The sequence below is a fragment of the Lepeophtheirus salmonis genome, chromosome 11, assembly GCF_016086655.4.
Source record: "Lepeophtheirus salmonis chromosome 11, UVic_Lsal_1.4, whole genome shotgun sequence".
Taxonomy (NCBI): Eukaryota; Metazoa; Arthropoda; class Copepoda; order Siphonostomatoida; family Caligidae; genus Lepeophtheirus; species Lepeophtheirus salmonis.
The window spans coordinates 198,023-458,045 of record NC_052141.2 but is presented as its reverse complement, the minus strand read 5'-3'; the positions used below and the strand labels follow the sequence as shown (position 1 = coordinate 458,045).

The window sequence follows — 260,023 nt, the reverse complement described above, 5'->3', positions numbered from 1 at the left end:
ACCTCAAGTGGGTGTCCAGAACGTTCAGTGTCACTCCTGCTCATATGGCCACTCTGAAAATTTTGACACGTCTTATAAGCTTTACTAATCAAAGGTGCAGAGTCCCCATAATATTTATGAAGATTTTTCTTGTCGCCTGAGGCATTTGCCTTTTATAAAGTACTGTTTAATCAACACACGCAATTCATTTTCGTCCATTTTTTGAAAATCCCTCCACTTCCTCGATTCAAACGAATACCCAGGAGAAAGAAGTTGAGCGATCTGGCTGACAGTTGGTGTGTGTTCTTCCAAGAGATGCTACAAGCTAAACATAACCTCGATACACGCCAGTAGTACCATTTCTTGGATGTTGGCCGTACTTTTCAAACCACAAAGTGCCATTTTCAGGACACCTAAAGGGTTAATAAGAATTCAATCACATTTGTAGAAGAGTAAAAATCCATGCTCAGCTCAATTATGAGAAAAATCTTTTAACTTGCTTTTGTGTTGACAGATCACATATCATCTCTTCATTTCTTTCATTGAATGATTTATTGATGAAAGAAAACGACTTTTCGAGTAAAATAATTATAATTATGGGCTTATATTTTTGTTGATTGAGATTTGATGGTTGAGGATGATTTTTTAATGGTTCTAAGAAGACCTTTTCCAATCTAATATGATCCTTAAGGCGGATTTTCACATAGAACAACGTGATCAAATCCTAATTATTGTTCAATTTACAGTGGTATCATATAAATAGCTCTCATATTTATTTTTTGTCAGGTACTTTTGGTGTGTTATCATTTAGTTGCATTTGGGGGTAGATTTTGATGTCATCTGTCGATTATTCTACTACTCATACGTCAAGACGGGATGTGTGTAAAGAAAAACAATAAGTATAGCAATAAGAAAAGGAAAAGTGGTTGAGCGTGTGCTCTTTCTCCTTTTCTTCTTCAATATTTAACAATCTTGTATAGATTAACATCTCCCTCTAAAAGATGAATTCTCACCTATCCTTGGTGTTAATTGTTTTTCAAATGAATAATGAAAGAAAAACAATATATGAATTTAAATATAACTACAATAATCCATTTTCTTCACCCAAATTATATTAACAATGATCTTAATTCAGTAAAATTAGACTTATAAAATAATAACTCCACAGATGGAAAGAATTGGCTTAATATCGACTAGCTGATTTTGGGGGGTACATGGGTAGAAAGTTGAAAGGACAAAATGTTCAACGTACAAAATATCGAACGTACAAAATTTGGAAAGAACAAATCGTATGAGGACAAAACATCAAATGGGAAAAATGGAAATAAGACAAAATTTCAATCAAGAAGGACAAAATGTAGAATTTATAAAATATTGAAATGGAAAACGTACAAACAAAATGTTGGTAGGACAATGGCTCAAACGTACAAAACGTAGAAGGACAAAATGTCGAGCGGACATATCGAACCCACAAAACGTAAAAGGACGTAATGACGAACGTAAAAAATATCGGAAGGAGAAAACGTGGAACGGACAAAATGTCGAAATGTCAAAATATCGAAGAGTCAAATTGTCGAAGGGTCAAAATGTCGAAAGTACAAAATATCAAACCGAAAAAAGGTCAAAAGTACAGAATATCGAACGTACAAAACGTAGAAGAACAAAATGTCGGAAGGAGAAAATGTCGAATGCACAAAATCTACTTTTGAAAAAATTCACGAAACTTTACTAAAAATATATAGTTAAACAAAAAACGGAATTTTAAAAAGTAACCAAGAATTTTTATGAGTTGCAATTTCATCATGACCTCAGATCTCTTTGTTTTTGCATAATCTTTGCTCCATATTTTATTTATTTATTCGAAATATCCTCATAAAAGTTGTTTCTTCAATTTTTTAGTTTGATATTTTGTACGTTCGACATTTTGTTCCTCGACTTTATGTCCACACCGATTTTCTGATATTTTTCTGGTCCTTTTTAGAGGAAAGGTTGCGTGATACAATACAGGTAACGACGTGTTCCCCCGTATTAGTTTTCTAAATGTTAATTGGTTGAATTCGAATGATCTCTTGATAAGCTATGAAAAATTTCTCAACAATATTATTTAATAATAATAAAAATTGTCTAACTAAATAAAAAAAATGGCCTAACATCATTTGATTTTGGGCCATTTTTCTGTTTTTTTTTTTTTTTTTTTTGAGAAGAACCAAACTACTTCCTGGACTCATTAATAACATAAGTGTCTTCATATCCTCTTTTGCAATATTCCTATTTATTAGTCCAAAGAACACCTTCCTAATAGACTTTTCCACCAAAACTTGTCTCAAGCATTTATTTCCTATTCTTCCGATAAAACGAAAGTAACAGTTTCTAGGTCGCAATATCCCTTAGGTAATAGTAAATATTTGACATTGTTTGAAGATAAAATTCAAACAATCCGAGGATTCATTATAATATCAGACCTACTAAGGACTTTCTTTTATCCTTCTGTATGGCTATGCCTTGCTATATAAATTGCAACATATTCAAGAGATGGAGGGAAAGATGATCTATGTAGAATAAACCACGAATCTTTGATATAATGAAGCATTAAACATAATTTTACATGTATAATGTATTTTATGTAAGTTAAGGTCTAAAATATGTGCATTCTCTTATTCTTTAATAGTGATAAGGAGTCAAGGCCTTTGCATATACTTTAAAATCTCAAGATATGTTTAACTTTTTCCCATAATGCCCATTTTTTTTTAAAATAAAATAAATTACCTAACAATGAATTTTTTTATATTATATTATATTATTAACTTCTAAGGTATATATTGCGTGCAAACTTGTTTTAGTCTTATATTTATTTGGAAGTGAACAAATTTGAGTTATTTAAAGATGTGTAATTAATCGTAATGGGATTGCATTGGATCAAAGATCATAGGGGGTAATGATTAAGTTTGGATTTTCACCGAGGTAGTACATCAAAATCACAAAATCCATTTGTTTAAAAATATATTCCTCATAAAACTACTCAGCTTTCAAACAAACTTCCACCCAGACCCTGGAACATCGGCATTGAACCTTAAGTGTATAAAAATTGCATAATAATTCATTTAAGGACAAGACAGTTGGAGCATGTGTTAACGAGTATCTCAAATGCGAGTCTCGTGACCAACGACAAGTGAGCGCCCAGGAGCCCTAATCTTAATCTGATTGATTATTTTGTCTGGTCTACCTTGAGGCGCACACTGATAGACATCCCACACAACTAAGGCCATTCTGGTGGCCACCATCAAGGAACACGCCCAGGGATCTTCTTATCAAGGCTATGATCGAGAATGAGGGAATTATATTGAGTTAGTTTTGAAAACACATGACTTACAATGACTTTGTTTATTATTTGAAATGAAAGTATTAAAAATTATATCTTTTTTGGTGTTTTTTGCAAATAAAAGAGAGGGCGCGGATATCATCTTCTATCCCTGTATGTATTATACTGTTCTAGGACAAGTGGCCCAAAAAAAAAATTCCCAAATTTTAATTTGATTAAAGGATATTTCATATATTGATATATGTGATTAAGTATTTTAATTTAATTTGCAATCCTTTTTTGATTAAGAGGTACTGTGTCGAATATTTCATCGACATACTTAAGTCAATTACGGGCTTTGTATTCAAGTTCGTCGGATAAGTTAAGGTAATCATATTTTTTAGCTATAATTTAGAACCTTTACATGATTAAAGCCACATATATTGGCCCCAATATGACCCCTTTCAGCCATAAAATCAATCAATTTGTCATTCTGATATTGTGATGATCATTTTTAACGTCTTTGAGTACAATTTAGGGTATACCCAAAGGTTTAATACTAATAATTTTTCGATGGAAATTAATGAATATCCTTCGAAGTATAGAAATGTAATTTATTCAAAGGTTATACGAGTCATACGTTTGTTTACCCACAAATTATAGTTATTGTCTATTCTGAAACGGTCTTAACAATAATGTACTTTCTTCAAGAATACACCTTGTTTTAATTATCCGATTTGGACAATTGGCAATTAACTTATTTTCATAAATTGCATCAATTAGTCTTATTTTATAAAATATTCTGCCAAACTATTTTTTGACGGCAAACGCATATATACATGTCATATAGGTAAACTGATTAGTGTTCTTTTGCAGAAAAATATATTCTTTTTAAAAATTATATTCATTAATGATCATTATATGAACCCAGCAGAGGAGTATGTGGTTCGAATCTTTACCGTTGCAGTACTTTAATTGTTTGATTAATTAACAAACAAACACGACAGCACCTCCAATGAAAGAAGTGTTAATCCCTTCTCCGTTAACAATTAATTAATTATCCTTCGACAGGATGGATTATTCATATTGGAATGTACACATAGATTGACGAACAAGCATAATATCGGCCTAGAGCATTTCTTATTTAAAGTACTACAACGGTAAATATTCGAACTAGATTCGAACAACATACCCCTTGTGTTCTCTTTGTATATATAATGATCATTAATGAATTTAATTTATAATAATATAAATAATTTTCTGCAAAAGAACACTAATTAATTTCCCTATATGAAATATATACTCTTAGTACATATATCTACAGTGACTATTCATCATATCATTATTTTAAATTTAATTAAAATAAAGAATTTATATATTAAAAAATTAAATATCCAAATGATCTTTTGCTGAAATGTCTGTTCGGCCAATTTTCCTTTAGGAAAATGTACATTCAGGAAATTGTCTTTCGGGAAAATGTCTGTTCAGAAAATGGTCATTCAGCAAAAAAAGTTTTCGTCCAAAAGTCACAATATGATACTTCTGAATTTAGACTCTTGTCAACACCAACTACGTGTTATATATTTTTTTATAACAAAAAAAAGTTATGTTATAAAAAGGATTGTCTTCTTATTGTAAAATTGCAAACATGGAGGGGAAATATTATAATTATGCTTAAATGAATATATATTTACTTTAATATGCATTTGAAAAACAATTTACACCAATTCATCTTTAAATGACAAATGTTAACACCACCATGGATGACAATAGAATGGACAAAAAAGGGTGCACTCGCCAACCGTTTCTTTTTCAATTTCTAAACTAAGTTTTTTTTCTTTTCATAAACCTTTTTTCTAGTCATGGGTAGGGGTAGGCATTTTGGAGAGTATCAGAAGGCGGGAGCTATACATATGGTACTTCTGAATTAAGACCCTTGTTAACTTCATCTGCCTGTTATATGATTTAGTAGGAGAAAATCATATATTTTTAAGATAGACCAAAAGTAAGCGAGAAATATTCCTGGGGGTAAAGAGATGTAAGCACCATCATGATCTATTAGAGAATAAATGAAGAAAGCACGATTCAACCAACTGTTTATTTTAATCTTACTTATAGGAAAAAATGTTAGCATACGGTTTTTTATTCTGCTATTCTCTTGTATACTTAATAGTGTCCTGAACATTGATTTCTTGAACACAAAATATATATGGTCTATTAACCAATGGACCTATTAACCTTACTTTTAAATGAAGGATAGTTTAAGAGTATTATATCCATGGGATTCGAGGAATGAATTAGCAAAATTACACAAATGCATTAGTCGTCATAACGAACAAAGCTACGCACACCAAATAAATCATATATATATATTTTATTTTTTTTAATTTGCATCAGCCTGCATAAATAATTCAGCATGAGATGTTTCTAGGTGTTTGAAGGATAAGTATGATGGATTCTAACTTTTTTGCTTACCTGTATCCAGTTTTTTCATACCCTAGATAACCTGTTTTATATTGCAGGACGATACAGCAATCTGGCAATCTCATAAAAATAATGCAGTTTAAAAAACTGTAGATTTTGAATAACGTAGAGGTTGGAATTATTCGGACTCCCAGTAAAGTGTGGGATATTTCCCTCATATTGCGTTTTTTTATAATATGATATTAATTTATAAAAAACTATGTATAAATTGAAGTAAACAAGAATTTTCGTAGTTGGCGTCTATGTATTCATATAATATAAGTGAATAATTTTGCATAGAGAGAGGGGGAAGTTTCCTGTATGTATTTGAATTGATACCTAGGGTTGAAAAATTCTGGTTATTACTTAATATACAAAATTGTAATTAAAAAGGTTACTGAATAAATACAGTATTAAAATGAATGGATTAAAAGTCAAGTAAATAACAGATTAAAACTACATATTACAAGTATCATGTCTGGGATACATTACTTTAAATAATTTAGGATGAATAAAATGTTTTTTTTATTGTTCTAACCTCACTAAGGAAAACAATGAAAAAATATAGTAAAATATGATGTTATTACTAAAAAAAAGTCAGAACGCAGATTTCATATAATTCAGATACTTCTTGCTTCAAAACTGCAATAAGCGGAGCCCCTTTTATTACCTTATTCTTTTTTGGTACATTCAAGAGAGTGCAAAAATGGTTATAACAACATAACTTGACAAATTTGATAACTTCTGCTATAAATCTTCAAGTCCCTGAAAAAATGCAACTTTCAAAAATCTGATACATCATAAAGGATCAGGGCTTAAAGTCTAATTGTTATAACTACAATTATAACTAGAGTTGACATTTTTGTAATGAAAAAAACTACTGTTAAAACTTAGGAAGGGAAAACGGTTGTTACGGATCTCCTCTATCTCCCTCTGACGTATGCATTCTCACATATCTTTGGTGTAAATTGTTTTATAAATACATAATGAAATAAATATATATGAATTAAAATATAATTATCATATTCTCCGTGTACTAATGATTTTAGTCATGTAAAAGATTCTTTCATACTAACAATATGTTATTTTCTTCCCCAAAAGCATATAACTGGTAGCCGATATAAAGAAGGGTCTGGATTCAGGAGTACCATATGTATAGCTCCCGCCTTCTCCTCGCGCTCTTTCTTTTCTGGTAATAAATCCTTATTATACCTAATGATTATAATAGGGCATTTGTAGTAAAACAATCGAAAATGTACATGGTAACCCTGAGAATTTGAAGAATTTTTTGTAGAAGAGCAGTTTAGCTGTCTTGATGTTTCATTATATCAGCTGAAAAGTAGCTGTCACAATGGGGAAAGGGAGATGGAAATATACAAGGACATGGGAAATAATTATTCTGATGTCCATCCTCAATTCTAATCCACAAGAAATTCTTTAGGATAGTCTCCATCTTTTATGAGCACATAAAAAATGGGCAATCAAGTTTTGAATATAATTAAATGTAGTTCATTCCTCAAAAGTTAAATAATAATTACAAAAGGTTAGAAAAAGAAAATTGATTCTTCATTCTACCAACTCAAAAAAAAGAGGCGAGCTTAAAATTACACCCAATTTTCATCACTAGTTATCCCTAGAGTTGAGTAATTTGTAATGAAAAAACTACCTTTAAAAATGAGAAAAGGAAAAACGGTTTTTTTGCTTTAGGTCTTTTGCTTTTTATTCCATATTTAAAGATCGTCGTGGTTATAACTTCTAAAGTACGAAAAAAATTTCAAAATTTATAGCTATTCTCAAAAAAATAATTTATTTGGAAAAAAAATTATAATCGACAGCTACTCAGAAAGATATTATTTTTTTTGGAAAGAAAAATCAAGAATTAATTTTTAAGTATTAAATTTTTTTGGAAAAAAAAATCGAAATTCAAAGCTGTTTGCAGAAAATTAATTTTTTTTAAAGAATAATATGAAAAATCCATAGCTATTTACAGAAAGTTATAGTAAATTTCGAAAAAGAAAAAATAGTTCAAAATTAAATTTCAAATATTCAATTTTTTGGAAAAAAATTTAGCATTTGAAATTCATAACTATTCGCAAAATATTAAAGATATTAAATGTTTTTGAAAAAATTTTAAAAAATCTATAGCTATTATCAAAAAATTAAATTTTTCATGAAAAAATTTGGAATATTTAATTTTCTGCTAAACAATTAAAAAAATCTATAGCTATTCTCGAAAAATTAATTTTTTTGGAAAAAAAAATCAAAAAAATTAATTTTTAACGTTTGATTTTTTTGGTCAAAAATCCAAAGCTGTTTGCAGAAAATTAATTTTTTTGGGAGACACAATTAAATAATAAATTAAATAAAATTGTAATATTATATTTTCTAGAAAACAAGAAAAATTACACCCGATTTTCATCACTAGTTATGCCTAGAGTTGAGTGATTTGTAATGAAAAAACTACCTTTAAAAAATATGTTTAGGAAGAACGTTTTTTTGTGTTTGCTCTTTTACCTTTTTTCTTCTTTATCTATAGATCATCGTGATTTTAATTTCTGAAGTAAGAATTCTCCCTTATCTTTGGTGTAATCCGTTATGAAAATACATAATAAAATATATATGAATTATAATCACAATATCCTCCCTATTTTAAATATAAAAGGATCTCCTCTTTGTAGCAGTAATTCAATTTTTGCCCCCAAAATCCTTTAACAGAGAGCTGATATTAACAATGGGGCTTAATTCAGTAGTAACGTATGTCGCACTCCCACCTTATGGTCTGTTTCCTTACAAAAATGTCAACTTTACTAAAGACATATTGGTAATATTAACAATTTTGTTGCAATTATAATCATTTGGCTCTCATCCTCGATATTAAGTTATATTGAAGAAAAAGGGAATCTTTTGACGACTAATACACTGTACGTAAAAAAATGTTTATGACTGGACTTCAGTTCTTGGTCCAAAGTCAGGACCGAGACAACATTGCTCGTAGTTATTTCTTTTAATCATTTTTTTAATGTTCCTAACATGTAAGGGCTTCCGCAGAATTATATATATATATATATTTGAAGGGGAGAGGGACTTGGTTCTTTAATTTTTTTTACCAAAAAAATAAATTAAAAAAAATTCTCAAATTAAATTCCATGTCAGATTTTTTGGAAAAAAATTTCAAAAATCTAAAGCTATGATCGAAAAATAAAATTTTTCGGGAATTTTTTTTAAGAAATTACAGCTGTTCACAAAGAAATTAATTTTTTTGATCAAAAAATAAATAATAAATTTAGAATATTTAATTTTTTGAAAAAAAAAAAAAATCAAAATACAAAGTTGTTCGCATAAAATTAATATTTTTTGAGAAAAATTTCAAAAATTCATAGCTATTCAAAGAAAACTAAAATAAATTTTAAAAAAAAATCAAAATTAAATTACAAGTATTGAACTTTTTGGAAAAAAAATTCATAAATCTATTATTATTTTCTAAAAAATTAAATTTTTGGGAGCGAATTTCAAAAATCTATTTATTCTCGAAAAATTAATTTTTTTAGAAAAAAATTAAAAATTGACGGCTATTGACAAAAAATTAACTTTTTTGAAAAAAGAAATACAAATACAAAGTTGTTCGCATAAAATTAATATTTTTTGAGAAAAATTTCAAAAATTCATAGCTTTTCTAAGGAAATTAAAATTAATTTGAAAAAAAATCAAAATTAAATAACAAATATTGAACTTTTTGGAAAAAAAATTCATAAATCGATTACTATTTTTAAAATAATTAAATTTTTTGGAAGCAAATTTCAAAAATCTATTTATTCTCGAAAAATTAATTTTTTGTAGAAAAAAAATTAAAAATTGACGGCTATTGACAAAAAATTAAATTTTTTGGAAAAAAAAAATCAAAAATTAAATTTCAAGTATAAAAATCCAAATGCTGTTTTCAGAAAATTAATTTTTTTGGAAGAAAAATTTCAAAACTGTATAGCTATTCACAGAAAATTTCAAAGAATAAATTTCTAGAAAAAAACAAAAATTCCTTAATTAGGGGTGGTGGACTACAGCCCCTCCAGTCATACCCCAGCGGACGTCCCTGCATGTAATTAGTAAACAAACTTCAAGGATTTTGTCAAGGAAGATCAAACAGTGCCTTTAAACTCAATAAAAGTCCAGAGACATTTATTTTTACAATCACATGTGACAGGCAGGAATACATTCTTTGTACATACAAGAACATGTACATGATATCACATGATAATATATACTTTGACAAAATAACAATACACTAAGTGAGTGAGGAGTAAATTGATGGCTCACCCAAGGCAAATAATATTTTTTTAAATATAAGTTGTACTCTAGTATAGTTTATAAGATTCCATGGTCAAAGTCAAGTTGATTCTCTACGTACAGAATCACTTAAAGCTCTTAATTATTTTAATGTTAATTTCCCCCTTACAAAAAAATAAATAAGTAGTTCCTTATAAATCCGTGACCAGAGGTTCATGATGATGAGAAAACATGGAAATAGATGTGTAGATAGATACCAGTCAAGAGGTGTTTATTCTCTCTTTTTATATATATTTGGTTATGTCTTCCTGTATGATACAAATCTTGGAAGCTGAATGGGGGTCCATACTATTTGTGATGGGTTATGATGATAATTCATGGTAGATTTCAGTACACCGGGTGGTGCATTGAAATCGGAACATTCTTCTAATTCAATAATGAATAAAGGTTGAGTGAATTAAAATTAATTCATATTTCGATATATTAAAGAATAAACAATTAGTTACAAAACAAAACAACTGGAGCTCTCTAGCTCACGTACAAGTTGAGAAAAGGAATTGAACGTGATTGACGAATTTCCATTCGCACACTCCAAGCAGTTGGACGTCTCCAAGACCAGCGTCTACGCCGTTAGCAAGTCCAAAACGTTTGAGAGGAAAATGAGATATGTCAAAAAGGGCAAATTGGATCCAGAGGAGTTAATGAAATCAGCCCAGTCCAATCCCCTCAAGTACATGAATATCATACAAGAAATCTCGGGGGTTCACACCAGACTGTACAGAGAGCTATAAGAAATGTGGGCGGAAATATCTTTTAAAGGTGGACTTTTGACACCAGGAATGATAGAAACCATTCTCCTCCGTTTCAAAACTCTTCTGAATGAGTCTTTTAAACTCTTTTTTGACACTTTTGGCCCCCTACAGCCCTCATGCCAACTCCCTAGACTACACCTTTTGTGTGCAAATTGAGGGGAAGGCCTGCATTGTTGACTATAAAACATCAAGGCCCTCAAAGCCACTGTCAGTCAGCACTAGGACGCCATGAAAGATGATTAAATCTGCAACGAGTACCAGGCCACGAAGAATGTTTTCCTTAACATCTATTTGTATCATTAATTTTGTTAAGATTCTATATTAATTAATCAAATATCTCTTGTTGAAGTTTCAAATTCAAAGTGTTCAGATTTTAATGTACCACTCGGTAGTGAAAAGTAATGAGGGAAAAGATTGACATAAAGAGTTATTTCCGTGCCTTAAAGAGACATGGATAATCTTGTGTGTGTCAATCAGAGTAAAGAGATAGAATCTAGGTTATCATCAGGCTATAAGTATGATTTTCTCTCTCTGTGTGTATTTAATTATTTAATAGATTATCAATCCATGAATAAGAGGAGGGAGAAGGGTAAACTAGTCACGCACTCATCATTCTGCTCTTATGGATACAATTATATACTAGAATAGGCACTCGGTAGAGTGCAAAGTCTTCATCTAAAATCAAATTGAGTTATGAATCTCAATTTGTTTTAAAGTTATGGTAGATTAAGCTTTATTTACGTTTTTGTAACCTTGACCATCTCAGAATTTAATGGCCTCTTACTGTGACTACATATCATCTTTCTACCAAGTTTTTTTAAAAGGCTCTAAAGGCCAAACCTGGATCTGTTGAAGGTTTTAAAGATCATTTTCGTATTTTGTGACGTCCAATAACAGTAAGAATCGTTATTTTAGACCAAGAACGTGTTATGCCCTGAATTTTTTACACAATTTTTCTTGCAATGGGTTTTAAAGTTGAATCTAACTCCATTTTGGCTGTTGATTCCAAATCTGGCATTAGTTCTTGCCCTTCACATCAAGTTTTTGAATAACGGGGTGATGAAAAAATACTACACCACATACCAAAAATCCTTAATTTACGAGAGAAAAAGTAATACATTATTTTTGTGTTTTGTGATTTTATTTGCATATTGGCTGCTGATTTGAATGTGTCACTAGTTGTTGGTTATCACATGAGGTTTTTGAACTATAGGGGATTAAAAGGTTTTATTTTATTTTTCAATACAAGACACAACAATCTAATTTTGTTTAAACATACAAAACTAAAAAAAATACAGAACATGAAAGTACTAACACATATTTGACAAAATTCAATATTATTACAAACATAGAAATTTATATCAAACTAGTAGATGCAGGAACAGTGTATTTTTGTTTGTAGACAAACATATAAGTTCATTTTTGGGGGCAACTTCCTTTTTGATGACGCCCTCTTATGTAGAGCATCTGAATGATCCCTCATCAAACTCCAGCCGTAATCAGCCATCACATGCAAGTCCCAACGACCTTGATATCTGTCTTCCATGACTTTAATGTCTTGGTGGAACCTCTCACTTGTTCGTCGCCAACAACTCCAAGGTTGTCTGGAAACGTGTCCAAGTGACCGTGTAAATAGTGATGTTTGATGCTCATTCTGCACCCGAACTCTCGTAAACTAAGGAGAAGTTCATCCACAATCTTCTGGTAATTGTCGTTTTTCTTGTTCCCAAGAAAACCCTGCACCACATTAGTAAATGCATTCCAGGCTCGAGATTCGACAGAGGTCATTCTCAATGAAATGTATATCCCTGAGTAATGTTCGGATCTGGGATCTGTCGAATATCCCTGCCTTTTTCTTCGCATCACTAAGACTCGGAAAGGTTGAACATATGTATTAAAAACAATCACCATTGTGATCAAGAGCTTTTACAAACTGCTTCATAATACCGAGTTTGATGTGCAATTGTGGAAGGATGATGTTTTTTCGATCAACTAGTGGTTCATTAATGACATTCTTCTCTCCAGGTACCAACGTATGCCTTTATGTCCATTCCATTCTAACCCAGTGATCCTTGTCAGCTCTACTGTCCCAGTAGCAAAGGAAACAAGGGTATTTTGTGTAACTTCCTTGTTGACCCAAAAGGAAGTTCACCATTTTTAAATCCACACAGATTAACCACTGGTGATCGAGGTATTTCAATCGTTCAAGTACTATTTTGATATTTCCATACTCTCCTTCATGGAGACTGAGTGTCCAATAGGGATACATCCATATATGTTACCATTGTGAAGTAAAACACACTTTAAACTTCTTTTTGAGCTATCAATAAAGAGGATCCACTCACTTGAATATACGCAGATAATCCCATAGCCACAAGAAGCCCTTCAATGTCACTGCAGTATACAAAGTGATTGTCGGAATCAAAGAACTTCCTCAGTTCTGCATCTCTGTTACGATAAAATGTGACACTTGTGCCCTGAGCAAGCATGTTTCGCTCTTGCAGTCTGGAAGCCAACAACTCAGCAGATTGTTAGGTAAATTCAAATCTCGAATCAGGTCATTCAATTCAGGTTGACTATACAGAAAAGGTTGACCAAACAATGAACCCAATGGTATGTAATTTGCATCTGTATGTTCTTCATCATCATCATCGACTGAAGTATGTGCTTCATCATCAATATCTGCTAACTTGGTGAAAAAAGGTACATTTATTTCGTCCGAATGAGGAACTGGCCGTATTGCAGAGGAGATGCTAGGGTTTGTCATGTATCGCTTGTTCTTTTTATTGAATCCTTTAACATTTACAAGGCAGAAGTAGCAATCATCTAGGTGGTTTTTTGGTTCCCTCCAAATATTCGGCACACCAAATTTGAGCTTAGCATTTTTTCCTTGAGACCAAGATCTCAGAGTTTCGAGACAATTTGTGCATACTATGTGAGGTGCCCATTTTTTGTTTTGGTCTCCAAGCGGTACTTTAGAATAAGCACACTCTTAACGAAGTGAGTTATGTTCTGTCTTTGAGGTGATAAAGTGAAGCATCCATGGATATAGCAGAATATATCTGGGTCGCTACAGCACTTTCTTCTCCGTGAGGATGTCGACATGGCTAGCTTATACACTTATACAGATGTGTTCGTATTTCGTAAACAGTTACGATGGTGATTTAAAAAATATTTAATATATAATCTCCAACGTTTACCTAATCCAAATGAGAGCAACACAAGAAATAATATCCCATGAGAGTTTTACTGGTATAGATTGGATTAAATAAAGGATATATTGATTGCTAAAGGGCAAGCCGGCACACATCGAGATATATATTAAAACACGTTAAGTACTGGAGTCAAAGAGAGAGAAAGATACATACATTACAGGAACAAGTGGTATAATTATAGGCTTTTTTATGTAAACATCCACAAATATTAAATATCAGATATCACAAAAACTTGATGTGATGTGGTAAATATAAGCATATATATTCGGAATCAGCAGCCCAAATTCTATAAGAATCCGTTGTCAAAGCAAATGCAAGAAAAAAAAACCATTGCACCTCTTATATGTTAAAATAAAAATTGAAGAAAAAATAGTTTTTGAGCCCAGTTATTCCAATCTATGATCCTATAGAAAATTAGAAAACCATTTTTTTATATACTACTGTATATAATTAAGTATACATAGGTATCGGCAGTATTGAGCCGATTCCGAAATCTGATACTTTAAAAAGACCGATTCTTGCCAATTCCGGTGTACCCCTAATTTTTAGTATACTTTTGTAAATAAAGAGTGCTTTGCCTTTGGATACTAATTTTAAACTCCAATGTTTATTTCTATTTTACTAAATGAAATTACCCAATTTCTTATTTTATATTTTGTACAATTAAAATAAAAAAAATAAAAATCATAAGATAACATCTTTTCATTTATCTTTGTTAATTTTTATTTGGATTTGAGAGTTGAACCAACTTTTTCAAATTATTTTCAAAATCAAATTTCGTATTCTTGGCTTTTGAGGGGAAAACTCTTTTTTGAAGCTCAATGATGTCACTGCGTAGATCAGCAATCATTAAAACAATGAAATCAAATGACCCAGGATCTCCTTTTGGGCCCTCAGGACCTATTGGTCCTATTATTCCTCTTAATCCATCAGATCCAGGAGCTCCTGGCGGTCCAATAGGTCCTCTTTTGCATTTACAAAAATCTCTTTTACCATTTGGTTTACGGATCACACGATAGTCATCCAGTTCGTCCTCGTCATCCAAATGACTTCCACTTCTAGGTCATGAAAGGAGTGAGGCAATGATTTAGTAGCAATATTTACATTAAATACTATGCATAATTGTATGAAGACATTTTAGATGCTATATACATTAAAAAAAAGTTATGAAAATTTGATTATCTGTGTATAGCGCGCATCCTTTTTTAAATTTTCAGAAAGGAAAAATCAAATTGTTATTGGTTAGAATAATGTCTATCATAATTAATACATGCAAAATAATGATGAATGCTCTACTTTAATCTGTATTGACGAAATAAAGATCTTCTGTCTCCTCTCAAAATTGAAGGAGATGTGCTACCTAAAGATAACATTATAGAAACATACAATTTTGCATAGGTTAGTTCCTCACCATATCACAGCTTTTGCGAACTAACCCAAGTCGATACTCTAAAAAAGTTGGAAATCAAACCACTCTAAGGTACATATATTTTGATTTTGGTCTGGACATCCTAGAGGGCGTTATACTTTTTGTGTAGAACGAACTAATTCGCTCTACACAAAAAAAAATCGGCCAAAATCCGTGCCACACAATAAAAAATACTTTTTTTTTTAAAGAAAATAAAATTGTTATGTATCCCCTTTTTGTAAAAAGAAAAAAAATCGGTCCAGATCAGTCTAAAAACAATTCTCTTAGTCTCGGATTTAGTCTCAATACTAATTTATAAATGCATATTTATTCAAAATAGATAATTTCCTTACTGATTTTCCGGATATCCAGGGAATCCTCTGGGTCCTTCTGGCCCTGGAGGACCTGTTGGTCCAGGTGGACCTGTCGCAAAACTGTAGAGTTTAACAGCAGTATTAAGGGAGTTCAACTTTTCTTCTAACTGATCCGTTTTCTTTGTTAGACGAGCGGTTAGCTCCATGACTTGAGACGACATAACAAATTTTCCCTTCTGATCCTCCAATTCCTTTTCTTGTCCACGATGAGCGTGAGCGGATACTTTGATGCATGTCTGATTCGTAAGAGGATCAAGAGCAAAGCCTGGCTCACACTGACATCGAAATCCCCCAAAAGTATTTATACAGATCTAAAGTATAGAGGAATCAATGAAATACTTACATTCTTTGATAAATAAATTTATATACTTGGTCACATCCGTGATCGTCCTCCAGACACTCGTCTATATCCAGACAGGAGTTTTTGGGATCTTGTTTGTGTAGCTCACGATCAAACTTAAATCCATTGTAACAGGTACATACGACACGTCCAAAATAAACAGAGCATCTCTGTGGACAGAGATTGAGTGAGCAAACGTCCACACTCTCATGAAAGCATTTCCCGGTCACATAATTATAGTCTGGACAACAACTCGAACGATAGCAGTCTGTCCATAAGTCACCTTCCTACAAACAAATCAAGATGTAAACAGAGTACTACCAGGGCCTTGACTGAAATTTTCCTTGGGGGGGGAGGAAGTGTCAAAATGTTTGATTTTTTTAATAAATGTCAAATTTTACAAATAATTTTTTTTTTTTTTAAGTGGCAAAAGAAAAAATTGGAATTTTTTTATATATGGCAAATTTGACAAATAAAATTTAAAATAAGTAAAAAAGAACAAATTTTGACAAACTTTTTTTTATATAAAGTGATATTTAACAATTCTTTATAAAAAGTGAAATTTGACAAATATTTTTTTTTTTTTAAATGGCAAAAGAAAACACTTGACAATTTTTTTTTATAAATAGGAAAAATGGCAGATAAAATCTTTAAAAATTGAAAAAAAGAAATATATCAAAAATGTTACTTTTTTAAGTAGCCATATTTGACAAATAAAATTTGAAAAGGAGACAAAAGATTAAATTTGACAAAGAACTTCTTTTTGGAATAGACAAATTTTTAGATTTAAATTTTTTTTCTGAAAAGACAAAAATTTGAGCGAATGATCTTTTTTTGATAAAAAAAAACTGACAGGAAAAAAACTTTTGACAGTTTATTTTTTTTTTAATCAGGACGATAACTACTCATTTCGACAAATAAATATATTTTTAAAGATATACATTAGAATCAAGATCATGCCTAAATGACAAAACTGTATCATTAATCCCCTAGGTAATTGTCATAGACATGAGTACTGCTCATTCAATATCGCGACATATACATTACTTTACAGCGATATCGAGTTTTGATCACATTGTTGCTTGGACATTCCAGAACGTTATCTCGATTCGACTCTTCCCCGTGAAGCTGCCCTGACGTATTGGAAGGATTATTCAAAACGAATCCCTCAATTTGATGTGGTTGGAAAATGATGAAGTCCTTTGTGCTTGCAACAAGGCAAAGGGAGGTTTGGAACCCGATAAAGATACGAAAATGAATCAATAGGATCTTCATGGCTGTGACTTGCGTTGCTCCAATTACAATCCTCTATTGACGTAGTTGTTCTCTAGCAATGTACTCCTAGCTAGCAGCAGAGGAGATGCGTTCACAAAGAAGCGTACAGAGGCAATAGGAAGTAGGGGGCTTATAAGACTCATTATTATAACATTTTTATGAATAGCACTACTAGAAGATAATAATATATTAATCTAAATGATATTATATTTGTAAATGAAACAATGCATATAAATACATTTATGAATTTAAATGAAATAAAAAGATGGGGGGAAGTACAATTAATTAATTTCTTCTCCTTTTTATTTGATGATGTTATCTCATGTAATCTCAACACTCGTGACTCTATTCTTAAGTGAATAATTTATCTTGACGACTTTGAAATATATATACATACATTTTACATATTCTGAGTTGAAGTGCATAGTACTAGGGAAGACAAGGGGAGATTTGCAACAGGCATATGTGGTGCATTAACATAAAAACAATCTTGAACAAAATCAAGAATCCCTTTTTTTTCTTCTTCATATATAGGATTGGGAAGTAAAGGGTGGACTGGAGAGTTTGCTTAAGAAATAATTCTATAAAAAGGTTACGTGGGGTCCTCGTATATGAATACAATCCCAAGGCACCTTTCACGGCCCTCCTGATGGTCCTAGTAGCCTCGGGGAAGTCGTTGGCGAAGGGATTCATCTATTTGGTGGTCTCCTTTTTAATCTTCTTCTCCAAGCTGGATAGGAACTCTTGATCCCTCTATGATCCGCTCATGATGACGGGATGGCAAAATGTTATAGGCATTTATTGGCATTATAAAGAGGAACAGAAACCTAAAAAGATTTCTTTTCTTACTTGCAAAAATAAAAAAGTTATGGAGAATGATCTCGTCAAAAAACAACTGTAGATACTGTAAAACCCAATATTGGGGGACCCAAGCACTGGCAGCCTTGTTCCACCTTGTACAATTGTGATGTAAATTTAATGACGACTGTACCTTTACTGACGGTCTAGAAAAAGGGACTGTTGCATCCGTTCCTGGTCCACCCTAATCATCGTCTTTGAAAAGTACGCCATTTTGTGTTTATTTACTCCAGCCAACCAAAAACAATAATTAACTAGATAGGTCTTTCGTTATTAATTCCACGTTATATGATTTACTATTATTAGAGATACAAATAATCTTCGTGGCAAATGGTAATAAAACTCCTCAAAATGGACAATTCTACCCCCCCTCTTATATGCTCATTTATGGCTATTAAATGGGTTTGTAGTTACATTATTACATTCTTTATTTTTTTAATTATATATATTCAATTTATGAAATGAATCCTCCATTTTACAAGAAATATAATCATTTTTTAAAAAGATGTTAGTGTTATTTAATATCCTTAAAGGTTGTTTTTTATAGCCATACGTATACAATATTTTTTCCTTTGAGGAGTACCAACATTCATTTTGTACCCCCCCTACAAAAATATATTTACCTAATTTGATTGGAAGCAACGAGGATACACGCTCAATCAAGAACATATTTTATTTATTTGTTATATTCAATTAGTTCGTGCATCCATCTTTATCTTTACTCTTTGTTGTAACCGTAGAAGGAAATTTAAGGTCACTCCTAGGGGCCGGTCATGACGTTTCATTAGATCAGCTACAATCAGCTGTGACGAGGGGAGATGGAAATACACAGTTGAGTTGATGGGAGTGTTTTTGTGAATATTGACAAAAAAAATTATTTTTTCTCTCATAGCCTTGTGGCCTTCAGAAAAAGGCCGAACGTTTTTTTTGTTATTTTGGGCTATTTTTAAGATTCAAAGCTGTTTTAAGGCCTCAGTGTTGAAGATAGCAATAAATTATGTTAATATATTTTAAAGCTGAATATTAAAAATTTGTAGAACTATTTTAAAAACCCAAGACCCCCACCCCTACAAAATAACTACACATATATATAATCTGGCGGACACCCCTTGTTTCTGTCATCAATGTGAAGATGGCAGTACTCGTAAATAAAAGCTAGTCAAAATATATATATATAGTTGATATTCTCTCATGATTCATGATTTAAAATGGTTATTTTTATAAAATATTTGTTAATAATTTTTTATTATTATCTTAATTAAAGAAATTAATTACAAATTCAATTTAAAAAAATAATATAAAGTTCAAAAAGAACCGAATTTACTTTTTAAATATTAAATACTTAAGTGAATTTGAATCTAAAAACTTCAGTTGTATTATTAGGAAATTAATTATAATGGCTAATAATCAGGACATGTGTTGCACAATTTCATGCATACTTGCACTTTTACTGGACCGAACATTGTTCCTCATTCCTCCTTGCTCTATTTCTCACTTCCAAGAAAGGTTTGCGTGCATCTTAACACGAATTTGGCAATATTTTTGAATAATTTTTGTCTTAAAATTATTACAATCGTGTAAGAATATATTTTTTTATCTCTTTTTCAATTAGATCTTGAAGGATTTCGATTATATTTCTTAAATCATTAAATTATTTTCTGGTATAATCTTGTAGCTCAGGGAATTTTGAACATGGGCCAATATCATTAGTGTCCAAAATAGCAAAAATAAGGCAGTCCGAACAAACAGACTGATATGTCATAATTTGGTTTAAAATATAACCAGCAATTGGAAGAACCCCTTTCCTTCATGAAATGACTTAAAGCAATTATTCTATGATTATTTTGAGCCTCTAATGATGTTGGAGTTGGGCTCTTGTAACGAATCAGGCTACACAAATTTTTCTCATCATCTCAATTAAATTTTCTAGTTAAAATGAATCAAAATCCTTTATCAACTCGAGTGATGTTGTTTAGAGCATTAAATATTCTCATGAAGATAAGCCTCGACACTTTTTACACGAAGTTGATCTATTATACATTGTTCTACACGATACCATTATGACAAATATATTGCAATTAATAAGTATTGGCTAATTATGATAAATAACACTGTCCAACAGCAAAAATGGTACAAAAACTGTATATGCTTCATTTAATAGAGTTAAATCTCCTGACTCCAAATATGGCCTTATTTTTATCTCATAGCCTTCACAAAAAGGCCAAACACTTTTTGTTATTTTTGGCTATTTTTAAGCTTCAAAGCTGTTTTAAGCCCTCGGTGTTGAAGATATGTATAAATGATGTTTATATATTTTAAAATTGAATGGTACAAAATTCTAAATCGATTTTAAAATGGCTGCATCATACTTTTAACTCGAAATATTTTTGTTTAAAGTGGAGAATAGGTGCTTTTTATTCAGAGGCATATAGTTTCAAGACGAATAGATTAAAAAAGTTTAAATCATTGGATAGCTGAAAATATGAACTTTGATTTAAAAAAAGTAGCCTCTCCAAAAGCGTTGGATATCGTTGTCAATTTAAGATAAAGATACATTTCAAGGAAAAAACTCATTTTTGAATTGATATCATAATAAAAGTCCATAACTATTTATATTGTAGAAATGAAAAAAAAAAAATGTCAGAGCCGGGTTACGATTTGTACCTATAAAAAAGATATTATCCTCATAAGAGTTCTTCATTTTATAAATTCCTATAAAGTTGATGCAAAAAAAGTATGTTGATTTTATGCAGATTTTTTATTTCATGTTTCTTCTAAACGAAGTATTTTATGTAGTAAACAATTGTTATTAAGATACCATATATATATATATATATTGAGAAAAGAAATTGCTCAGAAGAATGGCTCACTGTAAAATGATTCTTTGGGGAAATATCGTTGTAAAGTACACTATCATTGTGAGACAAAATTGTTGTGGGTAGTATAATCGTGAAACAACATCATTCTAAGCCATTTTGTTGCAATTTATATCCTAGTAGGGTAATACAATTATTGAATGATAAAGATACTTGATATGAAAGACCCTATTTTATATCGCCAGCCACAGGTGGTACATCTGAAGTGCTGGGACTCAAAGCAGTTTAAACTTCACCGCTCCCACGTCTCTAAGCATTAAGGACCACTATGAATATGCTAGAATACACCCAGGTTTATAGGTTGTGTAGATGAGCTGCTTGGCCATGATGCAGTTTAAATTCTTCCCCCACCGCTTCCCTCAAGCCAGTGCTGATTTTAGGAGGTATTGTAGACAGTCATTGAGTTCCCCCAGAATTGTTAAAATAAAATAAAATATTAAGGAATGCTTAACAATATTATTTTTAAGTTCAAAATTTCTTTGATATGACCCCAAATATTCTAAAACCGCCACTATCAATCATTTAATAATTTTATTAATAATTTCCCGCCTGGATAGTCAATGGTTAATCTTCCTATGCGTCTCGAATTTTTAATTACGCCACTGTTTAAAGTATTCTAGAGCCTTCATTTGATTTGTGAGACTTCTTTTGGCTCCAATATATTCTTTCAAATAGAATCAATCATACTCTTTAATTGTGATGCCAAATTGAATAATAACTCTTTTTTTCTCTCTCTTTTTTTTTGCAATATTTAAGTGCAATTTGAGAAGTCTCTATAAAATAATTAATTCAAAATATGGCAATGTTTAAAATGAAAGATAATGAATAATTAATTAATTATATATCAATTAAATATACTTGCTCTATGACGAATCATTTTTGAGAAACATCCCTTAGCTTGATTTTGTGTTGACAAGCCACAAAATTTAATTATATAGAATATTTGTATTATTGTTGGGTTTCGGAAGCTGAACTAATTTGATCCTTAAAAGAAGATCTGTTGGATCTCGGTCTCAAAGAAAAAATTTGGTCTAGATCGGCAAAAAGATAGCAAAAAAAAAAAAAAAAAAAAAAAAAAGATCAGGATCTGTCTTACAATAAAATTGGTCTCAGTCGAAAACCGGTCTGGACTGATTCTATAAAGCAATTTGTTGATCATGTCAGTTGTATTTTAAAATTGTAAAAATCTTCATAGAATAACGCTATATGATGGTTAATGTGTTGTATAAATTATATTTGTCATATAAATAACTTTATTACATCACGCAACCTTTCCTCCCAAAAGAAATTGAAAAAAAACCCCAAAATCATTTGGTAGTTTTCTTCTCAACTATAGAATTATTATTCAATAATTTGTGAAAGTTATTCACAGATTAAAAGCAACTATTTCTAATTAAACAAATCAACGTTCAGAACACTCATTTGGAGAAAAATGGACAAGAAAAGACACTTCATGCTTTAGTGTTCTGCAGGCAACGCCATGAGGGGCAAAATGGGTACATAGATTGAGACTGAAAAAATCCGGACCGAAATTTTGGTCAATAAAAAATCATTTATGACCGAACCGAAAATAAATTCGGTCCGAGTCTCAACACCAGTTTGTCTTCCATGTATTTTTATGACACTCTAGTGCACATAATAAAGACATAATCCATATACATACATACAATTATGGAACGTCATAAAAACTGTGGTTTGACTCCTTATTTCAACTTTTTTCTTTACAACTTCTTGAACCCTGAGACTAAAATTAATGATTCATCCTTCTGCATGTGTGTTTTTTGAATTGTAATAAGGGCTAGGATGAGGGTTGCCAAGAACAATATGCCATTAAAATTATTATCTAATACATCGACTGACTTGCTCTTCATCACTTGATGATTAAAACCGATTCATCAAACGTCCCTTTAAAGGAGGAGAGGAGGGTATTCAATTAAAAGCCCCGGATATTACATAGGTGGTAGTTATAGTATTGTGCACAAACTTTTCATCGTTGTCATTTATAACTATACATATATATACATGTTCAGGGTTCATAAGCAAACCCAAGAAGTAGCCTTGAATAAATAGTAACAAATTTATTTTTTCAACAATATTTTTTTATAACGGAACTTGTTAACAAAGCCTTTGGAAACTTCGTCACTCAATATGGCCGTCATCAGCAGTAATTACAGTCTCCAGACGGCGCCAGAAAGGCTTGCATGAGTTGATCACAAATTCCTTGAACATATTGGCCCATGCAGCCACAATGGTGGCCTTCAGGACTTGACTCAATTGCAGGGAAAATCATTCGTGCTGCTTTTGTGTTGATACTTGATGAGTCATGAAGTTAAAGTACAAAAAAAAAAATGTAATTGCTAGTAAATCTTGTGCCTAATAGATCATTTTCCCTGACGTCATAAATTGCTTCATAATTGAAGGATATTTTGATTACATAAAATTGACTAATTTCCAATAAATCTTTATGAAGCTTCATTAAATGGCTTTATGAATAAATAAAAAAAGACTTATGTCTGACGGGTGCATGTCGAAGAAAATATCATTCTTACCCAAGATTAATATAGGTCAGAACATTATATAAACAGGCTTGCTAGAATTTTCAATCTGATGTATTGTACCGACTACTGTGCAAGACAGGCCAATTTTCACAAAAAAGGCAACCCCTCATAGTCTATGACGTCACTATTGCTAGATTTTCAATTTAATGTACCGGTCATAATGTATTCTCCATAATAAAAGAACATAGGAACCAAAAAATAATTATCGATTACCTGGAATACTTCTGGATGCCATTGATATTTGAATATAATATCTACTGAATATCCCTATGAAATGTCTAAATTGGTAATTTTTTTTTCTTATTGATTGATTAGGGAGAAGAAAATTAAGACAATTAGGGGAAAATAACTGATTCTTTCCATTGTTTTAGTTAATTGATCCTCCATGATATGGAAATAAGATTGTATAACGATGTTATAACATATTTTAATACATTTTAGCGTCAGAAATATAATAAAACTAGCCATTAGAAGTATATATTTTTGATGGAGGGTAAAGGTTAAAGTCCTTTTATTTGTTTTTCGTATTTCACGGGCGTACATAGAAGGTGCGCCGTAGAACCCCCTAAAAAAAATATTTGAAACTTTTACTTTTTTTAAAATATAATTTTGAAATTTTTTTTCAAATAGAAAATTTTTTTATAGAAAATTTAATTTTTTGTGAAAAGCTTTGGATTTGTCAATTTTTTTTCACAAAAATTTACTATTTGAAATTTCATTTCTCAAATTGTTTGGAGATAATTGAATTTTCTCTGAGTAACAATGAATTTTGGCAATTTTTGTCGAAAAAATTTACTATTTGAAATGAAATTTTGGAATTTTTTTTCCAAAAAAATTAATTTTTTGTGAATAACTGTGAATTTGGAAATTTTTGGACAATCGCTATAGATTTTTGATTTTTTTTTTTAAAGTCCAAAAAGACTAAGCTAACTAATTTAATTTAATTTTTTGTGAACAGCTAAGGATTTGGAAATTTTTTGACAAATGCAAAGAATTTTTGAAATTTTTTTCCAAAAAATTTCATATTTGAAGTTTAATTTTTGTTATATCTTTTACAAAAAAAAAAAAATAAGATAACTAAGCCCCCCAAAGTATAATCCTACTGACGCCTCTACATTTTGACATCCAATAGTTCATACTTTGAAAATTTCCTTCATATTAATCAAAAAAGGGTTTTCATTCTTATAAAACTGGGTTATTTACTGTTTGCCTCTCCCAAAAAGACGGAGATCAACAATGCTGACGTCACGTAAAATTACTTTACTAAAGGTTTTGTTAGTGTTGCTAATTTTCCCGACTACACCCGGTACATATGTACACATACAATACGTAAACAGAAATCCATAAACTCCCTAATGGATTATGAAGAAGGAAGAACAAGTATTGAGCCTCCATTCAAGGTTTTTGTCTGGAGGAGAACTGTTATTATTACTTTGATTGTAGCATTATTATAAGTTACGAAGGAAAATACTAACTTAAAGGGCAAATTACTTACATACAATGAGAAGAAGTAAGTGGCTTTTGATTGATACATACAGTCACACATGTAGTTTGTACCTATATATAAAATTATACACAGATTAATAAAAATTACAAGGTCCTCTCAGAATCAATGAAAAATCTTCATTTTCCTTAATGCCACTCCAACAGTTTAATTATAACTACAAATACAAACTGCTTTGTTAAAGAAATAGCTCCAGAGTCGATTTGCTAACAGTTTCCAAGAGTAACCACTATGGTGTCATCCACAGTCAAGCAATTCCCATACCCTCCTCTGACTTCCTGAAGGACAAGGAGCATTTTATAACTTGCCTGAAGAGATGAAGAAATTTGGGTTTATTAATTAAATGTTTAAAATTTAGCAAGTATTATCAACTTATCATAAATTGACACGATGTTGAATTATTATTTTTTTTCCCCAATCTGCAACGTAAAGTACAAAAAAAAGTTCTAGGTGATCTCGGGAGAACTTGTGAGTTAAAAAATACATTTAGTCATCATATTTTATATAAGTATTGAAGATCCCATAAGTGGACTTGATAGCACACAGAAACCAATAAAAACAGTCTTTTCTCTTGATTTGCATGAAACAGTCGAATTGTCATTTTTTAAATTCATAATTTAGTCAAAGCTATCTTCAACAAATGGCTTATAAAAATTTCAATGGAGCACTTTAATGGTGCTTTAAAGCCTCTTCCGAAACAATTCCTGCATTTGCATCAATCAAATAAACGATCCATTATAATTCTTATAAACTTCACTGTGGCTTCAAATTCTTTTTATTGAGGCAAATTCAAATCCTTATTCAGAAACTCAATTGTATTTGCTCCCGATGAGCTCAGAGTGGGTATTGCATACGAAACCTTCATTTGCATTCTTTGAAAGTTTATGTGTCTCTAGGTCAGTCTTTTTGAAGAAAAAAAAAACCCTTCTTCATCATGTAATTTTTCTAATTCATGAATGAATCTCCATTCAATTTGATTACCATAATATTCATAGATGATTTTACAAGGAGCAAGACTATTCCTAAACAATTTAATCATATGAGCACAATCCATAAGAACATCAATTCTTTTATCCAGAGTGCTGGATTATGGAAACATATTCGTAAATTATATCAATCCAAACTTGGACCTCAAATCATGTCCAAGCTGCGACTATTAATCCAACATCATGAAGTTTTTGTATGTACAAAAGTACCACGTTACCCTTTTCCTTTCCAGATTGATCATTTATGAGAAAATGACCTATTGACATATTGAACCTCCTGTTTATACTATTGCCATGAAAACAAGAGCATTTTGAGCAACTGAATATGAATATTGGTTTGAATATTTACTAGTAGCAAGGTTCACATATCCATGATGTCGTGTACCATATACTTCTTGTGTTTTTAATTGCCATTTCATCAACCATAAGAGTACAAATGATTTTTTCTACTGAGGCTTCTTAAGTCTTAGTTTAAGGCATTTGAAAGATTCCTCAGTAAATCCATGGCACCATCAATGTTTGAATACGAATTTCTTAATGTGGTTGGAGATGGAAACGCAAAAATAAAAGTTTTCCGTACATGTTTATAGGTTTTCATGCTATAGAAAGCAAGAGTTGTGGCAAATTTTCGTATTTCTAGAGAATAAGCTTATCTTCTATGTTGATAGAGCAATTGATTTGTTTTACTATGGAATTGCAGTTCCATTAAATTTTTATAGAATTTCCTCTGCTCCTTCCTTGGCATACTTTTGCTTTCTTAAGTCATTCATTACTTCCTAAAATACGAAAATAAATAAGTATTAAGTTCCTTGAAGTTTCAATTAGTTTGATATTAATTTGATTACCTTTATAGAATTAACCTCCTTCCTATATTTGACAGTCTTGGCTTGTTGGTGTTTTAGCTTCTTTTTTTTTTAAACAATGATGGAGGATGACATTTTTTTGTAGTAATTCTTGCTGACTTATTTTTTCCATTTCCTTCACAGATTTTCTTTTACCCATTTTTGTCTCCTATTCATCAAAAATTGTTACTCAATGCCTTTAATGAGTACACACAAAAGTAATTACTTTATACTTTACTTAGATGCCCTGTCCTCAAGAATTATTAAATAATAATGACAACAGCTTTGGAATATAAAAAAACCTGTTGAGATTGCCAACTAGAGAAAGACACTATATAAGCATAGTTGTAAATAATATAACCTGTCGATATGAAAAAATGAATCTAAGTCAAATATGAACATGATCCCCCAAACAATTTGAAGAATGCTTGCAGCATAGCTGTCATGACGTTTCATTAAATTATCTGCAAGCAGCTATGGGGATGAAGGAAATAAACAAAATCCCTTCTCTGTATCTAACAAGGAATTATATGCAGAAACAATGTCGATCCTCAATTATACTCGTAGTCCAACAAGGTCTTAAATGCTTTATACCTCCAGAACAAATCATCAGTGATACTTATAGTCGTTCAAGAACTAGTAATTACTTTATACTTTTATGTTATCTCTTCAAGAATAAAATAATAATTATAAGAGCTTTGGAAAAGGCTGCAACGAGGCTTCGATATCAAAACAAAGCTTGTTTTATTACTAAATTAATCATAAATTAATATGATCATTGGCAGGTGTGTAAATCGTAAGCATTTTTGGCATCTTAAAAATAAAAAAAAACCGGAAATGAATATGGAATCCAGGAAATTTGAAGAATGTTTGGCTGAAGAGTAACTTAGCCGCCAGGGCATTAAATTAAATTAGCTGTGATATGAGGGAATAAACAAAAATCACACTCTCTATCTTACAAGATCATAGGCAATAATTACTCCGATGCGGATCTTCAATTCTAGTCTGGAGTCCAACAAGGACTTACACTTATGACCCTCCCAACAAATCGTCGGTGTTACTTTTTGCCTTTCCTGAACTAGGGATTACTTTATACTTCTATGTTATCTCTTCAAGAGATAACATATGATAACAGCTTTGGAAAATAAAATAACAAACCTTTTCAGATTGACATTACAAAAAGCCGGACCCTCTTCCATCATCATATTATTTTCATCAATGCTTATAACTCCTGAGCAAATCCTCATTGTTACTCTACGTATTTTATGAGCACAACCACTGCTTATTACTTGATAATTAGATGCTCCTTCATAAGAATGTCAAAATAATGATAACAACATAGGAAATTTAAAAAAATCCTTTTGAGGCTGCCCTACAAAAAGTCGCTCCCGCTTTCTAAGGCGTGTGCTCTTTCTTCTCTTTTGTTCATTATAAAGTAAGTCGTGGTGTGTTAACATCTCCCTCTAAAAGAAGAATTATCACCTATCTTTGGTGTAAATTGATTTAAAAATAAATAGTAAAATATTTAAATATAATTATAATATCTTCCCTCAACTATTTTTTTTTTATTTTTATTGTAGAAGGTTCTTCTTTATATAGAAGTAATTTATTTTATCCCCCAAAATCATGTAACAGACAGCCAATATTAACAAAGGTCTTCTTCAAGACTGCCATATGTTTTGCTCCCACCATCTCCTCGCCCTCTTACAAAAAAAAAAAAAAAAAAAAAAAAAAAACAATCTCCCCCAACAATCAGGAAAATCTTGTGTGTTTTTTAGCTGGCCCGTTACTTTGTAATAGGTAGTACAAAGAAGGAATCCAATTTTCCTTAGCAGTTATCATTATTATTTAATTCCTGAGTAGTGGACATCCTTTCCTAAATAGATTCAATTATATTCAAAACCTGATTGAACATTCGTCTGTGCTCATAAAAGACGGTGAGTAACCCTGAGGATTTGTTGTTGAGTTATAATTGTTGGGCTCGGAGTAGAATTGGGAAGCGGCATCGGAGTAATACTACCAGATATCCTTGTTTATATCATTTTCTCCTTCCTCTCTTGTCACAGCTGATTGTAGCTGATCTAGTGAAACATCATGAACATTATACGTTCTGTCCTACAAAACATTCTTCAAATTGTCAAGGTTACCACGTTGATTTTCCGTTTCTTTTTTTTTAACATTCCCATTCTAAGCTGGATTTTTATCTTTGTCTATCTATGACTCAAGTGGGGGGGGGCATTACGATGATATACTTCCATGTTTGTTTACTATCAGACAAAATTCCCAGAGGCTAACCAGGGCCGGTGCTATGATTTTTCTATTTAAAAAAAAAAAAAAAAATAGGCCCATTTATTTTCCCCACCCCAAAATAATATTTTTGGTAATATTTATGTAATTATTTTTATGTTATTTTTTCAATGACCTTTTCATATATAGAAAGTAGCAATACTTTTCAGCTGCGGCGTTAGCTCCTTTTTCAGGGGAAGGGGGCTTTCCTTCATAAAAAATATGTTTATCATATACATATATATATATATATCGTGCACGATAAACTGCCCTGGAGAAAATTCCCCATGGAAGATTGCCCTGGAGGAAATTGCCATAGAGGACAATTGCCCGTATTCTGTTCAAACTTCATAATGGATAGTAAAACATTATAAATTCGCTTCATATTATTTATGACAAATATCTAAACATATTTGTTTGTTCCATCCCCCAAGGGAGTACCTTCAAGTGTGAGTAATATTATTTCAATATAGGAGGAGGTGGAATAAATAGCTTAGGGCTCCTTAAAATATGGTGGAATACATTCCCCCCTCGGATTGGCCAGTGTCCCGGGGTAGTTTACAATACATCCAAGGAACCCCTCTAACAACAAAAACTAGTTCAAAGCCCTTGGGTTGGCTGGCGTCCTTGGGGGAGTGTAGGAGAGTTAAAAACCATCGCCAAGGGATCACATACATCCAAGGAACCTTCTCTAATATCAAAAAATAATTCCAAGCAGTGGTTTTTGGGCGGGGTAATTGAGGGTACCCCTGGATCCTTAAAAACCGCCCTTATAGTATTACATACATCCAAGGAACCCATCTAACTGCCGCAGGGCTAATCCGAGGGCGGATGGTATTCAAACATATTTTAAGAGTCCATATGCTATTTATCCCTCCCCCCCCCTCCTTACCAATCCTCTCGATCCATTTCTTAGAAGATTGGACTAAATTTAAAAAATTGCAAGGAAATTGTATTACAATGATATTAATCACACTTGACGGTAGTTCCTTGGAGTATGGAACAAACAAATATTTTTAGATATTTTTCATTAGTAGTATTAAGCGAATTTATAATGTGTTATTATTCATCATGAAGTTTGAACAAAATAGGAGCAATTTTCTCCCGGGCAATTTTCCTTCAAGGCAATTTTCTCTATGGCAATCTTCGACTGTCAATTTTCCTCAGGGTAGTCTCCCAAGTACTATTTATATACATGTATGCGCGTCTAAAACTTATCACTTCTGAAATTTTTAAAAATAGTTAAAGAATTCTGTAATTTTTAAAGTGGTCGACGAATTAATTTATTTAACATGAAAGATGAGAGTCTTAGACGCATGTCTACTCAATATGGCCGCTCATGTTCTCCACTACCAACTCCAGCCTGGACCGGAACTTGCTGCATGACTTGGCAATGAAGCTCTGGTCGAGGTTGGCTCAGGCATTCTTGAGAGGAGACTTCAGCTGGTCCTTGGACTTTTATTGGACTCCCAAAAGCATCCCTTTTAAATGCCCAAGCACTACGAAGTCAAGCGGTGAACAATCAGGCGAGTGAGGCGGCCAAGAATTCCGATTGAAGAAGGCTGGAGTCTCGATCTGAAGGAACTCTTGGGTAAAGTTGCTAATGTGGCAGCTGGCACCATCCTGCTGCCACCACCACCTGTCCCCGTAAGTAGCCCTGGCCCAAGGGAACACTTTGTCCATCAAGTATTGGCATTACGTCTCAGAGTTAAGTCTTTCGTGGTCCTCCAAGAATATGAGATCACATTTCTGACCGTCGGACGCAACAACAGCTAGGACCTGGAGGTTGGCGAAGTGCCGTTCCTTACCCACATACACCAAGTAATCATTCCTGGCACCGAGAGACTCCACCAGATAAAATCCGGTGTCGTTGGCCACTATCTCGTCTAAGCTGAAGGACGTCTCATCACTAAACAAAGCGACGACATCGGCTGGCTTTTTCTTAAGCTTGTTGAGAAGAATCTTCGACCTTGCGAGGCGTTTTTCCTTGTCTACAGGCTTGAGGGCTTGACGATGGGTTCCCTTGTAGACCTTTGGCCAATATCTTTCTTAGCTAGCCGGTCCATGGTCCTTCTGCTGACGTTGAACTCCCTGGAGAGGCCGCTGATAGTGACCTTGCCTCTCTTGTCCTCGACATACTTTTTCACGGCAGCAACAATTTCGTCTGACCTTCGAGGCCTTGACTTAGATCTTGTGTAAATGGTGATGCAGTTCAGAACCTTGGCAATTTCAGTGGGAGTTTTCCCCGCGCGGAAGGTTCCAAAATTGCGACTCGGCGTCTCTCCATGTTATCGACTGTTGTTTCAATGTTGCTATTTAGATTTTGCTGGAGTTTTGTTTATAACTAGTCAAGGCCCTTGCCTCGAAGTATAAGCCGGTTTCAACTCAATAAAATCACGAATATGTGCATGGCGTAAAATTTAAAGGAGTGTTCAGTTTTGGACACCCACACTTGTATACATATGTACTCGTACAAAATCACATAGCCCTATTCACATAGTCAGGACGGAATCTGTGACTCTACTAGTTTGTAAGTAAACTATCATTTGAAAAATTACTGGCCCATCGGATCAATAATGACTCATTACATTTCAATCGAAATGAAAAAACTGTTGAGAACCCCTGCTCTATAATTAATTATGAGCTATAAATATTGTTGGGAAGGAGGGGGTTGCTGTCTGAGATTTTGCAAAAGTTTTTTGTTTTTTTTTCAAATTTGCATGTCTGGCCACCAGGGACTGTGGCAAACATAAATATGCGGGGCCTTTTTTTAAAATTTGAATGATATATTTTAATACAAATCTTTTTTCTTTTTGTTTTTTTGAACTTCAATATCAAATGACATCTTTTTAAAAAGGAAAATACCCGGGAAAAAATATATTTCAAGACAGCCATTCTACATAATTAATTTATTAACATTTATGGAATGACTTTTTATTACAAATGAATATTTCTTTCTATTTTTGAAACTCTTCTTCTCTCTTTGCTTGGAAAACAAAATCATATGTTCAAGTAGCAACTACAAAAAGGCGGTTCCTATTCTATTTTCAACTTATTCTCATCTACGGTTATTCTTATTTTTGTTTATATCACGTCGTTACTTTTATTTTATCTGTCCTCCAATAAGAAGCACGGCCAAAAATCAGTTGGTAGCTAGTCAATTCTTCTCCTTACCCTTGTGACTCCTACACAAATCCTCAGCATTACTCCCAGCCATTAAACGAGCTTTGGATTTACAACTCTAGCTTAACCTCTATAACTGATACTGCTCAAGTTAAATAGAAATACGAGATTATACCATCATGTAATCTGGCTTGCTAGAATTTCAAATTTGATGTACCGTACCAAATGCGGGGTATGGAAGACATATTTTGACGTCATAGAGTATAACAACGGTATATTAATAGTATTTAATACTAGAAATTATATGATAAGTCAAATAGTTTATTATACTCTTTGACACCACTATTAAAAAGTGTGGTGGACGTCAAACATCAGTCGGAAAAGCTTTATGGTATAACCTTGACACTCTAGACAACCCTTTTGATACGGAAGATGATGTTTGTAAGCCAAGAGTGTTACTCCTATGACATAATTGTTATTGCAATCAAAAATATCCTTCGAAATCCATTTGATTTAATTTCTTTTATTTTTATAGATGACTGCTTCCTCAATCCTCATTCACTCAAGTTATGCATCCCAATGCAACTTTTCTCCTTCTCTTTTTGAATTAAACCCCTACATATGATGGGAATGCATCCGATAAACTTGGAGCTAAAGAAGAGAAATCCCATGTTTGTCTTACTGTTGTTTTATCTACCATTAAAATATGATGTATTGTACTCGTATTTGAGCTCAAAATAAGCCATTGTCATTATTAAAAGATCATTTCATTGACAATGATAGAATATACAATAATACGTGATAATAACACAATAGTTGTGTCAATCCTACCAAATCCCTTTCAACTCATGAATAAATATATTATATTTATACATACAATACATACATTTTGTATGTACATATAGACAATCAACGCTACAATTTGCACATGTGTTTTAATAGAAAAATAGCAATATGTTTTGTCAGAAAATACATTCATAGATATCAATCACTTGTTTCTATTATTTAATTTTTTCTTCAAAGAATCAATATCATTTTTCATAGAAATCACGTTACATATGTTTCAATAAGGGGAATGTGTGAGAGAATTTGGTATGTATATAGATATCTAGTACATATAATTGCTACGTTTCGAAATCCGAATAATTAATTTTCTTTTTATGAGAACAGAGGGGGTTTTATTGTATTGCTGGAAGTAGAACCATATTAATTTATGTATATTATTATTAGGCTGTTGATTTTAATACATACCTACGTAGATATGCATAATTAATATGCTAATAACAGTTAAATCATTACGTTATGTACACATATTGTACTCTATTACGTGTTTTCACGCATAACATCCATATATACTAGTCTTGAGACTCGGCCCATTTCTAGAACAAATTCTGTATACATATAACATTCAGAATCTATCCATTCATATATTACTTATTTTATAGCCCTAAAACTAAAATACATCACAATTTGAAATATAGATATGCGTTTAATTTGACAATTGCTAAGGCCCATGATCATCCTTTATTCATTATTACCGGAATAGGTGCACTTCTGTGTTCTACAAGAGTAAGAACCCATTTAAGATAAAGGAAATCAAAGGAATATGCTTTTAATTTGATCATTTATCTCAAGAGATGCTCGAATTCGGAGTTTCGTATTACAGGAATGATGCCGGGATGAAAATTCATCTGAGCTATCTCTATTTAAACTTGGTATGACGCCATTGTTTCTTTGGACCAATCTAGACCAAACTTTTTTAAGGAACGGAATTAGTTCGGTCTAGGATTTCCAGACTAAAACAAACACTAATATACTAGGTAAACACTTATTATTTATATAAAGAAACATGGCGTTTATTCTCATTATCTTTTCCTTCCTTCCATAAAACTATGATGCATCTTGATCCATCATTTCTTTTGAACCAATGATTATCTCATAAAAATAGAAATTCATTATAATCATTACATATTGTTATTCAAGAAAATTACTATGTGTAGCATTTAATAGGAAAATAAGCATCTGTGAAAGAGGGAAGAATGTTGATGAGTCTCAAAGAGCAGGTATGTACTGTTTGGAACTTTTTTTGTTGTTGGTGGTTTTACTGAAAGAGGGGGTTGTACAACCATTACATGCATAGTAGCCCCTCTCTCTACACACACATCACCTATACATTGCCAAGAGATCTTAACTCACCACCAACCATTCCACATATATTTATTAATTATCAACTGACCACCACTACGAGTCCAAATGAATTATGTATCAAGAATATCTACACACTTAGCATGTGTATGGAGTTCCAAAAATAATATCCGTTCCCCATAAGGACTCATGGGTCACTCTTTGCTTCAATATGTAGTATATTTTTATACACTGCAATTAATTATTTTGGGAAAGGGTGCCTGTTAAGCCGATAGTCCGTTACAGTAGGGCATTTTCCCCCATAATGCTGATAGTTTATCCTTGCTTATTCTTCGGCACCGACCTCCAAAACAACGCGTATTAGTCAACGTTATAAACTAGATTTAAATGGAATTCTTTCTTGATTCATTTAATTTAAGCTGATAAGGTTCAACTACTGCAGGAAACATCCTGCACCGCCAAGTGGACAAAATTTAGTGTCGTGGATTTTGTCCGTTGCAGAGGGGTTCATTAGATCGAGATTTCGTTCAAGTTGTAACTTAAATAAGAAAATTGTAACCATAAAATGAGGTGACCAATTTTAAAAATAGGATTTAGTATACATGGGGTAGGGATCCTGCAATTATTGAATAATCTTTTGATGATCGATAATTGTTGACCAGTCTTATACAATACTAATTGATAAGTATTCTGTAGTACATTGTTAAGTTCGAATGGCCACAGTTATATTACTCATAAATACATCAGAACCATGTAATTTGAATAGATAAAAAGGAAATGATAGTATCAATTAAAGGTAAGTAATTAGAATGCTCAATGTTCCCTCAGTAATTAAGACATTTTAAGACGAAGAAATCGTAACGTGTACATACGTTGCAACTTGTACACAGCATAGTTTCACACATATTAATAACCTTTGATTATCTCTATCTTTATCTTGATGGCCCTCAGCAACATAATAAAATATCAATACCCATTATTTTCCTCCATCCCCTCACCTCACCTCTTTATCAACAATATCAAAAATCTATTGAAAAATATCCAATCATATGCTAATTAGAAGAGAGCCTTGAATAGACTTAAAAGTTTTAAATGAAAAGAAGCCTTTTTGCATTGTTTATATTTTATCTGATTCACGACAAAGTTCACATCCTTCCAATTCCTTTTCATTACAAATTTTATGCACATACCATTATTACAGAAGGAAGGAAGGAAAAAAAAAAAAAAAAATCCTCATTACAAGTCAATTACGTTGTTCTAAGCTATTCCGAAAATATTATTTGAAAAAGAAGGGGCATAAGGAAAATCAATCAAGTCATGATGAAATTATTTATTCATAGTTCTTCAGGGAAGAATATAATATTATGCATATAAAGAGAAACCCAATTCAAAGGACTTGCTCCTTCATTTATACAGTTCATTAACTATTAAAAAGTTTCATATTAAAGGGGAAAAAAATAATAATAATAAATAATAGGAGAGATTAAGTAAAGAAGGAAATGGAATCGAATATCTTTCTTTATAAAAAGCTTATTTATATTATTAAGCCGGGTCCTTAAACCCCCCTTTTAACAGAAAAAGCGGGTATTTTTATATTTAACCTTCAAAATGTAGCTAAGTATATAAATAAATAAATAATAGCCACAATAACAATAAGAAAACAAAATACACAGATATGAACACTCAAGATGAAATCTTTTGCAATTTAAATGAAACAATGAATTAACTATAATATTATTACTTTCGTATTTTTTTTTTAATTGGATGATGTTAAATTGAATGAGGCTATGATTTGACTCAATTCATGAACCATATTTCGTTGACGAAGGATTTCACCAAGTAAAATAAAGTAAAGGATCAATGCTACACAAACCATGACAATCCACACCGAATAAACGATATACCTACGCCGCTGATTTCTTTTTTCCGTTTTGAACTTCTGTGTAGAAGGGTATTTAAAAAATAATAGTTCAATAATGACCATATTAATCAATTTTATAAAACTAATTTAAGGGCTCAAGATAATTGGATTGAATGAGTGAGTATATAGAAAGATACACAGAAGCGATGATTGATTGGTGCAAAGGAACGATGGATGAAGTAAATTATTTCATATACACATTTTAATGATCCGTCTATCTATTAAATGTACATACGTAATGTAGTTAAAAATAGGTTCTTTCTGTTCAAAAATAGTTGCACAGAGAACTCCCATAGAGCGTTTTTACGTAACCTCACAATTTGAAGTCGTTCATTTTGGGGCGTAAACAACCAATTTTTATAATAATAAAAACCCCTTTTCCAATAATATTAAGAAAAATAGTGAGCTGTCAAAATCGGACCAACAAATAGAAGAACTTAACGCCATGTTGTTCATTTTGGGTGCATAAACAAGCAAGTTTTATAGCAATCAAAACCCTTTTGCCATTATTATTAAGGGAAATAATGAACTATTGGCTGTCAAAATGGGTCCAAAAAATAGAAGGACTTAAACTTAAATGTATAAAACATTTGTATCTCTATTGCCTAGTTATAATATATATCTACCCTAAAATGTATTAAAATATGTTATTATATCGTTATACAATCTTATTTCCATATTGTAGATGAAAATTAAGTATTACAAAGGAAAAAAAAGATTTTTTTTTTTTGTAATTATCCTACTTTTTGCCTTCCTAATCGATCCAGAAAATTAAAAAAATTGTACAAATCTACCCATTTTAAGGGATTTTAAGTACATACTACTTAGATTATATTCAAATATCAGTATTTATCGTTTACATCAAGTAGTACTAAGTACAAGTGTTAAGTCTTTTTATTTAAATACCTATTGGATGGAGTTTTATTATAAGACTATGAGACATTTTTTGTACATTTTATGTAGTAAAAATATCAACTTTGAGCCCGAAGAGAGTTTCTCCTTCAATTATGATGTCAGTGAAATGCTCTATATGTACGTTTCAATTTTATTAGGGATTTTTTAAAAATTGATTCACATGCAAATCAATGATTTCTATCCATTATATATACTTATCAAAAAAATATTTCATAAAAGACTAATATGGTCAGTATGAATGTATCAAGTTCCTTTCGAAAAGGGGATTTAGAAGGATAAAAAGGTTCATTATTAGAGGATTTCGGCAAATGCTCCATAGCCCTTCTAGCTGAAGGAGATGGACAATGTATAGTGCCATTGGAGATGGTTGGTTTCTTCCGTTGTTTTTGAGATGACTCGATACAATCCGCACACCAGTCGTGATAGCGCTCCAAATTAGGAGCTGAACCAAATCGACTATTGTGGCCCTCAATGTCAATTGAGGAATAACTTTTTCTAGGTGGGCGTGGGGTATGAGAAGAACCTTGTTGTTGTTGCCATTCTTGAGCCATGTTGGAGGATCGTAAGCTCCCACCTCGCAGAGAATCACCTTTAGACACTGAAACTGAAAAGCAAATTTGTATCATCATCAATTAAAATGCCATTTACTAGTAACCATAAACCACAAAATATGGAGTCTCAAATAATAATTAAGATTTTATTGTTTTGTTTACGTAATAATGAATACTTTATTGCCTTCTTAAAAATCACACACCACCGTTTTGTTATTGTATAATTAATTTACGACTTATATAATCAAATTAAGGAGATGGAGAAATGGAAAAATATATATAAATATTTATAAAAGAAGGAAGATGATTGAATGTATCTTTTTTTCCTTTCTTTCTACGGATTTTTGCTTTTAATTGAATTGGTTTTATCATTGTGAATGCACTCAAATAAAGTGGGAATGCATACACATTTCTGTCCTAATTGCAACTATTTATAGTGAATAGTATCCGTCTAATGACTGTTCCATCATCATCATCCCCTTGAAATAGTTAAATCATACAGAATAAATGGCGAATAAAGCAAGGAAAGGAAGGTGGAAGGAACCAGAAATCTAATTGAGCATGCATTAATTATGAAGGGACTCAAACAGGGGTGTATCCAGATAGACAATACAACTGGATAGAACTACAAGGGCCATTGTTGAACCCATCATTAGAACGAGTGCACTATTATGATCAAATAAGATGGATGGGCAAGTCTTTCAAGTTTACCAGGAGGTCCGTTGTGACTTTTGTTGTGTCTCCGACATCCAGGACTACGACAGGACGTTAAGGATGGATCATGATGAGAGGATGAGGCCTGACTTGAGGAATCATCTTCATCCTCCGGAGTATCATCCACAGGATCAGGCATCCGAGATGGCATTCGTACCTGACGGCACTCCTGGCCGCAATACCATCCTTCCATAGCAGGATCCATTGACGACAAAAGGGTCAGCTCCACTCCAAGGTGACAATACAGCTAAGCAGTCATTGGCTCCTCCTTCCCTTCTAAGTACAATAACTCACTGCTGCTTAAGCGACACCATGGGAAATGATGCTGCTATTCTATACGAAGCAAAAGCTATTTTAGCGGATTTATCTCTTATTTATTAACTTGTTATTCAGTATTCATAATATTATGTAAATCCTGTCTAATTTTATACAATTTATTTTTATCATTAAATGAAGAGTGACCAAATTTATATACATATATGTATTTAGCCAATTTTATGAACTTTTTCCTCATTAGGAATACCAAGTATTTTCCGCTCACGTTTCTCCAATGCAAATTATGGAGATTAACCCCATTCTGATTGTTGAAGTGTTTCTTTTTGTACAAAAAATAACATTTTGTCACGTAGTTGTACTATTCCCCCCCCCCTTATACTATGTATGTACATACGATACCAACATAGGACTTACACATCATAAAACGGCGACACATTTTATTCATGCAATTAATTAAACCCATTAATTTAATTATTTTAAACTTAAATTATACAATAACAAATATGCTTTTAAATCCTTTTATGTTTCTTGTGACTTTGAAATAAATGCATACGTTTTTGTTATATTATCGAATGCATTTGTATGGACAAATTAGTAGATATTTATTGTTATAGTAAGCATTTAATATCATCAAGTCCGACATTTAAAACAAAAACATACAACAACATAAGTACTTAATTGCCGTCGGACATTTTCATTTATTTGATTTAATAATAATAAATATAAATTGAACAACGGAAGAGATGACGATCCATGTTGAATTAATTATGTTTTTCTTCTTAAATTATATATGTATAATATGTACATCATTTGTTTCAATCATGTAGGAAGTCGTTTAATTATCGTCTCCATCCATAAATTTACGGGGGAAAGTATTCCATATGGTACTTCTTGCTTCAAGTATTTTGAATTTATTGAGGATGATTACAGAAAAATGCGTTAATCTTATGAGAGGAGCGAAAAGAAAGAAAAAGACTGGTCAATATCCGAATGGATAATAATGGTTTCTATGCATTTGATTGGTTCTTATCCATATACTAGATATCAACGAGTTTACCAAAAAAAAAAAAAAAATATATACAAGAAATACTGAATTCCCTCCGAATACCTACTATAGTCACAGTGAATAGAGTACGTATTAATTACTGCTTCCATAGAAATCCTTGGATATCTCCGTCATCTCTTTACTACCTTAGAATAATATGAAGACACCATCTGCCAACTGCCTCATCCTCTTCTCCCTCCTCCCCTCCGTTTCTTCATGGTTGAATCCCTTTGGTGCTAAAAGTAACTCTGGATCACAGTACATACTCAAAAGTACATTAAAATCCCTGTCTTGGAGTAAGGAATCTTATAGTTCAGAGTCAAGCTCTTGGTGGAATTGGAGGAGTCCGGAGTGTCACAAGGGTCTTTTCATGAAATGCATCCCCGTCAAACCGGATAAAGCATGTCCAATAGTTCTGGACTCTGCTATTTGTGATCGAGAATTCGAAGATGAGCCTTGGAGCTGTCGTGGGAATCATGAATCATCTGAGGAAACATCCTTGGTACTCTAATCTAGTATAATATACGTCATTGTGTCTTTGAATATCTTGTCTTAAGTACATATTTTGTACTTTTTGTCTTTTTCGCTATGTTACTGTTTATCAAGAAATTTAAAAAGTACTTGATGGACTCCTACAATCTCATAAATGGTACATAGGGATAGTTTTGTGTCCGTCCTTATTTAGAACTGAAGACTAGTTCAGTTCAGTCCTTAAACTTACAAGGTTTGGTCCTTGATGATATCCCTCAACTTTATTTTATTTATTTTTTGAATCAGTTCTAGTAGTGACAGTCTTAAGGACCGGTCCTAAGACTGGACCGAATAAATAACGACAGACACACCACTACATAGGGATATCCCATGACGTTAGCAATACTTTTAAAATGAGAAATATGCTATCCGATGGTTTTATTTCTCAAGAGTAATAACAATAAAGTTAAACGACTCCTTTACCTTTTATGTATGTTCCTGTACCAATTACTTTGAGAGAGGAAAAAAACGCACAAAATAATGATAATAAATTCTCCGAACCTTATGTTCTAAGAGTCATACAATCCCCATGCATGTATTTAGTAGAAAATCATGTTAATATTATACTTCTCATACACGGGGCTAAGTTCCTCTTTTCAAGCCCTTTAAAAACGATTGTTATTAGTGGAAAAAAAAGAGTATGTAAATAAATTATATATCCTAATTGGAACGATTCCCCAAAATGCAACGTAGTTGTCTTTTTAATGAAGAAAAAAATAACTTTCTTCGAAGCAACGTTTATATGCTCATTAGGAAGAGTTGTTTTTCAACTTTTTTCGAATTTCGATTACGACTAGTTCGGAAAAGTTGTGATATGTTGAGGAAGTACTCTATGCAAAATTTAATATTCCTATGATGTCTTTAGACATATATATTAAAGATAAAACTATAGTATTCATTATTATTTTGCATGTATTAATTATGATAGACATTATTCTAAACTTATAAAAAAAGTATTTGTTAAGTTTTTTTTTTCTATAGCTACTCTATGGAACAAAAAGAGAGAAAAGAATAAGAAAATTTTCATCTTTATTTTCTGGAAATGTAAAAAAATTATGTGCGCTATACGCGGATCATCAAATTTTCATAACTTTTTTTCTTTTTGTTCCATAGGACTATTTAAAAAAAACAAGAAAAAAAAAAACGATGAAATATATATATTATAAGTTAGAAGAATGTCTATCAAAAATAGTTTATACGAAATAGCTTACAATGTCCTAATTTGGTCGAGATGTCAAACCTGAAGATAACCTCGAAGGACAAAGTAATTTTTCATTCGTGATTTTCATAACATATCACATCTTTTTCGTTGTATCCGTAATCGAAATTCGAAAATAAGTTAGACCCCCCCCAATGGTCAATATACACAAGGTTTTTACTTTTGGTCCATTGTGTTTGAATATTATTGCTCTTGAGGTCAAGAACATCATGTCTTAAAGCACCACCATTGAATTATGCCCTTATTTATTACTTAACTTATTCGAGTAATTCCCCATTAAATTATCTTCAAACTATTCACTATTTTTCATTTGATTAAGATATAAACTGTAGTTGGTGTCCAATATGATATATGGAAATGATTGTATTAGTGTATATATATATTTATTTATGTACCGCGAGGTCCATTGAAATCTGAACACTTGCTAATTCAATAATTAATAATGGTTGAGTGATTAAAATTAATTAATATTTCGATATATTAAAGCAAAAAAAAATAGTAAAAAACAAAACAAAACTTAAGATCTTAAGCTTACATACAAGTCGAGAAAATGACATTTGTACATGACCCATGAATTTCTATTCACACGCTCCAAGCAGTTGAGCGTCTTCAGGAGTACCGTCAGTAAGTCCTATGCCTCGGAGAGGAAAAAATGCAAACTGGACTTGGAGGAGTTGAAGAAAACACCCCAGGTCGATCCCTTCAATTCCATGAGGGCCTATGCAAGAGATCTCGGATTTTCACATCCAATTTTCCAGAAAGCTATCAAAAAAGTGGATGGAAAGAGCCTTGTGAGTGTGGATAAGCCACTTTTGACACCAGCAATAAAAGAAACCCATCTCCTCCGTTGCAATGAGTCTTTAAGAGTTCTTTTAAACCTATTTTTGACACTTGAGCCCCCTCCTCCCCACAGCCCTGATGCTAACCCCCTAGAGTATACTTTTTTTGTACCTATCGAGGGGAAGGCCTGCTGTGTCGGTCATCTAAACACAGATTATAGATATTCTTGTACCTCTTCTTACCTTTAAAAAAAAAGTTATTTATTCTATACGTTATATTCTGTTCACGATCTTTTATTTGTCTTTCTATCTTAAGATGAGCTATTATTTTTATTTCCTTTCATGGCTCTTCTTATCGCTTTGATAATTAAATTCTTTTTTACATTGTTCTAATTTTTAATATAACATTGTTATACAGAGTCATGATTATTTCAACAATTTGCGCAGTTTTTTCTTATTTTTTTGATTTGACCTTTGATAGTAAACCTACTTATTTAACTCGTATTGTTTTGATACATTCCATTAAATGAGAACAGTCTATACAGTTGTATTCCAGATTATAGGAAGTTACCTCCTATGCATGAATCCGTTTTAATTTTTATTATTTTCTGTATTTTAGAAAGGAGGAGCAAAGGGCTCACCTCCGGTCCAAAGCAAGTCTATCGACATACAAATAAACTATTTGGGCGTGGACTGCCCTGACGAAAGGGACGACCACGTCAATCCAGGATCCTGTGTACTTCGATACTCTCTTTTTCTAGAGCGGAACTCGCTTCCCAGCTTTAATACCAAAAATAGAAATTACGTAAAGGAATTGATTCTCCTCCTCGTTCTCTTGGGCATAGTGACCATTTGCATTTACTTCCTTCGTGAAGACATTGCTCGTCGACGACTCAAGCGGAAATTGTCTAATTTAAGAGAGGTAATTAAGGCTGCAAGACGGTCTGAGCCACAAACCTTGGAGATGAAGCGGAGTAAAAGTAGTTCCGTTCTCGCCCCTTCTTGGAATATGGGCACCTATGAATTTGAGGGGATTAATATGAATTCCGATGCTCCAATGGAGGATAGTTTAATCACCTTTCCGGCCACTCCGAGACATTTTGGTTCGAATCTCTCTTTATTGAATCAGGAGCGGAGATTGGAGGATGTAAATCCCTCTCGTCGTAGGATTAAGAGATCCAAGTCTTATGGTAGAATTCCCAAATGTTCACACAAGGAGTAATAAAAGTTACGAAGGGTTGTTTGTAAATCTTGTATATATATTTTTTCTAAATTGTTACATTCCTGTGTTTAAAAAAAAATAAAAATCTGTATTACTTAGACGTTATTATGCTTATGCCCAAGGTTTTCTTTACAATAATAATATTAATAGTATTTATAATAATCGAAAAACAGAAATTAAATGATTCAAAAAATAATGATATTAAGAAAGAGAGAGAGAGATGCCATTTGCTGAGCTGATCTTTTTCTAGGGGGGGGGGGGTCATGTATTATATTTTATTTAAAAAGAAATATTTATTTGTATTCTTACTATTTATTGCATTTCAAATCGTGTCAAAATGAGATGTAAGAAATCGTGACTTTATTTTTAGGTTTAAAAAAAAACTGTTACTTCGAGCAGCAGTTGGAGATTGTTCTTGTGAAGTAGCCCCCATTATCCCCTGATAATATTCTGTACAGACAAAAGGGGAATTATAATTATTACACTATGTTATTAGGTAGTTGCTGTTGTGTTTTTTTTTTTTTTTTTGTACAAAGAAACTTTTCTGGCAGTTGAGTAACGACGACGAACTATCAATGGCAGTAAATAAAAATGGATTTAAATGACACAAGTATTAGAATGAAAGAGTATTCACAAAAACGGTAATGAAAAATAAAAGCTGTTAAATTATGATTAGTTTATATATTAAAAAGCACGTATTTGTTCCTCTTTTTATAGTATACCTCTATTTAGTATTAGTATGTATAAAAAAAGAAATAAATATCCAAAAGAAACAGCAGAAAGACAATTCATGATTAAGAACATAACGGAGGCATGGTCCGCATGGAATGGTGAGAGATATATATATAAAGAGTTCATTACAAATTGAATTGAGAGTTCTAAACTCCACGGTCGTTTTTTATGCTCATGATTCATGAGTGAATAATTAGTAGGAATGGTCTGGTGACTAGTGATCTCCTGTCATCATCATCATCATCTTGAGGTGTTGAAGTCCATAGTAGTAGTCTTTAAATAATGTATATGGTTAAAACGGATGATAATAGTATAAAAAAGTGTAGTACTTTAAGATTCGTCATCTCTCGCGTCGAGGAGCGAAGTTTGTTGAATTTAGATTATATATATGTATATATATATAATTTAGCTTCCCCATAATCCTTTAGTATAATTAGTGGGATCGCATGGATGTTATTGATGCACTCTGCAAAGGAAGAATATGAGGAATGTTAATTATACTATTTATATAATATTATTTCCTAAATGATATTTATTACTTAAGCATAGTTTATGTTTTAGTTTTTTTTTTAAAGTTTAATATGTTTAATGGAGTAGTGTCTCATTTTTAGAGCAGGTATTTTTTTATTATGAGGCTCCAAAAACCAATTTTCCTATATGAAAACAATCATCAAAAACTATAATCGCTAAATTTAAGACCCAGGGGCGGGCAGGTCTGTAACTTAAAACTTGTTCAATATGTGGAATAAAAATGTTTTTTTTACCAAATATATTTTGACATTTAACAATTTTTATTACTTATTTGTCAAAATGAGTCAAAAACTTTGGGTTTTATCTATAAAATTTTATAACGAAATGTTTCTTCAAATTTTGTTTCTCCAAAAATTTTTAACTGTCATAATTTTATAAAAATATTTTTTTTCGAATTTTGTCTCCTTAAAAAGATTTTAGCCGTCAAAATTTTATAAAAAATATTTTTTTCCAAATTTTGTCTCTAAAAAATTTTAACTGTCAAAATGTTATCAAAATCTTTTTTTTTCAAATTTTGTGTCTCAAAAAGTTTTAATATACAACATTTTGTAAATATTTTTTTTTTCAAATTTTGTCTCCTCAATGAGCCAATTTTTTTTTTGTCTATTTCATAATTTTTTTTGTCTATTTTATAATTTTTTTTTGTCAAATTTGTCATTTATAAGAACAAAAATAATCTGTCAAAATTTTCAAAGTAAAATCATATTCGCTGTATATAGAATCATACCCCATCAATATATTTAAAATTTATTATTACGATTTTAACCAGGATAGGATTTATAGGATCTGAATAGGTAATTAATTGAGGATCTTATTTTTAGTTGTTTTCCTCTCCTGATACATTAAACATTCATCATCAAATTAAAGATGGGTTCATACCTTGACGCGTTGCATTTTTTAAGAGATTTACCCTTACTTTTCATTATAAAAACTATGAAATAATTCATGAAATAAAAGTGTAACACGTCAAGTTACGAGCCCACCTTTACAAACTTTTATTTCAGTGATTTTTAAAATGAATCACAACGCTATAGTGCTGGAAAATAACGAAATGCACCTCCAAATTTGTGATACTCAAAATATTTTCTTATTCGTAACATTGCTCAGAGTTATTACTGCCCTATGTTTGTAAAACATATTATCCACATGTAAACAACCAGCATTTCTTTTTATTGTAAAAACTATTTAGATTAACTAAGTAGCTAATTAGTGGAGATTAAGTTACTTTATTTGCTCAACAGTAGAGTTCATGACTAATTTAACAAAGATAGCAAATTGGAAACCATCATTTATTCTGTGGAGGCAAGGCAAAAAAATGAAAAATTTGTGGATAATAATATATTTTACAAACAGAGGGGAGATAAGGCGTCGATTAACTTTGATTGAATAACTAGATACTTAGGAACCCTTGCCGATTTTATTAGTTTACCCACAATGGGATTGAGGTCCGGACACTGGCTATTCCACTCTATGAACTTAATATAACTCCTTTGTTGCCAAAGCCCTATTTTTTTTGGGTAATTGCAGACTCTTTTCTTTTTCTTTGATACAAAAAATTCACAATGTTTGAAAGTTTTAACAAATAAAAAAATTTATTTATTATGTTATTATAGTTATCAATCGTTGGAGTTAATATTTATATAGATAGAGTAGTTGAAAATATGATATAAGGTGCCCTACCCTAACGGAATGAGGTTGTGCCCCAAGATTTTATGATGCGGCGAGGTCGTCCGTTTCACTTAACAGAGAAACACTTACAAAACATAAGGTTTCCACCCCTATACATGATGGTGGGGATGGTGTTCTTGGGGCTATACACTTCCTCCAAACAATTTCTTTTTTGTTAAAACAAATACAATGTATATCACTGTTACAATAAACCTACCATTAAAAAACTATATATCATTCTTTTCTTTGTCAGTGGCCAAATTTACAAAATCGGCAAGGGATCAAATACTTATTTCTAGTGAAGGGACAATTAATCGGAATCGGCATCAGGAAAATAATGTTTAATTTGCCATTCCGATTCTTACTTATGACTATGATATGTTATGAAAAAAAAGTAGCCATCTCAAAAATTTAGGAATTTTTGCTTTTTACAAGAAAATGTGATTTTAGAAATTTAATTAAACTTTCCGAATTTTTATCCAAAAAGTTTTGCTTTCTGTGAATGACTATGTATCTTTTAAAGAAATTAATATTTTAAATATAATTTTTAAATTTTTTTTCAAAAAACCACCCCCTCCCCCTTAAATATAATCCTGTGGACGATTTTGATAGCAAAATTGTATTTTTAACTATTATTTAAAATATTTAGGATTTGTAATTTGTATTAGAATTGGCAAAGGGACTTTTTTTGGAATTGTTCCATAACCACTTATTTCCATCACTTTATGAACTCCCTTTTTTTTTTTTTTTGATATGATGCGCTGAGCATTGTTTCACTTTAAAAAAAATATGACACACTAAGCATTAAGCACTCGTTGCTACATTATCATTTCTTAGATCAAAAATGACTTTACAGAAAGTATACAAACAACCAATCATCTAGACAAACTTTGTTTTATACAAATATTAAAGTTTCGAACTTTGAAACTATCAAGGTTAATATAAATACAAAGTTATACCATAACGCTTTTCCGACGGATGTTTGACCACGCTTTTTAATAGTGATGTCAAAGAGTATATAGTTTTACTATTAATAATATAATTTATAGTATTATATGCTGCTAATATACTGTTGTTATACTCTATGAGGTAACAATCAGCCTGTCTTGCCCAACGGTCGGTAGAGTACATCAAATTGAAAATTTTAGCAGACCCGATCACATGATGGTCTAACCTTGTACTTCTATTAACATTGTTAATTACAATATTTGCCCTATGCACAATATAAAGGCGCGTTACTACAAAAGTTGAGATGTCAAATTTCGAAATATTTTGCCCAAAAGAAAGTGATTGTTCACAAACATGCATATTAAATTTGATCATATTTATCAACAGATCTCGATTATTATTATTTTTTTTAAATTATTAAAAATTTTACATAATAAATGTCAAAAAAGTTAAATTAATCAGTACATTTTTTTTTGACAAAAATAATATGGCATTCATGAAAAAAAAAAAGCGTCATCCAAAAAAAATTTGTATAACATTTTGACAAACAAAAACTGTAGTTGTCGTCAAATTTTTGTCTACAAGTGTCTTATTTAGAAAAAAAAAAAAAATAATAGAGATGTTACCTCGAGAAAAAAAAATATTCTGAGCAGCCCTCAAGACAAATCCTAGTCACGTCCTTGTATATGATACAAGATACATTTTAATGTAAAATTGCCACTTTTTCATATTTATCTTAATATTGGCAGCTTTCCTAAAAACGGTCTGAGGGACTCAATTATTTGTCTATAGGGGTCTTAAAGATTTTTCTTTGTATAAAATATGTTCCTAAAATTATTTTTTTTAAACTCTAGAACGGAACCCTCAAATCTAGCTAAATTATATTTATAAAATTAGGGATTTCTGCCGCTTCCTTTACCTAAAGAAGCTATAAAACATGAGTTCCAGCACAAGTTTCTAGTTTCCAAAAAAATAATATACGGTGACTAGATAGGTTGCGTGAATAAAACAAATTCTTCTCCACTTTGAAATTCGTTGTGGTGTCCCTGTAATGTATAGAGTTGTTAATCAGAAGCATTGTCAGGGTATGTAAATGAAAAGAAACCAAAAATTAACATGGTAACCCTGACAATTTGATGAGTATTTGAGAGGAGAGCAGCTAGGCTATCATGCCATTTCATGCAGCTGATCTATCAAGGAATAAACAAATGTCCCACTCTGGATCAAGCAAGGCCATTACTCCGTATTCGATCCTCAATTCTACTCTGAATCCAACAGGTACTTACATTTATAAGTAGTGATAAAAATCGTGTGTATTTTGGGCATATTAAAAAAAGAAACCGAAAATCAATATGGTAACCATGAAAATTTCTTAGTTGTCATTAAGTTTTATTAGATCAGCTACAATCCGCTGTGACAAATAAGGAGGGGGAGAAAAAATAAAGAAGGACTTTTGCAAGAATTACTCAAATGTCGATCCTCAATTCTAGTCAAACAAAAAAGTTAGAAAAAAATATCCAAAAATTAACATTTTTTGAAAAAATATTGAAAAATTAAATTTTTTTGTAACAAAATTGGAAAATTAAATTTCAAGTATGATTATAAAATAAAATTTTTTGAATAAGAAAATTTCTTAAATTAAATTTAAAAAAAAGAAAAAAATCTACCGTTATTCTAAAAAAATTTCAAAAATTAATTTTCAAATATTAATTTTTTTTGGAAAAAAATCAAAACCCAATAGTTCAAAAGTTCATAACAAATTTCAAATATTAATTTTTGAAAAAAAATTAAAATATTAAATTTGTTGGAGAAATATTTGAAAAATCCATAGCTATTAACAGAAAATTAAATTTTCTGGAACAAAATTTGAAAAATCCATTGCTATGAACAGAAAATTAAATTTTCTGGAACAAAATTTGAAAAATCCATAGCTATGAACAGAAAATTAAATTTTCTGGAACAAAATTTAACAGAAAAAATCTGGAACAAAGCTAGCTATGAACAGAAAATTAAATTTTCTGGAACAAAATTTGGAAAATCCATAGCTATGAACAGAAAATTAAATTTTCTGGAACAAAATTTGAAAAATTAAATTAAATATCAAATATTAATTTAAAAAAAAAAAAAGTTCAAATATTAAATTTTCTAGTAAAAAGCAAAAAATCCTTAATTCCCTGCAGAAGCCTCTCTATATTTAAGGTTGAAAATGCAAATTAAATCAATATAAATATATGTCGTGAAGACTACAAACACATCATTAGTCCTGGTTCTCTAAGTACTAAGCTGTAATTAATTAAATATTATAAAAGGGACTCTGAAGGCATAATGCCTCCCTACTACAAATAGTGTTAGACAAAACACAAATATATATGTATTTCCATAATTTATAGCCGTCACTAGTAGTAGACTCATACTGGGTGGATTTATATATTTATTTATTTCAAAAGCTAACAAAATAGGTATATTGATTTACAAGTACATAAATATTATATACTTTTTTTCTTCAAAAATAAAAGAAACGCCTTATGGAATCTTAGTAACCACGCATAAATCTATTTATTTTTGAATAGAAACGTACATGTTATTATTATTATACATATAAGTATTCAAAGCAATGGCTTGCAGCATAATGTATTTAACTATATAATTTCCTAAAGTATTAATTAGTTATGAAGCAACAACAAAAGCAGATTATTTATACATAAAATACTTCAGATGGGTGCCCCATCCGTGAACCTTTGGCCCGTCAAATGAGGTCCTGTAACATTGATGAAGGCCACATATACATATATAGAGTTGTAATAAAATTACGCCGAAGATGAACGTGGTAATCCTGATCATTTGTGGAATGTTTAAGCTTATTTGTCAATGAAGTTTCATTAAATTAGCTACAAACAGCTGTGAGACGAAGGAAATAAACAAAAGTCACGTGTGTCTGGAGGATTTTTTTTTTTTGGGGGGGGGGTTCTTAGTTTTTGGGATTTATCTAAGAATTAATATTTTTGAAAAAAATTCAAAAATCAATAGTTATTCACCCAAAAATTTCAGAAATCTACAGCTATTATCAAAAAAACTGGGGAATATATAAATCTTTTTTGGATATTTGGATTTTTATTTTTGTTCGATATTATTATGCTGGGCTTTTTGTATTTTTTTTTTTCTTTCAATTGCCATTTTTATTAATAAAAAAATATACCCTACATATGGCCCAGGGAAAATGCCTTCTATGCCCATCCTAAAAATGGCACTGCTTATAACTCCCTAACAAATCCTCTGTGCTATATATTTCACAAAACTTATCACGGTGTTATCTCACAAACATCAAAATATACAGTGTATATCAGCTCTCAATGTTTCCGCTTCTTCTCTCCAACTCAGTGTTCATAACGTTGATTGATTAAGTAGGACATGAGCAAACTAAAAAAATATATTATCTGCAAGGTGGTGGTGGTGTGATATTCTGTAGCTTATTTAAAAAAAAAATTTCCATACTGAGTTGTGTTGGATCGGTACTGGGACTGATTGTCTAATAGGTCCCCACTTTCAGTCTTTTTTTTTAACGGTCCAATCTTTTTACAATTCAAAGGTCCTAAGAACCGATACGTTGATCTTATAGTCCTTTTAAAATAATATAAAGACGAAAAAAAATAATAAACGATAGCTAGAACCTATCATAATAAGTTCTTGAAACACTTGAAAAATAAGGTCTCTTGAAAGATATTGAGCTGAACAGCTGAAATGACATAGTTAGTTACAACGTTATTTGAGCTGTTATATTTTATTTAAAAGATCCATGAGGACTGGCCCTGCGGCTGAAAAATTTAATTAGGAACAGACGGTCGCTTTGTTTACAAACTAATATAACGCTCATGCCCTGTGTTGGATTGGTCTAAAAAAACTTAAAATGACTGCAATCCCATTAGTCCAGTCCTAATACAATTTGTCAGTCGTAAGACCTGTCCTTATAAGTGTTTTATGGTAACTTCAACAGCCGAAATTACGTTGTTACTAAAGTAGTTTAAAGTAGGCGGTGTTTGGCTAAAGAGTGTAGAAAATAAAAAGATCGACCGTAGGACGACTAATTGGTCCTTAGACAGATTAATTGTAATAAAGATCGGACCGATAAAATAAAAAGTCTAAAAGGGGAAGGGGACTGATTAGGACATCCGTCCTAGGACAGATCCAACTCATGCTTCATTAGAATTTGCTATTTTTAAGTTGTGAACAATTTCCAACAATCATTAAACAATAGATTTATAGTTGGGAGAATTGGTTAACTACCAAGTGATTTTGAGCCTTTTTTTATGTTTCTTTTAGGAGGAAATGTTGCGTCATTCAGAATAAAATTGTTCTCTCCTCAAGAAATCAAGTAAATTAATAACAGCTTTGGAAAATAAGACACTCTTCAGATTGTCAACTACTAAAAAAGTCCACACGTGAGTAAGGCTACATTTTTTACAACTCTACATATGTACGTACGTATTTACTGAAAAAAAAAAATCTTATGGAAACTAATGTGCTAATTACTTCATTGCACACACTACGTTTTAATTAAACAGTAAGCGCAAGTACCTACACAAGTAAGCATGATATTTATTAATCTTATCGGGAAGAGTGTCCCAGAGCACATATGGGACTACAAACGTGAGTTCAAACTAAAACAACTTAAATGAGTAATAAATACATTAAAAACTGATAAAAAATATTAAATAAATTATACATATTATATGTGATTTAATTATCTAATTGTAAAATGAAAAACAACGACTAAAAAATTAAATATAAAAGCCAAAATTAAAAAATAACAAATTTGGTGCCTAGTAAAATGTATATGAAAAAGTGTTTCAACCTACATTCATTTGCATTCCTTTCGGGTTTGGAGAGATTCATAATTTTTTTTTTGGAAAGAGTTTATTTTGTAAGCTTTTTGTTGCTAGACGCACTGGCACATAGTTGAGCAAGATTATCATAAATTAGTCCTTCCTGTAAAAATATTTGCAGAACATATGAAAAATTTGAGACTCTTCAAAAAGTGTTTCAACTACTCAATACAGCTCTAATCACTACTAATAATAGTTATAATATTCATCAAATGTTAATAATATATATCTATATAACTAAGGATGTTATTTTTGTAAAGGAAAACATGAGCGCGAGGAGAAGGCGGGAGGGAAACGTATGTTATTACTAAATTAAGACACTCGTTATATGATTAGGAGAGAATATTAATTTCTGCTCTAATGAGAAGAAACTTATCCCTTTAAAATAGCATTACTGCAGGAAATGTCTCTATAGATCAAATGTGAATGCATGTGGCTGTGCTTGGAAATCACAGCCAAAACAATGAATGGATTTTTATGAAAATTTTCAAGTAGGTTCTTAAGGCTCAAGATATGGTTCTCGTAACATTTTTTTTAATGTCCTAAATGTATGTACCATCAATGAAAAATATTTTATCAATTGATTAAAATTAAAGTCAGATGATCCAATTTGTACTCTTATAAAGAATGCCAGACTATAACTAAAGCAGAAAAATGTGACACTTTATAAATAATTCATCAAATCATGAGTAGTGATGGGCATTCTGTAGAGCGGAAGGAGAATGCAAAAGAAAGATTGGACATATAACTATTGAATTAAAAATAATAGTTTGAAACAGTGACGCTTCAAGCCCCTCTAAATGTTTCTGAAGCCCCATCAAATTTTTTATCATATATAAATATATAATAAACCAATTAACTAAGAGATTATGTTAATATGTTATAATTTTTAGGGCTAACCCCCCCTACCAAATCATGAAAATTAATCACCTTATTAAAATAAATGGCAGATATATAATTTTGAGGGGAGAATCCTCAGCTATAGTATAATAATTGCCGGGCAACATGTAGAGGAAAATAACAGATTACAAATTCGAAAAGGAAAAACGCTTGGTACGATTACTATTTTTATTATTTGTATATTCTTTGAAGTGTTAAAATTTTTCTTGACTACTTTTGGTGTATTTATTTAAAAATATAAATATATGTATTCAAATATAACTTATCAATATTGTCCAATGTAACAGGGAGCTATTGTTAACAAAGGTCTTAATTCAGGGGTACCATAAATGTCACTTCTGCTGTCTCCTCACGCTCCTAGAAATGTCCACCCTAACTATAGTACATATCGGTGTCTTTAAAATACCACCAGGGCTGTGTATATGGGTGAGTGTGAGGAGATGGTGATAGCGAGACATATGGTACTATTGATTATATATTTTTTAATCAGCTGCGTATTATGTTATGATTTTAAAGAATAGAATATGATGTGTTTCTGCTTCAGAAATGAGAATCTTCAATATTTTAAATAACACAACAAGAGAGTTAATACCAAAAGATTTTTTTTTATTTACAAAAATATTAAATATTTTCCCTGTTTTGCATAAATTTTTTTCTTCCTCCCAAAAAAATTCTAGTAAACAGCAAAAATTCCTGTATTTGGAGGAGGTGACAGCCCCTCCAGGCCACTTCTTGAGGATGCCCTGGTATTCGATAGGGCCAATATAAGTCTTTTTAATCAAATCCCTAAATTATTTTTTTCTTTTCATTTTTTTTCAAGAGTAGGAAATGTTTAACCTTTTCATCTATCAAAAAAAAAAAACAAGTAACAATTCAAATGCTCTGAATATGTGTATCAACATGATAGTAAAAAATTGACAGTCGAATAAGAATATAATTCTTAACTCGAAAAAAAAAAGTTTATTTTTTTTATCAGACCTCGTATTTATTCTTCAATAAATTATTGTCCATTTATTTCAACAAATATTTCTTATTAACACTTTATTGTGTCGAAAATTGTAAGTAAAGTAGCATAAATTGATTAACTTAATACTGAGGACTTAAAACTTATATTGGCCAAATGAGGGCCAATATAAGTTTTCTTATAAATAAATAAATGTTCTTAAATATAGCTACAATTCTTTAGTATCTTGGCTATTCCCACAAATTTCAATATACACTCTATAATTAACTCAAATAGGTCTTAAAATATATATGAAGTAAAAAAATTATTTGGGATTTCCTCTTTTTCTTATTTTTAGTGAACATTGTTTTTATGTTGACGCACCATATTTATAATATTTCATTGTATTAAACACTCTTTAAAGATGAAAGGACCCCTACATTATTTTTTTTAATGAATCAAAGAAATGCTACTTGATAGGATAAACTAGAATCACAGGAATTGCAAATTTAATTTAAAAAAGATCAAGTCTACCCTTTATCTCTGCCTCAGGCCCCGCATATTAAAAAATGTCTCTCCTCCCCATCCCCCTCCCCTCAATTTTTTAGTCGTTCTCTTCAGAATCTGTAAGTTTCCTTTCCTAAGTAATTACCCAGGGGTGTCAACAGTATTATATATATATTTATTTTTTTGATTTGGCGGGAAACATTTGAAAAAGTAAATTTTTTGGAAAAAAATTTAATTTCAAATATGAACAAAAAATCCAAAAATTTACAGCTATTTATAAAAAACATTTTTTTTTGGAAAAAAATTTAAAAGATTAATTTTTAAATGTTAAAAAATTCCAAAACCTCAAAAATTTTAGAAATATCGAATATTCACAAAAAAATTCAATATTTTTGGAATTTTTTTTTTTTTTAAATATTACCCTTTTTGTAGGAAAATTTCAAATATTAAATTATTTAGTAAAAAACAAAAAATCCTTCAATGGGGAGGGGGGCTACAGCCTCTCCAGCCCACCCCCTGTAACCTGATAAAAAATTAATACGTCATAAGAAATTATCTTTAGTGTCAAGTGTTTGTTAATGAGTTATTGTGTTTACAATCCCTGACACGGCGCAATCCAAGGCTTTACAGCTTGTATTCAAGTAAGTATGAGTCTAATATATATTTTTATACGTGATAAAGATATATCTTATTAAATCATTTTATGGCCTGACTACAAACATAAATACATTCGATCATTCTTTTGAAGGAGAATACTCATTAAGTGAGGATTCCTTGATTTGACATTCTTTTATTTAAGATATTTCAAGGTCTGAAGGATCAAGAGTTAAAATGCTCTGTTATTTGCATATTTTGTATAATATATGGAATCAATTAAATCATTTAATTGGGGGAGTTGGAGTCAAGCTCAAGAAAAGAAAGAAGGAACGTACCAATGTTTTTCTTACAAAGTGAGAATAATTGAAAAACTTAAATATAGCGTTAATAAATAAGCAATCAATTGGCAAAGGAAATTTAAATTATCATTTTTTCTTCTTTTTATGTATTACATTTACCCAAATGACGTCACGAGAAAGAGATAGAAGAAGATTGAATGATTAAACTAGCAAATACAGGGAGCGGGGATCAAATTGTCGCCTACTTTAAACCTTGATAACTTGAAGACGACATTATCAAATAAAAAACCGGTTACCAAATAGGAAAGCTATTTTTTTCAGCTAACGATACGTAGTTCAGTTAGCATCATGCCGTCATCATATGAGGAGATAAAGAGCTATAAGTGGAACGAGGAGCTTTCGAGGTCCGCCGTAGTCATGGCATTGGTTAATAATGGAGGTGAAATCTCCAATTCAACGATTGCTCCAACCTCAGGAGTTAATTTACGGACTGTTCAGCGTATCCGTAAGAAGCTAGAGGACACCTGGGATATTGATGCCACCATAAAGAGGGGACCCAAGGAGGAGGCCGCCGAACATTTCATTATGCCCTACGATTTTCTTGTTGCCAGCTAACCTTGTTCTAATAACATTAGAATGTACAACGTGCAGCTGTTGTTTCACAACGAACTTTACACGCATTTGCAGGTAGGTTTGTTGTTTTGGCCGGCTAGCGAGAAGTGTTCGGTGTCAGTTTAATTTTTTTGCATATTTCAACGACGTATTTACTCCTCAATCGTGAAAAAGCAGTGTCCTTCTTGGGATCCGCGTCGGACAAGACAATATTGAGATTGCAAACTTTGTCTGGAAAGTCAGGAAAGTACTCAAAATGTCTGGAGGTGACATCAAGACTCTGTTCCATGCCACACTGCAATGAAAACGTTAAGCTGGTTGTCATAATTTTTTTTTTTTTTTTACTTTTTTGTACTCAGTTTTTAGCCTCCAAGGTCCCCAAACCTTAACCCCATGACTTCTTTCTGTAGAGCGCAGTTGAGCAACACATCAACAGATCCTCCTGTAACAGACAATCTGAGCTAATGTCCAGGATCCGGAGGAATACCAGGATTGGACAAATGATGATACTTTCATCAAGATCTGCTCCCGTTTCCGTGGTGGAGTTGACTCGTCTGTTATTGACTCCAAAGGCAATTATATTGGATAATAATAACTTTTATTTATTCAGCTTTTATTGGACATTGTTTATATTAAAATCGGATGATGAGTTTTGGAGGAAATCCATTTAAAATAAATAAATCAAACTAGTTGTTAAATAGAGGTCGCACCTTTTATGTATGTAATATCTAAATCAGTGACTCTTAAACTGTGATTAGAGAAAGGACGGATAGTGGAACCTGATTCAAAGTATGGGATAAGTAAACTTGTATTATCCGAAAAAATTCGGTGTGATTATTCCAGGTATCTAGAATTCAATGGCTCCAAAATGTCTCCACAATGATTTAACGTAGCCTGGCTGTTTTTCATGATTACTGATTGAAGCTCCATCTATATACACTGTTGCATTGGGACCGCAAAGAGAATATTTATGGAGCTAGTAGAGAAACGCACCAGCTGAATGGAATGAGCGAGCAACAGAAACGAAGATGAAATTCTATACATACAAGTAAATATTTTCTAATATCCTTATAATCAGATTTTGAGCCGCATTTCAGTTGTGTAACGTCCTATAAAAGAAGGCTGGAAATTCATCTGAACTGGACGCATTGCTCTTTTAGTTCTAAAAATATATGTTCTTTGGTTATTCCACACGGCATTACCATCCTAGTACTGTATTTAGTTGTCAGCTGTTGATGTTTATTCTTCTTTTCTTCTAATCAGTGTTCTTAATATATATAGGTTGACTTTGAATAAGTTCTTATTAAGGTGTGAACCATTATACATTATTATTGAATAATAATCCAATAGTTGGAAGAATTGGCTAACTACCAACTGATTTTGAGCTATTTTTTTCCTATTAGGAGGGAAGGTTGGGAGATACAGTATAGGTAAAGTTGAGTGGTTTGTAAAAGAAAAAACAACCTTGAAAAATTAGAAAAGGAAACACGGTTGTTGCGTGTCCTCTTTTTTCATTATCCCTCATTATTTAAGAGGTTGTCGTGGTGTAAAGTTCTTCCTCTCATGTAAGAATTATAGCTTATCTTTGATGTAAATTGATTTAATAAAATAAATTATATGAACTTCAATATAATTACAATATCTTCCCTGCAGAATATATATAATTTTTCTTTATAGCAGTAATTCTTTTTCAAACCCCCAAAATCATATAACATGCAGCTGATATTAACAACGGTCTTAATTCAGTTGTAACATATGTCTCACTTCCTGCCTTCTCCTTGTGTTTTTTTCCTTACAAAAATGTCAACTCTATGTATAGGTAATGACGTGTCCAATGTTATTACAACAATCATTCTAATAATAACAAATAATTATGTTTTAATAGTAGTAACATTGGGCTATTCATTGTTTCCGCATCAGAAGTCAGTAAAAATTTAAACCCTAATCCAAATCTTATTTTATTACGGTACGAACTTTGGGTAAAATATTTTTTAAATTCAAGACAAGTATCCACCTAATTTTGGTTTCGTATCTGGATCCAAAAGTTCCAGTATTTTCATTTTGGTGGTACGTAGAGATAAAGTAACGTCTCTGTTATTGTATATTCTGGTTCGTCTCAGGTGTAGAACACACTGTACAAAGTCTGAGAATCACTGCTTTAAATTTTATTACTATTATTGCCTTTCTCCCATCAAGCAAGTCGAGCATAAATATTAATATATTCATCTATATTTTTCTACATGAATGATTTTATATGGATGTATTATTTGAAAATAGCTATGTAGCTCCTACATACGATGGAAAAATATATCTTTATGTAGGTTGTTATTAGTTTTGAGTTCGACTCAAAATTTTAGAGTTCGGACAAGTTGTAGTTTTTGAGAATTTCCACATAATATACTAATGCGGCTCTCTTCTCCTTGAAAGAAGTGTTCGTTGTAGTCTTTTACAGTATTTTTGAGTGATACTAGTATAAATTTGACTAACCGTCAGTCCTCAAATGTTTCGACTATTCGAGTTCAAGTAAAATATGAATGGACTCTGGTTATCAATTTTGTCAGCTCGTTATATCTTATCACGAAATTGGAACAGCGGTCGCGGAAAATTAAAGTTAAATGAGTGGAACCTTTTAATAAGGGAGTATTTTCACGTGACGTCAGTATTGTTAATGTTTGCCATTTTGAAAGAGGGATAAACACAACCAAGTTTTAAATCAATAAAAACCATTTTTTCATTCATATTCAGAAAAATAGTGCACTATTGGATGTCAAATGCGACCAACAAATAAAAGGACTTTAACCTTACTGTCAAAAAATTGTCCCTCTATTGCCTAGTTTTATTATATATACGGCCCTAAAATATATTTAAAGTATGTTATTAACTAATTATACAATCTTGTTTCTATAGTGTAGATAAAAATCAACTATTAGAATGGAAATACTAGGATATTTTTCTCTAATTATCCTACTTTTCTCGTCCCTAATACATATATCAAAATAATAATTAATATTGTAGAAAGTCGAGTATTTTTAGGGATTTTTAGTATGTACATATTACTTTGATTTAATTCAACGATCAGTGTTTATCATATGCATTAATTAGAATTTAACGTAGATGTTAAGACTTTTTATATTCAATAAGCCATTTGATGGAATTCAATCAAGACTTATTGGGAAATTGTTCAATTTTTGTATAGTGGCTACAACTTGCAAAACCTCCCCCTAAAATATAACTGAAATATATCTACATGTGTTCCAAAGTTATGGTGGATTATGGATTTTGTAGGCTTTGTGCTGTTACCTTGACCTCTCAAAATTTAATGGCCTCTTACTGTGACCATATATAATCTTCGTACCAAGTTGGATCAAAATTGATTTGTAACTTTGTGTGTATTCCTGCAGAGTAACTAACAAATGCAAAAAATAACCTCTGCCTAACTTTGTGACACATTAGATGATGAGTAAAAAGCTTCTGATTGGCACTCCGAGTCCTGTTCTCCCTGATACTCCATAAGAGACGAAAATACTTCCTCCATAATATGAGATATCCCATGTATTTACAAGGTCCTTCATTCCTTCTCTTATAGTTATTAAAAGGTTGCAATGATTTAGGATTTCAACTTTCAAATAGCGCTGTCTCCAATTTCTAGATAGAAAAAACCATCATTTCCACCCCGGGTTCTACTAATACTTGAATCCAACACTACTTGTCATTATTACAATATATAGGTATACTATGTACAACAGTGTACACGAGTGTACAAATATAATTATTGAAATAAATAAGCAAATTATAGGGATGAAGATATATTATAGGGGAATGGTATTTGTCTGATATAATAACCCGTCATGGTTGTTGTTTTTATATCATCATTATTGTTCCTTTTACTAGCAGCCATCTTGGATGTTTTTGTCATCATTATTCGTATATATGTAGTTTTGCTTTAATGGGTTGTTTTTTAAGACAACTCGGTCTTGAAACAACTTCCTTTATATACATACAGTAATGTCAAACAAACAAATAAAGCAAAAGAATACACATAAAACAAGGGTTACCAAAATAAGTATGTCCACACTTCCATCATTAAGGTTGTAAATCGTAAGCATTTTCTGTTTTTCGGTCTTTTTCTTGGGGGGGAGGGGGCTTAGTTTTTGAATTTTTTGGAAAAAAATTATCAAATTTTTTTTTTTTTTTTTTTAAAAAACAAATTGAAAAATTAAATTTGCCATATAATTTTTTTTCGAAAAAAAGTATTTAAGGCCTCAAAAATAACAAATTAGAGTACTAGAAAAAGAATTAGAACGTGCTCAAAAATCCACAGTTACTTTCAATTTTTACGAAAAAAATTTGAAAAAAAATAATTTGGAATATTAAGTTTTTTGGAGAGAAATTAAAAAAATCCAAAGCCATTCACAGGAAATAAATTTTTTTGGAAATTAAAAAAAAAAAAATTAAGTTTATTTGAAAATAATTTTCAAATATTAAATTTTAATGTGCAAAAATTCCTCTCTGCGGGGGGGGGGTACAGCCCACCGTCTCCGGATGTTCCTCCACAACCTTTCCCCCAAAAACAAACAGGTGGAAAGTATACCCTAAATCAGTTGGTAGCTGTTAGCTAATTTCTTCCAACCATGGAATTATTTGTTCGAAGTTTAAAAGGAGCTTATTTATAATTTGACCCATCAACGTTCTGAACATTAATTATAAAAAAGAAGCATCAAACAGCCGATAACAAAATACACTGTATATTTATGTGTCATTTGGGGGCAGCATCAAAAATATTATAAGATACATCGATACATCCAAAATTATTTCTGATAAAAATTCTATAGCGTTATTATTGAGAAGCGTTTACAGCCTAGCAAGAGCTAATTCTAATTCAACCAATCAACGTTCAGAACATTGGTTAGGAGAAAAGAAGCCCAAACATCAGCAGCTGATAACGAAATACACGAGATGTAAATTCATGTGTTTGTGAGGTAACGCCGTGTTGGATGTTCTTTATAAAAAAACAACACTGTTCAGATTGTCAACAACAGCAAGACTCAGACGCTCAAAAATGCTTAGGATTTACAAGCATATATCCACAGTTTTTTTTTTTTTTTTGGGGGGGATGAATCATTGGTAGAACGATAATTACTATTATTGAAAATTTTTAGGGGCTGACCCCGGTGATTACAGCCCTGATAGGATAGTACAGATGTTTAGGCTATACATAATTCATAAATAGATATAGTATGCATTGAGACAGTATTAGTATGAATACTATTGTGCCTTCTGATCTTCCTCTATCGATTAAAAAGGTAACTAATACATTACTACATTATGTATGAAAAATGATTTTTTTTTAAATTAATTGTTTCATCATATGAAATTATTTGTTTCTACTACAAGCAGGTGGTAATTAGGTACTTTTAAATATTTTTTACCCTGGTAGCACCCATAGATCGACTGTGACATTGTGTTGTAATGTCCACTCCAGTTAATTGTTTTACGGTATGTGAAACTGAGGACATGATGGTGAGGACTTCTCCCGTGAGACGTGAAGCACCGATCTCACCAGAACCATCGGATACCATTGTAATTTTCTTCGCTTGGGATAAGGGCGCAGCAATCTCTGCGGCGATCTGTAAATCAAACAGCAATGATTGAATCTATTCAGCTTATATACATTGTAAATAACCTTACTTTAGGCATTGAATCGAGCATCATTTCCAGGACTGCTGCATCCTTGTATTCTTTCCATGCATCTGCTTTTTTAGCCATTTGTTCCGCCTCAGCTTTAGCACGAGCCTCAATGGCGAATGCCTCCGCTTCTCCTTTGAGGATTTCTGCTTCAGCATCTGCTTCAGACTCCATAATGATTTTGTTCTTATTGGCCTCCGCTATCTTTTCGAGTCGATACTTTTCAGCCTCTGCAGGTCGTCGCACCGTAGAATCCAGTTCCCTTTCTCGTCTTTGAATTTCTTGAGCCTAAATTCAAGTATTTCATAAATGAATTAAGGCAAATTAAGGCTTTGTATGTTTTCAAACCTTACCTGTACTAAGATTTCTTGAGCTCTTTCGACTACACGGATTTGCATTTGTTCATCCTTGATCCTTTGTTTGGTTTTAGCAGCCTGGAGCTCATAGGCTAACTCTGCTTCTGCTTTTTTAGTATTCACCTCCACGTCATAGGCTGCCTTTTTAAGCTCAAAGTCCCTTTTACTCTTAGCGATCTCAGCATCGTTCAAAAGACGAGCCGCCATTCTCTCCTCTTCAGCTATAGCCTCCTTGATCTGAGCGTCTCTTTTTGCTTCTGCCTCGCCGATACGAGCATCACGCTTGACTTCAGCCGTTCGAGCCATTCCTAGAGCTTTGAGATATCCCTAGAAAGATAATAAACATGTTATAGACGTTTAAATATATCATATATTGTATATAATAATATGATGTTGTTTCAACCAAAAAATAGGATGATTAATTTTAAATGAAAGATTTAGTGTACTTAGTATGAGGATAATGCAATGGTTGATTGATAATTAATTGCTGTCATTTTTGACTATTTTAAAGCAAATGACTAAAATATATGTACTCTTTGGCACATTAGAAAGTTCAATTGCCCACAGTTATATCATTCATAAATACAAAATAACCATTTAATTCTAATATTTCAAAATGAAAGGAATGGTTGGTAATTAGACTGACCTAGGTTCCGACAATAAATAAGACATTTTAAAAAGGAAACAATTGCAACTTGTATAATTTTCTTATACAAGTTACAACTTGTACAGGCATCGCCACTTGTATACATCATATATATATATATATATTGCCCGTAAACACAAAAGTAAGCTAGAATGATTTTTCTAAAAATTCCGTATAGATAACATTTCTGCACTCTCTTAGTAAAACATATTATCAGGGACGTCCGGAAGGGGTAGGCAGGAGGGGATTACCCCCACACCTATAATTATGTTTTTTTGCATTTTACCAGAAAATTTAATATTTGAAATTTTAATTTTAAAAATTGAATTTATTTGAACATACAAAAATTTAATTTTCCGAAAAATAAATATGAAATTTAGACTTTTTTCTCGAAAAAATTTAATGTTGAAATTTAATTTTTGAAACATTTTTCACGAAAAATGAATTTTTTTTCCAAAAAATTTAATGTTTGAAATTTTTTCCAAAAAAATTAAATTCTGTTAACAGCTGTGGATTTTTCAAATTAAAATTTTTGTCAATAGCTGTAGAATTTTGAAATTTTGTTCTAAAAAATTTAATTTTACTTAAAAAACTTAAAGTAGCCAAAATTAATCGTCCTAATCAAAAATTGATAAATTAATTATCGGCTACAATGTAAGTCCCTTATATCAAATATAAGTTTTAAGCTATACATAAAATATTTGAGTATCTCAAGTCATCCCAGAAATTTGAATAATAAGTCTATAAGCCAATAAAATATTTAAAAATAAAAAAAATATATTGGGCTGTATGTATATATATGGACCGTTATCACAAAAAGCAAGCTAGAATGATTTTACACAAAATTGAGTGTGGATTATATTTGTATTCTCTGACGAATTATCGTGAATCTCCATGAACAAAATATTCTTATTAACCCTTTGGGTGTGTCGCAAATTGTACTATCGTTCGTGACAAGAAAATAATTAGATATTTAGCCAATATAATTATCATAAATCAAATAAAGGTTTTGAACTAAATTTAAAATTCTTGGGCATCTTAATTCATCCTATCTATTTGAATAATAAGCCTCTAATTGACTCAAATCATTCTATAAAATATTGGGCAGTAAATATATATGAAGTAAAGGTTATATCCTATTCTCGATTTGTGTTCAAATTCTTTTTATATTGACGCCCCACATATAATATAAATTATAAATATGACAAACCTCTTCATCACGGATGTCTTTAAGAGTGTAGGAAACGACCGTGATGCCCATATTGACCAAGTCGGAGGAGGCCACTTCAAAGACTTGCTTTGAGAACTTTTTCCGATCCTTGTAGATTTCCTGAGAAATATAAAAATATTATTATTAATAAATATGTGTCATCATCACTTACAGTTAACGTTTTTAACATACACACAATATAACTTTGTATATTCATAAAAAAAAAATGAAATGAAATGTCCATTGAGAAAGAGAGAGAGAGAGAAAGAGTAGACCATATGTTCACTCTTTGAAATATTTTTTTTAATGTTTTAACTGTTGTAGTAGCTTTTTGTCTTATGACACACACACAAATTGTATGAACAGTCCACTACCACAAAGTTTTCTCAGAGAATGAAGAAGAAAAATATATGACTGGTATTTATGTTGTATTTCATGACCACACATCAAAAGAAATCTCTGATCGAAAGCCAAGAAGTATATTCAAAAATGGATAGGAATAACTGCTACGGATTTGAAAATCCGTCCGAGATCTAATTTTTATTCTCAGTACAACCGATGTAAGTGATTTTTTCTTTAGCAATCTCGACCAACATTTCGGTCGAGACCGAATTTCAAACACTGGGTCAAAAATTTATATCGTAGACCGAAATTCTCCTATAAAGGGAGCAAATAAATAAAGTTTCTTTCCTTTTCTTAAGTAAGTTCCACTTATTTTTTTTTGCCCTTTTTATAAATGCCAATTTTGACCAAATACTGATACTTTTTTTTTAAATTTAAGAATTACAAAGTTTCCGTAAAGAAAGAATTTATATTTCAATTAAAAAAAATATATATATATGAATTATTATTTTTTTTTTTTTCATCAGAAACCAAGGCTTTAGATTTTGCTTCAGCCTTAATAGCAAACAGAATAACAAATAGTGATGTGTTACATCCTCAGGAGCTGAGCCCGATTGCTATTGCTGGAGCACTTTCCATTAAAGTAACGTCTTTTATGTCTAGACTAGGGGTAGGCAACCTTTGAGGCATGGAGACTATTTTCTAATTTGCACGTGTCAGTGAATATTTCTTCACGTGCCAGAAGTGGCACGCGTGCTATAAGTTGCCGACCCCTAGTCTAGACCATATACCCCCTCTGAGAACTATAAAAATTCCTCAAAAATAGCCCCTTCGCCCCAATGGTTTTGGTGCTACTGGTATAGAGCTTGCAAATATGAATTGACCTACAGGCCTGCCATGTTTTTTTATACTACTCCCTTTTTTATGTTTAGTATGACGCAGACGCTCGATCCTATATAAATGTCTTAGATCAAGAATCTACAAAGTCCCTAGATACTCTCAAAAATGACTGTGCAGAGTACATTTAAACTTCGATTTATTAATATAGTTAATGCATTTGCTTATTTTTAATGTTTTTTTGTCTTTTTTGCACTAGAATAGAATAAAATGCTATTATAATGATTTAAACTACTCCAAATATAATTGCAATGTTTTCTTTCTCATTGCAATATCACTACGATTACTTTTTTTTTCTTTTTCTGCAATTCATATGTACGATTGTATGTAATATATAAACCGCATCAAGGTACTTTGTTCTCCTACCGTGATAAAATAATAACATAACAATATATATAAACATATTAAGTATAAAAACTCTACAAGGTCCGAAAAAAACACTAAATAAATATATATCTTTTAACGAAAAAAAAAATCATATTAAATTTTTCTAAAGACCCTGTAATTAGACGTAATAATAATAATAAAAGGAGGACTTTCTTTCACAATAATAATTAAATAGGCAGTAAACAAACAGTATATGCCTATAATATGTACATACCTAAATACATACAACCATTGTTTGAATAAATTACTCATTAAGGAGGAGAAAGGATCCTTATAACTCAACCAAGATCTAAAGCCTCCTCTTTTTATTTCAAGGACTCTGAATCATTTACCATAAAAAAAATATGCCAATTATTTATTTATGGGTATTATGTGGCCATTTATATAATTTGATTTGTCAGCAATGATAAATAGGATCACTCCATTTCACTATCAAATGAAATGATTGAGAAGAGTTCACGGTCACATAAATATATATTTATTAGTGTTAAGACTCGGTCCAAGACATATTTTTATTTTGGTTGGGTCTTAAGGGATTTTCTAAAATGATTTAAACCGATACTTTGGTTCAAATTGGGATTTCAGACTGTTATGTAGTTTATCAATAATCCTTCCTCTGAAAATAAATAGGGAGAATGAGGATTATGTATATATATATATATAAATATAATATGGGCTTGGTTTTCGGTAATTTTAAATTTTTGCTCTGCTGCTGAATTTGGCCAAATAACCTGTTTTTTAGAAAAAACATACTTAAAAAATATTTTCACTTATATTTTCCTATAAATTTTTTTCATACTGGATATTTTTTTTGTGCAAAGCAAATATTACTCGCATTTGAAAGAGGCTACAGCCCCCTCCAGACCCCCTGCGGTCGTACCTGAGAAAAGGCCCAAAATCAATTGGTAGTTGGTCAATTCTTCCCAACGACGAAATTATTATTGTTGGGGATAATTCACAGCTTTAAAATAACTTATTTGAACTCAACCAATCAAAATTTCAAAAATTTGCCAGCTCTTCAGCAAAAAATTAATTTTTGGGAATTTTTTTTCTTCAAAAAATTGACAGCTGCTCACAAAAATTGTAAATTTTTGAGAAAAAACCGAAACATTTAAAATATCCATAGCTATTTAAAGAAAATATTTTCTTTTTTTGAGTGGGGTTTTTTGAAAAACAGTTTCAAATATTTAATTTATAGTAAAAAACAGAAATTCCTTATTATTATTATTTTTTTTTTTTTGGGGGGGTGCTACAGTTCTTTCAGCCCACCGCCTCTGAACGTTCCTGCACAGCCTTTCCTTCGAAAACAAACAGGTGGAGAGAATGCCCAAACTCAGTTGATAGCTGTTGGCTAATTTATCCAACTATGGAGTTATTATTCAATAATTATTGGGAACTGTTCAGAGTTTAAAAGGAGCTTATTTTAATTGAACCAATCAACGTTCATAACACTGATTAGAAGAAAACAAAACAAAAAAAGAATCAACAATTGACAACAAAATACACTGTATATTTTTGTGTTAGAGAGATAACCTTGTGAGACCCAGACTTGATCGTTTTCAACTCGTTAAACAACTTTTTTGGTCGCAATATATAGACCATTTTTTCGTGTCTCAATCTAGAAACCGATTTTCTCTCATAATATACTGATATATACAACACTTCATATGACATCATTCAGGTACATGTTCACAATTTTGAAACACAACTGACATCAACAACACTTTATCAATAGATTCTGTCAATACTGAATTTTTAATGAGACCAATCTCACGTCAATACCTTTATTCTACGAGATTATGCAACCTAAAAGAACTAATAACTAATCAATTGGTAATTATTTAATTCTGGGACAAATTCTTCAAAACCGTGGAATTCGATGCCTGTTGAAAAATGTTCAGAGCTCAACATGAGCTAATTCTAATTCAACCAATCAATTATCAGAACACTGATTAGAGAAAAAGGACCATAAACCTTGACAGCGAAATACACTGGGTTTCTTATTATTAGTGAATTAATACCAAAAATCTAGACTGAATTACGTTTAGATGGGTCCAAAACTGATTTTACCCCCTTATTTGTTAATTTTCTTTTTTTAGACCGATATGGATTTTGTCATTCTGGACTGCAATCTCAGACCGTAGACCAAAGTTTAATCATTTTCAAAATGGTCAACAATTATTTTTGTGGCATCAATATACCGACCAATTTTACTCGATCACAATCCATGGAGATATTTTCTCCCAAAATATCCTAATTTATGAGCTGTACAAATATGATTTATGAAACACGTTTATACGTTCAACACGTTGTTACCTTTATTGTGTCACACAACCTTCCCTACAAAAGAAACATGCCTCAAATCATCTGGTAATTAGGCAAATATGTCAATCATATCAACAGCTATTAATCTGTCAAATATACTTGTGACCGGTCTTTACCCGTCAGTCCTTTGAATTTTTCATACAAATATCGGTGGTGTATTAAGCCAAGTAAGATATATGAGATATGTATTAAGATTATTGCACATATCTTGCAAAAATATATTTTTTTTTTCATTACAATACAATATAATACAAAGATATTCTATGGTTAAAACACCCACATTGACGTCACATGGGATTGATTTAACCTTCTCTAAGGACCGACAAATGGAACTGGACTGCAGTTCTCCGTCCTAAATAAAGACCCCTACAACACTATAAATAGGGTATTTTTGAGTTAATGAAGTAACGCCGTGTCAATCAAGGTTATTGTAGGTGGATGTTCACTTGAGGTCATCAAACAATCACACAAATCGGTCTCAGACTGGGCTAGGATTTGCAACCCCAACCTCAACACTAATTTATATATCTATATATACACGTATATAATAATGATGCAAATAAATAAAATATTTCTTAACAGGAAAAGCGCGTGACCCCTTCTTCTGTGAAGGTCATTTCGTATTATTAGTAAATAATATAAATTATAATTTATATGCTAATCAGTTGTTGTGTTGCCTATTGTGTGATGTCTACCTACATATGATACAAGAAATATACATATATTATTAAGCACACCAAGTATTGACATCATTTCTTCCCTCCATCCTTTTTTTCTCCGTCTTCTAAGACTCTTCTTAACACAGATTGTTAAGACGAAGAAGAAAAGTAAATATATTTTCTAATTTTCACTTTTTTTTCTTCACAAAAAAAATATATATTTTTTTTTGGTTTTTCACGTAAATAATAATAGTGATAAATACATTTTTTCTTTACAACTCTTCTGTTTTTATATTGTTCCAAAGACTTTTTTGAAATCCTTTTAATTTTTTTCATTCCTAAATAGAATTCTGCTATTATTCATCGTAATCCATGATAATTAAGGTATCAAAATATATATTTGCATGGTATATGTATAAATGATATATACAGAGTGCGCAAGCTATCTAAGCTGCCAATTTGGCGCGCTGTCTTGGCCAAATACGGGTACTTAGGAAGCTGATTTTTTGTTGTTGGATAACTCGTTCAAACTTGTACCCGTTGAAAAAAAAAAAAAAAGAATCAGTAGACGAAATCGTTGACCCAACCATTTGCAAAAGGTCCTTCTTGGAGACCGCGCCGGAAGCGACAACATAACAATTGCTCGACATCGGGAACTCAGTGAGACGTTCGTTTGCAACGTTAAGAGGGAATTTGAGGTCTTTACAGGTGATTTTGAGGACCTAGGGAAATTCATGAGGGTAATGGATCGAGATGTTGGCCAGTCAGAATCGCTGATCCGGATCTGTATTTATGAAAACCTTCGTTGCTACTTATTCAAGATGATGAAGGGACATATCTTGACAAAAAAAAACGAGAAAAGTAAAACTTTTGATAGTACCAGAAGGTCACCAATCAGAACAACAGGAAGTTGGCCTTCTGCCCCAAGGATATACCCTTCGCCATGCAGATGAAGTTCCCAGCCTACGTAATTGTGCATGGTGGGGTTAGCACCGAAGGCCAAGTCATGCCTCTTCATGTGTTCACAAAAGGCCTCAGAGTCAACACTGATACCTACCTGGACGTGCTAGAGGACAAAGTGAAGGCTTAGATCGATATGACTAATAATGAGAAGCCTGACACGTGGCAAAAGGACTCAGCTCCCTGCCAACCCTCAAAAATTAGTATCAAATGGCTTCAAAAGTATGTTGATGACTTGATCTCCCCGGACTTTTCCCCTACAAACACCCTGAGAGATTTTTTTACTGGGGAGGGGGGATCGCACGTCAAACCAACCGAACCCCTACAACAACAAAAACAAACTCATTGTCGGATAAAAAGGAATTCCAGGATTTCTCAATGGACTGAGTGGCGAAGGCCTGCGCGCACTTTCGGTCTCGTATAGATTTTGTAATTGAGACTAGCGGTGATTTTATTGAATAAAATAAATCAAAATCCATCAAGCTTTCGGAAACTAATTTCATTTTATTAATCGGACAACTAGATGGAGAGAAAATTGTGCTAAGCGGAAAAATCCTTTTCATTGAATAGATAGCTTACAAACCCTGTATGTACAGAATGGAGACTTATAATTTGGGACAAGTTTAACCCCAATATCTTGGAAACCCTGAAATCCTTCTGTATGAAAGTTTACACATCAGATTCAGCTGATAAAGTTGTACAAGATCAAATACAAATGGTATGCGTCTATTATTGTATGCCTCGTGCCGGCAGCATGCCCATGGAGACTATTGAGTTTAAAAATTTCCCAAATCAACTACTTATGATTAAACCCAGGGTTTCAAGGAATCTGATGGGTCGGAAACACCTGCAAGGAAGATTCATTATCGTTCCGAGAGGAAAAAACTTACTCCAGACATAAATTTAGAATAAATTTCAAGTATGAATTGATGACGTCACTGCATTTAAACTAAATTAAATTTAAGAAGAATCGGAGCAACCAATCTAAGTGCAGTAATTATATACAAAGGAAAAGATTGATTCCGTTGTTTTGGTTTTGGTATTCTTACATCCGTCCGAATATATATATAGAACGTTTTCATTAACCAACATCACAATTTGCATATTAAGTCAAAGGAAAGACCTTCAACCAATGTAAAACCTTGACCACATGGTAGAAATAAATATCTAAATAAAATAAATATATTTATTAAATTAGATGTACAAAATTCCAAGAAATCTTGATGAAACTTCATCAAATGATTTATTAAAAGAAAAAAAGAAGAAGAGGCTCCTACTGAATAATACAGAGTGTCTCAGCGAATCGTGAACGAAAGCTTGGAAAAGACTCAACGATTTACTCAATAATTTCCGTAATATTAACTGCTACAAAATAAAAACAAATTTCTTCATTTGATCAAGAACAATTGAAAGGGAGACCAAAAATAATCGTGTGTCAGTGCTAATTGACACAGGAATTAGTTATACCGTCATATTGCAGATTGTCTCCTGCTCCAAGGCTCTCATTACCAAAATTAAAAGGACGAAGAACTATAATAAGAGCCTTGTGAGACCACAAGTCCAAAAATACTCATAAGTAGTATTAAGACAACTAGGCGAATTTAACCTCCCTCATCAGCAGAATGCAATTCCCTTTACTATATAATCTGGAGTATCATCGAGAAGAAGGCCTGTGCTACCGCCCATGTCAATGACCTGAAGTCTGAGTTGGAGAAGGAGTGGGCTTACATGTCAGAGGAATACGTGAAGAAGACCTGTAAGGTGTATATTCGTTCAAAAAACTACCAGGAATTGTTAATTTAAATTGCCTGTGCTGAAGAGATTAAAAAAATCATTTTATTTTCTAGGTCGGCAGTACTGTCTTTCATTATAATGCAAAGTTTGAGTGCAATTTGTCGATCAGTTTGCGTGCAACAGATAAATAAGTCAGTCTACCTCACTAGTGCTCCACGATTTTGACAATGAACAAAATTATTGAACAAAGGGTTTGCCTTAATTTTTGTGTTGCTAACAAAATTTCATATGCTGACGCGTTGAAAATCTTAGAAAAAGCTTTTCGTCAATCATTTTTTTTCAAAAACCCGTGCATATGAGTGGTACAAAGCGTTCAGGGAGGGCCGTGAGATCGTCAAAAATAATAATATATTTGCTGTATGTTGCATCATGAATTTGTTCCAAAGGGGCAAACGGTCAATAAGGAGTACTATTTAGGCATACTAAGGCGATTGCATGAGAAAATCTGTCAAAAACGGCCAAAATTATGGAAGAACAACTCGTGGATTTTAAACAACGATTACTTACCATCCCACAGAGCCACGATTCTGAGCGAATTCAAAGCCAAACATGAAATAAATACCATCGATCAATCACGTAACTTTTTTTTGTTCCCCAAAACTCAAATTGCAACTCCGTGGAACCCCTTTTGAGTCTATTGAATCCATAAAATTAAATTCGTGGAAGGAGCTAAAGGCCATGCTAAAAAAAGCCTATAAATTTTTTTTCGAGTACAGCGGAAAACATTGGCATATGTGTATTGCGATGCGTATGAAGGCGACAAAATAAATTTTAATGATTAAATTTGATATTTGTGTTCTATTTAAGAATTCCCGGTACTTTTTTGGCAGAATGTATAATCGAGAGAATGGTGGAGGCCCAGGGTGTCCACATTGAGATTTAATTGTTTATATAAATTGAAATAAATATATAAAATTGTCGTACTTACTGATAAAGTTAAGCTTGGGAAAATGCATTCACGATTCAAAGGGACACAATCCACTTGATGCCAATAGTAAACTTTAAATAATATTTGAATTAAATCAAAATGATTGGCATTGAAAGTCCCTCAATGAAATGACTAGATTTTTTTAAATTAAATTTGTTTGGATTGATTAAGGATGAAAAAAGTAGGACAAATAGAGAGAAATATACATATATCATCCTTACAAATGTAATAACTAATTTATCGGATACACTATATAAATTAGAATGTATAACAATATTACAATATCATAATTTTAATACATCTTAGGGTCAGATATGTGAACAATAAAACTAAGCAATAGGTGAATAGATTTTTGATAGATAATACTTTGAGCCCCATTTTGACATTCAAAGACATCATTTCCCTTCATCTTGATGTGTTTTTATTCTTAAGAAACTTGCCTGTTTAGACCAGTGGTTCTCAAATGGGGGTAAGTGTATCCCTTGGGGTACTTGGAGGTACTCCAAGGGGTACATGAGATTTTGAAACAATAGTTTACAAGTCTACATCTGTGGGCTGGAGGGGCTGTATCTCTCCCCCGAATTAAGATTTTTTTTTTGTTTTTTACTAGAATAAGTAATGTTGAAAAAAAAAATTTCAAAGAATATAATATCTGAAATTTAATTAATTTTCTGTGAATAGCTATGAATTTTTGAATTGCTTTTCGAAAAAAATAATTTTTGTAATTTTTTCAAAAAAATTAGTTTTTGTAATTTTTTCAAAAAATTTAATGAAAATATTATTTTCCATTAAATTTTATTTTTTGTATTTCTTTTTAAAAAATCCAAAAACCAAGATCTCCTCCAAAATATAACCCTGCAGATGCCCCTGTCATTGAATATAAATATGCTTTTGTGCTTGGTAAGGGTGTATTTGGGTCAAATAAATATTTTACAAATGGTACATCACTAAAAAAAAAGGTTAAGAGTCCCTGGTTTAGAACATAAATAAAGAAATATATTGAGGCAACCACTCGGAAAATATCTTTACAAACAGGGGTATAGAAGGAGGTCAGCTGTTGATTCTTATACTATATAGCTATTAATATCAATATTTAATATTTTAGTTTTTACTGTTTACTTGTGAAAACCTCTTGAGTTTTTGTTTAGAAAAATATATGCACGAAAACTAGAATATGTACATCAATTATTTAAGAATTACTAATAAATGTTCAATACAATTCAGATTATAGTAATTGAGTTTAAATAAAAACATAATTAGACCATGAAAAGCTCTCCACATTGACTATAATGCCGACATAATTTGCAATATAAATATAGTTTGAATGATGTGACTGTATTGCCAAATGAAATGAGGACTCAACATTAGAAAAATACGAGTCTGGGAGACCTAGTTGATAATGGTAGCAAATAAGTAACAATAGTTCATAATTTATGAACATGATGAGTCCGGGTGGAGTGACTCAGAGAAACTCCACCGGTTCCTCCGGTCATGGTTAAAATCCGGACAGAGGAACTAACTGTGAATGATATATTTGATAAATTCTTGGAATGGTTACCCGTTACATTTAATTAGTAGGAACCAAAGAGAGATAAAAGTTGCAAAAGAGTTCTAAGGCGGTCATGGTATAAACGAGTCAATCCTTCCCATACGGAGTCTTCCTTTCGGGATATTGTTTTAGCAAATCATATAATCAATTTCATTAACTCAGTTGATGTAAAAAAAAAAAACAATGAGTAGGTTTAATGTTGAATAGTCTAGATTTTGTTATTAAATTCCATTTTTATAGCTGCTGAACTCTCTTCTAGCGAGCTGTACATTCAAAAAGATGTCCGCTACACAATGCCAAACTCCCATCAAATATATCTTATCGCATCTTTATATTTCTTTCTCTATGGTTTAGACCAGTGGTTATCAAATGCAGGTATGCGTACCCTTTGGGGTACTTGGAGGTACTCCAAGGGATACTTGAGATTATGAAAGAATATTTTACAAGTGGTAAAAGACTCAGGGGGGTCTGCAGGGGGTCGATTGTTGGAGGGACTGAAGCCCTCACAAATTAAGGAATTTTTGGTTTTTAGTAGAAAATTTAATATTTAAAATTTTTGCTTTTTACTAGAAAATTGAATATTTGAAATTATATAATGGGTGAAGATCAGGCTGTAGAACACCTAGCGGGGTTGGTGTGCTTTCATTCTGGAACCGAGATTCTAAGACTTTCCTGGAAACGCTATAAGTAGCTATCATGAGTTGGAGTAGTGAGAAACGTTCCTTTGTTGTCAAAATATATATCTATTTATTAACAAAAAATTATTTGAGTAATATCACCATGCAACATCATTTTCGACGCAGGCTGAAATCCACGTATATTATTGTTGTTAAAGCCCAAGAACTCAAAAAGGACAATTAAAACTTTCAACCTCTAAAAGTTTGGCCTTTAAAGCTTTAGAAAAAAAAATTCAGTTTCAAGTGTATAGCTACGATTCAGTGCCATATTTCGACATGAAAGAAATATATGGATGAAAATCAAAGTAAATTACAAATATTCAGCATTTGAAAAATGCTGAAAATTATTTTAATCTGTATTCAACAGAACCAGGTTATTTTATGAAAATTCCTTAATAAATCCACGTTTTTCAAATGTAATTTTATTAAGTCGAAATTTAAGGTATATTCTATAACTTCAGCTAAAATATAAAGTACTTGAAGGAAAATAAAACAGATTCTCAGTAAGGTAATACATTTTATTCGATTTTTTAGTGATTATATACATTTTTATTAATTGTAATCATTCATTTGTCAAATACTGATCATTCGTATCAAAATATTTAATGGTCATTTTCGTATTCTACGACTTAAATAACAATAATAATTGTGGGTTTCAGTCTGGAGGCATTCCAATACCTTCATTTTGTTGGATAGTGTATTTTATAGAATTAAGTTAATTGCAATTTATCTCCTGAGTTTTTATTTGTGGGATTTATAAAAATCACGTAATTGCTTCAATTTTTACAGATGATGATGCTAGAGAGCTAAAATTGATTTCATCATATTGAATGTCATACAATTAATGCAGATTGTCCTAATCAAGTAATAAAAATAAGTAATTTATTGTGGAAAAAATGACATTTTTAAAATCTTTGAGAAAACACCAATAACTAATTATTTTATTAATTAATTATCTACAACTCTAGAATAAGATAAGTTATCAATTAAATTTTGAATCAAATATTGATTTTTCTATAACCTATAAATAAATTATTTTCATGATAAACAAAAAATTAAAAAAAAACACCATGGTATTAAAATATTTTAGTTTGGTCAATTCAATGCATGGACGATGAATTATTTGATATAATTTTCAAAACTGTGAAAAAAAACTTTAAATGTGTCCTTTTAATATAAAGTAAAACTTTTTTATATATAAAATTTTGTTTTATTGCCTTTTAGAAAAAATAAGCTATTACTTTTTAATAAGTTCAACAGATTGCTGAAATGAAAATCAGTAATTTTTTCAATGCAATGGGGAAGAATCATTAAATATTATCATTATGAAAAGAACAAAAAAAAAACACATCTCTCTAATAGTAACGAATTATATTAAGCGATTTGTGAGTAATTTCATGGCTTAAACTACTCAGAAAGGGATCACACCTTTAACTAGAACATTGATATAATAACATTCTTGTGACGTTATTTATTGCCATGGATGGTAATCAGTTCATATGTAATGTGTAAAAATAAAAACATACTTGAACAAAAAAAAAAAAAAAAAAAACACTTCATAAATAGATCCAGGCCAATATTTCATAAACATATTTGAGTCAAATATAGAATTTATATTTAAACTACTGGGATACGTTAAGATACGTAAGAATTTTAGGTATAAATTAAAACATTCATCAATTCTTGGGAGACTTTTGATATATTTTTTATTCTTCTAAAATAGTCATTTTCTCTTTAAATGCTATATTTTGAAGAATAAAAATAGTCAAATTTGATTGTCTCTATAAAAGAATAATAAATTGATGGATTTCATGGTTGAAAAGACCCATATCAGGGCCAATATGCGTTTCTTTAATCAAATAAAGGTTTTCAACTATAGCTAAAACCTTTGGGAATCCTAACTCATCCCAGTCATTTGAATAATAAACCTATAATTGAGTCAAATAAGTCTATGAAATATAATGGGTCTATGTCTAATATATTCGGATTTTTATATTACCGCATTATAAAAATATATGATCGTAGAAGAAAACAAACAATTGGTGAGTTACCACCAATGATCCCAAAAATGTTGCCCTAGCACAATATAAACATATATTAAACAATTCTTACAATACAACCCTAGTGCTCCGCAAGAATTGTATTTATGTTGTAAGACTCTATATATCTCTGAGACGGGAGTGCGAGAGTGCTGCTGCGTTTCCATGCACACTCAAAAGGCCCGCCATAAACCTTTACATATACTATTACATTTTATTTGGTAGGCTCTTGAATTTGATTCTCCGTTTAAACAGATTTTTCTTCCTTTTTTTTTAAACGTAAAGTCAATGTTTCTTTCCTTCAGTTTTCCGAAAGGATCTTTCGTGGGGAGTGAAGTCGGTTGGTTGTGAGCCGTGTGTGTGAACTAATCTATATATCCATATTTATTTTTTAATTTGTTCATTGAACTACATAAGGGATCAAGCCAACAAGTTAACTACTACGATCATCTCCATCTTATATTCCTTGGGCAAAAATGGCATATTCATTAGACATTACGAATATATACAATGTCCATAAATTAGTCGCATCCCTCTGTTCTTGATTAATCTACTTTTGGTTATAGTTATATATATATATAAATATATATTCGAATGAGGGGGCTTCGAGGGAGTTTGAATCTCTGTAAGAGAACAAAAGCTATGCCGGGAATGGAAGAGGATTTTCCTCTCCCAAAGTTGGGATTTCGTTATTCATTATGTCGTCGACAAGGTAAGCCGTTTAGATATAATAATAAAGACACGTGCAGAAACTAAGGGATATCTTACTTTACAAAGTGCCTTGCTCAAGGAAATAGTGATTTATCTATGAAGATATTAACAATGTACCTTACAAAATATATATATATCTTAACCCCGTCCTTAATAAAAAGGGCATTTAATGCCCTTACCCCCTTTTTCCCACACATTCTTTGAAAGATAAAAAAATAAAACATGAACTCTTCTGACATAAAAAGGCGTGTGCAAGAAATAAAAATATTCTTCTTTAAATTTTTCTACATGTAGGAAAAAAACAAAACAACCATTCAACATTCTTTTTAATTATTAATTAACGTTTGATTTCACTCAGAGAACCCTTGATTCTTTTGTCTTTGTCTGACCGTTTTAATACACACACGTAACAATATTAATTAATTAATTATCATTTTTTGTAAAAAGTAACAGCTGTTATTATACGGCTTTTGAATTAATTTACGTTTTACACATGATATGCAAATCTTCTTGAAGTTTATTTCGTACTAGGTGCTGATATTAGAAGATAATGCAATACTTGAATATTCCATGGACGATTGACATATCAATGGTCTAATTTTTGACTATAAAGTCCAAATATTTACTGTTATATAACTCTTAAATATCAAATAACCATGTAGAGTTAATAGATCTTAGTGAAATGGTAGCATCGATTAACAGTCCGTAATTAGAACGATCCACGTTGTAATAATGAAATAATGCGTTTGTAGGGCAAAACAATTGTAATTTGCTAATTTACCTTTACCTTTCCACAAAAATTGGGCAATTTTTGAGAAGCCTAAGACCTACAAGGCCAATTCATAATGCATTTAACAGAACATAAATAGATCTTTCAAATGATGTCACATTGATTGGGATCAGTTTTCTAATGGGACCTTGAAATCTGGATGAAGTTGTTTTTGTACTTTTAACGGATTCAATATGCAATTAAATGCTGTGACCATAATATACCATGATCTATCCAGCCGAAACTTCTCAGATGCTATTAATTGCACCATTATTGCTCCTCAAGTCTGAGCCTGTTGGCAGTAGAACCAAAAAGGCGTTTTCCCTAATATATTAAAATCGCAATTTATGAAAGATTGATCCAGACCTGCGGCTGAGTCCTTCTCCTAACTTCGCAAGTTCCTCACCTTGAACACAGGGTCTTTCCCAAGTCTTCAGTCTTACAAATGTCCTTGACTTTGTGGCTATTGGCCAATAGAGCTACAACATGTGCACGTTTTATTGCCATGTTTGCTCATAAATTAGCTAAAAAAACCTCTTATATATAAATATTTCAACGTAATGTCCCTCGTTTGAAATACTTTATATAGGCTTATTTTTGTTCGCCCAGGATTTACAAAGTCATATTCAACACAGCCTTACTATATGTATGTACACTGTTCATCATCCTGATTTAGAGGCCCATACAGAAGTCTGATTCTATCATTTGAAATATCTATTTATGCTCTTTAAAATATCTCATGAGTTGCCTTTGTAGGTCTTTGAGAAAATGTTTATTTTCGTGGGTAGGTAAATTTGCTGCGTTTTTTTTTAAAACAGACTGTATATTATGGTCGTACTTTTACAATTAATTTATTATTAATTATGTGTTTGGAGTAAGAAATCCTTGAATAAGTATAGAAAAAAAGGAAGTTCATTTTTGGGTTTTTTATACATACAATGAGTTGCAGAAAAAATAAATAAATAAACAAACAAACCATCCTGAAGGGTCACGAAAATATAATAATTAAGTCAACCCTGTACCTACATACAATACTTAATGCCTAAATAAGGGCGGTATAGCTAAAAGAGGAGGAATATTTCTACCACCACCTATAAATATGGTTGATACATACTAATGAGTTGTAGTCATCTTTTTACCTAATATGTACCATATGTAAAGTCAGATTCCCCACTTCATCATATCACGTCACTCACAATGTATTAAAAAAGCCTTAGACTTCTTAACCCCTTAGTAAAAAGGCTTTGAAATGTCAAAGAGTCAAATTACATCATTTCAAACCTCTTAAATTATATATATATATATATATGTAATCTTTGACTCGATTGAGTGAGAGAAACCCCCCCATCTATAAATCCTTAAATGAAAAAAAAACCAAAAAACCTTTCATCATTCAAACTTTGGGGATGATCCCTATCTTTTTAGTTCCGAGTTCTAACAAAATATTACACCAACAAGAATTGCTGGCTAATAAAACATTTTCACAACGTACTGAATTGCATCATTATAATCAAAGTCATTATTACTAAAAAACCCTCAAAATGGGTTATTTTTGGGGGGTGATTTAGGATTTTCAAAGTAGGATAAATAATGAAAAAAAAATCTTATTTTTTCCATTGAAACAGTTAAATATTGTCTACAATATACAAATAAGATTGTATAACGATGTAATATCATATTTTTAATACACTTTAGGGTCAGATATGAAATAAAACTAAGCAATAAAGATACAGGAACTGTTTAACTTCCGGCACGACTCGTCGTCAGATCCATGGCGTTAGTATCGCTGACAAACTCAATAGGATTTTAAAAGATAATTCTAAGTTAATATCACAAGGAAATGATGGCACGGTGTCATTTGAGTCTCCATAGATTTTTGATCAATTTGAAGGTTTAAGTCCTTTTAATTGTTGGTCCCATTTTGACATCCAATTTTCCTTACTAATTATGAAGAATGGTTATTATTCCAATAAAATGGCCGACATTAACAATACTGACGTCACGTGAGCACTTTCACTCATTTCTACATATGAAACAACCTTATTTTGTTGAGTGGAATGTTGATGACAAATAAATTGTTGATCATTTGTCCCAAGGATATTTACGATGTAGATAAATATTCATTGTCTCTTGCAAACCTTTCTTCGATAAAGACTCGAAATTAAATATATAACTAGCCAACCGCTGGACTATACTTTATTTAATAATAAGTAAAGATATTCAGTAGGAAACTAAATAAAAAAAACAATTCTGGTTTAATATATCAACATTAGGAATGATTGATATTTTGGGAAGATGTACTTTTGTGTAGGATTTAGTCGTTAGTACTTCTTCTTTGTATAATAATTAGATATTAAACTACAAAAGGAGTACTTCACATCATTCCTAAATAAAGAATAATGAAGTTTTGAGTTTAAAAAAATCACTTTTTGATCACAAAGAGTACAACCATTATTAGTGCTAATGGTTCATGATTATTTAAAAAAATGAAAACATGGGCCAATAGATGAATAGATATCCATATTAACTGCAAAATACCCTATTAAAGAAATGATAACGTGTAATTTATTTTCATTTTATTCTAATGGAATAAAATAAACAAATTTACTAACAAAATAGCAGCTTTTAGTAGTGATGGCTTGCGGTCCGGAAAACCTAGACCGGTCTATGAGCGTTATAATTTTTGTAAGAAGGAACTAAACTTTGTAGTAAAAGTCAGTTCCAAAAAAATAAAAATGTCTTGTTTTTAAAAATATTTAAGAGGGAACCGTTAAAAAAACATCAAACTCTGACCAAACCTAGTTGTTGGATTATTTGGTGGGTACATCAATATAAAAACAATCTTGAACAAAAATCCAGAAAAGGATAAAATCCGTAAATATTAGTTTACTAGAATTATACATACATCCAATTATTTTATTGACAATTTTAGTTAATTATAGGCTTATTATTCAAATTATTGGGGTGATTTAAGATACACAGGATTTTTATCTATAGCTTAAAACCTATATTTGATATAAGGGACTCACATTGGCGCCAATATGGTTTCTTTTAAATAAAATATGTAGATAAATCATTCTTTCATTGTGACAATCAATTTTGACCACTTTAAGTGGGGTTTGCGGCACAACCAAAGGATAAATATGAAAAATTTGTTGATAAAAATCGACAAATATTCGACAAAATATCACTCACACTTGATAAAAATCATTCTACCTACATATTTGGAAATAATCTACAAAGACTCTGTCAATTGGCCGTGATTTTCTTCATCCTTACGTAAACACGTATTCCCCTCATCAATTAATAACTTTACTATCATCAATGAATGTACACAAGTAGGTATGTAGCAATAAGTTATAGGACGATGTACTCTCTAAGTAGAATCCCATCTTTCATCACACAAACCACAACCTTTGGACCACCAGAATAAATAAATAAAAATACGGATAAAATAATAATAATAAAAATGATGTTTTTATTTCTCAAGTATGAGAAAATTTTCTTATCAAAGACGACTCTCTACCCCTCTTAAGCAAAGAAGAAGGTACATAATATTACAGGAGCGTCCCACAGGGGAGAAATTTTTGCTCTTTCATGGAAAAAATTTCCGTCATTTGGGCAAATCATGCAGCAGAGCAAGAAATTTAATACTTGAACTTTTTTTTACAAAAACTTATTTTTGTGAAAAGTTATGGATTTTTGAATTTTTTCCAAAAATATTTTTTCAGAATTTTTTTAAATAGTTGTAAAAAAAAAAAAAATTCCCGAAATTTAATTTTTTCCCATAAAGATAATTTTTTTTAGTGAATAGCTATGGATTTTTCAACTTTCTTTCAAAAAAAAATAATTTTCCGTGAACATCTGTGTATTTTTGAATATTTTTTCCAAAAAATTGAATTTTTATTAAATAGTTGTAGTTTTTTTTTTAAATTTTATAAAAAAATTTAATATTTGAAATTTGGTCAAAAAATTGAATTTTTTTATAAATAGCTATGGATTTTTGACATTAGTTTCTTTTAAATGTTATATTTCAAATTTTTTTCCAAAAAATTAAATTTTTTATTGGTATGGATTTTTGAAATTTTTTTCAAAAAAATTTAATTTTTGTATTTTCTTACAAAAAAAAATCCAAAAAACCAAGCCCTCCCTAAAATATAATCCTTCAGAATCCCCTGTATATTGTACATGGTTTTATAAATATAAATGGATAAGGTACGCACACTACAACTCTATTTTATCTTATTATCTGAATCAGCAGCAACCACCTCATTCCAAAGCAAATTAAAAGAGAGAGAGAAAGAGTCTCTTCCTTCCTATTGTTTCCTTTACATTATTATTTGAATAATAACAATATCTTATTCTCCTCAAAGAAGTAAAAATAAAGAGAAGAAAAATAACGAATAAAAAGAAAATCTTCCACACCCATAAAACATGATTATTATTATTGACATCTCAAGGATTTACTCTGACGTCATACGAGACAATATACGAAGGTATTTGTAGACTCATGGTATATGTAGGTAAAAAAGAAAGATATGCTAAAATACAGCCTTTATTCTAGGTATATGTTTACTTATTTGACGTACTCTTAACATAAATACAAACTAGAATCATTTTTCTTAAAATGGAGTGTGCATTACATTTGGTTTTTTACACAAATTATAATCAATTTCTATCAATCCTAAGAGGAAAATTCAAAATTGATCGTCAGAATAAAATATAGAGAAATTGATGGATTTTATGCTTTTGAAAGGGGCTAACTATATCAGGGGGGGCCAATAATATCTGTCTTTTAGATCAAATAAATGATCTAAACTATAGCTAAAATTCATGGGTATCCTATCGCATCCCAGAAATAGTTAGCCTATAGTTAACTCAAAACAAATATTGGGTTTTATGTATATATGAAGTAAGTAATGGGATTTTTTCTATTCTTGATTTTTGTTCAAGATTGTTTTTATGTTGACGCACCGCATATATTTTATAGTATACTTATTTGTCATAATATGCGTCCTGTCAATACAAAACAAACTAGAATAATTTTTCACAAAATTGAGTGTAGATTATGTTTGTATTCTTCGGTGAATAATAACTGTCAATTTCTATCAATAAATTATTCATATTAACCCTTTGTATGGTTGAAAGGGGCCATATTGAGGGAAATATAAGTCTTTTTAATCAAATACTGGTTTTAAAATATAGATAAACTCTTGGAAATCTGATCTCATCCCAGTCATTTGAATAATACACTTATAATTGACTCAAATATGTCTGTAAAATATAATGCCTGTGACTAATATTTTTAGGGGTTTAATTACTTGACATATGGACATAAATTGTACAAGGGAAGACAATGGTGACTTAAAGATGAGATAAGACCCAAAATAACAATGTCATAATGACAAATTTGTCACGTGAACCTTACTGATATATTTTCAAATGCGAAGTATTTTTGACTCTATGCCTATGTATGTATAAAAGGGACTATTTATGATTTTAATAATGATTAATATACCTATTGGTTTGATTAAAATTAGGCAGTCCTTAAACGCTCTCATCTTGAAAAAATAAACAAACAAAAAAAAAACCAATGCAAAAATCATTCAACTTTTTACAAATAAGACACGTTGAAAATAATTGATAATAACAATCGAATTCACCGTCAGTTTTAATGAAGCAACCGACAACCTGAGTAGATATTTATCAGAACAATGTCTGCAATTTCAGTCAAACAATTATTTCATGAGACCCACAAGGTTATAAAATTCATGTACATAGACTTTACCGGCACGCTAATAACCGGATGCTAGAACCATTTAGCTTTTTATTACTATGCACGTTAACACTAATTAATTACAATCATCAAATGGCAGTAAATTAATGCTCCATCATTTTTAAATAAGAAAAATTTCTCTCACAGGCAAATAGTCTTTTCACTCGATATAAAAAAATAGCAAAATGATAGAAAATGTCATAACATTTATGTATATTTTACCCGTGCAGTAATAACCGGAATACGGAATCTCTGGCCCGTTTGAAAAGATCAATTATGTAGATAAGATATATTATAGAGCGTTTTCATTGACGTCATGACTTCCATCCTAATTGGATCATCTGGAGGCTCAAAGTTGATATTTTTACTACATTACATTGATAAATTGGCAAAAAATCTTGATTAAATTCCATCAAATGACTTTAAGAATAATAAAACCGACTGAAGAGTTGCATGAAATACTACATATTTGATGCCAATGATAAATTGAATATAATCAAAGTAATGTGTACCTAAACTCCCTAAAAAGGGATAGATTTGTACAACTAATATTTTTGGAGGGCTTAGGGACGAGAAAAGTAAAATAATTAGAGAAAAATATTTGATATTTCCATTGTAATAGCTTTTAACTTATATCTACAATATGGAAATAAGATACATTTTTGATAGTGTATAAAGTTTAACTCCTTTTATTTGTTGGCCCCACTTCGAGATGATCCAAGAGTTCACTATTTTCCCTTTAAATTAATAAAAAAGTTGATTTTATTCTTATCAAAGTTGTTTTTTATGTATCTCCCAAAATGACCGAGATAAACAATGCTGAAGGAGGGGGGTCTGGAGGGGTTGTACCCTCTCCCCCCTAAAAAAAAAGAAGGAATTTTTGCTTCTTACTCGAAATTATTTACCAAAAAATTTCATTTTCTTTGAATAGCTATGGATTTTTGAAGATAATTTCAAAAAAGTTAAAAAATTTACAATTTCTTTTTCAAGAAATTTAATTTTCTGGTAAAAGTTATGGATTTTTGAATTTTTTCAAAAAAATTAATTTTTAATTAATCAAAAAACAAGCCCCCCTCCCCCTCCTCAATATAATCCTATGACGTCACATGAAAACACTTTATATAATTATATTTAAGTAGATATTAAGATATAACAAGTACAAACGCATTATGTATAAAGTAGATGGATAAATATTTGTACAAATAAACGAGGTTTGGCTCAAAGAGGATTTATCTATTTAATTAAAAGTCCTATGTATAGATGAAAGAAGAAGAAGCAAGTAAACAGACAAAGTGCTTTAATTAATTTACTACTATGTATATAGATAAATTCGTTTTCCCCTCAGTGCCAAGGAAACGATGTGTTTTAGGACAATACTACAAATGACCAGAGGGAGTCGTGTACTTTTCATCAAACGACTTAACTACTACATACTACAAAAGGAATGTAATTAACAACTCTATGGGCATGGTGAATGTATTTATACAAACCAAAGAAGGAAGACATCGCCCAGTAGGCATAAATATACCGGGTGGGCACTAAAAAATGTACACACTCATACAATTAAAAATTTTGTGGTTATAAATAGCGGATTAATACCGGTGCTACATATCAGAGGCGTCCGCAGGATTATATTTTAGGGGAGGGCTTGGTTTTTGGATTCAAAAAATTAAATTTTTTTGGAAAAAAAAATTAAAAATCAATAGCTACTAACAAAAAATTAATTTTTTCCGCAAAAAAAATTAATTAATCCAGCTATTCACAGAACTTTAATTTTTTTCAAAATTGTTACAAGAAACCTTGAGAAGCACATAATTAGAGAAAAAATAGTCTGACAACTCAAATACTTTTTTATAAGTTTATTACCCAAACTATTAACTTTATTTTCCATTCAAAATCTGTTCCTCCAAGTTTCTATAGCAAGAAAGCAAATTTGAAAGGAAGGATGGGAGAACATCATTGGGAAAAGTCAAAGTGACCGCCTTATAGCCCAGATGCTAACCCTTTTAACTATTCATTTTGGCTACATGTTGAGATGAATCCATGTAGAGAACGTCAAGGAAGTGTGGCCTCAATATAGGCAGCCGTAGTCTAGGTGTGGATTGTAATGGATCTGGACTACATCCGTATGTGATGTATTTCTTTCCATAAGAGAATGACTTCCATATTAGTATTACCCGATGACAAGAGAGTTGAATGGAGAAATAGCCGACAGTAATCATGAGAGTTTTCTAGGAAATAACATTTTTCTACCATATATAGTGTGCATAAGCAAATCCTACCGTACCAATCAGAGCTCTATAGAGCCATTATTAATTCCAATCCATGTGGAGGTTATTAAAAAGAAATGTTTTCAAAAATTCATATTTCGTATTATTGGTTGCTATACGACAAAAAACAACGGCAATGCAGGCTAAAAGGCAGCGGATTGCAGATCTTGCCCGTTAGGTCAGTGGCCCATTAACAACAGCGATAACCTCTCCAGGAACACAGGAAGTGGAGAATACAACAAGATTGCCCCTGAAGACTTCTTTATTTTTGTGGCCTTTGAAATAGAATCCTGGTTAACGAAGAGGTGATGAAAGAGATTGTAAAGCACTGGTTGGATGCCAACTATCCTGAAGAAGATTACTGTTGAAAGCAAGACTCATCACCTGACCATAAGGTGTTAAAGTTTGGTGCAAGGAAAACCTCGCCAATTTCTGGTTTCTAAACTTGTGGCCCCCTCATTACCGGACTGCTTTCTACTGGATTATGGGGGCTCGCAGAGAGCAAGGCTGGCAATGACCAACACCTCAATGTTGATGCCCTGAAGGTATCATATGAGAGGAATGGGCTGATATATATTTAATATTATTAAAAAAATATATATATTCCTAATACTATTTAAATGTTGTTCTTAATGAAGTTGATTTACAACAATGTTACTATCAAAAACGGTAGAATTTGCTCACGCACACTGTATCATAAGAAAAAATATATAAAACGTTCAATAACAAAATACAAAGAGTTTAAATTTAAGTTTCCACCCTATGTATATATACATATATAGATAGATAAATACAACCTACCGACATGACAAAAAGGATAACATATAGAAAAAAGAAAGGTCGAATAGGACCTCAAGGGTTAGTCAAGGGATTTTTCATGCCTTGTTGTTATAAATACGTACATATTCGTTGTTCTTTTGTAAATATTGATCGCATGTATGTATACTGAGGACGATCCACTTTTGTTTTAGGAATTACCTTGAAGTACCTTCATACAAAACATATTAATTATGGACGATAGATGTTATTTAGCAAGGGAGTTTGAAGAGCTGTACATGTAAATTAATTTTGCAAAGAATACATGTTCCTATGTACACGAATACTAGTGCTGGGGTTCGGGATGAAAATTCTAGATCGGTCTGAAACGGTTATAATCTTAAGTCCTTTGAAGAACTTCGGTCTGGATCGGTCTCAATCAAAAATTCATTTTAGATCACGGCGTTACCTTCATAACACAAAAATTACATTTTATTTTGTTGTCAGCTGCTTCTGTTCCCCTTGTTAATGTTCTGAGCTTTCGATTGGTTGAATTAAAATTAGCTCTTGTTAAGCTGTGTATAATTCACCACAATTATTGAAACGGCGTTACCTCGCTAACACGAAAATATACACACAGTCTATTTTGTTGTCCACTGTGGATATTTTGATTCTTTTGCCCTAGTCAGGTTTCTGAACGTTGATTGGTTGAATTATAATTAGCTCTTGTTAAACTGTGAACCATTCTAAAAAAATAATTGAATAATAATTCTATAGAGGGAATGAATTGGAGAACTACCAACTGATTTTGGGCCCTTTTACCGTGTTTCTATTTGCAGGAAAGGTTCTGTGATACAATAAAAGTAACGAACGGAAAAAATCGGTCTGGATCGGTCTTACAAAAAAAAATGGTATGGATTGATCTTAGTTAAAATTCGTTCTCGAGATATTTTATTTATGGATTATTGATGACGTCAGTTGTGTAATAAAATTATAAACAACCACCTAGAATGACGTTATATGGAGCTTAACATGTTGCATAAATTATACTTGTACAACTCATAAATTAGGATCATAGGGCGTGGCATTACGTCGCTAATAGAACGATGTATATTGTATTTGTTGTCAGCTGTCGATATTTCCACTTCTTTTCTCCTAGTCAGTGTTCTGAACGTTAAATTGCCTCTACTAAAGCTGTGAACAGTTTCCAACAATTATTGAATAATATTTTCATAGATGGGAAGAATTTGGGGCCTTCCCCCATTGTTTATTCTCAATAGAAAGGTTGCATGAAACAATAAAGGTGAAGATGTCATAGACTGTGACCGAAAAAACCGGTTTTCCTTTTTTGAAAAAGATCACGGTCTAAGGTCGCAGTTTGGACCAAATCGCCCTAGAAAACATCACATAAGACCAAACCTAAAATAAAACAATCCATCTCGAACCGAGTCTTAAAACAAGTAGATACTATTAAAGTGTCTACCAATTCAGCTAATCGTTCAAACATATTTATACATGTACATTGTATATGGTCACCATAAGTAATTACGAACGTGACCCCAGATAACATGTGCACACTAATTTGTATATGTATAAAATAATTAGGGAAAATTGCTCAGTGAACTTTTAGTTCTAAGTGTATATTTATAGATAATGCTTGCAGTAGTGGTCAAATAAGAAAAAAGGCTGAAATACATCAAATTGGTAATTGTGTATCGATTGTATTCTTGTAGAATGTGTACATCCACCATTTTGAAAATAATTATACTGTCTCAAAATAGTATATGAGTTACATAGATCTTATAATTGCATTCTGAACTTTGGAGTACGATTAGAAATGTGGTGCATCAATGTAAACACAATCTTGAACAACAATAAAAAAAATGATAAAATCCACATTTATGTCTAATCGGTATATTTGAGTCAATTATAGGCTTATTATACAAAGTTGTGGTATGAGTTAAGATGCTCAAAAACTATAGCTATGGGTTAGTTTAAAAGACGTTTTCTGGTCTTGATATGGCTCCTTTCAACCAAAAAATATATCCATTAACCATTATTCTATTTTGATAATCAATTGTGGCTACTACTTTAAGGGCAGTTTGCGAAACACCAAAGACTTAATTATTCATTGAAGAATACAAATGTAATCCACAATTCATTTTGAGAAAGATCATTCTAGTGTGTTTTTATGTTGGGGGGCCACATTTGTCGTGATTTGACTTTGTATTCAAATTTGTCAGATGAGTCGAGATAGTAAATAATTTTATCTATGACTTAGAACCTTTATTTGATTTATGATATTGATATTAGCCCTAATTTGGAACTTTTCAAATAATATCAATCAATTCTCCCCCATTCTTTTTTTGTGACAATCCATTTTGGCTGTTCAAAGTGCTAATTGCAGTGGACTCAAAGAGTTAGTAAGAACGATTTGTTGATAATAATTGACGATAATTATTCATTGAAGAATGCACTCCATTTTGTTTGCTTTTGTTTCGACGGGCCACATTTGTCCTGATTTGTCTTTGTATTCCAATTTGTGGCATCACTTGAGATAGCAAAGAATTTTTAGCTATAGCTTAGAACCTTTATTTGATTTATGAGAGTTATATTGGCCCAGATATGACCACTTTTACCAATAACATAATAAAAAAGTACAAATTTAACCTTCTTTAATTGTTACTATCTATTTTGGGCAATTAAAGTGCCCAAAATACACATTGAATTTTGGGGAAAGTCATTCTAGATTGCTTTTGTGTTGAAGGACCCCATATGTCGTGTACTAGTTGCAACTTGAGATGAACAATTTTATATGAAGGACTGCCTGTACTTATATGTAATGTGGCTACCGAGGATTTTTCTTTCTACAAGACGGATGCTCCTCGTAACCATCATACTGTGGTACATATCCGAACATGGCTCCTTCATGTACCTACATGCGGACCATTGGACGGATTACATAAAATATAAACATAAAATATATATTTTATTCCCATATTTTATTATTAATATAAATCGTCAATGTATAATAAATATACAGCAAATTTGTGGTCAATTTGATCAAGGATGACGACTCTGTGGAAGGAATAAACACTTTCACGTCATTTTTTCTCGTGGGAAATCCAAGATATATGTATATATATTATATTGGACATTCATAAATACATTCAATATTATCATCCCCCCCTATGTATTATGTACACATCAAGCCCGGGAGCCAGGAGTTCAACAACCAACGTCTTTTTTGACGTCCATGAAATAAATCAACATAATATTTATTTATTTAAGTTTTTTTTTTTGTGTGTGTATTTTTTTAAAGTGAAAAGCATTAAAAAAGCAAAGCTAGGATTTCACTCAATAATGTATGTTGTATTCATCGTCGTATAGAGTCTATAGACCTTACACCTATGTAACACGGATGAAGCTTATTATTATGACTTAATAATAGAGTCAAACTCTGCCAAAAAATGTGGGCATATGGGTAGTAGGTACCTTAAATGAGGAAAATATATCGGATATGCCACAAGTTTCATTTTATCAACATATATGTCTATATAGGCACTTATATGGTACGTACCCGGCGCATAGTTGAAATCTGAACACTTATGAAAGGGAGGAATTAGAAAATCACATGAGATCCTTCCCCCATCAGCTGACAAACTGATTGTATTGACCCCCCCCCCCTCTAAAAAATTGAACACAATTAGTTTTTTGTGAGTCCTTATTTCAGACTAAAGACTTCTGTCCCATCCAGTTCATTAGAGTTCCGTCCTTAATTACGTCACTCAAATGTATTCTTTCTTTTTTTAATCATTTATAAAGGGGTTGTTACCTCCCTAATAGACAAATCCTCTATGTATTTTGTATTCAGCTGTCAATTAACTTATATCACTCACTTGATATCTCAATGCTATTTTATAATTTATTCTTTTTGATAAATTGACAAAGTAATAAGTAATATATAGTTATGCTTCGTTTCCAAAAGAGCAGGAATAGGATTTCTAATTGATCTCTCCTCGTATATATTATATATATATAAATTGGTCATATAATTATTTCTGTGAAAAAATGTTGACTATCATATATGTACAAATACAAATACGCTTTTCTTATAATATTATAATACAGTATCGATAAACTACTATGTAGGATTTAAATATTATGAAATTATATATAATTTTGTACAAATTATGGAAAAATAACATGACAATGATAAGTCTGGGAGTACACGAGATATAAATGACAGTTGGTATGATTGACTTATTTGGCTAACTACTTCATGATTTCCGCCATTTTTCTGTTTCTTTTTAAAGATAAGTTTGCGTGATATAAGAATGGTATACACGTGTTAGAGTACTGACAGTCTCAAAGACCGACGGTCCCAAGGAGAGCTGGTACCACTCCTCAGACTGGACAGCATAAATATGGACCGACATAACACAAACAAAAAGCCTCATAAAGAGACAAAAGAATCGAGATTGCGTCTCTAGTTCGTGCGAAACACACACCAAACGAGATCAGAAACTTTACTTAGGCAAGCAACCAGACTATTTACTACGTCAAAAATTCCATTAATGAAGGTATTAGCATTGAGACGAGCTTCAAGGATACTGCACATGGCACAATCAGGATGTTTACACAGTCCTTTTTGGAGACGAATATTCCATTCTGTCCGAAAACAATGTGCCCACCATACCCGCTAGATGTCAACCCTTTCGACTTTTGCCTTCCTAGCCATATGTACAAGCATGGGTCTGCCGGACAAAGGCACCAAATCTCGAAGCTCTCAAGGATTATATTGATGAGCATTTTAACTCTATGACCCATAACTGCATTATTATCACCTGTCAGATCTTGCCACGGGGCATCAAACCCTTTATCAAAGTCGATGGGGGCTCCATTGAAGATTATAAATGTGTTCGACACATGTGCTAAAATATGTACAAAGTTTATTTAATGTAGTTTCCCTAGTTTCTGAAATTAAACTTACTAAAATCCCATATTCAAAATGTCTAGTTTTCAATTACGCACCCTGTATATGCCATCAAAATAAACATACATAGTATTTCTAGAAACTACTTTTCGATTACTTTTTTTTTTTCAAAAATATACCGTACATTATGACTGGCAAGTTGACAATTTACCGGATAAAGATTATACATTTCTATTAAATATTCAATAGTTTATTTTTGAAATAGAAAATAGCATTTTTCTTTTTTTTAAAAAACATACACATCTTCAAAGGGCACAAATGTAATATTTTGACAAGATAAAGTAGAGAAATTTCTAATTCACCATGATAAAACTCTATCCAATGGCTTTATAAATATAAAAAAATGACATAATAACTGGATTGAATACTACTTGATGGCAATGATCAACTGCAACTTTGGAATTAAATAAAAGTACTATGTGCTCAAAATGGATGGATTTGTTCAACTAATATTATTTTTTGATTGATTAGGGACGATGAAAGTATGACAATTAGAGAAAAATATTTGATATTTCTTTTCTAATGATTAACCTTTATCTAGAATATGGAAATAAGATTTTATAACAATGTAATAACATACTTTAAATACATTTTTGTGTCGTATAACTACTAGGCAATGGATTAAAATCCAATTTTTGATAGAGATCAATGTTAAAGTCCCTTTATTCGTTGGTCCCATTTTGATATATTATAGCTTAGTATTAATAAAATAAAAAAAGGTTTTTATTGATGAAAAACTTTGTTATCTAGGGCCCCAAAGTAGCTGATATCAACAATGATGATGCCCTAGGGAAAGATACATTTTTGATGAAAGTAAGGGTCAAGTCCTCATATTTGTTGCTCTCATTTTGACATCCAGTAGTTCACTATTACATCAACAATACTGAACTCCCATGAAAACAATCTATTAAGGAACCACTTTGGGGATTTCCCAAACGCTTTCACAACACCATTTCTTCGAACAAAAACTCTATCAGGGTACATATTTGCATAAAAGTTACATCTGCTGAAAAACACTATGGTTATCTACAACATAATAACCACGGAAGGAATTTCAACCAATGTACACCCATTCCTGTACACATACTATTTTACAATCTTGTATGTTGGATATTCCCACGTTCCACAAGAGCTCTTATATTTTAAAAACGATCTTTCAAACAGATTAAAATAAAGATGCTGATGAGAAGGGAATCATCATGGAGGTGTACTAAGTAATTAAATTAGTAGACGTCGTAACAGCATGTAGAACTACCGCCATCATCATTTCCTCAGACATAATTGCCTCACTCACTCCCTAACTCTTGTGTGTTTTATTCGAATAATCATCATTATTATAATATAAATGTATATTTATAGGTAGGGAGTAGTGAACACATAAATAATTAATATGGTGCAGATTTGTTGACGTACGAGTAGATATGTTATTTTTTCTTTAGAAAAAATGAGCTCGAGGAGAAGGCGAGAGCGAGGCCATTGTTAATATCAGCTGCTTGTTATATGATTTTAAGGAGGAAGGAAAGGAAGTACACTTATAAAGAGGAGACGCCTTTACATAAAACATTATTAGAGATGGAATTTGTGTAAGAAAATCGAGGCAAAGGATGGAAAGAGACAACTGGTATTACTGAATAAAACTCTTGTTAATATCACCTACCTGTTATATAATTGGGGAGGGGAGAGGGGGATACATTACTACTGTAAAAAGGACAAGCCTCTAATAAAAGTAATTCATCCTAGTTGATAAAAACTCAGTGGTATACATAGTCGAGGGATAATTTATATAAATATCCCAATATTTCCAGTGAGCTTCACGATACCTCAAAACTACAGGTAGATTTGTATGAAGCGAAATGATTTTTTCGACAGCTGAGAATATTGATAATCGCTCTTGTTTATAACCGGAAAATGTAAACAAGCTAATCTTTTTGCAAAAAAAATTGAAATGAATTAATCATAGTATTGTCTGTATAAGCCGTGTATATTTTATATCAATCTTAGTTTCTTAGAGAAGTTAAGTATATTTAGAAATAATTTAATTGTATAGAAAAGAAATGATTCAAGAGTAAAATATGGAACAAAATTCAAAAACTATAGAAATTATATTTTTTTAAAAACAAAACATTTTACTATTAAACCGTACCACAAAGGGTGTACCGGGGTTCGTACCGAAGCGTAGGTTTAGGATACTGTTCAACCCTTAATATATACATATATTATCCCTAAAATAATTGATAGCAAAAATATGCGAGAATGCTTACTTCAGAGAGAAGTGAACCTATTAAATAATGAGAAAAAAAAGAGCACACGCAACAACAACAAAAAATAGGTTATCAAATAAATATGTATTTTCTACAAAAAGTCATAGAAAAATATTTCAAAAACAAATGTTAGTCTCAAATAAATCTCCTCTCAGACGACTATGAACACGCCAATACAATTTTTTGCTCTTAATCCAGGTCATATCTACGAAAAAAACAACCTCGTATATAATAGCACTCATATCTCAAGGTATATCTTTACGGATTTGTATGTATGTGGGTACCTAATAAATGTATGTATTTATGGACGCATCATCAAAATTAATAACCACAGTCTACATACACACTAATCAGTAGGAAGGTAGTGCGTTTATAGCTACGTATTATGACAAAGGAATTGAACTTGTCTTTATCTTCCTCTCTCTTAGGAAGTGGAAAGAACATTAAATGAGCCCCAATTATCCGTCTCCCACCTCCTTATTATTTGCACATAAATAAACAAATCGAGGTCTGTATCTCTGTCAATAATCCATCCACTCTAGAGTACGTTTAAAAAAAACCCGCGTTGACTATAATTGTTAAAGATCTGATGTATCAAAAATAATGATACAAGGCCAATTTATACTTTATGTAAAATAACTTAAATATATCCTTCAAGTGGTGCAACGTTCTGATTGACCCTACAGATTAGGTTGATGAACAATTGATAAAAAAATGTAGGTTGAACATATAGATATAATAACAAGGGACTTTATGTGGAAATCGGAGAGTTAAATTAACTAATTTATATGATTAAAAATGTCAATAAAAAGTAAACATGTTGCAGGTCTCTTGGCCAATAAACGTGGTTAACTTCAGATTATTAAAAGTTATTACTTTGACTGGGTAACAGTTACTCACATCATACTAACCTTGAGGCCCCGACCGGAGTGCATGGTTGCCACAGAAGTAGAACATTCTGAGAAGTAATTGTTATATTATAAGTTATAACTATAATACAAAAATAAATGATTAAGTTGACTTACACACATCAAACTATCAAAAACAGAACGATTATGTACTGTCGTACTGAGGACAAAATCACTTAAGATCGAAGGGAGAGAAAATAATGTCAATCTTGGACCGAGTCTCAACACTAATATCTATATAATTATATAAATAATATATGAATTATAATAGAATCCGAGCTGTGTGAACATACAAAGGACATGGCCTTAATCCAATTACGTATTAAATGTCCACAAAAAAGTGCAATTCTTTTTGAATGCTCCAACATACGTACATAATCATGCTCTGTAATTATTTTTATTGGATTTGCTTTGAGATAGAAAGAGAAGGAGAAAAAAGAGAGAAAAATATTTGTCTGTTGATTGAAAGAGTTGAAATAATGTTAGAAGTCCGTTAGCTTCTTCTCTGTTTGCCATTAGATCCAACTGACACTCTTCCTAATACATAATTATTTATAAAGCATTCAATAGCTGTTTTTTTACCTATTCCCCCCCCCTCTTGTTTTTTGATGATCCTCATTAAGCAACTAAGCATGAATATAATTTAAACATCGTGACGAAAAACCTTTATACATATTTTTCATCTTCTAATAATAACAGCACATTTTTTTTTTTGCTTTTTGTTTTGGGGTTATTAAACAAAACCTTTTCTGTAGATTTCAATGTGTGTACTTTTTTGAGTCTGGACGTTGAAATGACCATTTTTAATTATGAAAAAAAAAAAAAAAAATAGATTAATAATTTCCAGACTATTTTTATATCTTGGTTGTTTTTTTCTTCTACTCCAAACTTAATTATAAATAATTATGTTTTTAATTATTATTTGTGCAAATGAGTTTCTCTTCAGTCTTTTTTTGTGTTTTTGAAGGGTGACGGTCTAAATATACATATGCATATAGGTGGAAAATAATTAATACAGTATGCAATCTGAGAAGGGACGGTTCTGTGAAGTTATAAACAGGGGCGTCCGCAAGGGGTGTGCTGGAGGGGCTGTAGCCTTCCCTTCTCTAAAAGATAAAGGAATTTTGGCTTTTTACTAGAAAATGTAAAATTTGAAGTTTAATTGAATTTTTCCAAATTTTTTTCCAAATTTTTCTCGAAAATATGTTATATTTGATTTTTTTTCTCCAACAAATGTAATATTTGAAATTTAATTTAGTTTTTCTAATTTTTTTTCCAAACAATTTAATTTTACAAATTTTTTTGGGAACAACTGTGGATTTTTAAATACATATTTATGAATTTTTGAAATTTTTGTGAACAACTGGGGACTTTTGAATTTTTTTCCAAGAAATTTAATTTTTGAAATTTTTTGTCAATTGCTGTGGATTTTGATTTTTTTTTTTGAATAGCTGTAGATTTTTGAAATTTTTTCAAAGCTATCTAAGCTAAGTTGCAGTTCTTTCTTTTTTTTTGTTAACTTTTTAAGATAAATAACAGAATTATCTATTAAATAAGTCCAGGACAATTTCTTTAGGAAAAATTTAATTTTTGAAATTTTTTCCAAGAAATTTAATTTTTTTGTATAATTTTTTTTTTTTTTTTCAAAAAATCCAAAGGCCAAGCTCCCTCCCAAATATAATCCTATGGACTCCCCCTATAAAAAATAATTAATGCAACTAAAGATGAGGGTTCAGCAACAAGATTTGTGTTGGTAAAACACAGCTAATGAGCCCTCTAGAGACTAAAATACTCCCTTGCACATCACATAATATTTAATAAAGACAAATTATTAAGCTGTTATAAATATTATTTCATTATTAGAGGAGATAACATCTAAGTATTGAGTAGCTCCGTGTGAATGTGATCATAAAAAATGGAGAGTTATGACAATGAGGTTGAAGAACTTTAACTTTTATACTATTAAAACAAATTTTGTCTGTTAGTCGACGCCGAATCACTTCGTACACTGCCAGTTACTACCGTTAGTGGGTATGTTTATAAAGCAGAGGTGGAGAGAACTCCTTAAACTTCAAATCCTGTCTCGAATCCAAGTCAAGTCTTGGCTATCCATTCCAAAAATAGTCTCTAGTCTTTAACAATGAGATCAATTCGTGTCCCAAGTCTACAAAATATGGACTCAAGTCAAGTCGCAAGTTACGAGTCCAATTCCCACACTCTGCTATGAGCTGATGAGAAACTGCATGGATTTTTCATCAGTTTCTAATTCTTTTGTTACTCTTTTTAAAACTATCAATGACATCCTCGTCATAAATTGCGCTCATCCATCTTGAAAAGGGACACTTTAGTATGTGACACACAACACTCGCTAGCCAAGTGCCTCGGAGTCTGAGGTATGCCTCTAGACACTTGGAAAGTGAGGGAATTCGATTTATACATAAGGTGTGAACAAAACCAATAACTTTATATAACTACCTTTCATCTACCAAAGCATCTCCCTTCTTGATAAATAGTATGAAGCAAGCATGCACTAACATGAATGGATCAAAATACCTAGGAACGAACATATTAATAAGAGGAATAAGGATGTCTTATCAAAGCTACAAATCAGTCCTTGATAAAGCACATGTAACATTAAGTTTTCTCTTGCCTCGTCCTCATTATTTTCAAAATTTATTAAATAATGTATTTTTTACTTTTTTTAACATACACATAATTAATAATTTTTCACATTATTAAAAAAATAAACCCATCTAGTATTCATATTTTTTAACTTTATCATGCATCATGAGCTTGTAAATATTAAAATAAATAAATAACACCACAAGGAGAGAAAAAAGGGAGGAACGAGGATCAAATTTTATTGTGATCCCTCTACAACAATTACACGAAACCATCGGGGATGAATAGACAGAATAGATCTTGGAACTCTTCCAAAATATACATATCTAAGTTAGGGTGAGCCTAGGTATACAAACAATGTTACCATTTAGACAGTTAAAGAGATTTTATCTGGTCTATGGACTCGGAAACGCGCGGATTTGCAATATTTACGTAGGTTTGTGACTCGTCTAAATTTAGTGCGAGTCCAGAGTCCTTCTTTATCTTTTGTATTGTTAATAAAAGTTTATTGAGGTCCTTGTCTCTCTGGTGCAAGAGAACTCGTCAAAAATTTTACTCTATCTTAAAGGAAATAGCATCAATGTCGAGAATGGACCTTGACTCTGAAAAAAAAAAACCCCAGACTTTGACACCATAAACAAAGATCCTTCTTTGTATTCCTCGGACATTCGTGCCCTTGTGTACGCATTAGTGTTATGAAAGGGTTTGAAGAGGGGAAATAATGAAAAAGAAGCTAACAAGGTTAGGCTGTTTTGAACAAACTTGGGGGATCAACTTCAGTCTAAAATACATATATACAGTCATTCTTTGGATTACAAGCAACATTTATGTTCTCTGATAAAGGTTCATCATTCCGAATGAATACATATATCAACAGCGTTGAAATTGACCTTCCAAAAATGGGTGGGCAAAACGTATAGAAAACCATTAAATATCTCGTCAATCAGAAAAATCTTTTCGTTAAAAAAGGAGGTGGAATGGGGCGTAGTTGACTACGGCCCTGGCATAGATCCATGTAATGAGGTACTGTTGTGGTTTCAATGTCATAAAAAAAAGCTGAATTGTTATTGCATCAGTTTTTGGAAGAGTGAACGCATAAATCCTTTTTTCCTCGCAATTACATATAATTGCAAATTAAATTCTCCAACAGTAGAGAAATGAACGTTTCCCAATCCGAAATGTCCCTTTTTATCTATAAACATATCTGGTGCGTCAATGTGAATACAATATTGCACTCAAATCAAGGAGAACAAAAAAATCCCAAATAACAATTTTTTCTCCTTGTAAGAACCGCATTGATATATTGATACACAGTGCGACCATCTCTTGTTAGGGACGTTATTGATTAATTATTATAGTTCCTTTACATAGTATATACATATATATAAATATACAATCTTGAACAAAAATCAAGCAATATGAGCATCACCTTCGTTTCCTATACGCTTAAAGACATCCATGATGAAGATGTTTGTCACATTTACAGTTTATATTATATATGGGCCGTCAACATAAAATAATCTTGAATAAAAATCTAGAAACGGAGAAAATCTAAATATATTTTTTTTTTACTTCATATATTCAAACATACAGATTTTATAGACGTATTTGAGTCCTTTATCAGCCTTTTATTCGAATTATTGGCATGAATTAAGATACTCAAAACTTTTAAGAGTATTTTAGAACCCTTATTTGATTTATGAGTTTTATATTGGAACCAAAAGAGCCCTTTGAAATATAATCCATCAATTTATCATTCTTTTAATGTGACGATGAATTTTGACCTCTACTTCCAGTGCCGTTTGCGACATACCCAAAGGGTTAATAAGAATTATTTATAAATAGAAATGGACAATAATTTATCAAAAAAAAAAAAAAAATACATAGGTACGTTTAATATGGAGAAAAATATTCTAGCTTGCTTGTATGTTGACGGCCTGCATATGAGACTTTACCAGGGTGTCCTTAGGGGGAGCTCGAAGGGCTTAATTGCCCCAATCAGTATGTATCTGGTAATTCAGTAAGAACTCTTCATCTGCGATATCATTAAGAGCATCATCTGCAAAAAATATATATAATACAGAGCCCTTCTACATACTCTTTAAACCTTTTGTCGAACAGTACCGATTCTTTCCTATGTGCCATACTAAACATATTAGCAGTAATATAAATAGCCACTATAAGACTACAGTTGGTTGAAGGGGATCAAAATAATATTCCAGTGGGTGTTTAAGGGCTTTTATAAAGTATTTTTGTAGTTGGAACTTATTTTCTCGAAATGAACTCGGATCAATCTTCTATACTCATTGTTCTAAATAAGCTTAAATTGAATCCTTCTTTGTATCCCTTAATTTGACTTAATTAATTATAATGACAAGTTCCGCAAATAGTAGAAACTAAAAAATACATTCATTGTTTTCTTTGAGGCTACACATTAAAGTTAAGTTTTAAATTATCAATTAAAAAAGAGATTTATAATAAACTAATATAATACACTTGGAATATTTTATTTTTGTAAAAAAAAAAAAAGTAGGTAAAATTTGAGGTTTTTTATAATTAATCATAGAAAGTAATTAAAAGAACTGAAAAGGAAAACCATGTTGTTTTTTTTAATTTTCTTTTCATGTTTTTTATTTCATTTCATTCAACTCAATAATAATTAATTATCCATTACGTACTCACATAAATATGTGATGTATATAGTGTGTACATATATTTAAACGATAACCCATTCATATTAAAATGTACGTACATGGTGGATACTAGTGATGGGTGTCGGTTCGAAACATACAGTTAAATTTCGGTCTGGATCAGTCCTAAAGAAAAATTAGGTCTAGATCGGTTTCATCAAAAACTGATTCTATTGATGATTTATTAAGCATTGGACCATACAATAGGATACGAAATTAAATGCAATTTCCTCTCCAACCTGTGATCAGAAAAAAAATAATTCTGAAAGCTTGATGGATTCTGATTTATTTTATTTAATAAAGTAACATCTAGCCTCAATTACAGTCTCTACATGAGGCTGCAAGGGCGAGCAGGCCTTTGCCACTTGGACCCTTGGCAAATACTAGAATTTCTTCTTGATCCGACTGATAAGTTCGTCTTTGAGGTTATAAATGATTCTGTTGGCTTGTCTCTCCAATGCAGCCACCACAAAAAAAATCAAATGGATTGAGATGCGGCAAGTTTGGCGGCTACAAATCCGGCGAGAGGAAGTTGTCAAAATTGTCTTGTAGCCATTTGACACTTCTTTTTTTAGGTGTGGTATTGATGTTGCTTCAAAATCCCGTATAAGATCCCTCAAATTCCCCCTTCTAACCTTGCAAACGAACGTCTCACTGAGTCCCGGAGTTCCAGAAAACTCTTATGTAGTCAGTCGGGGCTTTGATTCTATTTTTTTCCCCCAATCTAATACATGTTAGAACAAGTTATCTAACAAAAAAAATATGTTTTGCCTAACTCCCTGCATTTGCCAAGCGAGGGCACCGAAGGGGCGTATAGATAGAGACTTGTAAAATAAAAAGTTTTACAACTGACGTAATAGTGTACTTTTTCATATGCTATAACTAAACTCCATTAACTCAAACATTTAAAAAAACCTGGAACACATAGTGTCTTGCATCAGGAACCGTTAGTTGGAGCATGGATTGCGCAATAATAGAGATGTTACAAATGATGATGATGATGCAAGTTGATCTTGAAATTATTAATTTAAAAAAAAAAAAGTATAATCATTAAAATAACACAATTAGTCTGTTCACACACACACACTCACAAAAATCAACCTGAAGTTGGCGTCTTCATAACTATGACTTATTTTCATTAATAAAAAGGGGACGATTTATAATAAAATACAAATAAATATTAAGAAAAACCTGTCAAATCATGGCCTTTAAATGGATTTTTATTTATTATTTTCTTTTTGAAAGAATACAATAACAACGTGTACTTAGTTATAGAGAGGGGGGGGGGAGGATAAAAGAGTAATTTATTGATGGCTTATTAAATGCATTCCTTCACGAGGTGGTGAGAAGGGATGTGGATGATGGTGTTGTATTTGGTGGCCGTCAAAACACATAATCTTGCTAAGTAATAAGTACAATATAAGTAAGTAGGTGCTGTTGAATTCACAGCAATGGTGGTTATCTTAATGATAATAATTAAAATGGTAGGTAGACAATGTGTACTTCAAACGTCAAACAGGGGTTTCTACAGGATGCAGTTTGGATTTTTGGAATCTTTTTGAAAAAAAAATACGAAAATAAAAAAAAATTCAATTTCTTATCCATTCACAAAAAGAATTGAAAAATCTATATCTATTCACAAAAAATTTCAAATATAAGATTTCAAAATTAAATTCAAATATTTTTTTTTTCCTATTTTCTATTCACAGAAAATTATTTTTTTCTGGAAAAAAATTTCAAATATAACATTTTTGAAAAAAAAAATTCAACAATCCATAGCTATTGACAAATCTATGCTGATCTATGCTAATTTTCCATTTTTTTTATTTTTTTTATTACCCTACAAATAAATTTTTTTTTATGTTGATAAGTTGAAGAGTGTTTTTTTATTTTGCAAAGCTTTTTGTGATTTTAATATATTTTTTTTTAGTAACAATGACAGTTTCATGTCGTCTCAAATAAATTAATATATTACGTTGTAAATCCTAAGCATTTTTAGCGGTATGTTGTGTTGTCGTTGACATCCTGAACTGCATTTTTATTATTTCAAAACCTATTATCATTTGTATTTCATTCTTGAAGAGAGAATATCTATGTATTGAAGTCTAACTACTAAATACTTACAATTTACAGCCCTAACCATCCATATAATATCTTTTCTATATATAAATTATTTTTTTTAATATAAAATGAAAGATTTCTTTGTCAAAATACAATTATAATACATATTTTGTCAAAAAATGAAAGTATGTTACCAAAGCATTTATTTAAAAACAAAAAAGTGAAATTAAGTTGTCAACGTTTGAATGGACAAAAACATAAATTTTAAACGTCAATCAAACAACAAACTTTTTGTCTAAAGTTGTCAAATTTTATATTACAAAAATAATTCAAATTTATTATCAGAGAATAAAATACAAATATCACTTTGATTAAGAAAAAAAAAAATGTTTTTAAGCCAGTCAATCCTCCCTTCCCCCTAAAGAAGCCATGTTTTGTTCTAATCAGGTGGATCACGATCCAAATATCTGATTAAAAAGTTATTTGAATCTTAATCTCAGAAGATGCAATAATGAAGAACTATCCTTACCCTGATGAATGAGAAAGACAAAAAACATACCGCACCATAAAAGACAGCATACAAAATAAATATTGATATCGGGTGATGTCGATAGACCTAAAAATTCCAGGTGTCAGGGTCGACCAAAAGTAAATATTAAGTACATGACTAAATGATATAAAAATGTACATTTGTTTGGCTTGAAGGACAATTAAGATCTCAATTGATCATCTCTCCACTTTAACACATGAATAATTGACTATATTTGTTATAATAAGCATGATGGTTCATAAATTAATAGTAGCTTAGTTTTTGACGTCTCTGATACACATTGAATTTTAATAAAAGTAATCTGTGCCATTCTATCAATATAAGAATAAAGGACCAGAGTCTGATTACTTGTCAATGGAGAAATCTTATACACAAGATGGTGTAACAGAATATTCATTTTTTTTTTTTCCTAAATACAATTTTGAATTTACAAATAATTTAATAAATTAAATAATATTATCATTCAAAAAGATGTATTATTTTTGCTGTAAGACGATCGATCGTTTTGTAAACAAACTTATTTATATGTAAACAACGCTAATACCCTATTGATATAAGTTATCAAAATTTGGTGTGTTTTTTTTTGACACAATTTAAAAATTAATTCATTGTTACAAAAAAATAAAGTCACTTATTAAATTAACTTATCCATCATTTGTTAAATTTGTCTAAGTTAAAATTATAGATCATTTGTGGCCGTCAATACAAAAGTAAGAAAGAATGAGTTTTCTCAAAATTGAATGTGGATTATTTTCCAATTTTTCGATGAATATTCGTCAACTTTTATCAACAAATTATTGATATTAACCCTTTGGGTGTGTGTCAAATAGCACTTAAAGTTAATAGTCACAAACAAAAGAGTGAGAAATTGATGTATTATATTTAAAAGGAGCCAATTTAAGTCTCTTAAATCTAATAAAGGTGTTATAGCTAAAAGTTTTGTGGAACCTTAATTTATCCCGGTAATTTGAAAAATAAGCCTATGATTGACTAAGATATGTCTATGAAATATTGGGTTTATGTATATATAAAGTAAAGTAATAATTAGGATTTTCTCCTTTACTTTTTATAAGACTTTTTATTAAGATATTCAATTAGTCTTTTATAAAATAAAGGTCATTTCAAAAACATTCTCTTAAAATTGTCAGTGTCTTCTAAAAAAAAGTTCAGCACACTAAAGAAAATCCTAGGAACGACCCTGAATTTATGTACATTATACATATAAGTGGATTAAATTAATTATATTGATGCAATAATAATAGCATCAAAAAACACTCATCTGGAAATTGTTCCATTTGCAACTGCTCATTTAAACCCCTTCAACTTGTACACATGGACAGAAAACGAAGCAACGACAGTGAAGTGATATTATTACCCGTAGGCAGCTACAATGTATATTATATTATAATATAAAAATGGCAATATGTAAAAAAAAAAAAAAAAAAAACATATTAATTTTTAACTGGACTTTTCATTCCCGAATTATTTTAATAATAATAAATATAATTTTTGTTCTTTCTAACACAGATGGTTTTTTAATAACTGTTTGTGTGACTACATAATGGTAAAGAGGGGAAAATAATTATATAATACTTTTTTTTTTCTGGGAATCTTTTCTTAATTACAAAACACAATGGCTATTTATATTATGTATGTAGATATGTGCTGGTTTTTTTCTTCTCTTCTTCAAATAATAATAATAATAAACTAATGCGTTACGGAATATCCATCAACAGTTATAAGCCATTTGCGTTAGTTGTTACATAGGGTCTGTCTGATACATGGTACTTTTATATTTCTCTCTTCAAATGTATTTGTACGAGTATCAAACTCTCCCATTTATTTAATGACAGGAAGAAAACGGCTGTTGACAAATTTGTTATTTATATGAAATAATAAAGAACTTATAAATAATATACTTTACTCCTAAAAATAATAGTGTTGGACTTCGGTTTATAAATACTTAATTCCGTCTTTTATTAAAGAAGTTCAATGTCAGATTGCTATGGTTTTTAAATTGTACTCTTGTCCTTTTGGAAACGGGCCATACGAATATCATTACGTATTACTTCGTTTATTTATCAAAAAGAATAAATTATGGAATAGGCAAGACGTATTAAGTTAGAGGAAGAACTCGATAGATGACACAGAAATTCATAGAGTATATACATAGAGAAGGAACACTGGGCCATTTTGGGACTGCTATAATTTTAAAAAGACGGAATTAATTCGGTCCTTCATTAAAGAAGTGTAACTCCAGAAAATCCACAAAAATAATAAAGACAATAGAGTGAAGTCCATTGGGCATTGGGCGTTGTTCCGCCGTAAATCTACCAAATAACTATTGGGAATTGATCACAGCTTAAAAAACACTAGTTATAATACAAACAATTCAAGTCCAGAACACTGATTTGGAGAATAGAAGCCCAAATATCAAGAACTGAAATAAATTCGAGTATACATTTTTGTGTCAGTCAAGTAACAAAGTGTCATCGGTTCCAAGGACAAATTGAGTCTAAATTAATTCTATAGATGAATTGGGCATGACGTCAATAGTGTTTCTATAATGACGTCATGTGTATTTAAATGTATTGCTTCAACTTTGTACAAGGCATACATTGAGAATATGAGAAAATCGGTGCATAGATTGAGACGAAAAAATTCGATCCATGATTTGAAAATGATTAGATTTCAGTCTACCGTATTAGATCATGGTCTGGACTGAAATATTGATCCAAATCGATCGGGTTAAATTACATAAGACCCGGAAGGAAAAAAATTGCCCACTGGACGAGTTTGAACGCAAAAAGTTACAATGATGTCAAATGCAGATAAATGTATTGCTGAAATCAAATTTGTACATAACATAAATCAGGAACTGAAGAAAATCGGCCCTCGATTTGAAAACTATTTAATTTCGGTTTACCGTCTGAGGTCAGGGTCTGAACCAAAATATTGGTCCAGATCGGTATAGAAAAAAATCATTTACGACAGAACTGAGAAAGATGATCGGTCTTGTACCGAGCTTCAACAGGAACGGCTACTATAATATATATTGTATGACCGATTCTATAAATGAATTGTTCATGACGTCAGCTGTATTTTGATTTTTTTACCATTGACCTACAATGACCTCATATGAAGTTTAATGTATCGTTAAAGTTATACTTGTACATCTCATAAATCAATAAATTATGGGAGGAAGTTGTTCTATAGGTTAAGACCGAAGAAAATCAACGCTCTAAAATTGGGACCAAAATTCGATTTTGAGCTGAGTCTTATCACTACATATGTACATATAGAATATATAGAAGCTCTTTTGCAAATGAAATTCTTATTTATTCATGTTCGTATAATATTAAAAGCAAGAAATGTGAAGCATGACCTTGATATAAAAGTTGTAGGGGTCACATAGCCATATAATACCTGTTGTACAAAATGTGATCTTGATGATGAAATGATCATTTCCCATATCAGCAAAAACAACAATTCTTTTTTTCCTTGTAAGATATGCATTTATATATTTATGTACATACAAACACACAGTGTGACCCCTTGCTACGAACGAACGCTAGTAATTAAATTATTAGAGCTCATCTACAAGATATATTTGAGGTAGGTTAACATAAACACAATCTTAAACTTAGAATGAAAACATCCCAATTATCTCTTTACTTTATATATTTGATTATGCGCAAGCAATAAGGATTTTTTTAAACGCAATTTCCTCTCTAACCAGTATTCAGATTAAAAAATAAAACCCCAAATTGGAAAGCTTGATAAATTTTGATTAATTTAATTTAATAATATCACTTCCAGTCTCAATTACAGACTCTATACGAGGCCAAAAGGGGAAGCACGCGGAGCTGAGTCCTGCTACCAAATGTAAGGACTCATATTGACAACCATATCGATCCAGGGCTTCACATTGTCCTCTAGCACGTTCAAATAGGCATAAGCGATAACCCCGATCCCTTGTGGGACTACAATATCTAGTAATTAAGACTTTTAGCTGTAGTTTATTTAATTAAAGAGACTTATATTTCCTCCAATATGGTAATAATACATATATTTCCAATTATTTTACTGTAAGAATCAATTTTAGTGTCTTGAAGTGTAATTTGCAGTCCCTCACAAGGATAAATAATAGCTAATTTTTCCATAGAAATTAAGGATAATTCGTATAAGAGTACAAATGTAATAATCCACAATCAATATTGACAAAAATCCTTCTAGCTTGCTTTTGTGATGTTCTGTGCAAGTTGTAATTCAAAATATGAGATGAATAGTTTTATATGAAGAACAGTACTTCTAGCGAGGGGGTTAATACAATAATTTTTGATCAGTGTATCGATCAATTAATACATTGTTAGTTATTAAAATAACCAATTTGAAAAACATATAATAGGGCAAATTGTAACATGTAGAACAATAACTATCTACGTCATTTTGACATTGGAAGATCTTCTTCAATTTGCTTGCGTTTTAAAGGAGGAAATATAACATTCCACCCACGTTTTTATTGTATTATTATTTTCTTTTTTTATTGCTTTGTTTTGCAAAAAAACAAAAACCTTCCTTCACTGTCCAATGCCAACCTTGCGTACATCTATCAATTTACACACAGGAGATCCTTTCTCCTTACGAACAATAGCACCTTTGACCATTAAAGACGACGTTTTTTACAAATGCACGAATATCAGATACATTTATAAGATTATATAATCTTAAATTTACTACATAAAGCAATAACTCGTAAACCCCCTTTCTAAAACGCTAATAATGCTGATTATATATTTGGGGTGCATCAACATAAGAACAATCTTGACCAAATATTAAGAAAAGATAAAAAAATCCAATTTATTTATTTACTTCACATCTATATATTACTTATGCTACTCGTTTAACAAGAAAATAACCTTCGATAATCTGAAACAAAGGTCCTTCATGGAAACACGTTTTGATTGTAAAATATCGAGAGAAAAAAATGATTTTTTCATTTTGATCTTCTAAAATTATCGTCTTTAATCGGGATATAGGATTTTTTATTAAATTAGGTATTATAGATTAGAAATATATCTTTCATCAATATTTGAACAGATTTGCGCTAATTTACCTCATGCTATGAGTATTTTTATTCTAAAGTTTTTTTGGTTTTTTTTGGTACCGCGTATGACGCGCCCATTTATTTTTGATTTCTTCATTTTTGAAACTCAAACCTCGTTTATGGATACCAAATACCGAATATTCTATTATAAAATTTCCATCTGTAGCTTATTTATGCTAAATCAGAGTCACCTTTATAGATATTTATCCTTTTAGAATGCACAAACTGCCTTTTAAATTCTTAAAAATACGAAATCCTATGATACAACATTTATATTCAACATTGACGCCAGCTTTTAAATAATTGTCATTACTGATACTGCATTCATCTGAATAGAAAATGGAAGGAACGGTATTTTCACTCATATTGACCCTGATATAATTGGAACCCACTCAAAGAGTTAATAAGTATAATTAGTTGATAGAAATTAATGAATATTCGTCGAAGAATAAATCACTTTGGGAAGCATTTGGGTCTTAGAAAGAGGCCATTAATTTTTGAGAGGTCAAAGTAACATAAAACATTAGTTAAAAAATGCATAATCGACCATAACTTTGAAACCAATTGAGATACATGAGTCCATTAGATTTGAGGCAGAGGTTTCGTACTCTTCCAAGTGCCCATTCTAATTATATATCCTTATTATTTGATTGTGTCTTACAAGCTACGGTACGAAAATCCCTACTAAGATGAAAGCTTGTTCTTAAAAAAATAAAGACTGGGCATTAATTAAACCCGTCTTATTTACAACACTATGAAGAAGCAAAAATCAGCATTCGAAATTGAAATTGAAACATGTACAGTAAGAAGATTTTGTAAGTTGCATCGAATTTGTCTTAAAATGTATTATTTAATTATAACGGTAACCATTTTAACAATACAACATTATTTGATGCGTTCCTTTCATTTTGATCAATTAAAATGACTGGGTTATTATGTATTTTTTGTAGTAATATAATGGTGGACATTTGACCTTTACAATATGCTACAAAATGATTATTAATTGGAGTTATTTTAATTTAAAAAACAGATCAACCAGTAATATATTGACCACCCAAAAGATATCCAACTATATCATTATTCCTCCTCATACGCACACGTAATGACTAATCGTCATTTAAAATGTTTCAACGTCATGGATATGTGGCCCGTCAAGAGAAAAGTGCCGCAAATGGCACTTAAAGTAGTAGCTAAAATTGATCCTTACACTAAAAGAATGAGAAATTGATGGATTTTAGGGTTGAAAGGGGTCATATTGTGGCCAATATACGTCTCTTAAATCAAATAATGGTTCCAAATTATAGTTAAAACTCTTGAGTAACTTAACTCATCCAAGTAATTTGAATAAACAGCCTCAAATATGTCTATGGAATAATTGTCCTGTACTGATATGTATATGAAGTATATAAATAAATCGGGATTTTCTCCTTATTTTGTTTGTATGTTGAAACATTACAAGTATAGATTGTCATTGCAAAATTAAACACAATCTTCCAACATATGTGGCCGGTCAACTCAATAAATCGAAAAAATTTCACATATAAAATTTTCTAGTATAAAGAAAAAATTCCTTAATTTGGGTGGGTATTTTTTTTTCTTCATAACATAGAAAAGTAATATATAAGAATCGGAATCGTAAACTACACATTATTTTTCCGATGTCGATTAAAAAAAACAAAAAAACCGGATTCTCCCATTTCCGATTACGATTAATCGTTTCATCATACTCGTATATGTTTGTTAGTATTACATGACTATTCATGGTAAAAAGTCCGACTATTTTCGGGAAGCAGAGGGGCAACAAAAAAATAATCATACTGTGTAGACCTCTCTGTAGCAAGGTTAGACACGTAGCTAGATATACATTATTACACACATGAATAAATGACTATGAATCCTTATCAGTGATAAAAAAAAGAAGAAGAAAAAAAAAAAGAGAATTAATAAAATAGATTGTTTCTGATAAATAAATGTAGAGAAGTGCTTTTAAAGCTAGGGGAAGATGCTATGAACCATACTTTCATATAAGGATAATAACATATAAACTAAAAATCAATTTAAGTAGAAAGAAAATAATAAAAATAATAAACAGGGGAAAAAATAACAATAATTCGTGCCTAAGATGATTATTCTTCTTCTTACTCTTATTGAAGGTGATATGTTTGTGCCGAGTATATACCTATATATATAGGTATTATCCAGGCTGCAACAAAAGAAAATAACAAAAAAAAAAAAAAATCACGAACCCCACGGAAAAATCATCATTGAAATCCTATTAAGTGTATCTATCCATCTATCTATGTAGCATGTGCCGAATGTTGTACTGTGGGTAACATACAAGAAGAACATCTCGCAAAAAAACATTCGATAGATCATATGAAATGGAGAGGGGATTTGTCCTTTTCCCATATGAGACAGTTTTGTCTTTTATGTATGCAATTTATGTATTAATAAAGGAACGTTTGTTTCTCTGAATGTCTATATATATGACAACAAGCCACTGGGTGCGCACTGGATAATGTGTTCCATGATGGTTATCATGGAACACATTTAGATCTAAGAAATATCAAGGTTAATAGAAACACAAGGTTCCACCATAACGCGTGTACGAATGATGTTTGATTTCCACTACGCTTTTAATATTGACGTCATAGTAGATGAGTGGTTGTGTGTTTTGTCAAAATCTGATATTTCTTGCCCAGCAGTAGGTACGATACATTCAATTTCAAATTTTAGCGCTAGTGACGTTAAAGACTATGAGTGGTTGCGTTTTTTTGTCAAAATCTACCCGTCTTGCCCAGTAGTCGGTGCAATACATCAGATTGAAAATTCTAGCAAGCCCGAGTACATGATGGTCTAACCTTGAGAAATATTTAATGTAGTCGTATTAATGAAATATTGCGGGCGGGCGTTTATAGCGTCGGATATGTATACAATGTGCAAAGTATATAATACTCCCTGATGTATATTATATACATTTTTTTTTATATAAGAAATAATCATGTAATCCCAGGTGGGTGCATGTGTACAAGTTCCAAATTTAATTTAGTGCAGTACTATTTAAAATGTGGGAGTTTCGAAACACTTAAAGATTATGTCAAAAAATACTTTGATTGTTTTTTTCTTTAAAGTTCCAAGCGGGGTCCTTCGCCCCCCCTGCCCAGGACATTCTAAGGAAAAATTAAATGGCAAAAAAGTTGATAAAACATTTTTTTAAGTTTGTGTTGTTTATAAAAATGTTGGTTCACTAAAATCCGATTCAAAATTTTTAATTCTAAACCATTAAAAAGCAGTTTTTGTGTCTCTTCTAAAAAATCAAATCTCAGCATACAGAATAGAACTTTGAGTTCCTTCCTTTCTTGGGAAGGGAAGAGATTGACTCTTTTAAAAATCAATTATTTTAGTTCTGGGATATGATTCGTAGTATTGTATAGCCAATATCAAAAGTAGGATAATACTTTTTGATTGAAGCTACACCATAAATGGTTTGGATCTCATTTATAAATCCAATTACACTCCATCTATACAATATACATATAAAATAAATATTCTTCTTCTGGTTCAAGAAGTACGAGTAGCCCTATCATAAAGTAATTAACTTTTTATTTCATTCATTGATTGACCATTGTATTCGTTCAAAGAAGTTAATACAAAAAAAAAACAATTACTGCAAAGAGGCAATAAAACTAAAGATTTTTTTTTTTCAAAATGGATAAAACCGCAAAGGCAGAACAAAACTCAGGAATATATATATATATATATATATTTAAAACACCACGAAATGATCTTGGAATAGCCTTTTTATCAGGGATACCAATTATACATATAAATAGTCTTTTTCAAGAACGTTGTTACCTTTCATACCCCCAAATTATTAACACAGTGATATAATTACTTAAATAAACAGGTTTATTCTACAGGGTGCTTGGAAATTCAGCAGATTTGAATTTACAGACTCATAGCTTCGTTTTGAGGAAAAAGATACTGACTTGAAATTAATACAAAAGTTGCATGAATCTATTTCCAATCTTTTCGCGTTCAAATTTTGATTTTAACTTGATGTAGACAAAAATCACAAGCCTTTTACTCAAAGGATTGAAAATGGAGGATCTTCGTACAAAAAAAAAACGCAGTGTGGATTGAGGTATGTAATAAGTTATGTCAAGAACAAAACTAACAACGCAAACCTTGTGGTAACAACTACATCAAAATAAATTTAAGAATAGAATTTGCAATTAGGCAATAATTTTTTATCCGACCTCATATGTGTATGTATTTAGTCCTCAGTCCAAAAAGTATAAAGATGAAATTTTACTGTGTTTTTTTTTATTTTTTTAAATACTCCCGTGTCCACAGAGCCCATCTATTGGATGCCCAGCAATATATATTTATGGTACATGTAGGATGATAAGGTATCCATATTTTTATTTCCAAAAAATAAGACACGTGGCCGGATTTGCGCTGGTTTTATAGTAGGATTGATGTTAATATTAATTTACATTAATAAAATTTAAAAATACATCAAATATTAACAAATTTTAATTCTTGTTTATTAAGATAATTTCTTTTTAATTTAAAGTCGAAGGAAAATCTTTTGACCCAGAAAATCGGACACATTATTAATCCATAAAAAAATCTCTGGGCAGGAAGCAGAAAGAGGATGATGATTCGTCACTCTACGTTAAATAATATATAAGTATATTTAGAAGCATATATGTGGCCCCTCAACACAAAAATATGCTTGAATGATTTTTCTCAAAATGGAAATTGGACTACATTTCTATCCTTGAAGAATTATTGTCAATTTATGTCAACAAATATTCTTATTAACTCTTTGAGTGTGTCGTAAATTGAATTTAAAGTAGTCCAAATGGATCTTTTCAATCAACAATTGACAGGTTTTAATTAAAAGGAACCATATCGGGGCCAATACATAATAGTCTTTTTAATCAAACAAAGGTTTTAAACTATAGCTGAAATCCTTTGGTTCCTCAAATCCTCCAACAAATTTAAACAATAAGCCTATAATTGACTCAAATATGTACATGAAATATTGGCCTGTATGTATATATGTAAATAGGTATTTTTTTTCTTTTCTTGATTATGTTCAAGATTGTTTTTATGTTGACGCGACACATAATTCCATTTTAATCAAATTGTAAGAAATAACTAATAAAATAAGGTTATTGGAACGTGAACTGGTGTGAATATTAGGGTTGAAAATATAGACCTTATTTCAAAGGATGAGAAGTAGTTTTTTGGAGCAAATTGAACAAAGTTTGTACATGAATACATACATATGTATATTGTTGCTCCTGGACACATTTCATTTAAATCAATAGCACGGACTGTATACATAAATATTACCCATCAAGTATGTGTGTATAAATATCCCTTTTCAGGGTCATCCTTACCTCAACAGTCATTGAGCCCATAATGGCTCTCTGGTGTCCCTCAAGGGTCTCAAGAGCAACTTGCTGGATTTGTTCCTGATTCTTCCCCAGGAATTGCTCACAGGCAGCCAGTAACATTTCCTCATTTTGCCCTTGGATTTTAACCTATAAATATTTACAAACAAAATAAGACAGACATTAAAAATTATTATATATATATGTAATGTATGCATAATTAAATCATAATTCAGTGGTTATTATATGGATAAGTAATTAATATATAGTTTTTAAGGAGAGTTGAATCACAACTCAAAGGATGTTCTTCAACCACACCTTTTTTTAATATAATTTGTATGTTGAAAAAAAAAAAAAACCTAATAATTACCAATCAATCAATCCATAGAATTAATTATTTATCTTTAAAAAAACGTTTAAATCTCCTTAGAACGGAAATGAATATGAGAAAATAGTAAAATCATTCAAGGGTTTATCTCACCAAATATAAATTGATGATCAGGAGCGTCAGGATTATATATATTTTTTTGGTTTTTGAATTTTTTGGAAATATCCAAAAAAATGAAAAATTAATTTTTTGGAAAAAAAAAATCAAGAATTCACGGCTCTTTACAAAAAGTTAAATATTTTGCAAAAAAATTTAATTTCAAATATTATATTTTTTTTTAAATTTCAAAAACCAATAGCTATTCCCAAAAAAATTACAAAATTTTTTTATTCAAACATTAATTTTTTTAAATTGATTTCCATAAAATTACATTTTGGAAAAGAATTTCAAAATTCCACCGCTCTTCATAAATATTTTTTTTTTTTTGAAAAATTATTGTTCAAATATAAAAATTTTTGAAAAAAAATTTCAAATAATTTGTTTTTGCAATTTTTCTCTCCAAAAATTTTAACGTTATTCAAAAAAAAATTGTTTTATTTGGGAAATTTTTTGAAATATTAAATTTGTAATATTATATTTTTTGAAAAAAATGAAAAATTTAATTTAATTTCCAATATTATATTTTTGGAAAAAAAAATTCAAATTTTAAATTTTCTAGTAAAAAAAACATTCTTTTATTTGAGAGGGGGCTACAGACCTCCACCCTACCCTTGCGGACATCCCTGATGATTTCGGCCATTTTAGTGGACTACATAAATAAGCTTTATAACAATAAAAACCCTTTTTTTCATTAATATTACGGAAAATAGTGAACTATTGGATGTTAAAATGTAACCAAGAAATAAAAGGATTTGAACCTTAATTTCTATCAAAAATATGTCCCTCTATAGCCTAGTTTTATTACCCTAAAATGTATTACTAATATGTTATTACATCGTTATGGTATCTGTTTTTCATAGTATAAATGAAAATTAACTATTATAATGGGAAGAATACCCTACTTTTCTCGTCCTTGATCGATCCCTCCCACAAAAACAAAAATGTACAAATCTAGTCATATTAAAGGGATTTTTTGTACATTTTACTTTGATTAAATTCAAATATCCGTAATTAATCATTGGCATCCAGTAGTATTTAATGCAAGTATTACATGTTTTTATTATACTTAAAGCCATTTGGTGAAGTTACGTCAATATTTATTGGAAATTGGAAACCCAGTTTTTCATTACTATTAAAGAAATTAGTAAACTATTGGATGTCCAAATGGGACCAATAAATAACTGGACTTTTTAAAATACATATATCCCTCTATTCCGTAGTTTTATCATATATCTGACCCTAATAAGTAATAATAATATTTAACTACATCGTTATATAATCATATTTTCATAGTGTAGATAAAAAATCACTTTTACAATGGAAAGAATAAAAAAATTTTCTTGGATCATTCAATAATTTTAGGGACTTTTCATGTCCCTTAATTTATAAGCAAAAAAATAATCAAAAAGGTACTAATTAATATTTTATATTACTATGAATTAATACGAATTTAAGTATTTATCAATGGCATCAAGTAGTTTTCTTAATTCTTGGATTCTTAATTTGCAAATAATGTACTTTGGTATCAGTGGTGTCCGCAGGTTCCTTCTCCAGATCGAGAAATCATCGTCGTTACCATCAAAATTGATTTAATAACAAAACAAGTTCATTTTTTCTTTTTTTAAAGGCCACTTGTTAAAATTCAAGCTCAACCAAAAAAAAAAAAAAATAGTCCTTACTTTTTATTTTGTCTCTCTTACAAAAATAAGCCTCCCTCAAAATAAGTACACTTGAACGCCACTGCGGCTCAGTAGAAAAATTATTTCGTGAATAATCCGTCGTTGTCGAATGCTTAAATGAGATAAAGCTCTCTCCAAACATAAAAACGGATTTGATTAATAATTATGTCATATTAATTAATATATTATACCACCGTCAGGTTGTGTAATGATAGACAAGTAACTTTACCATAAATTATTTATCCTTTCAAAGTGACACGCATCAAGACGAAACACAAAAAATCAATTTTATTTGAAAAGTCTTGCCATCCCTGCCATAGGGCATCACTAGGAGAAAATAAGTTGATAAAGTATCATCAATATTGATAAGAAATTGGTTAATTTTATGAGGTAAACATATCAAAATTTGAGTCCCCAATATGGCGGCGTTCCCTTTCATTATGATGCAATTAAGACGAGAGTGGAAACGCTCTATATGAAAGACTTACGCCATGTGAAATGAAATAACATGATGTTTTTTACAAGAAGTATTTGAAATTTGAAATACATACATACTAATATTTAGTGACTTCATGGAGGTCTACCAATGTATATATATATATATGTTATATACCTATTTTTTTTTATTGTTATGTTGTGTATACATACATATGTTAAAGTAATCATAATCTTAATAGAATGAGGTTCAATTTATAAAAATAAGAAATACATACATATGTCTAGGCGTTTGTATGTATTAAATATTTTTTATGAACATGAAAATGATGACGAAAGACCTTAAAACGATTCGTCCTTAGGAAAAAAGAAATGAAAAAGCAATATAATATACAAAGTAATCAAAATGTTTACAACCCTTTTTAAATGCCTTTGAAGTAACAATTATTTATATACCTATAATATTATATGTACAACTCAATGAAGAAATTAAAATAAATCATTTAATAGCTCATATCAACAAATACCTGCATTGCAACTATTTGCTACAACTAGTGTTGTGTTTCGGTCTAAGATCATTGTGTTTTTAGTAGAGGGAACTTATTCAGTTCTTTATTTATGAAAGTTCAGTCTAGATTAGAAATGAATTCGGTCTAGGCCATTACTGCATTTATTTCTAAAGTGAAATAATTCCTTTATAACAAATCGATGACTTCATTTTCAGTTTGTCACCCCTCTCAAAAAAATTGTTTTTTTACTATAATATTTTTTCCTTTGGAGGATCTAATTTCTTTTCTATAAAAAAGAAGGCAAAAATTTTAATTTTTGAAATAAATAAAAAAATCAAATTTGCCCTTTTAAAACACTAATAGAAGAAAAATAACCATTCAGAGCAGACAATATAATACACAGAAAATTTTTTGTTTAAGTAAGGTAACGCCGTGAGACCGATTCAATGAATGAATTGTTAATGACGTCAGCTGTGTTTCATAATTGTGAATCTCGACCTACAATTACGTCAGTATAGTATACGGTGTTGCAAAAATTATATATATACAACTGATGATTCATGATGGTGTAGAATAGAAAAGTGATCCACGGACAGAAAGTGAAGAAACGATTAAATATTTGATTGTTCATAGAGAAGGAAATACATATATGGACTTCAAAGAAGATTCCTAGGTCAGATGGAGATATGGAATACTATAATATTTACGTATACTTAATCCCTACAGCTCCATCAACATTAAAGAGAATAAAAATATAAATGGTCTACGCCAGTGGTCGGAGAATAGGGGTAAATTACCCCAAAAGGGGTAATTTAGACAATTATTTTAAAGGGAGTGTGTTCCTAGTGTTAAATGATATAAACAGATAAACATCATGCCACTACTTTGGGGTAAATTAATTTTACTACGAGTTCTTTTGGGGTAACGAATCGGTCCAAATTCATATAGAAAAAGTTACTTACGACCGAACCGAAAATATATTTGGTTTCAACAATAGTAAATAGTGTTGAAGTCAGTGCTTATTTACTCGGTTCGGTCCAGTCTTAGGACATGTCATTAAGGCTCTGAGTACTAGAACTGAATAAGTAAAAGAAGAAATAAAGTTGAGTGACATCATCAAGGATCAAACTTTATACGTTATAGGACTGATATGCAAGACTCAACTCTACCGGATCGAGACTGAGCTTGATGGGACTCCTGTCTTCAGTCTTTAATTAGGATATACATTAAACTACCTACAAGCAAATACATGGTATTGTGTCAGACTTATAAACTTATAAAGTTCGATCCTTGATGACGTCACTTAAATGTATTTCTTCTTTATTAATCATTTGTAGTATTGACGGTCCAAAGGACGGATTCTAAGGCTGAACAGGACCGAATAAATAAGGACCTACACAACACTACACAAGCATTATATGTATAGAAAAAATCAAATCCTTTAATAGCCAATTATAGGAAATACCTACCTCGGCTATTTGCAATAAATGGCTATAAATACATATATTACATCCCCAAATGAAAGGATGGAGGAACGAAATAAACAAAATATTTTCATTCTCTGTATTCATGGTCACATATTTTTTTTATTATTATTATTTGTGTGTTCAAGAATGAGAGGAATGCGTTGTTTGTTAGATTTTTTTTTTTTTTGTATATATGTGTGTGTATTGCTTTACCTGAGGGACAAGTTAATTTAATTACAGAGGGCTCTCACTTTTCAGTTGGTAGATATATATTTATTTAAAGGGGGAATGATTTATATGGGTGTACTTATAGGGATGGTCATTTTCTCTTTGGATAAAGGTTCTTTTATACTAAGTCGGTCAAAATAGATTGACGGCTATATATTTCCACTTATAACTAGAGCATATTTTTACTATCTAGAGGTAAGAACATGTAGCTCTATTTTGAAGACTTGCAACTCAACTTGATCACACAATTAAAGTAGATTTACTTTTATTCTCTGTGGACATTAACTGTTCTCGATGAAAATATTCAAGGACTTGGAAGCAAAGGCAGACTTGATTTGGACTTGCAGTATAAGGACTTTTCCTCGCCTCGTATTTGTACTAACTAAGATAACACATAATGCTATCCAAAAGGAGCATCTGTTTGGGAAATTACATCCCATTCTTGTTATACATTATTTTCACACTTTTTAAAACTGTTGACTTTTTCTTGATTGGTTTCATGTCCTGTGGTCTTGGCTATATGATCTGTACAAATTTATCTGTAGAGTTATATGTAAAAATACAAGAAACAGAAAAATAACAGGGTAACCCTGACAATTTGAAAATGTTTGGGAGGAGAGCAGCTTAGCTGTCATTACGTTTTATTTGAGCAGCTTCCATCATATATGAGGGGGAAAAAATACATCTCCCAATCACTGAATAGCATGGACATATCGGATTAATCGATCCTCAATTCTACTCCAAGCCTAAGATGGTCTTATACTTATAACTCCTCAACAAATCCCCAGGGTAACCAGGGGCGTCTGAAAGGGTGGGCTGGAGGGGCTGTAGGCCCCTCCCCAAATTAAGGAATTTTTAGTTATAGCTTGAAACTTTTTGCTCTGGATAAAAAAAAATTTATGCAAAATAACCCAAATTTCGTTGGATTTTGTGGATTTTTGAATTTTTTATTCAAAAAAATTAATTTATTTGTGAAAAACTATAGGTTTTTGTACAAAAAAATTATTTTTTTGTGATATGCTATAGACTTCTTAATTTTTTCTCCAAAAAAATTAATATTGTAAATAAAATTTTGAATTTTTTTTTTCCAAAAAATTTAAATTTTAAAATATTTTGTGAATAGCCATAGATTTTTGAAATTTTTTCCAAAATATTTGGTATTTTACATATTTTTTTTTTCAAAAAAAAATTCCCCCCCCCCCAAAAAAAAAGTATTTTATGATCACAAATACACGATGTTGTCATACTTGAATTTTCCCTTCTCAAGAATGAAATAATAATGGTAACAGTTTTAGAAAAAAAACCTAAAAATCATATTTAGGTTACAATTACAAAAAGTTTCGACGACGTTTTGGGTCATAATGTATACAGCTTTAAAGTGTCCTAAAAGATGGATTGTACACCTTATTCTCGATTGGTTTGATATTTGTGAGCTTTGCAACACATGGAGTGCTGCATTACCTTGCTAGAAATGAGCTTTGCAACACATGGAGTGCTGCATTACCTTGCTAGAAATTGAGATTATTAGTTGTATGGAAGAGTTTCTTAGAGGGTTCCATGCACATATTCCATTCTACAGTGCCACAAATAGATATAAATATGTATACCATTATTTTAAGGCCATCAAAATAACACGAATGGATATATTAACAAGAAATTTTTTCTGCAGTACTTTGATTGACATGTAACACTTATTCTCAAGAGCATGGGAATATAAGTTTGAATATACTTAAAAGGAAAGCAATGCACGACCTTCCCTCGTCCCTTAGAACAATCATCCCTTCATGAGGCTATCATATTATACCCCCACAACCCCACATATGTACATAATGGTTGCCTACCCAAAAAATAAGTCCTCTCTGTTTTGTTTGTAACACATGTCCCACATTTTATATACATATATATATATATATTAGGACCACTGAATACATATCTACATACATACATAAAATAAGAAACCCTTAATTGAAGATAAAGGTGGGAGGGAAATATGGGAGCCAGAATAAAGAGGAAACTCCATCTTGGATACATACAATGTACAACATAGTCATTATCATGTTGATCCTTGAGAATGAGTTAGTGGGCCTGGCCCATATTTTGCTCGTAATTAGGATGTAGGTTCCTATTTTTATAATAATAGAATATAAAATCTCTCAATACATCATAAGTACCAATCAAAATATAAATGATGTACATTGTACCTACGTACACATGCCGTGTCAAATTGAATCCTTTTTAAATATGTACCTATGTACAGGGTGCGAGAATAAAACTTCCTTTTTTTGACAAAAGGCAATAAAATATATTTTATACATCAGACAAGTTTCATTTTGATTTCATAATGGGTGTACACATTTAAAGCCTTGCTTTAGACAGTTTTGAAACTCATATAACTCCTCCAATAAACCAAACTTTGGTATTTAAATACCCGGTGATGTTTTCATTTCCCTTTAAATTACTTTTTATTGAACCTTTAAAAAAAACAACTTAATTAGCAGCATATCAAATTGTAATCCAATATTTCATAAGCATATTTGAGTCAATATTAGGCTTATTATTCAAATTACTGGGATGAGTTAAGTTACTCAAGAGTTTTAACTATAATTTGGAACCTTTATTTGATTTAAGAGACTTATATTGGCCCCGATATGACCTCTTTCAACCCTAAAATCGAACAATTTCTCATTCTTTTAGTGTAAGGATCAATTTTAGCTACTACTTTAAGTACCATTTGCGGCACAGCCATAGGGTTAATAAAAATAATTTGTTCATAGAAATTGACTCAATTTAAAGAAACATCATTCTAACTTGCTTTTGTGTTGACGGTATATATTATATGGACTTATATTTATCAATCCGGAGGATTTCTTCACAGTATGGATGGCTTATGTAGCTGGAAGCTATAGATATTACATATTTAATAATATTATGTAGTAAGTAGTGATTATCTTTGAATAATTAAAATATTAATAATTACACATACCAAAAGTCGACCTCCGATATACCTACTCATATAAGTAGGTATTTTTTTCTGAAGGATTCTCCATTTTGCTCGAGTCATTCCTTCTAAATATACTCAAATCTATATGTACACTAGGGCGGTTTGTTTTTCAACTTTTTTCGAATTTCCATAACGGGGTGTGTGGAAAAGTTGTCATATTCTAAGGAAATAACCTATGCAAATGTGCATTGTCCAAAGTATCCAAATTATCTTATATTATTCTCCCTTTTTGATCCATGGGTTAGCTTTAGAAAAAAACTTTACATAGGTTTTTTATAGGTTAGAATAAAGTCTATCATAATTAATAAAGACAAAATAATGATTAATGCTGTATTTTAATCCTCATGGACGAAATAAATAACTTTTATCTCCTTTCAAACTTTGAATTAGATGTACAACCAATGGATGACATCGTAGAGAAATGAAATTTTGCATAGGGCACTTATATCACAACTTTCCTCCTAGACAGCCGTAATCGAAATTCGAAAAAAGTTGAAAAACAAGACACCCTAATATACATATTATTTATTAATCAACTCTCTCGTTCGATAAGTATGTATATTCATAACATAACACATATTATATAAATATTTATTAATAAAAATGGGATCTCAAGGTAAGACTTGTAATTTGAGGACGCAGAGGGGGGGTGCGAGAAGAAGAACAAATTCTACTTCTCATGATTTATACTATACCAATATATATATACATAAATAAGTAATAAATAATAATAATCAATCCTTACTTGGACTTTTTGGCAGTTTTACAAATTGTATAAAAATATACACTTTTATATTGTTGAATTTGGCAAATGTCTTTTTTTCATATTTATTAGGTCAATTTTTGTTGTAGGATCGGGCAAAGTAGAATTCCCAATTCCCCGAAGCATTTGATTTTGAGTAAATTTAGGTTAATTTTTCGGTGGATTATTGGGTAAAGAGGCAAAGTAAAACTATGAAACCATACTCTACGAAAAACAATATAGACAGAAGAGTCCATAAGTCAATAAGGGATAGTTTTTACTTTGTCGGATGCTCCACCAAAAGTCAACCTAATTTTAGATCATATATATATAAAACGGTGTTGCCTCACTAACACAAAAAAAACCTATGTATTTTGTTGTGAGCTATCGATCCCCTTGTCCCACTTGCTACATCAATGCTATTTCATAATTTATACTTTTTGATAAATTAACAAAGTAATAAGCTATATAATATCCTTATGCTCCATTTCCAAAATGGAGAGGAATACAACTTTTTTGTTGATCCCTCATCATATATATTTATATATATTAGGCAATTTATTATTTTTATGAATAAACTTTAGTCATCATATAGAAATACAAATGTATTGCCACGCTTTTCATAAAATATCACTAGGTAATATTACGATACAGTATGGAATAAAATACTTTATATGATTTGAATATGATTAAATATAAATTTTGAAAATTGAGGAGAAATAATATCAGAATGAAAGTCTTGGAGTACTTAACAATTAAATAGCAGTTATTATGACTGACTTATTTGTCTAGATACCAGATGATTTTGAGCCTTTTTTCTGTTTATTTTGCGGTGAAAGTTTGCGTGATACATTAAAGGTGCTTATAATAATGACGGATTTACAACAAAACTATACGAAATTGTTATTGACATTGGCTTTTTTGCTATTGAAAAATAAAAGAAACCCAAAATGAGAGTGGACATCCGAACCTGGATTAATTAAGTTCATCATTCAAATATTGTTATTTCACATAAGTATGTTTTTCATGTGTTATCATGTTGGATCAATTAAAGCAGTGGCTTCAGCCCTGTGGGTCGCGACCCCAACTGGGTTCGCCTGACAATTATCTGCTAAATAATTGTTCAGAAGACACTTTTGGATCTTTGCTCAGTTACTCCGAGTTGGATTGACTTAGACACCTCAAATTTTAACACAACATTGTTGAAATCTATTTAAAGATACCCCTTCCAACAACAAATATTTAATAATGACAGCTTGATACTCGATTTTGTCCATTTCTCAAACGACTGCTGCATAAAAGTATAGGTTAACAGAAGATGATGTATAAATGTGACTAGCTTTTGTGTACGAGTGAGACAATCTTCACGTGAAGGTTGGAAACTTTTCAGACTCCCTTTGTATAATATGTTGTAATAAGTATATGACTCATATTGCCTGATTTTAAATATTATATGATTAAGTAGAGACTCATAACGAGTATTATTTACATACATAGGAAAAAACATATTCATTTCTGTACGGGGGAAAAAAATTACAAATTCTGTTAATTGAATTATTATTATTATGCTAACAAGGACGTTTTTTGTTGTTATTCCATTTATTCCGACAAAATTAGTCAATAATAAACTAATTCTAATAATAATAGTAGCACTGAAGATTACCATTGAAGGAAGGCGAAGGAAGAAAATAAAATAAGGATGTAAATTAATTTTGAAGAAGAGCAGCAGCATACCACTGAGAAACGAGTATTATTATTCCTCTCATTATTATAAATTACACCGGAAGTATCATAAATAAATGTAGAGTGCACGTGTGCCCCAGTAAAAGGCCCCATGCAGTCAACCCTCTATTACTAATGCCCTTTATAAAAACTTCATTAGGAACATATTTATTCCTCTTTTTTTCATATACAAAAACTGCCAATTTCTAAAAAAATTAAACAGAGACAAAAGAGGACCCGGGAAAAATATACTTAATAGCAATTCATTTCCAGCACAAGTATTCATTTATGATATATTTTTTTCAATGCTCTTCAGAAACACCTCATTTTGAAAATCCTTTTTTTTCTCTAAAAAAGCTGTATATTTCAAATTAAAGGAGACATGGTGAGAGAGGAAGACTTTTTGATCCAAGTACTATAAAGACGATTCTTGTTGACACGACTGTTTGTATCATCTTTAGTATATGGTTCTAAATCCTAAGCATTTTATAGCCTGTGAGTTTTGCTGTTGTTGACAACCTAGACAGTTTGTTTTATTTCCATTTTCATCAGCTTTTATCAATATTCTTGAAGAGAGAAGTAAAAGTATAAAATAATTACCAATGGATGGAAGACGAAGAGTAAGCCTTAAGACCTGTTAAGAAGTTATAAGTGTAAGCTCTTATTGGATTCGGAGTAGAATTGAGGATCGACAATAGATAAATTCCTGCTTATGTCATTAACTTCCTTCATCTCAGAGCTGCTAGCTGCTAATTTAATGAAACGTCATGACAGTTAAGCTGTTCTCCTCTCAAACTTTCTTCAAATTATCTGGGTTACAATGTTCATTTTCGGTTGTTTTTTTCTTTTCACATCCCCAAGAAATGCTAACAATTTACAACCCAAGTCATTAATTTGGATATATTTTATTGAAAGGGACCGATAACTTTTAATATGAGCCTGATGGGACTGTTGAACTATCATATGTATGTAATTATTAATATATTTTTTCCAATGCCCTTCAGAAAAAAAAACATTATTTTGAAAAACTTTTTTTGTTTTCTACAACAATGTTCAATTTCCATTTATAGGAGACACAGTTGGAGAGGGAAATACTTAGACTTGGGTACTATAGAGATGAATAGTGATACTGTCCTGTCCAGAGCGTAGGGGGATTTTTATTTTAAAATTATGATATGTCTGTTTTTGTGGGTTAAGTGAATTTTGATTCGACTTATACTAAAAGTCAGATTAAAAATATGGAAATACCAAAATCAAAATCAAAACAAAATTTATGAATGTTATAAATTTAATCATTGTCAAAATAAACACTTTGCCCCTAAACCCCCTTAAACCGTCACTTATCAGGCCACGTGTCTTTTATTTTGAAAATCAAAATAGGATCACTCTACAATACATTACACAGGGTTATCTAATTGTATATATTTCCGAAAGGTTTGAGTAAATTGTCAGCTTAAGGAGGGGGTAATGTATTTTCATAAACATTTAGAAATTTTTTATTCTTTGATAAATTTTTTTTCTTCAAAAAATATAATCTCTGTAAATCAAGATTTATGGAGTAGATTTGGCAGGCAAGACACTATTTGAGCTCGGTTGATGCTTAATTTATGCATTCAACATTAATAAATATGATTCAAATTTTTATCAAGCATAAATTGACCACAATTATAATTTGCTGAATCAAATACACTAGCTAAACACCTACGCTGAAATTGGTCCACATCCCATAATTTTAAAACGAAAATTAAAAGATTTAGTACTTGTTCCTAAATAATGATTAATTAGGGACAATGAAGCAATACATAATCCTTCCCATTAAACTACACAAGAGTATCCATTATCTGCATTTGACTGGCGTGGTGCTTCAACATTCAAACAATTTGAGAAAAAAAATCAAGAATTGTATAAAATCCCAATTTTATACAGTCCAATATTTCATAGACTTTAGAGTAATGTAAAGTATAAATAGTCCAATGAATGGGATGATTTAAGATGCCAAAGTATATTAGGTATAGTTTATAACTTTTATTTGCTTTAAGAGACTTTTATTGTCCCCAATATGGCTACTTTCAACCATAAAATATGTTAATTTCTCATTCTTTGATTGTGGTGATGAATTTTGCCTTTTACTTTAAGTGCAATTTGCAACACACCCAAAGGGTTAATAAGTAGTAGTATAATCTGTTAATAAGAATTGAAGAATATTTGTGGAAGAAAATAAAAATAATCATAATTCCATTTTGCGAAAAATCATTCTATTTGCTTGTATGTTGACGGCCATAAAATAATAATTACAAGTAACAGTAAAAATTACTATTGTAGTAAAATAAACACTTTGGCTACTTTAAGTGCAATTTGGGCCACACCCAAAGGTTTAATAAGAGTAATTTGTAGATAGGAATTGACGATAATTGTTGGAAGAATGCAAATATAATTACCGCTCAATTTTGTGAAAAATCATTCTAGCTTGCGTTTGTGTTCACAAGCCACATATATACATATTTCATATGTATATTTGAGTCAATTATAGCCTTATTATTTAAATTATAGGTATGAGTCAGGATATCCAATAAAATGGAGGGATAGTTTACAACAGGGATGTCCAACACATTCATGTTTTTTTAGAAAAAAAAAAAATTAATGAGAAAACTGGGAGAATTTTTTTAAAAAAGAATTCTTAAAATAAAATATAAAACAAAATTGCCCTTTTTAGAAGCAGTTTGGTTATGAAAAATTAGATTTGGCTAAATTTGAGTGGCAATGCAACCTATTATATTAAAAGGATGGCCATCCCTGGTTTATAACCTCTATTTGACTATATTGGCCCCCATATGAGCTCGTGCAAAACCATAAAATCTACCAATTTATCATTATTTTATTATGAGGATAAATTTTGATGACTTTAACCGTAATTTGCAACACACCCAAAGAGTTAATCAAAAGAATCCTTTTTTGATAGAAATTGAGAATCATTCATCAAAGAATACAAATGTACTCCACACTCAATTTTGTAATAAATAATTCTTACTCACTTTTGTGTTGACGGGACACATGTATTCCATATTAAAGAAAATAAGAGAAAAAAACAAACTATAACAGAATAAGCCATTTTCTTTGCAATACCTATTTTCTTTTTCATTAAATAGCAGTAATAACTCCTGTCATTTTGCCGCCATATTACGAACGAACAAGGAATGAACATAAATCAAAATGTCTTCTATTATTACAAATGTACATTGTAGATTTTGCATGTCTTGTCAACGGATTTTTAATATATTATATATGAAGGAACATTATAATGTATATTGAGGTAGAACCTCCGCAAAGAAGGAAGGAAGAAATCAAGACTCGTCATTATCATCTGAATAATAATTTATTTTTATTATCATCAAATTATATACATACATATTTTTGGGGGGTATTTTTCAGCATTTTCGGCTTATTTTTACATATAGATATATATAAATACTCCTCTCTTTACCTGCATCCAAGTATGTAATTAAATGATAATAAAGCCATTATACATATTAGTGTTGAGACTCGGCTCGAGACGGATTTTTTTTCCCGGTTCGGGATAGTTATTTATTCTCTAGACCAATAATCAAACACAACATTCAAATCATAGAGCTTAATTCAGATTACTAAGATAGAAAATATTATTTTCTAAAAAAATGACATTGATCGGATCAAGATTGATTTTTTGGTAGACCTACATTTAATAGAAGACCGGTCCTAGATGGTATTTTAAATGTAGAAGGCTCTCCTCTTTACTAATCAATTTTATTCTATATGAGATATGTATGAATAGTATTGCACATATCTTGTAAAAACTATTCATGCTATTATTAAAATACAATATAAATCGAAAATATATTATATTTTTTCTGAGTAATATAACAGAATAATTAATGAAGTCAGGAGGAATCGATTTTACCTTATTTAAGGAACGACAAGTGGAACTGAACTGAACATGCGATCCTAAAAAGGCCCAACAAAACACTAATTGTCTCTTAGTTCAATACAACAGTTATATATCCTTGAAATGTAAATTTTATTATACTATCCAAACCATATAACAGAGTTTAGCGCTGAATTTAATATATTTTGCATGCAAAAAGATACTTATGATGACAGCACAATTTGCATCTTCTACCTTCAATATTGGTTAAGATAGCATTAGGTACTTTTGCCTTATAAACTATTTTGCATCGGGGCATTTTGCCGTAAATCCATTTTTCCTCAAGGATATTTCACTTTAAAATATGAATTAATAATGATAGGATTATACCCATCATTTCAATAAATACACACTATCGAAATTTCACTATGTAAAGAGTTCAAATTTGAGACAAAATAGTTAATAAAATTAGTATCATAATTAAAATTAAAATAAAAACGGGACAACGATTCAAATGGAAGAATTGCTTATACCTATTCACTTATTAATTATCATAGGACATGACGGATTATTCATGTTAGAAAAGACTCATGGATTGACAAACAAGCCGAATACTAGGAAAGAGCATAATTTCATTGATAAGTTCAACGTGTTTTATAGTAATAAATATTACATATTTTGATTTTAAAAATTCAAATGGGCATCCATTTCTACCAAAAAGGAACAATAATGATGTATATACTTCATTTATTTATATTTTAAGACAAAATAGCATAAAGGCAAACGCACTAGGGACCAGATAAGAATAGTCAAATTAGATCAATTTGTTGCTACATAATTCAAAAGACTCGAAGTCTCTAAAAAAGTTAACCTCCGCATCACTAAATCGTACATGTTAATGTATTGATGCTTTTAAGTAACTGATTAATAAATAAAAATCATAAAGTTATTTTCTAAAAAATAAAAAGATGATGAATTGAGATAAGACTCATGCCAATAAGGGGAGTCAACATGTAACGAAAATTACTTTGTGCAAATGTGAAGAAAAAAAAGAGTTAATATGCCTTAACGACTTGTTCCTATATATATTCAACACATGCAATTTCTTCATAAAAATTATACTGTTGTAAAAAAGAAAAGGGAGAAGTGTTAATAGTATTACATAAGGGATTATAATGACGTTTCAGCCAAAAGAAAATAAATGAAGAAAGGTAAAAAAAGAGAGAGAGAATTGCAAATTGATTAAACCTGGAAATAAAGATACATATTATATTAATGATGATTCAATAACGAATTATTTTCTCTTTAACATTTCTTTACACAGTGGCGTCCACAGAATTATATTTGGAGGCAGCTGAGTTTTCGGATTTTTTTTTTTTGGGAAAAGAAATCCACATCTTTACTCAAAAATTGATTTTTCAGAAAAAAATTAAAACATTAAATTTTTTGGAAAAAAATTCCAAAATACACATCTATTCACAAAAAAATTAATTTTTGAAAATTTATTTACAAAATCCACAGCTCCACACATAAAATTTCCAAAAAAAAATAAAATTTTTGGGAAAAAATTTGAAAAAGTAAAATTTTTTGGAAAAAATTAAATTTGAAAAAAAATAAAATTATATTTTTAAAAAATTAAATTTTTTGAAAAAATACATTAAAATTACAAAATTAATTTTATTGGAAAATAATTTTAAATATTAAATTTTGTAGGAAAAAATTTCAAACATTAAATATTTTGTAAAAAAAATTTAAAAAATATATATCTTTACGCAAAAAAATTAAATTCTCCGAAAAAAAAATTCTCCGAAAAAAAATTCAAACATTAAATTTTATGTAAAAAGATTCCAAAATCCACAGCTTTACATATAAAATTACAAAAATTATATTTTTTGAAAATAATTTGAAATATTACATTTTTGGAAAAAAAATTCAAATATTAGTTTTAGTTTCCGTAAAAAACCAATAAGGACCCGTGTTGGGACAGACAAATTTTATTATTACCAGACCGACAGGATTACAGTCTTTTTAGCTTTTTTAGACCAATCCAACACTAACACATCCAGCACACACACACGGGATAACACTTGATACTTGTATATTCCCGACTCAAGAATGAACAAAAACAGCATTAAAAAAAAACAAATAAAGCACTATTTAGGTTGCCAACAAAAACAAAATCGCACGTTAAAAAATGCTTAGGATTTACAAGCTATTGATCCTTTTGTAAGGGATTATAACATCAATTACTATCATTTAACTTCCCCTTTCAGTCAGTGAGTATGACTCACTATACTTAGTATGAGATATCATCATCTCATGAATGCGTACAATATTATGATACGAATCTACACATGGTTCCAGAAAGCATCATATAAATTGATAAGAAGTCTTTGTGAACATTCACTCTGTTCATATTTGTACTAAAATATTATAGTTACCCAGGTTATTGGTATTGTATGAACATATATAATTATACATATATATATTTTCTCTAAATGGATTATTCACGAATCGAGTCCCATCCCTACTAAAAAATATTATTTATATATTATTGTTTGTTTGTTTTTTTTGCAAAATGGTTTTTGTCAAGGTTATTTCATAGCCAAATTTTCATCTCCTCATCATCTCTAGCCCCCCTCTAAAAAAGCAAAGATGAGTAAGGTATTTACATTGTATATATATTGTACCGTGTGTCCCAGGGAGTCGTGGATGAAACTTTGGAAAGGTTTAAATATTTTACCAATTGATAAGGCCTTTCCCACCTCCCATATGAATGTGGATGCCCTAAAGCCTACTGTGAAGAAGGAATGGGCTGACATATCGGATGAATACGGGAAGTAGACCTGCGATACCTTTATGTCTAGGATAGAAGCCATGATGATGGCCATTTTAAAAAATATAATTACTTTCCATTCAGATAATCTTTTTTGATCTACAGGGATATATTATCGTAAGTGTCTTTGATATTATCACCTCCACTTTGAAGTCATTTCTCCTATTATTGTAAAATAAATGAGCGAATCATACGTCTTGAGACTTATGCCTAATCTATTTACTATGATACTCTCCGCCATGAATCGATCACAGTAATAAAATAGTATGTAGAATGAAGATTCCACAGCTTATTTAAAGGGGGGAAAACAAACATGTATAGTTCTTTATATTCGACTTGTTGCTGTATATGTAGAATGTTGCCAAACTGTAGCAAAACCACATCAGCCACCAATTCCCGTCAAGGGATTTCCCTTGAATTATTAAGATATTTGCCACGTCACCAAAAAGTTTAGTATTTATTAGATTTGTTTTTTTTTCCTTCCTACTGAAATCATTCCTATGAGCTCTGACGTGGGAATTTAGAAGCACGAGTCAAGGAAGTGACCCTTGCATGAAGAATCCAATCAGCAATGTTTCCTTTAAATCCATTCAGCTCGCTTTGATTGTTTTGATACATCATGTTCCATTGTATTATTCCTGTACTTTTTGAGAATCTTGATCATGTTTAGCTCTGTAAAATTTGCACACAATATACAGGGACACCCTGTATATTAATTTTAATATAAATCTATGTACATATATACATATATAGTAGTAGCAAACTTCTTGGATGGATAAATTCTATGAAAATAATACACAAGTATTACAACAACAACGAAGATGATCATGTGTTGCGGAGGTTGAGCAGTGGGTTATTTGCAACAATAACAGAGAGAGAGAGAGAGAGAATCAAGGTAAACGACTGTGGATCGTATATTACGGTGCAATAGAATATTATGCACTAATAGCAATAACAATAATTAAAACTTTGCTATTTATTATGAAATAAGAGTTTTCGTTTTTTAAAGGGTTCATGCATGCAATCATCTTTTCCCACTGCGTACCCTTGAGGCAAAATAGGTTAGAAAAGCAACAGAATAAATGTACCATTCTATCTACATACAACATACTAGCAAAACCAAATAAAAAACAAAAAAAAAACTAAAGAATTAAGTATGTAAATATATAGAACGGAAATTGGCAACAATGAATCCAACTGTCATTTGCGCCAGTAGGCAATATAATACACTTCCCACATGTCTGTTTTAATTACGGGTCTTTGTTGCTTTAAAAATCCCATTGCGGCTCCGGCTGATAGTCGCATCTCTTTAACATATATAATTACATAATTAGAAGTTATGGATTTCTTACTTGAGCAATCCCTGTAACGGAAATAGCAACTCCTTGAGCAGAATATACGGCTGAACTTGATACTTGTAAGGTCATGGTGTTTAAACCAAGTCTGAAAAATAAGAATAAAGCGTTAGGAGTTAATGTATGGTACACGTATAAAGGGTTTTCATGTCACGTCAGTATTTTGAATGTTCGCCATTTTGAAAGAGGGAATAATAACCAAGTTTTATATGAAAGAAAACCCTTTTTTTATATTAATATGAAGGAAAATAGTGAGCATTTGGATGTCAAAATAGAACCAACAAATAAAAGGACTTGAACATTTGCCCTCTATTACCTTGTTGCATGATATACTAAGCTTTAAAATGTATTCAAAATATGTTATTACATCGTTATACAATCTATTTTTTATTTTGTAGTCAATAAACTAATCCTTAGAATGTTTAGAATAAGATTTTTTTTTACAAGTGTCTTTAATTGGTGCGATGGAGGTTGGACTAATTAAATATAAGTAAACATTATAGTATTAACATTACTTTATCTGATCTAGGAATTGTCTTTGAATATATTCAATATATTTCCTCTCTAGTAACGACCGAGTATCAAACCTACACAGATTGAGTTCTAGAGAATAAATTCTCCAAGCGCGTTGTCCATTAAGCTACGTCTCTAATTATCCTACTTTTATCGTCCCAAATTGATCAAAAAATAAAAAAAGAACTGTATAAATTTTGACATTTCCTAGGATTTTAAGTACATATTACATTGATTATATCCACAAATCACAGTATATTATAGGTATCAGGTAGTATTTAATGCGAATGCCCAGTATTTATTTGATTATTAAAGCCATTTGATGAAATTACATCAATATTTATTGCACATTTGTCGATTTTATTTTGTAAAAATGGGATGCATTCAATTGAGCAAGTGTGATTATTAAGGCTAGCTTCTTTTCCGCGTCGTATCCGCGCGATATTTTCATATAGTCAACCTTGAGTAGCTATAGACCATAGGGACTATCTATAGCTTATTTTGTTCTTAAAGAATTCTGAATATTTATTTATTCAATGAAGCTAACAGAGTGATAAAGTAGAACGTGCAAAAATATCCGTCACAATTCTCTTGAAGCCTTTTCTCGCACATACAGTTTTGAACAAAGTCAGAAATGGCTCATTAATATAACATTTGATAACAAAAATAATTGGAGAATAGCCATCTCTTTTTTTAAAAGGATCCTTCTGCACAAGGTCCTATCCATCAAAATGCTTGATTCACAAAAAATTTCAAATATATAATTTTTTGGAAAAAAATTACAAATATTTATTAAACTATAAAAATAAAAAAATTTTCTATGCAACATAATTTCCCCAAATGCCTTAGTTAATCCTGCTTGATTTATTCTATTTGATTTTAAAAACCACTCTGGTGAGTGATGATGTTTAATAGTGACGTCATTCATCTTGTATTGTTTACTATATAAAAATATTGCTGAAAAAATAAAACTTCCCCAAACATCTAACTGCTACAAATGAAAGTTAGTAAGAAAACACTCGCTGAAATTGTAACGTAGATCTCAATTGAACAGACATGACTATTCAGCAATTTATGACTTCAATGAAAGCATTCTATAGATAATAAGATGTACTTCTTCGGGTCTTTTCCCCCTTCTTCTATGTACATAAATATATCCCTATCATATACAAAAAAAAAAGAGTTAGAAAATGATTTATCATTTTCCCGATTAAAAGGTACTTTACGATTTGCGTGTGGAACTTCAATAACTTTGAAACTTACTTATATATATAGGTACATATATAACTATACAATATATATATATGTAATCACAAAATAGAAAATCAAAAGGGTAAAACGAGACTCTCCCCCCTTCTGACAACGTAATTGCTTTAAATTGTATATTATATATTTATAAATAAGTACTACTATAAATAAAACTACCCCCTACTATTTGATAATATAATAGCTACTAGTGTTGGGGTTCCCCCTTGAAAGAACAAACTAATTTGGTCCTTTAAATAAGTTCGGACCGGTCTCAAATACAGATTCGGTCTAGATCAGGTTGTAACCTCACTAACACAGAAATGAGCAGTGTATTTTGTTGGCACCAGATAATTTTGCCTCGAATATATTCACTGTCGGTAATTTTGCCGCATGACATATTCGCCACCTTTTTTATTTTTTTATTATACTATCGGTTCAAACTTGACTGTTGTATTAATAGTTTCATCACTATTTTCCTTTTTCCTTCTTTTCCCAGCTATATAATTAATCTGATCGAGATACACGAGTAAAATTCGAACGAATAATAATAGATAAAGTAAAAATTTCTGAGCGTTTTTCCCCTTTATTTTAACAATAAAATCAACATAGTTGAAATCATCCGATTTAGATGGTTCCAAACGGTTTTCTAGCTAATCTTCAGTTCCTGAGCAATGTAATAAGTGTTCACATGCTGGTCCAACTAAACGATTTCTATTATATAATTGACATTTTCGACGTCCATATTACCAGAACGGAAAGGCTGGAACCACCACTTTGCAGTTGCATTCGATACTGTATTGGGTCATTAAAAAGGACAAAAATTTGTCTGCCTGCTCTGCCTTTTGACCTAGGTCGTAGTTATTCTGAAGAATGTATTGAATTTTCTGTTTTTTACTCCCATTTTTGAACGCATTAGCACACAACTGGCTTTGCCAAACACAAAACTGTAAATTGACTTTTTTTAAAGTGCACACTTAACCTTTAAGTAATACTTAAACTATTTTGGATTCAATGTATTAATTGTGAATATAACTCACTAAATACATCTAGTAAAAACGCTAAGAACTCTTTACTTAACCTGATATAAAAATATAAAAAGACGGTGAATATGTGAGTCGGCAAAATCTCCTAGAGGCAAATTTACCAAAAAGCAAAATTACTGGTAACGTATTTTGTTGCCATTTGAAGAATGTTTCTCATTATTTTCCAATACTCAATGTCCTGAACATTGATTGATTAATTTGAAATAGCTCTTATTAAGTTGGGCACAATTCCAAATATGCATTTTTTTTTTGTTTCTATTCGGAGAGAGAGAACTGAGAAAGCAAAATGTAAATTAAATGATGACACAAGAGTGAAAGCCAGTTACCTAATTTGCAATTCAAAAATATTTTGACATCAAAACCTTATAGTGATACACACTTTTTATGAGTTCTATGGTTGTTCATAATTAATTAATTAAAAGGAAATTCATTTAATAAAATTTTTAATATATGATTTATTCTTGTTTCCACCAATAATAATTATTAGTATTACTGACTATACCATAGACAAAAAAGAAGACTTATATTTAGTCTTATGTACTTTTGAAAGGATTTTACTGACATGAGATCATATTAATCTGCATTCAGCCCCCAATCAGAAATGAGTTTGACACCCCTGGTCTACGGTCACGACCGAAATACCGTTGGAAATGGGTCTATAAAAAATCATTTGAGATCGAACCGAAAAACACTTTTGGTATTGAACTAAGTCTCAACACTAATAGTTACCACATAATATATTGTAATTATGTTACAATTTACATTAAACCCCCATTCTATTCCTGTCTTGGGTAATTAAAGTGCTATATATATTCCTTTTTTTGGGGGAAAAAAACAACTCATTTCGGTTAAATGAAGAATGAGAAAAATATCACAATTAATTAATTAAAAAAGAGCTTAATTAAGATTAAATTACATGTATGTATGTAGTACTACGTTCAATACTTCACAAACTAATTAAGTACATATACCTACCAAGATTTTTTGAGTGTGATAAAAACAAAGAAACAAAAAAATCAAACTTAATAAAGATTAGTGTTGAGACTGGGTTCGAGATCGATTTTTTTTTTTTTTTTTTTTTTTTTTTTGGGGAGGAATTTATATTTGATATTGATATTCACAACTGCTATTAGCTAATCTAAAGAAATATCATGAAAGCTAATCTGTTTTCCTGTAAAACATTCTTCAAAATTTCAGGCTTTAATAGATACTCGTGTTGTTAACATCTCTAATTCAAAATGATGAATTATCCACTTACTTTTTGGTCTCGGATGCATAATAAAATAACATATATATATTGAAATATTATTCATCAATTTTTTCCCTCTATTATAAATGATAAAAGCTCTACTAGAAAGAGCAATCATACATTTTCTCCCATCAAAATCATATAATAATTCCATAAGCTTTCCTCTCGCTTTTTACTCCATCTCTACAAAATCCCCATGCCTAGTAGTAAGCAACATTTATATAAGCTTTACATTTGTGTAATTGATTAGTACCGAATGTCACTACGAGACTGGTTGTATCAAATCAGTTCGGTCCTACATTTTTTTTATTGTTATAACTATTGGGGGGACCGCTTGGTCTTTAGGGTTCAGACACCACAAACCTGCACTAATACTATTACAAATGTGAAAGACTCTACTCTCTGTAAAAGAAAATACATTTTCTCCCTTCAAAATCATAAAACAGGCAGCTGACGTAATAAACGTTCTTAATTCAGTAATACTATAAGTATCGATCCTGCTCTCACACTCTACCAAATGCCCATCCCTAGTGGTAAGCCAAATTTATATAAAGGTGTACGCTTGTGTGATGGATTAGTACTGAATATCACTACAAGGCCGGTACAGACCGAACGAAATTAAATAGAATCAGTTCGGTCTAACAAAAATGATGACGGACTATGATTTTCAGACCGGGGACCAACACTAATACATCTACCCCTTTTGTATATTACATATTTTATTATGTATTATATAATAATTATATATAAAATCCTGAGCCAATAAATCAAGATTTCTTTAAATAAATATTTATATACCCACAACTATGATATGATTATGTAGATATAACATACGATATTAAAAAAACAACCCATATATACCTAAACTGCTAAAACTACATTAAGTATAATATATCTTTTTAAAAAATGTGTGGTCTACAGATGGTCGTTTAAGAAAAGCATAAGATAACTTGGAGTGTTTTTATTTATTTATTTATATCCACTAAAGAGAAAATTCTTCTTTTTTTACTCAAAACTTTGAAAGAAAACTTTATGTATACAGGATTTTTATTATATTCATAGGTAGATAGATAATAAATAAAAATATTACTGACAAGTATGTATATGGTAAGCGGTGGGTCCTTTTCTCTACCCCTGGCATGTAAAAGCATGAGATGGTCAGTTGGCATTTGTGGGCTGTCAACATAAAAACAAGATAAAATTCTTTGTTGTCAAACAAAGAATTCAGCCTGGATTGCATTAATGAATTGTATTCCTTAACCAATTATCATTATTCTCATTAAGCTAATGGGTGTGTCGCAAATGGCACTCTTAAAGTAGTCATAATTGAACGTCACAATCAAAGAATGAGAAATCCAATGTTTTTATTTGAAAAAAACAACAAAAAAAGCATTATCAGAGCCAATATTTGTCTCTTAAATCAAATAAAGGTCCTAAACTACAACTAAAACCTTTAGGTATCTAAATTCATTACATTAATTTGAGTAATCGGCCATTAATTGACTCAAAAATGTCTGTGAAATATTGAGCTGTATCGATTTTTGTATTGCTTGGCAACACAAAACGACGCTGCAATGATTTTACACAAAATTGAGTTCGGATTACTTTTATATTCTCCAACGAGGAATATTCATCCATTTCTATGAACAAATTATTCTTATTAACCCTTTCTGTGGCCCAAAAGCACATAAAGTAGTAGTCAATGGATCGTCACATTAAAAAATGAGAAATTAAATATGAAATATCTCTCTCTAGCTAGATAATTAATCCATGAATTGTGAAATAGCCGTTCAACACAAAAGCGAGCTAGAATGATGTTCGTACAAATTGAGCTTGGAATACGTTTATTGTCAATTTCTATCAATAAATTATTTTTATGAACCATTTGAGTGAGTTGCAAATTACACATAAAATAATAACCAAAAATGAACATCACAATAAAATAATGATATCTTGACTTATTTGATTTTGAAAGGGCTATAGGGCAATACAAGTCATTTAAATCAAATAAAGGGTATAGACTAGAACATAATATTCTTAGATAATTAAAATCATCCCAGAATCTTGAATGCAAAGTATATAATTGGCAGTGCACTGTACTCCGTGATTTATGTCATAAATATATTTTAATCTAAGAAATAGCAATGTTGTCGTATTAATGAAATAATGCAGTCGTATGTACACAATATCCAACAGGTATACAGGGTGCACTGTATATAGTGCACCCTGATGTATATCATATAAATATTTTTTCTACAAGAAATATTATGAGTGTAGTGGTATATTAATACCCTGTTTTACAAGAGCACTGTTTCTGTTATTGGTCTCATTTGAATAAAATAAAAACGCTGGAGTGTTCAAATGAATTTTCTTTGTTTTTATTTGTGAGCACTCTTAAGACTTAAGTACTCATTTGATCCTAAGACATTATTTTTTCCCCCTCAAACTCATATCTTCCATTTTTGAGGAGAAACCACGTCATATGAATGGCTACAAGTAGTATTGGTTTGAGTAGTTACGAGTTCGTCAACGCCTAATTACTCCGGAGAATGCCGGTATCTATTAAGACAAACGATGTTTTAATATTTGTGTATTTAGCTTTTGAGGGACTTTTGTTCCAATCAGATATCATGCTATTCGGCGATTACTTTTAAGGAGCTATGATATATTTCATTATAAATTTGTATTTATATAAAAGTATTAAATGACGACTATCATTTATATTTTTGTGCATTGTTGTAAACATACATCCTTTATAAAAGAAGACAAATTAAAGATGCACAAGATATAAATAATGAAACCTCCGCAATATTTTTTGTTCGTGTATTTTAAATTACACTAAGGATTTTCAACCATTTTAGTTTATTGTTGTAGTCATAATAAATACACGTTCATACATTTTATGAAGTTAGTCCCGCCCTTTCTCTCTCTCACTTTGTATGGTAATCATTCCATTTATGGTAATTTTGTTTATTGTACATAATTTATTTATCTATGATGTAGGAAGGATGAAGCCAAACAAATAAGAGCTTTCGTTTTGATACAGCTACCCTTTCTATGTATTGTAAACGTGAGCGGTGGATTACCCACAGGAAAATTGCTCTCAGGAGAAATGTCATCAGGAAATTGCCCGCAATTATACTACATTTATAGTGATTCATTTACCAATCCTTCACATATATTTGAAAGAGCCAAATTGGGTCTCATAAATCAAATAAAGGTTCTAAACTACAGCTACAACTCTTGGGTATTTTAACTCATCCCAGTAATTTGAAGAAGAGGCATATAATTGACTCAAATAGGCCTCGTAAATATTGGGTTGTATGTCTAATTGAAGTAAATAAATAAATAGGGATTTAATATTTTTCTTGTTTTTTGTTCAAGATTTATTTTATGCTGAGGACATCATATGCATAAAATACCAAATTAACTACAATGGGCAAGGGGCAGCAATAAAATAACCCTCCTAATATCCCAAATTGCACACCCAGACAAATGAACTTCTGTAATACATGTGTGATCTTAAGACATGAAAAAACCACCCAATTTCCTCATACCTTTTTACAGGCTCTATCTTTATTTTACCGGTTTTTGAGAAAACTATCTGAAATGGTTCAGTTCCATTTCTGATAGACGATAATAAAATAACCCACCTAATTCCCCAAATTACACGCCATTCAGACGGGATTTGTGTCGGATAACCATGGGCCTAAAGACAGGTTAAAAACAATGGCTGTCACTTTAAAGAAGCCCATATAGAATCGCTCCAGGTCAACAGATTGTGCAGTATAAACTTGGGCCTTGAGACAGGTTAAAAACCACCACTCCGATTCAAGAACCATAAAGGACCCCTCCAAATTTATAAATACTTTTTGACAATGGAAGCTTCGAGGCCGCTATCAATGTTTAACTGTTGTTCTGGAGATATAAAACCTTTCTCCAGATCCTCAAATGGGTCATTTCTATCTGTAAAGGGGCATCTTGGAAGATGAATCACTAGATTTGTTGTATAATTGTATGCAATATTTTTTCTAGGGCAATTTCATGTAGATGTTTGAAAAATATATTTTTCAAAAAAGCAATCTGCAGGTCACAAAACCAGGAATTTTGTCTAATAAAGGTCATATTTCTCGGAATAAAACCAATCAGGAACACACCCTCTCAATCCAAAGTTAGTTGACATTTTGTTGACTAGTGTTATCTACAAATGCGGAGAAGCAAATATAAATATCTAAATGTTCGAATGCAAATATCAATTTGAATTGTAAAATAATTATTAATATCTACTTAAATATATCAGTTGAAAATTATATATTTTATAATTAAATTGTCAAATGACGGATTTTGCAAAGAAAATGATTGTTAGGTACACACTAGGTACATATTAGTTTTGGGCTTCGGTCTGAAAATCTTAGACCGGTATGAGACCGCTATGATTTTTATAGTACTCAACTAATACACAACCCGGCCTCACAGAAAAATTCGGTATTGATACGTCCTAGAGAAAAATTCAGTCTTGATCAGTCTCAATTAAATTCCGTCAAGGCTGATTCTATGGATGAAATGTTAATGACGTTTTGTGTTTTTCAAAATGGTGAACATCGACCTACAATAAGTTTAAGTTTGCTTTGGACAGGTCTCAAAGAAAAAATCGCCCTGGATCCGTCTGACAAAAAAATCTTTCTCAGTAGACATTATGCCCAGATGAATTGTTGATGACATAAGACGCATTTCAAAATTGTGGAAATTAATTGCTCTATATTCAGGGGCATTTGCAGAATTATGTGTGTTTTTTGTTTTAATTGTTTTTTTGGGAGGGGGGCTGTGTTTACCGTTTTTTTTTTTTTTTTTTTTTAAATCCAAAGCTATTCACAAAAAATATTCCAAAAATTCAGAGGAATATTAATTTTTTTTTTTTTAAATCCTTGGCTAGTAACAAAATTTTTTTTTATTTTAAATATCAATTTTTTTGCTCAGCTGCTTAATTTGTCCGAATGACAAAAAATTACAAGTAAAAAGCAATAATTCTTTAATGGGTCGGGGGGGGGTACAGTCCCTCCAACCCACACCCTGTGGACGTCCCTGATATTCTATTAAGGGCAAAAAGTCGGTCCACGATTTGAAAACGATTAAATTTCGGTATACGGTCTGATATGGCTATTTGGACCGGTCTAAAACGGTCTAGAAAAAATCACTAAGTTCAAGCCGAAAGGAAAAATTCGGTCTTGGACCGAGTTCAACACTAATTTGTATGAATGTATTTGTAGCCAACAATAACTATATTTGCAAAATCCATCATTTTAAAATTTAAAAAGATATATATATAATTTACAACAAATATATTTGGATATGTAACCTTTTTGGTAGGTTTGTATTGTATTTAATGAGTTGGTTTTATTATGTATGTAGGTATGTGATGCTTGACATTTGACGAATAGGATTTGAGAGATGAAAAGAAGGGTGGGGAGGGGGATTTGAATTGTTCATGTGTATAGAAATAGAGACAAAAGTTATGAGTAAATTTTAATCCTTATGTAATCTCAATTACGGTTTGAAGTCACGTATCTAATGAGTATGTTATCATGTACGTATGTACTCATATAAATATGCTGTGGTTTTATTGTTTTGAGTTATTGTATTTCTTGAATGGAATAGTCTCACAATAATATCGCTAAGGGGTGATGAATTAGTAATCAATCCTAGGTATTTTATACATAAATTCCTCATACCTTATTCCAAATTAGGTACTTCATACAAATAAATACCTATATCATGGTTCTCGGGAGATTTCTTGTAGAATTATCGTCCTTCGGAATATTATTACCAGAAAACTGCCTCAGAAAAATTGCCACCAATAGTACAATACAGGGTACGCAAAATATATTTGGCGATCTCTCTTGGGCAAACAGAGGTAGATTATTATTTTTTGGTATATAGCTTGTTCAAACCGGCACCAGTTGGGGAAAAATGGAATCAACTGAAGAATTCGTTGTACTAAATATTTGGAAAAAGCACTGAGCCTTCCGTGGAATCCTCACCAGGAGCGACAAAGTAACAATTGCTAAATCTCTGGGACTCATCTAGACCTTCATTTGCAAGGTATGAGAGGCCTTATATGTGGCAGCAGGACTCAGTTCCCTGTTACACCTTGAAAAAAAAGTATCAAATGGCTCCAACACAATTTATCTCGCCGGACTTTCGGTCTCCAAACTCAGCGAATCTGAATCCTATGGATTTTTTTATAGAGGGGGATCAAATGACAAACCAACCGAATCTCCTGCCACATCAAAGACGAACTTATCAGTCGGATCAAGAAGGAATTCCAGAATTTGCCAAGGGACCAAGTAATGAAGGTCGCTTTCGACCCCGTATAAAGACTGTAATTGCGGCTGGAGGTGATTATATTGAATAAAGTAAATCAGAATCCACCAAGCTTTAAGAGTTTGATTTTTTTTTTTTTCAATCTGATACCTTGTTAGAGAGAAAATTGCGTTTGAAAAAAAATCTTTTTCGTAGCTCAGATAGACTGCACACCCTGTATATACAGTTATCAATTTACCAATCTGTCCCATCTACAGATGAGTTTATAGTTTACAGCCCGTTAACCTAGAGCATAGGGGGCTCTTAGAAGTGGAGGCGGTGGTTTTTAATCTGTTTCGAGCTCCCACGGTTATCATACACAAATACTTGGGGGTATTTTTCGAAATTAGAAATGTATTTTAATTGTCGCTCATTTCAGAATGTCTACTTAGATGAGTCAAATCGGTAAAATAACCACTATAAAAGGAGTATAACCACAGGCAATCTGGTATTTTAAACAAATGACAACATAAAAACAATATTGAACATTAATCAAGAATAGGATAAAATCACAACATATTATTTTACTTTATATAACCATACCGGGAGTGGACATATTTGAGTCAGTTATATGGTTTTTATTCAAAATACTGGGATGACTCAAGATACCCAAGAACTTGAACTACAGTTTAGAATCTTTATTTGACTTAAAAGACTTATATTGTCCCCGATATTGGCCCTTTTAAATAGAATCTGTCTCATAATTTCCTTATGGCACAGATTCATTTTGGATACTTAAAGAGTACAATTTGCCACACACCCAAAGGGTGAATAAGAATCATCCTTGTTGATGAAAATGCACGAATATACGTATAAGAATACAAATGTAATCCGCACTCACTTTTGTGATGACTGGTCACATATTTTATACATTCCTCATACGTTGTTCTAAATTAGATAGTATATGTATATTATATTATATCATCATTGGTATGTTGCCCTCTTGACAACATTCCTTCAACTTTATGTCCTCATTTTTTATTCATAGTGCATCATATAGATACTACAAACTAAGTAAATTGCAGATTTCTATTTCTACGATCACACCTAGAGGTATTTATTTCCTATGTCACCCTATAAATGACTTATCTTAACACCTCCTAATACTACATACATTTATCCTCCTTGTTTCTTCATTCTTATTCAATACTATATTTACCCAGCAATTAGCGTATGTACTTGAAGGTGTCGAATTAATTTTGTTGTATCTTTCATACATACCTACGTATAAATATCTGATTATGACCCATAAATTAGTATCGCTAATTAGGCGTGAGTTCATTAATAATTACTATATGTATTAGGTACATTCCTACAGCCAATAGGTACATAGTACCTGCTTCTAATCATCTATGAAGATCAAATGGTTATTGGTATAGTACATAAAAAGGCGTTGTTATTTAGAACACTACAGATGTAGCGCTTCTCAAACTTTGTATGAGTCCCTCTCTTCTCTTTCAAACATCGTTGATCCTCTGGACAAAAGGTTCAAGTGAGATATTAACTGTCAATATTTGGTCGAATATACAGCGTGTGGCCGTTGTTTAGCAACACACTTTTAGCGCATGCGCAGGTTGGACGTTGTTTGGTATTTCGGCGGATAGCCAAAACTGTACGGCGTCAGTTTAAAAAAAAATGACATGAATTAACCGTGGAAAAGTGTTTGCTGCAATCGCGCCGAACGAGACAATGTTAATATTGAAAACTTCTATAGCCCTGGTCAAGGATATTGTCTGAAGAGTCAAGAAGGAACTGGAAGATTCTGGAGATGATCATGAATCAACAGCAAAGCCTGTTGATCAAAAGATGAGATCAGACTGCCAGGGGGGGATCAGAATTTCATTGCGAATTTGTAAAAACAAAAATAATTTAATCAATCGATGAGGGCCATTGCCAGGGATCTAAACTGTTTTAAAAGGCAGTAGTGTGTGGCAGATGATTTGCCATACAAATCATACCAGATCCAATGAGCTCAACTTTTTACAGAAAAGAATTTTTTATTTTATTATTATTATTTTGTTGGACCCAGTGTTTGTCCTCCAAGCTCACCGCACGTCCACCCCATTGATATCTTTGTGTGACGTAATGAGCGGCCCACCAATAGATCCTCCTGCAACACAAAATCTAAGCTACCTAATAAGACTGTCATTAAGACCTGCCCCCGTTTCTGAGGTCGAGTGGAGGCTGTTATTGACACCAAAATGTTATTATATTGAATGATATTTTTGGTTCAGGTTTGATTTGGCATTGGTTTTTATTGAAATAGGATGATTAGTAAAGGAGAAAATCCATTTTTTTTTTTTTTCAAGTCGTGTTGGTTGTTAAATAGAGATCGCACACTGTATCTTCATGAAAATTGAATCTACGAGATTGTAGTTTCCTTAAATATTTATGCCTATTATAAATAACATATTTCTAAAATGCATTTACCAGATAGTACATTTTTACAGGGAAAATATCTTAAATTCAGTGCTAAACTCTGCTATTTGTCTTGGATTGTACGAGACTAATAAAGTTTATTCTTCAAGGATATATAACTATTTTATGGAACTTCATCAACAATTTATCTAGAGAATCTGCCTTGACCAAATTTTAATTGAGATCAGTCTAGGCAGAACCTTTTTAAAGGACGGAATTAGTTTAGTCCAATAAAAGTCATAACAGTATCAGACTGGTCTAGGATTTTCACTCCGAATTCCAAGATTAATATGTATATATATATTTTTTGTATCAAATAAGGAACACTCAAAATTAATAAAAGTCGGTTAATTTGATACCCTTGCTATATTTGATAACATAAACACATAAATACTGCTTAATGAGCCTTGTTGGTCAAAAATAACCCCCTCATGTTGTTAAATAAAAGGGAATATTATTTATTTTTTAAATTATCATAAAGATAATTTTTGAAAATATTTAGTTGAAGCAAAGATATAGTTGTTATATTAAGCACTGCATTAGAGGCATATTGGACGCAGAGGGGGGAGTTTGCTACAAGTTATAATTCCAACAATGAATTTGTTGCTTTTATTATTTTTATTTACTCATCGGAGTTAATTTATGATGTATTGTGTGGAGATAACAAAAAATAAAAAACATTTCGTCATAATTTATGTTCAACAAATACGATTCATTTTATATTTTTTGCAAATATTGTATGTGACTATAGACTTATAATGTCTCCATATTTGAACTACGATAATTGGGCTCAGAAATAGATTGGATATGTGATTATATATGTGTGGCGATAACATAAAAGCAAGCTGGGATTTTTACATGAAACAAAGAAAACGCATTATAAGTTTTTTACTTTAATGAAAAACCGTAGAGGATTTTTTAAAGAGTCAAATACAATATTAAACCCCTGAAAAGCTGTCCAACAAGTTATTAACATGATTGATATTTGTTTATATTTTTACATGAACATATTATATACATGTTCTGTCAATTTGATGGTGCAGTATTTGAACTTTCAATCAAATTTTGCTATCATCAATATAATCAATTTCAGTTGCTAAGGCTTGCTCTTAACCAGCTAATCCCTTTCTTCTTTTCGTTATTTCCGCAACGTGAATACTTTTACACTATTCTTTAAAAATAATTTTCACGTCACGACGTCTTAGTATCTTTTATGATCAGTCTTACCAAATAACCGATTTTTATCAAGTTCAGCTAACCTCAAAAACTGTGGCTTTTAAGGACTTTATCATTTTTTTGAATTCATATGAATTATAGTACCTATATCAACGGATACGTTTTTAATACTGTCGCAATATTAAAAAAAAGTATTCCAGCTTGCTTTTATGTAATCGCCACATATATTACGTTGGCGAAAAAGTAATTTCGTATTTCCCGCCCCTTTTTTAACTGACTATATCTTGTTCATTATTGGTCACATCGGATCATACGATCCAGTGTTGTAAAGGTGTACGTGTATACTACAAAAGAATTCTGTACAGTATTGCGCTTGATGAGTCGTGAATTATCCTGCGTCGAGTATGGAGGTTTCAAAGGAAGAAATTCGTCATATTTTACATTTTTACTACCTGAAAGCAAAAAACGAGTCAAAAGCGACTAAGAAAATTTGCAATACAATATACGGGGCGGATACTCTTTACGTTCGTTTTGTACAATAAAAGTTCGAGCAATTTTGTTTTTATCTCAATTATGCCCTCTACAATGAACAACTCGACCATTTGAAGCTGGGGATCCAACATTGAATACGTATAAATATTATCCCGTGACTAAGATTGAAAGTTCGTTAGAATGTACTTCGTTATTGGCTCCTGTATCCTAGGCCGCCTGTTACTCTCAGTCTCAAATACAAACGAATAAAAGTATTTAGAATTAGTGTTAAATGTGGATACATAAGAACTTCCCATCCGAGCTCATAGAGCTTCTGGTGCGCCATCAAAGATATGTGCGCCATGGCGTTGATTTGATGATGTCTTGTTGTCTCCTATTCGCCAATGCTAATTAAATGTTTAATTTTTTTCCCAGCATTGGTGAATAGTGGACAACAAGAAGCCTGGACTGAACCAAGTAAATAAAGACAGATACAACACTATCAATTATAATGTTGACACATACTTAATCAGTCTGACCAATTAAAGGATCATTTAAATAATAAAAGTTGTGAAATACGGTCCCAGTAATTTTGCCTTAGACTATTTTGACTAAGAACCTTTTGCTTTAAATCATTTTACCTCAAGGATATAAACGAAGTTTATGATGCGTCGTTATTGTTAATTTTGGGTTTCCAAATATACAATATTTACTATTAAATGTTTTTTTTAAGTTGGAAAAAACAAACATGAAATTATACTTTTGCCTCATATTATGCTAGTTCGTCAATAAATGAGTCTTTTCTAGTACGAATAATCCATCATGTCTAATGATAATTACTAACGGAGAAGTGATAAGCAATTATTCGTTTCGGATCGTTGCCGTGTTTACTCATATTTGTTTTTTTATTAAACTAACTGTATTGCCTAATTCATTACATAGTTAGATTTTGTTGGTGTATGCATTGAAATTTTGAGGCATGATTCCATCATTTTTCCAACAGAAAACAACCATTTAATGCCTTTTATATTAATATTCGAACATATTTTCATAAAAAAAAATCAAAGGGATCATCAATTTTAACAAAATATGACTATAACGACGTATAAATATCATTTATTTATAGATTCAGGGGAAGTATCCTTGAGGCAAAATGGCTTTAAGGCAAAATTACCTAGTGCCGTCAAATGCTGTACATGTAAAACTATAAAATATTTTGGCACGTTTCTTAACATATTTTGGCATATTAATTATTCATTCACGAAGTATTTTGCTAAAACAAATTGTCTTTACATAGTTTTTGTATGTAAATGCCAAGTCTGTAATAAATATACTTAGACTTACTAAATAATTATACCCTTCTTTTTGATCAAAGGGGTTTTGATCGACAATGTGTAATAAAAACCAATGACTGCAAATAAGTTGAAGGAAACAAACAAATAAAACTTTTTACATACTATTATTATTCCCTCTGGTCTCTCAAAAAGAAGAGAAAAGTGAAAGAACTTGATAAAGTTTTTTTTAATAATGAAACCCAAGTCCGTTTCCGCTTTTTTTTTTTTTTAATAAATTATAACGTCTCCATCTCCTTAACATAATATGAGTTCACAGTGTGCCTAAGTTAATTTAAAGCGCCAATTAGAGCTCCATAGAGCCATTATTACTTGCAATTGCAATTGGTGTTGAATTATTAAGAAGAAATTATTTCAAAATTTTCAGCTTTCATACGCTGTATGATTGGTTTTGGACATTATGAACTGCTCTGCTGAGCTTTTCCGTAAGGTCAGGAGGGCTTATTAACAGCGGAGAGAGCCTCTCCAAGAATATAGGAAGTAGAGAATACAATAAGATTGTTCCTTGAAGACTTCTGAACCGATGTGGCCTTTAAAATTGAAGAACTAGGAGTACCAAGAGGTGATGAAAGAGGTTGCGAAGCCCTGGCTGGATGCCAATTATCTTGAAGGGTATTACTGTTGGCAACAAGACTCAGCACCTGGCCATAATAGCTGAAGCTTGGTCCAAGAAAAACTTCAACGATTTTTATGCCTCCAAACTTGTGACGCTCTTCATTTACCGGACTGCTCGCCAATGGATTATGGGGATTTGTGGAGAGCAAGGCTTCTTAAGTCCCCTACCACAATGTTGATGTCCTGAAGGGATCAGTTGAAAAGGAATGAGTGGATAAGTCCAAGAACTAAGTCATCAATATGTGCAAGGCCTTACCCTTAAGGGGATTACTGTTGGCTAAAAACTCCGAACCTACCCTTAACAATTAAAGGTTGATATAAGTCAAACCTATACAATTTCTGGCCTCCAAACTTGTCCAAGATATTGTGAATTACTCTGTTGTTGAACTTGTCCCTAAGGTCAGAAGCTTATTAACAGAGGTGTTAGCCTCGCCGGAAAGACAGGTATTGCTGGACACAACAAGATTGTCACTAAAGACTCATTGACTACAAGGGGCTCAGGGTGGGGGACAAGGAGTACCATGAGGTGATGAAGAGGTTGCAAAGCCCTGGTTTGATGCCAACAACCCCGAAGGAGATTACTTTTAGAAACAAGACCAGCACATAGTAATAATGCTATAACAAGTAAAGCTAGATGCAAGAAAGACCTCACCTATTTCTGTCCTACAAACTTGGCCTCCCCCCCCCTCATTACCGGACTGCTCGCCACTGGAATATAGGGTCTCGTGGAGTGCCTTCAAACTCCTCACTGCAATGCTGATTCCCTGAAAACCTCTGGCGAGAAGGAATGGGCTGATATGTACAATAACTACGTCATGAAGGTGTGCAAGGCCTTCAAAATTTCATTGGACTGGCCATGGTGGCCGCAGAAGGAGTACATTTTAATAAATAATTGTTGATATTATAAGGTATAATTATAATTAGAAAAATACTCGATTCATATTGTTCTTGGTGAAATTGCTTTTTAGATCAGGCTCACTGTCGAAAACGGTACGATTTGCTAACGCACACTGTATATCTACATAAACAACCGCATATTTGAAATAACTGATGACTCTTTGTGTAATTATGTATATCCATGTTGTATTCATTAACTTTGTTAGCTGTTTATACATAACATAGATACATAATATATTTATTGAACATGTTGTTACTCAAATATCAACAGATGATATCTTTTTTTTTTTTTTTTTTTTGCATTTTTGCATATTGTTTATTTTATTTTTTCCCTAATTTGGTTACACGTTGTATATATGTATGTTATAATTATAATATTTATATAAATAATATACCTATAGGTACTGTTTCACGTCCGGCACGACTTGTCTGCAGATGCACGGCGCATCTATCGACGATAAACTCAATAGGATATTAAAATGATAATTATAACTAAAAACATTACCAAATATGAAAAATCCATAGGTTCAAATTAAAGAGTCATTTGAATTACATTTTGATAGAAATTCTGACTTCCTTTAAGTTTTTGAAATTTGATATCATGTAGGGTTTTGATTAAATAGAGGACGCCCCAGTGGCTATTGTTATACATGAAACTGTCCCTAGAGATTTTTAATATATATATGTAGTAAGTGTTCTAATAATGAGTTTTTTTCTATGATAACAAAGCCTGTATTGTGAGATTGCCATCCCATCCACTTTAATTAAGTGGTTCATAATAAATGCTTGAATAGAACCCTCTACAAAGGGGTTCTCAATCAGTGCTACTAGAGTATTTTGTATTATTAATTAGCAAAATGAAAGGGTATAACCCTAAGGAGGTTAGATGCCAGCTTTTGCTGAACCAAAGTCTTTCTAAGGAGGCTGAGATACGGGGGAACATGGGCGCTCTAATATTGGTTATAACCATAGATGAAAAAAATGTGAGACAAAAAATATCTACAGCCTAGTTTATTATTTGTTGTATAAACTAGTTTTATGTCAGTCCTGATTAAAAACTGACGTCCCGTCCGATTCAGTCGCGGTCCAGTTCAGTTCAGTCCTGAATATCAGTCCTAAAGACCTATAAAGTTCGGTCCTTGATGACGTCACTCAACTTTGTTTGTAATCAGTTTTTGTACTAAGAGGACTAAGGGCCGACGGTCTTAAGTACCAGTCGCTCAGGACTGATAGGACCGATCCTCATACTGTACTGGATCGAATAAATAAGGACCTACACAACACTAGTATAAAAATGTTAGATTTTTTACTCATTTATTTGGGACGGTGTGCGTCGGAAATGTTTTAACAATCACAAGTGTGCCTTCACTTACTAAAGGTTGAGAATCCACATCATTAGTGATGAAAATCATTTGTACTTTTTAGCTAGCACCTTGATTTTTTTTAAGTTGGTAAACTGAAGAATAAATTTTCCTTTCCTAAGCTCTTAGGATTATATTTTCATTCCTGAGAAGTGAAATTCATTTTCTACTACATATTATAAGCTATCCCTGATATATACGAAACCGGATTGAATAGCCGCATGCCCTCATCAAAGAACGAGAGTATAATTGTAACTCCCTGTTGGACTCAGAGTATAATTGAAGATCCGCATCGGAGTAAATCTTTCCCCAGTATTTATTTTAACATTTAATACTCAAATATGTATATATATACAAATTATAATAGAACATATCATAGCTCCTTAAAAGTAATTGTGGGATAGCGTGATAATTGTGGAAATGATAGGAACAAAAGTTGCTCAAAGGGTAGTAGTTAAATACTTTGTAAAGCATTGCTTGTTTTAATAGATATAAAGTCAATTCAATATACTTGTTGTGACTCAACATAAAAACAAATCAAGAAAAGAGGAAAAACCCTATTTATTTTTTATAATTCCAATGTTTAATGGACATGTTTAAGTCAATTACATGCTTATTATTCAAATGACTGGGGTGAGTTAAGATACACAAGAATTGTATCTACAGTTTAGAACCTTTATTTAATTTATATTGGCCCTGATACGGTTTTTCAAATACATCAAACAATTACTCAGTCTTTGATTGTATCGATCAATTTGTGCGTTTTTAAGGGTCATTTTTGCCTCTTCCATATAATGAGAACATTAGATGATAGAAATTGACTATTATTTGCTAAAGAATACAAATTCAATTTCGAAAGAAATCATTCTAGCCTGCTTTTGTGTTGAATGGACGCATATGTCAACTCCATATATTTGTTGCAACCAAAAAGATAGATGGGCAAATTAAATGTAAAATTTAGAGTCTTTATTATTAGTAATAAAATATAAGTTACCCATGTAGAACTATTCTTAAGTATAGCCCAATGATTGACGTTCCCCTAAATGACTTATAAATTAATGAAGTCGTCTTTTTATTATACTTGTACCTTATGTACAAAAAAAAAGTTAAACGCATTAAAAAAATTTAGAAATGAAGTTTGTCATTACTTAATTAAGCTAAAATGATTTTTATCGAAATTGAAGATGGATTACATCTTCAACAACAAACTATATTCAATTTATATCAACAAATTTGAGTGTATCGCAAATCCCACTCTTAAATCAGCAAAAATTGATCGTCACAATAAAAGACTGAGAAATTGATATATTTTATTTGAAAGGGATTATATTGGGGTCAATATAAGTCTCTTAAATCAAATAAAGGTTTGAAACTATATATGCATTTATTGAGCATCTAAACTTAGTCCAGTGACTTGAATGATAATGCTATAATTGAATTAAATATGTCAAATATATAATGGGATTTTTGTCCTATTCTGGATTTTTATTCAAGACTGTGTAAATGTTAACAGACCACATGTGTAAACATTATGTTACAAAATTTCAATTCTGATTACCTTGATCTATTGTTTATATTTTGGTCTTTGTTTTTATAAATAAAAATATGTATAATTAATAAGAAGCAATATCAAGATATTTATTGTCAATTAATTTGACATTAAGTATTCAAGTATTAAAAAATATCAAAATTGTCATTTATCCTACTTAACTTCTCCAAAAACATTATTCTACCATAAAGTCAACAAGTCGAGAAAATCTGATTTTTTCAACCTACAATTATAATAGTTTTTGACGTGCAAAGAAACGAAAATGAACTAATTTGTAGTATTAACAATTGAAAATCCTTTCCTTTTCAAACAAACAAACAAAATAAGTTTGTTTTTAATCTTTAAATGCTATTTTTTTGTTAGATTGAATGATCACATATAAAATATAAAAACATATTTCAAATCAGTATATAATTTTACATAGAAAAATCCCACTTTCATAAGGGTCACTGAATCTTTTCCTACTCAAAAGTTGTCTCAAAGCTACAAAAAGGGTAAAAATCTTCAGAAAATCAAATCAAAAATTATCGATGCTCAGCATCATACCTATGAGGAAGTGGAAACGCCTCTAATATTTCAAGTTCATTTTTGTTTAGTTTTTATTAGTAGTATCTTTAACAAATTTTTATTAATTTAAATATGCAAATGTGAATTTGGAATAAAGGTAAATAAATAATAAATAATTAACGACTCGTGATAAGCCCGTCAAGTACAATTAAAACATGGCTGATACGTCCCAGGCTCTACAAATAGATTGCGTTTTAATTTTTTTAAATGCACCTCACTTTAAGTGTTTGCCAACCCTTAAAATTTCATAACGATATGTTCTTCAGTTTGCGAGTTATTAGACTAAGTGTTTTGTGTTTTTTACACTGTTTCTTGATGGGGAGAAAATATCGTTCAGGCTTAGCAATGGGTGGAAAAGTTTTATGGGTTACTCCACTCCATAAATCGAATAAAATAATAATAATAATTTAATGTCTTAGACTTAATAATATTTTAAAAACACTAGCTTGTGATTATTGTAGGTAAAAATGTGGAAGGGATGCAAAAATATTCATTAATATTCCTACCATAAATTGTTTAAAATGATAATACGTTTTTTCTCCTCATTAATAACATTAAAAAAAAAAAAAAAATTAATATATTTGAAAAATCGGGAGAGGCAAGACATATCTAATAAGTAAAAGTCTATACTTTCCACATCAGTATGTGTTATATCTTGGTTTTAGATATATTTTAAACTAAATTTCCTTTTTTTTAAAAGTATAATTGTTCTTAGATTTCACACTTTTTCTCATAGGTAATTTAAAAAAAAAATCATGCATGGTGTAGTAACATAAATCCATCATTTGATCATTTTTTTAATAAATTTTTACACCATACACCATCAAAAAAGTGCTTATATGACTGTCGTACTAGACAATTTCCATTACTTCATGCATATTATCCACAATTGGCCTTCTAGAGCATGGTTCATCCTTAACATTAAAATTAACAGAACGGAATACACAAAACCAAAATACCGCCTGCCAGTCGTTACAATATCAGGGCCATAAACTCTATACACATTTCTAGCCGCCTGGCTTGTATTTTCACCTTCTTCGAAGAAAAACTGTATAATATGGTTATTTTCACTTTGCTTGTGTCCGTCTTTGACGACGCCTCAAACAAAACTGAGTGAAACAATCAGAAAAGTGTCCTTGAAGTACGAAATCGTATCTTTCTAACACCATCTAGAATAAACCGAGTTTACGTATACAACGTAAAATACACATTACAAAAAACTATCGATTGGAAAAATAATTGATTTCTTTTTACTATGTCTAATATATTACCGGAGTAGTCCTTCGCTCTATAAATTGAACCACATATGTGTATGTTATCAGCAACCTATTGTATTAAAACTATATCACATCAAAAAAGAAGTCAGTCATAACGCTATTATTCGACTTTTCATTGATAGAGGATCTCATAGTAAAGTTAGAAAGCAACTTTTATTTACCGAAAGTCAATGTAAGTTCTCTAAAAAATTACCTCAAGAAATTTGGGGCAAATAAATTTTACCAACATTTCGTGAACAAAAAAAATCAACACCTAGGCTATAAGGACAATCTACTGAAAGGTTAATATGAATTATGAATTCCAGATTGACTAAAATAAGTTATTTCGAATGATTGGAGTGTTATTATATTTTATTATGAGGATCGTGTGGGGTTATGTCTGCTCAAACGTATGACGGTATTATCATTAAGAGAAAGTTAGATTGAAACCCTAACGGAGCATATTATATTTGTAAAGAAACATACAAATGTTACCTTTGATCTTAAAAAAAGGGTCAAATTAACATTATTAGTTGTCTCCTCTGTCCCCGACAACTCAGATTATACTATTAATATTCCACAAGCAGTTCCTATTATTTCGTATCTCTTTCATCATGGATTGTGTATCTATCAATGTTGAGTTTGGTCTGGAAATCCTAGATCAATCCAAGATCCTTATGATTTTTAATGAACCGAACTAATTTCTTTAGAGAAAATTTGTCTATTTTTGTGGAGAACAAAAAATTCAGTCCAGGATTTGAGCTCGATTAAATTTCAGTTTGATATCGCAGTTAGGACTGAATTATCCTTCAATTATTCATTATTATTACCATTCACTCCCATTATTAGTGTTCCTAACGCTGATTCGTGAAACTCAAACTAGCAAAAATCGGTCTCCTATAAAACTCAGTCTACACCTTGGATGTCCAACCTTTTAATATAATGGACAGCGTTGCCACTTGAAATATTTTAATGTGCCAAAGAACCTGTTAAATTCATGAAAAATGCTTTCATAAAACAAAACTATTGAAAGCATATTTATTTCAAATTTAGGCAAAATTACAAAATCTAATTTTTCCAATGTTTGTACATATATTGTGCGTTCTACATAATATAGTAATAATTTTGGTTAAAAAAAACTACTTGAAGTAAGAATGAGTAGTGGGCCAGGGATGTTGTACATCCCTGGTCTAGACCGATCTATTTGTATGACACAATAGGTGAAAAAATCGGTCAATATATTGAGACCAGAAAAAATCGCTTTTGAAAAGAGTTTCAACTCTTGTATTTATGTACAATTCATCAATGAATAGGATTTATTTGCTTTAACAAAAAAGCATTAGATTGTAGCTTTCCTATTATTTTAATCCAATATTTTTACAGTCAAATAAGACATGAAAAGAGTGAGTTCAAACTAAATAAAAAATAAATGTGTTCCTCAAATCCCTTAATCCCACGTAGCAATCATCTATGTATATTGCATTTATCAACCTCTCTTTCAAGGGGAAAAAATAACTGAAATTTTATGATTGGCAATATTATCTAGTCTATTATTTCTTAATCTTCAACTGTTGAACTCTCTAGATAATCTTAGGGATAGTCACAGCTTAAAGAATAATAATTGGAGTTCAACAAATAAACGGTGAGTACACTAATAAAGAGAAGACAAATCAACAGCTGAGAATAAAATATATTAAGGAATTATTGATACTTTATGGATTTTGATTTAACACATGGGATGAAAAGAAAACTTGTGTTTTTTTTTGTTCTAAATTGGCTTTCTATAAATTATTATTGTTGATTTATTTTTATTCCCTTTATGTCTCAATAACACTTTCCAAGACAGTGGTTAGGTTGAACGGTATTTTTCCCCATCGAGAAGTATTTTAAAATTAAAATGCAAAATTTATTATACATTATTTTGGAAATAAGAAAACAGCACCGTCAAACTTAGCACAATAACTCACAGACAAGAAACTACACACTAAAAATGAGGTGAATTTAAAAAAAAAAATAGCACAACTTTACAATTTTTTTAAAAAGTTACTTGAATTATCTTTCAAAAGCAAATCATGCAAGTAATGGATAAGATAGTTTAGCTTATTTATTTATATGCTAAGAAAATTGGTTCATTTTACACTTTATAGGTTTATATATATATATATATATAGGTACCCTCAATATAAGATTAACTTTAAATTAACTTGAAGGGTTGAGGGTCATTCGTATTAATTAGGATACATTTAATGACTATTTCCTTCATATGAAAGATGGGTTTCAAATTATCATTAGTTAATTAGACAAGCAGATGATGTTAATTAATTTATACAAAATAACTTATCACAATCAGCTCTGTTCAGAAGGAGTAAATTGTCATTTCTTAGAGGTTTTTTATATATTTGTTGAACTAGGAAATGTTGATTCGGTCCAAAGCAGCTGAAAAGATTGCAGTCCCTTCAGTTTGATACTAATAAAAGTTATCAGCCCTAGCACCGGTCTTTTATGGTAACTACAACAATTGAAATAATGTAGTTACTAACCATGTCTTTTAAGTTGTTGAAGTTTTATCATCATCTCTTTCAAAGAGACAATATACCTCAAGTTTAAAGTAGGAGGGGTGTGTGGCTAGAACTTATTACTAAACGTTCTAGCTCTAATTCATTCTTGTCTTCTTTATAAATTTCTTCAATCCTAGCTATGAGTAAAGAAAATAAACAGATAGCTTAGACCGTAGTATCAGACCCATAAAAAAAAAGACTGAAAGAGGGGGAGATTATGGAATCAGCCCTCCCACGGAACCAACACAACACTCTACAAAACATTATGGTTAAAGTATATTTATTATATGTGTACCCAAAAATTGATGCGTTTTCCCTCATGATGATATAATTTTAGTAGCACTTATTAAAGCACAAGGGAGGGATGTACAATTTAAAACTAGGACATGTCCTTTTATATAGATATATGTGTAATCATATCAAAATGGCCTCTCTCAAGGCAAAGACTCAAATAAAAGGGATATGGGAGTAAATTGGATAATTTATAATATATATATATTATATATATAGTTCTACGCTTACTGATTACACACATAGAATGCTTTAAATCGAGTCCAATATAAATGGTTAAATAAATGAGGTGAAGAAGAACAAAAAATCCAAGGCAAAAATGTAAGTAAAAACAAAAACAAGTGGAAAGTAAAAGAAGATTATTTAACCTTACATGGTGTTAAATTGATTCCTTTAAATAAACAGTTTATACATTGCAATCATACTCACAAACAGTCCAGCTAATTTCTATCATAAATTGTATACTGGGATATTTGAATTTGATCAGTGCAAGATTGTCAGTGCCAAGGGCGTCGTTAGTCCTTTTTTAGGGGAGCTCATATCTATAAAACAAACCTATTTATATAAGTATTACGGTTTTGACAATTTTGAAGGACTCCAAATAATGAAAGCTAGCAACGCCCCTGGTCAGTACTACAAAATATTGGATTTGAAACCGTAATACAGTGAAAATAGGATAATCAATCGTTCTCTTTTCCCCAGATATGTTATATTTTAACATCCTGTTCGGAATGTCTGGAGACTTTTTTATTAATTCATATGTTCAGTTTTTTGTCGGTTAAGTGGATTTCCATTCTATTTAAAATAAAGGTCAAATGAAAAGGACCAACATTTAAAAAGAATCAAAATTTATTCATATAATATTTATTCTTAAATTTTGATGTCAACCCCCAAAAACCGTCAAAATTTAGATCACACTAGTGAACCCAGAAGACAGCAAGGTATTGCTGTAAATCTGTATAAACCTCTGTTATATATTTATAAGTGTTGAGAATCGGTCGAAGATTGATTTTTTCAAGAAGAATATCTTGCATCAGACTGCTAACTTAGACCGTAGATCGAAATTTAATCCTTTACAAATAGTGGACGGACTTTTTTGGGTATCAATCTATGTCCCGATTTTTTCCCATACCATACGATTTATGTACGAGTTGTACAAATATGATTTATGCGATAAATTCAACTTCATATGACGTCATTGTAGGTTGATGTTCAGAAACTAGTAGACAACATATTGATCAAATAAGCATTTTACTCACATATACATATATATATTAGTGTTAGGACTCGGAAAAGCTTTTTCTTATTCAAATTTATTTTCCAAAAGGACAGATTTTTTATTGTGTAAAGAGAATTTTACTACAAGACTTAATAAGGACGGAAGGAGTTCAATCTAACAAAAATTATAACGTTCTCAGACCGGTCTAGGATGACTACCAAACGTAAGCCTAACACTAAAAAGTATTTACATGGAACATATCCCCATTTTTAAAGTACATTAGTATGATTGTAAATCTTAAGCATTTTGAGCATGCCAGTTTTTGGTTGTTTGAAACCTGAACAATGATTGTATTTTGTAGAGCTGTGATCATTATTTTTTCATTATTGAAGAAAGAACACTTAAGTATAAAGTATAGCCACGCATGTATTTGCTCTTGGACGATGGAGAATACTGCAGTTAAGAATTCTCATGTAAGTCCTTGTTGGACTCTGAGTAGAAGTGAGGATCCAAAACGGAGTAATCCCCCCTATATCATTGCTTAATACGGAGTTGGGGTTATATTTATTTCCTTCCTCACACAGCTGATTGCAGCTGTTTTAATTCAATGTCATGGGAGCTAAGCTGCTCTCCTCAAAACTGCTTTTCAAATTGTTTGGATTAACATTCTGATTTTCGGCTTCTTTTTTTACCATAGCCGCGGGTCATATTTTATATAATTCTATTTATATAAGCATATCGAAATATCCGACACAGATGTGTTGTATAAAAATATGACCTATAAAAAAAACGAAAATCAAAATTGAGGTTCTGATTATTTGAAGAGTATTTGGGAGAAGAGCAGATTAGCTGTCATGAAATTGTATTAAATCAGCTGGAAGCATCTGCATGAGAAAGGAATTAAACACAAAACCCACTCTATATCTAGTAATGATATTTGGATCCGTAATTCTACTCAGAGTCCAACAAGGACTAATGCTTATAACTCCTTAGCCTTACTCATCGTTGTTCAATTTGATTAACTTCGAGCAGGAATTAAATGAAAGAAATCAATCATGTTAATTCTCAGTTTCTTTACTTTTAACATAGAAAAAATGCTTAACCTATTAATTAGGTACATAGGTACAACTTGTTCTACAATTTCTTTTTCCCTATTAAAAGAGACACTTTTTATTTATTCTTTCCATTTAAGATTTTCTTTCATTAAAAAGGTGGGGGGAGAAGGGGAGGGGGAATAAAAACCTTTCCATGTTATAAATGCATATACTAAAGTACAAACTAATTTCCCCCTTTCTCAATCCCTTTATTTCTCTCTTTTAAAGAATAAATATTAAAACCACAGAAGCCATCATCGATACAAGTTTTCTTCCACGACCACATCCTACAGTAGTATGTATGTAAATGACTTAAAACGTTTTGGACTTTGTAATATTTTATGCAAGCAAGTCACGTAGTCTCTATGAGAAACAAACAATAAATAATGATGGCGTAAATATCATCCATGCACATATTTTCTGTTGAATTGATTCATCTCTATTTAAAAAGAAAATACCAAATCTCACTTTTTCTTACCTTTGAACATATTGTATTCCTGGCCATACAAAGGCTCTTCCTCCTGGAACTAAGAGGGGTTTTTTATGACAGCATCCTGCAAAGTAATAAATGCACTTTATGAGTACAGCTTTCCTTTTTACAAATATATTTTATTGATACACAATTTATATAACTACAGGAGCGTTCGCAGGATTTTATTTGGGAGCTACAAACAATTTTTGAAAGCTTTTAGAATTAAATTTATTTTTAAAGAGATTGAAAAATATCTTTTTAAGATTTTCTTATTGTACATTTTTAGGGGAAGACGATCCCTTTTAAATAACAATACAAATTTCTACGTTTGCAGACGGTGCTGAACTAGCATATGAAAATATAAGAGAATTTGAAACATTCCAATGTAATAATATAAAAAATAATTGCATATTCTCAAGCACGTAAACCCCAAATAAAGTATCGTTTTTATTTTACAACTTTTTTCGAATGTAATCAAATTTTTTATGAAAGAAATAGGAGGCTACAAATTTGATTTGTGAATGTGCTTCATTTTTGCAAACGCCCCTGAAATATCATGGGAAATTATCAAATTAATTGGAGGACTTTTAATGAAAATAGCAGAGAATAAAAGAGAATCAACAATTTCATTGTATATAAATATATTATAAATTCTCTTCAGTAGTTCATGATTTGATTTCTTTTAAAATATAAAAAACTATCCCTGCAGAATATTTTATAATATATTTGTTCAAGATAATAATGAATCGGTCAGAAAAGAAAAGAAAAACTTAATAAAGTTTATGGATAGTTAAAAAAAGAAATAAAGTTTTCTCATTATTGCTCTTTTATTCGAGTTTTGAGGGAGGATTTAAAATGTAGAACTGGATATATATGTAATTGCAGGAACAAAGTCTTAACAACTTGATTCTACATTTATTTATTTTTTGTATCAAAGAAGGAACGAACCTGAAACTACAAGAGCCTCATTTGGACCACAAGTTACAAAGCCCCATGTCATGATGTATAGAATTAACTATACAATTATGAGTCAGTGAACAATAATATAAATATATTTTATCAAACACACACTAAAAGAAGATTCTTTAAGTATATGATATTATATTATAGAACGAAAATCTCTTTTGACACAATTTTAACTCATTTTTTTTTTAAATTAAAAAAATTGAACACTTTTATTGTCGTCACTAAATATTTATATATATAAATGTATGTAACACGAATGAAGCACAAATATCCTTTCCACTCGAGTCACAGTCAAATACTACTACTAAAATCATAGTATATATCTGTAATACAAGGGACTCGGATAAAAGAAGAAGAAAAAAAATGGATCGATGGATGGGGAAGAGAGAATTAGAAAGAGAGAAGTACAAAAAGAAAGAGAAAGACGTCGTTGAATCCCTTCTATGTTATTTCTTCTGTTTTTTTAGAGCCTTTTCTTATTTTCTTTCCATAATAATCCTTGGAAATATGAAAGGGATTTTCGTAGATATCGTTTGATGACTACTAATTTTGATATTAATAGTAGAATAAATATTTCCACGAATTTCTTTTCAAATAAGAATAAATAATGTTATATTCCCCCATGAGATGTCGCTATTGTCAAAATGGTTTCATAACAGTACACTACGTATAGCATCCCTGATTGAATGGGATGAAAAAAAGGAGAAGAGGGCGGGGGAGAAAAGGAATATATTTTTTTTTTAACGGTGACATGATTGAATATTCTTTCTTTTATTTATTTACATTTATACAAACATAGATAACAGCCAAATTGGCATGGTCCATCCTTTTTCATAGGGCTAATATTATCATAGAAGCCTTAGTAATAATCTATGGAAAAGTGGCTATTAAAAAAAAATACCGAAGGAAAAAGGAAGGAACACAAATGAATTTTCGTTCCTTCCTCTTCTCCATTTTTATAAAATGACCTTTCTTTCTCTTTCTCTCTCTATGTCTGTAAGTCTATTTTTTCCATTTTCTCTCTCTCTCTCTCTTCTTTCTAGCTCCATCATGGTTAGTTGCTCCCCTTCTTCTTCTCCTCTCTTGAAATGCCTTTCTCTTATTAAAAATACTGTGACGTCATGAGCGTCATAAAATTAGAAATGGTTCAAGTTGAATTTTTTTCTTCCTTCCCTCTATGGTACATATGTAGAGAGCTTACTCATCATCGCGGCACACTGGTTATAGAGGGTTATATATATATATATTATATGAACAGGGTTCCTTTTTGTTTTCAAGCGTGTATAGTATATAATATAATTTATATTATAAGGAAGAGGGAGATGCTGAATCAAAATGAGTCAAATCCCGTTTGTTTCTGACATGTAGTTAACAATAAATTAAATGTATTATTATTATAAGTATCCAAAGATCCATTGACAATTTTATTTCGTATTTATTTTCAGGACTCAAATGGTGCGGACACACATATTTCAGTGGAGTCTTTCAAGTTGTACTCGGAATCATATACTATGCTTGCGGACTGGGTCAATTCGTTTGTGGTATCAAATACATGCTGGAACTTCCTATATTTCATTTTGGGAGTAATATATGGACTGGATCCTGGGTAAATTAATGAGTTTCTTGCCTTTATTCAAATGACACATTTATCATGTGATTTCATCATGTATATATAATTGAATCAACATGATGTTCTTGATGACATTTTCAGATGGAGCTCTCCCCATGAGTTCATTGACAAGTTGAGACTCTGTCGGATGCAACCGATAAATTGTTATTAGCAGCTTTAAAAAATAGGGGAGACGAACTGGGATGAAATAATTATACACATATACAATATACAAGGAAGGGTGAAATTATTTAGAGAAGGAGAGAGAAGGAACGAGCTTTCTTGATGAGCTCAATTTCCTTCCTCTATTCGATTAAGCAAAAATAAAAATAATGAAGAAGTGATTTTTTTTATGTCAGTCCATCAAAAATGTGAAAGGATTAAACAAAAATTAATTCTACTTATAATTAAAAATTATATACATTTATGCCAAAAATAACATTTTTCCAATAAGTGCACATAATACATCTTTCGTCTCGAATTAACTATGAGAAGGGAGAGAGACGTGATTTTGAACCATAATGCTAAATGGTACCCTTATATGAGTCATTCCCTACCGGTTGCCAAATTAATCGTTAGGTATATATTTTTTTATAAATCCGTCAAAATCTGTAGATACTTTAATAGAAATATGAGCTGAATAATATCTTCTTATGTAATTCCTTGGTTTTGTTTCATATTTTCTATACAACATACATACATCAAAATAGGGGAAGTCATCCTCTTCTGAACCTCATAATCCCCTCTAATTCCGGATTTATTTTGTGGTGTACATCCACTAATATTTTGCCTCTAATAAAAGGAATCCGAAGGTTACCACGATGATAATAACACGTACCCCCCCCCTTCTCCTCAATCAAGCAACCTCTAAATTGTGGTTAATCCTTTTAGAGAATGTGTATGAAGAAAAACTTTGAATCATTATATTTTGTACTTATCGATAGTAACTAACAAGACAATAAGAACAAACTAATAGAGATGTAAACAAGCCCATTTTTGAGCTTGGTTTGGTGTATGAAGAACATATAAAAAATCAACAAAGCTTGTGTTTGGTACTTAAAAATGTAGTTTAGATTTTGAAATTTATTTTGGATAATATAATTTAGTAGTTGAGTAATCAGACGTCCCCGTTTTTGGAGGTGTGTGCCCGGCTGTAAGTCTCCCCGGAAATGTCCCTACTTTCTCTAAATAAGGACGTAATTCGTTAAACAATTCTTCTTAATGGTGTTTATTAGTGGCTATCGCCATATGTTATTTACATGTTGCAATATCTGAGCGAGTTGTAACTTTATAATTTTTATTATAAACTTTAAAATTAAAATGCATAATTTATCACAACATTCGTCATTCTAATTTCCAACTATTAATTAATACTATCATTCCATTTTGATTATTAAAATTACATGGTTATTACGTATTAATGAGGAATATAACTATGGACATTTGAACTTTATAAAGTGCTATAATGATGAAATAGTAACGCCAAGGGTGTTTATTGATCATAGCTAGTTTTGATTAGAGTATCTTGGTTCCACTGTGACACTAGTATTTTAGGAGTTCAAATAAGAGTTCCCATTACGAGGAAGGTTTGACGTCATTTGTGGCATATCCAATTATTAGTCTTTAATTTTTCTTACTGTTCCTCATTAGAAGATGAAATAAGGGATTTGGGGAAGCATTCGGAACGTGTAATTTTTTCCTTTATTTTAGATCAGAATTATCTCTGCATTTAAATAATAGGGGACATATATAATTACTGGCTTATGTCCTTCAAGCCTGGGAGTCAACATTCCTACGCCCAAACTGAAAGCTTTCAAGATTTAGGCTTGGGCTTCGTAAAACCCGGCTCGTTTTTATCACAAGAAACTAATAAGATGAAGAAACAAAGTTGAAGGATCCCAATCCATCAAAACTCCTTCATATCTGTTCCCTCTCTCCGGAACAAATAAATAGAAAGCAATAATCAAACATTGAGATATGAGGAAACAAAAACAAACCGAAATTCCCCAAAGAAAAATATATATATTTTTTTTAAATATAAAGGGGGACAAACTTTTGATAATCTGTGTCGTATAGGGCTACTAAAATTTACACATTTCTACAGATGGACAAGGCTACTAGTATTGCAGCAAAATTGATATTCCATTCCACACCGCCATTTTAGATTGTAGAACATAGTTTAATTGTTTTAAAAGCGTAGAATGATTGTCTTCGTTCTCAATCTATAGTCCAATTTTCTGCGCACATCTGATTTATGAGTTGTACAAACATGCATTACTAACTAGTGTTGTGCATATATTCGGGCTATTTCAGTCTTAGGGCCGGTCCTATCGGTCCTTAATTGTCATTCCTTGGAAATTTTCCTATAGATGTCGATATTTTATTTTGGCAAATCAAGTATAAGAGATATATATTAAGAGCATTGTATATCATGTTTTCATAATACTTCAATATGAAACGAACCTAATATATTATTATCACATAAAAATGTGACCCCCTCTGATGACATAACCACCAAATTTTTGAAATCATTACATTTCTGAGTCTATACCATGAACAAAATTCAAATGGATACCTCTGTAAATTCCCTTAGCGACATTTCTACGGAATACTTTTAGTAGAAAAAGTATTCTAACAAATTGAAGTTACAAAATGGCGCTGTTTCTATATTAATAATGATATCATGGCTTAATAAAAACGAAATCCTTCATTGAGGTTTTAAAGAGGAACTTTAAGTTGGTTGAGGATACATATATTATAGAATATGTAAATTAAGTACATCATAATTCATTAAAGCTACTTATATTCTCATTCAGTACACAATGGCTTCTTTTGACAACACTTTATTGTAATAACCATACTTATATTATCTCTTCCTACTTGGTAATAGTAGGTACAATAATGCTCTTTGTATCTACATAGTATACACACCGACAAAGTCCGTATTAGCACACTGCATAATTCACCAGATTATATATCATGTGAGGGGGTTCACAAGGGGTGGCTGGAGGGGATGTAGCATCTCTAGCCGCCCAAATTTAAGGAACTGTTGCTTTTTATATTCGAACATTAAATATTTACATTTTTTTTTTTTCAAAAAATTGAATTGAATTTTTCTAATTTTTTTCCAAAAAATTTAATTTTCTGTATATATGGATTTTTGAAAATTTTTACGGAAAAATTTAATATTTGAATTTATTTTTCTAAATATTTTATATTATAAATTATATTTTCGAATTTTTTTTTTTCAAAAAATTTATGTTTCTGAGAACAGCTGGGGTCTTTTTTCCAAAAAATTTAATTTTTGTGAATTGTTATGGATTTTAGAAAAAATTTAACTTTTTATATTTTTTTGCAAAAAATTTTAATTTTTGGATTTTTTCCAAAAAAAAATTCAAAACCAAGTCTCCAAATATAATCCTACGGTTGCTCCTGTGTGTTCATATTATGTTACCTATTAACAAAATAGCAGTAATATTCAACATTTTGCAATTTTTTTTTAATATTTTTCAATTACAATTATTTGTCTTTATAGGGATTTTAAAAAAAAGGTGATTCTAGGCGAGTAAATGAGACGATAAATTACTGTTTAGAAGTAAGACAATTACTAACGTCTTTTGAAATATATCTATATATGAAAATAATATTACTGGCCGGTATGTGTAAAAAAAAACCCTGACAATTTGAAAAATGTTTGGGAGAAGAGCACCAAAAATATTATCATTATATTTAAATTCATGCATTTTTAAATGAATTTACTCCAAAGATAGGCGAGAATTCTTCTTTCAGGGGGAGATGTTAACGCACACAAGGCTTATTAAATAATGAACAAAATGAAGAAAGAACAGACACATCAGCTGTTTCCTTCTTCTAATTGCTATACTTAGTTTTTTTCTCCAGCCATATCCCTTCTTTAAATAATGAAATGTGATCTCCTCCTGCCTCATCCCTCAGTCCACAGATCGACTCCAAGCCCCTTCCATTCTGCGAATACTACTTAAGAGACAAAATCACGGCCTCCTCCAAATAATGATACCTTCCATCTACTTTCATGATCCTCCAAAGTGCCAATTGTCCAAATATCTCGATAAATTGGAGATCAGTCTCTTTCTACTCCAATAGTAAAGTTATTTCCTTATTATTAAAAACTTACGGTAGTTGAATTTCGACTTTCCGCTCTCGCTGTCTCCAATTTCGTGATGGAAAGTGAAAGTTTGCAGGCAAACTTATACAATGAAACCATTCTTCTTATTAAACCCTTGGATGTACCGCAGATTGCACTGACAGTAGTAGACAAAATTGATTTTCACACTTTAAGAAATGGACATATTTTATATGAATATATCGAGGTACATCTCTTAAATCAACTATAAATTATACTCTATAGCTAGAATTCTTGGGTATCATAATTCATCCTGTAAAAATGAATAATAAACATTAAATGTCATGTTTTTTATTCCCTTCAACACTAGGAAGTATTACTCCCATTAATTTACCCCTGTGTCCCGACCACTGTACTCTATTAGGTATGTAAAATGTTAAATGGAAGCTTTCTCATTTTCTTGATTTTTGTAATAGATTGTTTTTATGTTGACACACCACGTTTTTACAATATTCAAAGGGTGATCTAATACCTTTATAATAAGTCTGATAAAAAGGATTTTTATCCCAACTAAGGAATCCCTACACTTTCATCCCTAAATAAATGTTGTGTATCATCCCCCTAATGTTACTAGTTACATTCATAAGTAAGTACACACGATAAGGTGTTGTTTTCAAGGAAATGGAAGAGAATCTTGTGAGCTCTGATTTACAAGAGGGGAAGAAGCTTTTAAAAAAAAAACATTTCATGTATTGATTTGTACTGAGAATTAGTGTTGAGACTTGGTTCAAGACCGAATATATTTGTTGGTCTTTTGTAATTTTTTAAAACCGATTTTGGCCAATATTTCGCTGTCCTGACAGAAATCTAAATCATATCGTTTCCAAATCATAGGCAAATCTGTAGGTCTCAATTTTTTTAGTCTCAATCATTGGACGGATTTACTTCCCTATCCTGATTTAGGAGATTTACGAATGTGATTTATGCTAGACGTTTTAGAAAGACAAATGACGTCACCAACAATTCATTTATATAAATTGCCTTGTTCTGATTTTAAATGAGACCGATCCAGACCTAATTTTTTTCTTTTCGGTTCGGCCTTAAGTCATTTAAAAATTTGGGCAGATGGCTATACAAAAAAAAAAAAAATTGTTCACAAAACATTTAAAAAAAAAAATTATTCACAAAAAATAAAACTTTTTATTCTTAGGTTCGAAATATTAAATTTTTTGGAAAAAAAATTTCAACAATCCATAGTTTTCTCCAAAAATTTAACTTTTTGGAAAGAAAATTTCTAATATAAAATTTTTGCTCTGCTACATAATGGGCCGAAAGACAAAAAAAAAATCAATTAAAAAGCAAAAATTCCTTTATTTATTGGGGACATATTTGTACCACATACAAATCGGTCCAAGTTTTGTAAACGATTAAATATCCTACGCCCTCATATCACAGTCTGTACGGATATTTTGGCACAGATCACAATCTCAGACCGTAGACCGAAATTTAATCGTTTTCAAATCGTGGACGGATTCTTTATCGCTCTCAATATATTCCGTGTGTTAACTCAGCTGTCGTTGTTTCCTCTTCTTTTCTTCTAATCAGTGTTCTGAACGTGGATTGGTTGAATTACAATTACCTCTTTTTAAAGTGTGTACAATAATTATCTACAATTATTGAATAATAATTTGATTGTTGGGCAGAATTACTTAACTACCTACCAAGGTTTTGTGATCAAAAAACATAACAGCATGTTCTAGACCAATTTTTTCCATTAGATTGGTTCAAACCGAAAGTCTTATAAGGGTCAAAGCCCAACACTACAGAGTATATCGTTTATTGTACATATTTTATATTTAGAGAAACATCTTTTGTAGGGTACTGAGAATATATTTTCGAATGAAGAATAATAATTTATGAACTATGTAAGATTATACTTTTATCATCTTATAAAATGAGACAAAAAAATAAAATATATTCTGCTGAGATAGCATCCATATCAAAATGCAAAAAGAGGGTTCTTTTTATATAAAAATTGATTTGAAATCAATATTCAAACTCATTACAAACAGATTGAGTGATTCGTCAAGGCGGTAAGGGATTCTTTTTTATAAATATGTTGTGCAAAGTTGGGATTTCATATGAAATCTGATTTAATTACAGGTATTATCAGTAAACTTAGGGATTTGTGAGCAATCGCTCCAAAAAAATCATTATTTTGACCTTTCTGGGAAAAACTGCTCAATTTGACTCTTGGAGAAAACGCCAACTTCAAATTTCCTCCAAATGTGTACGTTGAACAGTCTTTTAATATCTTTAAAACTATAAATACTGATCGAAGGCAAAAATGAAGGGAAGAAAATCTTTCTCAAAATCTTGATTTGTTAATATAGTATAGCAAAATTTATGGGTAAATTATGATAAATATAGAAAAATACTAAATTACTTGAAATTATCCTAATAAAACTGTATTTATCTTTAAATACAAATTGCTCAATTTTTATATTTTGAGTGTCTTTTTTTGGTCATCAAAAAAAATCACTCAAACATCAAGTTCACGTATATTTTGGGCATGTCAAAAAATAAAGAAAACAAAAATCAATATGGTAACCCTGGCAATTTGAAGAATTTTTTGGAGAAAAGTAGCTACAATCAGCTGTGACGAAGAAGGAGTGAGAGAAGGGAATAAATAAGGGCAAGAATTACTCGATGTATATCCTCAATTCTACTCTGAGTCCCCAACAATGACTTACACATATAACTTCGCAACAAATCTTCAAGGTGACTCTCTGTCTTTTATGAGCAAACACGATTGTTCAATCCGGTTTTGAATATAATTGAATGTTAGTATGTAGGACAGGAATTTAACTAATCAGAAGTTAAATAATAACGATAACAGCTAAGGAAAAGAAAATTCATTCTTCAGATTATTAATTTCGAAAAAGCGGGCCGGCTAAAAAAAATACAGCGGATTTTCATCACTAAGTATTATATTAAGTAATGGAACTCTATACGGCTTTTTCCTTTTGACATAAGAGTTTGATTTATTTGTTCAATCTATATTTATAAAGCAAAGTTCCTCTGTATGTTTGTTTGATTGTCTGAGGAGGGCTCATCTTTAACAACGAGCATATGCAGCTAAAGCTCCGCGTGCCATATTAAGAAACAAAAGGAAATGGGAATACTTAAACATATAAAATTATGATTTGACTTTAGATAAGGTTTAGCAACGAGTGTGAGTGTAACAAAAGCTTAGCACGTCATTATAATCCTCCGATAGTGAACTGGGATATTATTCACCCCAAGATTTATAAACCTGCTTCTTATTCCGTTGAATCTACATTTTATTTTCAACACTTTTCAGTATCCTCTTCAAATATTAAATCAAATTCATTATTACTTTTTAAATAATGTCTTGCATAGGATTTATTTGTATACGTAGCCATTTTTAATGGAGGTTTAGTAAATTTAATTAACTGTGTTTGGTTAAAAGTTGTTCCATTGTATTTGGTTCTGATATCTTGATTTTTTCCCCCTCAAAACTATAAATTTGTAGCTATTATTATATTTAATTAACGCAACCTCATTTCAAAACCATGGACACTAATTCGAATGGACAACCGATACGTTTTAATAAACTTTGAGACACGGGGAATCTATCTTGTTGCATGAAAATAATACATTTATGAACAAAAGAACAAACTTACACTCCAGAGCTCAGGAATTTGGTCTGCTCAGAATGAAACAAGACCTTACGTACGTAACTCAAAATTCTGAACAACTTTTATTTTATAAATAAAGTATGTATCTGTCTCTGTTTTTGAAATAAATACTTTATCCTTTTTCATTTTTATTTACGACTGATGTTTGACTTCCATTCCGCTTTTAATATTGACGTCATAGTAAAAAAGTGGTTGTGTGTTTTGTCCAAATCTGTTTTTCTTGCCCTGCAGTCTGTACGATACATTAAATGGAAGATTCTAGCAATAGTGACTTCATAGACTATGATTGATTGCGTGTTTGATCGAAATCTGCCTGTCTTGGCCAGCAGTCTGTACAATACATCAGATTGAAAATTCTAGCAAGCCCGATTACATGATGGTCTAACCTTGTATTTCTATTAAACTTGGTTTATACCATAAAGCGTGTAAGACTGATTGACTTCCACCACGCTTTTTTATATTGACGTCATTGCGTATGAGTAATGACGTGTTTTGTCAAAATCAGCAGTCCGAACGATACATCAAAATGAAAATTAAAGGAATAGTGACGTCATAGACTAGGATTGGTTGTGTTTTTGTCAAAACTTTCTGTTTTGCCGAGCAGTCGGACCGATACATCAAATTGAAAATTCTAGCCAGCCCGACTACATGATGATCTAACCATTTTTTTCTATTAAACTTGATTATAGCAAGGTTTGACTATTTGTCCACGCCTAATAACACCGACCTATGGCGGTTGCTAGTAATAGATAAAAGTATATAGAAAATATATATCCAAAAAAAAGAATCAAAATTGATTATTCTTAAATTATATTAATGTCAAAATATTACCATTACAACCCCTTCCCCACTCCCTTACTTATCCAAATTCCTAACACCGTCACTGATCGAGCCATGTGTGTTCTTTTTTTGGAAATCAAATTATGATTACTCGAGCTTAGTAGCACTTTGAGCGTGTTAAGTAAAAATAAACCGAAAATCAACATGGTAAACCAAACAATTGAATAATATTTTGGAAGAAAGCAGCTTCGCTTCACGTTTGATTAGATCAACTACTCTCAGCTGTAACGTGGAGAAGGGGGAAGGAAATAGGCAAGAATTACTCGAATGCCAATCCTCAATTCTACTCTGAGTCCAGCGAGGACAAGGATTTTTATTTTTGCTAAAAATTTCTTTGAAATATTCATTAGTTTATACGAATTTTGGGACTTCAACTAGGACCCATCAGTTTGGATGAGGTTGTATATATTATATAAAATAATCAAAATGGAAAACAACCAAACAACTTATGTATATGCCAAACATTTCATTAAATCTACTAAACCTCGTTTAAAAATGGCTAAATATGTGAATAATTCCTAAACAAGGTATTATCAAGATAAATAATGTGTGACAAATAATCTGATTGAAGGCTTCAGGAGCATACAGAAAAGTAATAACGATAAAATATAGATTCAAAGGTATAAGACGTATTTTATAAATCTTCCATAACAGAAGGGTTAAGAAAATATGATCTCTTGCTTTCCAAATGTAACTGTTGCCTAGTTTTCCTAACTATATAATACAAAGGTGCTCTGGGATACAATAAAGAGAGATCCATTTTTTGTTGAGCTGTCCTTATATTCGCCTGTTCTATGTATTATGACAAATTATAATTCGCCTTTTTCCTTCGTTAAAAAAGAACAAGATTTTTAATCTAATAAAACCGGGTTGTATGGGCCTATAATGAAGTAACATATTTAGTATCATCATTCAATTGAAATAATGTATTTATTATAATACATATCATATAAAGTATTTGATTCGTTAGCATGATTATAACTTTTCAACTCTGTAAAAAGTTTTAATTTCACGGAGAAAAAAAAATTAAATGGATGGATTAAAAAAGTTAATAGATATTGAATCATCATTTCCTTTTCAATCTGTTGCAATAAAAGTAGATACATAATGTTATTAGTGTGTAACTTAACTTGAGAAGGACATTCCTGAGAAATTACATGGAATAATACGTTACCTACTCTTTCAATTTAAAGCGAGAGGGCTGGAATGGATTGCCTCACTCTATTACTCTTGCTTATTTAGTTACATAAAGTATTATACATATATGTTGAATCTTTCAAATACATACATTAGAGGGTTTATATGTGACGTCAGTATTGTTAATGACAGCCATTTTGAGAGCCTAAACAATCAAGTATTATAATTTTCGGTTGCTTTTGTATAACGCACTGGTGAATAATATTACTTTTATTTATGTTCAGATGACTGATTAGAGGAAAACTAGCAGAAATATCGACAGCTGACAGAAACATATTTTTGTCTTAGCGGGCTAGCATCGTAAAGTACTATACTATAATATTTGTAAATAAGGTTTGAAACTCTATTTTCTAAATCTCATTCAGTGTAAAGAAAAAACTAAGAATGGGGATTAGAAAAAGAAAAATGGTTGATTTGTGTGCTCTTCTCCTTTCTTGTTCATTATTGAATCATTTTTTGTGTGTGTTAACCTCTCCCTCCAAAAGAAGAATTCTTACCTATCTCTGGTGTAAAATGATTTAAAAATGCTTAATAAAATGAATATAAATTTAATTATAATATTTCCCTCAACTAATGGTATTTTAAATGTAAAAGGTTCTCCTCTTTATAGAAGTAATTCATTTCTCAAAATCATATAATAGGCAGCTGATATTAATAAAAATCTGAATTCAATAATACCATATATGTATCTCCTACCTTTTCCTCACCTTCTTACAAGAATCCCATCTCTAAATATTTGTCAAAATGATGCCCTGTAGAGGACGCTCTAAAATTTTGGAACGTTTGTCAAGAACCAATGATAAGGACGATACAAGACTTAAGAGAACGGGTTTTAGATTTGATATATGATGAATAACCTCAGTAAAAGAAAATTGCTAATCTGTAATCAATAGTTAATGAAGGTTGAGTGATTGAAATTAATTATTATTTCGATATATTAAAGCATTAACAATTAGTTATATAAAAAAAAAGCTCTTCGCTTACGTATAAGATGAAAAAAGGACTTTTTCAGAATCAACCTTTTCATTCGCCGCCGTCAGTAAGTTCAAAACGTTAGATACTTTTGGCCCTTCGACAGCCCTTATGCCAACCCCCTCAGCATGCACCCAAAAGAAGGCCTCTAGTGTCCATCAAACCGAGGCCTCAAAGCCACTGTCAGACAGAACTGGGACCTCATCACAGAGGACAACATTCGCAGCGGGTACCAGGACTTCTACCACCGCCTGGAAGCCATCATTGCCACTAAAGGCGTCTATATTAATGATTAAGAGAGCTCAGATCCACATCTATTAGTAGTATTAATTTGGTTGAAATTCTATTGTTAATTAATAAATTATATCTTGTTGAAGTATAAAACTCTAAGTGTTCCTATTTTAATGGACCACCCGGTACATAGTTTGTAATAATATCTTCATTCAAGAGAGGAAGGAGAGAGGTACTCTTTGTATGAAATAAATAACAAACTTTTTGTGTGTCTTTCTTTCTCAATAAGAAAATGCATTACGTACTCCATTATAACTTGTACATTTAATATCGAATTTATGAACATAAAAGGATATAAAATGGAAATTCACATAGAAAAATAAAGATTTATTTGTTTTAGCATATGAATTATAAATATAATCCATACTATGTATATATACAAAATTATAATAATAAGTGCGTAGGATTTCCTATTACCGGCTGCAGAAAAAGTACTGAGACCTGCCTCTAAGTAGTCATTAAAATACTCATAATTATATATAGAAAATTTTATTTGATAATATTTTTTTCTATAACAATGCACAATAATTAGGAATCCGGGCACCATCAGCCTTAATAACAGCCTCCAAACCTCTCCGGAACCTCACTGGCAAGGTAGTCTTTTTTCATGATCTTCCGCTGCTGATCAACGGAGGCATCAATATCCAGGTGGCAGACTTTACAGGGCTTCTTCTCAATTTGCCAACAAATGGAGTAATCCAGTGGATTCAAATCTGGGCTCTGAGGGGGCGAAGGTTCTTGGACCAGAAGTTCATGTTGCTACCCACACATTCTTCTACAGTATTAGCAATATGGGCCGGATCCCCATACGTACGTTGTCTTGTTGTACTTCTTCGTGGTCTTGGTGATCTATGGGGCCACATTTTCCTTCTACACCCTCAAGCAGTCGGCCGTGGGTAACTCGTATCAAACAGGAAACTGAATTGGAGGAATTTTTTCTCTAGTTGATGCCACCAAAATCGTCCCAGAGTCCGAATGTTTGGTCTTGGCGACTGTTCTGATGCTGTTGTCAGCCTTGCCATTTTACTTGTTTTAGACAGGGTCAACATTATAGGGCCTTTTCATCAGAGAAAAAAAAATACCGGGTTGCTGCTGTGCTTCAGATCATTCAAGAGTTGTTGACATTGCTGAAGATGGAGTTCTTTTTAACGTTGAGACAGGAGTTGCCTCTCAATTCATCCAGACACCTTCCTTCAGCCGTTTGGATGGCCTTGGCCACAGTGGACCGATGCACCTCCTTCTTCTTGGCGTGCTCTGACATCTTCATTGTCGGGTTGAGCTTAAAGGCCTCCATGATGTCTTAACTTTAATGGGTTTTCCCCTCTTGGATTTGTCATTGAGGTTGTTCCCATCAGCCAAACGGTTTCTCACCCGACAGACTGTGGCCTTGCTGACGTATAAGGTATTCATGATGTCCGAGGTAGTCCTCTCGGCACGGATTAAATTGCCTATGATGCCTATTCTTGCCTCCATCCCGACATATACATAATTTTTGTTTAAAACATGTACATCAATCCAAAACCTAGAATCTAACCTATTTAAAAATATTAGGAACTTTAAGATTTAATCAAGAACAACTATTCAAAACTGTATTTTTAGAAGGTCTCATTACTTTTTCTATACCCGGTAGAGTCATTCTTAGAGTCCTATCCGACAATAGGTTTTCATTCATTCATATTCCTATAGATAGGTACTTAATTTAGTACATAGTATAGTATGTAATTTAAAAAATGTACTGTAGGTGTAATGGAAGAAGATTCAGTGAGGAAAGTACCTCAATTATTGGTATCTTTGGAGGTGTATAAAATATGACCTAGAAAGCGGGAACGACTTTTGTAGTGGGTAATCTGAACATGATTTTGTATCTTTTAAAACTGTTATACAGAAGCGTCTGCAACGGGTAGGATGCAGGGGTTGCAGGTAGTTAACTGCTCATGAAAAACAAAGAGTATGTCTGCGAATTTATAGGGGAGTTATAAGATGTGTAAGTCCTTGTTTGACTCGGGGTAGAATTGTGGATCCAAAACAGAGTAGCTCCTGCCAATATGTCCTTGTTATATAAGGAGTGGGATTGTGTTTAGTGCCTTCCTTCCACGGCTCCAAATTGTATGGATGATCACTTTTATTTTCTGTTTCCATATCCGCAGGACATATTTTGTACAATTCTAGAAATGAATATAATGAGAATTGTATGTAATTTAATAATGTACTGTAGGAGTAAGGAAAGAAGATTCAAATGAGGAAAGTATCCTTCACAGCTTCATGGCTCTGATACTAACTAATTATTATCTAAGCAACCAAATATGTACATTACATCTATTTCTCCTCACATTTGCAGTGTATTGTAGGCTCAAGAATAATAGGAAGGTCCCTAAACATAGAGGATGCAAAATAAGTTTTCAAGACGTGATATTTGTGTCATGAATTCATACCTGTTAGTCATTAATGTAAGGATTGACTCCTTTCAATGATATGCTAATTATAACACTTTTAATAATGTGCTCTTTTTTTTTTCTTTTTTCATAGAATATATTAAGCGGCGCGATCATGGCATCCCTCGGTTCCTGCTGCGGTCCAATATCTCCTTTCAAGGCAAGGGGAATCATTCTCCTTTCCTCCCTCGTTACTCTCATCAATAGTGTTAATTTAATCATACTTGAAGCTGGTGAATGGAGAACGTTTTTATCGGAAGAGGATTTACAATACATTCGTGACAATGATCTATACTATCACATGTCTATTGGTATGTTATTGGGGATGCTGAATCATACATATATATATCCCTCATAATAACATACATCTCTCTATATATATATTTTTAGCATATTATGCGACAACCATTTGCACTGTGATTTCATTGGTAAGCTCTATATTCGGGACGCTTCACGCTCTTTGCTTTATCAAATCCAAAGAGGACTCCAGTATTCGAGAGCTCTTCTCCTCAAACATCCTCGATAGTAGCAACAGTAAATTCTCTACTCTTACAGATTTAACCACAGTAAGTTACTTATTATTATTTATACACCTCAGGGACGTCCGCAGGATTATATTTTTGAGGGGGCCTGGTTTTTGGATTTTTCACTAAAAATTTCAAAAATTAAATTTTTCGAAAAAAAAAAATTCAAAAATTAAATATCAAATATTTTTTTTAATTTTTTTATTTATAAATCCATAGGTATTCAAACAAAATGTATTTTTTTGACAAAAAAACTTCTAAAATCAACAACTACTCACCAAAAGTTTAATTTTTTAGAAAAAATTTCATAAACTAAATTAAAAATACTAAATTTTTTGGAAAAAAAATCAAAACTCATAGCTTTTCACAAAAAATTTGAAGAATTACTTTTTTGGGAAGGGCTACAGCCCTTCCATCCCACCCCCTGCGGACGCCCCTGATCTTATTCATATTATACATAGTCAAATGTGGTGCGTCAATATAAAAACCATCTTGAACAACAACAAAAAAAGAGATAATTCCATTATTTATTTATTTTTGAATAATTGAAAATATAATAAATTAATGAATATTCAAATTACTGGGATAAATAAATTAAGATACTCAAGACTTTTAGCTATAGTTTAGAACCTTTATCTGATTTAAGGAACGTATAGTGGCCATGATATGTGCTTTCAAATATAATCCGTCCATTTTTCATCATTTTATTGTGATCAGTGGCGTCGCTAGACTCTTTTTAGAGGGGCTCAAGATCCTTTAAAAGTTTCTGAAGGACCCCCAATATTTTTTTTCATAATTTATATATACCATAAACCAATTTATATAAGTGATTGTATTGCAGTGTTGATATTTTTTGGAGCTAACCCTCCCCCAAATGATGAAGTTTAGCAATGACCCTGATTACTTTATGTTCAATTTGCAATGTTAATAACAGCAATTTATTGATAGAAATTAAGGGATATTCGTCGAATAATATAAATGCTTCCTTTTTTGTTGATGGGAACTATATATTTATACAGTCCAATATTTCGTTGACATATTTGAGTCAATTATTATCGTCGTATTCAAACTCTTGAGATGAGTTAAGATACCCAAGAATTTTATTTATATTTTAGAATCTTGCTTTGATTTAACATACTTATATTTTCTCATTCTTTTTTTGTGGATATCAATTTTAGCTAATAAGTTAAGTGCAATACCCAACATACCCAAATAATTCGTCAAAAGAATACAAATGTAATCTATACTCAATTTTGAGAAAAAAATCATTCCAGCTTGTTTGTACGTATGTAACAATTGTATATAATATGTTAACATTTAAAACACTTACAGTGGCCTCAATTATGTCCAACTTTTACCCCCCTCCCCTTAAGCGAATTGCCCATAGACAGGAACAGGAAATAGTCAGATGGTGCCAGGTTAGGGCGGCTGTAGGGTGGATGACTATCTTCATGATGTCTTAATTTCTCCTATTCTTCTGTTTTCATAGTAGAGGGAAGAATTGAGCGAAAAACAAAGTTGCTCTAACTTTTTTGACAAAACGAACCAAAAGAGTATCAGTCTCATATTTATCACAAATTTCCTTGGTCGTTTTCGACGTGTTTTTTCCTTTCAGGTATTAATAAAGGGAAATATGGCGAATTTATCCTTTTCAGACCTCCATACTCCACGCACAATAATTCACGACTAACCCGACTAAGCGTAATACTGTACAAAAAGCCTTTGTAGTATACAGTATAGACTCACACCTTCACAACACTTTCTTGTATGAATGATCCAGTGTGACCAATAATGAACAAAATATACCTATCTTTAAATAAAGGTGCGAAATATAATAAATTACTTTTTTTTCTCAAACCTAGTATGTAGATACAGCCCAATATTTCATAGGCATATTTGAGTCAATGATAGAATGATTCTTCAAATTACAAGGATAAGTTAAGATACTCAATCTTTTTAGCTACAGCATAAAAATTTTATTTGATTTAAGAGACTGAATTTTGTCCTGATTTTGCTTTTTTCAAGTAAACTATTAATTTATGACATTCTATTATTGTAACAATAATCAATTTTAGATACTTCAAGTTCCAATTCCTAGTACATCCGACGGGTTAATATGAATGATTTGTGCATAGAAATTGACGAATAATATAAAATACATGGCCCATGGGGTATTTTTGTGTTAGTGACGTAACACCGTGTGCTCAGTGGACAACACACTCAGGAGAAATTATTCACTTAAACTCAATGTAGTTACCAGGTTCGACACTCGGTCGTTCCTAGAGAAGGAACTATACTAAATGTATATGAACATTAAAGAAAATTCCTGGATCAGATGGAGTAATTATAATACTATAACATTTACTTATACTTAAAGATTGGATTTTTAAGATCGTCGTAAATGTCAGCTGCCTTTTTTATGATTTTGGGTGGGGGAGAAAATGAATTACTGCTATGAATCTTCTTCATTTAAAATAGCATTAGTGTAGGGAAAATATTATAATTATATTTAAATTCGTATATATATATTTTTTTTTAAGTTATTTTTTTTTTTTTAATAATTTACACCAAAGATAGGTAAAAATGCTTACTTTAGAGGAATAACTTAATACCAGTACGACCTATTCAATAATAAGCAAAAAAGAAGAAAGAGCACTCACAACAACCGTTTTTCCTTTTCTATTTACTAAACTTAGTTATTTTCTTTACTTATACTTAATCAGTGGAACTCCATCTGACCAATGTAAGGAACATACATCAAACGAATATTCGTCAAAGAATGCAAATGGTATTATCTACTCTCCATTTTGAGAAAAGTCGTTTTAGCTTGCTTTTGTGTTAAAAAATCCCTCCAGTGATGAATCTATGTACTATATATGTTACTAATATACGTATCATTTCCCTAAAGACTACTAACTAGTCGATTGAGTGATGCTGTGTGGTAGAAAGACTCCTTTTGTCACTAAAGGCGGGTGAGCACATCCATCGATATTTTGTAACCATACGTGTGTATGTTTGGAACGGACCAATAGACTATGCAAGGACTCTCCATATTATAATCTTTAAACCTCAACAATTCTTTATTTCAAAATCAAGAGGTTCTGTGATTTAAAATGAACCCTGTTTGAGTGAGAGTAAATGCATCCAAAAATATATTTTGGAAGCACTTTAGAGTGACTCATATGATTCCAAAATGTATTTAGATGTGGTAACCTGCCTTTAGTGATTGCCTTACAATAACTTCTAACTTTATTCCCCTTCCTGCTCCTAGATATAAATTATAAATTACAAGACATCTAGTAAAATTTAACTTGGGGGTTTTCTCTTGTGTTTAGTATTAATATTTACTGGTTGTGCACATCATGTATATGATTTTTATTGTTGCTTGCTCTCTCTTTCATCTCTCTAGTGCGTGTCCCTTGAGATAAATATTTCTTACAAGGATAGACTTGGGATTGTTCTCTCTTTCTAACTTCATAGCTTTTTCTCTCTCTCTCTCTCTCTACGAGGCGGGAATAAGAAAGAAAAACTCGTTAAAAAGAAGTAACATATGCGCATGATGAGCTTTGTATATTACATGCAAAAATATCAACAAATTACAGGGTGGGGGGATTTTAAATCTCGAACAATATATATTTATGGGATCAATAAATATCTTGGTAACCCTGAGATCCTTGTTATTGAAAGTGTGTTCAATAACAAGGATCTCCTGACACAACAGTTTAAGTTTGATTACAATATACTTGAGATATACTCCGAATACACACGGTGGCCAGCGTTTATTGTGTGTCTCCGTGCCGAGTGCGTGTACAAGGACGCAAATAAGTCCATAAATAATGACACTACAGATTTACCATTCATGTTGACAGATCTGAAATCATGCTAGAACTTTAAATTTGGCGCAGTTTGTCCAAATCGGGTTATGGGAATTGGAATTATTTAGGACAAACCAACATTTTGAAGACTTTAATCATGTTTTGAGAAAAGGAAATGTGCCCTCTTAGCTACCCTGATCTGAAGCCCTTTGACTACTATGTGTGGGGTGTGAGGCCCAATATGCAAACCCACATAACACTCCTTGCAGGCTTCAATTCTCAAAGCAGTAGTATTGGATGTTCTCAGATATTTTTCTCTCCGTTTCTGGACAAAAAAAAAAGGGAATTAAAATAACTGTAGTAATAGTGAATGGTGTTTATAGTCCTGATACTCTAACAACCAATCATGTTTTCGTTGATTCCATTCATGTAATGTTGATGTCAAAGATGCACCACGCTCTGCAAGCTCAATTGTTGAAAATGTGGACAAAATAATGGAAATTGCCGAGACCGATAGTTGTGAAATCACTTTTTTGATTGCCCAGGGTATAAAAATTAAAATCTGTCAATGTTTCTGCTTCTCTTCCGATAATCAGTGTTCTGAAGGTTGATTGGTTGAATTAGAATGATTTTTTGTTAAACTGTGAATAAATATTCTATACTTGGGAAGAATTGGACAATTACCAACTGATTATGTACCTTCTTTTCCTTTTGTAAGGAAAGGTTGGGAGATACAATAAAGATAACGACGTGTTTTATGATGACGAACCACATATTATGTACATATAATGACTTCAAGTCTATCTATGACTCAAGTGGGGGGAAAAAAAGAAAAAAATGACTTTGATCGATTTCCATGACGGAGTTTTCTCGTTAACACAAAAATATACAGTGCATTTTGTTGTCAACTGTCGATGTTTCAGCTTCTTTTCTCCTAATTAGTGTTCTGAACATTGATTGGAGTAATTAGAATTAGCCTTTTTTAAGTTGTGAACAATTCCTACCAATTATTAAACAATAGTTCCATAGTTGGAAAAAATTGGCTAACTATCAACTGACCTTGGGTCTTGTCTGTTCCATTTCCTATGAAAGGTTGCATGATACAATAAAGTTAACGATTGACGTGTTGACGTACCGCACATTATGTAAATAAGAAGAAGGACCTACAATTATCTGAACTAATAAAACAAGGTTTCACTCCTGCGTATTTGTAATAACATCCACTCTAGCTTCCTTCAATCTGAAAGGATGTTCCATTGAGGAAATTAAGACATTCCATTATATGATTGACCATGATATACAATTTGACGGAATTGAGAGTTAATTTACAAAAAATCTTTCTAATTATCGTTAAAAAGCCTTTAAAAAACAACATTGATTTAATTTAAGAGCCATCTACCGAGTAAAAAATGTTTGTATGATTGAAAATATATCATATTTGTACACATATTTTTGATGGAAGAAATAACAATGTAGTCATAGTAATGAAATCTATCATGTAGCATAGAGCGTGAATGTAGGGTATACTGGTTATAGTGCTCCCTCATGTATATCATATTAATATTTTTAATCTAAGAAATAATAATGCAGCCGTATTAATGAACTATTAACAGGCGTTTTACATGTAATATTAAGCGTGTATACTGGGTGCACTGTTTATAGTGCTCCCTGATGTATACAATATACATATTTTTGATCGAAGAAATTACAAAGTATTCATATTAATGAAATTTTGCAGGCTTTTTGCATGTAACAGTGAGAGTGTGTAGCTAAGGTTCAGACTAGTAGTGTTATAGAGACTCTCCTGGCACAGAGTTCTTTTTTTTTTCTTCATGCTGATATTATTGATATCCGCATTATTTAGGAGAGAAAATCTATGGTTTGAGTAACTACGTTTGAGAGTGCTGATGAAAAACGGTGAGTAACACTGAGGATTTTTTGGGGCGTTATCTTCTAAATTTTTAGGATAAAGTTTATTTGTTCGACGGCGGCTAATAACTCCGAGCAACTCTGAGTACAACTGCTAGTTGAATAATAATTCCATAGACGGAAAGAATTGGCTAACTACCAACTGTTATATGGCCTTAACTTGTTTCTTTAAGTATGAAAGATTGCGTGATACAATAAAAATAACGAATATTTTTATATTGACGCTTCAAATGTTATGTACATAGGTTCATCCCATTCTTTGGCATAAGCATTTATCATACCATGTCATGGATGTTAATAAGTCTATTTATTTACTGGATAATTACTTGCTTAATATTTATTAGTAGGTATTTTTATTTATAAAATAAATTTTAAAAAATCACAGGAGCCAATGGTCCATTGTATATATGTATATTTTTAGTTATTTGTGTATTTTGACCAGACAGGGACTTGGCCCTCCTCCAAGGTATGAATATAAATATATAAAATACACGTATCTAATAAATTCTCATTTACATATTATTCTTCATAGGATGATCATAAATAATAAAAATTATGACTTAATTATTTTAACCCCCTCCTTTTCTTTCCTTAGAATTTGGTTCAAAACCACGGAACGTTAAATCTCAAAACGCCAACGGGACCACAACCTCATCCTTCCTGGCTCTATCGTCACACTTCCTCAAACTCAGTCACTTCAACTTCAGGCGTTAAACGAACCATATCATATCTTGGAATGGGGAAGTCCTTGAGTCAGTTAGATAATAGTGGAGAGATTTACTCCACGTCAAATAAGCAAGGAACTTTGAGGAAATCCTCTGGTATGTTTGAAAGGGCTCATTATATACATTGATCAAATTATATACATGTCACTGAGATCAAGAAATCGAACTATCCCAAAATTACGAGTACATGGCCCAAGGGCCTCATTTGTCGTTAGCCGTTATGTTAAGTGAGGAATTGAGTCTCCCGTGTGATCGAGGCAAGAAACATAGAGAAAATGGAACTAAAAAGCCTTACAATTGAATAACTAAGGCTTAATTAATCATTATTATATTCAGACATTTTCATTATATAAAGTTTCTGCTCCAGTTCGTATCTAACTATCGTATATTTAGTTCATATTTTTTTTTCCCCGTAGTAACAATGAAGCTGTCCTATCTAACTCATTTCATAGCTGAGTCTTGTCTTCTTATATAAATTAGATATCGATACGTAGAGTTGCATGAAATATGACTTTTTGTAGTTGCAACCTAAACAGGGTTTTTTATTTTCCAAAGCTGATATAATAATACTTGAAGATAGAACATCTCCAGGGGCGTCTGAAGAATTATATACTATTTTTAGGGGGGCTATGTTTTTGGAATTTTTTTGGAAAAAAATTGAAAAATTATTGAATTTCAAATATTAATTTTTTGGGGAAAAAAAGTTGAAAATCCACAGCTGTTGACAAAAAATTCAAAAATATAAAGCTGTTGACAAAAAATCCAAAAATCCACAGGTTTTCACAAAAAAATTCCAAAATCCACAGGTTTTCACAAAAAAATTCAAAAATCAAATTTCAAATATTTAATTTTTTGGAAAAAAATTTGAAATGTTCAATTTTGTGGAGAAAAAAATGAAATATTTAATTTTTGGAGAAAAATTTCAAAAATTCATAGCTATTTACAGAAAGTTAATTTTTTGGAAAAAGATATGAAAAATTAAATTTTTTGGAATATTAAATTTTCTAGTAAAAAGGCAAAATTCCTTACTTCGTGTGACTACAGTCCCTCCAGCCCACCTCCTGCGGACAACACTGATCTCAGTATAAAGTAATCACTTGTGTGTGTACTGATGAATGAAAAAAGTAACACTGAGAAGCTGTTTTGGAGTTAGTTATATAAATAAAAAACACTTAATCTATATTTATTAAGCCCATAATGTTGTCATTTACCCTTATTGTCCTTATCTTACTAAAAAAAAATGGGTTTTAATACTAATAAATGTGCAATTTGTATTTACGCATACTACACTATGCAACAACATTTTGGCCCGCAGGCTAAACCCCACATTTATTACTGTTATTTAAGCCGTTGAACACGAAAATGACCATTAAAACTTTCAATCTTTACATGTGCTTCTTTTAAAGTCTTTTTTTTTTAAATCAAGTTTTTAGGGTATAACTAAAATTTAGTCCCATATTTCGACATGAAAGAACTATTTAGATGAAAATCAAAATGAATAAAAAATTGATACAACCGTTTCAGTATTTGAAAAATGATATATACATTACAATTAATAAAAAATGTATATAATCATTAAAAACTCGAGTTAAATGATGGACCTTACTTAGAAGATAATAACTTTTTTATTTCTTCTTCAAGTGCTTTACATCCTAGCTGAAGTTATATAATAGACCTTAAATTTCAATTTAAAAAACTTTTAAAAAGGTCGATTTTGATTGATCTTTGGTCAAGTTAGTTATTAATGTTTATTAAGAAATTTAAATATAATAAGCTGGTTAGGTTGTGTGAATATATATATTACAATCAATTCCGGGGAGGGGGGTGGAAATAATCGCTTATGAGCTTATAACCATCAATTAAACAATTATTTTGAATATGAAGCATCTATAATCTTGTTTTAATACCTTTACATCTAAACTATTAACTATTTTTGAATAAATTATAATAAACAATTCAATTTTGAGAAATACAGTGTATTGTATTGTCCGCTGTCGATGTTTCTGCTTCTTTTTTCCGAATCAGTGTTCTGATTGGTTGAATTAGAATAAGCTCTAAACAAGTATTCAATGATAATTCCAAAGTTGGGAAGAATTGACGAGCTACCAACTGATTTTGGTCCTTATTTTGAGTTAATTTTGGAGGAAAGGTTGCGTGATACTTTAGAGATAGCAACGTTATTCACATTTGACATGTCCTACAAAACAGCTCACCCATCAGTAAATTACGTCCAAAGATATGATCATGTACCTACATTGTACATATGACTTCAATTCTAAAGATTTAATGTACCTATCTAGCTATTTTATTGTTGCTCATTGAATAAAGAGATGAGAAACGATGAATTCAAGCACTTCATCAGATGAAGCACAGTAAATATGGTGCATTTAGTGCTTAATGGCATGAACTAATTGCGGTATAGAATGAAATTAATAGAAAAATACATAATTTATGTTTTCACAAGAATGAATATCTTTTATTATGAATAATTACATGCCACACTTATGATATTAATATAAATATTAATAAATAAAAGTATTTTAAGTGTTCTCTCAACTCTCATATCATCATCCCTTTACTCATTACGAGGGCCCTTCACATACTTAAAATCCCCCCTTGATAAGATCCTACTATAAAGCTACTTCAAACCACACGATTAATTCCTTATTAATATAATATGTACCTATATTCTATGACCAACAGGTGGGATTCAAACACTCTCTGAGAATGTATCGGACATTTTATCCTCAAAATTCAAGACTCCAGGACATGCTCATAGAACAGCACAGATACGTCGACATCAATCCATGTACATCAATCCTTCAACAGTGTTCGAGCATGGAGGTGGGGGTGCTTGTGGAGGATTAAGCGGAACCAATGAGTCTCTCCATGCTAAAAGAACCCTCAGCAATACGAGGAAATCCTCTCTTAAGAGAAGTGCAACCTCTGCTGGGGTTTACCCAAGTGCACACTATGCGGCATATCGTAAATTTAAAGAGAACTACAGGAAATTACATGGAGGAGAAAGTCTCTTTTGTGAGTTTCAAGTAAGAGCTTTCTAAAACTATATGTTAATATACATATATATAAACCATAATTATATTCAAATTTAGGCAGGGAAAAGCTTTGACCTTCCTGATCCAAGTAAGCTATCGTATAATAGATGTCGAGATTTGTGGGCAGATGGAACGCCCTCATGTGTTATGATGACTACCTACGATGATGAGGATGAAGAGGAGGACAGAGGGCCTCCTTCCTCAGATGATAGCTGTCATGGTAATATACGCTATCAGGCCATCAATGGTCTCTTTCAGGACAGCAGACCTCAAAAGCAAAATGTGGGTTATATTTTATTAAGTTGAATTCCTACTGATCATAAATTTTGTATCTCACTTTTTTTTTTTTTTACAGAATGCACTGCATCGCTATGCGAGCTTAGAAAACTTGCTAAATTCAACCTCAGACAAAATAATAAATCCACACGGAATTGTACGTTATAATTCAACTGGATCCATTTCATCAGCCGGTTCAGAGCGTAAAATTGCCATTTTTCCTACAAAAACAGAGAATCAAGAAGCTCTGAGAAGAAACAGGAGTCAAATGACACAGACTCCAACCTCTATTTATAGTCTAGAGAGTAAATTAGTTCAAAATTCTAGTATTGCTGATTCTGAAGAGGATCGTATTCAAACTATATATGACGTCCCTCGTAAAAGAAATACTTCAATAAAGAAGTCTAATTCTAGAGTGTCTTCATCTGGTAAATTAAGACTACGAGTTGAAAGCTTCAAAGAAACTTCTAACTCTGTTGCCGAAACTACGGCTGCCCCTCCTCCTCCACATACGTCCTGCATGGAAACTCAAACTGATGGAAATTATACAGGACAATTTGGAGCAAGCTCCTCCCCAGGTAAAAAGCACCATCATGTTCCACCAAAGCCAATACGTAAATATAAGCCAAACGGAACCCCTGCTTCACATTCAGAGCGTTCCACAAGTCCTGACAATTCATCCACGTCTGGATATAGTTCTCCCTCTGCTTCTGGCCCACCCAAGGACGCCTCTAATAATGAGGAAATCACTGTGATACAAATTGTTCCAACTGACCACTCTAAAAGGTTGTCCTCTTTCCATCGAGAGCTACCCCGCATTGCTACAAACGGAACTCTTCAACGACCTTTGTTTTTGAAGCAAAGGAAATTGCAAGAAATCCACAAAAGTATAGCACAGCAAAATCAGCACGCCTATGGTGGATACACAACACTTCCTCGACGAACGGATACCCGTCGGGGTGTTCCTCTACCCTCTGTACCGGAACTGGATAGATCAGATAATGAAAGATCTATTTCTCCTCCACACACTAGAAGACTTGAGAAGAGCCAGAGCCTTGATAAATCTAAGGAATACAATATTGAGGAAAAACTAAAAGTCTTACTTCACCTCATCAACCAAAATGATCAGCTGTGCAATAAAAATCTATCCAAGGAAATCCTTTCGGAAAATGGGGATGACGATGCAGTGGAGTATCTTGCACAATTAGAGTCCGTGGCACGGAGGCTCAAGGATCACTATCTACAAAAAGACTCGAGTCCCAGCAGGCCATAATGCTCTCAAATATTTAAAGACTCAATAGAAATTAATTATAATATTTTATTGAGAAAAAACAATAATAATGAAGATAATAACATTTATTATAAACCCAAGAGAAAGATGGTCATCTACACATGTGAGCTACGTTACTCCGTTACATACAAGTATTAACTATAATAAGTAACTTGGTAACGCAGCAATAATATAATAAAAATAGGAATATTACATAGAATATGTAGGTACACTACGAGGAATACATACGAATTAACGATAGCAGCAGTTTTTATTATTTACAGTTTAACAACTCATTATAGTTACTACACGTAACGAGTAAATTAATTTTGTTATTATTATTACCCTTCTTCTTTTGTGATGGTTCTTTACCTATTATTGTTATTAATATCCGTTGTTGGAAATTGTACGTTTATAACTATCATTTTATAAATAAATATTATTTCATTCTTCCAAAGAAAATAAAAATAAACTTTCTTAATAAATGTATTCAATTTCGTAGTAGCGATTCCTTCCTTTTTATTTTCCTTCAACTCCTAATATTGCTACTCATACTCATCCGGCTCATAGTCCAATTCATCCTCATTGAAAGTAAACTAAAAATAAAAAGATGCATTATTATTATTATGTTGAACAGCATTCCTTTAGCAGACTTACGTCTTTAGCATCGTTCTTGTCCTCCTTTTCAATAAATGCACTTTGATGCGCGGAAGACTTGCAGTGTGAATTAATGAGTTCATCATCATCCATTTTCCCATTTTTTTCTTGAGGAGGCAAGTACTCCTTGCAAATGTCGCAAAACAATGCTTCAACCTTCTTGACCAGAGACACTCCCAAGGGAATCCCAGGATTTAGCTTCATCTCTACTTTTTCTTTCTCGTTTTCTTCCACATCACTTATTTGTTCCGCGGATTTCTTGAGGATAGACTGCTTGGGTTGGAGTTTCTTCTCAGATTGAGTATCTTGCTTCTTCATTTCAATTTTCTTTATTGATACATTTTTATTTCCTCCTACTTTGGACTCCAGAGCATCCTTTTTCATTCCACCCGTTTTCTTAGAAACGTTTTCCTTTTTAGCTCCTGTCGTCTTGACGACAGTAGTAGTAACCTTTTTGACCGTACTAGCTTGAACCTTATTGGTATCTCGAGGAGAAGAGTCTTCAATCACTATCTTAGGCGCCGGCGGCGTCGTCTTTACTTTTGATTTACCGTTCAATGACTCCGTTTTTTTATTCGAGATGGGACCAGATCCAATTTCAATCTCATAGTCAACAACTCCAACTTCGTCAACAGTGACCAAGTCCTCCAAATTAAAAGCATGAGCTTCCATCTCATATTCCATAGTGTTACCAGATGATTCATCGCCAATTGCTTTCTGAAAAATAAATATGTATCATATTAATCGAGGGACTTTCATGAGAGAGAAAGAAAAATAATAATGAACATACCTTTAAATGGAAGTAAGTTGAGTTGTGTGTTTCAAAGGCCATGGGGGATTGAAACTCCGAGTTACAGAAAGTGCAGGTAGGTTTAAGGAACTTTTCAATACATTTGTGCAGCTCTGTCTCAATATGATCTGTGAGTTTAGAATGATGAATGATCTTACAGGTTTTACAGAAAATGGCAAGACCCTGAACAAATCCCTCATTTTTCTCCACCTCTTCCAGTGCAGTCTTTTGACGACTTCTCATATTATTTAAAGTTACCATTAAGCGATACTTCAATTGTTTCATGGCTTTAGCATGAACATTATCAGATAAGTGCTTATTATAATCCTATATTAACATATAAGGTGATAAATTTCAAATATCAAAAGAGAGCAATCCTTTTAGAGAAAAATAAATCTACCTCCTTGGTATCTCCTGTTGTTCCACAATGAGGACATATAACTTTGTCAGATGAAGAAGGACTTGACTCCATTTCTACACTATTTTCCTTTTCTTCAATCTTTTCCTGACTTTGTGATCTAAAAACAATCGATTTTAATCCCTTATATAGAATGGGTATGAAATTTAATTTGTGTATTTGTGAAAGCTCTCCACAAGATTTTTAGTATAAGCTAAACAATTATAATTTTGATTATTGGATGAATCAACAAGATAACGAAGATAACAGTGACGAAATAACGAAAGATGTAGAATGTCATATATATATATAGAGAGAGAGAGATGGCTAATAGAATCTAACCATCACAAAAGAAGTACAAATCATTTTCAGCATAGAAGGAGCCGATATCAGATACTTTATGATTTTGAAGAAGAAATGAGGAGTTACAGCGCATTACGCAATACACATGAGTAAAAAATACCTCCAGGCATTATGATGGTGAAAGTATCACCCATTTGGCTATCCTTGATTTCGAAAATAGTCATAAAAAGTGATTTGTGCAAATCATCAGACAAATACACCCACAAAGTAAAGATGTGAAAAGGGTCGAAATTCGATTGAGCATAACACCACATCCCTAAGAGAACATCATAAAAACATGATAACTTCGGAAGACGACATATCTCAATAAGCGTGCTCCTCAAAACTATAAAATTAAGTTTCAACTACGAGGCTACTTCTTTGTTAGCTTCGGGTCTCTAAAGTTAAAGTGAATATTGCTCTATTCATATAAATAATTAACTACAGTAGAACCCGGTTAAGTCGTCAATACTTGATACGAATATCTTTATATTAAGTTTTATAAGAAAGTCCCAAATTAGTTATTTAATATTAGATATGCAATTAATTCGATTTTGTCTGACCCTTGAGATCCGGCTTAAGCGGGGTGTACAGTACGCAGCCTCCATAGATTCACCCTTTTGATTGAATTAACAAGGTGAATTCTGCAAAGAAAAGAAAAAATTGCATTCTTCGGGAGTAAAAATGATTAAGTTGTCATCATCTGCGGTATAGAGTTGAGTTTAAGAAAAGAAGCACAAAGAACAGTTGGTACTAGAGCTTTGATACGTTCTATCGTAGCGTTTATTATTTATTTCAATAACAAGTAGTTCATAGAATGAAACAGAGGAAACTGATATCAATTGCAGCAGGACGTGCTCTCACTCTTCTCAACATAAACTTTTAATTTACACTCGCCGGGATTTTGACCCTATTCACATCTATACCATAACCATAAGTAAGGATGTGAATATTGGCTAAATAGAGGTAAGCTAGATATACATATATATAAAAGTATATGTTGGGAAGAGTGAAATTAATTATTAGTTATAATCCTTAGTCTGACAATTATAACGTATCAGCGAGCAAGAAGCACTAAGTTTTAGTGTCAGCAGATAAGTCCTCTCTCTAAGTTACCATATTTTTAATGACATTCCATCAGGGATGGATTTTTTACGCTCAGACAATATTTCTATCCCTAACTATAAGCCTTCTCTTCCCTAAATAAAAGCCCCACATAATAAATCCTGGATTCTTATTTACTATTAATCATAACGTGACCACTTAGAGACGTGCCTCAGAGCCTGACAATCATTGTAAGTAATTCAGAGAAAATAGTCTTGAATAATCAATTATAAAAGAGATTCATCGTGATTATGTGTAATAGTTGATCAAATACCTATTAATATCGCTACTATAGGCCATAATTCCGTCAAGAAACTGTAAATAAGATTTTAAATGTAATCCTACAAGATTATTTTGTGATGCGTTGTACTACATCTCTTTTACGACCCTTGAGGAAGTTTAAAGAACTACAGAAAACAACAACAAACGGATAAAGAACAAAATAAAATGGCACTTGGTAACTTTCCAATGAATATTTGGCTAGATTATTATTGCATTACTCTCTCATTCAGCATCTACTTATTTGAGGAGGGGAAATGACAAGACAAAAATATGAACTAACATATTTTATTTTAATTGTGATCTTGAAGTAAATAGCTACAAAAATCATCCGTGTTACCATTCACCTGTTCCTAACATATCTTGCACAAAAAAAAAAAAAAAAAAAAGATTGAATAAAACAAATCTTCTGGGTTCGTGATTGAAAGACGTTGAACTCAAGCTAGTACTAGTTTAGACATTCATTTGGCAAAAAATAATAAGGAATAGTCTTTAATTGTATTTAGATCATGCATGGGCAAACTACGGCCCAGATAGCTTTTGATCTTTTTGATTGTATATGTATGAACACAATTTTTCAATAACTTAATGGTGTTCAAATGGAAACATAATAACACCCATGTAGAACAAAGGTTAACCATGGAAGATTCAGGTCATTCGTACATAATTAAATGTAAAAACTCAAGAGATAATTTGTAAGTCAATTTTGATTAGTTCTTTGTCATGTCAATTCAAAATGAAGTATTTAAACCAAGTGTTTTACTTTCCATTTAAGTGGAACCACATAATACATCATCATCCCTTCTCAACTAATCGATTAAGAGATAAAAGAAGAATCTTAATGCAATAATTAAGCTGATAATACGATTATCCGTAAATGAGTAAAGAATGACTAAAAGTTAACTTCAGTTTGATAAACACAATCTCATCTACTTTTTGAAATGTCTAGAGTCATTGCCATTTCTCAGAAAATAATATGAAACAAATATGAAAGTTTCCCCCACTATTATTAATAGTGGTCCATCTTGAAACTGAATCTTGAACACACATCATTTCATAACTTATTTGTGCCATCAAAAAAGGAATTATTTTAACAATAAATACTTTTTAAGAGAAACGTATTTAGAGTTTTGACTGAAATGGGATTATAAGGATTTTAAGAGAAATCTATTTTTCCGTAAGATCTACTAGTACTCTTAAACCCCAAAATAAATTCCTTATTACTCACTCCTTAAGAAATAAATCCGGGTTGTCATCATAACATTTTTAGTAGCAGATGAAGCAGATCTCTGTACCGTGGGAAGTTTGCAAGAAGATGTGCACCTCTCCATCATATGTTGGAATTTTATAATGTGCATAAGGGCCACGAGTGATCCAATTTTGTACATTAATTACAAGAAATTATGAAAGATTTATCGAAAGAAATGTACTTCCACCTAGTGGCAGAGTGGAAAAGAGTCCGCATCCCTCCCACTATATTAAATATTTTAGGGGAGCCTACATTTAGGAATTTTATGTCCATGCAGAAGATCCTTCATTCTTTTTAAACAAAATTCGAAATGTATAATATATATATATATACACACCAAGATTGGAAAGATGAAGATACAGTATTATCTTTTAAACATCAGTAGCCCAGGGAACGTAAAATATATTTAGAAGAGACGCCATTAAAGATTTGAAATGTTTTTTTTCTAAAATTAAAAATAATTTGTTTATATAAAATGACACAAACTGGTGTTCATCTGTGGTGTAGGTATTATATAATGGCCACCCATCACCACCCGACCTGCTGAGAGCACAGTCAAATATAGCAAAGAAAATAATTGGAGACAATTTTCTAGACGGCCGATTATATCAAGTATTGAATTATTAACTAATTATTTCACACACAATTACGACAATAGCCCATTTAGTCTGGATTCAATCAGTTCGGATTTATTTTCATTCCAAATCCCTTTTAATACAAACCAACATTTATAAGCGAAAATAATATAATGTTAAACCGTAGCCCTAATTATTTCAAACAATTTGACATATCCATAGAACCAATTATCTAGACTAATTGGACCATTGTTGTACTTCCAAATACAACATTGACATTTAAAAATTTGAACAATTATAAGATGTTTTTTTTTGTTTTTTTAAAATACTTTGATAGAAAATAGCGTTTTCGAAAATTGACAACAAATATGAATCCTACAAAATTGCACATCCCGAATTGTTCTTGTGTTTTCCTACTTCAATGGTATCGTTATATCCAGGGCTCGATGGCCATTAAAATTAACAACTAACATAAAATATTTTTTGACTAGCCCTGAAAAAAAATCACTAGCCCAGAATACCACAAAATATAAACTACACATGTACGTTCTTGGTATTTATACGGAGATATTTGATTGGCTTTGTTAAAAAACATTTCCAAACTACACAGGAAGTAAAACATTGCGAAATTTGTATTTAAAAAATATATTTTGCTTAAAAATCACCCCTAACATTTGTCTTCAATGTCTATTTGACGTATAAGACGTTGACAAGAAGTAATACTCATGATTTGAACCCAAAATTGTCTGTATATATGCTGTATTTAAAGGTACTGCATTACGTAGCCGAACGGGCTGGATACAGGCCACCCTACACTATCTCAATTGTGTGTTGTTGTTTTTTTTTTGCTAGCGTGTCTGTCGAGCCCTGGTTATATCAGACATGAAATTCTAGAAACGTCAGGCATGCATATCCCTTGGAAAAATAATATCGACTCTTGTTCTTTCACAGTACCAATAGAAACTCAAATGAATCTAAGAATCTATCCCGGCCTCAAAATTTGTGTACTGACTTGAGAGAGAAAATGATAAAATCATGATCTCATATTTTTGATTTTTTTTTTCTTCATATTTTAGAACGAGACAAGGAATCTAGGATTGTAATAAATAATACCTAGTATGATATAATATTGTATGACAGCCAAGAAATATGAAAAAAGTAAAATCATATTCGAAAAAAAAAGATATTGAACGAAACTAGCAATAAAAAAATCAGAAATTTAACAGAGAGTTTTGTTACTTTGTGTAGATATGACCAGCAGTAGTGATTATGAAGAGAAAAAAACCGATAATTGGATTTGCAAAGTCAAAATTGAAATACCTCAGTCATTGATACAAAAAAAAAAAAAAAAAAAAAAAAAAAAAAGACTATCAATCTAAACTGAATAGATCATTAAGGAATTAAAATTAAGGTGATTCTATGTATTTGAAACAAATACAAACTAAAAAGTAGAAAGAGGTAGAGGGGGGGAAAAAAGAGAGAAATAAAGAGCGTGATTATATTACCTTGAGACATTATCTTTTTGATCTCCGGATTTCTTCGCAGTCTTATTGCCAAGTCGATCAACAATACTGAGTTTAGGACCTAATCGTTTCAAAGCACTGACACGATTTTTCTCAGCATTTTCACCACTATCTTCTTGAGAAACATCGTTGTCTTTCGTTTTTAATTTCTCGTTTATCCTCTTTTTGCTTAAAGCAATTCGCTTTTTAGAGGCTTGAAGGCCTTGAGATGGTGCAAATCTCTTTTTACCCGCAAAGCCGTTTCCTCTCATGTCTTTTCTCCCTCTCATGGAATTATTAGGCCTAGAATCTTTAGATAGTCTGCGAGTCATCCCGTTATCTCTAAAGTTCATCATTGGCCGTGCAGAAGGATGATCATTCCCTACTCCAGATACATTATGTGGAACCGAGTTAGATCTAAAATTCCGAGATGGTGAATGAGAAAAGCGATTACGCTCATTGAACATAAGCGACTCATTTGAGAAATCTTGTTGTTTATTATGCATTTGCTGAAAACCGGGATTTAAAGAAGGGCCTCGTCTTCCGTCCATGTTGCTTTTGGAATCATTATTCATAAAATTATTATTACTGTTCATATTTGAACCACTAAACATAGGATTCATGAATCCTCCTCTGGATAGAACTCCGTTAGAGGATTCAGAGTCAATTGGACCTAACGAAGGTCTCGATTGAAGCGGCGACATTGAGGACATAGGAGCGGAAAAAGTGGACTTAAAATGACTCCTGGCATCAGAGCCGAAAGAAGAAAAAAAACTAGTGCCAGAGATTGAATTCATGTTGCCACTAAGGCTAGATGAATTTGATGTCATCGGACGACCCTGTGACATTGTTCCACGTTGCTGAAAAACCGACTGCGATGGCATATTAGATCCTGGCATCATCTGTCTTTGTTGAAATGGAGAATTTCTATTCGAATAACCCTAGGTTATAAAATTGTGAGAACAAGATGGAAAAAAACTAACAATAAGGAATACTAAATAATGATTAATATTATTTGATTCAAATAAATATGATTAAGATATTTTTTTACTTTTTTGAAGGATAATTAAAAATAAATGGATAAGATATCCACTGACCTACAACTAGGAAAGTCTTTAATTGAAAAAATATTGAATTTTATGAAACATTTTTTAACACTTTGGCTACGGATGGTGAGTTATCTGAAAGCTCGGTGAGGTAAAGAGTATTCTCGTTGGACTTCAAATATCTTCCCTTATTTTTAAAAAGCCGTTTAAAAAAGTGTTCACTCGAAGAAAGATCTTGTAATATTCGACTACCTCAACAACTCATTTGTCAAATAATGTAACAAACATGGATTCTAGATAGTAAAAGACAATTTTGCAAAGGAATTTGATATTGTCATCATATGACTGACTATCCATACGCCTTCTACTACTTCGATTGAGACTTCTTCTCAAATGGTTGTTCTTGAAACCATCTCCACACATCTATCACCATAGCTACGGATATTTTAGAATTTACATATAAACTCCCTGTAGACAACTGAAAAATATACATTTCGTAACTCAAAATACATCTACACCCATTCATAGAACATCCATCTTTCGCCAGGAGAAGTAATTCCTCACCATTGATCACACAAACGACACCACTTTTTGAGTAAAAAATAGAACAACTCTCAGATATAGTCATTACATTAGGGAACAGGAGGGCACGAATTTGATGAACGGATCGAATTTAGGTATCATTGAGCGCAGAATCCAAAATTGGTTTTTAAGAGATCTATATTAATTTGGGACGAATGTCGTCATTTTTCAGCACTCAGACAATAAGAAGATACAAGATTTGATTATTTTATTAAAGTTTCTGTATTTTGTTCTGGGCTCAATATATTTCTGGAAAAACGAATTGGAGTTATATTAGCTCCCAATTACTATAAACCCAGTTTTCCTAGAAACTAGACGGGTTAAAGAAAAACTGAATCAGTTTTAGATTTGAAGCTCAAAGATTAATTGAATCCACCAGCTCATCAAATTTGTGGAGATACATTTTCATCATGAAATTGTTCCGCCGTCTTATCCATTCACAATAAATCTATAGGATCATTGAAATCCCAAAGCTCGTTTTTATCTTTTTCAGCGTCGCGTTAAAGCCATCCAAGGGATACAAAATTTTAAGTACATTCTTTGCTCGCATGTATTAAAGCAGTTATTATTTCCTTTCAAAAAATAAGAAATCTTGTGTATACAAAAGTTTATTGTGATTAATATAAGAAAGCCATCAAAAGAAGTCAGTCAGTGTGTATTTCCAAAATTTCTTTCTAATAGCAATTTTTCATTAACATTATTTTTTTATTTCACATAGCCTCCTATTTTTAAAGGAGGGAATATCTACTTCTATACATCAAAATATTACAGATACTTAAAAAAAATTATAAAACTACGCTTAAAATAGATGGGAACGAGTTTGAAGGCTCAAAATCTTACTTTAAAAATCTCTTAAGCAAGACAAATGTTTAAGGTATGGATATATCTTCCTGGTACGTTTTCTTCATTCACTAAAAGATCACTAAAAAAACCGTAGCCAACGTGTTGAAAAAATGTAATATGTTAATGTAAAGAAAATGTATTTGTCAAAGATAGGAAATGAGCATGCCAACGAGAAGATGAAAGCTAAAATCCATGACGAAAAATATAAGTCCACATTCATACTCAAGAAAAATGTTAAGACGAGTACCAACGAGTGTGGATCAAAATACGCCTTTGGGACAGATAAATTTCCCAATTTCATATTTTTTTTAAATGGACTAGTCCATTTTTATTTTATTTTTTATTTTATTGTATGTATTCTTGGAGATGGGCATAATTCATATTCATGCCGCAAGAATAACTCTGAAAATAGTAAAAAAAAAAGATCCCAAGTAATATAGTCCCGATTAGTTCATAACTTCTTTTTAAAAAAAAACAGAAAAAAACTTTCAATCATTTTAATTAAGGAGCAAAAAAGCCCATATTTTACCCATCAGTTTGATGTTGTTGTTTTTTTACACTCATTCATTATTTACATCTTAAAGTTCAAGTCAAATTAATTAAATACATCATTAACACTAAAAACTCATTTTTTCCTACAAATCAACTTAATTTCATTCGTGCTAATATTTTACATAAACCATAGAGTATAGATCAGAGTATATACTAGGTGGTTCCCAACACTTTTTGTATTGATGAACCCTTGTAACTACGTGAAATTACGTTCAACAATCTCAACAATGTAAATTTTATGCCAAACATTTATAACATTCTCAGCAGCGGGACCAAACCTTGTAACTACAAATAATGTAATTTTACTTGATATATATATTTTTGCTTTTGATAAATTTTAAAACAGTAAGTTTAATCATTTTTTTAGATAATAAAAATTATACATTATTAATCGTCCCTATTTGAATGATTTGGAAAAGAAGAATTTGTACTCTTATTGTTTCCCTCGTTCCTTATTAGTAAATATTCTTACAAGACAAAGATTCTTCGATTTAAAACGCTTTTTAGTTACACACAACGTATGTGCATTATATTAACAGGATATAGCAACAACTCAATTTTGATCAAAAGTGCAGTTACAATGTTTTGTCCCGGCCAAACAATATATTATAATCAATTAAATAACTGTTCTCACATCACCAATGTGTAACTCTGGAACAACAAAGAGCTCGAACATACAAAGTTGGGAACCATACCCTAAAGTATTTCATAACTAAATGATTCTAGGATTCACGAACAAACAAAAAAGTTCTTAATAGTAAGAAAATTTAAGAACTAAGATTTTACTTGACCTTCGGAGCTACTATCAGAATGTTCAGATACAATTAGTTGCATGGTTTTAGAATACTACTCAAATGGCAGATATCAGTCTTCTTTCAACAAGTATTTAAACTTTTGGTTAAAACAATGTTCGGAGATTCTGGATAAGGCAAATTTATTCCATAGGTACTTTAAGATCTGCAAAGTACTTCCAATCCTTGAATTCATCTATTAAATCCAAAATGGGATTTTTCCATTCTTCCATATTACTATTAACCAAATAGAATCCTTAGATAAGGACCGTTCCTCAATGCCGTATATAATCTCAAGAGAATAACTGATCATCCCTAAAACCAGAAAATCTCAAATGGCGTATATTATGACCCAATATTCCAACATAAAAACTTTCCTATGTTCCCATTATTTCCCAATTGTGAATAGCTGCTGACTCGGGGTAGTTTGCCCATTTATTATCCAGTTATAGAATGGAAAGGATCTTAGAAGACTAACTAGTGGTTTTTGATGAGGTAACAAGTACACATGCATTTGAGAACTCCTTTTTCGAACAAAAAAAAACAGCGACTAACTTCCCTGAACACTCGGAGTAACTTCGTCTCATTAATCAGTACTAAAGTCATAAATTGAAGGGCCATGGTTTACAACTTTGCCCGCACGCCTTATTTTCTCTTTCGAATCACGAAATTGAAGTCAACAAAAGTGGAGAGTTGAAATTTAAGTATTGAAACCTTTTAATAATAAGGAAATAATAATAAATATATTATTGGAGTAGGAGGAGAGGGATCTCAACTTTTTCGAAATATTCCGACAATTATCTCTTTAAATAGATGGAAGGTCTCATTATGCGGATAAAGTTGTGATTTCCTCTATTATGGAGTATCTGGAGGGAAAGAGGGGCTTGAAGTCGATCTATGGACGGAGGGATGTACCCAGCGGAGATCAAATCTCATAATAATTATGTACAGTCCTAATACGATCATGATTCATAGTAGATACAAGAAATTACACAATGATAATGAGACGTAATCTTCTACAAGTGCATCCCTGAGTCTATGGATCGACTACGAGTCCCTCCTTTCCCCTCAATATGAAAATAATCGCATAAGAGATGAATTCACAACTTTCTCCACGTAGTGAGACCTTCCATCTGTTACAAAAGATCCACCAAAGTGGTGTTTGTCCGAATAAATCTTATTCTTCTCCAAAAGCATAGAATTATTTCTTTATTACAAAAAAGGTGTAATGATGGAATTGAATTTCAACTCTCCACTTTGGGTGACTCCAATTTCCAGATAGAACTAACAAATAAGTGGAGCGGGGAAGAGGGTCAGCCCAACCCAACCCAAATTAAGTCCATACAAGTGACAACAGTGCAACTCTCAATCAGAATATAAAGAAAAGAAATACATAAGCCAGAAGAAAGAAGAGTTATAGTACCTCCATCATGCCTTCTCCAAATTTCCCTTGATTCGACATTTTCGGAAACTATATAAAATAATCAATATTAAAAAAGAGAGAAACGAAATTGATATTAAAAATAGGGACTTAAAACTAGAGAAGACACAAACCTTGTTGTAACTGGGACCATCAGAGTAGGGTCCCATGTCCGAGTAGTTACCATTGTTCCTGTAACCAGAGTTCATATTGATATTGCTACCACAGAGTCACCGATCCTTTAGAAAAGATGAAGAAGCGATAACGCACTTGGCTGCCTTCCTAATATATATACTAGACAGCTAGATCTCTTCTTTAATAATCTGGGCAGAGCTAGCACAGAGGGGAACATCCTTACTACGTGTACATGGCAGAATTGGCTCCATAACATATTCTATTCTTCTCCCTTTAAAAATAGGGATAGGCTGAAGCTTTATAACAAAACCAATCTCTTTCCCGTTTTCAGGTATTCATTGAAATTCAGTACGATATTATATATTATTGACTGAATACATCTTCATATATGAATTATGATATATTCATTGCGTACTCAATTCCTCCTGAACGTATAATCATTACTTATCAAGCCTTCATTTGTAGTGTAACGAGAAACAAACTGATGAATATACCCAATCCATATTTGTTACATCGATTTTTATACAAAAAATAAACCCCCATGTTGTGAGTGATTTACTCTTTATTACACTTATAGGTTTCATCCCTATTTTTCTTGTAGACACATCAGACTTTAGACTTTGACATGCAACTTGACATTATGATTTATGATGGATGATTATATTTACAAAAATGGCGAGCATAGTACTATTCGCTCAATTCAAACAAAAAACATTGATGTATTTTTTTTTTTTTTACTTTTTACAAGATGCTTCGAAAAAAAAACTCAAATATTTCCAAAAGTTTTATAACCTACATTTGATTTCAATAATGTCAGTTTTTTATGGAGGACTCTGTGGTACAAATCACACCCTCAATCGGCTATATAATTTGTGACTACTAAAAACCTTATGAACTGTCTATAATTCACGCTCTCTCTTAGAATATCATATAATTAATTGTAGGTGATATGTATCCATTTCAATGCTAGATAAATTATTTTAATAGCATAAAAAATATGACTCGTCGGCATGTAAAAATAAAAGAAACCAAAAATGAAGATGTCAATCCAGACAATTTGAGAGGAGAGCCGGTTAGCTGTCATGACGTTTTATTATATGTATATCTGAAGCAAAAATGTATTAAAAATATATGATTAAATCGCTATAATATCTTATTTCCCTAGTAAATACTGTAATGAACTATTACAATTGAAATAATTATATATTTTTCTCAAATTGTTCTACTTTTCTCGTCCCTTATTCAATGTATACTATTTTGATTAAATTCAAATACCACTGTTTATCATTGACATAAAGTAGAATTCAATCCAAGTGTTCTTTTATTATTCTTAAAGCCAATTGATGAAGTTTCATGAAGATGTATTGTAAATTCTGTTCATTTGATCTAGTAAAATTATCTTAGAAATTAAATAGCCTTCAAAATGCAATTTATGACGTCATTCATCTGCTATCGATCCTCAATTCTTCTCCAAATATAACTCCACAACAAATTGCACTCAGTCAGTACAATTATATCCTTGCACATTTTTACATCTCTATTCATGAGCAAACGCATTTTATACTTGAATCTTCCCTCCTCAAGAATGAAAAAATAATGATAACAGCTTAGTAAAATAAAAAACTCTGTTCAAGAACAAAAACCCTCGCGCTCGCCTAACGTCATACTTTGTACAACTGGAAGGCTAGCCCCATGATGTACATACATGAATGGAGGTTGTGTGAATTTAATGAATGAGAAATGAATGGCAGAGGGCGCTTTTTTGCTCTCTTTCTTTCCTCTCTCTTTTTTTTTCCTTCTTATTTTTTAAAAAGAATTTGAAGCCCACTAAAATTCAAATTCTGTTTGTTTAATCTGTAGGAAAAGACGCGCTCAGTCTGAATGATGAAGCCCAAGTAAGTTGAATTGATGCCTAATGGCGTTTCTTGGAGCCTTTTACTCATGATTTTTGCCTTCCTTAGTCGTCCAAAATTGGTGGGTCGGACTCCCAAGACTCCCCGTGTGGCTCGTATGAGTGGAGATTTGGATAGTGTCCGAGTGTATTGCCGTGTTCGACCCTGTGACGAAGAAGAAGACACGTGCGTGACGCATCTAGAGGAGAACAAGATCCGTCTGGCGGGGTCTGGGCGCGAACAAGATTTTGGATTTAATAAGGTTTTTGATCCGGAGTGTGGTCAGAAGGATGTGTTCGAATATGTGGGGCTTCCCCTTCTCAAGGATTTGTTGGATTGTAAGAATGGTCTTCTTTTTACGTATGGGGTGACTGGATCCGGAAAGACCCACACGATGCAAGGAACTCTTCAAGATGGGGGACTCATGTATCGAGCCATTGACGTTCTCTTCAATTCCATCAAGGATTCCTTACTCGCTCCCAAGTTTACATTCAAGCCAGACAAATTAAACGGCTTCGACATACGATCCACTGTGGATGCTGCAGCGGATCAACATATGGAACTCATTTCCAATATGAGAAAACCCAAAAATTTTAACCGAAAGTAATTGACCGCTCTTGCATTACACAACTCAACCAGAATAGAATATCTTTTCAATTCCATATTGAGGGATAGATAGTAGATCTTCACGCCCTGATTTCCAATATATCATTTCAAACCACAGATTTGTAAACAGGGCGTCAAATACTACTAAAATATTATTATAGGCAATTTGACCTCCCAAAACCTGATCATTGAAGACCATTATTTCGTCCTTTTTTTAATTGAAAAACAAATTTAAATTATCCATAATTTGATTATTAGATCATACATCCCATAATGTTTCTCTATCAATATTAAATCTCGCCCCTTTTCTTCTTTAAGTTTACCTGTGAGATCCATCCACAAATTATTGCAAATCCCTCTTTTATTTAAAAGTATATTAGTACTGAAGAGTCATTCAACCCTCATTATGTTATTATTAGAAAATTACATTCAACTCATTGCCATGTATATTCTTTCAGGAACACTTCAGACCCTGATCTTTCCAATCGCATGATCGATGAAACAAAAGTTGACATAAAAGATGATGACGGCTTTGTTTATTCCATATTTATTTCCTACTGTGAATTCTATAATAATTACGTCTACGATCTTTTAGATAATGAGCGCGATAGCGTAACAGGAAAGCACAAGTAAGTTCTTAAACAACACTTTGTATCTTAAGTCTTAATTTATCATTGATAAATTGTTTTAGGTTTGTCTCAAAAAACTTGCGAGAAGATGCCTATCAAAATATTTATGTTTATGGAGCATCAGAAGTTGAAGTTCGTTCTCCTTCTGAGGCTTTGGAAGTTTATTATCGTGGTCAAAAGAGACGAAGAGTTGAACAAACTGTTTTAAATCACGAGTCAAGTCGTAGTCATTCCGTTTTTAATATTCGACTTGTTAAAGCTCAAGTTGATAAATATAATGAAATTAGGCTTGATCAATCCTACACTGTCTCACAACTAGCATTATGCGATCTGGCTGGAAGTGAGAGAACAAGTCGTACTGGGAATAAGGGTGACCGATTAAGAGAAGCCAGTAACATTAACTCATCCCTCATGACTCTTAGAACATGTATAGAAATCCTAAGAGACAATCAAGCAACGGGCACGAATAAGCCTGTACCATATAGAAATGCTAAGATTACACATCTTTTCCGAAAATACTTTGAAGGTACAGGAAAGGTCAGGATGATTGTTTGTGTTAATCCTCGATTGGCTGATTACTCTGAAAATTTAAATGTGATGCAATTTGCGGAAATGGCGCAAGAAATTCAAATTGAAAAGATCGACAATATTGCCAGAAAACTTAATTTCTACAATCAAGTCCAAACTCCAGGTTCCAAGCGTGGTGATGAAGTGTTTAAGGATGCTCTTAGAAAAATGGATAAGGAAAACAATATTATCCATGTACAAGGAGAACTGCCATTCAGGTTTGATTTTGGATATATATATTGAAAATGTTACTTTTGAATCATTGTAGCGTGGTCTTTATATTGATACTTTACTTGATTAATTTCAGTCCTATTTATAGTTTGGGGCCACCATGGCCTGAGCATGCAATATGCCAATATGATGATGAAGACATATTGGTGAACCTTCGAAGATACCTTGAGAAAAGAATCGCAATCCGCACCAATCTTATAGTTGATCATTCACAAAAGCGTAATAATCTTATTTCTAATTATAAATTCAATTTTATTTTAAAAAAATATTATAATATATTCTAGAGGATCAATTTCGTAAATACCTAGTGGAGACTGATCAGGAAATAACTTTACTGAGAGAAGAGAATAGCAAACATAAATTAGCTCAGGAGCTTGAACGTCGTAAAATCCAAGAATTGGAGGCTAGATTGGTGAGTGCAGAGGCATTTAATTCCAGTCTTCGGAGAAAAGTTGGGGCCTACTCTGAGACAAAAAACGTACTCGAGTGGGAACTGGATGAGAAGGAACTTCTTATAAATCAGCAGAAAAAGGATGTAAAGAAATTTACTAAGAAATTAAAAGAAAAGGTAAATCAACAGGATGCTGTTAATGCTGAATTATTCCATAAGCTCAAAGCTACTGAGGCTACAAAAAAACACCGGTTGAGAGAATTGGTAAAATTTGATGCTGTAAAAGCTATTATCAATGATAAAGCAACTCTTAATCATACCGTCTCCGATCCTGACATCTCCAATATGGACATGGCCTCACAACGTTTAAAAAAGGCAGATAACTCTGATCCCAATCTCTATAGTACTCCTCAAATAAAACGAGTAAGTTGTATTTAAAAGTATTTTTCTATAATATAATATATTTGATCTTTTTAATTAGAATGGCGCAGGTTGCAATCATCGTCGTTCAAGATCAGTTGGTCCTTCTATTGTTAGAGATACAGATGTTTGGGTTGATCATCAAGTAATCAGTGCCACACCTAATCCTGGCAATGCCATATTACAAACCAATATGAAACGGAGAAAATCTGTATCAAAGTTAACAGAAAAGGACATCATCAATGATAAAGCCAGCAAGTACGCTTTAACAACTCATGAACCCCATGACGATGGTGTTGTTGAGACTAAAGTATATAAGGTAAAATAATGTCAGAGTTAAATTAATTATAATTTAACAAAATATTTTTTTAGGGGGATATAATTCCTACAACCGGTGGAGGGCGTCAAGTGATTTTTAACGACGTGGAAGTGCTGACACATGAAACGCCAAATCCAACTCCAACTTCATGTAGACGTTCTTCTCGAACTAAAAGAAGTTTCGAAGAGTTTAAGGGAGTGGGAACAAGAATTGCAGAAATGGAAGAGCGGTCTAAAAGAAACCGCCATTGAATATATTTTTAACAAATAATTTTGCATTCAGACTAAATCTATCTTTCAGTATTCTTATTTATGATTTGTATATATATATTTTTTTTTTTGTTCCTTATAGCTTGCATAATGGTTTCTAAAGATGATATCAACCATGAAATTTCTCTTGAAGTTTTTTTTTTCTTTTCTCAAAAGCACATTCCTCCGACAATGTACTATAATTATCAATATTATTTGCTATAACCCTCTAGATCTTATATATATATATAGTACTAGCAAAATCAAAAATAAATATTATGTTTATTAAAGGCTTTCCTCTTCGTATTTATATGATATGATAAATTTAAATGGCTGAATGGTTTTTTAATGAGTATTTATTGCTTAAACTTCACGACCCTATTTTGATTTCTTTTAAGTACATAATATTATTAACTCATATTTACATGCGAGTTTCTTCTTTTAAAGTTGTATAAATATGCAGCCCCCACACAAGCTACCAAGAGGAATGCACAAACAATGATGAGATAGGCACCTGGAAAAGTCGTTAGAGTCTCTCTGTATACGAGTCCAAATAGGGGATTGGATACTAAGGGAACGAGCGATTGTCCTAAAGCAATGACTGCAAAAACTTTTCCTACCTCTTCTGGACTGGTAGCCTTGGTGCACTGGGATCGAATACTCACTGTCACAATTGAATTGAACTGAAATACCACTGCAACAAACATAAGGATCGAGGATTGTCCCAGTGCTATGATTAAGTACGAGAGGCACGTTAAAATAGTTCCAAAAAGTGTAATGGCCTCGTCTCTTATGTGGAATACGGAACTTAAAAGTGGGAGGAGTAGGAGCAGTCCTACAAATCGAACAATCCTCGTCACAATTAGAAAGTTTGAAAAGTCGTGCACGCCCCAATCAAACTTATTGACCATTAGGAGGTAATCATAGTGACTTGTATTAAGACAAAACATCATAGACGCAAAGTGAAGGACGAGTATTATCACTCCGAATCGCGGATAAAATGTTGAACGATCTTTAGTTGCCGTCTTAAAGCACTCTTTCACATGATACAGATCAAATAACCCCCTATTTGTTTCCTCAGACTCTTCTTTGGGAATGATGCTCTCTTTGACGAAAAATATCGAATATATAATCCCCAAGATTCCAAAACCAATACTTATTCCAAATATGATGTAATAGTTGTGCATTGCATTGAAAAGTTGCCCGCCAATTGCACTTCCAATAACGAAGCTAAGACTTGTTATTCCATTGAGGTAGCTCAGTCTCGTGGTTCTAAAAATAAAATAAAAATTCTGTGATTTGTAATAAGTATAATCAAGTTATACCTTGAGGTAATTGTACTGACGTCTGCTATGTATCCATACAAGCCAATATTTAAACACACGTAGCCTCCAAACATTCCAACACTGGATCCCCACAACAAATTGTATATTCCAAGCTCAAAAAAGAAATAATAATTGAGGATGTACACAAGGAACGCTATTATGTTTCCAATGAAAGGCAGGATTAAAAGGAACTTCCGTCCATTTCGATCGGACCATGAGCCCATAAACAGAGAAAAAACAACAGCTGGGATTGCAACAAGCGTACCATCAATGATTTCCAGCTCAGTTACTATTTCTTGAACCTCATCCTTAATTTCCTTATTCTGACTTAAGTTCGAGCAGATATTAGATGAATAATTTAAATGAACTTGACAAACTTTCTCAATGAATAAATGGTCTCTTACAACGCTGGATACCATAGCCATGATACCGTAGAAAAGCTGGACAGGTTCCACAGTTATATAATTCTGCATGTTGCTCAGTTATCTAAACTAATTAATTATAAATAATAAATAAGGGGTAAAACACTACTAAAAATTTTAATAGTACTTTAATATAAATATTTCTCATGTATTAAGATTTTGATGATTCATCATGATATAATAAGTATCTCAAATTACTAAATTCACTACTTTTAACAGTTTGAAGTATTAATATATAAAATAATCCATTGATTAGCATAGTATATATCTTTGATATAAATCGATCTAATATCAATTTGAAGGTATGATTAATTTCATAAGGATTTTCATTGAACATAAGCCGATAAATTGATTTATAAATAACAGTATGTAATAATATTTAAGTTCTAAAGCTATAAAAGATTTTTTCCATCTTGAATTAAATCATTAAAATAATTGATACAATAAAGATTACCAAATAAAAAATTTAAAAAAATCTAGTCTGTATTACTGCATCATGTTCACAATTTGAGAAAATGACTTGCAAGGGAGGAAAATGGGAGTTTATAAATTTCTTATCTTATATGAGCAAACAATGAATTTTGATGAATGAAAAAACACACATTTGATGTATTTCTTATCATAGTGTTCGAGGTTTTGCCTATAAAAAATCTGAGATATGTTTTAATAACAAAAATATAATTAAACATATGTGGCAAATTTTGATACATAATTCATATATAATTAAAATAATCAATGTAGCCACCATTGGGATTGATGATGGTTACCAGGAGCTAACAAAAGTTGATGCACACCTTTTTCACACAATCCTTGTCTATTACATTCCACTCCTAATTGAATGCTATTTTCAGGGACTCAATGTCCGGCTACCTGACCAGCTATACCTTGGGCTGAACATGCGGCCAGAATGCATAGTTTTTTTATCACTGAAAATGATGCAGCTGGAGAAAACATCATGTCATTAAGAAGGTCTCGGCCGCATTGTAGAGGTTGGGCACAAACTTCAGGCGTCAACAATGATCTCTACATACGTACTAGACTCTTCCCATCAGAGTTACGATGTGTCCACTATTTTTTGGCTCTGCTTCTAGGGCCTTCTTGAATTCTTCAGCAACCTCTTCCGACCCTGACCAGGATTCCGCTCAATGCCTTTATTGTCATCCAAACGTTTTTTAATGTTGCAGAGGGTGGTGCGGGTAACCCCTGTCTGATTTGAAACCCCAGTTGGGGACGATTCCGAACAGAACAAAACATACTTTTTTTCCTTCATTGTTCAGACATTCTTTGTTTTGTAAAGTAGTAATTAAAACAAAAAGTAACTTTTGATCATAGATGATCATCTATACCCAGATGAATATTTATAGACAAGTACCCCATTATCCCCGTCCTCAGAGCAAATATTTTTCCCGAAGTTACGGATCCAATTGGCCGACTGTCTTTAGCTTACCTACATTATGATTATTCTATCGACCAGAGAACCAATGAACGTCTCCTAGTCGTTTTGTGTTGCCAAGCCGAGGATCCGAAACGGTTCTGCTAGTAGGTTCTGGAATATAGACCAAATTCCCTTACAGCCTTGATTTGGTCATGTATTTATTATGTTTAAACATAAACAAATGTGAGTTTAAACACCAACAATTATATAAGCCTAAGGCCCCCACTGAGTCTTAGGGTCGACTGACTCCTATTTCACAGCTGTTCACACGAAACCTTTGTCCACATTAGTCCTCCTGGGCCTTTCTGCAGAATTTCCTACTACTACCAGAGGCGGATCCAGTCAATTTTATACTCGGAACCTTCCGCGCCGCAATGCGACCTTCCTACTCGTTGAAACATAATCGAAATGTAAAATTTTCAGTGTTTTTACTCTTGGGTCTAAGTGAAACTCTTTAGCTCAATTATTTTTCGTGGTTAGTTGTTTGGGCAAGTGAGTTGTTACACACTCCTTAGCGGACTCTGACTTCAATGGCCACCGTTCTGCTGTCTTAAGCAGCAAACACCTTTCATGGTATCTGCTGAGTGTTTACTCAGGCACTTTAACCCACAGTATTTTATCTCTATGCTTTTGATCTATTCATCTAAAAAAAATTGTTTTATGAAACATGCTGATTAACCAACATACCACTTCAGCAGATAAGCAAAACTAAGTGTAAAATTAATTCTTTACACCCAGTACATACCATAATATCAAGACTATGTATAAGTATGTTACAAGATGCCGATTTATTGTGTCAAAAAAACTTGCAGGAGGCGTGCGCGGAAGTCTATGAGTGTTTTGAGGAACCCCATAGAAATGCTGGATTTTCATAACTTAAATAGGGGAAATTAATTTTACGTCACTTATGTTTAATGTAGATAAATTCTAATTTTGTTTACCCAATTTAAAAAAATCAATCTCTTGCTTTGTTTAATCGCACCATTCGCTTGAAAATAAGTCATTTCAAAATAGCCCTCAAAATTACAAATGGGGTGACATGGATCAAATAAAAGGTATAATGGACGTTAATACATTTATTTATCTAGTATATTGTGAGGTTTTTAATCTATCTATCGATGCAAGTTGTATAAAGTTCAACCCGATAATAGCACCTTCAATCTTTATTACTCCGCAATATGAGAGTACTTTGTCTTATTACTATTTATTTCAATTGCAGGTATTTAAAAGTAACCTCTTTTGTACAATCCTCTACTCAGTATTTCCTAAAAATTTCATTTAATTCTCTTGATCTTATAGAATGTTATGATGTTTTATTGAAATGTCATATTAGATCACAGATTTTGGTGTCATAAACAGCAGTTAAAATTTGGATTAAATTCCGATGATAAATTGGTCTTAACATCCTTAATATTGAAGCTAGAGACATTATTTTAGTATCCAAATGTTTTTTTAGCATTATAAATTCGATAAAACTTATTCAAAGGAAAATATTAAATTTGAAATTTTTTCTAACATACCTACATAATATGAAGCATTGCTTTTCATTACTTAAGTTATTGGAGTTATAAAAAGTAGGACAAGTCTCCCTACAAGACATAGTGTTGTGCCAGTCTTTATTTATTCTCCAAGACCGTCAGTCCTTCCGACTGTCACTACAAGAACTGATTAAAAAAGATAAAATAAATTTGAATTACGTTGTCAAGCACTGAACTGGACTGGACCGAGACTTAACTGGACGGAACTACAGTCTTGAGTCAAATAAGGCCGGATCCACACAACACTAACAAAACACATGTGACGTTCTTAGAATAATAAATATAAATAAACACAGAACGTCTATAATATGTTTAGTGTTATAAATTAATTATAGTACATTACTTAGTTATTTTAAGTTATCTTTGAACACGAATAATATGTTTTTTCTCACAGAGTACTTTAAAATTATAAATTTGTGGAATTGATGAAATGAGTGCAAATAAAATTAATTAACTATCAGTAACGTACCGAGACGTTTATTTCAATATACAATATCTATGTTTCCAGGCAATATTTAATGTACCTTTTGTTTATAGACTGCCGAAGAAATTGTTGTTTGTAGAGAGGAAATCTATTGTGGTACTTCTATACTTAACCGTGAAGCACTCAGGGCTATAAGATACCCAGAAACGACACTACTAGCAAGTCTCAGTTATGAACTTTTAACCCTCAATACAATCATTGATAGCGCAAACTCGCAACTAGTTTTCTTTTAACAGATGACAAGCTTTGGTGATAAGATACGTCAGCTGTTTTGAATAAGTTAAATAAATATATTTAATTATGTAATAATGTACACATCCTTCATAATGACAAATGGTTAATGAAAATAAATTTTTATTGATCAAAATCAAACCATGTTTCATATAATGACAATAATTATCTAAATTAGTGACTTATCTTTTCGTCTAATAACAAAAAACAAGGGTCACGTTATAAAAATATCTAGAGATGTATATAAATTTATCTAGAAGACACAACAATTATAAACTAAAACATTCAGTAATTTCTTAGAGAGAGAAAAAAATAATTTAACATCTAAGGTTAAGAGAAAACAAGGATAAAGTCTCAACATTGAGACCGACGAATACTTCTTAAAAAACAATGGAGTAACAATAATAATTTAAAATATAATTTGATTGATATCACAACTGGATGATGATATATGTTCAGTAAAGAAAGTAAGTCAATGATGATGAGAGTAGTAGAAGGGGGGGTCAAAAAAATGAATTGACTGGTAAACATATTTAAACAATGTTTCTTTTGGGTGGAGTTCCATCAACGATTCCATTGATTATAAGCTCACCGTTCGACCCATTCGTCTCAAATGGGGTAGATCGATCTCTACATTTAGGTATGTGATCAGCAAAACACCGTTTGTCCGGAGTTGCAGGAGTAACGACAATTTGGGGAACACCGAGATAATCAATAGGAGGTATGTCTTTGTTGAGAGAAGGATCAACTCCAGTGAGAGAGGAGACGCACACTAATTTTTTTCTTGAGTCGTGGTGAGTGTTGACTGCAGGAACATCAAAGGAAATATAAGAGACATCACACCCTTGAGCGGACGGAGTAAGTTTTATGAGCGTATGTAAGGGTATCTCAATGAAAGGCATATCCGCTATCCTACCATCCGTAAAATAAGCTAAAATGCATCGAATCACGGCTTGATGAGATACAACTAATACATCGTTGCTACGTTCTAGCTCCATAATGACAGGCTCGAGTCGGGTTATAACGTCTCTGTAAGATTCTCCGCCTGGATACCGAAATCCCAGCTTATCATTACGTCTAGCACGGTAGACTTCTGGGAACTGCTGAAGAATTTGTTCATAGGTAAGCTCTTCACATATTCCAGCGTCAATTTCGTTGAGTAACTTCCATTTACGATGAGTATGAGGACTTAAATTCATCTTGGCTGCGGTGTGTAAGGAACGTTTGAGCATTGAAGTAAGTACTTTGGGCGAACTCTTATCATTCTTTACATTCTTCTTGAAGTAATCAGCTAAAAGTCTAGCATACTGTCTTCCATTGGAAGTGAGTTCAGAGTCTCCTCCAATACGACCCAGGACGTTATACTCGGATTCTCCATGCCGAGTAAGATATATGCTCCTGGGTTGAATGTGAGTATTCATCAACCAATAGGCGATTCTAAAAACAAACAAATAATTCATTAAAATGTAGGAATTATTTATCTAGAATCTCTTTTATTTGATGAATGTACCTGGCGTGTAGATATCCTTCGTTGCGATGCAGAATGAATTCTTCACCAGCATCTATGATTTTTGTATAAGAATAATGGGCTTCTTCAGGAACGGATCCAACCTTCACATATGTCTTTTCATAATGCTGAATCCGCTTACTAAAATCTCTTTGAGCCTCAGCCATGTCCACTCCGACATAGTCGAGTCCATTCACTTTAACTTCACGAACAGTAGAGTCAATCACCTTTGGGTCATTGCAGACAGATTCTAGGAATATAACTTTAATTTCATTATCAGAATCATCGAGACTATAGCTCATAGCCATTTCGTAGACCCACTTTCGACGCTCAACAGTTGAATTTGTAGCATCAAAAATGACTGCATCTCCCAGAGAGTACAGCCATCGAAGCGCGTCTCGGAGAGCCCCTTTGGCAACATTTTCCCGCATTGTCATTGCCTATAAAAAAATAATAATCACATAATTACTCTAAATAAGAGGTCAGTTATGTTTAATTTTGCTTACAGCCTCGTTGGTTGGACTAAAAAAGTCACTGTTCCTATATTGGTCCGTTGCTTTTCTCCGATATTGGCCCACGTTAAAGACCTTTGCTTCTACTCCGATCCAATTGAGATAGCGACATAGTTTAGATGAAATGTAGGTTTTACCTCGGGCGGGAAGGCCCACCATCACAATTAAGTACTTTGTCCTCATCATTTCTCCATTCGAAATGAAACCCTCTTTAATCTTTGGATCACTGAGCCCCGGCATATTATGTCCAAATCTCTCGAAAAAAACTTATTACTCCACCCACCAACCAACTCCACTCGCTGAAGAAAATGAATTGATCAGATATTAACGAATCCTTCAATGTACTGTATATCAATAACCGACAATGTATATAATATTTTCTTTATTCAATCTGGTAAAATATCAAGCTTCCGCAGTTCGTTAAGTACCTCTTGAGCCTAGCAAGTAAACTCTGCTATTGAAGATTAAGTTGCCTTTAATTTTGACTTTAAATAAAAGGAAAGAGCGAGAGCACGGAATCAAAAAAGAAAAAAAACGCTCCTGCCTTTCGCACGCTTTCAAGTAAGTAAGAACATGAATAGTATTTAATAAAACATATTTATATTCCACTTGCCCATTTTCTACGCCCAAAAAAACCCGATAATAATTTCATGTTGTTATTTGTCATATATATCTATTATTAATGGATTTATGGTTCAATCCACTTCATGTGTATCCCTCAAAACCCTTATTAAAAATTTTCTTTTTTTTCCGACATTGGCATTTTGTTGCATTCCTCTTCTAAGAAACTAGGGTACTTTGCGCCTGCGTAGAGGATTGCATCATACTTCTTCCCTCCCCCTTCAAATGAATCATGGTGGTATTTCTGAGATATTTTTTACACAATGCACGTTATACTTTTCACAAAAAAAAAAGGAAAATTCCACCGAGTCTTTAAAAAATTCCTCTGAAAAATGCCCATGAACCACGAATTAATTATTAGTACATACAATAGACATTTGTTTATATGATTTATGGGCTAAGAGGTTGCTGTAAAGCTCCCGAATTTCTTTTTGCATTTTACTGTTTGTACTCAACTTAGTTCCGGAATCGATCGCTGTAATTCTACTTCTTTCAAGAGCTGTCTATCATGCTCTTTTGTCATGATATAAGTCGTATAAAACAAGTCGTTTGAAAAGTCCTGATAGTATTATACTACTATTGAGAAATTCATTCCCTCTGAACGTGATAAATATTGTAAATTATATAATATAATGAAACACACAAGGGTTACTACTCGGCAGTTGGCACAGACATATATCGGCCACTATGACGTCAGTTCGACGTCAATGAGACTTGGAGGGAAATGATTTTTAATTATGTACGTATTAATTGTTTTATTAATTATTAGCATTTCTTCGAAATGTAGAGCATATTATCTCAGTGTTTCAAATGGGATCCTTTACCATATTTGGATATTGACATAATGGAAGTTCATCACTTAGTAGTAATATAACAATAGAAAAAAATATATGTATAATTAAATAACCCTGCGGATGTCCCGTCCGCAGGGATTTGAAAAAAAATGTTATATATGAACTTCCAAAATCCACAGCTATTCAACAAAAATTAAGTGTCAAATATTTCATTTTCTTGTACAAAGCAAAAATTCTTTAATTTGAGAAGGGCTCTTGCCCACCCCTTGCGGACGCCCCTGTATAACTTCACAAGTAACATCTCTTTAAGCATTCAGCATGCGATCGTTGCATCAGACTTCTAATTCTATATAATATTATTTAGCTAGGAAGGAGAATGAATATTAAAGTGTACTTATAAGGAGTCAAGAGAAAGAGAGAAGAGAGTCGGAAGGAGACGGAAAATATGCAGCTCAAAAGAGGTGTTGTTGCTATGCAATGTAAGCTACAAGTATTTCCAACTACATTTTTATTGCAGTCGAGAAAGAAAGAGAGGGGAAGAGAAACTAACACCTACAGTTTAATAGAACCAACTATAAATCATATCTTCCCATGAGAGGCCTCTTTTCCATGCTATGATTTTTGAAAATAATGTATACGTCTTGTCCTTTCCTCTATCCATCATTTATTATTGCACTCTTTCCCGTGGCCCCCCTCCTCTCAAGGTGGTTTCATAGGGGCGTCGGTAGGGGAGGATCTGTAGACCCCCCAAAAAAAAAAAAAAAATAGAAAATTTAATATTTGAAATTTCATTTTAATTTTTCAAATTTTTTCCAAAAATTTAATTCTCTGAATAGCTATGGATTTTTGAAATTCTAGTTGGAAAAAATTAATATTTCAAGTTTAATTTTAGAAATTTTTTGAGAATAGCTATGGATTTTTGAATTTTTTTTGCAAAAATTAAATTTTTCAAGTTTTTTTTGCTCAAAAATTAAATTTTTCAGTTTGTTCTCCAAAAAATCATTTTTTGACCCTTTTTCAAATATACCCCTCCTATGCACGCCGCTGTTTCATTCCAGAGAGTTGATGTATGTTAATCTATCCAGGTAGGAAGGAGATTCTCCCTTCACCCCTCCATGTTTACATAAGTACTTACCTTACATACAATATACTGATACATCATCATAATATCGTGTATCGATATTGCATAAGACGTATGGAGAGTTCTAGAAGTTTACTTATAGCACAAAAGGAAGAGTGTAAGAAGACCCCTTTTGGAATACATCAATGATTTATTCCATATATATATATATTATCAATTATTATCAGAGTGTTGGACTGTATATGATTACTTATTAATATACATAAAAATATCCAGGATTTTCACTAACTTCATAAATTGCATCATAATTGAAAGAAACGCCATTTTGGGGGCATACAAATGATGTTTTTATTACAGCAAGGTTACAAAATAGGACATAATCATGATGCAACTCCATTGAATGCATTTAATAATACAAAAGACTTAACACCTGCATTGAATACTAACAGTTATCTGTATAACTGTCAAATGTTGTTTGTGTCTGTCTGTCTGTGTACCTTATAGGTACTCACCCCGTTAGAACTAGGAGGCTGACAATTTACATGGGTTCCTCTTTTGAACCTAGTCAGACTAAGACGGGAGTGGTGATTTGGGGGGTCATATAAGGGGGCTTATTCTATACCCAAAACACAAGATTAATAGAAATATAAGGTTAGACCATCAAGTAATCGGTCTTGTTAGAATTTTCAATTTGATGTATCGTACCGTCTGCTAGGCAAGATAAGCAGATTTTGACAAAAAATGCAACCACTAATAGTCTATTTCCGATATTTAAAACGTGATGGAAGTCAAACATCAGTCGTACACGCGTAATGGTGTTGTCTTTCTATTAACCTAGCCCAAAATACAAAAACCGTTTTTTGGAGCTAAAGGAGACTAGATAGAGGGTTCAGTTAAAAATTAAAAACGGACTAACGTCTCAAAAAACAACTATACGAAAAACTACGTTTTCTAAATTCATTCAAAATCAAAAAAGTTATGGGCAAAAGAAGAAATCGGTGAAACATTGGAATTTTGTTTCGTAAATTAAATAAAGTTTGTAGGAATTTGTCTGGAAATTCGTTTGCATATTATAAATTTAACATATAAAAATTGACGTGTAACTAAAATATCTTCCATTTTCTGAATAATTTTTTAATTTATTTCATTTTTCCTTTTTTTTTTTTAATATATCAAACGTCAATTTTTAAGAAGAAATGCCACAAAACGATGCATTTTGTACATAAAATTTTAGACTCTAAACATTCAATTTAGTCATTTTAATTTCCAGAACATTTTAATAAATAATTTTTGCAATATTTACAAAAAAGACCCATTTATCGAGGGTCATTTTTTCGACAACATACATTATCCATAACTTTTTTGTTTTGCAAGTACGAAAAAAATATTGGTAGGTTTGTGTTTCTCTTTACCTAGCCAATAAATGCTATTTACTACTTTTTTTTTTTTGCAAAATTAATGCAATGAAGTTGTGTTTTTTGCAATTTTCTTCAAGAATTTCGATTTGGTAATTTTTTCCCAAAAATAAAAGATGGATTTCTTATCTAAACAATTTTTTGATGCATATATATGTTGCTATGTTATTTGAAGTTTATAACACATTTTTTTTATATTCATAATAATAATACTAAGGTTATAACCTTACTTAACGTGATTGATATTCGTCATTATTATAGTAAGAGAATTAGAATTATCAGGATCTTTTTGAACAACAACAACAACAACATTCATATTAGTATTATGCAGTATTATATATATTATGTTATAGTCAATTTCTAGCTCCATCCTTATTCTCATAGTAAGAGAATTAGATTTTTCTGGATCTTACTTGACACTATCGAAACATTCATATTATAATTATTAGTATATGTAGAATATACAAATATTTTTTGAATAATTTTTCCATTATTTTGGCCATTGTCAATGTGATTTCCCGCTGCCTCCTTGGCCTGAGTAACCCTTTGCTAGTATTTGAATATAATTAAAGTAATATGACGTACAGACAATCCCTATAATCAAGAAAGGCTAGATGTATCTAGCCTTTCTTGCCTAAAAAATATGCAACTAGATTTGATTAAAATTATTATTATGTATGATTTATTTTTAATACATTTTAAAGCCTGATATACATATATTAAAAAAATAGACAATGGAGTGATACGTTTTTAATAGACAGTCAGGTTTAAGGCCCTTTATTTATTCGGCTCATTCTAACATCCAATTTCTTAATATTGATGAAAAAAGGGCTTTATTTTTATAAAACTTGATGGTTTAGGTCCCTAAATGGCCGGTATCAACCATGCTGATGTCGCGTGAAAACGTTCTATATCAAATTTCCATTTAATGACGCAATTAATAGGGAATTTTGTAGTCAATCTCAACATATTATTCATGTGACATGACTTACGTCGTATATTACATGAGTACATGACCAAGTCTCAGGGTGAACATATTTGGATTTCCAAAAAAGTATAAGTAGGCTGTAGCCCCCCCCCAAATATTCTATAAATTTAATTCTTCATTTTTTTCTTCTAAAACAAGTATTTAAAAAAAATAATAATTTTCAGTGAATAACTATTAATTTTTGAAAAAAATTCCTAAAAATAAAATATTTGAAATTTTTTGTGAACAACTGAGGATTTTTTAAATTTCTTTCCATAAAAAATAATTTTATATGAATAAATATGGATTTTTGAACTTTTTGTGATTAACTATAAATTTTTGAATTTTTTCTTTCCAAAAAATTAATTTTTTGTGATTGACTATGAATTTTTGAATTATTTTTCTTCAAAAAATTCAAAAGTTTATGAATAGCCATGGATTTTTGAAATTTTTCCAAAAACCAAGCCCCTCCAAAAATATAATCCTACGAACGCCCTTATGCCTTAATACAAAGGCAAGCTAGATTAATTTTTCTCAATATTGAGTGTGGATGATTATATTTGTATTCATCGACGAGGAATATTTGTCCATTTCTATCAAAAAATTATTCTTATTCACCCTTTGGCTGTGTCGAGAAAGAAAGTAATCAAAATTCATCATCACAATAAGATAATGATAAATTAACAAATTTTATTTGAAAGGACATACGGGGGTCAATTATATAAGTCTCTTAAATCCATTCAAAGTTTTAAACTTTATTTAAAACTTATAAAGTATTTTAAGTCATCCCGCAAATTTGAAATAAAATATTAATCTGGATTTTCTCGTTTTCTTGAATTTTATTCAACATTGTTTTTGTCTTGACGCACTAAAAATGTATTTTTTTAAATGTGTTAGATGGGTTGTATAAACCACACTAATAATATTTGTATTCTCTGTGAAGCCCTAGAGATATTTTCATTAAATATGTACTAAAAATAGTATATAATTATTTCTCATCATTAATTAATAATAATTAAAAAAGAAAATAGAAGACCAAAATAGGAACTCTTAAAAAACACAATTAAATAGAAATAATAAGAACATAAAAAGCCTTAGAAAATTAATTATTCAATTACTCATTTGAAGCTTCAATATGTACATGGAATGTACTTTGTTAGGATGTCTTTAAATACTTGCAAGGAATTGAGTGATGAAAATTGAAAACAAAACCTGTACTCACTTACTCATTATGCATTCATCATTCCTCATCATCATAATATGAATCACGAAGCAGAATAATGTAATGTTTATATTAAATGCTTGAATGACATTTGAAAAAAAAAAAACCCAATTAATTGTAATACGAAGAAAATAGAAGGAGTTCAGAGTTGACCACTAACATAACTTACGTAAATAAGTATTGTCCCTGACTTACTATTATTAAAGAGGAGTAAGAAACATCATCATCCTTGATTTCATAATAAGTAAAATATTATAATTTATTTGTCAGCCTCTAAGACGTTTTAAATTAACCTAAAAATTCAAGGAATGTTTTTTTTTTCTTTTCCTTTTTCGCATGACTAAAAAGTTCCATAATATATTATTATAAGCAAATAATATTGTGTGTTTTGGTGTAAATTTGTTTATGGACACTGCAAATAAGTAGTACACATACTATTTGAAAGCACATAGTAATGTACGGACGGTGGAATTGACTGTTTTACATTAAGGCTTGAGCAAACTGAGTAATAATCATTATGAATATTATTATGTATCGACATTCGACAGAGTCTGGTATATACTATATTCATAATAGACTCTAAAGAAAATGAAGCAAAGTCTCTGAATTTAATTTTCTAAATCGAAAAATCAACTTGCATCTTGGAACATAGCTCATCTTTTGAAGCCATAATTATAAATAAGATAGTTATAGATTATTCTCTTGAACTTTATGACTTTATGTGCGTAGATTCGATACTCAATCGATTCTAGAGAAGAAACTATAATTTATGCAGTTGCAGACTACATTTAGACAAGAAAGAAGATTACAGCAATAGTTCACTATTATAAATAGCGAGGAAGTAGTATTTATAATTTTTATTTGGATACAATATGAAATAAAATAATACGTAATTATTTCGTTCTACAAAAAAATATTAAAATCCTTCAAATCATGTTACATACGGAAGCGAACACCGGCATAACAAGGAAAATAATATTTCAATATATAATATGAGAGTTTGTAAAATAACATTGCTTTTGACGAAAGTTTCGTTACAACCATCGATTAAACAAAATATGAACTTGTGTGAGTTAAATAATATATTATATAAACAATGTAATGGCCTCTTTGCTTGACAAAATCCTTATAGTAATATTTATATTTTTAAAAGGGAAAAGAGGTGCTAGCCGAGAGGAAATGGAACAGTGTGTCTCCAATTGAGGGGGGGGGGTTATAAAAGAAACTCTTGTGATGTCATAATTACAAGATTTTTCCTTCCTAGCCAACTAGAAACCTTATATCGATAAATGAAAGGAACTTACCCGGCCTTAGGTATCGGGCTCCAATATCCATTTCATAAGCAATCCTACTAAATAAATTTTTTAAGCTGCTATATAATAATTAATAATGCTGATGATCCAATAACCAAACAAGACACACACCAAGTTGGTTGGAACTCAGAGTAGGAATGATCAATCTATGAAAAAGAAAGTTCATTTTTGTAATAATAATAATGAAAATAAAATGTATGCCTTTCTTTCTCTTCCTCCCCTTCTTTTAGCTCCATTGAGCCCTTCATCACTTGCCTTGCTCAAAAGCTGCTTTCATCAATGATTATCGTTAAACGACAAATTTTCTTTTAGCACGATTATTATTTTATAATTCGAAGTGGATGATGATGCAATCCTCAGAGGAAATTACGAGAGACAAAATAATACTTAATAATCAATAATCTACTCAAGTAGAGATATTTAGCCTGTACCCCCCTTCTCGGGAGGCCAAAAACGAAATCCATGAGAATAAGGAAAAAAATATATTTAAAAGTAATAATAATAATAGTTATAATTATAATAAAATAATGAGTAATAATAATTATAATAATTAATTTCTGCATCTCTTTGCTTGCGTGGACTAACGGTTTTTAAAAAATATATTTGTGTATAATATATATATATATATACATACTACAATACAGTGATTATTTTTTTTAATCATCAAGGCTTTTAATCAATTCTTCTATTCAAATTCAGATAAGGATAATAATTAAAAAAAAAAATATATCAAATTAAATGTGCTCCAGCAAAATTCAAAAATAAAAGCGCGAAATGAACTAACATTGGTTTGCAATGATAAAAAAATAAAACAATTAAGAACATTGACAAATAAAAATTTGGATTTTTTTAATGACATGATTGAGTATTTTTTTTCCCCACATCTATTATTTCTTTTTTTTGGCACACTTTTTCGCTCATTCAGGAGGTATTATTAGTATAATATGACAAACATTCAATTATCGTATGAGTGTGTACCAATTATAATATATATGTATATAAAATATTTCAAAGGAGGTGAAAAAACCACAAAAAAGGGGGATTCGAAAACTATTGCAAATGGTGAAGAACCAAAGGAAACAAACAAAATTGTAAATGACATACATATTATTATAATATAATTCTTTAGAGTGTTTGTATGTATATATATAAATGTCTGAATGCAGTATATATAAAGATAATCACTTTATTATAAGTCAACTATCGATATACTTAAAAAATATATATGTAGATCATTTCTTCTTTATAATTATAAATTAATATATTTTTTTTTCTTTTGTTTCAAGATATAATAATAAGTACTAGAAAAAGTGATTTCCAAATGTGGAATTTAATAATATGTCTGTAAATACTTATAGATTGGATCATTCGTACGGTAGTATAATAATAATATTAATTGGTAGAATCGATTCGTACACGGTCACACATTCATTCTCCTCAAAAAAGGATAATACATTAAAATATAATTTTCTTTTGTATTCAAGCTCTTGAAGTAGGGGGAGAAAGAAATGCTTTGATGGTGAGATACAATTTAAAATGAATACATAATACTGAGAACACGAATCTAATTACATAGAATATATAATCATCACGTTTAGCTCCTTTAATGTTTTTTGTTTAGTATGTGCATATCTTCTTAAAGCACCTTGTATCAATGATTTGCAAACCAAAAAAAACAAAAAAACTCAAAAATCCCGAAAAAACACACACACCAATAGTTGATTCATAATAATTAGTAATTAATTATTCCCTTCGCCCCTAATACAAGAATCCTACACATTACCAATAACAACAAAAATAATAATTGGTTCATTGCTCTTATTATCAATATCAATTATTATTCACTCTAATAATAATTATGGCTCTCTTTTTCTCAGGGAGAGAGAGAGAGACGAGAACGAACAAAAAATATGTAATAAAAATAAATAAAGAACGCATGACCTTATTATTCTGGCTTGGTTAGAGGCGCATAAAAATTTCAGAGGTATGAGTGACCAAGACAAGGGTTTATATGCAATAAAAACGATGATTTTTTTTTTTTTTTTTTTTTTTTTTTTTTTTAAAAGAAGATGGTCAATGTTTATTTATGGTTGGTTGCCGCTTTTGCAGAACAATTTATGTACGCATTCCTCTAAGCCTAAAATTCTTGTCTTCTTCTTCAATGTAAGTCAACACCTAGAAAAGTAATGGTAAAAAAATGAATATATAAATATGACAAATATTTAATTAAGGATATATACCTTTATCATTATGGGCGGTGGAGGTGTTTGTATGAGGCATAGACAACAAGGAGGTGACTAGTCCAGGGGCAGGAAGGGTAGTAGTAGTCGTGGTATTAGACGTTACAGGTGTTGCAGAAGAATTCGCAGCACTACTGCACCCAGGAACTTGTATTTTGACTTTATTTTCTTCAATGTTTAATATTGTTGTATTAGATAAAGTTTGTAATTTTCTCCTATGCACATTTAATAGTTCATGCGAATCCGTTTCAGATAGGGAACATGATCTAGATGGAGGTATGACAATACCAGAGCCAAAACTGGGTAGAGGAGGGGAAGAATTAATACCGATGAGTAAACTGGAACGTCCAGAACTAGGAGATTGATAGCTTCGAAGGATAATCCCTCCACAACCAGCTGCACTAGATGAGGAAGAAGTGGAGGAGGTAGAGGGCGAAACTTTTTTTATGTTCTCTTCCGTTGAAGGAACATCAAGAGATTCCGTTTGTAAATGACTAAGGGTTTCTGAATTCAGGTGGTCCTCATCTAATGAGTGCTTTTTAGCAGATTTGCCAACCTTGGCAAATAAAGGTCTCCCACTACCACACAAAGTAGTTGTATTAGGTGCCGCATTACTGCTGGAGTCAGTGGAGACTTCAAGAGGCAGGATTGCAGACCTCTGCTTCACAAGAACGCCGCTTCCGCTGTAGGATCCAACGTTGTTAAATGGACTCACTGTTGAGTGATCAATACTAGATGTAGCAGAAGAGCTCTTACTTAGTCTCTGAACTACTTCAAGTGAGTCTTGCGTGCTCAACATCCCTGGAGTTACCCCTTCTAGGCCAGAAAAGTTTTTAAGCGACTGTTTTATAATCTTTGGAGGGGATGAATTTCTTACTAAAAGAGGAGACTTCTTCATTCTATAGGATGTTGAATCAGGAAGTAAAAAGTCTGGAATATCTGCATCGTCATCATCGGAGTTGCCTGTAGCCTCTCCAGCTAAATAAGCTGCCAAAATAGGATTGGTATTGGGATCATTTACAGAGTTATCCTGAGTTAACGTATCCTTTCCATCATCCGTGGAATCTCCCGCTTTTATGGAGGAAAATACATCATTTGCCGTATCCCGTCTATAAGAACGAAAGAAATATGATTCTACAGTGTTTTCCTTGTTTTCGTGATCCCGAATAGTTAAAGGCGCAGGAGGGGAAGTGTATTTGAGGAAATCTTTTGGTTTGATGCCCTCTTCAGAACCAAAAATATAATTTGCATTAAGTATGAGTAGTTCAACAGCACGAGCTTGATGAACCGCATCTGCAACTGCAGAAAGATCTGCTCCACCAGATTCTGACGTTCTGAGCAGAGTAGGTCCAAATACAATGGCTAAATTTGAAGCAGGCATATTATTTACATCAGATTCGGATGCAATGCGCCGCAGATGGTGCATGAGATTTGCTAGAGTCAAGTAGTGAGAACGGGGTAACCTGGAAATAAGAGCTCGAAGATCTGAATTAATGGCTGTTTCATCCGCTTTGGCTGGGCAGCTCTTGGCAGCACGAATAAACTCTGGGTACAGTTTAGAAGTAAGTAAGGGCTCGGGTAGTTGCCTCATATATAATTTAAGGACGTTTGCAATTACATTTGGTTGCACATCAGTTAATTCAACCAATTCTGCCCCATTTTCAAATGATTGACAGAGTTTCTCAACCTTCGATTTAACACCAGAGGTTCGATAAATACCTTTAACCAGAATTCCCCTTTCATCAATTTCATGCAAGCACTTACACACCAAAGGAGGAACTTGAGACCCAGTTTCCAGTAAATGTTGAGCCAGATCAACTCCGAATGTAGTCATCTTTCTTAAAAGTCTCTTATGACCGCACTGAATGGCTAATGTTTCTAAACACTTTTTATGAGAAGAAAGACCACATTCCTGGCACTCATATCCTTGAAAGAGAAAACTATCACACTCACGGCACTTGGAAAATGTCTTTAACTTTCGGAATTTGTGCGTTTGAGCGGCTTTGGACAGGAATTGTCTTCGGTTATTATTATTATTAATATTATTGTTACTTCCTCCATCCACAGTGGATGTTTGAACGGGTTTACTTAGATGAGAATCAGTCTCAAAATCTATTTCCTCTGATGAAGAAATAATAGCAGGAGCCCCAGGAGGGACAATAGTCGATCCTGAACTTATAGTTACAGCAGCACTAATTGTTGGTAATGAAGGAGTTTTAATGCGACCCACAATCATGGGACTGGCTGAGGGCGACGTTTCTTGAGATCGACCTGAATCACGTGATTCAACTGATTCAGTATCACTAGGTTCTGGATTTGATTGGGCAGGGGGCGTCCAAGAAAACCGGGATGCACGTTGTTGCTCTGACTTCATTTTATAAGTACCTACTAAGGAAGAAGATGCTCCATCCACAACAGAGTCTGGATCCAATGAAGCACTAACTTTTCGCTGCTTATCTAAGAGTAAGATTTGTTCCTCTGAGTAAGGTTCAAATGAAAACGGATCTGGAGTCGAAAAACGAACTGCTTGAGGTTTGGGCATTCTTTTAACGTACTCCATAAACTGTGTTCCAGGTTCATATAACCTCGCACTTTCACATAAAGTTTGAAATTGCACCGGAATATTGGATAAAAGCCCATGCTGTAATTGGAAATATGAAACGGTGACTGCTTTCATTGTTTGATCACACTGTAAAATAAGTTCTCGGATTTGCTGAAGAAATTCAGCTTTGACAAATAAAAGATTACGATGCTTTGAATTGGCATCAGCTACACAATTTTTATAATGACATTCTGACTCCACTGTTTTAGTATAGGCTTCTTCCTCTAAGCGTTTTCTTTTATCCACTTTATTCTCTCCTGTAGCTCCGATTTCGGCACCTTGTTCAGCAATTCTTACAGCTTCTCTGCATCGTTCATACTCCTGTGTTCGTTGCATATATGTAGTTTTAGCTTTTCTTAAATTATTGACAGATTCGTGCATCTTCTTGAGTTCCTTATACCAACGATCTTTCAAGAGTTTCCTCATACGCTCATGCTCACTTCTTCTAGCTGTAAGAGGTTCAATGAACTTATGACTCTGAAGGTTACGACAAGTGGTTTGAATCCTGGAGCACATTTCTAAATCTTGATCTAAAGCTGTACAATAGATGGACTGAAACGGGAGGTAGGACTCTTCTTTGAGCACAGGTCGCATAGTTTGAGCCAGCTTTGTGATATTACGAGCAAACTCCATTTCATAGGTTGTTCTTTTTTCGATATAGGTCATGACATCTTTGGCGTATTTTGACCATAGCTTGGCCCTAAAAAGCGCATGGTCAACACCTTGTTCGTGACGCATGAGCAAAGCGTCAATTTGTTCTGGACTTAATCCTTCTTCCTCCGAGGAAGAGGATGGATGGAGAAGGGAAGCATCCGAACAAGGAACGAGATTCTCACAGGATTTCGTCTTAGACGACGACGATAGAGATACATTGGAATCCAGATCTCCACTCAAATACTCCGTCACTCGATTGCGAACGGAAAGAGCAAGACCGTCCAACGCCTCGTCAAATGCACTCGTGTCTTTATCCTTAAAATCAAACTCCTTGACTAAATATATGAGGTACGAGGCAGACTCCACAAGTTCATTGGATTGGAGTAAGGGATACTTTTCTAACATTTGGCGGAGAATTCGGAGTAGATCACTGAGTCTTTCTTGGGAAATGGCGCGCGTGCTCCCTAGATCCAGACATTGAGGATGAACAGCTCGATGAAGTCTTCCAATGGCTTCTTTGAGATCCCGTACGTCTCGTGTCAGCGCTTCCATTTCTTCCTGTTCCACGACGTGGCTCTCCGTGGACCCTTCGGAACTCACACTTGCTAAACTTGTGCAGCGGGACTGGGGAGGCTCAAAGAGGGGACCCTCGGCAGCCCCTTCATCCTCACCGCTCATTTCTTGCAATCAAAGTCCCAAGTAGGAAGGGATACAACTTGGAGATTCGCTCATTCTACGTAGGTCTACACCATCCTTTTGGGCGGAGAAGGAGTGAAAAGAGAGAGAAGAGGAGTGAAAAGAGAGGAGAGAAGAGGAGAAAAAGTTCTCTCTTCCACTTTCCCTTCGCCCATCACCAACACCAACACCAACAAAGCACACTCCTCATCCTTCTCTCCTCCCATCCCCGTACACTTCACTCTTCATTCTCCTTTTCTCTCTACCACCTTCAGACTGCACACACCAAGCCCAGGCTACGGAGCCTTCTTCTGGAATACAATCCTCGCACAGCCTGTCCCGCCTCAGCCACGCAATCTCTTTTTCTCTCTCACTACTTTCCTCAACTCACTCATTCACTGCCCTCTTAGTCTCAAACACTCCAATCCATTCATTCCTTCCAAGTAGGAAATCACAAATCACAAATGCTATCAAAAAGGCCTCTTTCAGTCACAAGTACACGCAATAGCCAACAATTTAGAGTCGCTCTTAGGAACACCCTCCAATCCTGGATGAGGACTTACTATGTCCCCTCCTGATAAGTGAGAATAGTTTCTTCTTCAAGTACAGGATCGTCCTAGACGGAATCACCATTAAATTAATTTTCTTTTTCTCTCTCACCACTTGGCGCCGGTTGATCCCATCTGCCTTCTCTGCCAGCTCTTTCTTTCTCTTATTCTTTATAAGCTCTTTTTAACCAGAGAGCAGAGAGAAAATTCTTAAGATCTTCTTATTTCTTGTAGCAGTCCACCTATATATTTTTTTAATTATTCACCACCACAAATTCTTTAATAATATGCACACTCGAGGATCGAATCTTTAGCTAATTTTGAAGACACAGCACTTAAATAATCAAACTAAGGAGTGGGTATATTATATCTAGCTTTATTCGTAGGAAAAGGTTTCTTAATTAAATAATTAGTATTTCAGTTTTGTAGTCTTCTTCTTTTTTTCTTTCATTTAACGTTATTGATCCTAAAGAATTCAGCCACCATTTTCATAATAATATATTATGTTCTTCCCTCTTTTTTTCCTATTTACAACAGGTAGTAGTTGTACTACGGACGGTGGTCGTCGGTCCATGATGCCCAACCTTATATAGTAATAATAAATATGGTAGGTATGATGATGGTAGCAATTCCCTCAAATAGAATTTCACGTAGAGGGGCGTCGTATGCTACAATTTTTAACTTACATGCAACTGAGGTACAATGGTCAGGGTGGACTGTTGTAATTATTAGTAGGGCAATAATCCCTTCACTCAGCTCCATGACATGTGGAACAAGAGATTTTAATAATATTCATTTTTATAGAGAGCATTTTCACTCACATCATAATAAAAGTAGACGCCATTTTGGGAGCTCAAAGTTGATGGTAGTTTTAAAACATAAAATGAACAAATTTTAAATAAATCAGAATGACACTTCAAATGGCTTTAAAAATTAAAAAAGACTAGACATCTGCTTTGAATACTAATTGATGCTCATGATAAAAACCTATATTTGAATATAAGCAAAGTAGTATTTATTAAAAATCCCTAATAATGGCTTGATTTGCACATTTTTTTTTCTCCATCGATTAGGGACAAGAAAAGTAGGGTAATTAGAGAAAATATAAACTTATTTCTTCCATTCTAATAGTTAATTTTTATCTACAACATGGAAATAAGATTGTATAACGATGTAATACATATTTACCTCCTCCAACTAATGTTATGTAATGTTTTGTTCCTATTTGTTAGCTTGTTTGTCTGTTGGGCACCTGGATTACGGCGAAAGATACAGACCGATTATAATCTAACTGAAACTTTGTACAAAGATTAAGTTAAATTAAATATAGAGAGGTCCAGGTAGCACTCAACGTTAGAAATACATTAACAACCATCACTTTGATAAATATTGAGGTACAGAGCTCAAATTTGGGTCCTTTATTAGGGGCATCTGCAGGGGTATAACTTCTTTTTTTTATCTGAAAAAAAAAAAAATTTAAAAATTTTTAAAAATCGATAGCTATTCAAGAACAATTCAATTTTTGGAAAAAAAAGTTCAAAAATCCAGCACTGTTCACAAAAATTAATTTTTTTGAAAGAAATTTCAAAAATTAAATTTCAAATTATAAGTTTTTTGATAATTTATAAAAAATCAATTTTCAATTTTTGCAGAAAAATTTCAAAAATCTATAGTTATTCACAGACAAATAAAAATACTGAACTTTTTTTGTTAAATTTTAATTTCAAATATTTAATTTTTCTCCGAAAAATTTCATAAGTATTCATAGTATTCACAGGCAAATACATTTGTGGAAAAAAAAAAATGAAAAATTTAATTAAATTTCAAATATTAAATTTTTTAATTCCTCATTGGCGGGGGGGATACAGCCCTCCAGTCCTCTCCCTGCGGATATCCCCGTTTATATGCAGGTTCAATAAAGGTCTTATTGAGGAAATATGACCATAGACTGAGATTTGCGCTCTGCCGAGTGCCCATTCTAGTTTTAACATATATTGGGGGTAGATATTTAATTAAAAACTAGGCAATAGAGGGATAGACATTTGGTAGAGAGTTTTATGTGTTGATCCCATTTTGACATCCAATATTTGACTCTTTTTCATAATATTAATATAAAAAGGGGTTTCATGGTTATATTACTTTGTTGTTTCGATCCCCAAAATGGCCGACAACATGAATTTAAATTAATTTAACCATTTTCAATGTGATTTCCCTCTCCGTACTTAGCTCGAGCAACGCCGAGTAATCCTTAGCTAGTTAATACATATTTAATAACTAACACAACTACGAAATTAAGCTTATTTCTCCCAGGTCAAAGATAAGAGAAAGAATTATAGAAGGATTTGCCTTTATTTAGAACCACTTTTTCAATATTATTATAATTAATAAAAAGATCATAATACGAATTTAAACATTTACATAATTAATTTTGAGGGTCCCACGAGTTTTTAGGTACATCGAGACTCAACATTTAAGAGAAAGTAGTATATACATGATATATTATAATATAAAGGGATGGTCGGATAAGTTCTGGTCAATTACGACATTAAAATACATAATTAATTAATAACAGATAGGCTTAAAATTGTCCAAGGATCCACACACAGTCGGGGATATATATATATATATATTTTTAATTCACTTTATATTCAGTGTGTACCAAACTATAAAAGACAGCTGTCAAAGTTTCATAACGATCTGTTTGTGAGTTATTATACTAAGTATTTCCAAAACAATTTCGTGTTATAATTCTAAATTGCTTTCTTAATGAAAAAAAAAACCCGTTCAAGCTAAGCAATGGCATGAAAGGTGCTATGAGGACTTCCCTGTCATAAAGCGAATAATAATAATAATTTAAACAAGCCAATTTTGAACGAAAGAAACCCCGTTTTTTCTTTGTTGAGCCCGGGACTTAATAGCCCTGGTGTTGCATACGCAAAGAATTAATTAATACACGTTCAACGCAAAATCCACATTGAACAAAGCATAGACAAATAATCATGCAATATAAAGGCAACACATTCTTTTGATGTTTTCTGTTGTTGCCGCCTCATATGGACGTCCATTGGGTTCTGCAGCATTGGTGTCTCAATGACCACGTTTGAAGTCAGCAAACCAACGTTTAATTCTTGTTTTTAATGGAGCAGATTCCCCATAATACTTTAACAGACATTGGTTAGCTTGAAAGGTACCCCCCCATAAAGCAAGCAAAAGTGTAATAAAATTAAAACACGAAATTGTTTTGGTAATAACAAAATTAGCGTCACAATTAGCACAATAACTCACAAACTAAAGAACAGATTTTTCATGACATTTTTGTCTTATGAAGGTTACTACTAACTGAAAATGAGGTGAATTAAAAAAAAAAAAAAGAAGTACGGGACTTTTCAGCCTATGGGCTACAATTAGTTCCTTATGAAACGGTGGGAGGATGGACACATACAAATGAAGTCCATAGAATGCTGTACTTAATTATAAATCCTTATCTACAGAAGTTCCACTATCACATAATCAATACTTGTTTTTATCTTTAATAAGAAGTTAAGTTTTAATAGAATATTTTTTCTTGCAAATTGTATGGAGGTAGAATTTTAAACAAAAATGAAAAAAACAAAATAAATCCATAGAAATAAATAAATAATGAATGAATAAAAAAACTAGTTGCTTCGTATGATAAAAACTTGTAACCATGTTCGAATCTTTAATCAGTGATTGTCAAAGTATAAAATAATAGCAGTAATAAAAAAAGTAGACTAATAAAATAGTTAATGAACATAATTAATAATGTACAATTTACAAAATACTTTTACAAATAAACATGTCAAAAAGTTAGAATCATAAGTGAAAAAAAAAGAAAGAGGAAGTTAATAATAACAGAGATGGCAAATGCATAAAAAATCCCTCATTTACGTACAACACCAAATAACTTCAGCTATACATTTGATCATTACTATGATATTTATATACAGCACAATTTGTGGAATATAGCAAATAGGATTATCTTCTATAATGATTGGATTGGTCTTTAAATATCAAAATGGACTGAACTCGACTGATTATTATGAGGTGCTGGTGTAGAAGACGTATCTCTATTGCTCATTGGATCACTGCTAGATGACTCATTCGCTTCTTCATCATCGCTTTTGATAGGAATATAGTTTGTCCATTCATCAACTTCCATGTACTCCAAGGTATTGAGAAATATTTTACCTGAGAAACCCCCAATTGCCCAAATGGAATTTCCAACAAGAACGGTCGAGACATTTGTTCTGCAACTCGTCATATTAGAACCAACTCTCCATACTCCAATAGAAGGATCATATACCTCTGTTGTACAAAGGGAGCGTGTCCCATCGGAGCCTCCAATAGCATAGAGAAGTCCTAGGTATACAAAAAGTCAAAATTTATTAAAACAATGAATGAAGTCTCATTATTTTGAATACCATCTTTGGCAGTAAGTCCACATCCTCTACGAGGAGACATGAGAGGAGGCCCAAACTGCCATAAATTTGTAATTGGATCATATATTTCGACGTAATTCAATGGAGCCCAGCTATCACAACCTCCCACTACCCAAATTTTATCTTGGAAAACTGTGACTGCTGTCTGTGATCGACCAATGTTCAAAGAACATATTTTATTCCATTGAGTTTGCTCCTCATTAAGGGCGTAGCAAAACTTTGTTCCAGATTGACCATAGAGTCCTCCAATACAATACACTCTGTCTCCAAAAGTGCAAACTCCTAAAAAATAGTTATAAAAAAAAAAAGGTTAATAATTAAAAATCAGTGTTTCATTTCATTGAACATGAAATTTCTTTGTTAATTTTAAATCTAATCTATAATGAAATTTAGCTGAGGATCGGAGTATGTATTACTATTCATCAAAGGTCAATAACATTAAATTCTAATGAGTCAAGAATTCGGAGTAAAGTATAAAAAATCGGCGATCTTCTTCGTTCCCCTCCATTTAAATTGAAAATAGTATACAGGTCGCGATCTCGAGTAAGAGCTGTAGTACTTGTTTCACAAGTATTAAGAAAAAAAAAAGGTAAGTTAAAAAGCCCTATTAAATTTTTTTGTCAAATACGCGCATATCTTCCTAACAGAGAGTAGAAAGGGATTGACGATATTATGGATCTATCTATCTATGTATATGAAATGGAACTAATTTTACAAAATAATGTTATATAGTATTACTGTAATAAATAATTGAAAGAAGAAAAACATATTAAATACATGTATATACCTTAAAAAATGAGAGTCTTGATATAAAAATATAGGTCTTTGTGATTATAACTTACCAAAGTTATTTATTTTAATTTTTTTCAACTCAAGTAATAGTATCATTGTCATAATGAATAAAATTATTACATAATTTTATATAAGCTAAACGCTTTGCTCTGACTCCAAAAACGCACCACGGTCGAGCCTTACTTCTCCAGTAAATTATATATATAATCTAATTAATTATAGCTGAAAAAATGTAATTAATGTAGAAGAAAAGGAGGATCGTGGATGATGGATATTTGGCTGTGCCTCTCTCTCTCTCTCTATGTTGATTCTTTTTGACTGAAAATTAGAAAAAAAAATATTTCTTTTGTAATTAATTCTGTAAGAATAATGGATTCGTAACTTTTTAAGACAAAATAATATGGATAGATCTCTACTATTTAATTGATATGTATGTATTGAAAAAGTACCCCACCACAAGAAGTAAGAGACCTATCATGCAATCATTAAATAAGGGTACACATCATCCCATTGTTTGTCAAGTCGTTAGGGAACATAAAAGGAGATGCCCTTTAATGAAAAACCACATATAATGAGATAATAACAAGAATAGTAATCATATAATGAAGCAAAAACTCAGATGATTAGTTATTCAGTCAAGAGATATAAATGAATTTACATGGCAATTATATGTACTTATTAATCTATTATTACCATTATTGGATATGCCGATGGGTAAACTTGCAATGACGCTCCATTTTTTGGTTCTTTTGTCATATTTTTCTACACTGCTGAGCTCTGTAGAGCCATTACTGCCTCCAACGGCATAAATGCAGCCATTCAATGTGGTGATGCCAAACCGTCCTCGCTTTGTGAGCATGGGCTCTAAAGATGTCCAACGATTTGAGATAGGATTATATGATTCAACCCTATTTAAACATTCTCCTCGATCATATCCACCTATAATGGATAAATACCAATTCTTTATAGAAATTACATTATACAGATGAGTTGGATGATTAAATACCACAAATAATTAATTTCCCATCAAGACAACAGCCTCCAACGGCACACTTTGCTTCATTCATGACAGCAACAGGTGTGAAATCGTCTTTATCAACGGACGGAGGCCTAGAAATTCTTGGAGATGTATGTTTCTGTTGATGTACAGATAGATTGAACTCGCTCAGGGTTTTAGTTGGAGTATTTATCCTTTGTATAATAGAGAGTGTAGCCAATGAGCCATTCACTGTTACAACACCAAGGATACTACGTTTATCATCCTCCAAATTTGAACAAGCAATCAATTTCCAATCCTCTGATCTTTCCTCTGTTTTAACCTCGTCTTGATTAATATGTCGAGTATATAGAAGCTCTTTAGCTTTGGAGGGTTTGACAGAGTAGATGCGAGGAGACTAAAATTTAAAATTATTTTTCATAACGTCTAAAAAAATTATGATTAATTGAAACGTACGCTTATGTTAGAGTCAATGTAATTATATAAACGGATTTGCATATAAAATAAATTGTTTCAATAATTATTAAAAAATATATTTCTGAGTCGATTTGTACATGTATCATTTTTTTGAAATCATGACAGGAAAGGATTATATTATATAAGTACCTAAGTACATATATAATATAAATCGAAAAAATATATTTAGTTCTTAAATAAGATCTAATGTAGGAATATTGATTAGACAACATGTCTTTATTAATTTTTCTTGGAAACTCCGCATTAAAGTAATAATTTTATTATTGGGTTCAATTACCTTTTTAGCCTTAGATGTGTGATTACTTTTTTTATAATCTTGAATACGCTCAGAATTAATTTGGGAATCTTCTCCAATTAAATCGCAGTCTTGCAAGGTATTGTCCTCCGCAATAAATAATAAGTAATCCTACAATAAAATATATAAGTCAATTACTTATTTTTCAAGGGAATTATAAAAAATGAACTTACCTTGGATGTAAGATCTTCAATCGTCAAACACTCATCTTCATTCCATTGCTGATGTATCCAAATGAGACATAATTGACAAAGATTAGGAACTAAAGCAGACTCAAGGCCTTCTTTGGAATTATGAAGTATTTCTAGACAAATACGAGGCAGAGATCTTAGTTCTCTAGATTCTCTGAGTGCCATCAAATTATCCGCAATAAATTTATCAACCTTTGATAAGAGGTCAGAACTCAATTTGGAGCAAATGATCCCAGTCAAAGCCCTCGTTTCAAAACAAGTTGTCAAATCTAAATTTGAACATAGAAACCGGGCACATTCACTCGAAACATTGTCCATTTTAAGACGAATTGCAGCAGCATAGACGGGAATGATTTTTTCTCCAGGAACATTAAGACTATTGAAATTGAAATACTTAGTATTATTTTCTTTTGAAAAAAGAGAGATAATTACCAGCCTGTGTATGCATATTCTATAAGTTTTTCAAGGGCATATTTATCAAATCCTCCGTTTAATTTATAGATAATTCCATGGCCTGCCTCTTTGACCGTGGGCTGATCTTCTTTTGCAGTGAATAACTCAAAGAGATATGGGGAAACAGCAGCAAGAACTGCTCTATGAGATGGGAAATCCTGTTTCCCAACCTATAGAAAAATATAGTTTCACTTTCATCTTTAGTTATAAATAGAGAAACAACCTGAAGGGTTACATCGCAAAAGTGTTTGTTTTTCCTCATTTGATTCAAAGCCGATAAAGTAGAGTCGTGAACATTATCATCCGTCCAAATTAAGTTAGGAATGACAGACAGCTCCAATAGGGCATCATCCTCCTCAGAGACCATCTTGGAATGATCAAGTAATCTTCGCTCTAAGATGAGTCTTGAAAATATACAATAAAGAAAATATGAAACACAATTAGGAAAAGGTCACATCATTTTTGAGCTCAAACAACATAATGTGTAAATGTATTGAAGTAGTACACAGATAGAATATGAGGTGGGGAAAGTTAGATTTGTCCCCCATTTCTGCCCACTCCCACATACATATTATACCGTTCCAGTACAACATATATTACAGTAGATTTGAAACGAAGAAACCCTATTTATATTGACCTTAGATCCGTTGCATAGTAACATCACTCAAATACTTAATAAACACAATGACTCTTAAGCAAGCCATTCAGTGTAATATTTAGCAATCAATTTTATTGATTAAACATTGAGTTATGTAGCTTTGACAAAATATGTGTATACTTTGTTTTGTTAAGTGTAAACATACATATTATAAACTAAGCAAATTGGCATTGAGTGAAATCATACCCCACATTTAAAATGTAAGAATACTTTTGTTTACATTATATGATAACATATATATGTAGTAACAAGGAACTCAATAGAACAGATTTTGGGGCTCCTTATGAAAAATGAATATCTATAATTGTAAATAGGAGAGAGATTACCTCATTTTGTGTAGAAATGATGGGTCTTTTCTCAGGTAACAAGGGAAGAGTGAATGAGACAAGGGAAAAAAAGGGAAAATGAGAAGTCCAGGATGGTGGAAGGGGCTGGTGTGTGTATGTTGAGTGACTGAAGTAGAAAACTTTATTTTCTTCACGTGTATCGTCTGAGCGAATGTCGAAATGCGAGGGAAAAAATTACTTTTGAAAAAAAAAAGTATGCCAGCAATATTAATTTATAACATCAAAATGAAAAAAGAAGAAAAATAGAAGCGTAATCTTCTCTCACTCTGATTGTTACTTATTATTCCTCAGATCTTAGTTACAGGCTTCAAGGAAGTAAGGAGTAGTACTAGTCAAGCTATATACATGGATTCTAATGTAACATGCTCATAGAGATAAAATAAAATGTATTTTATCTAGCTCCATGAACATGCTACATATAAAGCGTTTTCCTAGAGCGTCAGCATTGTTAAAGTCGAGCATTTTGGGGGCCTAAACAACCGAGTTTTATATCAATACAAACTCACTAATAATAAGGAAAAAAGGAAATTATTCTCATTTACCCTCTATCAAAAATTAATACCTCTATTCCCTAGTTTGATTATATACCTGACCCTAAAATGTATTCAAAATATGCTATTAAATCATTATACAATCATATTTTAGATAAAAATTAACTATTTAGGGGAAATTATAAGATATTTGCCTCTAATTATCAGACTTTTCTCGTCGCTAATCGATTAAAAAAAATTTAATCATTATGAAGGATTTTCAGGACGTATTACTTTGATTACTTTCAAAGATCACTGATAATCAAGTCGTATTCTATCCTCATTTGAAGTATTTTTTTATTCTTAAAGCCATTTGATGAAGTGTCACTTAGATTTATTGTCAATTTGTTCATTTTAAGTATAAAAAAGGCAACTAGGAGCCTCAAAGAGGGTCAGTGAAAAAACCAGAACAGAGGTTAAAGAATAAAAGTCGCGCAAATGTAGAGTATGAATGATACAAGGTTCCGGATTCTAATACTCATAAGAAATGATGACATCAGTACAAACAAGTCATATGTATTCAATCTAATATTGCGTTAGAATTATTAGACTAAAACATAGACATATGATAACTTATAATAATACTGGGTGCTTAGTTAAAATCTGGAGACTTATAAAACAAACTATTTGTATCGATAACTAAGTTGTATCGATCCTTATTTAGGACCACGGTCCAGTTCAGTCCGGTCCCATTCAGTCCCACTTGTCGGTCGATCCTTAAAGAAGGTAAAATCGATCCCTCCTGTCGTCAATGAGGGTGTTTTTCCTCTTTTTAATTATTATCTTATACAATAAAATAAGTTACATAACTAAGTAACAATATAATATCTTTGTATTATATTGTATTATCATGAAAAATATAATACTTTTTCAAGATAAGTGTAATAATCTTAATAAATATTTCATATATATTTATTTGCCTTAATAAACCATCGATATTTTTACGAAAAATTCCAAGGACCGAGAGGTAAGGGCCGGTCCCAAGGACTGACGGCCCTATTGACCAGTCCTAAGACTGGACTGGACCAAATAAAATAGGACTGACACGACACTATTAACAATCCCCTCAAAAAAAAAAAAAAAAATAATTACACTATCAATCGAAAAATGGCTTCACAATAAGACAAAAAAATCTAGATATCTGCTCTACTTCGTATGGAGCACACATCAACAGAGATCCGAAACCTGACTTACGGAAGTAGGAAGACTAATTACAACGTCAAGAAAACCATAAATTATACCTTGGGGACGAACTTTAACCAGATGGTGCACTGGCACACACAGCCATTACACCGTCCTTTTTTGGAGACAAACACTCAATTCTGACTTAAAACAATGTGGTCACCTTACTCGTTATATGTCAATCTGCTCGACTTTTCCTTCCGGCCACATGTTGACGACAGGGGCTCCCAGAAAAAGGCACCTAATCTCAAAACACTCGATGCTTCCGTTAATGAGCATTGGAACTCTATAAGCCCCAATTACATTAGTATCACCTGTCAGAGCTTCCATCAACGAGGCATCGAGGCTACATAAAAGATTATAAAAGGGGTCAACACACGATCCAACATCTGTGCAAAGTTTAGTTAATGGAGCTTCCCTTGTTCACGACATTATATTGATTAAAATTCCAGATTCAAAATGTCTAGTTTTTAATCACGCATCCGGTATATGAACACTATGGAGATAAATATTATGCTTATTGCAGCATCTTAAATTGCAGAAATCCATATAAGGGCATTAACAACAGAAATCCATAATAAAATAATATCAGAATCAGCATTATTTTCAAAGTCCATGCAATACAAAAGATAACTTAGGAATTTCCATGATGGAAGCACGTGTATGAATGTTATATTCACAATGAAATGACATGCCTAGAAAACAAGTTTTCTTTGAACATACTAAAGATCAATATGACTACATATTATCTTGTCTGCTTCTTTGGTTCATAGTCGTAAGGAAAAGGTTAACATTAAACTTACAAATACTACATTGAGGAACTATGTAGGTATAATATGAAGAAAAAAAAGAGTGGATCACCAACATACAGCTTAGTTACATAATGACTCAACTTAGGATTTTGCTCATTTTGGACTTTTTTACGTGAAAATTACTCATTTTTGTAGACTGGTATGAAATAAACAGATACAATTTGGGTTGTAATTACATTACATGATTCTTTGATGATATTCTTCGAGGGAAAATCCACCTACAAAAACCCCCGGATCGGATATCATGTGAAGGAGCCGGATTCCTACAATAGGCAATAAGAGGAAGGAGAAATTTGGCACAAAATTGATTGTTGAATCAATGAATCCATGAATTTTGCAACAAAGGAGAAATCCTGATCCTCCATTTATGCAAACAGTTAGACGTATAATCAATGGTGATTATGATGAAATACCTCCATCTGACAAGACTCCTGAAGATCAAGCCAACTTCAAATTTGTACCACTACCAAAGTGGACTTTGGACGGTCTTTTAGTAAGTTTAAAACTACCAATACTGATCGAAGGAATAAATTAAGGGAAGAATATCTTTCTAAAATCTTGATTTGTCCATATATTACGGCAAAATTTATGAATAAATTATGTTAAAACTAAAACAACTCTAATTACTATAAATTATTCTTATAAAACTGTACTTTTCTATAAATACAAATTGCTCAATTTTGATATTTTGGGCACTCTTTTTTTCCCAAAATAAAATATAAATAGCTGTAAAATCCTAAGTCTAATAATGATTTTCCTAAAATAACAAATTATTTACCAACCAAGCTGATGATGATACATTACATTCATATAAAACTACTCAGCTTCCAAAAAACAACATTCAAGTGGGATATTGAACATCTAAAACGATAAATGAATCCAATTAAAAACCATTTATTTCATTCTGGGATATTCAAACAATAAATGTATTGGTTAATATTATATAGTCTATAAACCCTTCATAAGTAATTTATTAAAATCAGGGCTCTAACTGTAAAATCTTATTACGTAGGATTTGAATCTCAATAAACTTTTTATTCATTTCTCTAGCGTGTCTTTTTTGAAGAAGATTCCTTCTGTTCACGAGGATCTGTTTATTTAAAATGATTTTATCAAAGATGCTTTCTAATCGAAAATCGTGGTCAGCAATCATGGACACTCTATAAGAAGAAGGAGGGTGATTAATTACATGAAGGCATTAAAAACATATAATCTATTTGTTTAAATGATTACCTAAACGGAAACCCAGTGATAAATATGTTAAAACAAGATGTAAAGTTGGAGCATCCAATCAAATCTAAGATTGTACTATTATCGCTATGAACATGACTTTTGGATACTACGCCGTATCCACTAGTCAAAAATATTAAAATATGAACCAGGAACTTCATTTTGATTTAATTAGGTATTATATTTATTATTTATATTATTACACAACAAAGTTCTTCTTCTTTCCTCACAAAATACAAATACAAACTATATGTGAGTAGTGTTGCATCAGTCCTTCTTCATTTGGTCCAGTCCAGTCTTAGGACCGGTCCTATCTATCCTTGGGATCGAACTTGGAATTATCAGTACTAGAACTGATTAGAGAAACAAGAAATACAGTTGAGTGACGTCGTCGAGACTTTATAATTTTTTCGACTAAAATAGAGCGGGCCGAGGCTGAACTGGACGGTACTCTAGTCTTCAGTCCAAAATAAGGACCAATACAACACTATCTGTGAGATTATCCACGAATTAAATAGTTCCTTACCTATCTATAAATATTTATTTGCAGGCTGGCAAAGGCTCTCAAGGATCACATTCCAGATTTTCTCTCATACTGCTGATAGTGATACAGCCAGGATATTACTATTGTCTATTTATTATTTAATCACTCAGCTCAATCAATCACTGAAATCAAGTAAATACGATCTGATTTTGAGCAAGAAATAATATGACAACCAAATATATAGGAGAGAAAAATGGCATATATTGTCTCCTTCAGCACAAAAAGAAGCTGGCATGGATTTTCTCAAAAGTGAGCATAGATTACATTTGTATTCTCAATTAAATTATCTTACATTTATATTAATAACTTATTTTGATAAATCCTTCAGAGACGCTGGAAATTGTACATAAGAGTCGCTAAAATTCCCTATACAGTTATAGAAAATAATAATAATTATATTTATTTAAAAGATCATATCGGACCTAAACAGAGTCTTATATATAGTAAAAGAAAGCTCTAGACTACAGCTAACACTTCTGTGTATCTCAATCTATTTCAGAAATTTGAAAATAAAGGCTATATTTCATATAAATCCTTATTGGTCACATCGGATTATATGATAAGGCCTTGTAAACGCGTGAGTGTAAACTACAAACGCTTTTTGGAGAGTATAGCGCATGACCGGTTCAGTCATGAAAATTTGCGATGTATATGGTGCACATAGGTAATATGTAAAAGTATTATCATCATTGTGATGATGAGACAATAATTTGAGTGAGCATAATGTTAATTGTGTACAATTAATATCCTAAGTATTACATCAGCATTAGTCTTTGCTAAAGGACATGAATCCAAGTGTTTCTGCTTATAACAGTGTAGCTTAGACACACACGTGGATAGTCTGTATTCGTAATTTGTAGTCCTCTAAATACCTCTAAGAAAATGAACAGAGCCTCAACGATTTTACATTACTTTTCCTCAGTAAGGCTTCCTTCTTCGTCTTCTAAAATTATATTAGAAGATAACATGTAACAGAACATTTTCGCTAACGTCATAACTTTCATCATAATTGAAGGAGACGCCATCTTGGGGGCTCAAAAAAGGAGATTTTGTTTCCATAAAATGTACAAATTTCCAATAAATCCTGATGATACTCCATCAAATGATTTTAAGAATAATAAAAATGGACTCAACTCATGCATTGAAAACTACTTTATACCAATGATAAACACTGATATTTAAATATAATTAAAGTAATATTATATATTGAACATCTCTATGATATGACTTGATTTGTATGATAATGATTTGTTTTGATCGATTAGGGACGAAAAAAGTAGGATAATTAGAGAAAAATATCGGGGTTTTTTCCCCTTTGTAATAGTTAACTTTCAACTTCAATATGAAAAATAAATTGTACAACTTATTTTTAATACATTTTAGGGTCAAATATTATATGTTATGCTGAATAAAACTAAGGAATAAAGTGATAAATTTTTGATAGTAGAGTTAAGGTCATCTTATTTTTTGGCCCTGTTTTGATAATATGGACAATAATTCACTATTATCCTTAATATTAATGAAAAAAATAGTTTTCATTGTTATAAAACTTGTTTATTTAGGCTCACAAAATGGCAGCCATTCACAATGCTGACGTCACATGAAAAGGCTCTCTAGGCAGCACATTTCTAGCTCAAGTTATGAAGACGAAGAGGTTCATTTTATATGCATACCTACATGGTAATATGTCAGTAGGTTCAAGGAAGTAGGGGTTACCCCCCCCTCTCTAAAATATATTACTTGATTTCATAATGATTACAATAACATATTAAGCCCCCAACCTACAAGTTGGATCCTGAGTTAAAAAAATCCAGAGTTGAGGATGGGATGTGAGCCTTTAATTTTTTTTTAGAAATGATTTTTTAATGGATAAATTGTTTGGACTTACGAGCTTCTTTTAGGGGTAGGAAATTAAATTTATATATAAAGGTATTACTGACTATTAATAGATTAAATCCCCTGCTGTAATAATAATATTTTTTATTCTATAGATAAAGTGAAATAATAGTGTTAGCGCAACAAGTAATCTTCATCATACAACTATTTTTAGGACAACGCAAATGGGTCAAAAGAAACGGGCAGGCCGTCTTTTTCTCCTTTAAGTGTGAATTCTTCTTACCTTGTATCTCGATTTTTACTCGTACCAATCCGAGTATTCATTGGATCCCAAGAGTAAGAGAGTATCAAATCCATTTGTTGTGTTTGCGTTCAATCCACTGTATATAATTTTTGCAACAATTATAGTATTTAATATAATCATTTACAGCAATATATATATATATGAAGAAATCGGGAAATCGAAAAAATAAGAACTAAATAACAAATAATAAAGAAACTGAAATGAAAGGTAATTTCTATGTCTGTCTACTGAAGAAGGAGTGAAATCATGATCAAATGATCCTGATTCCGACGATTGGACGAATCTTGATCAATTACTACTGCATCGTTGTCCTCCATAGTTTGTTCTGTGTGTAGTTTTTTTTTCTGTTTCTAGTTTCTGTGCACAAAATATTAGAGAGACTGGGGAAGAAAGAGACAGGGAAACCCGGCAAAAGTTGCCTTTCTCTTTTACAAAGAAATAATAATGTTACGATTCGTTTCTCTTACTCATCTATAGCTACAACAAAAACTCTACGCCATTATTTTCTCCAGCCATTCTCCTCTGCGAAAAGAAATGTTGCCGCTTGAAATTTGCCTTTCTATAAACATACTTAATAAATAAAAAATGTGTGTGGGGGCAAATCTTGAGTAGTAAAAGTTCCAACAACATCTCATTAAGCATGTAGTAGTTCCTTCTCAAATGAACTTCGAAGGGATTACTTCTCTCCCACCTTTAACTATTGATTTGATAATATATTACTATAAAAGGGTTTTGAAGTAATTTCTGTTAATAACCCGATGGACATGAATATTGAATATTTTTATCATTCATAATATTACTTCTTAATTATTTGAGTCTGAAGGTTATACACATATATACAAGGTGTTCCGTGAAAATAATCTTTTTCAAACGCAATTTTCTCTCGAACCATTTATCAGATTAAGAGTGAATAAAACCAGATTCTGAAAGCTTGATGGACTCTGACTTATTTAATTGAATAAAATCACCTTCAGCCTCAATTAAAATAAGAGGCCAAAAGTGCAAGCAGGCCTTTACCACTTGGCCCTTTGATAAATCCTGGAATTATTTCTTGATCCGACTGACAAGTTCGTCTTTGGGGTTGCAGGGGTTTCGGATGGTTTGTTGTTCAATCGCTCCTAAGCAAACAAAAAAAAATCCATCGGATTCAGATCTGGCGAGTTTGGAGGCCAAAAGTCCAGCGAGATGATGTCGTCAAAATTGTCTAATATAGCCATTTCATCTTAGTCCGCATTGTTCTTGCCTCAAAATCACCTTTAAAGGCCTCAAATTCCCTCCTAAACGTGCTAACTAACGCATCACTGAGTCCTAGAGTTCAAGCAATTGTAATGTTGTCGCTCCTTGTGCGGATTCCATGGAGGGCTCCGCGCCTTTTCCAAATATTTGGGACAACAAATTCATCAATTGATTATATTTTTATCCAACTGATGCAAGTTTGAACAAGCTATCTAAACAAAAAAAAACAACAACAACAGCTGCTTAAGTGATTGTGTTTGCCCAAGAGAGCGTGATAAAGTGATGAAATAAATAGCTTGTGCACCCTCTACATATTTAGATGGAATATGAAGGGTCAGAATGAATTAAGAAATATCATTAAGTCATTTTTTTATGTGCATTCATTATTTGATATCCTTTACTTTTTTAAGAAAAAGTGTCTATACTTTTATCTTCTTGGATAGTCCTTCAAAATACAACTACTAATAACATGATTAAATTGAACTCCTTGAACGTTTGTTACTTTTAATAACCATACACCTATATGTAGTAATTGAGAATGACGTTGTAGGTAATAATACATTATATATTACATATATATTGATATATATATATATATATTGATATATTAGTTGAAGGATGTAACATCAGCAAAACGTTTATATACACAGTGTGCGTAACCGAAATGTGAACCAATGTTAGGTCAACAATGTTTGGTCATATATTCAAGAACAATAAGAGATAGATAATTAAAATTATTTTTAATAAGTTTTCATATAATGAAGTTATAATTTATTGAATATGATTCCCATTAGCCTCCACAGCAGCCTCCAAACGGGCCATAATGACAGAGAAAGTCTTACGGGTGTAGGCCTAATCCTGTGGGAAGTTCCACAAGCTTCCATCTCTACAACACTCCATATGCTGTAATCTAATGGATTCAGATCTGGTGATGATCGGGGGTCACATGGATGCCGTCTAAAAATCACATAAATTGTACTCAAACCATTTTTTTGTAGTTTTTGCCTTGTGCCCAAGAGCAAAGTATTTCTGGAATTCATACTGGATTTCCCTCAATTCAATTCAACCAAGGCTTAAATCAGCCTCTTGAACCTACCAATCTCGAAGTCTTTAGGGAATAAATATTGATTGTTGATTTTAACCCTTAAATACTCTTCTTCTGGGACGAGTTTGAATAAGTAATTCTTAAAGATGATCCAGATACCTCAAATCTGTCCCTAACTGTATACAGAGTAGTGCAAAAGCATCCAACTGGTTAGCCAATTTTCATACAGGGGAATCCACAGGGTTATGCATTTATAGATATTTTTGGGGGGTTGGTTTTTGGAATTTTTTTGAAAAAAAAAAAATTGAAAAAGTAAATTTTTTGGAAAGTTATTTCAATAATTAAATTAAAAAATATATATATTCTAAATATATATTCAAATATTAAAATTTTTGGAAATTTTTTCTAAAATCCACAGCTATTTACAAAAAATTTCACTGCTATTTACAAAAATGTTAAATTTTTTGGAAAAAATGTCAAAAATCCACAGCTGTTTACAATATATTATTTTTTCCAAAAATTTAATTTTTAACATAAAATTTTTTGGAAAAAAATTCAAATATTACATTTTTCGTAGAAAATTTTTTAAAATCCATAGTTATTAACAAAAAAATTTTTTTTTTTGGAAAAAAATGTGAAAAATTAAATTAAATTTAAAAAAATTCAAATCTAAAATTTTGTAGTAAAAAGCAAATATTTTTTAATTGGTAATTTGGTGGGGGGGGTAAACCCCCATCACACCCCTTGTGGTGCAGAGGAAAATCAGAATGTGTTTTCTTTTTTAATGCCAAATCTAAACAAAATATTAAAAAAGTTTCTCGATTCCCCCTAAAATCACAAAACTTCAGTTGAAATTTCAAACTTTTAACTCTACTCCTTACTCTCCATTTTAAATTTTGTCGCCTTCAAAGTAATCTCCATTGGATACAATACACATATGTTTTTTTTCAGTCTTCGGAACATTTTTTATAGGCTTTTTTATAGCATGGCCTTTAGCTTATTCCACGAATTTTATTTCATGGATTCAATAGACTCAAACGGGGTTCCACGGAGTGGTATTTAAGCTTGGGGAACAAAACAAGTAACACGTAGCTAAATCAGGTGAATATGGCGATTGATTGATGGTATTTATTTTGTGTTTGGCTTTGAATTAGATAACAATCATGGCTCTGTGCGATAGTGAGTAATCGTCGTGTAAAATACAGGAATTGTTCTTCATAATTTTGCCCGTTTTTGACGGATTTTCTAATGCAATCGCCTTAGTATGCCTAAATAGTACTCCTTATTGACCGTTTGTCCCTTTGGAACGAATTCATGATATAACATACCGCAGATATGTTTTTTTTTTGACGATCTCACGTCCCTCCTTCAACGCTTTGTACCACACATATGCACGGGTTTTTCATAAAACTGATTCTCCAAAAGCTTTTTCTAACATAAGCAACGCGTCAGCACATGAAATTTTGTTCGCAACACAAAATTTAAGGCAAACTCTTAGTTCAATAATTTAGTTCATTGTAAGAATAAATTAAACTAGTCTACATATCACGCTCAAACTTGACATCATAATGAAAGACAGTGCTGCCAAACTAGAAAAGAAAATGTTTTTAAATCTCTTCTACGCGGGCAATTTAAATTAAAAATTTCTGGTACTTTTTGGCAGAATGTACACTTATATCACGATGTTTCTGCTTCTCCCCTCACCCATATTAGTGTTTTGACTCGTTACTTTTATTGTATCATAAGAAAAGAAACATAAAAACGGGACAGAATCAGTTGGTATTAGTAAGTTGGGCAATTCGTCCAATCTATGGAATTATTATTTAATAATTGTACACCGCTTGACAATATCTAATTCTACTTCAACCAATCAACGTTAACAAATCTAATTAGGCAAAAAGATAACACTATCCAACAAAATCACACTTTTTTTTAATGCACGAGAACAGCATATGCTCAACTCAGCTCAGTTTGATCCCCTGATTCCAAATATGGCCTTATTTTTTCTCTTATAGCCTTCAGAAAAGGGCCATACATTTTTTGTTATTTTTGGCTATTTTTAAGGTTCAAAGCTGTTTTAAGCCCTCAGTGTTGAAGATAGGGATAAATTATGTTAATATATTTTAAAGCCGAATCTTAAAAATTTTTAAACCATTTTTAAAATTTCTGTATCATACTTTAAACTCGAATTATTTTTGTTTAAAGTATAGAATAAGTGCTTTTTATTCAAAGGCACATAGTTTCAAGACGAATATATTCATAAAGTTAAAAAATATCTCATTGGATAGGTGAAAATATGAACTTTGATTTAAAAAAATGAGCCTCTCCAAAAACATTCAATATAGTTGTCAATTTAAGATAAGGCCGCGACAATATTTCAAGGAAAAAACTCATTTTGAATTGATCTCATTACAAAAGTCAAGTATTTGTATGCCCCAGCTGGAATAGATAGAAACAAAGACAGAGAAGAAGAAATGAGATAGAAACAAAGAGAGAGAAAAAGAAAAAGGAGAAAAAGAAAATATATACTATACAATTTGTTATAACCTTAAGCCTCATGTCTCAAACTGTATAAATAAATCATTTCAAGCTTCATGGACACAAAAGGACGTGTTGCATACCCGTAGTAAGTAAGGGATTCCAAAAAAAAACGGACATTCAAGGGGGTCCTTCAAGCAAATCCTTTTTCTTTTTCTCTCTCTTTGTTTCTATATCTTTTCTTCTTCTCTGTGTTGACTAATTCCTACCAATCGATTTTGTCCCTTTCTACAGTTTCTTTTCGGAGGAGAGGTTGCGTGACATACAATAAATATAAATACCTGTATTAAGCTGTGAACACTTCTCAACAATTATTGATTCGGCCCATATAATTGGGTAACCACACACTGATTTTGGCCCTGCCTTCTATATGAAACATCTCTTTCGTAAGAAAGGTTGCATAATACATTAAAGGTAACAATGTACTATATTTTAGATTAAAGAATATTATTATTCATGGAGTTGTATTATTTTACCACAAGATGGCGCCACTCTATGTAATACTTTTTTATAATTTAATATAGGTAGTAGTACTCTATTCTGCTAATTAGTATATTTATTTCTGTATGAAAATGTCATAATTAATTTTGTATATGTACCATTTGTCGCGAATATAATTTGTTGAATCTATTTGTTTTATTTATTAATATTAATAACATCTTGTATATTGTATCATTTGTCATGTTTAATTTGTCTGATTTTCCGCAAATAACTTTTAATACTGCGGTAGGCCCCAAATGAGTTAAGAAATTTTGTGGTCTTGACATGGATTTTTTTTTTGGAGAAAAAAAAATTTGGAAATTGAAAACGGAGAGGATTTCTTTTTTGTTTTAAAGATTATTATTGGATATAAAATTATAAATTAAAAAAAAAAGAAAGTCATTTCAACAAATCCTGTGGCGGAGATTTTTTTTTTGATTTTTAACATTGAAAACAGAAATATTTAATATTAAAAAAAAAAAAAACAAGCCCCCGAAATATATTCTGCCAAATGAAATTTTGCGGACATCTTTGTATTAGAATACTATTTTTAAATAAGATATGTACAAACTACTCAAAATTTGAAATAGGACGCAAGATCCCCTTCAAGCTTTAAATCTTTGGCTAACAAGTTTTTTGATTGAACGAACGATCTCGATCCAGGAAAGAATTTAACTCATGTGTGAAAGTATATGATATTATTATATAAATTTCAAATTAAAAAAAAAAAATTATGAGTAGATATATTCTACATGGTAAAAGTTGCATGTCTCATCAAATTCTACATTGTAAAAATTGCACGTCTCATAAATTTTAGCATATTTAATTTTAGCACTACATAACTATAATCTTTTTTATGATCACTTATTAATTTTTTCTATTATTTTATTTTTATATATAAATATTATATTTCTCACTTATTACTTATTCACTAGTGATATAACTATTGGTGATGTGACTTGTTTCGATCTTCTCAGACAGTAGACTGAAAAATAGGGTTGGGGATGAATTTTCCTGGAGATGAACTTGTCTTGGGGATGAACTTTCCTCTGGGTGAAAAGAGCTTTGTGAAATTTATGTACACGTACAAATATGATTTATGCAACACATTATATTATACTTCATATTATAGGTCGATGTTCCTTATTTTGAAACACAACTGACGTCATCAACAATTCATTTAGCGAGTGGCCTATTAAAATCTGAACACTTTGAATTTTAAACTTCAGCAATATATAATTTATTAATCAACAATAGAATTTCAACAAAATTAATACTATAAATGGAAATGTGGGTCCGAGCTCTTTTAATAATTAATTTAGCCGCCCTTAACGGCAATGATGGCTTCCAGACGGCGGTGGAAGACTTGACACTAGCTGCAGATGTAGTTCTCTGTCATGGCGTCCCAGTAGTGGCTGACAGTGGTATTGAGGGCCTTGGTATTTGATGAAGGACACTGGAGGCCTTCCCCTCGACATGCACGCAATAGGTGTACTCGTGGGGGAGGGGGGGGGGGGTTGCTTGCAACTACAAAAAGACATTGCTCTGGTTTGCGTTCTTGAATGTTTTATTTTGCAATGCATGTTAGACTACATATTAAATATTTCCTAAGTAATCCTTTCTCCATTAAGTATCAATATTGCATACGTCATCATCTATTAGAAAATGTAAAAATAATTATTATAATTCATTGCAAACTTTTATACGTAGATACTGGTGTTGAGATTGGGATTTGGACCGATTTTTCGGTCCCGAACGTGGTCTCAAAGCTTAGTCCGATTTTATTTGGTCTCACTTTGTGGACCATTTTTTTCCAGTCTCAAATTATGCACTGATTTTTTTCAGTCTTACTGTATGAACCGATCTTTTTCGATCTCTTATATTATGAAAGGCCAAATTTCTTTTTTTTTTCTAGTTCAACTCTCATTGATTTTTTCAATAAAGTCTCAAAAGTACACGTGCCATATGTTCTAGAACAAATATTGTGTACATTTTTTTAACCACGTACACGCCTTCAGGGTACGTAGACGGGATAGCCACCCCAAAGCCACGGAAACCCCAATTAAATGCAGGAACACGTGTAACATATACCCCTAAGACTGGGGTTTATATTTTCATATACTAAAATCACATCTTTTACAACAAAAATTTAAAAGAACAAAACAAGGCCCTAAAACTGTCTATAAAAATAACAACACCGAATTAAAAAACGTCATTAAAATAGCCAGTCTTCTTACTGGCTTAATTGTAGTGTAAAATTTCTTTTTTATTAAGCCAAGTCTTCCATATTTCCCACTTTATGCTCTCCAGAGCATCACACTCTACCCATAAATGAATTGGAGTATCAGTTGTACCTCCACACAATCTGCATGATCATTCTTCCCCATTTCCATTACCTTTAGATGCTTCCATAAAGGAATATGCCCTGTAATGAAACCAACTATAATGTTTATGTATACTCTCCTGTTTTTAAAAAGTTTCCATTCCGAAGTAGGTCCCTCCAGAAATAATTTTGCTTCTCAGCACGTTGTGTCTTCTATCCATTCCCGTTTCCATGCTTTCCTTATGTACTTATTTATCTCGGACAAAACTGCACTTTTGGGAACTTTCACTTCCGATTCTTTTTGAATAGTTCCGCCATTCTTGGCAATCGCATTTGCATATTCATTTCCTGTATAATCCCAATGACATTTTATCCATGTTATTGGCACATTCCTTTTGAAACACTTTACTTCTTCTATCACCCTAACTTGTTGACCCCTGAAGAAGCCTTCATTTTTAGCTATAGAGCTAATAGCAGCTGAACTCTCCAGGAAAATATTGATAGGCATTTCAACAAACTTTTCCATACTATTGAGAGCACCTAATGCCTTTAAAATACTCTCCAGTTCTGCTTGAAAAGCAGTATTGAACCATTTTAAGCTGGCACAGCTTTCTATGACACAGGTATCTTCATAAGTTGTACACCAGCCATATCCAACTTTGTCATCGATTTTTGAACCATCTGTATAAACATTGAGAAATTTTGAACTAATCGTTCCTCTTTGCTTTTCTATTTGAAGTGTAATATTATGGCAATTTTTTTTCTCAGTAACCTCTATTGGTGCTTCAAATATATTTAAAATAGATTTTAACTCTTCTTGGATCACCCAAGTTTTATTTGTAGGGTTCCAGGATAAACTAAGGTCTTCTTCCATTCTTCTACGGGTTGCTAGTGCTCGTCGTTTTATGCTTAGGTGTAAAGGTTCAACATTGAGCAAGATTTCCCTTACAACTGGTTATTTGCCTAGAAATTAATGATGGGACAATTAATAATAATCAGCTACATTTTCTGGAATAGGGATCGGGAAAATAAAGTGTAATTTCTGATTCTCCTATTCCAATTCTTAATATTTACTGGGGTGAGTACCCGGCATTATTCGGAGTAATTAGGAGCCGGGTAAATCATAATTTTTTAAATAAGAATATAGAATTGTTCAACCCAATAAATCTTTATGTCTTTGATGCTCACACTCAGACGTAACTACTCAATACTTGTATCAATTGATATATATTATCACCTCAAGAATGAAAAAATAATAATAAAAGTTTGTGAAACAAGAATTTAATATAATGTGATGACTCATGCGTACTATAATCTCTCGAGCGCTCACTAACAAAAACAGTTCTCCCTGTATACACGCTTGATGCTATATACAACAAAAAGCCTGCGAGAGTTAATTGTTTTTTACATACTATCCTTGATATTTATTCAAATCTTAACGTAGTATACTGAAAATATCAATGAATTATGATATACTACGTGCACACTCCTGCAATATTTCCTTAATGCGACTATACAATGAATACTTACTTTAAAGGAAAATAAAGCGTGCAAGAGGATATACGGTATGGGGTGTTATTATGTTTTTACTTCATTGACAGGTATATTACCCTAATTATATTTAAATAAGAGTAGATTGTAGTGAGTTCATTAAATATTATTAATAATAATGTACAATACAATTAGAAAAGCAAAATTTTTATAAAGGTTAAAGAACATTATCAATATTTCAAATAGAATAAATCATTATTATATTCCTCACTTTTCAATTTTTGAATCCTTTTTTATGCTTTATTTTTATAGCTTTTTGAATATTATCATTTACTTCAGAAACTAATTATTCTGTCATGCACTTGAAAATTGGACCGAAATATAAAACGATCAAAATGATGCTCTTCATCACATTCAACGACAATAATTTTTCTATCAAATATGTGTTTTCCACTATTAGTTTTAAGATGTTATAATTAGGGAAAATATTCCTTTGTTTTTTTTTGCTGAAGATATAACTTTTATAATTTATGAAAATATTAAATAACAAGACACTGAGAAAAGTAATCACAATAATAATTTTTTAAGACTTTGATGCCTTGAAACTACTACGACATTCTGGAAAAAGCAAAAACACTTAAGAATAAACCTTTAACCAATGAGAGTAGTTAAAAAAATCTCACGTTTTTACTATATACCTGGATATTTAGAAGTATATAATTGTAATAAGTATAAATCGTAGTAAATTAATCAATTATCCAATATATTATAACGCACAAAATAAAAATATTAACTTAAATCAATGAAGCATATAAATAAATACATATTTGCATTACACCATTAATTACAATGGATAAGTAACAAAATAATTTTAATTGGTGTGTCATATTGTGTATGCTTTGTAATTGTTAAGGAATAAAATCTATTATTAAGTGTTAATGAATACTGAAATAATTGTTTTTATATACACTTGTTACATCATAAGCATTTAGTGTAATCCGCAATTTACTGATTGAGTATTGATGTGGAGATCCTAAATCCTCTCGATTGAGTGATATTTAAATATAATGACAAAATATTAAGTAATTCAGACAATGACTCCAAGCTCACTAACTTTTAAAATATATTAAACGAAGTTTCATATTTTTCAATATAACTCAACGAAATTTAAATACCACCGATAGTTTATTAACATTTTATCACGTAAGACTATTTATACATATATGTAGGTAATAGGAGAGTTAAATATGTTTTGCGGCTATGCTGATAAAGCTTTCTAGAAAAGATGACCACATTAAATTCATGCTCCAGGATCGTCTTCTACTTTTTTTTTCAATGAAAGAAGAGACTCACAAGAAATGATGGACTCGGTAGCGAGGATGAAGTGTCTATAATTACAGAAATTATACCGCCTTATAAATTGATACTGTTATATATATGAATTTTTTTTATGTACATTAATGACATTTAATGACTCAAATCAATGAAAGAGTTTCCTAAGAATATTAGGAGACAAAATAGAGTAGACATTGGAAGGAGTTTCAATGGAAGAGATGAAGGATGATAAGTCTCTTTGTTCCTCTCTGTACATATCATTCCAGTATATATCTCTTGATTAAACATATCCTCAGTTATTATAAAAGTATACAACGATACCATACAAGGTATAGAGGACCAGATGTGTATTTGAACCAATGGATGATGAGATAACAGATTTTGACGTGAAAAGACATCTGCACAACGACTTATACTTCCATTAAATGAGATGACATCCATCGAGTAAAGCGCATAAACCTTTTCTAAAGAGCTGAGATCCCTAAACATGATGGATATCCCAATGTTATAAACACATAGGAGTTGAATGGAACTATGAGTTGACTCAGAGAGAGATATATATATATTCCGTGAAACAACTCAATCAAAATCATCCTTATTGTCTTATAATTAATTAATTTTATGACTAAAGTTTATCACAATAGCTGCTTTTCACAAAAAAGTGCTAAATTATTTATTTCTTCCTCCTTCACCCGATGAAGTAGATTGTTTGTAGGAGGTTTCGTGGCATTTCTAATTATCTCTTGATACAGTTTAAAATAAAAAAAATAACAAGGTTTGTATAATATTCGACTATATTGTTGTTTTTTAGATTAAAAAAAAGCATATGAAACACATCAGGGATCACTATATACAGTGTACCCCTGTATACACAATCTTCACCATATGCACACCCCTGCTATAGTTTATTAATACGACTACATTGTTACTTATTAGACCAAAATATGTTATCATTACTCTTTTATTCTTGAGGAGAGAACAAGTGTATGTGCTTATAAATGACAGAGAGTAACACTGAGGATTTCTTTGAGAGCTATAAGTGTAAGTCCTTGTGGTACGTAGACTAATATTTGAACTACAAATGTTACAAAACAATTATTCAAATTCAGAGTAGAATTAAGGATTGAAAACGTAGTTATAGCCAAGTGTTTCTCCTCTCAAACATTCTCCAAATTGTCAGAGTTAACGAGTTAATTTTCGTTTTTTTTAAAGAGTAAAAATGATGTAACTCTACACATGTAGAATTGCGCAGATATCGATCTCCTTATAAAGAAAGGCCTTATTCCTCTTACTCATGTTGTTGTTTCAGAAAAAATATTTATGTAACTATCTAGTAACGCAAGCTTGCACTTGAATTTTTACTTGTTTAATCAATTACTTGAAGGTGAATGAGGCCTTTTTAATGTGTTGTTTATTTATAGATACATTTGTACATAACATGGAAATGTCAAGTTTATGTCTCTCTCAACGTGAGAGTGGGACTTACCAATGAGAACAACTAGAGAAGGTGTCTATGGGGCTCACCATTATTTTATTAATAAATAGTCATTATTTTATTGTGTCGACTGTAGAATTGTAATGCTGCAATTTGTTTTGAACCGTTTCAGGATGATTGCTCGCAGGAAACATACCATCAGCGGAAAATTGGTTGCTTGATTCCTATACAGATCTATAGATAATTAATTAACTATAATAACATCAACTGTAACAACCCGTGAGAGAAAGAAAATAAACAACAATGGCACTCTGTATATATTATTGTAAGGATATGTGTCATTCCATGTCAAAACAGCCATGGCCTTACACCAAGTATCTCAGATTTTCTTCTTTTTAAGACATGTCTTATTCCTTAGTGTAAAAACTCCCCTGCTAAAATTTGAAGTCATTACGAAGAGCCGTTCCCGAGTTATTGATGTTTTCGTTAGGGTCCCATTTCCCAAATATGGGCTGGTTCACACATGTACCGCTAACAAGGGTGCGTTCGCTGAAATAGTAATTTTTGAAGCTAATGCCTTCATATATGTTTGTTCCAATGTTTTTTTTTAATTCTACATCAAAAAAGGTAGTTTTTTTTCTTCTATAATTATTTTCCAAATACTATCAAAATTAGTTTTCGGATCCTTATGTGAATTAGTTCATATATGGGAAATGGGGCCTTAAGGAAAACATCAATAACTCGGGAACCCCTCATCGTAATGACTTCAAATTTTGGTAGGTGAGTTTTTACAACAAGGGGTAAAACATATTTAAAAATGAGTCTAATTTAACATGGAATGACCCTATAGGCATATCCAGGGGCGTCGGCAGGGAGTCGGCTGAAGGGGCTGGAACCCCTTCCCATGAATGAATTTTTGCTTTTGACTAGAAAATTTAATATTTGAAATGTTTTCTTCAAAAAATAAAATTAGTCAATATTTTTTCCAAAAAAATTAATTTTCTGCCTTAGACTTTTGAAAATTTTCGGCAAAAAATTTAATATTTTAAATTTAAATTTTTTTTGTGAACAGCTGTTAATTTTTGAAATTTATTTCCTAAAAGTTTAATATCGGTATTTTGTCCATAAAATTTAATATTTGATATTTTTTGAGAATAGTTATGGATTTTAAATTTTTTTCCAAAAAATGTAATATTTTAAATTTGATTTTTACATTTTTTTTCAAAAAAAATCCAAAAAAATATTTCAGTTTCGTCATGAAGTAGGCTTGAACTGTGTTGCTGGTATTGGCAGGAGAACCATCTTGCATTCAAACAAAGTGACTTACATCATAGGTAGCCTTAAGGAGTTGTATCACTTTTTGAATGATGAAATTTTTGTATGTGGAATTTTTTTTACAATGTCTTCAATAAATATGGGAGGGAAAAGTGAAGGCAACTGTTTTTTGGTATAGTCCTCGAGTTATTTTAATCGACTATCTTTAAAAAAAAAAAAAAAAAAAAAAAAAAACCCACATCATTACGCATCATTACTTGACAAGCTGAATACATAATTCGTCAAATGAAGAGACAATCACTTATGTGAACAATTATTTTGTGGGAAAAAACGCCGATTACTACTTTGCCTGGGTTAAAGAGGGTGCGTGGACAAAACGTTGACCGACAAAACGTCGAATAGACAAAATGTCAACCGACAAAACGTCGACCAGACCAGACTTTGACTGACAGAAGGTCGACTTTAGAATATAAAATAAAGGGCTACTCGAAATGGTGTTGCAATAAAACCCATTCAGACATTTCCTGCCTCAAACATAACCCAGCAGCACCATAAACTACCAGTAAGGGGCCCTCTCAATACCCTTTATACATTTTGGAGGTGTTTTCAGTCACCACCATGTGCCAAAATGTGATGAAACCCACCGTCACTATTTAAGCAACCCCTAAGAGCTCCTCACAACCCATATGTACCCACTAAATATTGGAGCTGTTTTTGGGTACAGCATGGCCCCAAAATAGGATGAAACCTACGGCCACTATTTAAATTTAGCCCATTTCGATTTATAACCCGAAGCGCCCCCGAAATTTGAGATAGTTTCAGATTTCATCATATGTTGAGGCCTGGCGGTACTCGATATAACCCCAAATTTCGAGGTATAAATGGGGGCTTGTGAGGGTTCCTTAGTGTTAGTTTATGTAGGTGTGGTTGGGTAAATATCTTGGGCTGGAAATGTCTGGAGTGAAATGTCGTAGAAACAGTTTCTCATATTTTGAAATGTAATATTTTCCGGTCGACTTTCTATCAGTCGACGTTTTTTTACGGTCGATGTTTTGTCCATTTGTTATTTTGGCGGTCGATCTTTTGTCTGTTGACGTTTTGACCTGCTACCGTTAAAGAGATGGGATCTTCACTGGGAGAAGTCTGTAGAGTTATAAGGATTGTTAGGTAGGACACTTTTCAGACCACACTTGTATTGTATACTTAAGAGAACTGAAACAAAGAGTGACTCGATGCTGCATGCAAAAGTCTCCAATATTTTATCAATACGATAACATGGTTATTTTTTTTTTTAAAATATGTATATGATATACATCAGTTTATTAATACGACTACATTGACATTTCTTAGAAAAATATTATGAAATACATCATGGGCACTATATATGAACTAGTGATGGGACGGTTATAAAAAAATCCCGATGCCGATTCGAATGCAATTCTAGTAAAAATTAGTAATACCGATTCAGATTCTTTAATATTTTAAATAATAATTAAAAAATACTATTTTGCTATCAGTGGCTACAACAGGAAAATAATTTAGGGGGAGGGGCCTTGTATTTTTTGAATTTTTTTGAAAATTGTAGAAAATTAAATTTTTTGAAAAAATTTTTCAAAAATACAAATTGCTTTTAAATTTTTTTTCAAAAATCCACAATTATTAAAAAAAATTTGAAGAATCCACAGCTGTTGCAAAAAAATACCTTTTTTTCAAAAAAAAATTTCAAAAATCTCTAAAAAAAAAAAAAAGAAAAGAAAGTTAGGGAAAAAATTTGAAAAATTAAATTTTTAGAAATAAAAAAAATAAATATTAAGTTTTTTTGTGAAAAAATTTCAAATACTAAATTTTTGGAAACCAATCTCAACAATCTACAATTGTTCTTAAAAAAAAATAATTTTGTTCGAAAAATTTCAAAAATCTACAGCTGTTCTTAAAAAAATTATTTTGTTGGGAAAAATTTCAAAAACTAAGTTTTTGGCAAAAAATTTGAGAAGTTAGGTTAAATTTCAATAACTAAATTTTTGAAAAAAAATTTGAGATGTTAGGTTAAATTTCAAAAATCAAATATTTTGGAAAAAAAATCAAAAATTCTCAACTGTTCTCAAAAAAAAATTAATTTTTTTGGAAAAATAATTTGAAAAAAATAAAAATTTCAAATATTAAATTTTTGGCAACCAATTTCAAAAATCTACAGGTGTTCTTAAAAAATAACTTTGTTCGAAAAAATTTCAACAAATAAGTTTTTTCGAAAAAAAAATTTGAAAAGTTAAATTAAATTTCAAAAATCACTTATTAAATACTTTAAAAAAAAAATCAAAATATTCAAATATTAAATTTAAAAAAAAAGTTCTATATTAAATTTTCTAGTATAAAGCAAAAATTCTTTAATTTTTAAGGGGGCTATTTTTTTTTCATAATAACCAAAAGTAATGAATATTTAAATACCAGTGATAAATAAGAATTTGAATCCCAAATTAAAAATTATTTTCCGGATGACAATCTTGATTCCAGAAAAAACACCCGATTCTCCAATTCCGATTAATTGTCCCATCACTATAATATACAATGCAGTGATTTTTTTTAATACTAATATAGATAACGATTAAGGAGTCCTTTTTTAATGTTTATTAAATTTGAAAGATGATAAAATTTGGATATTTTGAAAACTTTTCCAGAAAAGAAATCAATACTAAGATTGATAATGATTTATAGCAAATAAAGAAATATAAATGATAAAAAAAAAAAAAAACCTGGAAAAAACAACATTAATAGAAAATATATTATTCAATTCTTTAATATACTAAAGTATATTTACAAAGTACCATTCAATTGACATTTTTTTCAGTAGTACAATTTTTCTTATGATAGTTTTTCTGTTGATTACTTTGCTGAATAGGATCTCTCTCTTTTGTAACAAAATGTATTATGAATACAAAGAACATTTTCCTAGCAATAATATTTGCTTTGTCACAAAAACTATGATCAAATCTACTCAATAATCTCTTTGGACGTGCACCTGACACGGAGGCACACATTAGTGGCCGCATGACGTTCGTATTCTGAAAACATATGTAGGATTTTGTATTTTTTTTTAACACTGTTTTGTCAGCTAAATATGATGAGGACACTTTCATAAACAGGGTTTCATATCAGGGTTGCCTAAATATTGAGTTCTAAAATTGTTCCAGATTTTAAATCCGCAGCCTGTACGAGGGGGTCTATAAAGTTTCATACCTAACAAAGATACAATCTATATTTTTTTGAATGTTTTCAATAACTTTGTAACTCAACACACTTCTCTCAGCGATGCTCCCATCACCGTAACCCAGGCAAAAAAGTACTCTGCGTATTTCCCTCCAAAATAATTGCTCACGAAGGGGATTGCCTCATTATTTGACAATAATCTTTGTCCTCCGAGCGCAATTTTTAAATGAGGGAACAAAAAGAAGCCGCTTGGGATAGATCTGGTGAGTAAAACCGATGGTCAAGCATTTCAAACTGTAAGTTATTGATTTTAGCAATGGCAACCGTGGGGGTAGAAAAAAACCCGACTCACATCAACTCACTTAAACGAGGATTACATAACTAACAACTACACGTTCAAAATGGTGGGTAACTGTCTACAGATGCTAGATAGAGTTGACTAACTTTTATATACGAGTGCTTCCATCTTCACGTGGAATTCAGAAACTTTTCAGAACACCCTGGTATATTAAGTTAACGTATTGAAAATAAGAAGAGAAAGCTATGACGACTAATGTATTGACCATTAAAAAATCTTTTCTCTTGCTCTTATCCTTCTCTTGTGCAATTTATTGGTAGATCTTATGTTCATTCAACCATTATACTTCTCCAATTTTACAACTCATGCACTCTTAAATAATTATTATACTTGGCTCAGAAATATGTACCTAAATTGAATTGCCCTACATAGATACTTTTACCAATTATAAAAGTACACGTAGTAGTCATATATACTAGTTGTAAGTGCCTAGTAAACGATTGAGTGACAGGATTTGATATAGAGTGTGTTTATAGTGTGGTACATAATAAATTATGATTAGATACTTAATGATCAATTTGTTTGTATAGAAAATCTGTATTAACTCTCATATACATTGAAATATTTCTACATGTGCCTATTACAATCCAGAGCCAGGCGGTTCCGTATGAAAAGTGTACCTCCGTAAATCCGTATCAATGTGTAACCAAAATATGATATGGATACAGAGATATCCAAAAAAATGGTACAGATATATGTACGGTACGGAAAGTGAATTGAAGTCCGTATCAAATCTACATAAATTGCATTTTATCTATTAAATTGTAGATATTTATAATCTCTCAAAAGCTCCAATAATAAAAATGATTGTTGTTCATAAGTTGTAAAGTCCAAATAATGCAAAAAGGAGCTAAAGATGGAAATAAAAAACTCAAAAATGCAAATAAATCTGGTAAAATATATAATTAAAATTTCTCAAGCAAGTAGATCCTTAATTATCTTCCTCCTTGCCAAGGCCTAGCGGTTCTTGAACTGCTAGAACTAGGATCGACAAAGCCAAACCGAAGCTGGAACCAAGAACGCACTATATTGCTTATCGATCTGGGTTCTGGTGCTTTTGTTCCTATATATAAAGAAAATACAAATATATATTATAAAAAATATTTGAAATTTAATCAATAAGTCAATTTTCTGAGTTTTCTTTTTGTTCAATTGCTGCGTTTTCATATGATTTTTTACGTCGCCAGGATGATGTAGTTGTATCTGTGTTCCAAATAGATAAGGACTTCTTATGGATCTGAAAAAGTGGTTTTAGGCAACAGACGGTGTAAATAAAAGATGTATTGGGTAGGGTATATTTGAAATACAGGTACATTACTATGTTTATCAGGGCCCTATAATAGGATAACTATAATTCTTCTTAGCTTCCCCTCACAGCTCCTCACTTTGAAGAATGAAAACCGTTGTCTTAAGGAACCTTATTTTTCGGAGCCCCTGCTGGAACTTGAAGCATTGCGTATAAGGTAGATTGCTTGTATCTAATATCATTTCCAGTGA

The 260,023-nt window shown here is 31.7% G+C and overlaps 11 protein-coding genes and 1 long non-coding RNA gene across 29 annotated transcripts; 3 read left to right on the top strand and 9 right to left on the bottom strand.

Moving 5' to 3' along the window:
* Positions 1-14,636: 14,636 nt before the first annotated feature.
* On the bottom strand, positions 14,637-17,563 carry LOC121126256 (collagen and calcium-binding EGF domain-containing protein 1). Its single transcript, XM_040721578.2, has 4 exons — positions 17,218-17,563; positions 16,200-16,457; positions 15,810-16,141; positions 14,637-15,106 (listed from the first exon to the last, which is right to left on the bottom strand). The coding sequence occupies exons 1-4, from the start codon at positions 17,443-17,445 to the stop codon at positions 14,764-14,766; spliced, it is 1,161 nt and encodes a 386-aa protein (XP_040577512.1). The 5' UTR covers positions 17,446-17,563; the 3' UTR covers positions 14,637-14,763.
* A 19,994-nt stretch (positions 17,564-37,557) lies between these two features.
* LOC121126205 (uncharacterized) lies at positions 37,558-39,041 on the bottom strand. Its single transcript, XM_040721518.2, has 2 exons — positions 38,722-39,041; positions 37,558-38,063 (listed from the first exon to the last, which is right to left on the bottom strand). Exons 1-2 carry the CDS (start codon positions 38,927-38,929, stop codon positions 37,657-37,659), a joined length of 615 nt encoding a protein of 204 aa, XP_040577452.2. The 5' UTR covers positions 38,930-39,041; the 3' UTR covers positions 37,558-37,656.
* Positions 39,042-40,078: 1,037 nt separating this feature from the next.
* LOC121126083 (uncharacterized) lies at positions 40,079-43,894 on the top strand. Its single transcript, XM_040721378.2, has 2 exons — positions 40,079-40,547; positions 43,194-43,894. Exons 1-2 carry the CDS (start codon positions 40,203-40,205, stop codon positions 43,794-43,796), a joined length of 948 nt encoding a protein of 315 aa, XP_040577312.1. The 5' UTR covers positions 40,079-40,202; the 3' UTR covers positions 43,797-43,894.
* Positions 43,813-161,450, bottom strand: Flo1 (flotillin-1). 3 transcript variants are annotated; one of them, XR_005866811.2, is made up of 10 exons: positions 160,768-161,353; positions 159,826-159,901; positions 132,108-132,198; positions 113,759-113,902; positions 64,311-64,430; positions 62,452-62,781; positions 62,102-62,386; positions 61,843-62,040; positions 52,529-52,658; positions 43,813-44,994 (listed from the first exon to the last, which is right to left on the bottom strand). XR_005866811.2 is itself a non-coding variant. In XM_040721377.2 (9 exons), exons 1-9 carry the CDS (start codon positions 160,817-160,819, stop codon positions 44,962-44,964), a joined length of 1,329 nt encoding a protein of 442 aa, XP_040577311.1. In that variant the 5' UTR covers positions 160,820-161,450; the 3' UTR covers positions 43,813-44,961. The 3 variants fall into 3 exon arrangements, 1 of the variants encoding a protein (XP_040577311.1); XR_011782133.1 differs by having other exon boundaries at positions 44,854-44,994; positions 161,194-161,309; XM_040721377.2 differs by lacking the exon at positions 52,529-52,658 and having other exon boundaries at positions 160,768-161,450.
* Positions 77,338-187,589, top strand: LOC121126080 (uncharacterized). The gene is made up of 8 exons (XM_040721375.2): positions 77,338-77,579; positions 162,231-162,391; positions 176,045-176,261; positions 176,341-176,516; positions 182,814-183,039; positions 185,647-185,990; positions 186,057-186,281; positions 186,355-187,589. The coding sequence occupies exons 1-8, from the start codon at positions 77,462-77,464 to the stop codon at positions 187,546-187,548; spliced, it is 2,661 nt and encodes an 886-aa protein (XP_040577309.1). The 5' UTR covers positions 77,338-77,461; the 3' UTR covers positions 187,549-187,589.
* Positions 187,580-200,030, bottom strand: LOC121126081 (uncharacterized). The gene is made up of 7 exons (XM_040721376.2): positions 199,809-200,030; positions 199,678-199,725; positions 194,444-195,381; positions 189,393-189,510; positions 188,993-189,319; positions 188,203-188,919; positions 187,580-188,141 (listed from the first exon to the last, which is right to left on the bottom strand). Exons 1-7 carry the CDS (start codon positions 199,881-199,883, stop codon positions 188,091-188,093), a joined length of 2,274 nt encoding a protein of 757 aa, XP_040577310.1. The 5' UTR covers positions 199,884-200,030; the 3' UTR covers positions 187,580-188,090.
* Positions 200,031-201,527: 1,497 nt separating this feature from the next.
* pav (kinesin family member pavarotti) lies at positions 201,528-205,402 on the top strand. Of its 2 annotated transcripts, none has more exons than XM_040720974.2 (8): positions 201,528-201,704; positions 201,771-202,304; positions 202,766-202,936; positions 202,999-203,721; positions 203,823-203,953; positions 204,019-204,548; positions 204,607-204,864; positions 204,918-205,402. In XM_040720974.2, exons 1-8 carry the CDS (start codon positions 201,691-201,693, stop codon positions 205,113-205,115), a joined length of 2,559 nt encoding a protein of 852 aa, XP_040576908.1. In that variant the 5' UTR covers positions 201,528-201,690; the 3' UTR covers positions 205,116-205,402. The 2 variants fall into 2 exon arrangements, with proteins under 2 accessions (XP_040576908.1, XP_040576907.1); XM_040720973.2 differs by having other exon boundaries at positions 201,553-201,704; positions 203,811-203,953.
* LOC121125774 (probable peptidoglycan muropeptide transporter SLC46) lies at positions 205,192-210,567 on the bottom strand. 10 transcript variants are annotated; one of them, XM_040720980.2, is made up of 3 exons: positions 210,357-210,567; positions 206,438-206,928; positions 205,192-206,384 (listed from the first exon to the last, which is right to left on the bottom strand). In XM_040720980.2, exons 2-3 carry the CDS (start codon positions 206,908-206,910, stop codon positions 205,523-205,525), a joined length of 1,335 nt encoding a protein of 444 aa, XP_040576914.1. In that variant the 5' UTR covers positions 206,911-206,928; positions 210,357-210,567; the 3' UTR covers positions 205,192-205,522. The 10 variants fall into 10 exon arrangements, with proteins under 10 accessions (XP_040576914.1, XP_040576918.1, XP_040576920.1 ...); XM_040720984.2 differs by lacking the exon at positions 210,357-210,567 and adding an exon at positions 209,815-209,948 and having other exon boundaries at positions 206,438-206,923; XM_040720986.2 differs by lacking the exon at positions 210,357-210,567 and adding an exon at positions 208,307-208,448 and having other exon boundaries at positions 206,438-206,923.
* Positions 210,568-210,653: 86 nt separating this feature from the next.
* Positions 210,654-220,127, bottom strand: LOC121125773 (6-phosphofructo-2-kinase/fructose-2,6-bisphosphatase 1). Of its 3 annotated transcripts, none has more exons than XM_040720976.2 (4): positions 219,971-220,127; positions 212,561-212,865; positions 212,058-212,494; positions 210,654-211,984 (listed from the first exon to the last, which is right to left on the bottom strand). In XM_040720976.2, the coding sequence occupies exons 2-4, from the start codon at positions 212,804-212,806 to the stop codon at positions 211,081-211,083; spliced, it is 1,587 nt and encodes a 528-aa protein (XP_040576910.1). In that variant the 5' UTR covers positions 212,807-212,865; positions 219,971-220,127; the 3' UTR covers positions 210,654-211,080. The 3 variants fall into 3 exon arrangements, with proteins under 3 accessions (XP_040576910.1, XP_040576909.1, XP_071747688.1); XM_040720975.2 differs by lacking the exon at positions 219,971-220,127 and adding an exon at positions 212,930-213,055; XM_071891587.1 differs by lacking the exon at positions 219,971-220,127 and having other exon boundaries at positions 212,561-215,363.
* A 1,163-nt stretch (positions 220,128-221,290) lies between these two features.
* On the bottom strand, positions 221,291-228,014 carry LOC121125770 (rho GTPase-activating protein 45). The gene is made up of 2 exons (XM_040720972.2): positions 222,220-228,014; positions 221,291-222,154 (listed from the first exon to the last, which is right to left on the bottom strand). Exons 1-2 carry the CDS (start codon positions 226,151-226,153, stop codon positions 222,138-222,140), a joined length of 3,951 nt encoding a protein of 1,316 aa, XP_040576906.1. The 5' UTR covers positions 226,154-228,014; the 3' UTR covers positions 221,291-222,137.
* A 2,348-nt stretch (positions 228,015-230,362) lies between these two features.
* LOC121125763 (influenza virus NS1A-binding protein) lies at positions 230,363-242,489 on the bottom strand. 4 transcript variants are annotated; one of them, XM_040720960.2, is made up of 9 exons: positions 241,786-242,489; positions 234,587-234,767; positions 234,343-234,533; positions 233,893-234,286; positions 233,702-233,830; positions 232,957-233,344; positions 232,644-232,889; positions 231,141-231,440; positions 230,363-231,078 (listed from the first exon to the last, which is right to left on the bottom strand). In XM_040720960.2, exons 1-9 carry the CDS (start codon positions 241,857-241,859, stop codon positions 230,723-230,725), a joined length of 2,259 nt encoding a protein of 752 aa, XP_040576894.1. In that variant the 5' UTR covers positions 241,860-242,489; the 3' UTR covers positions 230,363-230,722. The 4 variants fall into 4 exon arrangements, with proteins under 4 accessions (XP_040576894.1, XP_040576896.1, XP_040576895.1 ...); XM_040720962.1 differs by lacking the exon at positions 241,786-242,489 and adding an exon at positions 239,649-239,782; XM_040720961.2 differs by lacking the exon at positions 241,786-242,489 and adding an exon at positions 235,348-235,754.
* On the bottom strand, positions 238,771-239,342 carry LOC121125765 (uncharacterized). The gene is made up of 2 exons (XR_011782132.1): positions 239,126-239,342; positions 238,771-239,052 (listed from the first exon to the last, which is right to left on the bottom strand). It is a non-coding gene; the product is annotated as an uncharacterized lncRNA (long non-coding RNA).
* Positions 242,490-260,023: the final 17,534 nt, after the last annotated feature.

What these genes read in the sequence shown, in the direction of transcription:
- LOC121125770 (XM_040720972.2), bottom strand. Translation starts at nt 226,153, where the DNA reads ATGAGCGGTGAGGATGAAGGGGCTGCCGAGGGTCCCCTCTTTGAGCCT.
- pav (XM_040720973.2), top strand. An exon ending in CCCAAAAATTTTAACCGAAA is followed by an intron (nt 202,305 to 202,765) that starts GTAATTGACCGC and finishes ATATTCTTTCAG; the next exon opens with GAACACTTCAGACCCTGATC. An exon ending in TTGAGACTAAAGTATATAAG is followed by an intron (nt 204,865 to 204,917) that starts GTAAAATAATGT and finishes ATATTTTTTTAG; the next exon opens with GGGGATATAATTCCTACAAC.
- LOC121125773 (XM_040720976.2), bottom strand. Translation starts at nt 212,806, where the DNA reads ATGCCGGGGCTCAGTGATCCAAAGATTAAAGAGGGTTTCATTTCGAAT. An exon ending in TTAGTCCAACCAACGAGGCT is followed by an intron (nt 212,495 to 212,560) that starts GTAAGCAAAATT and finishes ATTTTTTTATAG; the next exon opens with GCAATGACAATGCGGGAAAA. An exon ending in GAAGGATATCTACACGCCAG is followed by an intron (nt 211,985 to 212,057) that starts GTACATTCATCA and finishes GTTTGTTTTTAG; the next exon opens with AATCGCCTATTGGTTGATGA.
- LOC121125774 (XM_040720980.2), bottom strand. Translation starts at nt 206,910, where the DNA reads ATGCAGAATTATATAACTGTGGAACCTGTCCAGCTTTTCTACGGTATC. An exon ending in GTCAGTACAATTACCTCAAG is followed by an intron (nt 206,385 to 206,437) that starts GTATAACTTGAT and finishes TTTTATTTTTAG; the next exon opens with AACCACGAGACTGAGCTACC.
- LOC121125763 (XM_040720960.2), bottom strand. Translation starts at nt 241,859, where the DNA reads ATGGATTTGATACTCTCTTACTCTTGGGATCCAATGAATACTCGGATT. An exon ending in TTGAAGATCTTACATCCAAG is followed by an intron (nt 233,831 to 233,892) that starts GTAAGTTCATTT and finishes ATTTTATTGTAG; the next exon opens with GATTACTTATTATTTATTGC. An exon ending in ACACATCTAAGGCTAAAAAG is followed by an intron (nt 233,345 to 233,701) that starts GTAATTGAACCC and finishes TTTAAATTTTAG; the next exon opens with TCTCCTCGCATCTACTCTGT.
- LOC121126080 (XM_040721375.2), top strand. Translation starts at nt 77,462, where the DNA reads ATGAGGGGGCTTCGAGGGAGTTTGAATCTCTGTAAGAGAACAAAAGCT. An exon ending in AACTTTGAGGAAATCCTCTG is followed by an intron (nt 183,040 to 185,646) that starts GTATGTTTGAAA and finishes TATGACCAACAG; the next exon opens with GTGGGATTCAAACACTCTCT. An exon ending in GTCTCTTTTGTGAGTTTCAA is followed by an intron (nt 185,991 to 186,056) that starts GTAAGAGCTTTC and finishes ATTCAAATTTAG; the next exon opens with GCAGGGAAAAGCTTTGACCT.
- LOC121126081 (XM_040721376.2), bottom strand. Translation starts at nt 199,883, where the DNA reads ATGAACTCTGGTTACAGGAACAATGGTAACTACTCGGACATGGGACCC. An exon ending in ATGGTCCCAGTTACAACAAG is followed by an intron (nt 199,726 to 199,808) that starts GTTTGTGTCTTC and finishes TATTTTATATAG; the next exon opens with TTTCCGAAAATGTCGAATCA. An exon ending in ACAAGAACGATGCTAAAGAC is followed by an intron (nt 188,142 to 188,202) that starts GTAAGTCTGCTA and finishes TTTTATTTTTAG; the next exon opens with TTTACTTTCAATGAGGATGA.
- Flo1 (XM_040721377.2), bottom strand. Translation starts at nt 160,819, where the DNA reads ATGACATGGGGCTTTGTAACTTGTGGTCCAAATGAGGCTCTTGTAGTT. An exon ending in CCGTTACAGGGATTGCTCAA is followed by an intron (nt 113,903 to 132,107) that starts GTAAGAAATCCA and finishes AAATATTTATAG; the next exon opens with GTTAAAATCCAAGGGCAAAA. An exon ending in TGCTCGATTCAATGCCTAAA is followed by an intron (nt 62,041 to 62,101) that starts GTAAGGTTATTT and finishes TTTGATTTACAG; the next exon opens with ATCGCCGCAGAGATTGCTGC.
- LOC121126256 (XM_040721578.2), bottom strand. Translation starts at nt 17,445, where the DNA reads ATGAAGATCCTATTGATTCATTTTCGTATCTTTATCGGGTTCCAAACC. An exon ending in AAACTCGATATCGCTGTAAA is followed by an intron (nt 16,458 to 17,217) that starts GTAATGTATATG and finishes ATTTGTTTGTAG; the next exon opens with GAAGGTGACTTATGGACAGA. An exon ending in ACGATCACGGATGTGACCAA is followed by an intron (nt 16,142 to 16,199) that starts GTATATAAATTT and finishes TCTATACTTTAG; the next exon opens with ATCTGTATAAATACTTTTGG.
- LOC121126083 (XM_040721378.2), top strand. Translation starts at nt 40,203, where the DNA reads ATGAAGACACCATCTGCCAACTGCCTCATCCTCTTCTCCCTCCTCCCC. An exon ending in CATCTGAGGAAACATCCTTG is followed by an intron (nt 40,548 to 43,193) that starts GTACTCTAATCT and finishes TCTGTATTTTAG; the next exon opens with AAAGGAGGAGCAAAGGGCTC.
- LOC121126205 (XM_040721518.2), bottom strand. Translation starts at nt 38,929, where the DNA reads ATGGATCCTGCTATGGAAGGATGGTATTGCGGCCAGGAGTGCCGTCAG. An exon ending in AAGTCACAACGGACCTCCTG is followed by an intron (nt 38,064 to 38,721) that starts GTAAACTTGAAA and finishes TTTGCTTTTCAG; the next exon opens with TTTCAGTGTCTAAAGGTGAT.